The sequence below is a fragment of the Triturus cristatus genome, chromosome 5_2, assembly GCF_964204655.1.
Source record: "Triturus cristatus chromosome 5_2, aTriCri1.1, whole genome shotgun sequence".
In the NCBI taxonomy this organism is placed as follows: Eukaryota; Metazoa; Chordata; class Amphibia; order Caudata; family Salamandridae; genus Triturus; species Triturus cristatus.
This window is the reverse complement of record NC_140588.1, coordinates 132,963,622-133,251,979: the sequence shown is the minus strand read 5'-3', so window position 1 is coordinate 133,251,979 and position 288,358 is coordinate 132,963,622. Positions and strand designations below refer to the sequence as shown.

At 44.4% G+C, this 288,358-nt stretch overlaps 1 protein-coding gene and 1 pseudogene across 3 annotated transcripts; one reads left to right on the top strand and one right to left on the bottom strand.

Moving 5' to 3' along the window:
• Positions 1 to 13,707: 13,707 nt before the first annotated feature.
• Positions 13,708 to 68,742, bottom strand: LOC146822715 (small ribosomal subunit protein RACK1 pseudogene; annotated as a pseudogene).
• A 25,769-nt stretch (positions 68,743 to 94,511) lies between these two features.
• On the top strand, positions 94,512 to 264,565 carry BASP1 (brain abundant membrane attached signal protein 1). Of its 3 annotated transcripts, none has more exons than XM_085606900.1 (3): positions 94,512 to 94,595; positions 176,643 to 176,703; positions 262,912 to 264,565. In XM_085606900.1, exon 3 carries the CDS (start codon positions 262,922 to 262,924, stop codon positions 263,633 to 263,635), a length of 714 nt encoding a protein of 237 aa, XP_085463026.1. In that variant the 5' UTR covers positions 94,512 to 94,595; positions 176,643 to 176,703; positions 262,912 to 262,921; the 3' UTR covers positions 263,636 to 264,565. The 3 variants fall into 3 exon arrangements, with proteins under 3 accessions (XP_085463026.1, XP_085463025.1, XP_085463024.1); XM_085606899.1 differs by lacking the exon at positions 94,512 to 94,595 and adding an exon at positions 95,195 to 95,455; XM_085606898.1 differs by lacking the exons at positions 94,512 to 94,595; positions 176,643 to 176,703 and adding an exon at positions 248,576 to 248,704.
• Positions 264,566 to 288,358: the final 23,793 nt, after the last annotated feature.

The window sequence follows — 288,358 nt, the reverse complement described above, 5'->3', positions numbered from 1 at the left end:
TCTCTATCAATCTTGCATTGAGCATTTTGGGATCTTGGGTGTTGTTCCCATTGTTGTTGGCACCGCTGTGACTTTGGTTCTTACATGTCTGATACTGTGTAATATTGTTGGTAGCGCCACATAGCCTCTTACACCCTAGAGATTTTTTGCAGTAACTGGGCAAGGCGGCACAACAAGCACAAAGGTGATTTACACCATGAGTGACAATCTTGACAGAGATAGATTGGCGGCAGAACTTTTTGATAACTTAAGCAAAGGGAGTTCGGTCACACAGGCAATTAGTGTCACTAATAAACCAAAAAATTAGGGATTACGTGACAAATTTTTCAAACTTGAGAAACTTAAACGTTTCGAAATGTCAAAATGGTGGGACGGGGCCACACTTAAGCAATATATGAAGCTTAACAGAATACCCAGTGGTCTACGTTCCCAGATCATGCCAACATACGATGATCTGGACGATGACCTTCTGGGTATATGGGAGAAGGAGCTTACATCTAGCTCTATGAAACTCATGGAAATTCTAATCGAAAATGCCGAGAGAAAGGTACAGAAACTACAGGCCGAAATCACCCAATTAGAAAGCGAGATCGCTTCTTTAAACTTGCCTGAAGTTGCATCCAAAAATTATGATATTCTCAAAGGGGTACTCTCAGAACATCAGAATGACATTAAACAGCGTAAAGCTAGAAAGTTGAAAAGGGATGAGGTAGATTATAACTCCGGCAGAGTTTTTACTTTTTCAAAAAAATATGATTATCTCATTCCAGCCAGTACAAATAAAACCATTCCTCTGCTGCAGTCTACAAGCTCTAGTAATACCTCTTTGAATACAGTACCTACTAGTGATAGTGAGTTGGAGGGGGCTGCTGGTGGTAATGGAAGACAGGCCTTCCCTTTGGGGAATTCATCCTTCTTACAAGAAGTATACAGAATCAAAAGGGGCAATCGGGAACAAAACAGGAGAACAGAAAACGTCAGAAGACAAGGAGGGGCAACAGGGGCGGTGGGAGAAGGAGACAGAACAGGGATGAAAACACGATCCTGGGACAAAAAAGACCAGAAACAGTAGCAGTTGGAGAGGTTGAAGTAATCAATTTATCTGATCGTATACTCAGTAATGACACGATTATGTTACTGAAGAAAGGTATGAGATTTTGTCCGTCTTTTAAGGGCGATTTGTGTGATATTAAAATTGATATATTCAAATTTGTAAGACTTTTGAAATTGAAAAAATATTTTGCTATGAATCCCTTACTAAATAAAGATACTACACTACAACTAGGTAACCCATTGTCTGATCTAACTACAATTAAGGATATACAGGACACCATGATGCTACTTTCTATCACTGAAAAGGAGGATGACCCGATCACAATAGGTAAGGTCCTAGCAGATTTAGATATCAGATCTGATTTTTCAATATCCAGTGGTTTAAAGGAAAAATCTAGGTGGTCTCCGAATCTTACCAGTGGTAACAATATTGAGATTTTCCATACTTTGGTTCTCAATGACCTGGATAAAATGGCCAAGAATACCACATTTTCAAATAGGTATCACCATGACAATCTAACGGTGCAAGAAAGACAAGCACTTAGATCTTTAGCAGATGATCCTGATTTAATTGTAAGAAAAGCAGATAAAGGGGGCAATCTGGTGGTCATGAACAAAATAGATTATGAACAAGAGATTTATTCACAATTAAATAACGAACAATGCCACCAGAAGATTTCACACAACCCCATTTTCTCTCTTACTGCACAGATTAATGGGTTACTTAAACACTGGCATGATAATCATCTTTTAGATGAAGATGAATTTTTATATTTGAAGATCGATCGTCCTCATTACCCCTGTCTGTACACACTGCCTAAAATTCACAAGGACCTCCCTTTTCCACCAGGGAGGCCCATTGTGTCAGGTATAGGGGGACCAACTGAGCATTTGTCTCAGTTTGTTGATCTATTTTTGCAGCCTTTAGTCATCAATTTGCCCTCCTATATCAAGGACACCAGGCAAATTTTGAGCATATTGGGTGATATAAGTTGGGAAACTGATATGAGGTTAGTGACACTGGACGTGGTGTCGCTTTACACTAGCATACCCAATGACTTGGGTTTACAAGCTGTTCAACATTTTCTGTCTAATAGACCAGCGAATCTTTGGGAGCACACCCAGATGTTACTTACCATGACCAAAACGATTCTTGATAACAACTTTTTTCTTTTTAAACAGGAGTGGTATAAGCAAACTCAAGGAGTGGCCATGGGTTCGAAATTTTCGCCAGCATATGCCAATTTATATATGGGCTGGTTCGAAGAAAAAATAATTTGGCGTGCATCAGGCAGTAAATGACAAGACCATATTTTATTTTGGGGGCGATACATTGACGATTGCCTCATGATTTGGACTGGTACCGAACTGATGTTACATGAATTTATTGAATATCTAAACTGTAATGATTTGAATATTAAGTTTACTTGATGTTCAAGTATGTCACACATTGTATTTCTTGATGTGGAATTGTATATCAGAGGCACTCAAATACATAGCAAAATGTATCGCAAACCAACGTCATGTAACTCCATTTTGCATGCTGACAGTGCACACCCCCGGCATCAAATCAGGGCAATACCATTTGGGGAAATGATAAGAGCTCGCCGCAATTGCAGTGAAGATGCAGAGTTTTTTAAATGTATTGATGATATGGGTAAAAGATTTTCCCAAAGAGGCTATTCATACAAAGACATTGGATCAGCCAAACGTAGGGTATTTAACATCAAACGCCAATCTACACTGAAGCCAAGCGTGGTGACTGGCTCACAAACTACGCCAATACGAATGGTGACAGATTATACTCTTTTGAGTTTGAGTTTACGTAAAATCTGAATAAACACTGGTATGTCTTGAAAGCTGACAGGACCCTTCAAGGGTTCTTATCTGATAGACCATTCATTACATTTCGTAGGGGTAGGACTCTTGGTTCTATTCTAAGTCCTAGTTACCCCTTAGATTAAAAACAAGAGACGTGGTTGGATAAACTTAATAAAGGTTTTTTCAAATGTGGACATTGCAGCATGTGCAAACATGCTCAAGATAAAACTTTACAGTTTCAGGACAAGGATGGTCATGTTTACAAAATTTTGTCTAATATCACATGTAGCACCAAATACGTGATATATGCTATTGCATGTAAGTGTGATAAGATTTATATAGGTAGCACCATTAGAGCTCTAAAGGATCGTGTGAGTGAACACATGAGAGCTATAAAAAAACTGTGACATGAGATATCCTATAGCTCAACATGTTTATGAGTGCAAGGCACAGGGTCTGACCAAATCTTTTCGATTTTATGGCATTGAGCATGTGAAGCTTGACCCACGTGGTGGCAACAGGGAGTTGAAATTGCGCAGATGTGAGGCACGATGGATCATGTGTATGAAGGCTGTAGAATTTGGTCTTAATTATGATCAGGAATTACAGTATTTTGTAGGGGATTGATAATTGTATCATCCCCTGCCTAATCTGATACTTTGGCCATCTGTATATACCACACATGGGTATAATTTTCCTATAATACGAATTTGGTTTAGTATTGGATATGCATGCATCATCAAACTACTGTTTAAGTTTAATCGCAATGTATTCATAATGATTGGTAAGTTCGGCTTTGACATTTCTGTATCTATTATTACACCTACTAAGTCACACACGGGCAAGTTATCCATCTTTCTATATTTAACAATTTTAAATAGATAACAATAAATGTGACACGGTTATTCTAGTCGGAATTATTTGGATATAGATCAACAAGCCTGGCGCTTAGCGAGCCGACTAATATGAGACTACTGTTGTGCGAGCTAATCTACTCAGACATACGCTGTTAAACTACCAGTTCTCCTTACTCGATTGGACTAGGAATATTTCACGGAGGGATAATGATATTTTATTGACCAAAGCAACTAAATGTAGCTATACTTATATTTTTACTGATACTGCGTGGGCTTCAGTGCCGATCTGATGGTCATGAGACCATTTAACTATGGCGCCCAAGGTTTTGCTTGGATTTCACTATATGTTTCAACATGGCGCCTATTTTTCGAATCGGTTGCTAGTCACCTTTTCTATTACTACCATTCCTTTATTATTATGGAAGTTGTCGGCAGCAGCGCCTGGTTCCTGTACTCGGGATCACAGAAGCCGCTTTTTCAGGTGAGCGGACTGGACGTATGGCGCGAGGATCTAATTTAGGATATGTACAGCAATAGATTAGAACAGTGTTAATTTAAGATTTCTTATCTTTAGGTCACTTATTGAGTTGACGACTTTCATAAAGAACTTGTTGGCAATCGGATACTTTGTAACAAATATTGTGGATGTAAATTAGGGTAAGTCCGAGGTACTTTTTTGTAGCATTTGATCTGGTGCGTTCGCTTTATTTTAGTGTTACAAAATTCTATATATTGTTGTTTCAGGTGCTCTTTACTTAGGCCTTTGACGCTTGGATGGCCTTTCTATGATTTTGCTGCATTTCGTTTTTGATATTGGGACTTGTGATTATTATCAAGTCTTAACAGGTATTTACTCGACCTCATGAGTACCTTGATTTATTGTGCCTCATGTGTGACGCAATGATTAATATTGGGTTATTTGTACCATTATAGGATTGCAGTTCTTCGAAAAATTAAGGTACAGATATTTCTTTTTAAATTATATGCAGCATGAGACTCACATGGGTTGGTGAGTAGATTCTTTAGAGGTATATTTCTGCTGACACCACCGCTGAATTGTGTTCCTCATAATTATTATTATGTCTTAGGATTTATGTCTTATACTGACGTTTCAACATCATTTAGTCATTGTTATTCTCACATTTGCCTGTTACTGAACCGTTTATCCTTTTGTTCTGAGTTTTAAGAAACTGTGGGATGTATTTTTTGTTTGTTATTTTTTGCCGCCATTACTCTATACATTTGTTATTTGTGTTACTTCCAGCCCTGAGGAAGTCGTATGGGTTAATCCCCTCCAAACGACGAAACACGTTGGGGAGTGGAAGAATCTTGCCAATAAACAAAGAAGAACTGAAGCTTTTGCTGGATTTGATTTATTGAAATATTTACTTATTTTATGGCGTGTGCATCAACTTTATTTCTTATCTCTATCAATCTTGCATTGAGCATTTTGGGATCTTGGGTGTTGTTCCCATTGTTGTTGGCACCGCTGTGACTTTGGTTCTTACATGTCTGATACTGTGTAATATTGTTGGTAGCGCCACATAGCCTCTTACACCCTAGAGATTTTTTGTAATTCCGTTCAGCAGTTCGGGTTGTCGCTGCGTCAACAGGCCCTATGGGAAAATGCATGGGGAAAACATGTTTTGGGACCCTCCTTTTTTCTCGGCCCCCGCTTGACGAAGCACCGTGAAATTTTCAGGATACAAGAGGACCGGAGCTGGCCAAAAGTTTGGAAAATTTTGCGAAGATTCGTCAATCGACGCCAACGTTATTCCAAATAGAATGTTGCAGATTTCCTATGGAAAATAGGTCCTAACTATAACTACCTACTGGCGACTGCCAGTAGGTAATATATATACATATATATTATCTACTGGCGGTCACCAGTAGATAGTTATAGTTAGGACCATGTTTCCATAGGAAATCTCAAAATACTATTTTGAATAACTTTGGCGCCGGTTGACGAATCCTCGCGAAATTTTCAAAACTAATGGGGCGCTCCGCTCAGCTCCTACCCTGAAAGTCTCGGGGTAATTCGTCAAGAGGAGGGCGAGAAAAAAGGGGGGTCCCAAAATGCGTTTTCCCCATGCATTTTTCCATAGGACCTTTAGTCGAAGGTACAGCCCGAACGGCTGAACAGAATTACTTGAAATTTGGCAGAGAAGTAGTCCTCAGGTCAGGGAAGTGCCTTTTGCAGGTCTGGTGTCAATCTGTTCTGTAGTTCCTTAGAAAATAGCATTTAAAAGCATATACATATCTATAGCCGTGCACCGTGCGCGCACCGTGCGCGCACCGTGCGAGCACCCTAACGTGCGTGAGCGTAATTCTGATTGGTGGTTACATGTTAGTCAACGTTCGAATCGGTCAAAATCAGGAAGTGTCTGCCGCCATTTTGTTTGTTTTCAGTGCGAGAGTGAAAAAGGAAGGTGGCGAATGTGAAAAGGGGGCAGGGTAGAGAGTTCCTGACCCCCTAGCCTTTGTCAGGGGGTCCCTGAAGGACCCCGAAGGCGGAAAATTAAAAATAAATAAATAAATTTAAAAATCGCAGGGGTGCGCGCACAGTACGCACACGGTGAAACCCCCCCCAAAAACATTTTTTTAATACTTAGTTTATTGCAAAATAAATATATAAAAAAAATAATTATACATACATAACTTAGCATTTAAAAAAACGTACAAATTCACTAAAAAAACCATAGGTTTCACACACGTTATAGTTAGGAATTAGCATTTAAAAAACCTTGCAAATTCACTTAAAAAACCATAGGTTTCACACATGTTATAGTTAGGTGGATATTTCACTCGTAAAAAACCAATGAAATTCCCCCGTTATAGTTAGTTGAGATAACTATAACTCGCGCGACCGCCACTCTATCACAAGGATGATGTCATCAGTGATGTCATGAGGGATGCCACCGTTATTCCAAATAGAATGTTGCAGATTTCCTATGGAAAATAGGTCCTAACTATAACTACCTACTGGCGACTGCCAGTAGGTAATATATATACATATATATTATCTACTGGCGGTCACCAGTAGATAGTTATAGTTAGGACCATGTTTCCATAGGAAATCTCAAAATACTATTTTGAATAACTTTGGCGCCGGTTGACGAATCCTCGCGAAATTTTCAAAACTAATGGGGCGCTCCGCTCAGCTCCTACCCTGAAAGTCTCGGGGTAATTCGTCAAGAGGGGGGCGAGAAAAAAGGGGGGTCCCAAAATGCGTTTTCCCCATGCATTTTTCCATAGGACCTTTAGTCGAAGGTACAGCCCGAACGGCTGAACAGAATTACTTGAAATTTGGCAGAGAAGTAGTCCTCAGGTCAGGGAAGTGCCTTTTGCAGGTCTGGTGTCAATCTGACATGTAGTTCCTTAGAAAATAGCATTTAAAAGCATATACATATCTATAGCCGTGCACCGTGCGCGCACCGTGCGCGCACCGTGCGAGCACCCTAACGTGCGTGAGCGTAATTCTGATTGGTGGTTACATGTTAGTCAACGTTCGAATCGGTCAAAATCAGGAAGTGTCTGCCGCCATTTTGTTTGTTTTCAGTGCGAGAGTGAAAAAGGAAGGTGGCGAATGTGAAAAGGGGGCAGGGTAGAGAGTTCCTGACCCCCTAGCCTTTGTCAGGGGGTCCCTGAAGGACCCCGAAGGCGGAAAATTAAAAATAAATAAATAAATTTAAAAATCGCGGGGGTGCGCGCACAGTACGCACATGGTGAAACCCCCCCTCCAAAAACATTTTTTTAATACTTAGTTTATTGCAAAATAAATATATATAAAAAATAATTATACATACATAACTTAGCATTTAAAAAACCGTACAAATTCACTGAAAAAACCATAGGTTTCACACACTTTATAGTTAGGAATTCGCATTTAAAAAACCTTGCAAATTCACTTAAAAAACCATAGGTTTCACACATGTTATAGTTAGGTGGATATTTCACTCGTAAAAAACCAATGAAATTCCCCCGTTATAGTTAGTTGAGATAACTATAACTCGCGCGACCGCCACTCTATCACAAGGATGATGTCATCAGTGATGTCATGAGGGATGCCACTGACCATGTCATGAGTGATGTAATATGTGACGTCATGAGCAGAGGATTGCGGGCGCGCGAGTTATAGTTATCTCAACTAACTATAACGGGGGAATTTCATTGGTTTTTTATGAGTGAAATATCCACCTAACTATAACATGTGTGAAACCTATGGTTTTTTAGGTGAATATATATATATATATATATATATATATATATATATATCCTACTGGTTATAAACTTTTTCCATAGATGAAGGGCTTTTTGTTTTGCAAGTAATTTTGTTGTCGTTTGACGAATCTTCAAAACAAGTGCCCTACTTTGTGTAGTTCTGCATGTAAAGTTTCGGGGCGATCCATCAAATAGGGGCAGAGAAAACGGGGAGATCCCAAAACGCTTTTTCCCCATGCAATGTCTGCGGTGATTTTGCAGTTTTTAGACACGGCTACAGTCTGACCTGCTGAATGGAATGACACTAAATTCGGAAGAAAGCTAGATCTTGTTCCAGAAAGATCTCTTTCTGTAATTTTGTATAAATCTGTTCAGTAGTTTGGGAGTCATCAAAGAAAGACATTCATAGATATCTCGGGATTCAGATCCTCTGTGGATCTGCAAGTACTTGTGGGTGATCCATCTGAAGCCAAATTGGAAAAAAACAAAACCTCACCTACTCATATACTAAACCATATACCAAACCCCCGCTGTGATGGACCAAACCCGGATCTGTTGACTGGGTGTGAGTGTTTGATTGGTTCTGATGCTCCAACCATTACCACCCCCTTTTGTACCGCTTTGTTCGCCATAAGTTGGCAGGGTATGCTCAGATGTGAGTCCCTTGCTCACTTTGCCACTGGATTCAAGCAAGCCTGGCTGAAGACGGCTGAAATGCCAGAAACCGGTCCTAGGAAGCTTGTTTCCGGTCCAGGGAAGGCATGGCTTGGCAGTTTGGGCTGGACTGTTCCCATGAGGCACAGGGTCAGACTGATTTGCATATGGCCATGTCTGAACTGGGGTGGCAGAGTGGGCTAAAGAACGGTGATGGACCAAACCCGGATCTGTTGACTGGGTGTGAGTGTTTGATTGGTTCTGATGCTCCGTTCATCACCACCCCCTTTTGTACCGCTTTGTTCGCCATAAGTTGGCAGGGTATGCTCAGACGTGAGTCCCTTGCTCACTTTGCCACTGGATTCAAGCAAGCCTGGCTGAAGACGGCTGAAATGCCAGAAACCGGTCCTAGGAAGCTTGTTTCCGGTCCAGGGAAGGCATGGCTTGGCAGTTCGGGCTGGACTGTTCCCATGAGGCACAGGGTCAGACTGATTTGCATATGGCCATGTCTGAACTGGGGTGGCAGAGTGGGCTAAAGAACGGTGATGGACCAAACCCGGATCTGTTGACTGGGTGTGAGTGTTTGATTGGTTCTGATGCTCCGTCCATCACCACCCCCTTTTGTACCGCTTTGTTCGCCATAAGTTGGCAGGGTACGCTCAGACGTGAGTCCCTTGCTCACTTTGCCACTGGATTCAAGCAAGCCTGGCTGAAGACGGCTGAAATGCCAGAAACCGGTCCTAGGAAGCTTGTTTCCGGTCCAGGGAAGGCATGGCTTGGCAGTTCGGGCTGGACTGTTCCCATGAGGCACAGGGTCAGACTGATTTGCATATGGCCATGTCTGAACTGGGGTGGCAGAGTGGGCTAAAGAACGGTGATGGACCAAACCCGGATCTGTTGACTGGGTGTGAGTGTTTGATTGGTTCTGATGCTCCGTCCATCACCACCCCCTTTTGTACCGCTTTGTTCGCCATAAGTTGGCAGGGTATGCTCAGACGTGAGTCCCTTGCTCACTTTGCCACTGGATTCAAGCAAGCCTGGCTGAAGACGGCTGAAAAGCCAGAAACCGGTCCTACGAAGCTTGTTTCCGGTCCAGGGAAGGCATGGCTTGGCAGTTCGGGCTGGACTGTTCCCATGAGGCACAGGGTCAGACTGATTTGCATATGGCCATGTCTGAACTGGGGTGGCAGAGTGGGCTAAAGAACGGTGATGGACCAAACCTGGATCTGTTGACTGGGTGTGAGTGTTTGATTGGTTCTGATGCTCCGTCCATCACCACCCCCTTTTGTACCGCTTTGTTCGCCATAAGTTGGCAGGGTATGCTCAGATGTGAGTCCTTTGCTCACTTTGCCACTGGATTCAAGCAAGCCTGGCTGAAGACGGCTGAAATGCCAGAAACCGGTCCTATGAAGCTTGTTTCCGGTCCAGGGAAGGCATGGCTTGGCAGTTCGGGCTGGACTGTTCCCATGAGGCACAGGGTCAGACTGATTTGCATATGGCCATGTCTGAACTGGGGTGGCAGAGTGGGCTAAAGAACGGTGATGGACCAAACCCGGATCTGTTGACTGGGTGTGAGTGTTTGATTGGTTCTGATGCTCCGTCCATCACCACCCCCTTTTGTACCGCTTTGTTCGCCAAAGGCCATGTGCAGTGTGGGGTTGAGTGCATGTGGATGGGTTGTCCTCTGCTGAAGGCCGTGAGCGGTGGTGGTTGTATTAATGTATGGTAATTATATATTACTTTATGTTTTAAAAAAACATAGAAATTTACTGAAAAAACCAAAGGTTACAGGGACATTATAGTTAGGTTGACTTTTTACCCACACAAAACCATACAAATTCGGCAGTTATTCTTATACTTATAGTTATACTTATGTGAAGAAATGATAACTCATGCCATTAAGTGACTTTAGCCCACGAGTTGTAGTTTCTTCAGATAAGTATAACAATAACTGCCAAATTACTATGGTTTTGTGTGGGTAAAACGTCAACCTGACTATAAAGTCCCTGTAACCTTTGTTCTTTTCAGTGAATTTCTATGTTTTTTTTAACGCAAAGTAATATATATTTACCAATGACTGTACTAGTTTGTTTTATAGTTTACATAGTGGTGGGTAACTACCATATTACTTTCCTACTTAATTTTGTACATATTGGGGCCGATTCACAGAATTAATGTGAGATAGAATCCTAAACTTACTACTTTTGGTATTCACAGAAGGCATTTAGTAATAGTAAAGTCAGGAGAATACCAAAAGTAGTAAGTTTAGGATTTTATCCCAGTTTAGTGGTAGTAAAGTTAGGAGTCCTAACTTTACTTCTACTAAATGCCTTCTGTGAATACCAAAAGTAGTACATTTAGGATTTTATCTCAGATTAGTTCTGTGAATCGGCCCCAATGTGTCCAGCTAATCAGTATAAGTGTTTACAAAACGCATATGCTCCTAAAGCACCATTGATGTACTGCGCATGTTAGAAATCTTTGTATTGAAGAGTAACTCTGTGTACAGGTGATAGTTGACTTGTGTTCATTATGTTCCACACAAGTGTTTTGGTATTGTAGAAAAGGTTTCCAGCAGGGAAAATATTCTATGTACTATGTATGAGGTATTGTAGGCAGCCTTGAGTTATTAGACAGAATCGTCTATGCATGACAATTTCGGCTCAGTATAAAAGGCTGTGTTCACCAGGTGCTCACCTATATACACGTGCTTGTTTTGCTTTAGAATATGGGTTATCTGTAAAGTTTTCACCACAGTTTGAAGGCTGTAGGTAGTATGATCTTTAGTACCTTCAGACCTTGGCTATTTTAAGTGAATAGTCGCTCTCTGGACAAGTTTTGCATAAAGTGTACACTGTGCCTAGTAGATACTTTTTAATACTCTGCGGTGTATTTCTCTTGAGAGTTGCACTGTCTACAAACAGTGTGGTACAGAGTAAACTCTCTCCATAGAGTAAGCACTATTTCCAGCACGCACGTTTCTACTCATATCCTCTTCATGTAGGTCAGTGACTTTCAGGGGTTTGATACAGGTAAAGACTGTCTGTTGTAGGACATGGGTTATGAAACAGGGCTTGAGTATCTGGAGGAACTTGGTTTTCCATGAACAGCTGTATACAGATTTAACACCAAGTGCAGGATAGGTTACCCTTTCATCTGTGGTTCATAGTCAACATGAACTCTGTTACCCATGAAGTGTATGGTATAGGGTAAATGTTGCAAATAACACAAGCTTGCTTTACCTAAGTGGGTATGATAGCAGTGAATACGCTTCATATTATTCTGAGCTATTTTGTACTTATGTTCACAGCTCTAATGGTATATCCGTTTAAAGAGCAATGTGTACAGAAGAAGCTTGAATAATGTCTTCAATTATGTCATAGAACATTTTATGAGGGATGTAATATGTGGGGTCATAAACAGTGCATGGCAATGGCATGAGTTACAGTTTCTTCAGGTAACTATAACTGTTGTTTTTTTAGTTTAAAATGATATATTTTGACTGACATTTTCCCCTAACTATAATGTCATTTTAACCATTGTTTTTTCAGTGAATGTCTGAGGTTTTCTTTAATGTAATCTAAGATATTATCACCATAATGGTAATGTTTATGTCTACATTTTCTGCTAACATAAATTTGGATTTTATTACCATACATAGCTAGGCCAACCCTCTGCCACCCACTGCATTAGACCATGCGCAGCATGGGGTTGGCCACCGGGCCTGGCTTGCACTCAACCCCCGACGAGTTGACCTGATGAGCTTGGCCAGCCCCCTCCTCCCACTATGACAGACAGATATCTCATAATAAGAATTGACACAGATTTATCCTTCGAATCTCAAATCGCATCTCTATCTGCAACTTGCTTCACATTTTTAAAGTCTCTCAGGAAGAACTTGGACATCCTTCTCCGTGTACCCATAAGTCAGTAGAACGTGCTCTGATCACCAAATGTTTAGCCAATGGCAACGCCCTCTATCTTGGGCTTCCACAATACCTTATATATAATTTATAAATTATGCAAAACACCATTACAAGACTCCTCCTTAACGTTCCCATGCATCAACCTATTTAACATCAACTTAGAGAACTTCACTGGCTTTTAATCTCGAAAACAATTAGGTTTAAAGCTCTGATTTTAATATTCAGAACCCTTACTAACAAGGGACTATTTACATTCAAGCATTCTTTCTTTGCAACACTCCGGTCCGTTCATTCAGATCTTCAGAAGCCAACCTTCTGGTAATTCTTTGAATTGAGTGGTATATATTGGGTGGATGCTCCTTTACCTATCTAACTGCAAGGCTCTGAAATACACTTTCTAGTGACGTACAGCACACTGTCTCTGAGTCGTGTTCAGTTCAGAGTCATGTTCAGTAAGACATTAAAAACTTGGCTGTTCAGCTGTGACTAGTACCCTCCTTTTATCTCGTTATGGTCTACAATGCCAGGATGCCTAATCAGGGCATCTGTTGCACTCTAAAAATCTCCATTGACTCATTCATTGTTTCAGATGGGGCTGCGGATAGCTGCCCATACCCCCATCTGCCCATCCTCTTTGTGCAGAAGAGAGGGAGCAGTAAATACTCCCCCAGCTTTACCCACAGCTCCTGGCCCAAAACAAAACCTTTGCATCTATTTACCAGTTTCTCATGGCACGCGGACAGAAGTACAGTGGGTTGAGAAACCTTACAATGAGAGTGGAACAGTTTCATGAATTCAAGGGAACTTTTCCTGAAAATATGTGAAAGGAGACTGGGGTGCTTCAGAATCTTTTCACAAATATTTGTAAATCAATATCTACCTAAGGATTGCCCATGGTATTTCTATGAGGACTGGATACACGGAAGATGTTCATTATTACGTCAATATTTGGCATGGATCCAGCCCTTCTATACGTACATTGTTGGAACTTGATATTATTAAAGTTGTATGTCAAACCAAGCCTCTCAAAGGCCAAATGGCTTAGAGGGTCTGCCTTTATTCTCACTATTTAACTTTTGATTTTTTTTTTAATAGAAACAATAACTTCTGGTTAATTTGCACATTTATGGTGTCCTGGTGATGATCTGCATACATTGATATGGTTATCCATCCATTCATCCAGCTAACAATGTCTTCCCATCAGCGGACCATGCACATGGGGTGCACATTTGTGATTCAGCTTTGCTGCTGTCACTTACAACTTCTTGCTTCAGCTTGTAGACAATATTTTTTCCCTCTAGATTCCAAATCTTGATGTTAAGTCCAGCAGCCACACACACACTAGTGGCTAGTGACAAAGCATTGATTGTATTGCTTATATCCAGGGAGTACAGGTGTTTGCCCTTGTTCACATCCCACAACAGAGACTATTTTTCCTCCTCTCCAGAGAGAGCTGTTACTGAAAAGGAACAGTAAGGTGTTCAGAAAGCCAGCGTGCCGAATGTGGTTTATCTTCAGTTTGCAATTAGCCATGATCCACACCTTCACCATTGTGTTCCATCTGCAAGGGACAATGATTGGATTCCTACTGTTAAGATAGAAGTAGAAGTGGCAGCCCATTGGGAGTGACTCACCTCTTGCACAGTGTACTTGTAGATTCCACATGTTTTTTCACAGCTTTGTTAATATTGAGAAAGTCGATGTCAATCTGAATAACGATACGATACATTCATGTATAAAAAAGAAATTGTATTCTTATTAGCAAATTCAACCGTTATGAATTCCATGTCAACCCGGCTCAGAAATACGTAGCCACCTAGACCTTGGGTCACTGATTGACAGGTCACAGGTGGAGCAGCACGTAGCCGGCAGACAAACGCACAAATAGGTAATCCCAGATCAATCCCACAGATAGGCACAGTGACACCTCAATGATCCAGGGAGATTAGCCACAATAAAGTATATATGGCCGGAAGGGTATGTGTGCTCCCAAAACCCCAAAAGTCAGACGGCACATAAGTGAAGAACATATAGTCAATCAGGACACACCACACACAGTACACGCAGTGATTAAGCACTCCCCATGATGGACATCTACCCACTGTCCGCATTGGGTCCATGCAAGGTCGAGGCTCACCTGGATTCCCCATCAAATACATTAATTTATGCCGGAACTGTTTATGGCATTCAATTAATTGTATATAAACCCATTTCAGAGATCGACTGTAAGTTGAGACAGTCCTCAGATCCGATGCCTGCAACTGTTCTCCCGGCCACAATTTTTCTCTGAGAATAAGTAGTTCATGAAGTGGTTCTCCTGGCTCCCCCGGTGGATCTCCGGTCTGTGCCAAGGGTTATTGCTGGTTTTCATTGGGTTCTTGTTTTTATGTGGATCCGTACATAAGGGATTTCCTGTTGTAAAAATGCTGTCCTCAAACTGGATCGAATGCAAGTAACTAGGAAAGTAGTAATTGTCAAAAGCGAGCTTAAAGAACAACAGGCCAGCAATAAAGTAACTGTCACAGATAGGTGCAGTGATGTCACAACGATCCAGGGAGATTGACCCCAATAAAGTACACATGGCCGGTGGGGTACGTGCCCTCCCAAAACACCATAAAGTCAGATGCCACATAAGTTAGGAACATATAGACAATCAGGACACAGCACACATGGTACATGCAGTAATCACGCGCTCCCCATGCTGGACATCTGGACACATTACCCACTGGCCGCATTGTGTGCACGCATGGTCGAGGTCCACCAGGATTCCTCATCGAATAAATTAATTTATGACTCCAAAGACAGCGGTTCACATTTCTTACCAAAAAAGGTTCACATGAACTGTTTATGGCATTCAATGAATTATGTATAAACCCATTTCAGATTGATTGTATGTTGAGACAGTCCTCAAACCCTATGCCTGTAATTGTTTTCCTGGCTGCATTGTTTAATTAAACAAACTGTTTTTGTTTTGCCAAACACCTCTACTCTCTTGTTTTTTTTAAAGTATTTCATGTTCAACCAAAAACTAGATGGTCTTCGTCATGAAAGCCAGACACAATATGACAGTTATTGGCTGACAAGGCAAAGACGTGGGTGATAGTGCCTATAGTGAGATCCCACAGCATGAGGGTGCCATCCCAGGACCCACAGAGTGCAAACTGCCTATTTCAGGAAATAGCTAGATCACCAACTAAGATAAAGTGACTACGAAGCATGCATTGAGGGATGTTATAGTTTGTGTTGTCCTGGGTCACCTTCCATATGATAACTCTTTCATAGGGACTAGAATTCATGATCATGTCAGGGATCTGCAGCTTTAGAGTGGGCATAAGATTACACTCAAAGTGCCCTTTTCTCAAAGGTAAATTTGGTTGTTAGCTTACGGGGTCATTTTTTTGCGCTCTTTAAGCCTTTAAATAAATATGAATGCCCTCTTTTGGCCTGCCAAAAATTCACAAAGGGATTCCTGGCAGACGTGGAGGCAGATATATCTGCCATGAGGTCCATGCCCATGTTTTGGCCTAAAGTGTCAATGGTGAAGTGAGGAATTCTTGCACAAAAACATAACAAATGGAAAAAAGGCAATACACAAAAGTTAAAGCACAATGTCAATTGTTTATTCAAAACTTAGAGATTCAATCAATCAATATCTTTATTAGGGCCATTAGCCATAAACGCACAAGTCATTATACACATGTTAAACATTTAAAGCATGTTAAAACTTTAAAAAAACCCTATAAAGAATCAAGGTAATAACGACAAATGGGCAACAATCAATCATACTAATGCAGGAGAATAAATGTAATTAAATAATAAACACAAATGTTACTAAAAACAATGCAATCTCACCAGGAAAGCATATTATTCCTACAGTAGCAGCAAGTGAGCCTCAATTAATCATGATTTGGCTAAACAATAACATATACTAAATAGCTTAAACTATCCATACAAGCAGTGATCTAGGTCTCTATTAGAATCAAATTATCATTCGTATAATGTCAGCCAGTTGGATATTACCTAGATAAGTAAAGTATGAAAAGTACAAGTCCCCCAACCTAATCTGTAGGTGGGGAGGTAACCCATTTCAGACTGCGCCTCCACATACGTAGTAGAAACCGGGAGACAGTGAAAATGATTGGACGGACTTTATTCGATCTTATAATTCTTAGTACAGATCTATGATCCCTGACTCCCATGTTGAGACATAACAGCAAAATCTAAGCCTTCCTATGTGCATGATCTGTGAGCAAAAAACAAAACATGCTCTATGATTTTCTTTATCCCAGGGAAAAAGGGGCAATCATTTTCAAGGGAAGGAACTCTGCCATCTTGTCGTAAATGATCAAAGCGGCAGCGTACCAAAAAAAGGAAATTTAATGTACAGCATTCTAGCAGCCGGGGGCTCAATATCGTCCATATACTCCTCCTGAAAACTGTGATCAAGCCTATTTAGCCCTTCATCTATGTGTCTACAATATATCACTTTTAGCATAGACTTCAAAACCCTACCAGCAGTTTCTGGATGTACCCAAAGGTCCTCAGAGCTGACCTCAATTAGGCTACGTTTGATGTAATCCAACCAGGAGATCTTGCAAAACCACGGCGCTTTAAAATGTAATCTTAGCCCATCCTGTAGAGTGCCAATTTGGCGGTAGACCAAATCCTCCTCCAGTACATCAAGAGTCTGAGTCTTACCTTGTGTACAAGAGATCTAATACCCAGGTCTAACCGCAGGGGGAAAGGGGGGTACCTACTGGTAGGTTGGTGAGAACTCATAAGAAATGATTCTCCACCTTTTCCATATCATTTACATTATCATGCCCCCAGAGTTCCCCACCAACTAACGACCCCCCCAGTGCCTGCAGGTTATAGATCTGCAATGTTGGAGTAACAGGACGAAAGCTGGAGCCCTGAAAGGTCCTCGGAATGCCACCTGTATAATGCTCCATTCTAAGTTTACTCTTCTGGATCTGGAAAGACCAGCCAATAGACTCAATAAGTGGAAAGCCCAGATAATTAAAGGTATTAACTTTCTCTAGTGGAACACAATTAAAGACTGGATGCGACCGAGAGGTATGACAGGGATTTAAGACCATATACTTGGTTTTGCTGATATTGATCTCTAGTCCTCTCTGTGTGCAGAATACACAAAACTGATCGAGCCGATTTTGAATGCCCATGGGGGACTTCGAGATCAGCAAGGTATCATCCACAAACAGGAGTGCTGGGACCTTCCTGTTAGCCAGGCTTGGGGCATCATGCATTCACTGCTCTAAGTAGTTTACCAGGTCATTAATGAAAATGAAAAAAGGATTGGAGCTAAAACACACACTTATATCAGACACCGAGACACCTGAATAAGGTCTGTCAGCTCCCTAGAGGTTCCACACCTGACCTGGGCATAGTTATTCATACGAAGCCTACTTATGATATCCACTAGATATTTCGGGTCACTCATGCTGGTCAAAACTTGCCATAGTGGCTCCCTAGGGACCAGGTCAAATGCTGACTGAAGGTCAAAAAAAATAACATATAAATAGCCTCCACCCATCGTGACATATTTCCAATAAACTAGCTCCAGTTGGAGAACCTGATCGATGGTACGGGTCTCAGCCCTAAACCCTGCTTGTGTGAGCCCATCTGCATCTTCCATCCAAGCCTGCAGTCAACTCAGTAGAATTCAACTAAAGAGCTTGTGTGAGCTATCAATGAGGATTTTAGATCGATAGATGGGAGATACCTAAGACTCTTTTAGTAGATCGGGATGCTCTCAGCCCTAGTCCACGAATGTGGCATGGGTAGCCCATTCATAATACTATTAAATAACAGGGTAAAATAGGGTCCCCTCATTTATTTGTCTGCTTTATAAAGGTCCCCCAATACCTGCTCCAGGCTGGGCGCTTTCACTGGGGTAATCCACTTAATAGCGTTTACCACTTCACTCACGGTGATTGGGCCGGCAGCACAGTCAGGCAGACTGGTAGAAACTCCCCCTGGTGGGACACAAGATGGCAAACCAACCTCTGCCTGTTCTGCTAGCTCAGCCATGCCTCTATCAAGGCCCATCAATGTCCTAAGCACAGGGCTCACTGCAGACTCATTATTCCCTGAATCATGCGCATACAGGCCTAAAATGTGGTCGGCCCAGGCAGTGGCTGATATATTATAAGACAGAGGGGAAGAAGTTCCGGGGCCCCTGTTGGCCAAAGTTTGCCAGAAAGAGTGATGATCTTTCCCCTTTGCTCCGAGCAGAAGCGTTTCCCAAAATGCAATTTCATGCTCACGCATAGCCTTTGCTATTATTGCATTATATGTGGCCCTGGCTTCCTTAATTCAGACTCTAATCCTGATTTTGATAGCAGCTATTAGGGGACGTCTCGATGCCCTACAATCCCTAGTATAGCAATGTGCCTCATTAGCCGACTTGGGAAGGGATCTAGCCTCTACCATAAAAAGTTCCTTTATGGCATAAATTAATTTTTATGGCTGAAAATGGCTTCATTTATGCTTATTAGGTAGACACAGAAAGATAACTAATAGATGTAAATGGTTTTCTGACTTCATAATTGTCTACCACAAGTGTGTGGAATTACACAATAGTAAACCCTAAGCAAGGGGTGAAGAATGGGCGGAACAAGACATGGGTTTCCTTGTAACTTTGTATGCCCACAAACTTGTGCTTTTGTAGCCATACACAAACTTCAACCCAATCCTTTCCCACCATAGAAATGGTCAGGAATGTACTCCATCAAAGGACTGGTGCAGGTCCACTTTGACAGTGGGAAGGGGAACAGATCACCTCCAAACTTGCAGGGTTGTAGGAGAAGGGCTGCATTTCAACAGTGTTTCATTGCACAATGTGAACAATTACACACTCGGGGAAATGAAAGTCTGGAGAATAAGACACATGACCTTTCACCAATAGTATGCCTTTCTTGGGGCAGTGTTCTATTTATAATAATGGGCATTTTTATGAAATGCAAAAAAATGTAAAAGCCCATTCTGATGCTGAGAGTACAGGGCCAACAAGTCCCCGGTAGTGTGTTCTGGTCACGCTAAGAAGAGCTAGGGAGCGGGAAAGTAAGCAGCAAACTCCTAGACAGAGTAATTGCTACCTTTACATTCCCTTATGGTCCACAAACTCCACCCTGCAGTAATGAGTGCCTTAGCAGTAGTGTTCCTTCCATCTCCTGCACCAAATGTGCCTTGACTTGATCCATCAGGGTGGATGTACCTGAGACCACAGCAATTTAGTTATATAGGAGGGATGATAATCAACGTGACACCACAGATAGGTCAGGGAAATTGCAGGAATGGAAAAAGTGGTAGAAATAGCTGTACTGTGTGGTGATAAAGTCTGCCCTGATGTTCCATGTCTTTATATGGTTCCCTCAACACCCAAAAGTATCCCACAGTGCCAGTGAACCCATTTCTTTCTCCCTCTCCCACCATTCCCTAGGAGTTCAAATGAAAGCGTTTTGGCATTGTTTATAAGACACAACTGGAATGTTACTTTTAGACCGGTAGGAGATTTCGCTGCCTCGCATGTGACTAAGGTAACCACCCGGTCCACCATGTAACCACCCTACTGTGGAACCTCTGGTCCCACCATGGAGAGGATTTACTGCCTGCGTGAAAATTTTTGAATACTATGGGATTGGGACCTTCTTTTGGGTTCCTACTCCTCATCAGTGCTGGTGCAGGGCCCAAAGGGGTGGTGCCACAAGAACCCATATCTTTTCTCGAGCCCCAACTACCAAACTTAGAGAAATCTGGAACCACAATGTGCTTTGCCATGATTTGCTGGAAAGGTCCACGCATTCCGCCTGGGTGTATTTTGCCACATTATGCTGTGAAATATCAGAAAGTTGATCAATTGAGGATTAAAAGTTAGCACCAATCAAAGGGGCAGATTTACAAGCCCCTTGCGCTACTATTGTGTCACATTTCCCATGTTAAAAGTGTCGCAAAAGTGGCGCAAGGGGCTTGTAAATCTGCCCCAAAGTGTCTACTACCTCTCCTTCTCCTCAACTTATGGAGAGGACTGTCTGAGTGAAGAATTACATCTACACTGATGAATAGCACTTTCACATAGTGGAATTTCAGAAAGCATCATGATCAGAGCTCTGTTAAGGGGTAACACATTACTGTACGTGTTCTCGTATAGTCATTGTGTAGGAGCCTCCACTGGTTGTATGGACCTTTGGTTGTCGACTGAAAGTATATGAAAGGACCTATCATTACCTACACATTGTGGCTTCAAAATAACCACAGAGAAGAAGATGATGTGCCACTATAAAGGTTTATTAGCAGATTGATTTAGTAAAAGCACAAATCCATCAATTAGTAAGTCAAATCATTCAAAAAGCATATATATCAGTCTTCATAGGTATATTATGAAGAAAAAGATGCAATAGATCACAACGAAGAGAGAACAGAATATGAAGTAAATTGTTTCCATAAAGGAAGTTTCCAACTCTAAATAAAGCATCAAAAGTGACAAGAGGAAGTTCAAAGAGAAAGGTATCAGCATCAGAAGATTCAAGTTAAGTTAAAGTTTTTGGGGAAAGAAACGGGTGTTCATGCATGAAACTCAGCCCTCAGGGCAGGGGAAATTGGCAGAGTTGAGATATATCTTCTTTCAGCAAAGTTTGGACAGGATCTGCTAAACTAATCTAAGGAACACACAATAAGTAATGGAAAGTTCTGGAAGCTTCTTCCCAACAACTCCCTCTAGACGGTCCGATCAGGAGACCTCTTTCTCTGGAAGCAGGTAGACTCCCTAGTGTCCCACTGCTAGACAAAGAAGGTACATATCTGCACGTCTGGTACAGGATGATCTCTCCCCTCCCCACGTACTACATGTCCACAGCCAAATCCTAATTATTCCTAGCTATCTCACCCTTTCAGTTTAATAACAACGAGTCTATTGCAACTAACGAGCACTCTGATAAAAACAAGAAACATAGCATGGATTTTTAAATTAACAATTTGTTTGATTCAGGCCTGGTAGCAAGTTAGGCCAACTTTAGAACAACATGGCTTCCAAACAAGTGCAGGCAGCATGAGTAAATACATTGATTATATTTCGGTTCCGTTATATATGTGTGGCTCTCTCCATGCTAAATATAGCCATCTACAGGGATTTAATTCATACGATGCAAACAGATCAATAAAGTTACCGTATAATATACATTTGGTGTAGGCATGCGTGAAGCACTAAATTGCGCAGCACCACTACCCGAGGGATAGGAAATCACACGACTGCAAGACAATTAAAACAATTGTCAGGATGCAGTGCAACAACCCAACTCTCCTTCTGAGAGTCTGGAAAGAACAGCCCGCTTGTTTGTTGGGAACCCTTTTTGGTACCATAAGTACGCCTATGTAGTGCACAAAGTTCACTCAGTATATTGCAGCATATTTCTGATCCACTTTGTTAGTGAATTGGAGCCTGAACCATACAGTTTGCAGCTAGATTCCCCAACGCACACTAGAGGCAGATTTACTAAGAATTCACACAACACAGGGCAGCAAGACAAGTTGTTGCACTGTTTTGCATGAACAGGAGAGAGGTGAAGAGTGCCATATCTAGTATGATATGTGGCTCTTTAGCTCTCTCCCGGAACTGTCGCACTTGTGACTACCTAGCACCAATGCAGGCACCCATGCACCATGCTGCAATCATCTTTAACAAGCAAGATTTCTTTGTGCAGGAAGGGACACTATCCTACAAGAAAAGCAATCCAGAGATGCATTTTCCTTTTTCTATATGTGATGAAGACTACACCATGCATAGAAAGAGGAAATACCAAAGAGAAATAAACATATTTCTCCTCTTTACGCCTCTGTGTGGTAGGTGCACCCATTTCACACAATTCCACCTTTGTAACACTGAAATGCATGGTTGTATGCATGGGAACACCCATGTTCCACCCATTGAATGCCTACACTAAGAAATGTAATGCAATGCAGCGCAAGCTGCTGCATTGAGTTCCATTTCTTTACAAGGACGTATAAATCAGGCCTTGCTTTGCTTTGTGAATCCCAAATAAGCCATTGCCCTGCGACGCCTCCCGTGATGCAAGGGTGATATTGAGGCTAAGTAAATCGGCCCCTATGTGTCAACTGTGGATAGTATTCCAACAGAATGGTGACTGCTACATATTTTTCTGTCAAAATATCGAGTCCTATGTAGATGTGGAGTTAACAATAGTAAGAACTTACCTTCATGATGTTTGGTCTTCGAAGTTTAGGCCTTAATATTTTAGCCCCACAACATTTTTACCCTCAATATCCTGACATACAACCTTATGGACCATAAACCTTGAACTTTGTTTGGGATACAGAGCTTTATTTGCTATCCAAGCGCTATTTAGCTAAGGATATCATCAACAATAGCATGGTCCTATTCCCTGATGGTCACAAGGAAGAGTGTGATCACGTTTGCAGCAATGTTGGATTAATGAGACAGGTCTCTCAATTGGAAAACTTGTGCCAACCCTGAGACTTAGGGCCAGATTTTTCATTCTTTCATGCAGTGCAAAGCAGCATGCCACCTTGCAGCACTGCGAGAAAGGGAAAGAGCAGGATTGCACCGTATTTACCATTATACGGGGCAGTCTGGCCCTTTCCTAGCACTGGTGCTCTTTTGGCTGCCTAACTGCAATGCAGGCACCCTTGCGTCATGGTGAAAGGGTGCCTGTAGTGTATGCAGGACTGTTTTTGTGCAGGAAAGGACACCTTCCTGCACAGAAACAATCCTGAGAGGCATTTCCTCTTTCTATGTGTGCTGCAGAATGCAGCATATTTAGAGAGAGAAACAAATAAGGAGAAATAAAAGGCATTTCTCCTCATTACGCCTCCCCTGGGAAGGCATAGCATTGTGATGCATTCCTAGGTCTACCACCTATGGTAAATCTGGACAGGCATGAAAATCCATGGGTGGATACGTGGGAAAACCCACGCTCCACCCATGGAACATCTCCCTGCTGCAGAGTAATGCAAGGCAGCGATTTGCACTGCCTTGTGTTACTCCAGATTTATCAAGCCACGCTGGACCACACAAGGTGGTCTTGCATGGCTTGATAGATTTCACTTAGGTTTGTGTCGCTCTTTCGCCTTCTTTCATGGTGCAAGGGCGACGCAAAATCTTGATAAATATGGGCCTTAGTGCTTGGCACCTGCATTGTTCTGCCAGCCGTCTACATCAGAGCTGTGTGGAAATTTACCAGCTAGATCACAATCCTTAATAGAAGGCCTGCTGTAATTTGCAAAGAAGCCCTGAATGATTTACTTTAACAGCCAACATCAGAAACACAGAATGACACCAGGGTCACATCAAAGGTTTTTGGTGCAAATAACACTCCAGGTCTTGACATTGGCATGTGACCTTTACTTCCAATGGCCAGTTGTGCCCTTAAGACCTACATCAACTGCATATACATTGAGGCAAGTAAAACCCATGCTTAAATACAGATTTCATGGGACTCCAAACGGATAAGACTTTAGAAAAGAACTTAGAGGCAATGTGTAAAGTATTTATGCAGCAGCACAAACAGTAATACAGTAAAAATACAACATGAGAAAAATCCCACACCAATTTTGAAAAGTATAGTAATATTTACTAAATTATTTGAGACCAAAATAACAAAAATGGCAAAAATCCAATCAGTAGAACTGGAGATAGGCAATTTTAAAGATTTAGATAAAAGTAGCACCAAAAGGCACTAAGCGCAAAATGAGGTTATCTGGTCAGACTGAACCAGGACAAAGTCACAAGTTCAGGCCGACTGCAAGAGAACGCATGCTGGGCACTGGATCAAGATTGGCCCACTGAGCATTGTACCTTATGTCCTTGGTGCACGTTCTGTGCAGAGTTACTTAGCAAGGATTCGCATCATCTAGCGCCAGTGCTGGTGAAGTTACGAGGCTTTGCGTTGGCCAGCACTGCTTCTGATGAGCTATGCAGGGATTTGTGTCACTATGCGTTTAATCAGATGAGGATCGCAGCGGGGTAAGTCTTTGCGTCGATTTGCGTCAGATTTGGTGGAACCTTCAATTTGGCCAGGAGAAGCTCTCTCTGATGTCAGTCAAGGGCCCATGACTAGGGAGGCACCACTTGGGGATCAGGCAATCACTCCAGCAGAGGCCGGCAGGGCTCAGGCAGGTCCAGTTGCAGGTCCAGTGCAGCTGGTCAACTGGGCAATTGCAGGGAGGCATCTGGAGCTTGTTAATTCGCTGTAGCTCTAACAGGGGGTCAGTCAGCTGACCTTTGGAGTCACTTCTGCCTAAGATGAAGGGTACAGGTCCATTCTTCCTTCTCAGCAAGCAGCGCAGGTCTCAAGCAGGAGGGCGTCCTTCTTCTGTAGTATCCACAGGTCTGGGAGTGCACTAAGGAGTGGGTCTGAGTGTCCAGTATTTATACATATACATATACATATATATATATAGAGTAGTGTGGCTCACTGGTTAGAGGCGGCAGACCCGTAAGCAGAGAATCGGCAAGGGACCAGGGTTCAATTCCCGACGCGGCAGGGTCGTGGACCAGGGTCAAAACGGACTTGATAATTCTCGCCTCGGTACCTACTCTAACCAGGAACACACTCGGCAACTCTGGGCATTAAGCTTGCCTCATCTCTACAACGGCCCCCCACAGACGCCAGGAATGCCTGGTTTCACCTTGGAGATACCCAGAAAGGGACCATCTCACAGGGAAAACCAGGACAGGTTCCCCAGCGGTCTTCAGCGCCAGGATACTCCATGGAGTCACAGTGCGCTTTACAAGTACACCCACATTTACATTTACCTGGTGCCCACTTTGATGTGGGAGAAACTTCTAGAGCCACCCCTGACAGAGGTGTCTGGAATTTCGTGCCTTCCTGCCCTGGCCCCAGCTTGTCTGTGGAGACAAAAGACTAGTGTGAGATCCTTTGTGAGTGTGCTGAGACGGAGTCTGTGTGATGTGCTTACCCTAGCAAATCAGAGTTGGCCTATCCTGCCAACACTTATTCTCCATTTGTTTCACTGTCTGGGAGTAATACACAAAGACCAACTGCCAGTTACACCTACTCATGAGACCCAGGGCACAGGCTGCAGGCACCAAATGGTTAGGACAAGAAAATCCCAACTTTCTAAAAGTGGTATTTTCAGAATTGTGAATTAAAATACAATTTTACCACTAAAAAGGGTCTTAAATCACAATTCCTTAGAGACACAACTAGACTTTCCTACTTGTCTGGTCCCAATTGAAAGTTATCACTTATTAAATGTAATAAGGGAACCCAATGTTATCCTACGAGAGAGGTAGGCCTTGCAGTAGTAAAACATTTATTTAGGATTTTTTTGCTAGCAGAACATGTGAAACTTAACTGAACCTGTCCAACTTTTTAAATACGCAGCACCCTGCCCTCTGGACTGTATAGGGCCTACCCTAGGGGTTACTTGCATGCATTAAAAAGGGAGTTTTAGGCCTGGTGTTGGAAAACGAGGCAGCATCTGTGAGGCCTGCACAAATAACATGACTACATTTGTCCTTCACTGGGAACCAAACACCCAATTGTAGCGCCTGACTCTCAGAGGGTAGCGTTGCAGAGCAGTCTAATGCTTACTCAAGGGAGGTGGTGTGGGCTAGTAATTGCCATGTGCAGGTGCACAGAAATAACACTCAATAATTGATTGTCCAGTCTGTACTTTGCTTTATAAAAGTAAGAGTACATTTATTAAACACACACACTACTCAATACTATGCACCAATTTACAAATATACATAAACTGTTGAAATTATTTTGTGACATTGCATAACATCTCCATCTCTCCCGTGGGGGGTGGGGTCTAGTACCACCACTCCCATATATGCATATCATCTTGCCCCCAATGCAATTAGTTGAACATAACCTGGGGCGGGGCTCTGCGCACTGGCATCATCCCAGTGGCGACCCACCCCATTACCTCAACAAGCATTAAAAATGGATACCCCTGCCTTGGTGACACATAACCCTGACTGAGCATCTCCTACTGACCATAAAGTATGCACCTCTAAATCTTAAGGGCTAGCAGTCTGGGGTCTTCACCTAAGTGCAGCAGCAAGGATACATGTTTAAGCACTCTTTAGAATGACAGTACTGAACACAGCTGTGGATCATTAGAATGCATTGCAATGACAACCCCTAAAGGCATCACAGATGAAATCACAGGATTATGCATATCCAGCCAGACACCCTAGCAGGAAAGTCTGGAAACATAACCCCACTTGGCTCATGACATCATCTTACACCAGCATATCACATTAAACACATGAACTTCAGTCCCTCTAAAAGAAATAACCATAAGTAAATGTATTTCGGTGCAATTACACCACTTCACCTCCAGCGGATGCCCTTCTCCAGACATCCCCAACTCAGCCCTTCACTCCATGATGCACTTCGTGGTACACCCTCAGCTGTAGAACATAAGTTCCAGCCCAGAAGGTGTTAAATGCTGGCTGAGCCCTTGAGGGGTTATTCTTTCAGATGCCCCGTGAAACTTATGGGTGGACTGTTCTTCTTTATGCTGGGGGAGGCTGCGTTGCTCCTGCAGCCCCCCCTGCACCTCTTTTCACACATGAGGGTGACCCCCTCCTCTGGGGGCCACCAGGTACCAAAAAAAACGATGTTCTCCCCATGCCTTGCAAGGCATTATGGGGCGCTTCAGGCTCCTTCTTATGCATAATAATGAGCGGCTCTCCCACTGTGCCGGAGAGAGCCGCACTGGTGGTACCGGCGGCTTCGCCGCATCTTCCCGCTTCGGTGGGGGGCCCGGTCCCACCCGGACACCCAGGTGATGGTAGGCGGCTCGGGAAGCCCACCCCGGCCGCTCCTTGGGGTTTCTGGGGACCAGTCCCACCTGGGGATGGGGTCCCAGGCCCCCGAACATTTTTGGGGGGGCACGTCTGCGCTCCCCCTCTTTCCGCATCGGCAGGTTGGGCTCCTGGCGCCCCGCCTATGGCCACCTTCACGGGGAGCACGACGGCACTCCCCGTCTTCATTTTTCGGCGGGGGCCAGGGTGGGCTCCTGGCACCCCGCGGGGGTACCTTCACGGGGTGCGCGACAGCGCCCCCGAGTTTCCTTCCTTGGGGGGCAGCCCCTGGGACCTGACCCACCCCGGGGGCAGTTTCAAGACCGGCAGCGGAGCCCCACGTGCTTCGTCATCGGTCCCATCAATGGTCAATGGTCGTGTATCTTCTGGGGGCATGTCTCAGCCCCCAGGGGTCCGATCTTCCCCATTGTCACGTCCTCTTGCTCCTGGTGGTGCCCCCCAGCCACTGGGAACACATGCCTTTGCCCTCCGGGTCTCCAAGCGGGCACATTCTGCAGGGAAAAGTCTTCACTGGCTCCCTGCGCCAGCCTTTCGCCTGGCTCTCCTCCTGGGCCTCTCTTCTCCCTGCGCAGAGGCCCCTGCTTCTGCACACCGGTCCTGGGCTCTTCTTCTGGTGCTGGTAGGGCCCTGGGGGCAGTCAGGGGGGTCCTCCTTCCAACTGCCCATTGCCAGGCTCCAGCCCCTTTGGCCTCAGCAGACCACACCCCAGAGAGAGCTTCTCTTCCTGTGCAAGCACTTTTTAAAAGTTGAGTAGGGGGCTGGTAGGAAGTCTCGGTTGGTCCTATCAAACAGTGACACATCACTTCCCTGCCCCTGCTCCCTCCTTCTTGTCCAGCCTCTGGGTTTGTTCAGAATGGCGCCGTCCAGTGTCTCTGGCCACATGGTGTCTGAAACCCAACTCCTTCCCCCCTCACTGCCTTCCCTCCTTGGTGCAACCTGGTGCCTGGCACCCACAGACAGATGCTAATGGATGAGCCTGTAGCACCACCCATCTTCTCTTCGTGAGGAGGAGGACTTAGCTTGTGGAAGAAAGGTTATCAATCCATCTTGCTGAGGTCAGCCCTCAGCCTGGGTCTGGTCATGGCTGGCTCAGAGAAATATGATAGTTCTGTATGACCCAAAAGCAGTACAAATATGACTTTGGACTCTGCAGAACACTTCTTTTCACATCAGCTACAGTGGACTTTAGTGCGTGTCTGGAATCTGTAGGCTTTAGGAAAGTGAAACTAGCCTATGTGCTCTATATCCCCATAAGAGAATAATGGAATAAACACTGTAAAGCACACTGACTTTCCCTGACAAGTTTCTTCCCACTGTATAAAGCCTATTCCATGTCACCACCCAATTCTGCATAAGTCCTGCCACACCATTCACTTTGTAGCTGCTCCTGAACTGCGCACGCTAGGAATCTCCCCTGCGCAGCCCGTACACGTGTGCACATGCATGTACACATGTGCCTGCATGTAACCAGCCCGGTGTCCCTTACTCCAGCTGCTGCGCAGTGGCCTGGTCAAGCCAGGGGGACACCAGTAAAATCCCCATGCAGTCTCTTACATCCTGAGTTCACTGTGGGTGAGTCCCAACTTATGAGGCTGCCCCACAGTAAAAGCTCAACAATTAGGTGCTCAAAAAGCAAAAAATCCGGGCAGCCCATTGTGTCAGAACCACCTTCTAACACACGCCCCGCCATGCCCAGCTGATCCCTACAGGGGAGAAGTAGCCACTCTACATGGGTACACTTCCCGTAGTCAGCAATAACTAGTTATAAGGGGTTCTGACCAGCCCCCCTTACTCACCAGTTATCTGCTCCGACCACCTACTCCTCCCATCCATGAAATCTCCATCCATGACAGGGATCCCAGACTAGCCTAAGAACCCTCCAGGCTCTAGGTTAGATACCTCTAGGTCACTCATGGTCTACATGGACTCAGTCTAATTAGGCCCACCTTTGCCCTTGGGCAGGCAACACTATGCCTACCACTTCTCTGGACAAGGGTACAGTGCCTCAGCACTGATGCAGTCTACATCCCACCCCTTGGGTCACTAGCTGATCTCCCTGACGGAGTTTGGTCCAACCAGTACCCTCTCTCCGTTTGGTCCTTGCACCCCAAGATGCAACCTCTCTGGACCCTCACCCTCAGCCTGCCGCTGAGGTCATTTTGCTGCCACCACCCGTTCGGGATGACTGGCTTCCCTAAAGAAAGCACAGCCACTCATGCTTTTCCCACACAGAAAAGCTCCTCTGGCCACTGGCCTGACTCCCAAAATAGGACCTCAGACCGGCCTCACTACCACACTGGCAGTGCCAAGGAGGAATACTGAGGGTGCCTCGTCAGACATCCTGCAGCTCATTCTCCCCATCAGTAGTTCCACACGGAAACTACCCCGGGAACCTAGACCCCTTCCTTGTTCTCCGCTGTGAGAACAGGGCCTATGCACCCTTCCCTCCGAGAGGCGCGCTCTCCTCCCGGAGTACCCTTAGAGAGCCTGTGGGCCTCGAGCTAGCTAGACCCAGGCCCACCTGTTATGGCTCTCCCCGGTCTCCCGGCAGCGCCTTGGGAGAACTTCCAAGGACCCACAGGGTCCCTGGATGGCCTGCACCACCCCTTCCGAAGAGCAGGGTCCCTTCACGTAAGATAGGCCCCGCCTGCCTTCAGGGTAGTACTACCACCCTCAGTCAGGGACCCTAAAGATCCCGACTAGGCCTGCACCGCCCTCTTCCGATGCACAGGGTCCCTTCACTTAAGATAGACCCCACCTGTCTTCAGGGCGGTACTACCTCCATCGACCAGGGACCCTAAAGATCCCGGCTAGGTCTTCACCACCCCTTTGGGAAACACAGGGTCCCTTCACTTAAGATGGGCCCCACCTGTGTCCAGGGTGGTACTACCTTGCAGAAGTCCACCTCCTGCATCGAGCTGGGGAACACCCTCATGCTTCCGGTCCTGGGATTCAAGTCCCGTAGGACCTACCTGACTGGTCACCTGGCCAGGCATCACCCCAGCCACCACCTCAGGCTAACTACACTAGCTCCAGGGTGACATCCTAGCTCGAAAACTACCCCTCCTTTGTGGCCACCCACCACCATGGGCCACCCCGTGGTAACCACCTACCGGACCCTGACACCTCGGGGTCTGCCACTAACCCTTCACCTGGAAACCAGGGAGTACATCACCCCCACTCAGATCTCCACTGGGTCAGTTGCCTAGCCCACCTAGTGTACCTAGGGGCTACCACTACACACCATCACTCAAGAAATACCCTCCTTTGGGGCCACCCACTACCAGGGGCCACCCCTGGGTTGCTCACCTCCCCACCAGTTAACCTGAGGGACCTGTCGGACACTCAACTCTGCCACACCCTCCTCCCACCGTGGGGAAAGTTTCTTGGGGTCCCCCACCATGGGAACCCCTGGGGTGTTCCTACCCGGGGTAGAGAAACCTCCTACCCCACCCTTCCAGTGGTTTTGGCCTGCGCCAATGGCAAGAAAACTTTCAGCGGGGGAAGGATATCTGGTTCCCCTTCTGTGGAAACCCTCCCTGCCCTTAAAAAGCGCGGGAATCTCCCGGGACCCCCTACCTCTCCTTTCCCCCATAAAGGTCAATCAACCCCTACACCCCTACCTGTGATGTAGGTATCAGTTGCTGTCCCTATCCCTTGAGGAGACACCCTCCTCATGCAGGTGTAGTGTATGTAGTGTTAGGGTTCAAAGGTGTACAATATGGCTTAGAACATTTGTATGCAATCATTTCCTGGAAAGCACCATCTCGCTAGCACATGATAATCAACCTATTGCGGTCATATCAATACTGTTTACATTTAAACCATAATATCTTCACATGACCCATATGTGCACGAGGCTTTCCTTTCCCATACCTTTGGTTCACATAACCAAAACTTTGAACCCTTCTCAGACCCTTGCGCTCTTCCATTTGCTCATTGCTGCATAGGTAATGTGTGGCAAAACTGGACTTATCAAATTCTATAAATGCGCACCAGAATGGGATACTATGTTTCCCGCCGCTATACACCAATGTTGGATAAACGAGGCAGCATCTGTGAGGCCTGCACAAATAACATGACTACATTTGTCCTTCACTGGGAACCAAACACCACCCCCTTGAGTAAGTCTCAGGCTGCTCTGCAACGCTACCCTCTGAGAGTCAGGCGCTACAATTGGGTGTTTGGTTCCCAGTGAAGAACAAATGTAGTCATGTTATTTGTGCAGGCCTCACAGATGCTGCTTCGTTTTTCAACACCTGGCAAAAAGTTAATTTTGCCAGGTGAAAATGGCAGTTTAAAACTCTCAACAGGCTGCAATGGCAGGCCTGCAACATTTTTAAAAGTGATACTTAAGTGAGGGGTACAATCAGTGTTGCAGGCCCACTTGTAGCATCTAATTGACAAGCCCTGAGCACAGGTACTAAGCACTTACAAGTACATTAAATGTGCCAATTGGGGCTAAACCAAGAGAGAACAAGACGGTTAGCAGCAGTAAAGTTCCCAGAGTCCTAAAAGCCATTAAAAACTGGTTCAGAACACAGGAGGATGAAGGCAATAAGAGTGGGGATGACCCTGCTGAGAGGGCCAAGTCCAAGTCCATTGCTTCAAACTGGAAACCATACACCATACTCCAAGATTAATGTTAGCTATTTTCATTATCTGTGATCGCTTGTTTAGCTAATGAGAAGATATCAAGACCTCATTAGACTTTGGAGGTCATTTACACTTTGAAGAATAGGAAGCCAAAAGGCTGAGGCATCTCTGGTAGGCCAGAGTTTCCTGCTGCTTTCGTGGGGGATTTTTTCCCAAAATACTTTCTGCTAAAATGGGAGGAGTACTTTCTTTTTTTTAAATTTTTTTTTTTTTTTTTTTTGTCCTCATCTCACCTATAAACTGCTAGCAGGACATATCCGGTCCACGTTGATGATGGGGCGCCCTCCGACTGCCTGCGCTTGTTTAGGTTATCCAACCAATCCCTTTTTATCGTCCAGGATTTAGGTGTTAATCATAGGACCATGATATTTATCGACCCTTAACATCTGCGTAATGGAGTCAACAAAGTCTCAGTTCCTGACCCAAACGTATAAAAGGTGCCCAGAATGTAGGGAGGCTAGGGCTGGATCTCATGGTTTCTAGCCGAGCCATAGCCAGTGCAGACTTTAACCAATCTTCGACTTTCGGGGGGAGGTGATCTTTCCATTTAAGACAGATTTCCCTTCGGGCCAGCAAAATCAGACATAATAACAGCCCTCTATGTGGTTGATTCATATAGGCAGTAGACACCTGATCGTTAGCGAAAAAAATCAGAGAACCATTCAACACAATATCAATTCCAAAGGTCATACATATGTATCTGCACACCCCTTCCCAATATGTTCCTAATTTGAAACATTCATAAAAGATATGTATATCGTTGGCTTTAGGGAGCAAACACCTGGGACATCTCGGCTTGGGGTTTGGGGCAAATTTCGAGATCTTCTCCGGAGTATAGTAGATTCGATTAGTGACAAAAAAATGATTTTTCTTCAAACTGGCAGAATTTGTGTATTTATAAAGCAGAATCATGGAAGATTCCAAGAGATTCCCGATATCCGCTTCGAAGGGAGAGTCATTCCAGGCTAACACCTGATGTGGAATACCTACATCATCTGCGTTAATCAGGAGCCTGTACCAAGTGGAGATTTCCTTCTTCAAATGTTTAGTGTTTTTAAGAACCACTTCCACCTCTCCATTACCCCTTAGATTCTCCTTCTCTGTATCGAACCAAGATTTTAATTGGATGAACTTAAATCTCGAAAACCCCGGGCCTATTCTTGCTTTTAATACCTCCCAAGGATGTATGCCATTTTCATCCCCCAACTCAGACCAAGTCACGACCCCAGCTCTTTTAATTGGAAGTGCCATACTGTCCTGGAGGCAGGGGGGGGGTCCCAGGGGAGTCCCAGATCGGTGCCTGATCGGAGTAGTAGCCTATCCCACATCTGGAGCGGATGAAATACCAGACCTCCAAGGCATTTTTGATCACCTTCAACCTTACTCGTTTAAAGAATTTTGGTGACCCAAACTTGTAGAGAAACACTGCCTTACCCCCCCGCCTTCAGTGGTGACCGACTCCCCCAGCAACTTACCCCAGGCACATGCAGTTGGTTCATCTAAAAGCATCCTAATAGCCTTAAATTGAAAGGCGACCAGATAGCAACGAATATCTGGGAGGGCCAATCCCCCTTTAGCTAAGCGGCGCCTCAGTTTTTTCCAAGATAACCTAACACCCTTCTCACCCCAGATGAAACTCCCAATTTTACTTTGCGCCTTTGAGATAGAGTGTTTAGGAAAACCTAGAGGAATCGCGTTGAACAGGTACGTTAATTTCGGGAGGATGGTCATTTTTACTAGATTCACCCTCCCAAAGATGGTCAGGGGGAGATTCCTCCACCTTGCGAACAACTGATCAATTTCTTTTATTATTTTTTCAACATTAATTGATGGGATTTTTTTTAGATCTTTCACAATGATAATACCAAGATATTTAAATTTATTGCTGGAGGCCCCACTCCACTGATCTATATTCCAGCACATAACCTCCGTCTTCGTGGAGTTAGCCAAATACCCGGAAATTGACCCAAAATCATCCAACAGAGCCCCGACCTTTGGCAGTGTTATCTCGGGGTTATCTGTAGAGATGATTATGTCGTCCGCATATAATGCAATTTTAGAGCGATATTGCTGAGTCTTAAACGGGGGTATGGTCTCATCTAGCCTTATAGCCTGGGCAAGAGGCTCAATGTACAGATCGAACAGTAAAGGAGAGATGGGGCAACCTTGCCTGGTCCCTCTTTGAATATTAAAACTGGGAGTGAGTATGCCATTGATGAGGATCTTAGCTGAAGCATCCTGATAGCACTCTCTCAGAGTATGGATAAAAATGGGGACAAATCCCATCTCTTCCAACACCTCCCAAAGGTAGGCCCAGCACACCCTATCAAAGGCCTTGGCGGCGTCTAACGCGACCACTGCCAGGGGTTCGAGTCTAGAGATCGCCAGATCGATATTCCCAATAAGTAGCTGGGTTTGTTCCTGAATGTGTCTTCCAGTGATGAACCCTTTCTGGTCTGTATTAACCAGTCCGGGGGCTAATTTGCCCAATCTCCCTGCCAAGATACCCATAAAGATCTTATAATCTGCGTTTAGCAGGGAGATTGGGCGGTAAGAGTCCGCTTTAACTGGGTCCTTCCCTGGCTTAAGGATCAGGACAATGATTGCCTCCCTCCACGAGTCAGGGACATGACCTGTTGGACTGTAGATTGAATGGAACAGGGATCCCAAGACTGGAATTACTTCCTCCTAGAGGGATTTATACACTTCGTTTGGGAGGGCGTCAATACCGGAGGCTTTACCATTTTTGGAGATCTTTATTTGAGTTCTTATCTCCTGCAGCGTGATTGGAGAATCGAGGAAATCTTTATTGGCCTGAGTTAACGTGGAGAGGGATTTTGAGCTCAACCACCCATGGATTTGTTGTTTAGAGGGGAATAGATTCTCCCTATAAAGATCCGCAAATAAGGTAAGCATAGTATTTTGTATGTCACCTATATCTGTAGATCTATCCCCTTGGTTATTTTTCACCAGCTCGACGATATCATTTTTCGAGCGGTCAGATCTCGCCTTCCACGCCAAAAGAGCCCCAGCCCTCTCCCCGTACTCATAGTTCTCCATCTTACTCCTTTCCCATTGCTTCTTGCACTTCTCTTCTAAGATGCCTCTATAGCTTTGTCTTGCCTGTTCAAGTTCGAGTTCTGCCAGCGACTTTCTTTGTCCGTCAAGGGAATTTGATAGCCTCAGAAGCTCTGCTTCTAGCAATCCGATCCTTTCCTCGCCCAATTTTAATTCACGTCCTTCAGTACGATTTTTAAAGCATATGAGACTGTGTAATCGGCCTCTTAGGGTAGCCTTAAAGGTGTCCCACACGACCTCAATGACAGCTGAACCTATGTTGGTATCAAAAAACTCCAGGGATGATGTTTTAACTGCCTGAATTAAATCTGGATCGTCTAACCTTCCCCTACTAAGTGTCCATCTCGATAGAGTTTTTTTGGATAATTTTTTGATGGAACAGAAAACAGGAGAATGATCCGAGAGATGGCTAGGGAGAATAGATATATCAGAACCCTTTTCGAGTAAAGACTTACTAGCTAATAGGTAATCAATCCTGGAGGAGTGATGAAAAAGTATACCCAGCCCTATCCCCTTTCGTAAACCTCCACACATCGACCAGGCCAAGGTCATGGATCAGATTCTTCAATGCCCATCTAACAAGAGGAGTCGCAATGGAGGGCGCCTGATTCGACCTATCCAAGTTAGGGTCTAATAAGGCATTAAAATCTCCTCCAACAATTATTGGGGGAGCCGCCAGCATGAGCTTGGATTGCAGCTTAACAATATAAGAAGGGTCGTCGATGTTCGGACCATAGAATGAAGCGCACGTTAAGACAGTACCCCCAAAGTCCAACTGCACTATCACCCACTTCCCTGATTGATCAGTCTGGATGGATTTAATCAAACAGGTTAACCCCTGTTTGACCAGGACAGCCACCCCACGACTATTCATATTTTGGTCCGAGACACCATAGGCTTTTATCCAGGGTACTCCTGAAAATAGTTTATCCGACTCAAATGAGTTTCCTGTAGGAGGCAAACCCGAGCTTTTGCGAATTCCAGGTATTTCATTATCAACCTTTGCCTCCTAGTACATCTTAAACCATTTACGTTCCAGGAGAGAAGGTCCAAACCGGCCTGATCTATAATTACATCTGCCATCCGTTTACATCGCCCTTCCACCTTGATATCGTTTCAATGATTAAATCCCAAAAGTAAGATGAGGTTGTTTTGATTTTATTATTTTTATTTTTATATTTGATCCTTGCCCACCCCTGGTGACCCCCCCCCCAAGCTCCCCCGCCCTCCCACATCCCCATAAGTGCCCCTAACCCCTTTGCAGGAGTACTTTCATCAAAACTGCAATTCGAGCATTTTGTTTTGTAGGAACAATACCGAAAGCATGAGCTTGTTTCTGTGAAACAAAATGAAAATGGCCCTGATGTACTGTGAATTTTTCTCCTGGGTTTGAGTCATTGCCAATTTTTCATGCTGTACACCGCAAACTTGGACTGAGAAAATCAGAAGGACTGCCCCAAATAAGACTGGCCTTTGGGTATGTACAGGCAGGATTCACTGTAGCGAAGGGGCATGGACCGTTTCCGACGTCAAACCCATCTGAGTCTGTGCTGTTGGAAAAATGTCTAAATGAGGCGGGGGAACCATAATGTGTGGTAGATGTAGGGTATCTGCTGATATACGGGAAAGGTCCTGCATCCCCTACACTATAAATGACCACTATATTATTTCCACAATGTCACGATTCTGATGACAAGCTGCGGACCTTGTTACCCTTGGATACTGACCGGACATTGACTGACGTCATTTCACCCTCTGTGCAGGCAGGTCTGGAGCCCTTTAATGGGAAATACCAGGAAGAGGCCTTGGGGGCGTGGCCCATGACGTTGCCAGAAGCCGGCCTATCGGGGAAGCAGGTGGGTGACACAATAAGGCCGGGCCTCTTGTCAAGGATGGATGCTGGAGTCCCGGGAGGAGGAGAGTTTGTGGCGTGGACGGTGAACACAGACGGAAGCGGGATACCTCACGAGACCGGAGGAGCTGCCGTAGATGAAGACACTACGTCGGGAGGCAGTGCAGCAGACGAGGACGTCAAGCCGGGAGGCCAACCGTACCGCGTCTCACCCAGCCACCCTCCAAGAGGGGCCTGGCTTGCCACGGTAAGGGCGAAAATCCAGGGGTTCACGGGGCACGGGAGAGGGAGGGCTGCAGTATAGAGGGAGGTCACAACGGGGTCCACTTGGTGTTGGATTAGCGGTGACTACTTCCCTCACTCCTGTTTCCATGAGTCAGGAAGTATCTACTTCCTATCCACTGACCCTCACATTGTTTTTTTCTGCATATCCAGAGTATTCCGAGTATTCACCAACCAACACCAACTCCACGGAAGAGGGTGGAACCAGGACCGAACCCCCACGCCCAAGAAGAGTCCTGGTGAAGACGGGATCAACCCAACCAGGACACTGGATGTATGGACATTGTGACGTGTGTAGAGTCAAAAAACACCTGGAAGCCTATCACTCTTCTCCTCGTGCATTTCGTTTGCCTTCCATACTGGTAGCGATCCCGATATCCGACACACACATTTGAAGACCTTTGCTCAGAATTACCCTTTTTTTTATAAAAGTGAAAGAAATAACTGTGCTCATACTCTGCTTTAGCTTTTACAAAAAGCTGATGGAAGAATGACTGAATTGATCTCAGCCACTGGGGATTGCTTGGGCAAACTTTCCAAGCCATTTTTCCCCACTGTGCCACTCTAGACAAAGACCTGTCTTATACAAATCAATCTTCTTCCTGCTTCAACAGAAACAGTCCAACCAAACTGCCATGTGAGGTACCCTCCAGGCCCAGACATGGAATTCATGCTCACTGTGCCACTGGAACCAAGCTGCACTCAACTGAAGATGCCCGACTAGGTTGAAACTGGTATCGAGTTGCTAGTGTTCTGGTTCAGAGAGGACCTTACTTGGTGGTTCAGGCTGGCATGTTCCCAGTGGAGCAGGACCAAGGCTGATTTCATATAACTGTGTTAGACCTGGTACCATTGGCGTGAGTCTCCCTTCCATTTTTTCTGAATGCCTCCTATGTTTTTGATATGTTTTGCTGGTTTAGATGCTTTGGGCACTGTGCCACTGCCATTCAGTGCCACAGTGCAAGTGCTCCCTATGTTAAATTGATGTATTGATTAGTGACTCCATGATGGGTTATTTGATTTACTTGTTAGACCCTAGTACAGTGCACCATGTGTGCCCAGGGCTTGTAAATCAAATGCTGCTAGTGGGCTTGCAGCACTGGTTGTGCCACCCACAGAAGCAGCTTGTAAAGTGTGTCTCAGGCCTGCCATTGCAGAGCCTATGTGCAGTCTGGTACTGCCATGCTGACTGACCAAGTGCACCCACTTGCCAGACCCTAAACCTTCCCTTTTCTTCATGTCAGACACCCCTACGGTAGGCCCAAGGGCAGGGTGCATTGTAAGTATAAGGTAGGACATGCCCTGGTGTGTGTGGCATGTCCTAATAGTGAATTACAGCCATTTTGGTTTTTCACTATTGCAAGGCTACCTGTTCCCCATAGGCTAGAATGGGCAGTTTGATTATTACATCTTCTAATCCTAACTGAATCAGGGAACATGGTAGAAATTCGAATTTAGTATGCCTGAACTCAGAATGATAAAATAATATTTTAGTAAAGTTAGCTTTAACATTCTGTGTTTGAAAATACCACTTTTAGAAAGTAGGTATTTTCTTGCTCAACTGTCCAAACCTGCCTCTGCTAGGTTGTGTATTGTGTTTCTGGTTATGTGAGCGACAGGGGCTGGGGATTCCAGGGGAGAGGGTGAGTCAGCACAGGGTTGAATAGGAAGATCTGCATGTAGGTGGGTGGGAGGAGTTGCACCTAGGACCTGAATAGGGCTGTGCCTTCCCTCCACAATGCTGGCTCCACCTCCTGTGGTGTGTCTGATGTCTGCCCTGCACTCTGAAAGGAAAGAAGGAGTCAGGTAAACAAAGTGCTCCAGGACTGACCAGGACTGGTTTGGACTAGGCAAAGGCCTCTCTGCCTTCAGAGAACAAAGCGAAAAGTAGTATAAATATGGGGACCCAGTCCCCAAGACTTTAGATTACTTTGGGAACAACAAGAAGAAACCTCTCCCAAGGAGAAGAACCAAAGGAAGCTGCCAGTGTGCTGAGTTGCTGGGTTGGCCTACAGTGGTGTCTTCAGTGCCAAGGAGAGGAGAAGGAACTTTGGGGCATATCATCAAGGTGGCACTATGAAATTATCGCCGCTTTTGCGTCCGTTTTCGTGCGAAAAGCGACGATAATTTCATTGCCTTATCAGCAAAGACACGCTTTCGCATGTTTTGCTGACTTAGCGCCCGTTACAACAATGCCCAGCTTTGCATCGCTAATGAGATGCCAAGTGGGCGTAACACAGAGATATTTCTAGGAAAATGTCGCTAAGCGACATTACTCCTATTATCAACCTGCATGCTAACCTGTGCAGCGATGATAAAAGGAGTGCTAACCGCGCATATCGCAGGTTTCTTTACGCCTGCTTTTCCTTTGAGTAAACAATGTTAGCCAATGGGTCGTGGATTATAGGGCTGAGACCTCCCAGCCCTATCAACAAGGTAACCCCTGTCCCTGTGCATTTATCGCTGGATTTCCAGTCATAATCGCACCTTTTTACAACTATTGCTGGTTTATTTATCGCAATCGAGATAAGCGTTGCTGATAGCACGCTATCTCGGCAATATCAACCAGCGATAGCCGGCGATAATTATCCATGCGCTAAGTGCGCTTAGCAATAATTATCGCCGGTTGTTGCTGATATGCCCCTTTGTGTGTACTTCATCATCTTGCTGAATATTTCTCCAAGGGCTTGAACTTGTGCTTGCCTCCTGCTGAAGTCTCAGGGACAACCGACTTCACCACCAGCTCCCCTCTGAATTTCCTTGCTGGGAATTCTATCTGCAGATGCCTGCGTGTCGCTGGGAGTTGGCAGCGCGACGCACCGAGAAGAAGCGTGTCGCCGCCGCAGCTGTAGTCATCGCATCGCCGGAGAAGCGTGCCGCCGCCGCATCTCCCAGAAGCGTATCTTCGTCGCAGCTGTCTGCTGTCGCATCACCGGAGAAGCGCATCGCAACCGTGAGGGTCGCCGTCGCATCATCGGAGAAACGTGTCGCAGGGCCTGTCGTGGCTCCAAAGTACGAGAGTCACCGCAAGGCTGCCAGGGCGTGTCGCATCGTCTCAATGTCGTCGCATCAAGGGTGCCATCTTATCGCATCGCACCGGACTGTCGCATCGCATCAAGGCGCCATCTTGCCGCATCGCAACTGGGCTGCAGCACGAGAATCTACGCATCACCTCCTCTCCGGTAAGTGTCAAGACGCATCCCCTACTCTGCGAAAGCATTGAGGCGCGACGCATCGTCTCCCCCAAAGCAAGGTACCGACGCATCTCCAACGCTGCGAGCCTTTGTTTATTTTGCGATACGCATCCAGGTACTTTTGTGAGAACTGAGCCGCATTTACCATCAACTTGAACTAAGCTAATTTTACCATCTTGAAACCAATTTAAAGTACAGTATTGTGGATTTTTGTCGTTTGTGGTCTTGTGCTAAGTCTATATAAAGAATACTTATTTTTATAAAAACCTGTGTGGCGTCCATCTGTAGTGTTTTCTCTGTATTACTGTATATGTTCACAAATGCTTAACATACTGCCTCTGAGATAAGCCTGTCTGCTCGTGCCAAGCTACCAAGGGGGTGAGCAGGGGTTATCCAGTAGTGTATTCCCTTTCCCTGACTTAGAAGCAAGGGTCCCTATTTGGTCAAAGGTACCTACCTCTGCCAACTAGAGACCCCCAGTTCTAACATTGGTGGTCAGCGGTGAGGATTTGAACCTGCATTTGTGACTCATATACAGTGATTGGTGTACACTACTAGTGAGTGCAGACCAAACGCAACCACATACTTTTTTGGTAGACTTTTTTTTTCCTTGGACTGTTATTTTTTCCTGAGAACTGCCAATTCTTACTGTCATGAGTAGACCAGCATCTGTTGCATCTATGGATCTAGATTTTGAGGAAGATAGATTGGAAACCTACACTTTGAAACAGCTCAAGCATCTCTGCAAGAAATTGAAAGTTGGTACACCAGGCATTTCTAAAAAGGATGACTACCAAAAGGCGCTGAGGGCCTGGGTAGAAGCAAGAAATGCCCCTGAGTAAGTGGTGGAGCCAGCTGGGGATGCAGATGGGCAACTGGATAGGCCAGAGTTTCCAGCCAGGGGAGGGGTGCCGTCCCCACCTGGCAGTAGTGTCTCCTCCAAAGACCTGTCCCCCAGAGAGTTGGAAGACAGGGAAAGAAATAGGGCACACAAGCTGGAGATGGCTAAGCTTAAGATGGAGGGTCGGAGGGAAATGGAGAATAATAAGTTGTCCTTGGAAAGAGAGAGAATGAGAATGGAGCATGAGAGGATGTTGAGGGAGTTAGAGATCAAGGCAAAGGGATTAGAGATCAATCCCTCTGGTGGCAGCACACCATCTGTGCCTTTAGAAAGCAGAGTGTATATTCCCAAGGATGTCTTCAAAGATTTCCACAAGCATGAGGATATTGGGCAGTGGTTTGCAGCCTATGAGATAGCAATGTTGGCCCACCGGGTCCCTGAGAAGGATTGGGGAGCTGGGTTGTGGGGCTGCTTTGTGAGTGAGGGGAGGGATACTTTGTTAGACCTGCCCAGTGAGAATAGGATGTCTTATGACCACATGAAGGAAGCCCTGATGACAAGGTATGGTTTGACTCCAGAACTCTATAGACAGAGATTCAGGAATTGTAAGAAGCGGGAGGGAAACACTTGGGTAGAATATGTGTCTTTCTTTTGCAGAGCTATGTATGGTTGGGTGAAGGGTAGCAAAGTGGATACTTTTGAAGCGCTCTATGATTTGTTTGCCTGATAGCATTTGTCAGCTAATTGTTTTCCAGAGCTACGCCAGCACCTTATTGATAGCAAGTTAACTAACCCTAGGAAGCTTGCTCAGGAGGCGGACCGCTGGGTCAGTACCAGGGTCCACAAGGATCATGTGGGAGATTCCGCCAAAGGTGGGCAGGCTCCCCAGCAGAAGAATGGGGGGACAAGGGTAAACAGAGGGCGTTCCAGAAAGGGCCCCAAAGTATTCCCAAGGGAACCAAGGGATGGGTTCCCAGCCTCCCCCTGAGAAGAAGCAAGAGGCCCCGACAGGTAAACCTGTTCAGAGGGGCCCCTACAAGTGCTTTACATGTGGTCAAATGGGCCACCGTTGGTTTGATCCACAGTGTCCCATGAAGGATTCCAGAGTGCCACCACATGCACCACCCAGTCAGATGGCAAGTGTAGCCCTGGTAGGGGAGGAGAAGGGTGCCCAAGGTGGGTGGGGTCCCACAGAAATGTCCCTTGTCTCATTAGGAGACTTTGAGATGGTCCCTCAAGCTCAGCTGCCTGATAACACTAAGAAATACAGGCAGTGGGTGACCATCAATGGCCATAGAGTGGAGGCTCTTAAATACACAGGAGCCAGTGTGACAGCTGTCAAGTGTGACCTGGTGTCTCAAGAGCAGGTTGTCCCCAATACATTTTACCCAGTTGTTACTGCTGACAACAGAGAGAGTCACTGCAAGGTGGCTCAGGTTTCCTTGGAGTGGGGTGGGGTCTTTGGTACTCTTCAGGTAGCTGTGAGGCCAACCATGCCTGTGGATTGTCTGTTGGGCAATGATTTGGAGAGCTCCCCTTGGGCTAAGGTGGAGAAGAAGGCTCATTTGGAGATGTTGGGTCTGCCTGAGTGGGCGTGTGTTACCACTCGGTCTATGGCAGCCAGTAAGGGTGTTGAAGAGGTCCTGGAGCCTGAAAGTATGGCCTAGGGACCTGCCTTAAAGAGAAGAGGCAGGGGGAGTGGGAGTGGGAAACCATCCCCCATTGTTCTCATGGTCCAGGAGGGTGCAGACCTTGAGGGGGGATGCCCTGGAACCTACAGGGGAGCAAGTTTCTGAACTGGGGGGCCTGCCTGAGCTGACCCATTGGCAGCAAGAAGGAGGACCCTCCGGGGAGGAATTTTGTGCAGAACAGAAGAAGTGCCCTTCTCTTGTGGGTTTGCGGCATCAGGCCACAGACCAGGCAGCAGGTGATCAGTCTGGATCACATTGGATCTACTGGGAGAACAACCTCCTGTATACAGAGCATAAGGTTGCTGAGCCTGGGTCAGCCTGTGTGCTGGTGGTTCCCCAGCGCTTCAGAGCCTTCCTACTGGGGTTGGCTCATGATGTACCTTTAGCTGGACATCTGGGGCAGGACAAGACCTTTGAGAGGCTTGTCACCCACTTTTATTGGCCCCAGATGCGGAAGATTTCAGATAGTCATTGTAGGGCCTGTCAAACTTGCCAGTCAAGTGGGAAAAGTGGAAGGAAGCAAAAGGCTTCTGTCCAACCTTTCCCTGTAGTCAGTACCCCCTTTGAACGGGTGGGAATTGACATTGTGGGGCCACTGGACCCCAAGACAGCCATGGGCAACAGGTTTATCCTGATCTTGGTGGACCATGCTACCCGGTTCCCGGATACCATCCTGCTGAGGACAGTGACGGCCCCCGTGGTGGGACGTGCACTGATGGGGATTTTCTCCCATGTGGGGTTCCCCAGAGAGGTGGTGTCAGACGTGGTACCAATTTCATATCCAGTTATCTGAAGTCCCTGTGGAAGGAGTGTGGTGTTACCTACAAGTTCACCACTCCTTACCACCCCCAAGGTAATGGGCTGGTTGAAAGATTCAACCGGACCCTTAAAGGCATGATCATGGGTCTTGAAGACCCAATGAGGCATAAGTGGGACGTCCTCTTGCCATGCCTTCTGTTTGCTTATCGTGAGGTGCCACAAAAGTCCCTAGGGTTCAGTCCCTTTGAACTTTTGTATGGACACCCGGTAAGAGGACCTTTGAGTCTGGTCAAGGAAGGCTGGGAGAAATCTCCCAGGAAACCTCCCCAGGATGTATACAGTTACATGCTGGTCTCCAGGAACCTGACTCGGCGATTCAGAGAGCTCGCTAAGGCGAATCTGGAAGCCAACCAGGAAGAGATTAAGCGGTGGTACCATTAGAATGCTACTCTGATTGAGCTTCAACCTGGACAGAAAGTTTGGGTCATGGCCCTTGTAGAGCCTTGTGCGCTCCAGGACAGGTGGACCGGTCCATTTGAGGTGGTGGAGTGCAAGAGTGATGTCACCTATCTGGTGAACTTGCGGTCTCCAAGGAACCTTTGCGGGTCCTACATGTTAACCGCCTGAAGCCCCACTTAGAAAGGTCCGAAGTAGGCATGCTCCTAGCGACGGATGATGGAATGGAGGAGGAGACAGAGCCTCTTCCTGACCTCCTGTCTGCAACAGAGCAAGATGGGTCAGTGGATGGTGTCAGCCTCTCTGCCACACTGACCCCTGATCAGCAGCAAGATTGTCACCAACTGTTGGGACAATTCTCTGACTTGTTTTCCTTGGTTCCTGGTGTCACTGAGGGGTGTGTCCATGATGTGGACACTGGGGACAGTCTTCCTGTGAAGCACAAGACTTACAGAGTGACTGACAAGGTCAGGACTTACATCAAGGAGGAAGTCTCCAAGATGTTTGCCTTGGGGGTGATTGAGTCCTCCAACAGTCCTTGGGCCAGCCCAGTGGTCTTGGTCCCAAAGGCTGCCTCGCCTGGTGCCACACCTGAACTCAGGTTCTGTGTGGACTACCGAGGACTCAATTCAGTCACCAGGACTGACGCGCACCCCATCCCCAGAGCTGATGAGCTCATTGATCGGTTAGGGGCTGCACGGTACCTCAGCACGATTGATTTGACATCTGGGTACTGGCAGATTGCCTTAACTGATGGGGCCAAAGAGAGGTCAGCATTCTCCACACCTGATGGGCATTACCAATTCCGGGTGATGCCCTTTGGGATGAAGAATGCCCCTGCCACCTTTCAGAGGTTGGTCAACCAGATGTTGGCTGGACTGAAAGATGTCAGTGCAGCCTACCTGGATGACATTGCAGTGTTCAGCGCCAGTTGGGAAGAACATCTGCGCCACCTCTGGGAAGTGTTGATGGCACTGCGCAAGGCAGGCCTCACGATCAAGGCGAGTAAGTGCCAGATCGGGCAGGGTTCCGTGGTGTACTTGGGGCACCAGGTAGGGAGCGGCCAGGTGGTGCCCCTGCAACCCAAGATTGATAGCATCCTGGCATGGGAACCCCTAAAGACTCAGACACAGGTGAGAGCCTTTTTAGGACTCACGGGGTACAACAGGAGGTTTTTCAAGGGGTATGGCAACATTGTTGCACCCTTGACTGAGCTAACTTCCAGGAAGCAGCCCAAGAAAGTGAACTGGACTGACACCTGTCAGAAAGCTTTTGACACCCTGAAGACTGCCATGTGCACAGCACCCATGCATCAGGCGCCCAACTTCTCAAAAGAATTCATTGTTCAAACGCACGCTTCAGAGCATGGTGTGGGGGCTGTTTTATCACAGATTAATGAAGCGGGCCTAGACCAACCTGTAGCCTTCATCAGTAGGAGGTTACTTCCACGGGAACAGGGGCGGAGTGCAATTGAGCGTGAGGCATTTGCTGTGGTCTGGGCACTGAAGAAGTTGAGACCACACCTGTTTGGGACTCACTTCCGGGTTCAGACAGACCACAGGCCCCTCAGATGGTTGATGCAGATGAGGGGTGAGAACCCAACGTTGTTGAGGTGGTCCATTTTCCTACAGGGGATAGACTTTACGGTGGAACACCACCCTGGTACAGAACACGCCAACGCCGATGGTCTGTCCAGATTTTTCTGCCTTAGTGACGAGAACTTCCAAGGGGAAGGGTAGTTCTCCCCACATTTCAGCTGGAGGCGACACGTGTTAGACCTGGTACCATTGGCGTGAGTCTCCCTTCTATTTTTACTGATTGCCTCCTCTGTTTTTGATATGTTTTGCTGGTTTAGATGCTTTGGGCACTGTGCCACTGCCATTCAGTGCCACAGTGCAAGAGCTCCCTATGTTAAATTGATGTATTGATTAGTGACTCCATGATTGGGTTATTTGATTTACTTGTCAAACCCTAGTACAGTGCACCATGTGTGCCCAGGGCTTGTAAATCAAAACCTGCTGGTGGGCTTGCAGCACTGCTTGTGCCACCCAAAGAAGCAGCTTGTAAAGTGTGTCTCAGGCCTGCCATTGCAGAGCCTATGTCCAGTCTGATACTGCCATGCTGACTGACCAAGTGCACCCACTTGCCAGTCGCTAAACCTTCCCTTATCTTCATACCAGACACCCCTATGGTAGGCCCAAGGGCAGGGTGCATTGTAAGTATAAGGTAGGACATGCCCTGGTGTGTGTGGCATGTCCTAATAGTGAATTACAGCCATTTTCGTTTTTCAGTATTGCAAGGCTAACTGTTCCCTATAGGCTAGAATGGGCAGTTTGATTATTACATTTTATAATCCTAACTGACTCAGGGAACATGGTAGAAATTCGAATTTAATATGCCTAAACTCAGAATGATAAAATACATATTTTAGTAAGGTTGGTTTTAACATTCTGTGTTTGAAAATACCACTTTTAGAAAGTAGGTATTTTCTTGCTTAACTATCCAAACCTGCCTCTGCTAGGTTGTGTATTGTGTGTCTGGTTCTGTGAGTGACAGGGGCTGGGGATTCCAGGGGAGAGGGTGAGTCAGCACAGGGCTGAATAGGAAGATATGCATGTAGATGGGTGGCAGGAGTTGCACCTAGGACCTGAATAGGGCAGTGCCGTCCCTCCACAATGCTGGCTCCACCTTCTGTGGTGTGCCTGATGTCTCTGCCCTGCACTCTGAAAGGAAAGAAGGAGTCAGGTAAACAAAGTGTTCCAGGACTAACCAGAACTGGTTTGGACTAGGCAAAGGCCTCTCTGCCTTCAGAGAACAAAGAGAAAAGTAGTATAAATATGGGGAGCCAGCCCCCAAGACTTTAGATCACTTCTGGAACAAGAAGAAGAAACCTCTGCCAAGGAGAAGAACCAAAGGAAGCTGGAGGAGTGGACTGTCTGTGCCAGTGTGCTGTGTTGCTCGGTTGGCCTACATTGGTGTCTTCAGTGCCAAGGAGAGGAGAAGGAACTTTGGGGCATATCATCAAGGCGGCGCTATGAATTTATTGCCGCTTTTGCGTCTGTTTTCGGGCGAAAAGCGGCGATAATTTTATCGTCTTATCAGCAAAGACACGCTATTGTGCGTTTTGCTGACTTAGCGCCCGTTACAACAACGCCCAGCTTTGCATCGCTAATGAGATAGAGTGGGCGTAACACAGAGATATTTCTAGGAAAATGTTGCTAAGTGACATTACTCCTATTATCAACCTGCACGCTAACCTGTGCAGCGATGATAAAAGGCGTGCTAACCGCGCTCATCACAGGTTTCTTTACGCCTGCTTTTCCTTTGACTAAACAATGTTAGCCAATGGGTGGTGGCTTATAAGGCTGAGACCACCCAGCCCTATCAACAAGGTAACCCCTGTCCCTGTGCGTTTATCGCTGGATTTCCAGTGATAATCGCACCTTTTTGCAACTATCGCTGGTTTAGTTATCGCAATCGAGATAAGCGCTGCTGATAGCACGCTATCTCGGCGATATCAACCAGCGATAGCCGGCGATAATTATCCTAGCGCTAAGTGCGCTTAGCGATAATTATCGCCGGTTGTTGCTGATATGCCCCTTTGTGTGTACTTCATCATCTTGCAGAGTATTTCTCCAAGGGCTTGAACTTGTGCTTGCCTCCTGCTGAAGTCTCAGGGACAACAGACTTCACCACCAGCTCCCCTCTGAATTTCCTTGCTGGGAATTTTATCTGCAGAAGCCTGTGTGTCGCTGGGAGCTGTAAGCGCGACGCACTGAGAAGAAGCATGTCGCCGCCGCAGCTGTAGTCATCGCATCGCTGGAGAAGCATGCCGCCGCCGCATCTCCCAGAAGCGTATCTTCGTCTCAGCTGTCTGCTGTCGCATCACCGGAGAAGCGCATCGCAACCATGATGGTCGCCGTCGCATCATCGGAGAAGCGTGTCGCAGGCCTGTTGCGGCTCCAAAGTACGAGAGTCACCGCAAGGCTGCCAGGGCGTGTCGCATCGTCTCAATGTCGTCGCATCAAGGGCGCCATCTTACCGCATCGCACCGGACTGTCGCATCGCATCGAGGCACCATCTTGCCGCATCACAACCGGGCTGCAGCACGAGAATCTATGCATCACCCCCTCTCTGGTAAGTGTCAAGACGCATCCCCTACTCTGCACAAGCATTGAGGCGCGACGCATCGTCTCCCCAAAGGAAGGAACCGACACATCTCCAACGCTGCGAGCCTTTGTTTATTTTGCGTTACGCATCCAGGTACTTTTGTGAGAACTGTGTCGCATTTACCATCAACTTGAACTAAGCTAATTCTACCATCTTGAAACCCATTTAAAGTACATTATTGTGGATTGTTGTCGTTTGTAGTCTTGTGTTAAGTCTATATAAAGAATACTTATTTTTATAAAACCTGTGTGGTGTCCATCTGTAGTGTTTTCACTGTATTACTGTATGTGTTCACAAATGCTTAACACACCGCCTCACGGATAAGCCTGTCTGCTCATGCCAAGCTACCAAGGGGGTGAGCAGGGGTTATCCAGTAGTGTAATCCCCTTTCCCTGACTTAGAAGCAAGGGTCCCTATTTGGTCAAAGGTACCTACCTCTGCCAACTAGAGACCCCCACTTCTAACAATCTGCATCTAATCTGAGGTGGCATGGTTGGAAAAAATGGATTGGGATGCAGCAGAGGGGAATAACCAGTGGTTTAGATTAACTCAAGCATTCCACCCATCACTTTTTTGTATTTTTCATTGTGACACCCTAAGTACGAAGGTTGCCCAGATGTGGAATCCATGCTCACTGTGCCACTGGATGCAACCTGCACTCAACTGATGATGCCAAACTAGACTGCAACTGGTCGTGGGTTGCTTGTGTTCACAGAGGACCTGGCTTGGCAGTTCAGGCTGGGCTGTTCCCACTGGAGCAAGAGCAAGACTGATTTGCATGTGGCTGGGCATAATCTGAGGTGGCATGGCGGGCAATAAAATGATGGAATGTGATGTGGCCCGAGTAACTACCAGTGGCTGAGATTAATTCAAGCATTCGATCTATCACTTTTTGAATTTTTCATTGCTTTAGTCTTTGGCAGTGCCTGTTCACACGCAGAGCTTTTTCTTCAAATCAAGCCTTTTTCACGGTACCCACAAGTGAAGTGTTTGCTATTAATAGGATCACACGGTGGTATCCCATTCATGTTCCATTTACTTACAGGCTGCAACAGGGTGCTACCATGGTGACTGCAATATCATTTGCATGCTGTGCCAGGCATACTGGTAGCTGATTCTGCAGGCCTCCAAATCTGATGCAGGAATGACAGGATGACCTCAATGAGGATTTTTTACTTTGAGTCTCTTTAGTAGGCGCTGCAAAGAGCTGCACAGTTGACAATGGGTTAAAGTGCACATGTGCATCAGTCAAACTTGGGACTTTGTATGAATGTGAAGGAGATAATACAAGCCCACTGGAAAACGTGGACAACTGTTTTTGCTGAATTGCAGTGCATTGCTTTGGGTCAGGATTCATGCTTTATTTTTTGTATACCAATTCCTTTTGTTCAATTGTGTCTTATTGACCTGAGAAGTAATTTAACAGTTTTTTTATTCCTGTATGGACAATAGCATTTTGTCTTGAATTTTGCATAATCTTTGTGGCACTCATGGATTGTCCCTGAAAATGTTTATTTGGTATTTTCACTGGTGTTTTTTTAATAACTTTATTTATTTAAGGACCACAGCCTAGTAAACGCAAGGCCTCAAGACAACGTACATCACAAACCCCCCAGTACATTGCACAAAGCAAAACCTTACATGCACCTCAGCATTATACTTATTTTGGTACATCTTAAAATGAAAGGGAAAATGCTTAATATATATGAACACAGAATCCTGAGACCTTGTTGTGGGCATTAAAGGGGAACGATGATCATTTTGAAAACAAAGATAATATTGAGTCCCACAATTCCTACCTCTAGCTGCACAGTACTTGAAGAAGCTCCAGCTTGGTTTTTATATTGCGCTATCAAATTAACGGTGGTTTACTCAAAGTATTTATGCCTCTTGAAATCAGCCTGAGCGTCTCGCATCGCTGTTTCAAAAGTAATGATCTATTGGTCTAGAGGTCCTACACTGGCCACCGTTTTAGTTGTGGGCATCTTGATCTCAGCCGCCAACCCTTTCTGAGTGGGCTTTTTATGTACCAACTAGTTTACATTCTTTAAGTGCTTTCTTTTGTCTTCTGAGGAATTTTGGGGTTGGTAGGGTGACAACTCCCACATACTAAAGCTGCATGTGTGCTAATTGTGTCTGGTCCAATATGTCAATTTCTCACTAGAATTCATATCCACCTATTAGTGTGCAGTGCATACTGTTGGCAGAAAATCTAGTTACAAAATAGTGTCCCCATCAATTTCTCCCAGAAAGAGCACACCTTGTATTCTACTTGGTACCAGCACCTCATAGAGCACTGATTATTCCCCTTCGGTTCTAGCATTCTAAAGGGCTGACCGGTGCTTCTTCCTCTACTGAGGGACAAATTCAGTTTTCTCATGGTAGAGGGTGACACGCAACATTGGGCACCTAGGCACTGTCACTTCAGCCCCACCTCCTTCTTGGAATTGCAATGATCAGTTGTAGGGGCGATGGTTTGTGATTCCTGCAAATTCAGGGCCTTGTGCACGTACCCAGAGGAGTGTCTGCCATCTCCCCGACATGGGACATGCTACATTTAATCCTTGTGAATTGCTCACGACCACTCTGCTAACATACAAAGGAAGCCATGCTGTAGCCCAGTAAATGATGACTTTCCCAGAGCTCAGCAGGTTATGACTCCCATGTTGGTTGAATTTTGATTACCCATTCCTTCTGGTGCGAGAGCGGAAAACTCATTAAAAATTTATAAATAGCTCCACCTTAAATTTACTAAGTGAGCCTCCAGTTTTCCACACCTCTTCAGGTCAAAGAATTGTTGCCACAGTATTAGAATGCAGCTCAACCCAAATACATCTCAGTGATAATCATCATCATACAGCATTAAATGTTCGGCCAATAATGAGAGGTTTGATGAAGATTTAAACCTTTATTTTCTCTTTAAGAGATTAGTCTGTATTTTTCCTTTTATTCAGATTAGTCAAATAAATCCATTTGCAGAAATAGCAAGAACATTTGGTTAGAACAGACCTACAAAATAAAGGAATTAGTCCCTATCTTAATCTAAAGGACCTAACTTATCCTAGCAAGAACCCATAAAGAGTTCTCTTTGGAAAAGAGCAAATACAATTTGGAACAAAAGACAAATAACTATGCAAAGGGCGGACTCTTCAAAAGGAGTAGTTCTGGAAACTCAGCCAAGTTCCCTAACAGCTGCAGTAGCAACCGTTAAAACATGCAAAGGAATTAATCACAGCAGTAGCTATGATCAGCATAAAGATAAAAGGTATCCTTACAAGGCATAAGGAAAACAAAGAAATCGCCGTTAGCAGTAGCTTATGACAATTCAGGCTAGCACGGCAAAGTGTAGGGGTGCATAGAATGCCTTAACTCTATAGCTAGGAACACATACTATATATAAAGCAAAAAACATGTTGCAAACTATGAATTTTGAATCATTTCTAACCAATATAAAAGAATCTTCCGATGGTCTGTTGTCTTCTTCCTCGATTCACACTGTAAATGTCCAGGTCGACATGTAGTTATTTGAACGTGGCTACAGCGTATTACCAAAAAATACTTCTAGGAAAGTTCTCATGAGAACCTTTGCAAGTCTACTCTGCTAGCTATTAAGTTTCCCATTATGTAACAACGGAGCACTCTATGAAATGAAACATTAATATCTAGCATGTCCTGGTGAGATAATAGAATTTCAACCGACAGCGAGAATTTTCTTTCATTAATGTACTTGTTCATTATAAGCATGTGGCAGAAGAAACAATCTAAAATATAATGAAGTCATATAGTGCGAGGAAGGAAATAAATAAATTTTGCAGCAAACAGCACATTTCACGAAGAAGTCAGGTTCTACAGTTCAGTTATAATGTTAAATCAGCATTTACAAAAAGCCTTAATTTTATTAACTCCTTCAGTGCCCGCCCCTTTCCCCGCCCTGTGCCAGCCGTTTCATTAGCGGGCGGGGTTTATGACGAGCTGGTCTCGTCATGGGCACAGCGCAATCGCGGCCCATGACGAGACCAGCTCGTCATGGGCATTGAAGAGGTTAAAGCGGTAGGAAAGAATCAACAAAATATTGAGATGTAGCAGTGAAAGAACGATAGAAATGGGATAGTTCTGCAGTAAGCCACGTTTCACTTTTTGCACGTTTAATAAAAGCACATTTTCTCTATCTGCTATTTTTGATATTCATTTTCTATGTTAAAGTTAAAGAACATTTCTACTTTGTGCGCTGTGATAATCGAACAGCGCACACTGCTCGGCACAGTTCTGCGGTCTGGGAACCACGATTGTGCGCCGGAGCGCTTCATCTCTACCACGACTTTTGTTTCCTACTTTCAAGACATTACGCTGGAATTTCAAACAGCGTACACCTCTCAGCACAGTTTGGAGGCCAAGGAACCATGACTGGGTGCTGGAGAATCATCCTTTCTCGCTCCTTGCCAGCTGCTCAGGATTTCCGCGGAGTCGGATTACGGGCGCAGACTCATTTGGTTAACTCTTGCTGTACACTTAACAGCACACGTGCGGTATGTACTTTAGAGCGTTCTTGCTGTGACTACTTCTAACAGTGGGAAAGACTCTCCTCATACCTGACATTGGGGATTGTTTCCTATTGACAATTTATTTAATTACCTGGAATCTTACAAACCGGGTTTCATTCCCTGTTTCTACTTGTGTTTGGTAAACCCTCAGGAGGAGCATCACTTCCACATATGTTTAACTGGGAGGTAGCTGCAGGGCTCCTGGTGAGTGTATGCATATATTACTATTCAAGTGCGCCTGTGTGTATTAATTTGTGGTGCTTCTCATATCTGTTTGTTTTCTCTTCACACTGTAGTTCCAAGACCTAGAAGGGTGCCATTCTGACTCTTAGACCAGACCAGGGAGGAAACAAGGGCATCTGCAGCACAGTTTGTTATTTTATCCCTTTCCCTTTTCCCCAGGGTGCTGCCTCCCGCAGAAGTGTTCTCTTACTCTGTTGGGGGTTGCGTTCAGGAAAAAATCATCCTGCACTGAAGGGTGACTTAAGACCGAGTTGTATCAGAATATTGTATAATTGCGAACAGAAACATCGTCTAATATAGTGTGCTCTAAATATCTGTTACAGAAATATCGACCAGCAGGCCCGGTTCTAGCGGGTGGGCCAGGCCCACCCAAAGATGAGCCTGGCCCACCCAAACATGAGATTTGGCCCTCGCAGTGAAGGCTTGAAGGCAGGCGTGCAACGCCATCGCGCTCAAACGGCTTCAACCCCCACCTCCCCCCCCCCACGGTCGTGTGTGCGCCCGGGCTGAGACAGAATCCTGGGCGCACACAGACAGACAGATTTCGAGATTATCGCAGCCGCACCTGAGTACTTCACAGGTCTTAAAAAGACCATTTACATGTTAATGAGGCTTTGTTTATTTTTTCACCCCTTCATCTCCACATGGCGGAAGGCGACAGATCCTTTCTTTGGCACTGGTAACCTTTGCCTACTGTCCTGCTGCGCGAATATTTCTTTCTATGCAGCGCAGGAGGAAAGAAGTTTGTGTATTCCTATTCACCTTTCCTGACCCCTGCAGCTGCTTATCACATCAGGCTGTGACACAAAGTTTGACTAATGGAGTAGGTAAGAGAATGTGTTACTATTTTTTTTTTATTAAATCTGCACAGGCCCAGCAGGACACATACTTCGTGTGTGCTTCATTTAAACCAGTTTTTTATCATTATCATGGCCGATGCAGGATAACAATAAGACAATAACAAATGCCCAGATTACGCTGGTGATTGCTGGAGAGCAATCATTTGTCTGTTAGTAGTTTTTAAATGCAGATGAACTGTGTTTTATGTGGAAGCTCAGTGGGTTACTGCCTTTGTCACAGAGATTCTTGTGTTACTTGCAGTTCAGAAGTTACAATCCTAACATAGGACAGTGACCAATGAACTGTCATCAAAGAGCTGCATACAAACATGAATGGTATAGTTAGAACTTCGCTTTCTTTTTTTGTGATATAGTTAGAACTTTCTCAGTCTTTCATTAGTCTAATGTTGCTAAAATTAGTATGTTTTGACAGATATACATTTTTTATCAGTAAAGCCAACCCCCAACCACTGGAGTACTCTTTAAATCCTGAGTTTGTGCTTCTCCAGACCAAACCCTCTTAAAATACACCTTGTAATCCTCATTGGCTTATGTGACATTTCCTGTAGACTGATTTACATACTTGTATGATTCGTTGTCTCTGTATAATGCATGCGTGGTGTAAAGTACTGACACACACTTGACTGATACGAGTAGCACTATACAAGAAATGAAATGCATATGAGAGAGGGGTTATGTAAAGATAAGGGGCATTGTTGGAGGGTGGCAGTGAGGTAATCTGAGAGGTCAATAGGGGGAGGGGCTATGGAGCGATGAGGGGCACTGTTGGAGGGTGGCAGTGAGGGAATCCGAGGAAGAGGTCATGGGGTTTAGGGGGGGCTAGGGAGAGATGAGGGGCACAGGTGGAGGGTGGTAGTGAGCGAGTCTGAGGAGGAGGTCATGAGGGGGAGGGACTAAAGAGAGATGAGGGGCACTGGTGGAGGGTGGCAGCGAGGGAACCCGAGGAGGAGGTCATGCGGGGGAGGGGCTGTGGGAAATATGGGGCACTTGTGGCGTGTGGCAGTGAGGGAATCTGAGGAGGAGGTCAATGGGGGGGCATGAAGGGATGAGGGGCACTGGTGGAAGGTGGTAGTAAAGGTATTTACGGAGAAAGAGGATATTGGTGCGGCGCCAAAAAAGACTTTAGCATCAGCGCTAAAGCCGACCCTGTCATGGCCTTTCTGTTTTTGTTTATTTAATTAGCAGTCGGGTCACAAGGGCTACTGTGGAACATACTTTAAAGTGTGTGCTAATTATATTTATTGCTATATTCAATGTTTTAGGTTTGAAGGTGATTTTATCGGGAAAAATGTAAGTGGAGCCCCATGGTGCCTGATATAGGGCTGGGGCCCAAGGTCAGCTGTGAGATAAGGTGCACTGGAGAGGAGTAGTGGATAATCAAGCCTGTAAGGGAGTGCGTTGCAGAGTCCGGGGTCAGGTGGAGGTAGTAATGAAGAGGGATTTTCCCTGAAGGCTCGCACAGAGGGAGCCCGAGAAGTGTCACTTGCCTGATACTCCCACCTCAGAAACCTCCTCTTCCCATCAAAGGAACATTACATGGAAAACACACTTTTTGAGAGTGATAATATTTAGAAAGAGATTTGGAAAAGAGTGTGTTTTACTGGGCCTTGTAAGACTAAGAAGAGATAAAGGAGGGCCCGGAAGCAGACCTGCCTAGACATATATGCGACAAATCGAGCCCGCAGTGGCCCACCCAAATGCACCCTTGGCTCACCCAAATAAAAATTCCTGGAGCCGCGGGCCTGTCGACCAGATCGGTGCAGATTTTCAATAATTAACTCCAATTGGTTGATAGTTGTGTGAATAATCTTTTGGGCTGGTTGTCAGATGAAATACTGACAACAATGTCCTGGTACCACACGAATGGTGCACATTTCCTCATATTAGTTTCATATTGCATGGCGTCTTGTCACGCGCTGCTTGGAAATAGTACATTTCTTAATCTCTTTTGACCGACACATTCTTCCTCAAACGTATGGGGTGTGGTACATACGGCCCTATATAGAGAAACCAATTGTTCAATGAGAAGAGTAAAGCCATTTAAGACTGTAAGAAGTCTCACGAGTTGCACACGAGCGGGGAGCTTTCTTAAGCGAGCTTCTTAAAACCAAGAAAAAAACGCTCAAAGGTCGCAGTCATTTGAAAGAAAATCGCCTCTCGAGGCGAGCGGTGGCCTCACAGATAGAGTCAGCTGACTTTTGGGAGGGCTTACGATCGAATTTACCGTCATATAATACGTTGCCCTAAATTACTATTAGTACAGCTCCAGCGTTCACGAGCTCCCCGGCAGCTGAACGTGGCACAGGCCACATCCAGCGGGCACGCGCTGCTCTCGTCGGTGATGCAAGCTTTCGTTGCGGTTCCCATGGCAACGGCAAAATCTGTATTTCAGTCACATCCTAGCTGTGCCTTCAAGTCTCCCTTGAAATAGCATTCTCATGCATCAGGCAACAAGCGGCAGGCACAAAACACGGACACGTCAGAGCCGCTAGTCACTCCTTTGTCAGTGGGGGAGGGGAGAGAAGTTTAGTAGCGAGGAAGGGGTATGGTAGGGTTATGCGTTGGACGAACGTGGGGAATGGAATAACGGTCGATAAGAGGAATCCTGATTCTGACAGCTTCACCGAGGCAAAAAAACAAACCTGTCGCGTTTAAAACAGGGGAGCACCGCCAAGCACGTGGCAATATCACTAAATTAATGTATATATATTTTGTGCTACCAAAGCCAAAAATATTAATAGGATAATAGAACTATTAGCTGAATGAAAACGTTTGCATGGAAAGCAGCAAACCCTGGTCTTCTAGTGACACATATTGTCCTAAAAAGATTTGCTATGTTTTATATTTAATATAATGGGCCTATTTATGAAGGGGGTTGCATCATGTTGCACCACACAACGTGATACATTAGAGACACAAACCCAAAATGTGATTTATCAAGCGATGCAAGGCCACTTTGCATGGCTCTGAGTGGCTTGATCAATCAGGAATAACGTCGCCCAAATCACTGGGTTGCGTTACTCTGCCCTGGGAAGGTGTTCCATAGACGTTGCAATGGTGTTCCCACGCAACTCATGTGGATTTTGATGCATTCTCAGATTTACCATTGCTGGCAGACCTGGGAAAATGCCACAAAGATATGCCTTCTGAGGTGAGGGGTAACAAGGAGAAATATCTTTATTTCGCCTCATTACTTTCTTTTTCTATGTGTGCTGTATTTTGCAGCACACACAGAGAGAAATATGCCTCAGGGGATTGTTTTTGTGCTAGAAGGTGCCACCTTCCTGCACAGAAGCAATCCTCTTTGCAACACATGCACGGTGCCTGAGTTGGTGCTAGGCAGCTAAAACGGCCCTAGAGCAGGGACGAAGGCAGGAATGCCCACTATTCTTTTAAATACAGCATATTCCTGCCATTTCACGGTCATGCAGTGCAGCACAGCAAGGTGACTGTCCAACCATGATAGTAGTCAATTGTCCCCATTATTATTTTGGGTAGAAAGCTAACATGCTGCAAGGCTATACTATTTTACATCTCTAATATATTGTTGCAGCGCGGAAACTTAGGTAACGGTGAACAGGACAAAACCCGTACCAAATATCCTCCCTTCGTCGCAGACCAGATATCACATTAACACTTTCACTCATGCAGTCATTGGTGGGGCCCATAACACCAACATTCACACATCACTTAACACTGGTCTGCACTTACAGGAGAGATGAGTGTTTCATGCGCTGACATGAAAGGAATACCTTAAAACCTATAGGAAGAAAAGTTATATTACACATCTATTCACTAATATCCTTACACCTACAGATCTCAATCCTAAACATCAAGATACTCCTCCCACGTGATTAATGGATCATTTAGTTGGATTAGTTATTGGTGATTTAGAACCAGCTAAAACACATTTAAGATTTTGATCTTCCCTCCTTCAATAAATCACAAATGCATTTGTTTGTTAATCAATGTTTGTTTATCTATTTATCGCAAAGAGTTAAGTTTACATCTAGAAAGTTTATTAAGTTTTATGTAAAACACAGAACACCATATTTACCTGATCTGGCTATCGGTGCGTCCTCTAAGTCATCAAATTAGCTGTCAATCAGTCGGAATTCAAAAGTTCTTCATGCAGCACGCAACAGTCCCAAGAATGGGCAAGGACAAGAGACGTGCAAGCATCTATCAGTGCCCATACATTTTATAAAGTTCGCGGTTCATAAGGGAAATGGGCAGAATTCAGTGTGTCAAAGATTCAGGAACGCAGCAGTCATCCTAGATAGTAGCGTTGCGTAGCGTCACCGTCGTCTCCGTCAGTAAAAGGAAAAGGGAAAGTGTATGCTCTCTATTCTACCATCATTTTTATAATAAAAGTAATGTCAAGATGTAACATTTTACAAGTTTTGGGCTTTTCTAATTGGTCGGTTGGGATCGTCCGGTGAGGTTTCACACAGTTCAAGAGGTTACGTAATGGTTTTTGGATTTTTCCGGTTTCTTGTAAATGTCCTTTGTTTTAGTACTTGGATGACTTCCCACCGTGGCCTTGTTCGGGCACAGTGTGGCAAGGGTCATGACGAGGCCACAGGAACAAACTGATGCGCAGACGCACTTCGCCCAAAACCTCGTGGAATGGTTACCATCACGTCGTGTTACGTTGGCGGCCATTTTGTATTTAGGCCGAAAGGACAACTTAAGCGAAAAAAACACAAAAAAGTAATTAATACAAAGAAATAATGAATAAAATGTTAACCCCTTACTAATCCCTCTATGTGCTTGTAATTATCTAGCGTATACTGACATTTAAAGCGTTCATATTCACCAATTTGATGTCATCTGGGGCAGCATAACGAAAACGTCACAAAAGCAACATATATCATGCAGTATTCTATTTACTACATATACTACTGTTAATACGCGTACATGTTTTAGTTATAGAAGTTAATTAGCCATGCGAAATGCAAATCCCACGTATATTTCATATATTAGTAATGTTGATTAAAAACAAGAAAACTTATTTAGTAATATTACAATTAATGGATTATTCAATTCGTATATTCATGCAGAATGGGGGGGGGGGGGGGAATACAAAATTTTGTTCTACCCGCTCCATCAATATCTTAAAGTGAATACAAGGCTTGTGCTTTCTATGAAGTCATAACACTGAACATTCAAATTATTGCACACTATTTATGTGTTATTTATATCTTAGTCTCTAAACCTGCATCACCTTTTAAGAGTAAAGGTGCAATTTAGAGTTTAGTGAACAGAGTACTCCGTCGCAAATGACTGTCTGCCAAAATGACAGTCCACCAATCCTATTTAGGGTTGGGTGGAACCTCAGCTCTCCATCGATGGAGCTCCTGTTGTCTCTATTGATGAAAAGCTTCCTCCGATGGCTCGATGGAGCAGTGGTCCTTCAGAGGAAGGGCATTACACTGTCCACCCTATTTCGGGTTAACTATATGATGTCCTTTTTTCCCTATCTGCCATGCAGAAGAAACTAAATAATGACTTTTACACCAAGTGAAAAAACTCCCTAGGTGTGGGAGTCATTAGATTTTTGTGTTTCAATACCAAAACATAAAAGAAAGTTAGTAAATTATATTGAGTCAATTAAAATTGTAAGGGCTGATTATAAGAAGTTCCTTCTTAAAGCAAAAAAACGCTTTGACGTAGATAGATGGGAGGACCTGACGAAGGCCTCGTACGAGAAGAACTGGACACATTTTTGGCATTTAATTAAATGGGGCAGCGGAGTGGAAGTTGCCACCCCATATAATAATGTCCCTCCTGATAAGTGGGTTTCCCACTACCAAGCTCAGTTTACCTGCCCACTAAGCTTTGTATCTGGTTATAGCGAATTAGTAACTTCGGAGGTCCTAACTTTTGGTCTATCGGAAATCGAGGCCTCTATAGACTCAGCACCATTAGGCAGGGCTCCCGGTCCAGATTGTATCCCTTCGGACCTTTTTAAATGTGATAAAAGTAATTGGGCTAGGTATATTTGTATTTTGATTGATGCTATAGCTCGGGCGCCCCTTTACCTGCCTCCTGGCTAGGAGCAGAAATTGTTCCAATTTTAAAAAAAGGAGATCGCTCTTGTCCCGGCAATTATAGACCCATTAGTCTAATTGACTCTCTTCAAAAAATAGTGGCCAGGACTATACTAGCGAGGGTTCAAGAATGGCTAGATGAGTCAAGGGTGCTATCTGACTACCAAGCAGGCTTTAGGTCACATGTAAGCACCATTGATCAGGTATTTAGATTCATTATGATTTATTGGCGTTCGGTCATTTTATCGGGGGGGACTTTGTATGCAGCATTTGTTGATTTAAAATCTGCTTTCGACCTAGTCCCCCGCAATAAACTTTGGGATGCCCTTAAGGAAGCCGGTATGCCGACCCCTCTTTTACTTTTCATAATTAGACTCCATACTTCGAACTTTGCCCATGTTCGATGGGGTCAACAGGGTGAAACAACTGATAAATTCCCTGTAAATAGAGGCGTCAGGCAGTGATGCGTTTTAGCTCCAACCCTGTTTTCCCTTTACATTAATAGGGTTATATCCTACTATACTAATTATCAAATCGACGCCCCTACCTTAGATGGTTCCAGGGTTCCGCTCCTTATGTTTGCAGACGACACCCTCATTTTATCAAAAACTCAATCTGGTCTGCAGAGGGCCCTGGATCAATTCATGGTGTTTTGCAATGATCACGACTTGGTAATCAATGTCGAAAAGACTAAGTACATGGTGATGCATAAATATAAAATAATTAAGAGTCAAGTGTCACTTGATGGTACTCTTTTAGAACAGTATCAACAAAAAACGTGGGAGAAGGTCCAAGGGAAAGGTTTTAAAGACCAGCAGGTTGTGAATCCCCTTAACCAAATATTGTAACACTGAACAACCTGGGTCTAGTACTGGGTCAGCAGGGATAAACAAAAGGCAAAACCACTCATTCTAACATCTCTTGGTTAGAGAAGAACCCTTTAGGGAACAGAACCCATCAATCACCAAAGAATCAGTGTATTGTCATCATCTGGGTCTGTCTCTCCTGTCACACCACACCAGAGCTAGAGAGAACAGCCTGGTCGCGGGTCAGGGGAGAAGGCGTACAAGGGTGGTAAACAGTACCAGAAATGACAAGAAAACAGTGGGTTCTCCTTCGTGTGAAAAGGGGTTCAAAAAAAGTGCAGCGCTAAATCAAAAAATGTGAATAAAAATGGCTAGAGAAACTCAAAAGTGCTTTAATCGGTAGAGCACCTCTGCCAAAATTAAAAAGCAAAATGGCAATTTAGCATAAATACATCGTCATTATGCTCATTGTCCATAGTATGTGGTCGACATGTTTCTGCCCACTGGGATCTACAAAGTATCGAGGGCATTCATCAGGACCTTAATATTGCTGCTACTATGAATAAGTAAAATTGTAAAAGTATATTAAATTACAGACATTCCTACCACCGGTTGAACTCCATGGATGTAAAAACCGGATACCTAGGGAAGTGGAAAAACATAAATAAGGAGATGCGAAGAGCTATCCATGTTGATAAGACCAGCAAACAACAGTATAAATATACCGCCATACAAAACACAAATTTTTGTGTTAGTAACATCTAAAAGTGTATTAGATTGCACTTACCCTACAAATGTGGGTGATACCCTCACCTCAACCTGGCTCTACTCAGGGAAGGGGGCCCCGCTCTGATAAAGGGGAAAGGAAAAAAGAAACACGGCTGTTGTAAAACATGCCTAGATCTTTATGTTCCCCATACCAAATGACTAAGAAGTATAAAGTTTGTCCATGTCTCTAAAATAGGTGGAGGCACAAAGTATGGCAATAAAGTACTAGTCAGGGTAGAAGGCCTCTAACCAGATAGAAAGAAAGAGCCCAAATACTCCATCGAACAATGTAGTTAAAGGGCCATTGAAAAAATCCAGAGGGTTATTGTAAAAACACTAATGTTAAGGACTCTTTAGGTTGTTCTAGAAAGATTATAAGGCATTACAAGAGCAAAAGCCAAGCTTACCTCTCCGTCGGTACCCCAGGGCGGTCTATGAGTAAAGACCAGAGGTACCGACCCGAGCAGAGGGGGAGTGTTTTTATAATGTACTAGATTGTAAACAGGTGAAGCTGTTTAAGCAAGGTGGCTTGAGAAAAGCCTGCAATGTTTGCAGCAGCGCGAGGACCCCAAAGCCGATAATAGGCACCGCGCATGCGCTAGAAAGTGATGAAAACAGATGAATCAGTTGCAGCCAATCTGCTTCGGCAAAGCGCGTTGAACAGACTGATCAGCTGGGCGGCTTCGGCAAAGCCTGCAGTGTTTCCAACAGCATTAGGACCCCAAATGACAATGGCAGAGTACTGACACATTTCCATATTTGGGCATCACAATGAAGAGTAAGCTATCTTGGAAGCCACAGATAGATTTATTTGTCCTGAAACATAACCAGCTTGCTGGAGCTATTCTGAAAGAATTCAGAGCTTCACACACAAAATCGGTGGGTCCTGCAATTGCACTACACAAGGGGAAAGTTAGAGCCTCAATCATATACGGAGCGGAGATTTGGGGCTTTGACAATCTTTTGCCTCTTGTTAAAGCACAAAATAAGTTTTTGCGTTCACTCACGTCCCTCCCGCAATCTACCCCCATACTGCCTTTATTGTTAGATTTGGGGTGCAGGGCGTTTAATGAGGAAGCCGAGTATAGACCCTTGTCCTAATGGAGAAGATTGTGGATCTCCTCCGAGTTGCTGTCGTATGCCAATGCACTTTGGCACATTAAGAATCTCGACACGCAAAAGAGAATCGCTTGGCTCCAAAATGTTAAAAAGGGCTTGATGGAAATGGGGTTGAGCCACTTGTGGGTGGACCCTAGGGGCAATCAGTTCCCCAGCAAGCTTGAGTTTAAAACTCTATACTGGGAATCCAGGCTAAGAAAACTGTGGTCTGTTACGAATAGTAGCTCTCTATCTGGCCTATTCCTGGATCATAAACTCTCAGGTAGCTTCGAACCCTATTGGAATTTTATTTCCAAAATAGGGGATCGTAAATTATACCACCAGTTCAGAGTGGGGTCTCTACCGCTCAATTCCTTCAACTATAAGTGGAAGGGTGGAACTGATAGTTTCTGTTCTATTTGTAAATCACAGGTTGAGTCCATTGCCCATGTTCTGTTTGTGTGCCCAGTCTTTGCTTTCCCCAGGAAGATATGGCTACAGCCGATCTGCTCTAATTTAGGTACTAGATCACATAAAACGGCTATGCGTCTTCTAAGAACTAACACTCGAGAGGACATAGTTGTTGCCGTAGCCAAGTTCCTCAGTTGGTCTTGGGCTATACGTAGGGTCCAGGTTAACAGGAACAATCCCTTATTGCTTTCAGTTTCAGAGTCCTAGATTTGCCTAGTCCTGTCATACCTAGTCTTCTTACCTTTATTATTTTTTTAGACAATGAAAGATATTTACTTTTATATGGTTTTAGTATGACCTCTTGGGCTGGTCCCTTTTGGAGGACTTTGTTGTATTTGCGTCTTATGTATACTTTTTCTTTCTTTTTCCTTTAATTTTAAATTCTCTTTTATTCTTATTGTACTGTATCTTTCATGATGTAACAATCGAATAAAGATTTGTTGATTGTTAGTAAAAGTTTGGTGGATAATGGTAAAAACCGATAGCAGACGCCCATCAACCTTTAGTTCCTTGAGAGGAACCGAATGTTTGTCCTTAGTCTGGGATTCGTTCTTGACATGATGGGAGGGCTGCAAGGTTTCCTGCTCTTATGTTTCCTGGCACTGTTCTTTCTCTGGGCTGGTGCACACAGCGTCTACTAAAAGTCAACGGTAAAGTCAAATATCTGGCTCATAAGGCCGGCTTATATTCTCAAACAGTGACCACTGGAGCCAGGCGCTAAGCACTAAGAAAAGGAGCAACACTGGAAATCTTGGGGGAAATCAATAAAGTTCAAAAACATGTTTCTTCAGGGGCCATTTAGTCCCATCATGATAAACATCACATATTGTTCTCTTTGTCTCTTTTTCCTTAGTGATTACAGGATTACCATAATTCTTCAAAGGAATGTTTATTCCCCCAGGATGGCATTTTAGCCAATCAGTGGCTTTAGCCAAGACTTTTCCAATTTGGCTAGAGCTAATTACAAGATATGGAGATGTGGCCAAATGGCCAGAGCAGCTGACTTTGGAACTGGGAAACCAGGTTCAGTCTCCTCTTGGTTCAACATCTTGTGATTCTGGGCAAATCACCTTAATTTCCCTGTGCCTAAAAACATGAATAATGTAATCTGGTTCTCATTTAAAGTGCTCTAATGCCCTTGTGGACAACGCTGTGCTATATACAACTGCAAAACAAATGGTGGGTGATGCACAGGCAGCACATCTCCTTAGTACAGGCGAGAGCAGTGTAGGCTACATATTTAGGCTACCCTTATTAACTGCTCAGACCAGAGAAGCATCTTTCATTCTAGCTAATTTACTCGCCCAGATTCATTTCGGGACCAAGACCTCCCATACTTGAAATAACTGTTGGTAGAAAGATGTGCATTTTAACAAGCCATGGGCATTTCAGGTTGCCATGGGCTTCAGTAGATTCATGTGCAGCTCTATCATGGCTTCAACGTTTTGTAAAACATTATTAAGGTTGTATATAACAAAGAACAGTAACTTTCAGGTAATTAAGAAATCTACCATATGGCTCTAAGATCCCTCTACATTGTATCAGATAACCTAATTTTATAATGATTTAAATGCTTTGAACAACAGCTTGAAAGCATCTGTAATCATGGCTACTGGAATTATGCCATTCTGCGACTGTGGTGTTTTCTGCATAATTATGGATTTGCCACACAATCCATCTTCTGCCTCGTTATGTACACATTTTAACAAAAAGAATTTGTAGCTAAAACAGATCAGAAGTTACTTAATCAATGCAACGTGTGTTTCTGCACATGGCAGGCCCTTCGCGAAGGCGGACAGGTCATCTTTCAGTTGCATATTGCTGCATTTGGATGTTAAACTTGTACTACTGAGGTTAAATATTTTCCCAGACAATTTTACCATATGAAAAAATGCCAAAATACTAACACTAAATATGTCACATTACGTCGCATTAACTGCCTTTTCTTACTGCATAAGTAACTCACTCCTGTCACATAATTTGGCCCTCACATGCAGCATAATTCCAGTGGCCCTGCCTATAACAAACAGATACAGTGCTTTTTCACGATGTGCTATCTTTTCTAGATAATGTGGGGCAGATTTATCATTGAGTTGTGTTGCCCTTGAGCCATGAAAGGGGACAAAAGGGTGATTAAACTACTAATTCATATTTATCAGGCCACGCAAGGCCACCTTGGCCCTGCGTGGCTTGAAAAATCTAGAGTAACGCACTGCAGCCCAATTTGCTGCATTGCACTACTTTGCCCCAGAGAGGCGTTCCATGGGTGGAGCTTGGGAGGAGCTTGGGTGTTCCTTCGCATCCACCCAAGGATTGTGGCGCATTCCCAGATTTACTATCACTGGTAGACCTGGGAATGCGTCAAAATGCTACGCCTCCCCAGGGGAGGCATAACGAGGAGAAATATCTTTATTTCTCCTTATTTTTTCCTCTTTCTATGTTTGCAGCATTCTGCAGCATGCACAAAAAGAGGAAAATGCCTCAGAGGATTGCTTTTGTGCAGGAAGGTGTCCCTTCCTGCACAGAAACAAAACTGTCTGCAGTGCAGGCACCCTTGCACCACGGTGAGACTGAGATCGGAAAAGAGGTCATCCCCACAGAGAAGTATTACTAGTGTGCTAATTTCCTAGGTTGTACGCTAGAAAGAGGGACTGTAAACATTGAGTTGCACCTTTATTTAATGCCAGGCACAACTCCAGCAATGTCTACAACAGAGACTGCAGAACCGCTGGACAGGTCCTGGTTCTCTAACATCTGAATGAAGGCAATGCTTTGCACCATGGCCTCTGTGAAACTACAGAGCACTCAAAAGGACATTCTATAGGCCGCAGGATGCCTCATCCTGGACATGAAGAAGTTCGGCTCTAAAACCCTACTTTTATATTTTTCCACTGTCTCACCTTGCCTGCCAGAATCATCTTTAAGGAAAGCTGTATCAGATACAGGGGCCACAATGACATCAACCATACCGATCTTTCTGATAAGCTAACCATCTGCTTCGGATGTCAACTTACTCCCGGCCCAGGCATCACTAGACTGAAAAAACAGAAATGCAGGAAAAAATAGCCAGGACCAGGGCCTTCTCCATCTATGTACATAGGGCCATATGCATCAAAGGGTTTTGCCCATTCTGTGTCAATGGGAAAATGTGTTCATGCATATGGCCCTTAGCCTGGAACAAAATCCACGTTACAATCAAAACACCAACAAAACCCCATTACAGTCAAAATACCCTTAACCCTCCTCTCCTTCAAGAAGGATTGGAAGCCTTGCCTCATCAAAGAAAACAACATCTCCTCAACTTAGAAAGTCTGTCTACCTTCACTGGCTAAAGTACACCTCTCCACACTGTAAATGACTATGGAATATAATTGTGCCTGCTGATCCTTTATACTGCTCCTTTGTTCTTGGCTAGTTTTGCAGTATACAAATGCCTATATGCATACAGAGTAGCTTGACTGTGAGCCAATGGCAGCCATGGACCTATTTTGGCTAGAGTGTTTAATGTAGCTGAATATACATTTCAGAGAGAAAGGGCAGAACTATGGCCAGTGGAATATGCAGCAAACTAGATAAATTGATAATCATGTTCTCCAGACATTGTGCCCCGCACCAGAATGTTTGTAATGATGAAAATTACAATAACTTTTTGTTTAAAAAATAAAATTTAAAAAAAGTACTTCTGCCAACTGAAAAACTCCCGGGTTATTTCAGTTTCAATTTGTTATATTTTTCGCTCAAAAGCAAAACTTTTTCATTTTTGAAGTAATTACTTACCACTCACCTCTGACAACAGAAGGGTCCCTGGGACACATAGACTTCATAAATACACGCTTGCTCCATACTTTTTTTAAAGATACTTTTTTGGTGCGTATTTAGGGGCCTATTAGGATGGCGGACGGACGCTCCTTAGCGTTGCTGGGACCGGCCACCAGTGGTGCGGCGGTCCCGCACCGGCGATTAGGATGCCACCGCCACCGTGGCGGTGGCATCCTCTATTCCCAGCATTGTGGCAGGCGGTGCTCACAGCACCGCCTGCCACAATGCTGGAAATGCACTGTGTGCATTGGCATGCACAAGGTGACAGGTACCGCGTGGTGCCTGCCACTTTGTCCATGCCAATGCAGGGGGGTACCATAGGTACCCCCATGTGCCCCCCCAACATCCAAGGGGCCCACAACGGGCCCCCAACTCAGGAATCCGCAAGCCTTTCCCACCACAAAAAGGCTGCTTCCCGCTGCCATCCTGATATGGATGGCGTGCGCTCGGCCCCTTTCATTATCAGGGTCACCTGACTGGTGACGCCTGTGGTGGGTGGGTGTTTAGTGTGGGTTCAAAGGCAGTAGGTACACTAGACTGTATCCAGCAGGATACTACATCCCTCCCAACTTTGGATAAAAAGATATATTCTAAGTCCAACCTGTAAAGCAAAACAGACACCCAAAACAAACCACAAGTAGACTTAACTTCAGGCCGCAGTCCGGCGGTGTTGGTTTTCTTGGAATACCATTGTTCGTGACATTCGGGTTTGTCTTGGCCAACTACTTGAGACCGACCTGGTCTATCAGTAACAATGTCTATGTACACGAGTCCTTCATCAGGATACTGGGAGCTGTGATGAGATCCACTCTGATGATTCTTGGCATGAGGTTTCCGCCTGGAGGCGATGTGCTAGCTGTTCCCGTATCTTGACGGCCAAGATGCTTCCGACTTGCCTCTCTCACTTGGGCACCTCTCTCACCGGCGCCTCCGTGTGGGCTTTCCTGCTGGGAGGTCATGGGACCGTGTGGACCGTGCGGGCTCTGAGTGGGCCGCGCTAAGGCGTCGCTGCTGAACTGCCAACGGGACTCACAGCCTAGTCACTCATGTGTCCGCCAAGGGTGATGTCTCCATCTCGGTGTCTTCGCCATCAGGAATCCGGTTCTGTGTCTTCCTCTCAGGGTCGCAGGGCAACCAGTCTCCGGCTGCAGCCTCCGTGCATCCTGCACATGTCGAGGAGCTGCTGTCGAACATCTCTCCCATTTGGACTCCAACTTCACTGGAATTCCGCCGAGGCCCCATGCCCCTGGATTTCCACTTGACCGCGTGGGCTGTGCGGGCCTTCGTGTAGGCTGCGCATAGGGGTCGGTTTAGAACTCCCAACAGGGCCACGGCATAGTCTTGCTTTATCCCAAGGGGTGGATCTTCAAATGTTCAGTTGTGCTCTACTTCCGTATGCTGCAGGCTGACAGGGGTGCACAGACGGTTCCTGGGCGGCCTGCCTTCTTGGACTCCGGTTGCCTGGAGAGTGTGGATTCCCTTAGGTGATGTGCTGCTCCTTGATGGTGTTGATGACCGTTATTCTTTGATGGGGCAGTAGGCGGCGGTCCGATGTCTCAGGGTGTTCTCTTCTGTGATGATGCGAGTACTCTGCCCGGTCACTTCGCCTCATTGTCCCTCGCACGCCTGTGCTAGTTGTCTGCCCGTGGCGCGGTGCCACTGTACCTTCCTCCTTTGTAGGCTGACATCATGTCACCCTCTTCTTTCTTCATGGCATCTTGCCACTCACTCTCCTTCTCTTCTTTCCTTCCTTTGCGACGCGGTCTGGTCCTCTCGCATTCTTACTCCTTCTAACCAGATTTTTCCGTGTAGCGTGCACTCTACACGTTTCCCTCTGGTCTAGTCCCAGCACTGGGACAACGTCTTCTTTCCAGTATGTGACTGGACCGGTCGTCGCAACCTTCTTCTTTTGATTCCTTCTTACTTCTAGTTTCTGATGTTGAACTTCTCGTCCGTCTCTTTCTGGTCCTCTTCACGGACCATTCCTGGGGTCCTCTTTGCGGACATCCTCTTCGTTCTTCACATCACGGACTTCTTCTCCATTCTTTTGATCAGGCCTCTTGTCAGGCCTCTCCTCTCTGACGACCATCTGGCTGGTCCACTTCTTTTCTTTGGCGACCATCTGTCTGGTCGGCTTCTTCTCCTCGCTGGCGACCATTTGGCTGGTCAGCTTCTTCTCTTCGCTGGCGACCATCTGGCTGGTCGGCTTCTTCTCTTCGCTGGCGACCATCTGGCTGGTCGGCTTCTTCTCTTCGCTGGCGACCATCTGGCTGGTCGGCTTCTCCTCTTCGCTGGCGACCATCTGGCTGGTCGGCTTCTTCTCCCTTTCTCCGGGTCTTCGTGCTTTGGGTGGCTCTCGCAACCACCTCTTCTTCTCCGCAATCGCGTTGCTGTGGCGCGCTTCTGATGGCGCTCTTCCATTACCTTCCTTGGGTGCACTTGCTGCGCGTTCCTCTATCTCCTTTGTTCCTGGAGCAGTGTCTGCTGTCCTTGCACGTCTTCGCACTTGCCGGGTGCTGAGTTCCTGAACCACTGTTTGTTCGGGTAGTGGTGCTCCGGTCCGTTCCTTCTGCTGCGACAACCTTTGGCCACTAGGTACCGCTGCGCTCTTCAGGCCTCTCCTCAGTTCAGTGCTTCTGGTGGTCTGCGCCACCTCTCCGTCGACCTGCTCCTGGTCACTCCTCTTTGCGCGATCGTGTCTTCGCTCTGCTTCTCTTCTTAGGGTTCCTGTCGCTGTATCCCGTTAACTGCGGGGTACTTGCTTGCTGCAACTCTTGCGATAGCCCTGCTACGTTGTGGGGCTGTCTGTCTCTTGCCATCCTTTTGCGCTGCTTCTCCCTCGTATCATTAGTGCGTTCTTCTCGGTCGCCGCTTGTGGCTCTCCCCAGGCACTTGTGTACTCTCTTCACATGCACCTCCTGTTCCTCATGTTAGCCTTTCATGTTCTGACCTTTCCCCGAGAGTTATAGCCGACTGGAACTGCCTCTGAGCACTCTCAGTACAATCCTGTCACTGTTCTTGTTTAGCTGCACTTCCCTTGATCAGCAGGTGCAGTTCCACCAGTTTGTCACTAGGTGGCAGTGCTGCCATCACTTGACTGTCTCTGCTAAACTCTCCTGCAGCATGGCCTCGTGCTTGGGGAACAGTGCTTGTGCAGGGGCTACCTTGCTGCCTCTTTCATGGTGCCCATTCACTGTGTGCCTCTGCTGCTGACGCTCTCCTGCTGCCAGGCACCGGGACTACAGTATGTGCTTTTGTTTATTATATTTGCAGAAACGTGTGCATTTGCAGCACACGATCAGGGCACCTTTCATGGAGACTTTTACGTGTGAGCCTGGCAGCACTCTCTCTCGTCTTTTACTAATTCGCGCTTCAATGCGCCTCAGATGCGCCTTCGTTTTGCCGCCTGCCACCTGCTTATTTAACTTTGCTCTCCCTGCCCGCAGCAGCTCCTTTGTTCCCAACGCTGCCCGGGGCGGGGGAGGGTTGGCGCTGATACCGGCACTGGTCCCACGGCAGTCAGCCATGCGAGTGTACTGATTCCCGCTCCTCGCCCGCAGCAGCCCCGCTTTGCTAACATGCTGCGCGGGGGAGCGGGCGGAGGAGACGGGGGTCGCTGATCCGGTGCAGCGGCTGCGGGTGGGCTCCGCTCTACTACCGGTGAGCCGCTTTTGCTTATCTGTCTGTCCCGCCCCTGCAGCAGGCCTTCTCTCTTCACGGGCCGTGTGGAGGCGCGGGTGCCGCTCTCCTTTGGCCGCGGGCCGGATGCTTCTGTCCCGCTTTCACCCCGCTGCCGCAGCCTCACCTTACATACGCTGCACGGCGGGGGAGGGGTGTTTTGCGATGTTCTCCTTTGCCCTCGGTGTTGGGGCATGAGCTGGCGTTCAGTTGCGGATACCGCCGCAGGGCGGGGAGTCGCTTCCTTGCGGCCAAGGCCCGCACTCTGTCTTTCTCGTTCTCCCTGCCCGCAGCAGCCTCTCAGTTTCTTCGCTGCGCGGGTGGGGTGAGAGCTGCTGGTAGCGAGCTGCGAGGCCACACGACGGGTCAGAGGTCGCTTTTGGCACTAGGTGCGGGGTGGGCTCCCGCTGGCTGCCTAGCGCTTGGGGTTGCTTCTGTTGCTAGGTTTGGTCCCGCGTCCCCCTCCGATTCGCGGCCTCACCTCCGGCTTGCGGGCCTCCTCTTCCACGCGGGTGGGCTCCGCGTATTTCACCTCACTTGGGGGGGGTCACCTCGTCGCGGCCGATGCGGGTGGGCTCCGATTGGCTTGCACTATTCCGGGGCACTTTCCCACCGGGGTCACGGCGGGAGGCTCATGAGGTGCGTGGTGGGCTCCCAGTCACCTCGTCGGCTTCATGTAAGCCCGGGGCTCATCGCACGCCCCTCGGGCCGTTTGAGGTCCGGCGCCTTATGTGCTGGAGGTGGGTGCCAACTTCACACGGCAGCTCTCTTCCCCTCGCCAGTCCTCCTCGGCCTCACACTTCCCCCACCAGGACCAGGGGAGGTGAGGCCACCGCACACGTGGTATAAGACCCACTCGTCTCCATTGTAGAGTGGTGGGGGCGCTAGGCCCCCATACTTAATGAAGGACCACACAGACACTGGATGTATAGTGGATAACTGGCCTGGAGCACGTGCGCTCTGCCCCTTTTATTATCAGGGTCACCTGACTGGTGACGCCTGTGGTGGGTGGGTGTTTAGTGTGGGTTCACAGGCAATAGGAACACTAGACTATATCCAGCAGGATACTACATCCGGGTCTATGAGAAGGAGAGACCCGGATCACTTAAAGCCCCGGATTGCGCACACAACTGGTATGCAAGTATCTAAAGGGCAAATTGCAAACTTTCTCTCGTAGTGCTCTTGGGAAAATTGTGAATTTGAAAAAAATGCAACCCGGGTAAGGGAATGGGATTCAGACTGATGAATTTGCGGATAATCCTGGTAAGGGAATGGGGTTCAGATTGATGAATGTGCGGATAACCCGGGTAAGGGAATGGGGTTCAGAGTGATGAATTTGCGGATAACCGGGTCCCTATTCGAGTTTACCATTTGTCAGTTCCATCTGCGGAACCATCCCCATAGATAGGTGCAGACATCGCGAGACTTCTTTTATGTCTGCATGTCAGGCTACTCACCATTTTTTTTACACATTTACATATCACGCTCTTTGCAATTTGATAGACTGGGGCCAAACGCATGTTTACACCACTGACTTCAGCTTAATGACAGTCTAACTCGAGAAGTTGTTTTTTTTAGTATTTCTTCTGCTTTGTGTGAAATAAAACCATGCAAGCATTGAAATTATAAACGGCAGAAGACGATGTAATGGATACAGGTTGACAAAAGGAGCAAATCTTTGAGTTTCACTTGGTCCACACCGAACTGAGTCCCTTAGGAGCCCCTCCTCCCCCCAGATTTACCATCCCGGCATTACTTTCTGTTTTGGAATGCTGGCCATTTCCTGTATTAGCTGCGGCTTCTGCATGGAAACACTCAAGGGGGATTTCTCATATTTTTATAGGAAATGTGCTTTGTCATTCTGAAAGAAATCTGACATGCTCGCGACGTGGCATTCAACTTCTTAACAGGGAGGCCAGCTGGCACTACTTAATGTGTGTGGTTGCAAGTGGCAGGCACCAGCACTACTTTTGGGGGAGCAGAATGTATTTGTTAACATCCAGCTCTGAAAAGAAAGGCTGAAAAAGAAGAGGGGGGGAAAGAAAGAGACAGGAAAACAGTGACAGAGGGAGAACACAGGGAAAAAAAGAATCTGAAGGAATAATGCTAACGAACACAGAGTATAGGCAAGGCCAGTGGAATTATGCTTCAGGGGAGCACCAAATCATGCAGCAGGGTTGACTAAATTATGTGTCAAGAAAGGTCAAATTATGCAGTATAATGCGGCACAGTGGCGTAGGTAGACCTACTGCTGGCGGAGTGGACCCTATGTTTGCGGCTCGGTGCAGGGAAGAGCGGGCAGGGGTGCGGACGACTTGTTGGGGGGGGTGGTCTTACGCCGACAGACAGGTTGCTCGCGGGGGATGGTGGGGTAGTCGACAGACACAACTTCTGGTTGCCGCACTTTAAGCACAAACAAAAGAGAGAGATAAAACTACGGCCATAAAAGTGGCCCAGCAGCTCCACCACAGTAACAGGACCACCATTGGCCTGGACTAATTAACCTCACCAAAGCTGCTGGATTCCTCCTCCCGGCCCTAACCCACCTATCACAAAGAGAAACCTTAGGTACTAAGGGGCAGATATACAAGGACTGGCGCATCCCTGCATATCAGCAGGGATGCGCCAGGTAAGATGCGTCACGCAAGTTTACCCTTGTGCCACCACAGATGCGCCGCATTTACAATGCGGCGCATCGTGGCGCAAGGATAAACAGATGTGTGATGCATCTGATTGCGTAAGGGCGGCACATTGCTGGAATCGTGTCGCAAGAGCGACACAACTCCAGCAATGCTCAGGGGCTGCCCATATTTAACATGCTGCGTCACGCCTTACGCCTGCTTCAAGCAGGCGCAGGGTTTTGACGCAGCGGCGTCTGAAAAGTGACTCAGTGAAATCTTGTAGATTTCACTGCGTCACTTTTCCGAGGCTTTTTCCGACGGAACGCCCACCCTGCATACATTAAACCTGACGCAGGTTTAATGTGATGCAGGGCTTTACAACGTGACGCATCTCCCTAGATGCCTCACGTTGTAAATAAGGCGCAACATGACGCATGGTTTACGCCGCCACTGTGTCACAGAAGTGATGCAACGGTGGCGTAAATGTGTCGCAAGGGGCTTGTAAATCTGCCCCTAAGTTTCTTGTCATCATCTTGTTTCTACCCTAGGGTGGGAGAGTATCACCCCTTACGCCCATTAATACCAGCCATCCCTGTATGCATCATTCTGCATCTTCTGCCTTGTGCTTCTTTTCACGTGGGCTCAGACTTGACCCCATGTGCTTGGAGGAAATGCTGTATCATCATTATTCTGCGGGCACATGCAACAGGTTCTTCCTGTGTTTTTATCTATGCCCTACCCTCAAAAGGGCCCCGGCGATGCCAGCCGTATTATAACACTCTTGCAAGTCACGCAACATAAAATGTTAATGAAACTTAATTCGAGGGCCATTTCAGAGTCCTGAAAGTATGGAACCACATATCACCACCACCCTTTGCAAAACGAAGTTCAGTTAAATGACAATGGCTTCAGCTTGTGGGCAGTGCCTACCCACCACATGCTGCTCTTGAAAACTATTACTACACTACTAATTACATGGTCTATCTTGGCCTCTTGGATTAAACACCTGACATCTACAAGGGGGTTCAGATCTTCAAGCTGGCCTTTCCTCTCACTCTCTTTACAGTAACAGCAGCGAGCGTTAAGGCGGCAGTGATTGCTAACTTCATTTACACCACTTACCACACCTTATACACGTATAACTAAGACCACGTTATGATGTAGGTCAACTACATCAACGTGTTTGCATTTTAAAAGAAATTTGACACATTAATAGATACTGTTTGTTCCTGTACAAAATATCACTCATCTCCACCAAGAGGTGGGGTACCCCACCCATGTCCTCAAAAACTATCCTATTCCTAGGCTGTTCTTGATTCTTGTCTTCTCTTCCTCAGTGCCCCTCACAATTCATTGTTAAATGTTTCGCCAAAGTATTTCATTGTGTTTGCCAAGACTCCATAAAATTGGGGGGCCTCAAGTATCCCCATCCGGCCCTCAAGGTTACAGTGTAGGTGCACACCGCCAGACCCACTTAATCATGTGCCTCTTCTTGAGGTAGATATACAGGTTCCTATTGCCTTAAGACCTGCTGTCTCAGGAATCTCCTCCTCGGTGGCCTAACACAAAATGATGGGGCCTCCATTGCTGAATGTGACGAGGAAGCACAGAGCCTCCCATATCTCACAAATATTAATTTGCCTTTGACTGAATGGGCCTGAAGGTTTAGGGTCATCCCCGAAGGGTGGCCCCTCCTTCCACACCACAGGGGCTGCAAGGGCCTGCGTTACATCCCTGCTCTTCACAGGGATGTCCTAGTTGGCATCATCCTCAGAGCTATGTCTCCAATCAAATATACCTTCAAATTTCATGACCTGCTTGATGGTTTCCACAGACATTTCCTCAATGGCATGCCCCCTGAATATTGAAGCTAGAATATCCAATGATAAATATAGATTTTCTTTATCTAACCTCACACACATGTACCGTGAATATATATATGTATATATATATATATCCCAACAGACCCTCCTTTCTCCTTCAAGAAGGCTCACCGACAGTGGCTAGGTCACTACTGAAACTGCTTTAATGGTGAACAGCACAATGGCAAGAGGCTACCTGAGCCCAACGTTTCTGCTCTTTCAATCCATCATCACGGGCGGTAACTGTCTGTAACTTTGAACAGCCCACGTGATGTCTTCTTCTCTTATCAGCGTGGGCCATATTCTCCCACAGAGTGCGCGCAGGGAAAAGTAAACAATTCCAAATAAGGACGCCAGCGTTTCAATGTCCGAATGCTGTATTGCACACACATTTCATAAGTATCAATAGTTCTTTGGCGCATTTAATTAAGGTAACATTCTTGCACAGTTCGTAATTTCCACTCACTGCTTTCAATAGCACTCCAAGCCTGCAAATCCGGACATTCATCCTTCTGCTCCCAACTCGCCTCACTCCGCAACCACGTCGCAGGGGGCAAGCAGGTCAGGCTCCAACGAAACAAATACCACCAAAGTTGCCGAGCAAACCAAGCCCGAACCTTGAAGGGCGGCCAGTGAATCTGGTGCACGACTTCCAGTAATAATCCCAACAAACCCTTCTTTCTCCTTCAAGAAGGCTCACCGACACTGGCTGGGTCGCTATTGAAACTGCTTTAATGGTGAACAGCACGATGGCAAGAGGCTACCTGAGCCCAACGTTTCTGCTCTTTCAAAGCTTGATCACGGGCGGTAACTCTCTGTAACTTTGAACAGCCCACGTGATGTCTTCTTATCTTATCAGCGCGGGCCGTATTCTCCCACAGAGTGCGCGCAGAGAAAAGTAAACAATTCCAAATGAGGATGCCAGAGTTTTAATGTCCGAATGCTGTATTGCGCACACATTTCATAAGTACTTATTTGGAATTGTTACAAGAATGTTACCTTAATTAAATGCGCCAAGGGACTATTGGTTCTTATGAAATGTGTGCTTGGCAACTTTGGTGGTATTTGTTTCGTTGGAGCCCGACCTGCTTGCCCCCTGTGGCGTGGTTGTGGAGTGAGGCGAGTTGGGAGCAGAAGGTTGAATATCCGGATTTGCAGGCTTGGAGTGCTATTGAAAGCAGTGAGTGTAACAAAGAAATTGTGAACTGTGCAAGAATGTTACCTTAATTAAATGCGCCAAGGGACTATTGATACTTATGAAATATGTGCGCAATACAGCATTCGGACATTGAAACGCTGGCGTCCTTATTTGGAATTGTTTACTTTTCCCTGTGCGCACTCTGTGGGAGAATACGGCCCGCGCTGATAAGATAAGAAGACATCACGTGGGCTGTTCAAAGTTACAGAGAGTTACCGCCCATGATCAAGGCTTGAAAGAGCAGAAATGTTGGGCTCAGGTAGCCTCTTGCCATCATGCTGTTCACCATTAAAGCAGTTTCAATAGCGACCCAGCCAGTGTCAGTGAGCCCTCTTGAAGGAGAAAGGAGGGATTGTTGGGATTATTACTGGAAGCCGTGCACCAGATTCACTGGCCGCCCTTCAAGGTTCGGACTTGGTTTGCTCGGCAACTTTGGTGGTATATATATATATATATATATTCACAGAAAAAACCATAGGTTTCAGGGGTGTTATAGTTAGCTGCCCATTTCACTCGTACAAAACCATAGTAATTCCTCCGTTATAGTTAGTTCTGCTAACTATAACTCACGCGCCCGCAATGCACTGCTGATGATGTCACATATTGCATCATTCATAACATGGTCAGTGACATCACTGATGACATCACTGATGACATCTCAAATGACATCACTGATGACATCATCCACTGAATGTGGTTTAGTTTGAAATTTAAATATGTATTATATATATACCAATCTGTATTGAAGATTGAGTGGATATATAACTGTCTGGATGGAGGATTTAGTAGCTGTCTGACTGTCTTTTTAAGTGAGTAATTAAAAGTGTCTCACTTAATACATGGATTAGTAACTAAGCTATGTGAATGTGTGCAGCACTGTCTCTGTTGTTGTATAACATGCTGCCTCAGTTGGTCACTAACTACATGAGTGTGTATATTAGTTATTGATTAGTTGGGTGAGTATTTGTATGGGACACTGAGTTTGTGTGTAGTTGGATGGGGTGTGTTTACCTCTATGCATAGATGTGTGAATGGTTGATTGACTAGGTGTATGGGTTTAAGAGTGCATGTGGAAACAGTTGTTTGGGTGACAGAGTGTATTTATTTGTGTGTTGGTGAGTGAATATATGTTTTAGTTGTACATCTTCAACAAAGTAAAAAAATAAAATGCATTGTATGTGAGAGTTGGTGTATATAAATAAGTTTGTGTAAGAGTCAGTGATTGTGAGAGTAAATATATGAATGAGTGTATAATTGTAATAGTGCTTTTTTAACATATTAACGATGAGTTACAATGTGTTTGAATAAATGAGGTGTTGTTGAATAATTGTGCAAGTGAGTAAATTTAAGTGCGATACATTTTTTTCATGAGTGAGTAGGATGACTGCATAACCAACTAAGATGACTGCTGATGTGTCAATGTCTATATATGTGTATAAGTGCATTTGATAGTGTTCTATTAATTAATGACTGCATGTATAGGTGATTCTGTTGTTGAATGGGTAGTTGTGTATGTAGACTTAGGAATCAGTGAGTGGGTATGTAGTAACTGGTATTGGTGTGTCAATGGTTTCAAATATGGTACTCTGTATTTTACAGTGAGTGATGAAAGGTTATACTAGTGTATGATGTGGTGTATCGGATTGTCAAGTGGATGATGTCATCAGTGATGTCATTTGAGATGTCATCAGTGATGTCATCAGTGATGTCACTGACCATGTCATGAATGATGCCAATATGTGACATCATCAGCAGTGCATTGCGGGCGCGTGAGTTATAGTTAGCTGAACTAACTATAACGGAGGAATTTCTATGGTTTTGTACGAGTGAAATGGGCAGCTAACTATAACACCCCTGAAACCTATGGTTTTTTCTGTGAATTTCTAAGGTTTTTTAAATGCTAATTTCTAACCATAACGTCTCTGAAACCTATGTTTTTTTTCAGTGAATTTCAAAGGTTTTTTAAATGCTAACTTTTAAGTGTGATAGTAGTTATATCTATTTTTTTGTACTGATTTTCTACAGTTTTTTAACTGTTTATTTATAAATATTTTATTCATTAAATAACATATTTTTCTGAAAATTGCAAAAAAACATTTTTTAATTAAAACTGAAATATTGATTAATTTTCTTGTTTTCATTTTTTATTTTAATATATTTATATCATTTTCTTTTAAAAAACAATTCCAATTTTTTTCGCAGTCGCGCACTCAAAGTGTACACATCACGGTGGGTGCGCGCATTCTAGCCGCCATTTTAGAAAAGTCATGAAGGATCCGCGTATGGTGTGCGACGGCTGCGTGTTTTTCAGTTACATCATATACATTTAATATCACGTGATATGCGCGATTGGTATGCGACCAGTCTGCGACTCCTGCTCCCGCGCATTCGTGACACTTGCGCATTACGGTACGAGATGTTTGCGCGCTTGTGGGTCCCGCGTGACATCATACACGTGCTGGGGCGCGCTGGGTGCGCGACTCCCGCAAAAAAAAATTATGTTCCAAAATGATATGTATGTGTCTTTAATATACATATTAAGGCAAGAGTTTATGTAAGATATTCATCATATTTGTACTTATAAGAAACTTATATTATTTTTAAATATATTTTCGCAAAGTCTGGTGCATGCGTCGTGAGTGCAGAAAACCAGGTCAGCAGAGCTGCTGTAGAGCCAGAGAACCAGGTCAGCAGAGCTGCTCTAGAGCCTAAGAACTAGGTCAGCAGAGCTGCTCTAGAGTCAGAGAACCAGGTCAGCAGAGCTGCTGTAGAGCCAGAGAAACCAGGTCAGCAGAGCTGCTTTAGAGGGAGAGAACCAGGTCAGCAGAGCTGCTTTAGAGCCAGAGAACCAGGCCAGCAGAGCTGCTTTAGAGCCAGAGAACCAGGTTAGCAGAGCTGCTTTAGAGCCAGAGAACCAGGTCAGCAGAGCTACTCTAGAGCCAGAGAACCAAATCAGCAGAGCTGCTTTAGAGCCATAGAACTAGGTCAGCAGAGCTGCTTTAGAGCCAGAGAACCAGGTCAGTAGAGCTGCTCTAGAGTCTAAGAACCAGGTCAACAGAGCTGCTCTAGAGCCAGAGAACCAGGTCAGCAGAGCTGCTGCAGAGCCAGAGAAACCAGGTCAGTAGAGCTGCTTTAGAGGGAGAGAACCAGGTCAGCAGAGCTTCTATAGAGCCAGAGAACATGTCAGCAGAACTGCTTCAGAGCCATAGAACTGGGTCAACGGAGCTGCTTTAGAGCCAGAGAACCAGGTCTGCAGAGCTGTTGTAGAGCCAGAGAACTAGATCAGCAGAGCTGCTCTGTAGCATAAGAACTAGGTCAGCAGAGCTGCTCTAGAGCCAGAGAACCAGGTCAGTAGACCTGCTGTAGAGCCAAAGAAACCAGGTCAGCAGAGCTGCTTTAGAGAGAAAGAACCAGGTCAGCAGAGCTGCTTTAGAGCCAGAGAACCCAGGTCAGCAGAGCTGCTTTAGAGAGAGAGAACCAGGTCAGCATAGCTGCTTTAGAGCCAGAGAACCAGGTCAGCAGAGCTGCTCTAGCTGACACTGACTGACTGACACTGACTGACTGACACTGACTGACACTGACTGACTGACACTGACTGACACTGATTGACTGACACTGACTGGCACTGATTGACTGACACTGACAGACTGACTGACACTGACTGATTGACTACTCTACTACTGACTCTCTACTACTCTCTACTACTCTCTCTCTACTACTCACTCTCTACTACTGATTTTCTACTACTCGCTCTCTACTACTCACTCTCTACTACTCACTCTCCACTACTCTACTACTCTCTCTACTTCTCACTCTCTACTACTCTCTCTACTACTCACTCTCTACTACTTGCTCTCTGCTACTCGCTCTCTACTACTCTCTCTCTACTACTCCACTACTCTCTACTACTCACTCTCTACTACTCACGCTCTACTACTCTCTCTCTACTACTCACTCTCTACTACTCCACTACTCACTCTCTACTACTCACGCTCTACTACTCTACTACTCTCTACTACTCTCTCTCTACTACTCACTCTCTACTACTCTCTACTACACTCACTCTGCTACTCACTCTGCTACTCACTCTCTACTACTCACTCTCTACTACTCTCTACTACTGACTCTCTGATACTTTCTCTACTACTCACTCTCTACTCTCTATTACTCGCTCTCTACTCTCTACCTCTACACCTCTACCTATACACTTCTACCTCTCTGTACATTCACACATATGCACATATATATATGCATACATATGCATATGCATTTATATATATGTATGTGTATATATATATATACATTATCTACTGGCGGTCGCCAGTAGATAGTTATAGTTAGGACCGTGTTTCCATAGGAAATCCGCAACATTCTATTTGGAATAACTTTGGCGCCGGTTGTCGAATCCTCGCGAAAATAGGTGGGGCGCTCCGCTCCGCTCCTACCCTGAAAGTCTCGGGGGGATTCGTCAAGCGGGGGCTGAGAAAAAAGGGGGTCCCAAAACGCGTTTTCCCCATGCAATTTTCCATAGGGACCTTTAGTCCAAGGTACAGCCCGAACGGCTGAACAGAATTACTTGAAAGTTGGCAAAGAGGTAGTCCTCAGGTCAGGCATGTGCCTTTTGCATATATGGTGTCAATCTGTTCAGTAGTTCCTGAGAAAATCAAAAGTAAAATCACATATATATCTGGGCGGAGCCTAACCACACATCTCATCGTGAGATCTGATTGGCTGTCAGCACTTCATCCAAGAAGTGTTGGCAGCCATCTTGGGACCAATATACATGATAGCACCTCATTAAAAAGCATTGCAGTTAATAGAAGGTTTTAAGACTTTAGTTACATTATAAATCATTTGTTGATGGTACCATACTCATTTTAGGAATTGTGGTGTGTTCTAATGTGATTTTACCATGTGAAAAAGCCTTCTGCTGTGATATCACCAACCATGTTTGAGAGAAACAGGAGTGGGGGAATCATATCGCCCGACGCCCGAACCATGTTGATTATATTGACGGATGTACATGTTTTACTGAGAATGTCAGACTTCATTCTCACAGGACTGAGAAAGATAATGTGAATTTACAGAAAATATGCTCTCAGTTTAGCTTATAGATCACCTTCCAAACCTCTGTGGGAAAAGCATGAGAAAATAGTTCTCTCAAACATGATTCATGATATCACAGAGTTGCGTTGCAGAGAGGTGTAAAAAGGGTCGTGGCCTCAGACCACCTCTCTGCAACGCAGCTCTGTGGCACTTACTGGAGGTACCTGGTGGGCTAGTTGGCCCCCAGCGACCCTCAGTATTCAAGGGGAATTAATCCCCCAACTTAAAACCCACCAGGGGGCACATTTGCACAATGGTGAAGGGAGGGGAAGGGCCTGATGTGACATATGTGTACTTATGCAATCCCTCTGCTAAAACCCAAGCACTTATAAATTCACAATGCACTCTCCTTGCAGTACTCTAATCATCCAGTCAGTACCGATGTACTCATTGAATTACCCAGGCACCAACACATGCACCGCTACAATCCCCTGTGCACTACCCATTCAGATCTCTAACCACGTACACAGTACTGATTCACTCCTCCAATTACCCAGGTTGTACCCATGCACTCCAGAAATCCCTCTGTCCCTACCCATGCACTCCTCAAATCACCCATCCAGCATCATGTACTTATCCAATCACTCCGCCAAAACCCAAGCACTTAGAAATTCACCATGCACTGTCCTTGCAGCACTCTAATCATCCAGTCACTACCCATGTACTCATGCAAGAACCCAGGCACTAACACATGCACTGCTACAATTCCCTAAGCACTACTGATGCAGTCCAGCCATCTACTGGTTACTACCCATACACTCCTACAATCACCCAGCCAGCATCATGTACTTATCCAATCACTCCGCCAAAACCCAAGCACTTATAAATTCACCATGCACTCTCCTTGCAGTACTCTAATCATCCAGTCAGCACCCCTGTACTCATGCAATGACCCAGGCACTAACATGGCAAATACAGAGGTGGTCATGCTAATCACAGGGGTACCACAACGCAGTGTTCCCAAGTGTATGTAGGTGTTTTCAATGTATTTTAAGTGTCTTTTATCATAGCACTGGCTACAGTGCTGGTTAGTCAGAGTCAGTTACCACCAGTACCCGTCATTAAAAAGTTGGGGGCACAGGAGGACTTTCTGCTCTTCTGTTGGTTCTTTCTGCACATCACTTGCTTCTTCCTGCACTTGTCTTCCTCTTTCTGGACTTCTGTTGCCTCTATCTGTATTTGTCTTGCTTCTTTCTGCACTTTTCTTCAGATGTCCTAACTTTGTAAGCATAGTTAGAAATTAGCATTTTTTTAAAACCATTGAAATTCACTTAAAAAAATCATAGGTTTCAGACAAGTTATAGTTAGAAATTAGCATTTTAAAAAAACCTTAGAAATTCACTGAAAAAACCATAGGTTTCAGAGAACGTTATAGTTAGTTGGACATTTCACTCGTACAAAACCATAGAAATTCCCCCGTCATAGTTAATTCAGCTAACTATAACTCGCGCCCCCGCAATGCACTGCTGATGATGTCACATATTACATCATTCATGACATGGTCAGTGACATCACTGATGACATCACTGACTACATCATCCACGTGAAAATCTGATGCACCTCCTCACACCTGAATATAACCTTTGATACACCCACTCTAAAATACAGACTACCATTTTCGAAAAAATAGATATCAATACCAGTTACTAAATACGCACGGACTGATTCCTAGGTCTACACACACATCCACTCATTCACCCATACAGTCACTCATACATACTACACTATCATATGCACTCATACACCTATACAGACACTCACACACTGCCACATATCCAGAGTTACTCACACACCTAGTCAGTCATGCAAAGAACCAAAAATACTTCCATTTACTCACCTATACAGTTATACAGACACCACCTCACTTGTTCATACAGATACTAACACATAATTACTCTCTTATAGAATCACAGATACAAATACACACTCATTCATGCAGCCACTCACAATTAATGACTCTCACATATAGTTATTTATATACACCATCACTCACATATACTGCCTTTTACATATGTACTTACTTGCACATGTACCACTGAGACATACATTCACTCACCAACACACCCATACATACACACACTCACCCACCCATATAGCTGTTTCCACATGCACTCTTGAACCCATACACCCAGTGAATCAACCACTCACACATCTATGCACAGAGTCACAAACCTCCCACCCACCCACACCCACTCAGGCAGCCATACAAATACTCAGGCAAACAATCAATAACCCATATAGACTCTCATGCAGCTACTCACAAACCCATGCAGCAGCTTACACAACAACAGACAGACTGATACAGACTTTCACACAGTTAAGTCACTAACCCATACATTCAGAAAAACACATTGAATCACTCACTTATACAGTCAGTCATGTACCTACTAAATCCTCCATACAGACACTTATACACCCACTCATTCTTCAATACAGCTTGGCATATATATAAAACAAATTTAAACTTTACAGAAACACACAGTCACTGGATGATGTCATGAATGATGTCATTTGAGATGTCAGTGATGTCATCAGTGACTTCACTGACCATGTCATGAATGATGTAATATGTGACGTCATCAGCAGTGCATTGCGGAGGCGCGAGTTATAGGTAGCTGAACTAACTATAACGGGGGAATTTCTATGGTTTTGTACGAGTGAAATGTCCAACTAACTATAACGTCCCTGAAACCTATGGTTTTTTCAGTGAATATATATATACATACATACACACACTTACAGAGTGAGAGAGAGAGATACAATGTACACAGATGTAGACTCAAGAGTAGATAAGGTATCCACAAACGTTGAGGGCTGGCAAACCAGTGCCAAACCGGATGGCAGACACTGATAAACCATAATGCCTTTTGGCTCTCATCCCAAAGCTCTCAATCATGGCTTGTTAACAGATTTTATAATGGCCTGTTACTGAGAACTCTGGACTTAAGGCTGAAAACAATGAGAATTTCTCACAGTGCCGATCAGTGGGTGTAAAAGGTCAAAATAAAATGAAAAACCAACTTACCTTTTTCATCTTGATGCAGTCAGAGCAAATCCTCCTCGAGCCTCAGCCAGCTCCGCCCTCCAAATCCCAATGCTGCAGAGGAGCTGCATTAGAGCAGCACCAGGGCTGGGTGGAGCAGGCTGCCTCGACGCGCCATCCAACTGCCTAAGACAGGTAGGTGGAGAGGTTTACACAGCATATGTCAGGCTGGCCGTCACAAGACAGCTGGCCAAAGAGACACGCACAGTGCAAACTGGTGGATTGAGCACCACTCCCCTGAAGCCAGTCAGCAGCAGCCGTGTCCCCAAACACTGCTCAGGCTAGGAGCAGTGAAATATAAAATTGTAATTGTTTTTATTTTTTTTACTTTTGCTGCACTGGCAGCAATGGGGAGATGCTCCTCTGCCCCAATTGGGGGGAGGGGGGCCACGGTTGATAATATTTATTTACCATGCATCGTTAATTAAAACCATTACAGGGCATAAATCATACTTGAAAAAATAATTCCGACATATAAAAGTCTAGTTGCATAAACTGACCAAGGGTGTATAAATTGGCTAAAACGTACACAAAAATGGCTTAAAGCTTGTTGCAACAGTTAATCAAGTCCTCCTGCACGCATCAAACAGTCATTTGTCTCTTCAGCTGAAAAGTGCATATGGTGCGGTGCTAAAGTGACAGCATTCTAATAGCTCCTAGGCAGGGGATGACTTTCAGAAGGTCTTTGTCTGCTCCTCAAATGCTAGATCATGGGATGAGAACAGAGTAGTAAATATATACTGTCTCTATACGCACTTACCTTTCGATATTGTGTCCACTATATTTCTGTATCTCGATATTCAGTAGTACAATCTGCCTTGTATCACTAAGCATTTGTTTTGCAAATCTTCAAGACCTTGTACAGCAAACCTCCTTCAATCCACGCTTAGCATCCTCGGCCTAATGAGGGTGACAACCAGTGGCAGAGTCGTGGAATGTATCTACCGCGAGCCACTTACCTGCAAGAAACTTCCAAGCCTGTCATATTACTCCTTTGAATACATGTTATAAAAATATATTCCCGGACAATCCACCTCTCTCACGTGCGGCCTCATGTGCCACTCCTTCCTGGGAGGCGACTTCACTGATCACAATGTGTTCTCTCAAGAATTTTCCTCCATGGAGAGCCATCCAACAGATCAGAGTCACACAGGCTTTCAACATCCTTGACAAGCATGACCTCCAGACAGAGAAAGAAAAACTGGGTTTTAAGAAGACCTCTGAGAATCGAAAAAAAAGTCAAGGAGCTGGAATGGAGCTGATCCTAGAATAGTCCATGTGTGTGTGTGTGTGGGGGGGGGGGGGTGAAACAGCCTATCGAATTCAGACTCGACACCACAAGTTTACCTGTACCACGGCCTATGGGGTCCCTCCCTTTTCATTTTAGTGCCGCGGTGGCGACAAACTCATCTGGTGAACTGTTTTCATTTACAAAGAACACATCCTAACTTCATTTTCGAATACATGGTTTCATCCACCGACCTCTGCTGCTTTAGTGCACACAGTAGGTAGGAACTGAAAAAACGACACATCGGGCAATAAGTACGTCCACAGGCCAAAGTGGGGTAAAAGGCCGCTTTATTGGACAGGTAGGCAAATCAATACATAATCATATACAATTCAGGCCTCACTAATACATATTCCAAACTATCACCCCCCGCCCCTAAGAATTTTCCCCAACAACAAACTTCCCCAACATTGTTCGGCCTAATCCTCCTCCCCAAACCCCTATCTACATCACCTGCCTACCTCTTGCCTCCAACCTCGCTCCCTTGCTTCCCTCTGTCCGAAGCTATTCCTAATGCCCCCAACCCTTCCTGCCTGTCTTGATCTCCTCCAACTCTGCCACCTGTCCAAGCGACAACCACCAAACATCAAGAAAACATTTATTTTTTTATTTATTTTTTTTATTATACAACCGGCGGAAATTAATGTAACTCATTTAAAGAAAACAGAAAAGGGGGTGGGCGGGCGGGCCAAAAATGACCGACCCTACCTTGCCGCCGTCACCAGCAAGTGCGCAACGGGAATTTCGCGCTCTTGGTGCTCGCGCTACTGGTGCCAGCCAATGGAAATTTGCCTCCTGTCCTGGGCCATACTAAGTGCCCGAAGCTGCCCGGGGGTGGACAATCTTCGAATGCCACCCCCAGGAGCCCACATCGGGCAATAAGTACGTCCACAGGCCAAAGTGGGGTAAAAGGCCGCTTTATTGGACAGGTAGGCAAATCAATACATAATCATATACAATTCAGGCCTCACTAATACATATTCCAAACTATCACCCCCCGCCCCTAAGAATTTTCCCCAACAACAAACTTCCCCAACATTGTTCGGCCTAATCCTCCTCCCCAAACCCCTATCTACATCACCTGCCTACCTCTTGCCTCCAACCTCGCTCCCTTGCTTCCCTCTGTCCGAAGCTATTCCTAATGCCCCCAACCCTTCCTGCCTGTCTTGATCTCCTCCAACTCTGCCACCAGGAAAAACCCTAACCCAGGTGTTTTTCCTGCCCCCCCCCCCATCGGAAAGGAATTCCATTGTTATCTGGACCCTTGTCATCAATTGAATAAAATTACCCCTACTGTCGCCAAACAGGGGAAACCAGTTATTATTTCATAAAACAGTGCTATATCCATATGCACACAAAACACACACACTGTCGCCAAACAGGTGAAACCAGTTAATATTTCATGAAGCAGTGCCATGTCTATATGCACACAAAACACACACTGTCGCCAAACAGGTGATAACGTATTTTCCATATATACAAAGACCCTACCACAAACCTCTAAGGATTTTTATTTTATTTTTTGCGGGGGGGGGGGGGGGGTAGGATGTAAAAAAGGGGGGGGTGAGTGTAATCAATAAAAACATGAAAAACCTGTGTATCTATTGAATCAAACAGCGATGCTGTCGCTCCAACAGCGAATTATCGATACCATGTTTGTATTTGCAGAATTTTAGAGATCATCTCTTTACGTTTAATATATAAAGTTCATTACCAATAAATTATCAATGGACGCCATCATGGCTAAAGAATTGGTAGTCCTCTTTTGTGATTTCATCATGAAAGAACCAATAAATTCCATTACCACAACAAAAATTTGATGTAGATATCGTTGTACTTTCTTTCTTGTTCTTTCAACTGCCGTAAATCTCCGCGCCCCTCTCCAAATTCTGCGTGGCATTAATGCTGTTAACACTGGCTGTGCTTTGAAACCAGGTCTTTGATAAGTTCTAAATTTGTCTTCATCTCTAATAGTAATCCAAGACCTGATAACTGCACTAAGTCATTTTCCCCCAGGCGAAACAAAACAACATTGTGTTTAAACTTACAAGAAAGCTCACTCATCAAAGGCATTAGCTGACCCCACTTCATGCCACTCTCCCCGAACCATGACACTTCTTCAGAACTAAAAACCCAAATTCTTCCCGAAGTGCCTTTTCACTGATTGTTCTGCTGCCCATTTAATGAATGAATGTCCAATTATCCGAACTTGTCGTTGTGACAGTAATAAACCTGCCACCAACCTGAAAAGAAAAAACAATTAATATCCTTGCTTATGAACTTCAGAATCTAATTCTCTAATATAACGTAAGCAACAATCTGAGGAACAGAGCCCTAGGTTATTGACATCACTGAGAAAAAAGCCCCAGCTAATAACTTCTGAAGCCGCACCAATGGCGAACGAGTGTGTACCAAAATTGAGAGGGTTTTTTTTTTTTTTTTTTATGACTTCTTCAAGATTGACAGCGATTGGGAAGCTTTTTGCCGCGATCCAACTAGATGCCTAGAACCAAATTTTTGAAATTGCACCTCCCACTACTAGAAAATCTAACCAAGCTTGTTTGGGGCGCAGTGGTCTACCTATGCTTGTAATATTACTCTTGAAACTTTAACCGCTTGATCTGTTTTAGCACGTTCCAGAAAATACATAGAGATGATCGGACCAGATAAACGTTCTGTAACTGAGATCATCATTGTGATCATTGTCTAACTCTCTATCCTGAACGCCCCAAAAAAGAGTCAAGTCATGCATAGCTGGAACAAACGATATTCAAATGTAGAAACAAATCTCTTATAAACCAAATGTGATATTATACCATAATTTTAAGAAATTGGCTCTCTTTGCATGTTGTCTTTCTTTTTTGTCTTTGCCCAAACCTGCAGAATTCTCCTACCCACCTGCCCTGGTGAGGGCTCGTAAAACCAACAATTTGTTACTTTTTGCTGATGAGTTTTCGATGAGCTGATGAGCAGTCAGTTCAACCAATCCCATATCCCGCTGGGTACCCGAGTGTTACGTAAATCTGATCTAGGCGCCAAAACACGAAATCTCTCCCACTGAAAATGAAATATGGCATCTGCGATGTTAGTTGCTTGTCCCGCAATGTGTTTATCCTTGCAAATCATGTTAACTTTAAAACATCCTAGCATAAATGTTTGTAACAACTTTAACAACTGCCTATCCTTGGCTTTCTGCCCATTTACTAAATCCACTACAGTTTCATTATCCACATTGAACATCACCGTTCTATTTACCAACTTCAAACCTTAGACAGCCTAAGTAACTATCAATCGGAAAACAACTCCAGTAATGCTATGCTGTTCCTTTCTGCTACCCATCTGGCTAGCCACTGCTCTGGGCACCATTTTCCACCCAAAATAGGCCGACACCATTAGCACCAGAAGCATCGGAGAATAACTGCATCTGCCAAACCAAAATCCTCCATCAACGACCAGATTGTGACACTGTTAAATCGTTTAAGAACCATAACCACACCTCAAAATCGGCCCGCATGCTGGCAATTATAATGATTCTATGATGTGGAAGTTAAATGCCTGACATGGAAAAAACCCAGGTACCTACAAAAATTCTGCCTGCCCGTATGACTCTGCAGGCAAAGCTCAAATGGCCTAGTAAACATTGAACTTCAGACTGTCAATTTGTCCACTTGTCTTGCATATTCTAAGAAAATGGTCAGTTCAATTATTTTATTCTCAGGGAACCTGGCTCCCATTCCACACGTATCTATTTCGATGCCGGGATGTTAAACAGCAACTAGGGCCTTCTGTTTTATCTTCCGCTAGAGAAATCCCCTATGTCTAGCGCAAACACTGTAAAATCTCTCTGCCTTTCCATACTGTTGGGAAACCGCAGCTTCCCAAGAATAAAATTCTTATCAAAATAGTGCATCAAGTCACTGTGTCCTGTTCGAAAAAGAAAACTGCACTGATCAATAACTGAAAGCTGACTTGATGTCACCTCTCGCTAATACAGCAACCTCTCCTATGATTCTTATTATTTCTAATGCTGCATCTACAAAATCGAATTTGACCATGGAGCCTTCCCTTGCCATAAAGTCGTTCACAGAGGCACCTTGAGACCATGATAGATATTGGATCATCCTGAATTCCCCTTTTGTTTTCTTAGGCACCACGCCTAATAGAGAAACTATGAGATTGCCCAACTGCCAGGAATCGAAAGGATCTGTCATCCTCCTTTCTTTCCCTCTGTCAACAACTTCCTACTTCCGATGTATGGAAAGTCATCAACGGACCTTAAATTTCTTGGAAAACTGCGACATCTAGGCCACTGATATCCCAGTTTAAGCCCTTACCTGAAAAACCCCATTCCAGTAATGTGGCTTATGTGTGTCATGATAAACTTTTAAGTATCTAAATGAATTGTCAACCTTAACTAGAGTAGAAGCCCGTCTGTCCAGATTGAAAGTCCAAAACCCCCCCTCCTCAATTGGATTGCTCTCCGAAACAATTGCATAATGGCGTGCTTCCCACCCCATCTTGAGCACTCGTGCTTATATCTTCAAGGGTTTTTGCGCCAAATCCCTTATTGAAAATCCAGCAGGCGCCAGATGCGAAAGTTTGTGGTCTATTCCAACTACCCCCCCCCCCCCCAAGGGTGAGTCTGCTTCTGAAAAGGCCCATTAGTAACCACTAAGCCACTTGCTGTAGACATGGATGGAGGAGGCCGTTGAGGGTACATCCATTGAAACCAGAGTTCATTATGTACTTCCCCCCCCATGGCTTATCTGGGATTAAAAAATAGTCTGGCACCAAACTCCTCGTCGTAATGTACCCAGGCGTAACCCCCAAATGTCGTGGAAGCTTTCTTTATTGTGTCTAAGTATGTAAAATTGGCAACTGACTATCGGTGAACTTTTCGCAGTATATGCTCACGAAAATAAAGAAAGCTGATGTTCATGTATCTATATTGGTTGGCCCCCTTGGTCTTTACGCCAACTCCCACGCTTCCTACCTTGAAACTTCTTTTGCTTGTACTTCCCTATACAGAAATTTAAAAACACAGCAATAAAATCCCCTTCCCGATCTTTTCCTTTGTAGCCTTAGTTAAATGAGCACCAAATGGCATCGACAAACCCATATAAGGTAAGCGCCTCAAATTCGATGTATTTAATACCTCACCTTCAGCTTTATAACTCTTATCCGAGCTTACCGTAACTTTCACCTTATCATTTGACATCTCACCATCTTGAACAACTTGACTAGCTGTATTTTGTAATGTGACTTTATTATGTTCCTCGTCCGTTCCTACCCTCTTATCTGCACGTAAACTTTTGTGAAAAAATTGTGTGTGCGCTCACCTGAGTTTGTATATATATGTTCTTCCATCAAAAGCCTTTTCTTCATCCCCTTATTTGATGTCCTGTACTGATTCTGCTCCGAGCACCTTCACTTTCTTTGTCCTGTGAAAAATAAGTTCTGGAGACATGTTTAGCAAACCCCACCCACCCTTCTGGAAAGATTCCTGAAAGCCTTGTAATAGCATGCCTCCATCAATAATTTCTTCCTCTTCCAAAGATTCATTATCGTGCTCCGCTATAAAACTACCTACCACCCCAAATACTCCCTACTCTACCACCCCTCCTACTACCCCCCCCCCATTTGAATGCTCCCCGCCTCCTATACCCCCATCATACACTTTCCAGTTAATAGCCTGTGCGTAGTGAGCCGCTTTCCGTGTCTCCAACGGCGTGGGAAATTTCGTTTGAAAAATTCCCCTCATCTCTGCTTCCTACGTTGCAGGACGCTAGAGGCCTGACCGAGCTGTCCCCTACTGCCCCTTCTTGCGCTTGGCAGTATCTCGCCCTCGTTGGCTGCAAAAACGCTTGACTTTGCAGCAGCCGGATATCTGTTCTCCTTTAATTTTAATCATCTAACTTCATATGAATCTCTTCCGGAATACCCACCCATTGTCCCTCCTGTGCTGATTTTGTTGCGCAAATCTCCTAACTGACCTCTGTCCTGCTGTGTATGTCAAGGGCAAAATCCTTTTCGCTATCTGCAACTGCGTGCTTGAAAAAGTATCTACGTCGTTCTTAAACTGCTTAGCCAATGTACTTTTGACATCTAAAACCCATTGATTTAGTTTTTACGTTGCAATAGAAACACCCCCCTCACTGGATATTATGCACGACAAACAACTATCGGTGGACAGCCCGACTCTCAATTCCTTATTTTTAAATTGATGTTTGCCAAATATAAATATATACTATTTCTCTCCACACCTTTGCTGTTTTTGAAAGGTAGGGCTATGCAGTTGCCATGAATATCCACTAGATGGAGTATTCTCCCTTTTTTTTTTTTTTTTGCATATCTATATAGCCCGAACCCGACGGCACCTGAGTGCTTCACATGGCACCATATTTACACTACACATTCAGGGACAGGGAGATTAAATGATTTGCCCAGAATGTGGACCCGACCTCGGGGCTCGAACCCTGGTTTCTTGCAACCATGAGGCGGCAGAGACGACTAGCTTTGCTTTTACTTTAATACAGGGGCTGGAACAGGCATTGCGCGTGTGCGTGGCCTCCCCCCCCTCTTTAGACAAATGCCGGTGACTCTTTGGGCTGACACCCAGTGAAGGCATTGTTGAGTCCTCACTCGAATTCACAAGCGTAACCTGAGGTCTTCCCTCCCAGCCATAATAACGCACGTAGAGCTTCCCAAATGAAAACGGCCGCCTCGTAATGAACGAGGTTCATAGAAATACAATATTAAAAACAAAGCCGCCAACAATGACCGACCCTACCTTGCCGCCGTCACCAGCAAGTGCGCAACGGGAATTTCGCGCTCTTGGTGCTCGCGCTACTGGTGCCAGCCAATGGAAATTTGCCTCCTGTCCTGGGCCATACTAAGTGCCCGAAGCTGCCCGGGGGTGGACAATCTTCGAATGCCACCCCCAGGAGCCCACAATACCGGCTATTAGTCTAGGACACAGACGTGTGTTTCTTTGGCTTATAACCTGTTAGCTATTCCAGAGCGTTATTAATGTTACCCTTGAATAGTGAACGTTTTTCGTTTCACTTCCTAAAAATGTTTTGCGTTGGTTTGTGTAATTGAAAAGGGCATGTCCATCGCACGAAGCAATTAGTTGAAAAGTAGTTTCGATTTATGGGTGCGATTCGTTATTTTACCGGCAGGCGGCGCGAAAAGGTTGCATGTCAATGGTTCCTTCGAGTTTTAATTTTTTAAGGCGGGGGGTGTAACTGTAGCAGCGTCCTCGGAATTATTTGAAAGATTACTTTAATGAGAGTCTCTTAATATTTTATAATCGCTTTTATCGTTTTCGTTGCTAGCACACTTCTTTCTCCGGAGTTAGTGGCGTACCAAAAGTGCCATAAAACATGGAACCCACTGCAAGTAGCGAACTCCCTGTCCGTTAGTTGGGTTACGAGACAGCTGTAGCTGGGGTGGAGTGACCCCTCAACCCCTGGGCCCTTGAGACACTGCAGCTGCTGCTCCAGTCAGGAGCGCTCATTCGGACAAGGCAGTCTCTGAATATTACAGTCAGTGTCTCTGTGCTGCACTTGGCCAGGGGTTAATAACTCACCCTGTTAAGTTTGTTTACTTTTATATGGGAAAGAACACAACGCTAAGTACCAGAGTGCAAACAATAAAACCAGGACTGGATACCTGCTCACACCTGCCAAGGAAGAACGCGCGCGCTGCGCAAGCAAACACGAAGAATTCCGTCAGAGGCCCGTCCTAGTGACCCGACTCTACCTTGTATGTTATTTAGTGTCATATGAACCATCTGGTTACAACGTAACTGTCAGTAAACTCGATATATCCACTGGATCTAAAACCATAATTAATCTAATAGTTCGGACCTAATCCCAACACTTTATTTCATGTTGCGAAACCCCCAAAATGCCCCTGGTCCGAGTGTGAGTCTCTCCAAGTACACTTTTTTTTGGCTGTGTGTTCTGGGACGTCTTGTCAGTTTTATCACATTATACAATCAGGATTACGCGTTCAGATATACAAAGGAAAAACCTCGATAGGTTGATGCACGAACTTCCTCGTGTGAATTGAGCAACATTATAAAATAAAAGTTAAATACAATATATAAAATCCTCTAAACGTGGAAGGAGTTTGGAGTCTCCATTAATTAGAACCGCTCCTTGATCACTTGGAAACCTCCGTTTTTGCTCAACTTGGAACAGGACTGCCCCAGCCATTCCCGACTGAATTAATCGGTGTCGTGCTTGTCACCCGCGACCAGTCCTGTTTTCTTGCATTCTGGTACTTATAGTATGTAAGGGCTTCGAAGTGGAAAGTACTATTGTCTCCAAACTAAAAGGCCATAGCCGGCTGAATGTCACGTGACACGTGCACATTTGATCTGGATACCACACAGTATTGCTCAGTGCCACATAAAATCAATACCAAACAGATGTGATGTTTATTCCTTTTATAACGGCTGCGCCTTTTTTCGTAGTTCTCACGGCGTGGTATCTAGCGTCCTTTTACGTTCCAGATTTGATAACCAAACAGGCAAAATGGAAACCCTTAAAACTGAATGTGATGCGATGTGATTGGGCTAGTGGAATGCTCCCGTGTTTTAGCCCAGGGCAGGGTGCGCGCTCCAGCGGCCGCAGCTTCAGGGGTATTTCAGAGAGACCAATGCCATCCAGGTGGGCTGAGTTAAGTACTTTACTGGGGAGGGCGCAGGCATAGCCAGCACCTCGTGCCGGAGATATTGGAGTGAAGAGAACGCCCCAAAACGTAAGCACATTAGTGAAACAAGGCGTTGGTTTCTTTTGACGAGGGGGGTACGTGAAAACGCCAAAGCCTCGCTGATCACTTCTGGTGGGGCTGGAGGTGAGATGTTCTGTATATGAGTACCAAGCACAAAGTGCCCCTCTGGAGGAAGAAAGAGGCGCACGGGTGTTGCCTCAGCATCCTGATGCCCACAGGTGCCTACGCTTCTGCAGCGCCAGCAAAATGGCTTCTAGGCTCCACAGGTCTATAAGGGGCACGCCTTTTCGGTCCAGAATCCATACCCCGTGTTCACGAGGTCAAACGCAGGAATCTCGGCGGTCCCTGTATACACTGTGTCCACTGCAGGGACATCCGGTTGGCGGCAGGTGTTCGGAGCGCGCGGCGACCCAGCCCCGGGCTCGTGCAGAGGAAGCTTCTCGCTTCCTCCCTCCCAGACACCAGAGACATTTTGGAGTTATATACCGTTGCTCTCCCGCCCTCCCTTCTTCCTCCATTGTAGCTGTCAAGCTAGTCAGCGCGCACCTTGGGGGGCGGCATGAGGGAATAGGGTCGTGCACGCCCCCTTTTACTGTAAAGCCTGGGAAGGGAGCGCCCACCGAAAAATCGAAGAAACGTGCGACACTCGCATGGGTGCATGTGATGCGAGGGAGGGGAGAGCGCGTGCTGGTGCAGCCTCCTGAACTGCCCACAGCCTGTCAGGGGGAGGGAAGTGGGGGCGAGAGCGGGAGGGGGAGCAGAAATGCAGAGGCAGCGCCGCTCCGGCAAGCTCTAGTCACTCGCTCCAGCCCTAGCCACCAAGCAAGAGAGGCAGGCAGCCCCGATCTACACCAGCGGGCGTGCGGGGAGCCGGGACGTGCCTCGAGGTAAGGGGGCGAGGAGGCTGCAGGCAGAGAGCGGGGCACCGGGAGAGAGGCCGACAGAGGGGTACACGGCGCGCCGGGGGAGAAGGGCCGACGGGGATGCACAGGGAAGGGGAGAGAGGCCGACGTGGAACGCAGCAGAGCAGGGAACGCTGCCTTCAGCATGGAGTATACCATTAGTACTATGCGTTTTGAACGGTTGATTAAAAAAAATATCTGGCGGAAAGCGACTCTGAACATTAGAGGAAGGTGGGTCTCTGAGGCACAGAGCAAGAAGCAAGGGGGGAGGGCCGGGTGCAGGATGGTGTAAAATGGGCGAAATGTAAAGAGTAGAAAAAGGGGGCGTGTGGATTATGAGAAAATAACGGAGAGAGGGAAAGAAAGGGCTGAGCTTCGCGTAAATGGGTCTTTGCTTCAGATGGTGGGTCTTAGCTTGAGTTGGGGTACCATACCTCGGGGTTTGTGGCATGGTGGGGGACAGGGTCTTGGCTGCCGGGTGGGCTTTGTTGTAAGGGGTTATGCGTAAAGCTGCCTGCTGGCCACCATGCACTGTTTCTTGGGTTTTTCCCCTGTGGATGGCGGGTAATTATTGGTGCGGGCGCGGAGAGTTAGGCAGTCCACACTGACCCACCATTCAGCCCACGACCAATGAATATCTGTAGGCACACGATTTTGCTTTACATCACTTGTTGTTACGCAGATGTCTTCATCTCGAGCTTCTGCAACGGGGGTGGCTTTGCCTGGGTCACCTACTACCAGTTGCTTTTAGGACTTCCGTGCACACCTACCTATCCTTGCAAAAATACCACCGCTGTCATTTCACGGATCAGAGGTTGGAGCTATTTTCACGTTCATTTCACATATAATCAGTGCCTTCCGCAAACAAGACGGGAAAAGGTTCAATAATTGTAATCTCTTTTTAAATTGCTCCTGATTTCCGTGCCTCATTTTCAGTCACAAAAAGCCTCAATCGCTTCGGGGTTGTGCCCTGGACACCAAAGTGGAGACAGAAGAGACCACCAGTGACTGTTAAAAAAGGGGTGTGGCATTCGTCAGGAGAAAGCAGAATGCAAAACCCCATAAATTGTTCCTCCTCCGAGATCATGGGTGTGACGGTACAGATGTAGTAAAAAAAAAAAAAGTGTCACATCTGCTAGGTGTGAGGTGGTGCGGATGCTCCGCCAGATTCTCAATGCGGTGGAAATGAATGGGCTCCGCTGGAATTACCTATTCCTTTGTCTGGGGCTCGCGCATGCGCGAGGGGGGGGGGGTTGTGGAGAGGAGAGACAGGCTGGCAGCGGGGTCTCGCTCTCCTCATCCATCACACTGGAGCAGGACCACGGAGACAAAGCCAGGCACGGATGCTGGCGCAGCGGCCGTTGCCAGGGCTGAGCCTCTCCTGCCAGTCTCCTCCTTCCTTGAAGGAAGAAAGGCACCAATCCCGTCAGATGCTCGGGAGCTGTATGGACGTGCGTTACACCAGACGGAGGGCTGATTGCATGCATGAAATGCCCAAAACACGAAATTGAATAGGCGCCTTGCAACAGCCATGTTTTTTTTCTTCTTTAAACCATTCTGTCACAATCTGAGGGGGCGGGGGAAGATGGCTCGACTCAAGCAATCATTTGGCATCACTTGCCTGGAACAACCTCACTGCAAGAATATAACAGAGGAGAGAAGGAATCCATAATAAAAAAGGACATTTTAGCAGAAGCTGTCCTGACAAAGCAGTAGCAGAGCTGGGAGCGCTTGGTGTGCTTAACCAGGCTTAGAATGGCTGACTACATTGCTATTTGGTCGTTATGAATTGCAACATTGTACAGAGTTACAACTTGTCATGTCTGAACACACTTTTGCCTTGTGGGAGGCCGTTTGACCCGATTATGTTTATTACACAGGTGCTTTCTTCCAAGATTCATCAGTCAATCTGTTTGTGGGCCACACTGTTCCCTTGTCTATATTCCTACATTTGAAACTGTTCTTCCAACCCCTCTGTCGAGACAGATGCCACCAGACATTGGGAGTGCCACCCGAGCTGTACCTGCTTCTCACTCGCCACACCCAGTGGCGTAGTGCCATGGCCCTAGTGCAAATGACATGGATCCCCTGGCCTGAAATGCCACCATAATCTGGGTTCACCCGGCGCCTCTGTGTCCCGGTGCCACTGCACCTGCTGCACAAATGGAAGCGACGCCCCTAATCACACCCCTTGAGGTACGCGCCACATTCCCATCGCTCTTAGCCGCACTATGGTGGTTGGCCCGTACAAGAAACTGACGCTTACCCCAGTTATTCCCTTGGTGGGGGAAAGAGGAGGGGCTGGTCCTTGCGATTATCCGTGCTTTCCAGAATGTATTAATCCTGCTGCTTCATCCATAGTGCCTTATATGCGCTCTCAAAAGATGGCCCAACGCTACGGAGGGCATCCGTTTTGGCCGCCAGTGGTATTGCCATTTTTTCTCTTTTTTATGGGGGTGGGGGGGTTCCTTGATATAACATTTTTCGCACGATATTGTTTAGATTCGGTTAGCTCAATTAATTTGCCCACAATAAAACGAAGAAAACACTTGAGAGTGTGTGAGGTAACGTTGGAATCTAACGGATACTCGTCGTCACTGTTCTGCTTTTCAAAATGGCCTACGAAGGACCGAAGGCGTGCCTTCCTCCTCTCTAGAAAATGGAACCCGTCTCCTTGTTTGCCACAAGACCAAGCACAGCGAAGCCAATCTCCCAATACCCCTTGCGCAGTCAGACTTAAGGTGTCTGTAAACGTCAAAATTATTAAAATCGAACGAGTTTCGAGATTTGGAAGTCTGTTCTGCAGCATTATCTTTGCTGAATTTCTCTTGTTGGTGGAAGAGCTGGACTTGAGGCCCAAACCTACATTTTAACAATCAGGTGTGTAGCTATCACTAGTGCATTGGCATCGGGGTTTAGGATAATGGGTCACACTGGACCCCAAATATATTTTCCTTGCTTGTATTCGGGGCTAAGGCGCCTTCTCTACACCACTGTTCGCAAGTGTTCTGCACAGGAGACGTATTATATACTATTACTAATTTTGAAAAGTCACGCGTTAAATGGGCTTATTCAAAGTTTAATAAAGCAGTGAGCAAATGTGCACCTTTTCTTATATCTTAATTTTGCAGGTCCTCTGTACAAATAGTTTACAAACACGTGGTTATTTAACATCCATGTTGGCATATACTTTGAAAAATGTGCTAAATCTCTTGTGCTTAATCTATTGCCAGTTAAACTTCCAGCAAGACTCCCTTTTAGTGAGAACAGTAAGACACAGTGAGGTTTCTGTGATGGCTGGCCTACCCCTGGTCAAAATATGCGCCATATTTGTACCCAAGCTTTCAGGCGCTCTGGTTCTGTGCTGCAGGGACGGGTGGCAGTGTTAAGTAGAATTGTACTTTCACACGTGGGTAAAAGGTGCCGAAAAAGGCGTGGCAGATTTTTTAATTGTCTTTGGAGTTCAGGTTTTTATATTTTTTTCAGCGTTAGGCTAATGGCTGCAATCTGTCGCCTTGTCATACATGTCTAAGTGGCATGCCTCTGAATGGCAATATCTTGGATCAAGGCAGGACCCAGGCGTGACGCATCCAAGCCAATATCGGGGTGTCTATGCAAACAGTGAACCCAGCTTGCCCACATTTAGGCACGCCTTAGAAAAGAATTCCAATTCATATTGATTGAGAAGTTTTGCAGATCACACTGATACATTGCATAGGGCCCCATAAATACTAGCGTCTCTGTAGGACCATTGATCAGTTGCAGAAGCATGGCGCTTATCCATCTTGAGGGGAGCTTGTGGCAACCTTACCAACACTGTTGGCTTGCTTTATTATTCCAGCGTCACAGCTGGGATCCATACAGACAACTGAAGCTATGTAAATCAATGAGGTGGAACACCATCCAGTGTCTTTTGATATACCTAGCTCTGGTAACAGGCCTGTGCGCAGACGTTAATCAACAAAATATCAAACTAGGATAGAGTACTTGAAAGGGGGCTCTCCCATTTCACCAGTCCTGGTCCATGGTCATTTGTTCTTTTACATTCATTGGTCTTTCAATTGACTTGCCATAAATTTGGCAGTCATTGACCTGAGTTGTCCCTCACAGACCAATACTGTCATGCTGTAGTTCTAATCAATGCCACTCGTCCCCTATATCTGAGGAGTTGGTGCCCTATTTTTCTCTTCACCCCTGTTCCCTTTGCTTCCCAGGATCTTGTTCAACATTCAGGCAGCTTAAAGGTAATTCTTGCAGCTCCCATGTGGTCTGGAAAGCTTTGCTTCTCACTCCTCCAGCAGATATTTATGGCCGGGCCATTCCTTCTGTCCATTTCCCCAAACCCCACCTACTTTTCCCATTTCCATTGGTGAGCAGCCATAGACTGCACATGGTGACTAGAAGCAAACACTTTCTGCTACAGAGAAGGGTGCTTTAGGGAGGAAGCAGCATATATGTGAATGTCTATGTGCCTGGAAATACCGTCTTTCCATCCCCACCATTGGGAACAATTATCGTCCTTGAGTGACTCTCAGGTGCTCCAGTCTTAACCATGCAGTCACTTGCAGGCAATTCGTTTTTATGGGATTTCTTATTGCTGGGCTTTTCCAGGTCTGAGAGTTAAATGGGCCACTAGATGAACTGTTGAATAATTCTGCCTGGATGTTTACTTGATGGGAAAAATAATCTGCCAAGTTACTGAATCGCTTTGCCATCTGCCTTCCACTGGCCTACTCAACACTAAAGTCTTGAAATCGCTGACAGGTTCTCAAGAACGACAGTCCATCCTTTTGAGGAGGGGTTTCTAGCATGACACCCAGTCAAGACGGTGTTTCTGGTAGTTATTACTCCTGCTAGACACATTGAGGAGCAGTGCTTTATTTCTATACGGAGCCGTGTTTCTTGATAAGGTGATTCACTACAGGCTGGTATTCCTTTTAAACGTAAGCTCCAGGTTTTTTTTAATGCATAATCCTAGTTCTGGAGAAGCTTGTACACTGCACCACGGGATGTATATTTTAGACTTGTGAGCTATCTCAAGTGGGTGGCTGAATTTTAATCCTTTACCTCTGACTGGGACTCTTGGAAAGCTTTCTACCCTGTGCAAGCCTTCAGTTGCAACCCTTAGTCTGAGAATTCATTTGGTAAAGTCAACATATGAATCCATGGGAAGGGCTTCTTTTCCCTCCGGTTCATGGATATTCAAACAGAAGAATGGCTGTACTTTGCTCAGACTCATCAGATCCTTCTATCTCTGGCATTAGCAATGCAGCCACTTGTGCTTCTTTGTACACTTTAACACAACACGCACGTCTACACCAGGCGGGCTCTCATTGCATTGTTTCTGGTTCTTTTATATTGGGAGCAGGGCTCTTTAGAATGTTTCTTCTGCTACGAAATCTTAGATGTTGAATTTCAGGGTTGATGCATTGTTTTCCAAATCCTCTTCTCAGACATAGAACGTACAGTCTCTGAGGTTGTTATGGTTGGATTCTTTCTCTCGAATCTTCCTCACACCAAGCCCTTCTTTTCCCCTTACATCCCTCAGCCCAATCTACTTCAGTTGGCTTGGAGGGTTGCTGCTTGTTAGACCAGACCAAGTAGTGATGGAGGAGTCTCTTTTATGGGCTCAAATGGAGAGAAAAATTGTGTAAGCATAGTTGCAGGTCTGTGCAAGGCCGATATATCTTGTATTGGCAGGGCTATGAATGAACGTTGACGTAACGATATTTTGGGACTGGTATTCTTTTTCTGTCGCCTTATAGTTATTTGATGTCGCAAGGACATCTAGCCTGTGGCCTCTTCTATGTTTTTGGTCGTGGGATTCCTGTTTGACCAGGAAAATGGTTGCTTGGTTGGTGGTACTTAATCACAGATATGAGCAAATGAGGCACGTCTCGCTGCCGAATCGAGCGCATCAAATCCTTGTATTTAAGAAACTAATTAATGTACCATTCACCAAGATCTTCAGAGAGCCCTGTTGCCATGGGAGTAGCTTGACAGAACGGTGTTCAGATATTAAAGGCGTACAGTGAGTGTGACGGGTAATGTTTGACGAGCAGTCCTGTTCTGCTTGACAACGAACAGTGTTTTTGTTAGCAATACCGTAATGGTGCACAGAGTCTCTTTTTAACAGGAATGCCGCTATATTTGTTTGATTGTATCCATTCGCAGCTTCTGCAAAAAATATTAAAAAAACCTTAGCATTTTCCTTTCTGTATCAGATATAACCCTCATTTAACTTCCAAGGTAGTTTTGCATCCTATCTCAAGACCCGGTCACGGTGTTGACCACGTAAATGTATGCATATGAATGTTCACGTGCCAGAAGCAACATTCCTTAAACCGTTTGGGTGTCTAGTTTTCACACTGTTGCGCTATTCTGCATTCTTTTCTGTCTCCTTGGATTTTATGGTCATTATTGGACTTTCAGTGGGATGGGATGAATTAACTGTGGGTTGGGGGGGGTGGGGTCACTCAAAGAGGCGTGGCCAATGTAATGGTCGTGGTTTAAAACATGAGTGTTTTGAAATATCAATAAAAGATTTAAACCATAAAACATGTACACTAAAAATCTGTGCTTAGCATAGTGTGCCCAGGGCTGGCATTTTGCTGCTTTTGCCGTTGCATCCAGACATCTAATACAAGTAACATTACACCTACAAGCCAGGACTATTGGCTCTGTCAGTGGTTGTCAGTTGCATAAGGTAAATAAGAAACACCTACAGCTTTGTTGTATATAAAATTGAAAAGTCTTTAGTTCTGACATGATGAGACTGTGAAAGAACTATAAGGAGTCTCTTTGAAGCTGCATCCAAGGCAGTGACAGGCGGTATTGTTGAGAGTTAAGATTTTTTCTTCACCCTCAGGGTGAGGGCAATAATGGAGAGCCCGATAGGGACCAGTCTCAGCACCTGCTTTTTAGAACTGCCGGAGCTGAGCACTGGCAGGACCCAGACGACTTAAGTCCTGGGTAGTAACATTTAGGAACTATGCCCGTTCTTTTTCTAATTTAGTTGTCTTACAGGTTCCATGTATGGTTGCAGAGGTCTGCCATTTTAAGCCATTGGGTGATTTCGTATTGAGGGGAAACAACGTCTTTATTCGGATTTCCTTGGGCTGGACTGGTGAACCAAATGCTCAAACTAGCCCAGCTCCCTTCATCTCCTCACGCAATCTCTGTCCATCTTTCCTCTCTCTCCCTTATAGCTTTCTCTCTACCTTCTCTCCCCCACCCGCTCTTGCTCTCTCTTGAAGCATCCCCACACCTGCTGCCATTAACCTAATGGAGCTGAGAAAGTGACAGAGGCACCAGGAGTGGTCCTGGATTTTCAGAACCGCCCCATAGGGCTCCAGCCCACCAGGGAAATTCCGGTGGAATAAAAAGCCTGTCCGGCTCTAGTCCTAGCAAGGACTAACAGTTTCCTTAAAGAGAAACCAAGAGTATAGTTGAATTAATTGTGTCCAGTCTATGCCTCATGAGCTCAGGTTTTGTTCCGATAATACTAGCCTTTATAAGTATAACGTCATAATCCAGGAAATGCATAGATGAGCCCTAATAACAGTTATATTATAAGACACTATATGGTTAGAGCAGATGTTCAATGGGATCTTCTAGTGGCAACCGAGCTATGATCACTTACCACATAGTCCTAGTTCATCAGGCCAATCTCTGGCTTTGTTTTTATTGCACAAATTCTAAGTAGGTCAGAAAAGTGTGTGGCATTTGCTGGATCTACTAAATATCATACCCCTGTGGTGCAATATTTTCCAGGCGCATCAAATAAATTACATTGAAAGTTTTTAACTTGTATTTCGGGCTTTTATGCTTCATTGGTATTTCATGCCCAAAATACCACACATTTTATCTTTTTTCCTGTACTTTTATCCCCAGGTGCATTTCTGCACATATGATCTACTACTATGTTTCAGGGGCTGTGGGGTGTGGGAACTAATGTTCAGCTCGAAATTATTATCCTGTGCAAACTCTTGTATGCACAGGAATCTGAATTGACCGCCTGCCTAGCTCGTAGTCTGACTTAAGTGCGTTTTCAAAGTCTTTGTTTTGTTTGGATGGGAGATGTGCATTAGACAGCTCGCCTGGTAGGAGTGTCCTGAAGTTAAACATTGGCCATGACCGCAAAGCACCTATTATTGCAGTCAACCCATTAACTGTAGTTTTTAGCTGATTGGCTCCCACTACCAGGATTATGTATTTCTGTGAGAGGATCTCCTATGATGTTGTGACAGAAGCTTGCATATTGACTGTTTTGGTATCTAAAAGGGACATATTGCTGAAGCCATAGTCATTTCCCTTGTTGCTAGGCACCAGAAAGATCATCCCATATGACACAGGTTGACATCAAGAATGCTTGTGAAATTGTTCAAAAAGTTTTTTCCGTGCTAAACGTGATAGTGTTTTGTGGTAACCTTGGATTCGTAAGCTCTTGGATCTACTATCTGTGAATGGTGGTATGTATGGAAAAGTCTCTCCAGCCATTCGTTATTACATTGGAGTAAGTGGGTACCTTTCATTCTTCTCTGCACCTAATGTCACAGTGACAATTTCAACCTGTAGAATTCAATTTCCCCTGCATGAAATTTAATGTGTGGAAGACTCCTAGGGAACTGTCCAGGTTTTTAACCACTTAATAATTATAATTTTGTTGTTGTTAAATATTCCTTTATGCCCCTCCCTTTGAAAGACCTAAATTTTCCAGTGAAAGGAACACATGGGTGCCAAGATGGCATTAGTGAATCTGATTTCGTTGTGCTTTCAAACGGATATATTTTCTAAATGAACAGTTTTATGTGGTACAGATGTTTCATTTATTTTTTCCTATTGAATCTCCTTTCAAAGAGGTCCACTTTACCGGATTGGGGGGTGGGGGTGTAATCTCGAAATAGGCAAAGATAGCAATTTGCTGTTCTTTTTTCTGTTTAAGCTAAACAATCCATTGTATTGTATCATTTTTGTAGTGCTTTCCTACACCTGGCAGAGTACATAACTGCTCAATTTGTTGTGCACAGAAGAGTGCTGGTTGAGGAGTGGCCTATGGGTATTAATTATGCAGCCTTTGGGGTGTGCTCCAAGCTTATCGTGGTGGTATGCAGCATGGTCTTGCGGCTAGACTGAGATATGAGTAGATTGTGAGCAATAGGTTCACACACCACATATACGCACCAGAAAAACTTTTAGCCTGAAGTCGGCTGAATCATGATTTGGATAACAGCCAGGTAGTTATTGCCTTCCTGAACTTTGACACGCCTCCATTTAGATAGCCCTAGTATAATTTACAGAAAATGTGATTAATGACTGATGTGGCACCAGGCTGTGTGCTTTCACCATGCTCCAGCTGAATATCACAGTTCGATGTTTCTCCAGTCCCACTTTCATTCTCCATCAGCCATCTTTATCCTGGATGGCCCCTTGCTAGTGATATGTCACACTGAATACCCCATTGTGTAAATGTATACCGTATTTAATTTACTTTATGTAAAGTGCTCTGAACCCACATGAGTCTAGTTTGCACTATATGAAGCCACAAATAAAAACAAGCATAGGCAATTGGTCTCTCCTTTGGTACCTTGTAAGTATTTGTCAATGCAGCACATTATCCTGGGTGCTACAACTTCTACTGATACTTCATGTGCCACTGGTGAACGGGGGAGCCAGAGTTGCCAATCAAGCCAGGAGGGGCTTGTCTGGCCCACAAAAGAGAGAGAACAGGCTGCAAGGGTCAGGTATTACAATATAGAAGGGCGGGTAGAACATGCAGTGCCCTTGTAATAGTAAGGGGCATAATGGTGAAGCGAGTGTGCCTGCCCACATGTTACCAGAAATGAAGAGACCAATACAAACCCAGCATAGAGTGCTAAAATGAGTGCATGTGTCTATTTTAGACTAGAGGATGCATTTTGCACCGCAAAAATAGCATGAAAAACACAAGTACTGTGAACAACAGACTCTTGTTCGGGGTATTCGTGGTGTTCTTGCGTTCCCACTTAATTTTGCAGCAAATATAGCTATAACGCCACAACAAAACCCTTTATATAAAAGCGTACTAATGATCTAATACATGCTCAGTTCACTTATAATGCGGGTATGAGCTACTAACTCCATCATGTGCCTGGGGTTATGGTAAAGTGTGGATTATTTCCTGACATGCATCACCTATGAGTGGGAGGCTAGTTCATGTAGAGTCAGGCAAAGGAGTGCAGGGATATCTGCGCGGTCTCAGTGGCAGTTCATCTCCTCATGAGTCAGGGCGGAGAAAGCTAAGAAAGAGCATGCATCTGCCTACCTTGTCCCGCTGTGCTGTATATTTAAACTGATCCCAATGTATTTAACTTGAGTTGCGCACTACTTCAGCCTCTGGCAGTGGCCAAAGATTTCAAGCACCTCTATGGGCAAAGAGAAGATGCGATTTATCGCTGATTGTGTGCTGCACCTTCCATTCCTCATAAGGCAACAGCAGCACAAGGGATTCTGGCATGAGGTGCTTTGAAATTAAATGAGATTAACTGCATGCGGGGTGTGTTCAGCTCAAAAATTGTGATACTTACCAGAGTGCCTGAAAAAATATATACACCCTAAAAGTGCCATAAACATACACTGCCTGTGCAGGTGGGTGCCAAGCATGGAGAGACGATTCCCAGTGGTGAGAGAACTGACTGTGGGGATAAAGTTACTGTGCAGCAAAAGGTCAAAATAATCTGCACATGGTTCAAACAAAAGCCCATACAAGAATGAATCCATGGGGGCATAAAAACACAAACCACTGAAAAACTACCATCCCACATTTGTGAGCAAAAGATGTAAGGAAAATAATACCTGGTAGGCCAAAGTAACAGAACTCTTACCAAACACAGCGAATGTGAACAGGTAACTCAATCTGCAAAGGGGACATTACCAAATTAATTAAGAGACCTGTTGGCGTCTAATACCAAATACCCACATATCAAAGTCTGTCAGTCTTACTTTTACACCGCCGTTAAAATGAACATGCCGCCCCCGTCAGTGCGTCTGATCCTCAGTATCCTAACAAACGAGTGTGAGGTTCATAGAAATGGACGTATAGGACAGCCTCCAATTCAAAAGATTACAATAATGCAGCCATAATAAGAAGGTTCTCACCGTAGTTATGTTATTGAACTCCATGTTTCTCCTAGTGTGGAGACCAACGCCTATCTGAACAAGCCCACAGAGTGGCCCCGGCTCTACTTCACCCCCTCCAGTGAGCAGCCACAGAACCCTAGGGAAGAAACAAAGACCAGAAGTGCTTGCGAACTATCGCATGTGAAATGTACAAATGCAACCACATATGGGTGGTGTTGTCCTAAACAATAGCAAGCAATAAACGGTGCAGACGGCAGGGCGGGAGGGAGAGCATTATTTCTGGATTTGACGAGTTGCCAGTTAGGGCAGAGAGCGGAGACCAGTGTTTCGGACTGTGCCAGTCATGACAGGAAGCGGCACCCCGAGTAGAGAGTGGCGAACCAAGACTTCGAGTGAGAGCAGTTTTCACACTTCCTCTCGGAGGTGCGAGCAACACGACCTGCAAGGAAGCCAAGAAAAAAGTCGGGCATCTGTGCTCTTGGTGCGGTCTCGCATGAGGGGGTGAGAGATTTCCCGCAGTGTGGTCGCGCTGGGAAGCAAGTCAAAAATGAAAGTGCCGACAGTTAAGTGTTGGCTTAAGCGCAGTTGTTTCATCCTAAGGAAATACAAAGTAAAGAAAAATAGTCCTTCGAAAACAACAAATGCTCACAGGAGAAAGAACACACGTAAAAGGGGCAGTTGCCATGGGCATGACACATAATCCAAAAGGTGGGACGAATCATCCAATTCCCCATATAAAAGAAACACATTTCGAAAGGCATGGGAAGGAACCAATGAAAAGTGATGGGAGTGCCTTTGGCCCATACAGTAGATACAGCATTTCTCGCAGAGCATGCACACTGCCTAGGCTCAACCTAAAATAAGTGGCTGATGCTGATTCTTATTCTCTTCAAGCCATATTGCTATAAATTGTTTTGTGTCATGATGCCCTTGTCCTTTCTTTCTTTATTAAGTACTTGAAATCCTAACTACAACCCGACCTGTACAGCTTGTGTTGGCCAAATGTCTGTCACTGACATAAAGCTAGGCCTGGGAACCAGTGCAAAACATGCAAGCTTTGGTCTCTGCTAGAGAAATCCGCTGTAAGAAAATAGAGCTTGGTAGACTCTGCACCACTGATGTTTATATATGGTGCGGAGTTATGACCGTCAGACCAAGCATGCACTAGCAGGGGTGTAAAGCAGACTCCTGCAACTCCCTTGGTGTGATGGGCAAATCTTTCAGGAGTGCCCATTCAGCTCAGTTCAATGAATATGTGACACACTCTGGGGCCCCCTCTGCATTCTGCAGGGGACCCCCATCATTTAGCATTACACCACTGTGCACTATCACAGATTACTTGGTCGATTGATCAAGTACTTCTGTGCAGATTCATTCCCTTAAGTATTTCTAATTTCTGTGTGCTTTTCCAGTTAAAATTGTGTTATCACACAGCTCCTGACTAGACTCCATGGGCACCTTCCCCCTAGATTAACCTACCCCGGTGGATATTGGTAATGCCATTGCAGCCAATTAGGCAAAGCTAAATAACTATGCATCATTTTGGTTTAAACCTGACCTGGAAACTTGAAAAAAGACATGTCAACCTCAGACTCTGAAAGATAAAGACTGAGGGATCATTGAAAGCTGTCACCTTGTCATAAAAGAAAGCATTCTGAGTTCCCGAAGTCTTAACTGGGACAGAAAAGTTACAATGAATAAACCATGGACACACTTTCAATTATCTATTTGCTTTGTACATCATCTTGTGGTACCTTGGAACCTCCTTAGTCACTTTGCCGATGTGACGTATTAATTTGGTTAAACACATATAATTGAAGTGTAACCCATTTGGCTACATAATAAGGACCAGGATTCCTTAAATAAAGTCATGAGGTTTTATTACAAGTAAGCAGTCAGGTTAATGTATATCAATCTCAATATCATGCTATAAAGGTTCAGAATAACAACTTATAGCCAAACTTGCTGAAGAAGTTCAGGCGCATCAGTAGGAGACAAACGAGAAGTTCAGTGACAGCAATACAGAGAATTAGCAGCATCTGATGCTCAGTTAAGTCTTTGATCTTCTCTCTTAAACCAGAGCAATCTCTAAAATCCTCTAACCAAGAATCTACAATTATTAAAGGTGATTAATCTAAAGGAGTCTCAAAAGGTCTGGGAAATGTGAAAAGGAGAAAAATGTGAAAAGTATGCAGGAAGGTGTCCTCATTTCCGAGGCTCAGTCAAGAGCCTTCTAGAGATAGAAAATAAGTGTTGGCCTAAGCCACACTCCGCAAAGGGGTAAGTATAGAGGTCTGGACCCCTAAAAGTCCAAAGAAAAAGTGGCCAACATCAACCTTTGAGAACACTAGTTGATACCACAAGAATCGTCTGGGTAACACCTATTGATCATGCCACTAGGGGCTCCATTGTCCTTTCTATTCTCACATTGTGAGCTGCAACATTAGCAGACTCCCAGTCCAGTTCCGAGAACGACATTGTCCTTGGTCACCTGCGATACTTCAATACATTACTGCAATTGACGCTCTGGTTCTCAAGGTTTTTTGTTAAGACCTTCTTCTCACGCTCTCTATCGCTAGTACAGGGTTACATCCATTCTCAAACTAACAAGCCATGTGAACGGACCTGCAGAGTAAAGACATGCAAGCCGAAATGGGAAAACAGTTTTTTATGCAGAAAGGAATACAGGCCTACTTGAAGCAAATTATGCATATTATTCAATGGTGCACATTTATACGTGTTTGGACACCTACAACTACAAATGAAAAACCATGTCAGTGCATACATTCAGCATTAGATTCACATTGCATTTTAGGTAAATGTAACTTTGAATGCACAAATATAGGTTTGATTAAGTATTACATGATGAATACCAATGCAAAAACAGTGCGGACATTTACATAAATCTCTCATGTCTACATTTTTAGTAGTGCGAGGATGGTTCATCAGATCTTTACAGCCTGTATTTAATTTTAATAAAAACTAAGGCACATAGTGTATATGATTTTCTTGTTCCACTGGGAATGCACTTCAGTACTAGATTTAAGAGCAAATCTTTGCATTACTAACTTTAGGGCACACGGCGTAACTAGTGCCAAGTGCACATACATGTATATTACATATTTGTGATGTGAGGGTGGAGCCAAAATTAGGCTGCTCAACTGCCTGCACACTCAAAATTACTGCTCCTAGATAGCTAAGGAATTGAGCTCAGAAGAGTACCACAATAGGTTTTCTTTTAAGCCATGCATTCGTCTCTTTTGATCATGTTGTCTGTGTGGTGGAGAGTCTTGTGGAGTGGCTAGCACAAGTTACTCGTATTTTTTAATTCGCAACTCTGCGATTATGATTTTTTTGGGGCAATTACAAATGGCTACGGATTGATGCCTTAACGTCACTTTATCTCTTATCGCACATTGTCTGTCATGGGTCGGTACTGTTTTGCCAGATATTTTTTTAAGATACTCCATTGTGTCACATAGCTGCAATTGGCTTGAATGCTTTAAAAACAGTGGGGAAGCTTCTTGGGCTGCTTCAGGTGCTTAACTACTTTGTTTTGTCTGTCACCTCCTGTCCTTTATAGCTCTCCCCATGTGTTTTTTTTTTTTTTTTTTTGGTGCAGAAAGCCAATTATTCTTTGATTTGTCCCGGATGTCAGTTAGCATTTTAATCGCATAGTTTTGTTGGGTGTCACCTTTTACTTAATTCGAAGACTATCACATTGTGCCAACAGGTCCATTTGTGTTTTACAAAAACAAGGGAACCCAATGTTAAGGTCGGGGACCTTTGGGTGCACAGTACTTTCCAGAAACAACGGTCCAGACTTCTTGCACCTTGACACTACCATATAGTCCTTATTATGATGTGCTGTGGTGTTGTAATGTATTTTTGTTGGCCTAACTAAGGATTTGCATTTCTGGCCCCTCTACTCAAAATGCCTGAGTTCTTCTTTTACGTTGTATGTGGCCCCACTTGTATTTTTTTTTTATTGCTCACATTAAATGATCTTGTCCTGTAGGACAGTTAAATATCGATATCATTGTATCTCTATATATTATTTTTCAAAAAATAATTTATTATTGTGAAGGACCGTTGTTTCTGTAAAAAATTGGCCCCTCTGTGGCACCTTTCCAGTTTCTCACGGCAACCCTCTTGTCCTTCATGTAACAATGACCTCTAGTTTCAGGGATCACAGGGTCAGACTGGTAGAGTTCCAACTGAGCCATAGGCTGCTATTGGAAGGAGGAGTATTCCCAAAATACCACCTCCCTCCTGTAAATAGATCTTAGTGGTACAATCCCATCAGTTCTCTTGCCAGGAGTCTTGATAGTAGATTGATAACATTAGGAGGTACAGTTTAGCAATCCTCCAGAGGTACGATTTACTTGTACCCTAACATGAAGTTCAGTGAATGCTGGTATAGGCAGTGACCTCCAGCACGTGTCATACTTTTTCTGCCCCTATGAAAATGTCCGCAGTAAATTGGTAAATTCAAGCTTGTTGGTGCAATGAATTCACCTTGCTCCCTTTCTTTGTTGCTGATTCAATATCTGTAGGAAATGCTTAAAACTGCCCACACGACACAAATTGCCTGGTCTAAGTCTTGGAACATATAAGGGGGCTCAAACAAACTTGAGGCTTCACACACGGAAGAAAGTCTATAAAGATGAACCTCCACCTGAGTGGCTGGTGCCCAAAAACTCACATTGTGCCCGCACCTTGTTTGGCAACGGCCTCTTGGCAAGCTATCCTGAGCTGTGGATATGCTCTGGGCCACGCCTACAACAATTTAAACAATATGGGTGACCTGACCTGTAGTGCTACCTGGATGTGTAGCTGTGTTGCTCAGTAAGGATGGAACCATGTGTGAAAGTTTACCCGTGGTTATTGTGCTTGCCTGTCTGAATATTGCCTGAAAGCGTCCCACAGGCGGTGGCTGATATGACCAGAGGAGGGCTGCCCAGATGCCTTCTAGAGTCCCCAGCTAGAGACTGGAGTGCCATTCTATAGTCGATGGCAAATTGTCAGTGAGCTGACCTACAGGAAACGAGGACTCGTGGATTGCCATTGCACACCCAGATATTGAATTAATTTAACTGCACCACAAACTCTTATTAAAACATTCTCATTCAGGCTTGGCTTACAAATGTCGTTGCTTTGTGATCCAGTCAGTCTTAACATTGCCCATCACCTTGGGGACTCCTCTGAACCCAGAACTAATGCACCTCGCAGGCTAGATCCGAGTTGTGATCAAGTCCAAGGAGCTTCTAACCAAGAATGGATGAGGTGGGGGTCGTAGATTATAAAATATCCTTTTGAACAAAAGGGTTGTCTCCTTGAGATACTATGCTTGATTCACAAAACTTTTGCTATGAATAAGTGTAACTTATGAATTCTAGGAGTCAGCCAGAAATACTAATGACCGGGGACACTGGAGTTATGCCACAGAGAAGGACCAAATTATGCGGCAGGGTTGACTAAATTATGCAGCAATGAAAGGCAAATTATGTGGCATAATGAGGCATATTTTGTGATAGTATTTTGACATTTTTACACCTGGTAAGTGTCTGAGCACAGAGTCCATCATAATTAGTACCAATATAACACCCATATACAGCACTATGCAAATGGAAGATGACCTTTGCAAAAAGCCTTCCGATATGCAGCAACACAAGTCTCCATATGTTTTGCTACTTTTGATCTGTTTAAGCTAGAGACACATTTTTTTTTTAAATCAGCAGATGTGCAAGATGGTGGATTATGCGGCAAATCGCCGCCGCCACACAATCGAATAATTCCAATGGCCTTGCAAATGCCTTACTGCTCCCTTACTCATGGAATCATGAAGTAAGCTTGGTGAACACGAGTATGTTGCAGTAAAATCTTTGTGAATCTGTCCCAGTATCGACAAAACTGCGTTTAGGGGAAGATCCAAATCTGGTGGGTTCTCATAGCATCTTGAATTTCAGAGTACTCCAAGCCTTAAATATGGAACACCACATGTCTGTACTCTCCATTGCACTGGTCCCCTTATGTACAATTCAAGACCATGTGCACATATGACACAGGTACGTCCATAAAATTGTATGCCATTTCACCAGTAAACTGCTTCACAATGACTGTCATCCAAAACTTCACTCTGAAACAAAGTGGTTAAGAGTGGGATGGAAGGGGGTCGGAAAAACTCTTAACTGGAAACAGACCAGATAGAAACCACTGCTTAACTTTCGCAGGCGGTGTCAGATTCCTTTTGAGGACCGAGACTAATTTTTATAATCGGAGCAAGAGCGAAAGGAGGAAGAGAAAGATGGGAAAAATTAAACCAAGTTTGAAGTAATGAGATTGAAAGTGTATGGTGATGGAAGAAAGAGGGATGAGGTGGAATCGAGGTTAGGCAGCCTTGGTATTCAGCACACCTGCCACTCTGCTGCATGGGTGGCGGGACCCCAAGAAACAAATTACCGTTCTGCACGTTTTTTTCACAAATTAAGTGCTGGTAGAAAGGTTAGGCAAGATCTCTTAAGGCAAGGATTCCTTAAAGATTTCTCAGTGATGCATCCAGACCCCTAGATCGACTTCTACAATTCCACGATCCAAGAACCAAAGTAAATTAACATTTGTATAAGAAGCAGAAACACATTCTGTCAAAAACATTAACCAAATCCCCTCAAAGTAGACATTCCTAGCATTGCAGACAGATTGAACATATTCCGTTTGCACAAAGCAATTTGAGAATCGGAAGGCTGAGCTAAATCCCCTATCCAGAATGCTTTGAGTTTAGTTTGCTTTTGTGATTGACCTGAAATGTTTGGGCGTCTAGGCTCTCCGTGTACAGGGGAAGGGAGGTGTTGACTACGTTTTTATTAAGATCGCAAAAGTGGGCTTTTTTTTATTTTTTATTCACGGTGGTTAACATGACAACATACTATTACAATTTATTGTGCTAGCGAGCTGGTGTGTAGAAAGTTTAGGTGTATAGTGCACTTCTATTTACATGTATAGACACGCAGATGCACACAGTGTAATATGCTCTGTATTACCATTGCTGAATGGGAGAGGTATCCTAACTCATTCCAGTTGAAGACGAGTCCTTCATAATGTCTCCCTCTTCTCTACACAATGTCGATAAATAGCATGTTACTCCAGGGGCATCTGGTTTTACGATTTATGCTGTTCCTATTGGGCGCAGGGTCAAGACTGATTTGCATATGGCTGGGTTCAAACTGGAATGGCACGGGGTGCAAAAAACGATGGATTTAGGCCCAGATCTCTGTACTGGGGTGAATGTATGACATTGTTCTGCATTCTATCCATCAACTGTTGTTTTTTGCATTAGGTCATGAGCAGATGCTATAGACTGGGGGTTTTACCTTTGCACCTAATAACCAAGTGTGGGTTTGTTAGTGGATTTGCTCAAAATAACATTTTCTGTTGGCCACATTTATTTTTATTGGTATGTAATTGATAAATACACAACATACGCGGATTAAAGAAGAGTGGCAGTAATTCATCCCTACATCTGTGTATCTGGTTGTTTTGTCGATTGTTTCCCTTTCTGTTAAGCGAGACTTCAACTAAAGCACTCTGGGTATATTTTGTTAAACAACTTTGTTTAAAACATTTTTTTTTTAAACTTGTGCTAGGGCAAAAGTGTAAACCTGGTAACCCGGTGCGTCCGTCGTCCGTTACGTTCTGCTTTAAGCTAAGCGAGAGGGGGCGCATGGTATGGTGTTCAGGCATCCCGGTTTTGCGGGGACAGTCACGTTTTTTCTCTGTCTGTTCTGGCATCTTTCAATAAATTAAGCAAATATCCCAATTTCCAGAGAAAGTGTAGTGACCACAGTGAACGCACGTTTTCTTGGGTTCTAGTACAAAATTAGCAGGTCCGAGAGCAGTTTGGTTACCACAGATGATGCATTGTGTGAAGGTTGCATGCAGTTTCTCTTGCCTTGCCATAGGTGTTTTCTGTTTTGGAGTGTCGTAGCTTAAGTCGTTCTGTGCTGCCACGTCAGTTCAGAATGTACTCCTACTTCCACCTTTACGCAGTGTCTCCATGTGTAGGTTCACAATTCTGGCCTTCTAAGGGGCAGGTTATCAAGCACGGCGGTAAAATGATCGCCGCTTTAGCGGCAGCAAACTGCGATAATGGGCTTGATCATATGCCGCAGGGAATTCCCATAGAAGCCCATGTTGACACCAGAACATGGACTTCTATGGGAATTCTCAAGGGCAGATTATCAAGCCCATTATCGCCGCTTTAGCGATCATTTTAACCCGTTTCTTGATAATATGTCCCTTAGTGCCTGGGAGCTAGCACGCGCTGAAAAGAATAAGCGAGCTCACGTCTGTGATCGAGAGAATAGATCTGAGAAGCCTCGTGGCCAATCAACTGCCTTGGGAAGGAAATGAATCGCAATGCGAATTCAGGGCGTAAAATGTCCCGGGTTCTCTGGGGACCAGAAAAAGGAAGCCACGGGTACAGTAAGGGCCGCGGAGCGCAAGGGGAAGTTGTCAAGATAACGGATCACTTCTTACAGCTTCCTGTGCAGAAAGACGAGGGGTGCCACAGTTTCCTTCTCTTCTGGTTGCCATTAACTAGCTGCAATTACTCGCAGTATTTCGGTGCGAACCTACAGCAAGCAGGGCGAGTGCAGACTTCCAGCTGGGCCTTTGCAGCATTTTGTTGATGGGGATTGCTGGGGTCCCAGCCAAGTTTTTTTATTTTTTTTTTGGGGGGGGGGGGGGGAGTTTTATATAGCGCGAACTTGACCCGAAGGCATCGGGTATCAGAGCGCTTTTACATGAGCACCAGTTGCTCAAGGGTACATTAATTTTTTTTTGTTGGGGCACGTGCAGATTAACGGATTTGCCCAGAATCACAGAATGTTGAGCATCATCGCCGAGACTCGAACCCGGTTCCCCAGAATTGTGCTGTTAGGCCACAGCCTCTCCCCAAATATGGCTAGACTTCACTTTATGTGGGGTTAGTTATGCATTTTAGAAAGTGGGCCATTGGCCAGCAATTATCGTGCATGTTTTTTTTGTTTGTTTCCCACTCCTTAATTAAAATTTGTTGTTCTCAAAAGTACAAAACATCGAATAACTATCATATATCAGCCCCCAAAAAACATGTTATTGATCGTGCATTTTTTAAAATTAAACTGTGACCGCGTGTCAGTGTTTTGTTTTGTTTTTAAAATGCCTTGCAGGTGGTAGTCCCATTTTGACCGAGCAGCAGACGGGAGACAAATCATAGCTCTGCATATATTTTTTTATGCAAATACCATTCTGCAGTCAGCAAGCATTGATAATTTAGTGATACTGCTGCTTTCTAAACAAATCGGGCTCACCACTTTCACCCCAAAAATCTGGACCCTGTCTGATAGCAACGTTGACTAGATTTGCATAGCTCTCCGCTGGTGGCAACATGAGCTACTGTTGCACCCGCTATGTAGGGCGATAGATTGTTATACTTTGAGTGCAACGTACCGAGCATACTCGTTAGGCGAAGCGTGGGAGTGATGTTCATGCCTGCAGCTGATATCAGTGATGGTCCAGCCTTGTTTGGAAAAATACCGCAGTGGGGAATAATTGACAGTCTTAGTCTGAAAATAGTATGATGTGGGGGTATTTCGGACAAAGGTTCCCTCAGGGTTCAAGACATGTGGGTCAGCCCACAGCTCCCTGGTTAAGTGACCTGAAACTAAGTTGCTGAGTAACGGAGCGCTATACAGTAGCAAGCGGTGCAAGTGCCATCCGATGGCCTCACTTTTTCTAAGTCGATAATGCCAGCGACCTGCTGAACCCCTTGTGATGCTTAGGGATTCTCAAGGTGCAAGGCGGTCTTCAACATGGTGGTTCCAGGAAAGTGGCTGCATGTGTGGTGCAGTGCATCCTGAAGAACTATCTTTAAGCAGCTTGATCTTTCGGTTGAAATTCCCTTTTGACTGGTGAGTGAAGGAGGGCCTCTGGTATGGATTTGTTTCTGGCCGAGTAACCTAAGAATTTGTACATTGAGTGAAATTGAAGCAGTCTGCTTCACACTATAGCTTGGATTCTTAGAATTAATTTGGGTTTGTTGTGTGCCTTGTACCCGCCTTTATGGATGACATTGGTTAGCATCAGTTTGGATTTTGTTAGATGGCATGGTCATTCACTGTAAGAGAAAATTGTCTTTTCTTGTCTGACTCAATAGTTTATTTAACCAGGTGTATTTCACAGGCAGAATTGCTACTAATAAATACTCAAAACCTTGGAGGGCTCGAATAGGTGCTCAAAATAATAGCACTGAATCACCAAAGTCAGTCACATGGAGTTTATAAAAATCAGCAGAAATAACTGAACAGCGAACCTAGACCGTAAGCTCAATAACACCTACAGCCTTAAAAAAAACAATCATGCTCTGCCTACTCCCAGCAGTCCTCCTTATGCTGCAAGGAACATACAAAAACGGTGGTACTTGAGAGTACAGTAAGTCTGCAAAGGAAACCCATAGTATAGACTTTGAGCCATAAAGTTCTCCCTGAAAATTGCAAACTTAACAGTTACTCCAGGTGATAGCAACTCACCCTGTCCAGACTCATTTGGCAGCACCCAGACACTATGCATAACAGAAGGCCAGAACCCCTGCTAGGCAGGAAAAACTGGCCAGAGGACTACTTCCAAGAGGTTCATCGTTGTCACAATTTGACTGTTTTCAAACAGCCCACCACCAATTTATATGGGATCACAAGAAAGAGCTGTTTCTTTTCTTCCGGTTTTTAGGCATCTGGTTGGTAGCCGTAATGGCAAGTTACTCAAGTGTTGTAGTTTTAGTTTGAAAGGCTCCCCCCCCCCCCCCCCCCCCTTTTTTTTTTTTCTTTCTTTTTGCAGTCTCGCAACAGACCGCTTCTGCTGCAGGCAACACTGTAGTCCATACTTTACCATCCACGTTCTCCTTTCCTATTGGGTAGCTGTGACAATCCTGTGCTTGTGTTTTGTTTCTTCTTTGTCTCTACTGTGTTTTTCCATCCTTGAGCATTGCTGTTTAATTTTTATCACTCTATATGAGTGTTTTGTCTCTTTTCAGGCATGCTTGCACTTTGCAATTTATTCTCCTTCCCATGCTCGGCCCTTCCCTCCTGACATAGTTTTGCTCATTAATGCACCAGAGGCTAGTCTTCCTGATTCATTGGATGTCCCCTCTCACTCCCCTGCTCCGCGACTGCATGCAGCTATTTTAAGAGCCTAGAAAACCATGAAAACATAGTTTTCTATACTTTCATAATATCTGCCACACTGCATGATACAATGAGCATTGTCGTCCAACTGCGCCAACTTAACGTGATGATGTAATGCATGTTGGGTCATGCCATATAGCATCTGTCGTGAAAATACAGAAAGCAATGTTTTCATTGCTTTCTAAACTTTTAACATAGCCACTCGGGCATTGGCAAAAGCTAATTACATCCATCGCTGAACATTGGTAAGCAAGACTAATTGCCAATGCTGGTTTATTTTGTTATGTTTTAGTGCTAGAAGGGGCAATACATAATGAGTGGCATGGGTGTTTGAACGCCCCTGATAGCAGCGTCTACGTTTCTGGCATATGTAAGCATTGATGTACCCAAAAGAGAAAAATCCATTGTAATTTACCGGGTTGTGTAGAATGGTGTGTGGGCTAGGAGATGTGTAACCATATGGCTTTGGGAATTGTAACCTGAATAGTGAGTTTTCGACTCTTGCAGGCCAGGTAACCCCATATCTGCCAGACCACCTCCAAGGTTCTCCTCACTTGTTCGGATTGTTGCCGTCTCTGATTGAAACATCTGTTGTTGTCCTTTTGATTGTAGAGTTTGCATCCATGTGAATCCATAATTGTGCGAGAGGGAGAAATACTCACAAATATGTGACTGGCATTTGTAAAGGCCTGTGGTGCATAACAATAATTTTGACATTGATCACTGTATCAACTCAATCAGTATAGTTGACTGAAGTTTTTTATGTGGTGTAATTCAAAATGTTCATAGCCCTTTTCGAACTGATATTGGGGGATAGATTATTTCAAAGTTATGTGAGCTAAATCTGTGATGAAAATACCTAGCAAAGCAGTCATGCGCCATTTTGCTAATGGGTGCTCTACAGCCATTGGTTGAACATGAGGGAGGAAAGTGAATGGTGACATGCATTTCTGGATGACACCAACATTATTAAGTCTATCTGAAGTGCTACTTGATTTGATGTGTTAAATTGAGATTAGGAGCTTCGTTACAGAAGAAATAACGTGTATTTATAAAGCACACATTCATGCCTTGTGGCTTCTTGGCGCTGAATAACAGATTTCTTTTTTAACAATCCCAGTGTTTCTCATTTTACTGACTTTGAAAGGAAGACATGCTGAGTGTCCTACCATTATTCAGACCTGTAACACTGAGGTCAAATAGAGATTCTTAGAGTGGGTAGGCTAGTCTACTGAGCCATGGGCCGTGGCAGAAGTGAACCTCAGTGGTAATATACTGAAATATTACATTAAAAAGCTCCTTTGTGTTAAAAGAGAATTGTTGCTTCTGACCTAATTTACAAGAGATAAGCAAATACTATCAGCGATGGAAAAACTTACTAGTGTCAATAGTCAGTTCTAGTTACAAGTGTGTGAATTGCAGGGCTAGTGAACGTCACCCTTTTGAAAATGCCAATCCACGTCATTGCCAAATTAATTGGTGACCACTGAGTACCAATACTTTAAGTGGAAACATCATTGGGATCTTTGTATGACCTGAATAGAGCTGATCTAATTTTGGTGGTAACTAGACCTGAACCAAATTTTAATTCACCTGTGTAATTGGAGTAATTTAGGAAATTTCACGTTAAACTGATGCAAAATTGCATGACTATGGCCATTCTGGTAATTTTGGGCAAGAATGTCAACCCAAGAGCACAGGATCTGACCACGAGTGGCTGCTGCAGTGCCTGTTGTATTGCATTTAGCGCTATTTTGGTAGCGTAGAATGTATCCTCTGACCCTTTTTGGATGCTAAGTTGTATTTTGCGCTAAGAAAAGAATGCCAAATGCAGGGTTATGCTCCTGGCTTAATTCTGTGTAATCTTGCGTAACGTTGCAGTAATTTTGCGTAAATATGCTGCAGTAAATAATGCGAGTTACCCATCCCTCGTGGTAACTTATGTTTTCGGGTGCCATTTATTTCCGTGATGGCAATTGGCAGTTTAACAAAACTGCTGTTCGTGGTGCATTATTTCCAGTGGCAATTTAAACACTAAGAACTTGATGGGAAAGTTTTTACTATAAGGATTTGCACTGCCGTTATAAACCAAATACCACTGATCTTCCTACTGCCCATTCTATAATGAGGCAACTGGTGTTTTAACAAATCAGTTTCAATTTGCAAGGCACCCACTCATTGCAAACCATTGCTGTGTTACCTGACAAGTTTATCCTGGTTGTTCCACAAATGTAGATTGCTTCTACGATTGTAATCCATTCTTAAAATAAACAGTTCTCCTGATGCCTTCCTTCACCCGCTCTTCTAAGCAAGGCACTAGACGGTCTCTGATTAACTGGAGCTTAATAGGGGGTTTAACATCCTAGTTTCTCCTATATTGACAACCAAAGTGCCTAGAGGTCGGTAGCACTGTTAAGTGTACAATCGCAGTGTACAAACATTGTTGCATATATGCCTGCGATGTAATACGGGTGTACATGTGTGTTTTTGCATCTGCCTTCTAAGCTGCTCCAAGTAAGTGAGGCATGTGTGTCTATTGATTCTAGATTGGTTGTTTGAATCAAGCTCTTCTATCCCCTAGGATATCTGCTTCCCCTGGACCTTTTCTTTTCTACGCCACACGTTTTGGTCCAGCCCATCTACCCCTGCAAGCATCCAGCTGCTGCTTCTTTCAGGGCTACTAAGATGGAGGGCAGGTTCTAGGATGTCTGGTGCCCTGGGCCGTGAGGGAATGTTCGAGGCCCCTCTAATTTGCATAAGTGACATTTTCAGGGCAACAGAAGCTGCTTTGTTTAGACTTTTCCTGGGCCACAGTTCCTCCTCTCAGCCACCTACAAGCACCACTTTTGTAGTCCATTTCTGGCTGAAGGTGTGAGAATTGCTTGGGGGCTGAGAGTTGAACGTTTGGGGCGCTCAAGTGCTGACAATGGCATCCCGTAGTGTCTCTGAATGGGCAACCAGACAGGAGGCCTAATTGCAGAACATACCTGGAAAATGCATCTCCTTGCAACTGGGACACCATCCCTAAGAGGCCATGGGAGGGCCCCCTCCCCTCCCTCTCATGGGCCCAATTGCAAAGAGATGCCTTTCTTTCAGTTGAACCGGCAGGAGTACAAGAGGGCTGGTGGTGTGTTGAACTGGTGCAGGGCCCCATGCTGGTGGGCTGCGTTTGAGGCCCTAGGCAGCTGCCCACACTGCCCATGCCTAGCACCGGCCCTGGTGGAGGAGACCCACCTGGATGGAACTCAAGGCTGTAGGGAGGCCATATATGCTTGCTGGTGCCTCAGTGTAAGACCGTAGGCCCTTGGGCAGGCTGTTAGGTGGGGAGGGATTCATTTTTATGAAAGTCTGGTGCCTGTAATCAGCAGCGACTCCTCTGCCACAAGCACTACTCTTGAAAGTGCAGTCTCTGAATGCAGAGTAATCTAATTATCGTAACGCCTCACGGCTTATAAATACCATGAATATATAATCCGAGGTGTAACGCAAGCCCGTCCAGGCCCTGCCGCAACCCTTCAGTGGGCCCCCATTCAGCCAAAAGCCAATACATATCTTTGAGATGAGGGAAACCCATGAGCACCTCACGTTCCGCGGGGGGGGGGGGGGGGGTTGCGTGCGCACGCACGCATCAGTTCGCGTTACGGCAGTGTGTAATTGCTCCAGAAAAGAGATGCTAGTCAGCCCTGCTGGGAAGCACTCAAAATATTTATTAACATTTGTGTGTTAGAAAATGGCGGATCCTTGTATGTGCTGTTGCGCAGACAGTGTCACTGTGTAAGTTGACTCTGCCTCGGGGACTTACGTCTTGGGTCAAACCGTGAAGAACACGGTGTTTCATTTGCACAGTTTTGTCGATATACGATGTGGCATTCGATTAGGCTTTAGACTGCCTTGACATGCTTTGTGGAACCCGCCCAGCGTCCCCTTTTTAAAAGCGAACATGCATTACAGATCTGCTGCAAGAAGCCAGGGATTCTTGTTTCTTTGCCAAGGCATGAACCCAGTCGAGAAGGGAAAGGTTAGACTCTGTGTACTTTGTGCCAGTATGTATTTTGTAAAGTATGCCAAGGTAACCTCCTGGTGTGTGAGTTGATTTGCATAGCAGTTATGTGAACGGCATGGGCTGGGAAACGGAGTGCATCCGGGTAAAGGCAGGATTCCAAACCTTTGCCGGTAAAGGGACCAGTTACAGGTTATGAATTTACTTCGAGTATTTAACACACGTTATTAATATGGGTAGGGGCTACTAAAGTTTTAGATTTTGCTTTTGATGACGCTATTAATGTGTTTTTTTTTTGCACCCATTATGTTTGCAATTGTTTTGTTGGCTATGAATGTTCCTAACGTCGGAATAATTTTTTGTTTTTAAGGTCTAGAATAGTAGTTCACATGGGATTTGTTGTTGGAGGAATAACAACAACATAGGGATTTTCTGCTGTGCAGAAAGAATGGTAAATGTATGTGATCATTTTCCAACTGTAGTTAGTTGAACATCACTTTGCACAATGTCTGTTTCAAGGCGCTTCACATTTCGCAGTGATCTTAAGATAAATAGAATCTTTTGTTATAAGAGGTGATGAAGTGACATCTGCATGGATTCGGGATCTTTATTTGCCACCCATAACTATGCTTGTTTTATTTATTGCACTAACAGCCATGGTTAGATCAATCCCTTCATTAAGGCTACCCATGCTTAAGCTAGCAGCCGAATGTACGACAAGGGAAGGAACTTTTTCACTTAATGATGGCAGGTACCTCAATATGTTGATGCAGTCATACAAATCGAATATGTGAAATCCCCCTTTGATGTGCACAAGCTTGTATCCATTTTGGTCCCTCCCTCTCATCCTACTTTGGTATGTAAAATGACTCCCAATACATCCCTACATAGAAGATCCAAGTCTAAATGGAGAGCCAAGGTTGGTAAGGAGATGAGACCATCTCCAATTGGCTTAGAAGTTGGGTTGATCATTAGTTAGGGGAACCTTGCTTAAACGTGTTTTTGGGCTTTTCCTGTTTGTTGCCTACAGACCACCAATATCCTACTTTTTATTTTAAAGAGCTTCCAAGGGATGGAATTTTGGAACACTGCAGTCCTCGCTTCCCCGTATAGTGTGCAACACTCGTATGTGTAGTATGGATGTAAAACTGAACACAGCTTTTCCAGTTGTATTATCTCCTGATATTGCCTTAGAGTGAGCATTTTCTCATGGACCACTGTAGGGTGTCCCATAAAAACACCTAATTTGTGCAGTAGACTAAATATTTATATTGCACGGATTTTTAAGAAAAAAGATTCAATTTAATATTTCATTATCCTATCATCGCACAGAATGCAATCCACAAAAAGTAATGGGCATTTTAATTAGAATGTTTCACTTACTACTGGTTCAGTTTTGCTCGTCCATTGGCATGCAACTCCCTAACCTACCTTACCCGATGCTCCAACCCAGGTACAAATTTGCTAATAAATGGCTGTTCGTCAATGCATCACAGAAGTGCATGCGTGTCTTCAGGAGGAAAAACTGCAAAAGAGCTTCACAGAATAGCTGTTTTCAAGGTTATGCTCAGACCACCGTCGTTGCTTAGGTGTTGATGCTTCACAAACAATTTCACTGTATAGTTTTGATAACAGGGCACCCTCCAGCGAGTGTTTAAATCAGTAACTACCTGTTATTACAGCACTTTTAATGGCCATGTGATGCCAATTAAGGACATTTTCTTGCGAACCGCATTAGTCGGTGTAATGCTTTGGCAGTAACTCAGTGAGAGCTGATGGAGAAGTTTTTCACTTTAATTCAGTTTCACATTGTTACGATACAGGATCACGTGGGATAGAGAGAGACTGAGTACATTGGAGGGGTGTCTTCTGCGTTGTAGATCACACTGGTCGTCAAGAGTGCCGACTTCACCAATAAACATTGAGCAATGTCGTTGAACTTTGGCAGTCATATATGTTCCAGTATTTTTAGGTTCTTTTTTTATTTGATACATTTATGCCATTGTCTAAATTCCAAAGGAAACTGGATTCTTTTTGGGCTCCTCGTCTTTGAAGTCAAGCTGAAAGGTCTTTTACCTATGTGTAGGAGCTAGAACGGATAAAATATAGAATCCAAAATAAATTTGTTTTTCGCATACTCCTGGTCACGGAGGAGATATTTTAGCCTTAATGTAAGTACCTGTGGTGGCCCTGCTGGGGGGAAATCCTAAAAGATGTTTTTTTTTTGTTTGTTGCATATTATCAATTCATTTCAAATGGACTCTTGTTTCAAGAGTATCATGTTTATTAGGTATATTTATATTATGTAATTATTTTACCTTAAGTGAACCCGAATTTGATTGGTGGCACATATGGACTGAACTATTTTGAGAAGCCTGGTGATCCAACCAGTCAATTGGTATTGCATGTCCTTGATAAATGCCCATGATGCATCTCAGTGCTCATTTGAACATTGGAGGCTAATATACACTTTTTGCAATAGAAATCACCTAATCTTTTGTTTATCAATTCAAACCTGCAAATTTGTGGTAACGCCCTTCATCACTACATAATTTGAATCTTATTTGTAATACAGCTGAAAAGATATAGATTTTTTTTCACTGTAAATGTTGCAATGCTTGTGAGAGATATTGGAAGCGAGCTTTGTTTGGAATGTGAGATCCTACCCTGTTCTCTGCACACGTGTTAGTGATTTGGCGCAGTTGATTTTTTGCGAAGACTTGTGCTGTTTTATATCTTTGCAAAAGTGTCATCCGTTGTCCTGTCGGAAAGTATAATCATGGTCAGTTATACTTTCCCGTTATAATTGCTCCCAAACTGTAAAGATCACTTCTTTACAAAGGGTGATCCTCTAGTGTAATAAAAACAATCAAAATGGGGGTCTGCCTTCATTTTTATAGGTGATTGAAGTGAGCAGACTAGTTTATTCTTGTGACTGAAATTTATCATAAATGCAGATTCCAAAGATGTAAGTTCTGCGAGATGTCTCAGTATGGAATGATAACTTGGTGGCCTGTATTAATTAGCAGCTATGGCACATTCGGAGAAAAACATTCAACATTGTGGGTTCTGGATATGGTAAGTAAACACTAGGGCAGCCATTCATTACTGACCGTTTCATAGTTAGCTGCTGATACCTCCTGACTAGGGGAGGGGCTCTGGATTGCTAAGTGCTTCACTAAAATCACTGGTGGTATCCAAATGGGCGCGCAGTACTATTCGGCACTAAAGAATGGTCGATGACATGGCTGGACTGGGGAACCATAGTAGGCCGATGAAAAATGCTCAAACTAGCCGTGCTCCCTTCATCTCCTCATGCAGTCTTTCCATCCATCCTCTCCTTCACTCTTATTCCTCTCTAATTGCGTTTGCTCCACCTTCTTTTTCTTTATCCCTTGAAGCCCCCCCATGCTGCTTCAATTCACCTCGGTGAGCTGGGGAGAACTGTAAGAGACATCTCCAAGGGCCGTAGCGCACCGGGAAAATGCCTGGTGGGTTACACGGCCTGGCTGGCCCTAGTTGACCATGACGCAGACTGAGGTTGCGTGCATATTTAACTAATTAAATTGTGCTGTCCGCAGAGTATGTGCTAACTTGACTGTGATTTTGGGCAGTGGCTGCTTAGAGGTACATGGAAATAAAAAACAGTGGATCTGCGCATATTTCCATGCTGCTCTGTCTACAACCCCTGTGTCAACTTGAGTTTTTGTGAGCTCTATCATTATTGCAATCTAATTGTTAAATGAGCATACAACCCTGGCTTGCACCATGCACCCCTGTCTACTGGTTCAAACCAGGGTTGTGCACCCATCATTAAGCCCCAGCAGTTTCTGTAGCAAACACACATTTTACATCCCTGGTGTATGAACTGTGAATTATTATAATTGCGCATGCACAATTCCCATTTTAAATGGGACAATTGTGGGAATTGTGATTCAAAGAGATCTATACCGGTCAATAAGTTGGCCTGCTGGTGGTGATTTCACACAGTTCGTAGTTTCCGAAATTAAGGAAGCATGTGGCATAAAAAGATCGTTTTAACTTGGATTTATGAAATTTTATGTTTTTTAGCTCTGGCCTAGATTCCGCTTTGCCCATTTGCTAGATTTTATTTATCATTTAAATTTTTTTTTAACAGTCCTACACAAATACAAACCAAGGCATTCAGTCAGATTTCTTCATCCATTGGTGGCTTCAGGTGTCATTCCTATTTTGTCTGCCCACCGCAACATACTCTAAAGGATAACGAGTATGCCCAATTCATCTATTGCCTTTTTAGCACTGAGACTGCATTTTATCTGATCTAGTGCACTTCAGTGCCAGGACTGGTGTCTTAGGCTACTTGTTTATTTATGTATTTATTTTGCATTTTTATTTATTTTTTGCCTTCACCTTTGAAAAACAAAAAAGTAAAAAAATAAAAATAGGCATGCGTGCCAAGATCTAGTAACTTTTCCATTGCTCTTACTTTTGTGCTCAGGCATTGCTACCTCCACCTGTGGCAAGGTGAGTTAATCAGGAATATCCAGTTGAAGGAGCACACGAGAGCTGTGGTATGGAAGTGCATTCATCATGGGGACAGCAACTTTGCATTGATATAATTTCTTGCAGATATCTTTCGAATCGTGCCAGTATGCAAGATTCATGGGAAACGCGTCTGCTTGTTTTTGTATTGCTGCACTTGGAAACTTAAGCAATACATTTTGACAGTATTTGCATTCATGCAATATTTTTTTCACTTTCTATAAACTATTTTCAACACATTTCTGGAACAGTATTGCATGCGCCATTTCTTTTTCTAAGGTCAAATGCTGTGCGTCACTTCCTGCAATATACAGAATTTTGAGGGTTGCATGATGTTTTTTCCTGGCACGAGTCTTCCCAGAATCCTTGAAGGCATGCAAGTGGAACCTTAAACCACGTGCCCTAGTGAGCAGCAAAATTAATGATCCAGGTTGTAGAACAAAAGGACAGTTGGGTCAACCCAATTAGAGTGATGCTCAAGCCAGTTCTTGGAGCCTGGAGTGCTTTGAGTTTTGTCTTCGAACTCTGAAATGATTGCATCTAGGGATGTATCCCAACTTTAGAAGGTTCAAATATGTTTGTTTGAACATACGTTGTGGTATTTATAAATATAATAGTTTCACTCCGATTCTCAACAAATCTTTAGGTTAGTAAATGGTGGGTTTCATACATTTCAGCTCATTACTTTATACTGTGGCTGTCTTCAGTGTTGTCTAACTGATTTTACATCGACGTCAATCCTTGATTATTGGGAACCATAGTAAATAGATGATTTTTAATAACTGTGCTGGGTCTTCCTACAGAGTTTTCTTAGGTTTTCACCAGTTTACATCTGTTTGACTGAAGAAGTTTATAGCCATGCTACCCCGAGAGCAAATTTTTCGTGGCGTTCTTACACAAGGTAGTGACCCCTTTAGAAATGGAAAATGCACGTATTCATCACAAACTTTCACACCACTAGCTCAACTAATTTTTAAATGAAATGTACAATTGGAATATATGGCTTGTCCTATTTTCTTAGACGTTACTGACATACAGAGATTGAAAAATTCTCTGTGAAGTTCTTTGAGTCAGTGTAATGACCTACCAATCTCTTAGAGTTTCAATATTTTGGACATGAAAGTAATAGTTCAAATCCACCCTTTGCTATATCTCCTAGCACTGCTTGTCCGTCAATGCAACTCCAGCCTGTTCTTAATATATGAAACCTGGGACATCAGTTGATTGTTAATTGAACTACACCCTTTGACCCTCCATCTATGCAAGGGTATCTCTTAGAATGACGGTGGAAGTGCAGACTTTTCTATCCCATCAAATCCTAAAGAGGACATCTATTGACTGTCCTTAAAACTCCAGCCTAGTATCTTCAGTTAATTACACATGGGCAATTGCATCAATGATGTCATGTCTGAGGTCCTGAGTATTGGAAGGGAGATGGTTATTGGTTCATACCTAAACCGAAATGATGTTCTTTTAGTGGCTAAAATGTTGTTTTTTAGTCCGTATACTTGTTTGTTGATCGATACAGAATCATGACTGTTCTGTGACAACATGCAGAGGCTTGCAAAGATAGCCACTCTCGTGCATCCCTCCACCCTCACAAACTCCTTTATAGTTTTGGATAATGGTGGGCATCCTACCTTTTCTGTAAACTGCAATCAAGCAAAAGGAAGTAGGGTTGCTGACTGATGAAAAAGAATGGGGGACCATCTGTTGGCCCTGAAGAGGAGAGAGAAGACACAGGTACTCTGAATTGAATGCAGTGGATAGCCTGAAGCATCCATTGCCCATCTTAGATGATTGGTCCATGATGCCTGTTTTTACAACCCCATAGGGGCCATGGGGTAGTAAGAGAATCTGTGGATTTTGATGATATTGTATGTAGAAGACGTGCCTCTCCCGTTCCACTCTTACCACCCCCTCCACGTACATTAGAATGCATCATTCGATTGATTAGATCACCAAACCATGCCCACCTTCAATCTCAGATTTCAGCAAAAGAATAAATAGTTGCACATGTAGATGCGATTTTTAGTTTTGTCACAAATGAATTGCATAGTACAAATGAGAAAATGATATGTAAATGAAATATCAGTGGTAATCCCAGTGAAGATAGGGAGTAAAAAAAAATATAGCAAAGCTTCGATTATAAAGACATTTGGTCTCCTTCTTGGCGAAAAATAAATTTGGTTATTTCTGCTTTCACCTCTTCAAACTTTATTTCCTTATCAGGACAATGATGTACCTTTTTATTTTTAACCAGCCCCTTAACATTGTTGACATCAGATGCCTACTGATCCCAATCCTCTCAATCAAGGTTTAGTTTCTACAAATATACATTTTTTTTGGAATCCTATGGATCACTTGCTTCCACACAAATATTTTGAATTTAAATCGGGACGATATGCCTGAGCTGAAGATTTAAAGAGTTCTACAAATTATTTTGCATTCTTCGATTTAGAAATGTGATTTTTGGGATATTTTGGTAATGTCATCTAATTCATAAATTATACATTACACAATGCATGTTGCAAATTCGGTAGAACGACTCAAACCCATCTCAAGTGTATGTTAAATATAAATGTGCCCATGTCAACGCTATTCTTTTTGGGGCTTTGCAAGGTCGATCTTGAGTTGAGAAACTTCCTATAAATTGAGGGTGAAGGCATCCTGCATTCCTTGAGTGGTAATAGTCTCTTTTCTGATGTGTGTTGTGAAAACATGAGCAATTTCCATGATGTAATCGTAGTCCATAAACCGAAGCCCCATCTGTGCGAAGCCTGTATCCAGCTCGGTTCTTAGTTTCTCATGCCTGCTCTTTCTTGTGGTGCCTGCAGGCCATTCTTTTCTACTTGCATTTTTATGGCTTGCGACAAAGATCACTCTACTGCAAAAAATTAAACTGTTTGGGTGATTTGAGCTGCTGAAATTCTTGTGACATGCCAAAATCTGAACTTGAGAGACTTGAACCATTGTCCGTTTGATTCGTCTCAACTACTTATTGGATTTTCCAGGTAGGCCTGTTGCCAATTGTGCCAACATGCCAAGTTGCAGGTTGCGTATGAATATCTCCATTGTTGGTGCGGTCGAGATTATCGTTATTGCATAGATTTTACAAGGAACTTGCTGTCAATAGAGATACAGATCTTTTTACATAGTCGTAGGTTGAGTAACCACACAAATGTAAAGCTGTTCGAAAGGTTGTGTGTCATCTTGCATTTTACAGTGATTTGGAAATCGTATTTTATATAAACTTCACCAAAGAGTTTGGTACATCAGTGAGAACATAGCTCTTCTGCCTGATTGGTATAGCAAGCAGCATGATCATAGAATATCAAGACAGGTTACCCGACCCTGGTCTTTCATGCCAGTGGATTCTGGTGCATGCGGTACATCTGGTATTCAGAAAATTAGAGTTGGACAAAGCCTTTGATTATTTATATCATCTGACCGCTCAGAACCAGAGTTCCAGCCTTATTAAATTATGTTGCTAAAAGCCTGAGTTTTGTTGACACTGCAAATCAAGAGAGGCATACCCAAGTTTTCATTGTCATTGATTCTCGAATTAATACCCGATTTCTCACAATTTTTAGCCTATATTGTCTTTTCCATTTTATTGTCCTCAATCCGTTTCGCCTGAGATGAGTACCACCATTTCTCCCACACCACTTCTTGTTGTTTTGCCGCTTCCATTTAATTAATGAATTCCATGCTTCTATGTTGAATGCCCTCTTGATTGGTAGTAAGAGTTTTCTTACAGTGCCACACCTTAAACTTTTTTTCTACGTTATTTACCCTGCTTCTCCTTCATATAGTTCACAAATATTGGAGTAGGCGATTCTAATATAGTTGAAGAAATTGCAGAGCACAAGTTGTAAGTGGCATCTGATGGATTCAAGCAGTGGGAATTTTTCCTTTTATGGAATGACTGTTCACTCAATCAGTAAATTTGTGAAGCACTTGTCACTGGTGAGGGTACCCAGGCGCTAGCAGGGTCCAGTTGATTGGTTGAATAGCCAAGTCTTCAGTGACGTTCGGAACTGTGGAAGAGAGGGGGAGGTCCGAAGTTGAAGGGGTGGCTTGTTCCATGTCTTCACTGCTAGGTAGGAGAAAGAGCGGCCTCTGCATCTGCTACATTGGATGGGGGGGATGTGAGGGTTAGAGAAAGCAGAGCGGAGGGGCTGATGGAAGTTCAGGCAGTGGTTCGAGTAGGCTGGCCCGGATTTGGGTAGGGACTTGGGTGAGCGGGTCAAAAGCTTGTACTGGCATCTTTTCTGTGCAGGGAGCTAGTGGAATTCCCTGAGGTAGGGGGTGATGTGGGCTCATCTAGGGAGATCTAGGACGAGTTTGGCTGTGGCGTTCTGGATGATCTGTAGTTGTCGGAGGAGGTGAGTTGCGATCCCTACGTAGAGCATTGCCATAGTCCAGTCTGCTGGAGGTGAGGGCCTGGATGATTTTTATTTTTTTAGCTTTTGGGTAGACGTTTGATTTTCTTATGAGACAAGTGGAGGATGAGGAAGCAGCAGGAGGAGGAGATTAAGTTGACCGGAGTTGTTATGGTTAGCTTGTAGTCCAGTATGATGCCTAGGTTCCTTGCGTGGTCCGTGGGGGTAGGAGTAGGTCAGAGTTCTGAGGGCCACCAGGATGCATCCCATGGGGAGCTTTTATTTCCGAAGATCAGTACCCCTGTCTTTTCTGTGTTGAGCTTTTGTCAGTTGTCCTCCATCCTGTTGGCGATGTCTGTCATGCAGTTGTGGAAGGTGATCTTGTTGGTGGTGGGGTCTTCGGAGGGGGAGAGGATGAGTTGTGTCATTGGCGTAGGATAAGATGTTGAGGCTGAACGAGGATTCTTTGGGTACTCCACAGATTTCCTTAGGTTCGAAGGTGAAGGAGGAAGGCACACTTTTTTTGCGTTTGTCCACTGAGGAAAGAGGCAGTCCATCGGAGAATGGCTTCTTGGATGCAGCCTTGTGAGGAGTGTGTGGTAGCAGCCCATATTAAAGGCTGCCGAGAGGTCTAGGAAGATCAGAACCGCAGTCTCTCCACGGTCGAGTAGGGTACCAATGTCATTGGTAGCTGCTATGAGGGCTCTCTCAGTGCTGTGGCTGCTGCAGAATCCGGATTGGGAGGAGGCGGTAGGAGATTCAGTTCCAGATGTGAGGAGAGCTGTTGGTTGATGGCTTTTTCTAATACTTTGGCCGGGAACAGTAGCAGGGAGATCGGTTGGTAGTTGTTCGATGAGACCTGTTAATTATTTCTTTAGTAGGGCATTGACTTCTGCATGTTTACAGTCCTAAGAGAAGGTGGCCTTGGCAATTGAGGTGTTAAACAAGGTGGTGAGTGCATGGCTTATTCTGGCTTCGCTTACGCTGAAGATGTGAGGGCATGGGTCGGTTGGGCCCCCTGAGTGGACAGAGTTCATGAAAAAGGCAGTATCCTGTGGGTTGAGCTCTTTCCATTCAGTTAGTCTGTCTATGGTGGTAGCGTGGTCATTGTGTTGTTTGAAGAAATTGGTGTCCTCTGGCTGAGGTTTGAATCTTCTGTAGATGTTGGTTATCTTGTCGTCAAAGAAGTTTGCAAGGTTGTTGCAGACTTCCTCTGAGGGGGTAAAGTTGTTTTTTGCAGCTGAGGGGTTGGAGAATTCTTTGAAAATGTTGAAGAGTTCTTTGCTGTCATTGCAGCTTGATTTGATGTGTGAGGGTAAGGTTTTTTTCTTTGATTCTCTCAAATGTCTGTGGTAGAGTTTGAGGGCTGTCTTGAAGGCGGTTTTGTTGGTTGTGTCCTTGGCGGTGCACCGTCTTCTTTCCCGTTGTTTACAGTTTAGTTTAAAAGTTCTGAGGTCTTCCGTGTACCACCTAGCATGCTTGGTGGACCTTTTGTGGGTGGTGTTGCTGATTTGAGAGTGATGCTGTCAGCGCAATTGGTGATCTAGTTGAAGTTTCTGACGTTCTGGTCTAGGTTTTTGAAGGAGATTGGGTGGGTGGTATTGAGGGCTTTGATACATGTGTCCTTTGAGACTTTGCTCCACCTGCGGTGGGGTTGTTGGACAAACAGGGGTGGGGTTCGTGAGCTGGTGACATAGAAGTGAATGATGGAGTGGTCCATCCAGGTGAGTTCCGTGGTGTCTGTATGTGGTTACTGGAGGTGAAGATGGGTTCTACATGTCTCCTTCACTATGCCTGGAGTCGTGGATGAGTTGGGCGAGTCCGATGTTGTTCATGCTCTCATGGAGTTTGGTCGTGTTGATATCATTGTGGTTATCGAGATGGCGCTGTGGCCTGCATCACGTAGGTCCTGCGGTGGGCGGCACTTCTGTGTCAATGGTCAAATGGCAGCACCTGGATCAGGTTGGAGCAAGCAGGAACTGTAAGCCACAGGCAAGTGGCAGAATAGGTGTCCAGGTGCCTACTAGCACAGTCGCGCTGCAGCCTGCATTAAGTAGGCCCTGCAGTGGGCGGGGCTTATGTTGGTGGAAAGAACTGTGAACCGCGGCAGCGTCAATGGTCAAATGGCAGCAACTAGATCAGGTTGGAACAAGCACGAACTGGAGGCTACAGGCAAATGACAGGCTGGGTGCCCAGGCACCTACTCTATTGAAAACAACAAACCACGTACTCCAAAGGCATGGACTCAATGTGACATGACACTTGCATTGTTTCACTTGCATAGCTATGTCATTGCTGTACCCCCTTATTCATCGAATTTGTACACTGCACACCCTAGCCCCGTATGGTTTGATTCAAGACTAGGAACTTTACTCTCCTCTGTAAATCTCTGACTTTGCTTCCCAATTTAATTCTGTTTTGAACAATATTTGGACAATGCACATATGCGCTTTGATTTTCACTTGTGCACATTAGGCTGGATTTGAGAACCCAAGCAGGCCGCAAGAAATTAACCATAGTGTCATAATCATCTACAACTATGTGACCAATAGGCTATGTGGACCCACAGACTGCGGACAAACAAGATCAAATGGTGTATACCCACTAGAGGGTCAATAATGTCTTACCTATCATTGAGATAGTTGAACCAATTTTGATATTTTTTTACGCCGTCGACTGGGGTCTTTTTGTATGTTTAATAATATAACCTGCATTTGTACGCGAAATATTGCAAATGAACTGTTAATCACATAACGAACATGGTGATACATTTTAGCATACATAGGAAAGTAGTCTTGGTAACATCGAGCGAAAAATAAATAAATAAAAAAAATTCTTCCAAACATTTCTTTACTATATTTTAATTGTGGCCATTTTGATTAGATAGGGTTCTAGCAATAATCCTGAACTTGCACATTGAGTTTTCACACTGCTCGTTATTTTATAACACGTTTGTCCAAATGGTTTTAATGTTTTCACTTATGCACCACAACTCCCATAATTCTTAGCTGCGCTGAAAAAGGAAGTGATGTGGTTATACACCAGATATATTTAATTAAACTCCGTAACACTTGTAAGATACCCATGACCGAGGTCTCTGCGAGACCGAAACGCGTCTGGGGTTCGTGTTGGCCCTGGTTTATTTAGGATTGGGATTAATAAATTGAAGATCGTAACAGACCCATGAGTGCGACCGAGTGCCTTCTTTTGCAAAGTTTGGGGAAATATATATATCGATATCAGCTCAAAGTCCTGTAGTAACTGCAACCAGCGAGGAACATACGGGCACAGACCACAGCAGCAGGTGAAATCAAAAGTTTATTTCAATCCAAGAATGGTCCACATAATGCGTTTCGGCTGCCGACCTGCTTTGCCTTGATCACATAACAACGCTACGTACAAGTAGCAGCTTAAATAGGCAGGTAAGTGAAAATGTTGCAATGTGTTGTAAAACATACAAGTTGCATGTGCTTTACGGTAATGCATTAGAATTTGTGACCGTGCAGAAATATACTTTACTGTAATTTATGACAGTTTTGAGGCAATGACTGTGTTGAAAACTGGTTTACTGTAATGCCAGGTGCAGTAAAACAGAGCTAGCTGCTTCGATGCCCTTAGAAATGATAGTTGGTCGGATTAACCTCAGAGCTGAGGAAAACCGGGGAGAAATGGAAACACTCACGGAGGCGATGTGATGCAGAAACGAAAAGAAAATAGTGAGAAGTTAAACTTATTTAAAAGATTAAGACATGCATTCCTTGCTGATTAATGCCGCATGTATTGAGATGACTTAGTGAGATGCGAGTGCCGTCCCATAGTAGTCCAGGGCAAGTGCCCCAATGTCTGCATAATACGAGTCCATAACGAGCTAGGTGTTTAACATAATCATGTTAACACCCAAAGAGGGACAAACGATAATGTATGTATCATGAGGAATGCAAAATTAAGGAAAATGGCAAACATTGAACTAATTGCAACACGTTCTACTAGGTATATAATTCTTTACCGAAACAATATTAAACAAATTGGTTAAAAAAGAAAGGGCATCGGCCATGGAGAGTCGTGAGACTAAAGACCGTGGTGAGAACACTTCAAATACAAAAATTAATAACTCATTAGCTACAAAAAAAGCAATATATATAGATCACTACAGGACTACTGTGTGGTATCTGGAGTATCACGTCACAAGGAGAAAAATGATGCTCCATGTACGTGGAAGTATTCTGTCTGTACAACCAGGAAGTGCCTCATTGGTTTACCGTAAAAAGTGGGGAGTGAGATGGTGATGAGTGGTGCAACATAGTATACTGTGACAATTAAATGTGATGCGACATCTAAAAGTAAATATATATATTCACGCTCCAGATTCGCCCAAGCAAATGAGTTGCACTCCACAATGACATTAGGCAGCAAGACCTTTATTTCGAGTATGAGCGTCCTTCAGGTTGCAGATATCTTAAGCAGCCATTCCTTCGTCGCCTGACGCGTTTCGAAAGTTCTCCTTTCTTTATCAAAGGCTGTTGCTGGAAATGGTTCCGTGCAGGGCGGGCCTCTGTTCCCACTCAATGCAGCTTGATTCCACGCCCTGGATGGGCTGGTCATGTGACAGACTACAGGGCCTTGTGGGAATAGAAGTCCCAATAATTTCCTCCATTGATGATTGCACAAATTCCTGCTGAACAAATTATAAGCCCGTCAATGGGCCTCCGCTACCTGTGTCCGTTCTAAATCCCATGCCATTGTTCCACCAGAGAGCTGGGTGAATCCCGAACTTCGTGGCCCCCTTACTTCGTGGGGTGGTGCTAACTCGGCGGCAGGGCCGCCGCCTAATATTCACGCTCTAGATTCGCCCAAGCAAATGTGTTGCACTCCACAATGGCATAAGGCAGCAAGACCTTTATTTCGGGTATGAGCGTCCTTCAGGTTGCAGAAAGAGTCAAGAGACAAGGTTCAAAATTGAACTATGCTCAGAAACCCAGCCGGATTTCTAGACTGACCGTATCTCTGTGTAGGAGACGATATATCTAAGTGCAATCACTGACCGCGTAATGCGCATCAATACTAACTCCATAGTTGAGGAAACAGTCAAAGCGCAGACGCGTGCAAGTGTGAGAGGCAAGACAGACAAAAAGTGGGCAATTAGCAGAGCTGAAAACGAGATACAGATATATCATGAGAGGTAGCAACATGGTACAGCAAATGATACAGTGTAGATAAGATGGTCATGATGTGAGAGCGAATACAAGGGAGAGAGAAATCAGTAAGTCAGAGGAGCAATAAGCAGCATAGGGAGATGTCATTCATAACAGTGCAAACCCAAGTAACAACGTGATGCAAAGACAATTAAGAGGTAATTGTATAAATCCTCACTGATGTTGAGCCCAAAAGGGGCCTTAGTGTCAAGCTCTAGAATGTAGCGGGTTTCAAGTTGCCTCAGTTTCTTTTCGCGGTTGCCTCCGCGTCTCAGCATTTGCACTCTGTCGATCACAAAATATTGAAGGTGATCAAGGTTGTTTGTCTCTCTGAAGTGCCTAGCCACAGGGTAACTTGGGTCATTGTTACCCCAAGATGTTGTAAGATCCTTACATGTACTTGGAGCTTGGTGCTGCCTACATACATAAGATTGCAGCTACATTGGAGGATGTAGACTGCGAAATCAGTCCTACAGGTGTACTTGTGTTGTAAAGTGATGGGCTTATTGCAGAAATTGGCAATTACTTGGGTGGTGTTTAGGCCAAATCTACAGGCTCTACATGAGTTACACTTGTGGAAGCCCTTGACATCAGAGATCCAGTTAGATTTATTCCTGACCTCAGGGCTACTTTTGACAAGAGCCTCTCTCATGGAGAACGCTCTGCGGTAGGTGACGGTAGGTCTATTGGCAATCATAGGGCAGAGAACTAGGTTAGTTTGGACAATGCACCAAAGTCGGTTAATGATGGCCTTAATGGCTCGCTCCTCTCTGCTGTAAGTGATAATCAGACGGATGTCTACAGTGCCCTGGCCTTCATCACCAGTGTTGTTGTCACTGCAGTCCAACTCACTAAGAGGCTTGGAAGCTAGGAGTGCATTTCTAGGTACTGAGTTGGCCCTGGTTCTGGCTTTATGTAGTGATGCTGGGCTGTAACCTCTGGCTACAAAGCGAATGTGTGCCTCATCCTGACAGTTGATAAGGTCAGATTCTGAGCTGCATATTCTCCTCAACCGGAGCATCTCCCATAGGGTATACTAGCTATAAGATGTTTGGGATGATAGCTAGTTGCATGGAGTGGTGAGTTCCCTGCAGTGATCTTGCGGTGAAGTTTGGAATGTAATTCACCTTTTTCAATGTACATATGGACATCAAGGAAATCCATCTCCCTTTTGCTGATGTGGGCATTAAACTCCAGGTTAGAGGTGTTGCAGTTAATAGATTTGACAAATTCCTGGGCACTTTCAATGGAACCATTAGAAACAAAGATGTTGTCAATATACCGGAGCCAACTGACCATGTTAGTACTCCAAGCTTCCCTGTGGTCGACCCAGAGTACCTGTTACTCCCACCAGCCAACGTGCAAGCAAGCATAGCTGGGAGAGAAACAGGCACCCATGGCAATGCCACGCAGTTGTTGGAATACAGTTCTGTCAAACAGAAAATAGTTATTGTTAAGGCACCATTTGATCATAAAAAGCAATAGAGCATTGTGACGATGATATGTGATAGGGCGTCCCTGTAAAAAAATATTCACATGCCCGTAGGCCATCACAGTGATTAATACTCGCATACATGGACGTTATGTCCAGCTATATTAGGATGTAGTTTTCAGACCACTGTAGGCCCATAATCTTGTTCAGAAAGTTACTGGTGTCACGCAGGTATGAAGGGAAAGAGACAACAAAATCTTGTAAATAAAAGTCCACGTATCTGGACATATTCTCACAAAGGCTATTGCATGCCGAGATGATAGGGCGCCCGGGTATAGGTGAGGTGCCGTTGTGTACTTTAGGGAGAAAGTACAGTACAGGCATAGTTGGTGTTTTGTGGTGGAGAAAAGAAAGTTCTTCCTTGCTGATAAGGCCCTCCATCTTATAGCCGTGGAGATTCTTTTTTAACGAGGCTCTGCTTTTGTAGTACTCCACTAAAGTAGTTTCCTTATAACATGTAATGTCACATAAGTGTCTTTGTGCTTCTTCCAGGTACAGATGCTTCGGCCATAGAACAATATTGCCCCCTTTGTCAGATTTGTTAACGACAATTTGGTTATTACTGCGTAGTTTTTTGATGAGGGCAAATAGATGTCTATTGTTATTGCGAGAACTTGTGTTTTGCTTTTGTGGTGTAGTTCTTTAACCCCTTCAGTGCCCCGCCCTTTCCCCGCCCTGTGCCGGCCGTTGCATTAGCGGGCGGGGTTCATGACGAGATAGTCTCGTCATGGAGCGCGGTTGCGCTGTGCCCATGACGAGACTATCTCGTCATGGGCACTGAAGGGGTTAAGATATATATATATCGATGTGATCTATACTCGAGTAGAAACATAGTGTTCATGAAGGAATCTGAGCATCCTTAAAAAGACTAGACTTGATGTGGAGGCACCCGTATCTTAAGGAGTAACATTCGTGATAATACAATGCTATCATTAGTAAGTAATTAGTAGCTAGAAAAAATAGTCCGTTTGTGCACCAAAAGAGAATGTATAAATCACGTAGACTGCTCCGTTCCAGAAGCCAGATGGTATGTATTCTTGTGTGCTCTCCTATCTTTAAACATTTTTGGATGGGCCATGGGATCCGGCTTGGGGGTACTGACCGGCATTTCCAGGTCATTTAACTTTTGTTGGCTTCCTACTCGGCGATAGCCTGCTCATACTTCATCCAAATCACCCATTGGTGTCCGCACTCCAGACAATCACTGACACCAAGGCTAATGCACTCTGTGCTGAGAAATCCAAGCTTGCCGAGCACCTAGCTTAAAAGCGAGCCATTGCTCATTGAAGGGATCTTAGTAGCAAATTGTGCCTGCAGGAGATCGGGCTGTTCTCATAATTGCACTTAATGTACACCAGGATGCAGTGCAGATTAGGTGAGGCATAACTTGGCACCCATCATGAATGCACTCTTTTGTGATTGTGGATGGTGTGTGGAAAACAAATGCCTTCCTTCAGCTGATATTTGCATTGAGTAACAGTGTAATACTTTATTCAGAACCTACCCCTGCTAGTTAATGATTACCAAGTGCTCGTAGCTACTTTGCTCATGAAACCTTCTGCAGAGGTCCTTCAGTAACCAATTTTCTCAAGTTCACCTTCCAGCTGTATAAAACATCAGGCTGTTTTAAGAGCTGCTGTTTCAAGGAAGGTTTCAGGATCAACATCCGGCTTTATGGTAATTTGCTGCCACAATGTGCAGGTTTGTGTGATTCATGCTTCTCCTCTGTATTTTACGTATGCTTTATAGAGAGGGTATGTGTACAATAATCAACTGCACATCCATTAGCCGTGGTTTGTGTGTTTCTGTTAAGTCACAGATGAGGTTCCGGATTATACTAGTGGGGCAGAATCAGAAGGTGTTAGAGGAATGTAAAAGTGGGTGGGAAGTGTGAGGAGATACACTTTGCAAATTTTAGGGATACTGGAGAGGTCCTGGTTGAACCACTGAAAAAGAAACGTACCCCTTTACCCTCTGGCTAACGCAGTCACAAGCTGAATCAGACTTATGGAGACCTCAGAATCATTTGGAAAGTCGCCCCCAGAATACTGAAAGTGCTGCAGTGCTGAACCAGTGACAGATTGTGCACTGTACAAATGCTCCTAAAGCAAGGGCTGTCTGGAGGAAACACCCATGGTATTAATTTAGGCTAGAAATCACTTAGAGCCGCTACCAAAAAAAGCAAAAATTATTTTGGTAAATGGGTTTGGCAGAGTGGTTTTGTTAGTGTAGCAAAACTGTTTTTTGTTGTTGTTTTTTGTGGTATTGGATCGTGGTGAGATGGGAATGTGCAGAGGCTGGAGAGATTTGTTATTGTATGTGGCATGGCCCTTCCTGCTAAAGTGGCAGCAGCGTGCCAGAAGTTGGGGAAAGTTCGAGTTGTTGTCTAGCGTGACCTTTGTTTTTTCATGGTCAAAGGAGCAAAGATATACCTGTGATGACTGTTGTCACAAGACTGAGGCATATCTAGTAGAGCTAACCCCTGCCTCATGATATTGAGGTACCTCTCAGCTGCCTTCGACACAGTTGACCTTCCAAATCTCATACGCACCCTGAAATCTCCAATCAGATTCACCATATGATGTCCTTCACTGGTTTTTCTCCCGCCTTTCCAACCAGCACCAGTTTGTTCACATGGGCACCTCCAGGTCATAAAGGACCCTGTCCTCCTTGGAGCTCCCCAGGATTCCATAAGATCTCCTGTCATCTTCAACCTATGCATAGAGTCACTTGATGCTCTACTCTCAGACAAACGCAACAAGATTCACTCGTATGCCAATGATTCACAACTCTTCTTGAAAGTCTCCTCTTTTCAGACCTAGAACGCCTCAAACACTGCTTTCACATCAACTAGGGTTGGAGGCCCAGCGTCCGTCTTCCGCCCACCTTAACCAAAACAGAATTCATGTTCTTTGCCAAGACAACAAACAAGATACAGCACAAACCTGGCTCCGTGGCATGAACCTTGAAGTCTTCGAATCCCAACTCACTGAATGCCTTGTCATTGGATACACACTGAACACCAACCTCATCCAGAGGAACACATTGCTAAAGAAATAAAGACAACCTGTTACCAGTTACCTCTTCTAGAAGATGTTAAGCTATTTCTTCTCCAGAGGGATTTCAGAACTCCTGTTCAAGCCCTAATACTCCTACATCTGAATGAAGGCAGTGTTCTATTATGTGGTCTTCCAGACTCCACACCGGCAACCCATAGGGGCATTCTACTTGTCACAGTACCTCTCATCGAGGGCCTGAAGAAATATGAGCACATTATAATGGTTGTTGATTCCATCCGATTTGGTCTGGAAGTGGGTGACAGGGCACTGTTGGTCCTTTTAGACTTATCAGCTTCTTTTGATACAATCTCACACCATATCCTCTTGGCCCGTCTCCACTTAGTAGGTATTGGGGGCTGGCTTGGAAGTGGCTTGCATCTTTCCTGGAGGAGAGTGGACGAGGTATGGTGCCACCCCTGCTTGGCCAAATCCTGCAATATAAGTGTAGGAGTACCTCAAGGCTCAGCCCTGAGCACGACTCTATTTAATATTTACCTTACTCTTTTGGCTACCTTGGCTGAATCTATAGGGGCAAAAATCGTGTCCTATGCAGATGGCACCCAGCTACTATTTTCTTGGAAGAATAATGAGCCTTGCCCAGGCAGTAAAATTTGCAATTGCCTGTGGGGGGTGTGTGGGTGGCTGTCCACGAACCAACTTAAATGTAATGCTGGAAAGACAGCTGCTTTTGTTTGGTTCAGATGGGGAGACACCTTGGCAGTCCTTTTGGCCATCTGATGCCTCTTCCCCCCCCCCCCCCCCCCCCACTTATCAAAAAATCTGGTGGTGAAAAATCTGGAATTTATATTTGATGGTCAATTGCTATTCCATTCCCAAGTAAATTCAGGGGTGGGCACTTGTTTTGCCCTTCTTAAACTTCTTTTGTAGTTTCTGTTCCTATTGGCCTTTGCAGCCAGACAACCAGTGATTCAAGCCCTGATCCTCTCACGTCTTGACTATGGGAACGGTCTCTGTTCAGGCATGCCCAAATACCCGATTGATAGGCTGCAGGTGATCTAGAATGCAGCAGCCCAAACTATTTTTGGGCTTCCCGTGATTCTCCTGTGTCAAGTCTTCTTAAGAGTCTCTACTGCAACAAAGTAGTCTTCTATGGCTGTTTGTACCCATTTATCTGCATCCTTTACCACTTTGAACACTGATGTTGTCAGTGTATCAGGCGGCTGGAAGCAGGGCGGATATGTAGTACCAACTATTTTACACTTGTAAATTGGAACTTGGCTGGGCTTAAAAACAAGGTTTCAAATCCTAACTGGCGGTCTTTCATAGATAACTTTTGATTTCGTAGTTTTACAGGAGACATGGGCTATATCACCTATTATGTGCAGAGGTTTCCATGTGATTCGTGTCCTGCTTCAGCCTCCCCCATGGGAGAGCTAAGGGGGTGGGGTCTCTTAATCTGGGTTAAATTAAATCTCAGAAAATGAAAGTTTATTTTCATAACACAGTTTCTACAGCATACCAGTCTTTGCTTTTCAAGGGTTGTTTTAGCCCTAAGTTTTTATTTGGTTAATTTCTACAATAACGATTTTGCTAATTCCCACTGCCGTTTGTATGAGGAGTTATTACATTTTATTATTGGCTTGAAATCTTTGGTGAAGGGTAACCACTCCCAGTTACGAGTTTTAATATCTGGGTATTTCAATGCCATGTTTGGTAATAAGCCAACAGATCTTGGCTCTTTGTGCTCAGCTGCTGATACTGTACTATGGGATGCTAGCGACCTGGAGCTGAGGGATTCTGCTCCTTGGCTGGATCTTGTTGGTGTAGTTAATTACTTTCAGGGTTCTGGTCCAAGTAGGCTAATTTACAGAGGAGGGGGACGAGCGTCCACTATTGATTATAATATTTGCCTCCAAACACTTCCTGCAGTGGTACGTCAATAGCGCTGTGATGGAGACCCAATGAGGGTATCACAACGCTTGATCAATTGAGGGGCTTTATTGTCAGGTAGGTTCAAAAACAAAAATAACCTGCAATGGCATTATTAATCTTTCTAAAGACTGTCTTCGGGTAGTGTGGCATCTCAAAGATCCTGTTGCGACGCTGGACCTTCTTAAAAATAATCTGCTGGTTTATTTGTGGTGAATAGGTGACTCTTTGGGGAGGTTTTGTTTTTTCATGTTATCATTTGTGTATCTTTTATTAAGAATTTTTTAATGACTCTTAATCCCTTTTTGAACACCTGCGCTGGTTTGATGTGAAATGTTCAGCAGCCAGTTGCCATCTGGGGAAGGCGCTGGCAGGGATTCCTAGGGATGTTAGGGTGAATCTGGAATCCAGACGAGACCTATAGCTGACCATTAGGGAGAGGAAGAGTTTTCTGAATCAAAAAGACTCAAACTCAAGAATTAGCAGCTGCTCCGAATTGCAGTAAGGTATTCTGGGAGACAGTTTACAGGCTTCAGCAGCGAGACGTTTCCCCTAATCAACTCTTAATTATAATATCCCAGGCCAGGAGTGGGTTATGCATTTAATCTCCATTTATCAACTGAATGGAGATATGGAGTGTAAAGTTAAATTACAGCAGTATTCATCCCACTCCACTCCTTTTCATGTTTCACTACAGGAAGTAGAGGACGCAACTTGATCTAGTGCAAGTGGTAAAGCTCCACGTCCTGATAGGATCCCCCTGGATTTATTTAAATGTTATTTAGTTCAATGGGGCACTGCTTACAAACTTATTTAACAATTCTCTCTGTAGCAGGATTCCAGAGTCTTGGACCCTCTCTTCAATCGTGCCAATCTTCAAGAAGGGAGACGTGGGGCCGCCTAAATGTCACAGTCAGATCTCCCTTATTGACAGTTCTGTGAAGATCTGGGAAGGGTTATTTTTTAATCTGCTGCAACCATGGGCCTGTAATAATATTTTATCCCCTGGTCAGTGTGGTTTCCTTCCTGGGCTAAGTACAGTGGAGCAGTGCTTGAACTTGCACTCGATTGTGTGCAAGTCTAACTTTGCTGAGCTCTGCCCACTGTTCCTGGCCTTCGTGGACTTGTCATCTGCTTTTGATTGCATGAATAGGAGTAAATTGTAGCTGATGTTAATCAACTTGGGGTTAGAAGTCCCTTTAGTTCATTTTTTTTCTCACCCTTTGAGCATCTATGGGGGAAGGGTACTGTATGGTCAGTCTGGGGAACTCTCAGATGTCTTCTTGCTTCTGAGTGGGGTGTGTTTTGGCACCCCTACTTTTTATTTTATACATTAATGATCTGAACCCTCACTTGTCTAGTTCTGCCAGAGATGTGCCTAAAATTCCCAATGCGGCTGTCCCAGCATTATATGCCGATGTGGTTTCACTGGCGAGGACGCTCTGCCTTGCATATTTTAGTTGAATCGTTCGTGTCATTTATGGGTATCCTTGACCTGAAGACTAATTTAGGGAAATCCCATATAATGGCCTGTGGACCTAATAGGAAATTCCCGACATCATTAAAGCTGAATGAACATCTTAGCGTGGTATGAATTTTTATTATTGGGGCATGGTGTTTGATTCAGACAAGCCTGGCAGCCACAATTGGATGTAGCATGTCGGAGACGAGGAAGTGTGTCAGGTTCTCTTTTTAATTAATCCTAGAAGGATGGATGGGCCACCATCTCCCCCCTTACTTAAGGTTTATATAATGCAATGTGACTCTACAGCAAAATATGGAGCAGGGGTGTGGGGACACCATATAGGTAGACGAAAATAGGATCTGTAGGCAGTTGAAGAACCTCCCACTCTGCAGTGCTCATTTTCTTTTGCACACTGAACTGAATTTATATCGTTTCTGATGCCATAAAACTTGCTCGCCTCTTGCTCTGGGTGAATGTGTGGAGCAACGATGCAGCACGTTTTAATAGAGCAGCGATAGTGGACTGTCTTAGCCAGGATAGGAGTATTTCCATTCCATGGTGGAACTATGTCAGCTAATCGTTTGCTGGCATTGGTCTCGTTGGAATGTTTACTGCCCCTAGTTCCATTATTAAATCTGACAAGAGGGTGGTGAAGTCCAGGTTTGTTGAATTTCATTTTGCACAAGGCAGTCGGGAAGCTCTCAGTAAACATACAGTTCGTAATTATGGGCTCGCCCTTGCAACTGGTGATATAGCACTGTACCTTACTCGGGAGCTCACGTGCTAGGAGAGGTCCCGCCTTTTTAGATTTAGGTCTGGCGCTTAATGTGCTTCCCTGACGACGCATTTTTCTCTCTTTTGTTGTTATCGTAAATCTTTTCAACTTTGCCTTAAACTCATCCTTAAAATGTTAGCCTTAAAAAAGGCAGAGGGGCTTTATTTAATATATCTCCCGATGCTAAACAGCCCAGGCAGCTGCTATAAAGTTTGTTGTTTCCTGAAAATGGCCATACGTTGTAGAAAGTCTATGGAGGGGAGTTAGGTGTGGAGGTCTGCTGTGTTTTACTGATAAAAGCATTTTATTAACAGTCCATTAGGCACACCATATATATATATATATATATATATATATATATATATATATATATATATATATATATATATATATATATATATATATATTTTTTTTTTTTTTTTTAATGTGAATTGTGTTTACATTACGTGGTGTATTTTGATGGACTCTTTGCTATTTTACTGTGTTGTGTTTTATGCATTTATGCTCTTTCTTTTAACGATCGAATAAATAGTTTGAAACAAACTTTAAATATTTTTTCTTTTTCAGAAGAGTTTTTGCTTTTTCAAGTTGACTTGGATTTCATACTTTATGGACACGTTTTAATAACGTGAACAACACACCATATACACATTAACACCTGTCCTTGAGCTTAAGAAAAGGAACATGGTCTCATAATTTCACAGCTTTTGATTTGTGTATTTTCCATTTAAATAAAGAAATTATTGTTGCTTCGTTGTACTAAAAGAATAATGCCAATGCTTTTTACGGCTGTAAGTTCTGTATTTTTTATGGTTTTTGAAGTCCTCTGATTGCATTTATGTCAATATGTTCAAGACTGCTAGGTGCATATATTTTCTCACCTTGGGTATCGGAGCAGACTTTCTTGCATGGGGTAATACAGCTGTTTAGAGGAGTGTTTGCGTATTTTATTCATTCGTATACCACTGGTTCATCAGGACCTTGATATACCTCTCTGAGGAAGTGAGTGGTCTGTGCCTTTCCAACAAATGCCAAAAGCTGGCTAGCTCGGTCTCCCTCGTTCAGTTGTCTGGCCGAGAAGTTGAAGAGTCTGTCATTCTAAAGTCTTGGTAGAAATGGTAGAAGTTTTACAAGTCTATGGTTACCCCCCCCCCCCCCCCAACATCTTTGCAGAGTCCCCTTCTTATCCTTTCATGGTGTCCTCCAGGGCCATGAGTTGCCTGCTGAAGACTTGTTTAGCACCATTAGCGAATGCCGGGAACAGCATTTTCTGAGTATTTCTCTTACACTTGTCATGAATCCACTATTTTGAAAGGTTGCATATGCTATTAAGGGATAGAGTGGCTACGGTCTGAGGATCTTTCCCAAGGAATTGGCCTTAACTGCACGTCCTTGTCAGTGTGGATGTCAAAGAAATAAATCTAAACTTAATGGATTTTGTGCACCACGGAGTAAATAGTACTCTCTTTCTAATATGCAAAATTTCTCCACACAGATTCCAGTTGTGCAGGTGCTGGTGAAACAAGTCATGTGGTCCTGGCTCTTTCCCTGGGAAGTGATGGAAATGATGTTTCTCCATTTGCATCTAGGACAGAATTTAAGTCTCTGCCCCAGATCGTGGCAATATTTAGCGATCCTAAGAGATGGTTAGAAAATTTGCCTGTGCAGTGTTTGGGGTTTATACGCATATTATCAAGGGTTCTACATTTAGCTTTACATCTACTATTGAATACCTTCTTTATGTGTTGATCCATTCTATACTGATTGTGAAGGGGACTCTAGGTTTAATCCATATGAGAGCTCCTCAAGCAGACCAGGGTGAAGATGTTTATTAATTAACTTCTTACGCAGCCTAGTGCCTTCTTACGTTGACATGTGTTTCTTGTAGTAAAGCAAAATGTGTTGTCCTAGATACATGCATATTTTAGAACACTTTCATAGATTACCCATCGCTTTTACATGCTTCATGTGAGAAGCGAGTACTGTGAAATATCTATGCATTGTGTAGATCAGTGCTTAATTTGGGTTGGTGGTTGCAGATGGGGTCGGTGAGTACACATTTTTGCGACCGGCACTTATTTTTCCTCATCAGACTTTGACCCACAACAAGAGAGGAGAAGGAACATTCAAGGGGAAAAGGAATAAAACCAGCATTTGCAATGCAATCGGTCTCGCCTTTGGGACCTTGTATGTATTTAGCTGTGCAGCACATTAGCCTGGGAGCTGAAACATCTACTGTTCTTTAACATGGAGAGAAAGTAAGCACCACACTGCTTGACAGGCCAGGTGTGAGAACACCTTGATAAAATTTTTGTCTTTCAGCGGGAAAGCTCTGTTTTTAATATAAAATCAGGGCCTTCAGTGGTCATATCACTGGAAATACAAGATTTAAAAAAAAAAAAAAAATTGGCTACGGGTGCTCGTGGAAGACCATTTCTATGGACTGGAATCTAGCGAATGCTAAAGTGAGGTATTTTTCTGACCTCTGCTGGTCGTTTTCTATCAAAGTTAAATAGAGGCAGTTGCCAGAAAAAAAAAAAATACAAGTCCCTCCACAGAAAGCAATTCTGGTATTTTACTGACCTCTACTGGTCGTTTTCTATCAAGACCGTTAAATTTAGGCATTTGAACATAAAAACAAGTCCCTAAGCAGAAGTAGACAAATCCTAGTGCTGATCTCCAGAGCCCACAAAGTACATACACGTATATAAGAATATACAAGAAGTCTCGAATGCTTGACCTAAAAATACAGTAAATTATTTTATTTTTTAAGGGAAAAGAATGACTTGCAATAGTAAGATAAGGGGGTGTCTGGTGGAGGATTGAAGAGACACGAGGCAGAATCGAGTCTACACAGACTTGATATTCAGTACATTGACATTCATTAATGCGGCTGAAGGCTTCTAAGTAAAACTTTTGACCCCGGCTCTTATTCTTATTCTTTACAAATTTAGCACTGGTGTAGATGCAGTGAGAGTGATGCAAATACTTGAAGATTTTTCTTACCTGTGAATCTGCAGACTCAAAGACCAATCGGACTGTATCGCTTATTACGCTACACAACCTGTAAAGAGAATTTAATCCTGTTTTTGAACAGGATTCAATAATTTCTTGTTGCTTAAACAGGTGTTACACAAAATATACTCTATATGTGAACATTCAAGGAGCTTCCCTAAAGGCCTGAAGTAGGTGTGAATGCATTTTTCATTTTCTCATTGTTGCTCCTGTCCACATTTTGGGCACTTAAGGCTTTTTTGGTTGGAGCCTAAAGTTATCCTCATTTGACTCGCACTTAAGGAATTTTTCAGTTTTGCTTTTGAATTGTCTGGAGTAACATTTATTTGGTGACTGCCTTTTTTTTTTTTTTTTGGTACTGGTTACATACCATGTATTTGTCTTTAAAATACTGACGTTGCCTTAAACGTAATCCGTGAAACACATAAGTGGATAGCTCGGTGTTAGTTTGAACTCTGACATATATATTAATATTTGGGACATTATCTTAAGTTGAATTTAAGTTTTATTACTGGTGCATCCCACATCTTATTAAATTATACATACATGTTGCTGTGTTTGAGCTATAGACAAAGTAACTAGACCAAGTCAATGTTCGCTTGGAACTGCCATATGACATTGATCTGTATTGGTGCGGAGGATATGATTCAGCTCAACAGTTGATATGCTTGGATGTGTCCTAATATCAAGAACAAAGACATGCTCCTAGAATATGGTACCCAGAATATTGGCTAACAGAATATTGTGAAGATAAGTATAGATTTACTAATCTGAATTCTTTATCTTTATGCCTTGAACATGTCGATTATCTCTCCACCTACCTTTTAAGGATGTATATATCATCAAGGTACATAGTTGCGAAGATAAGGATAGCAAATTTTACAGCCATGATATTTTGGTAGTCTGTATTCTCGATATGATACTTTGTTTATGTATCGGACAATGGGGCAAGCCCAATAAACCTAAGAACTAGGGTAGTATTACAATAACAAACAAAATGGTTCGGTGGGGGGGGGGGGGAATGAGAGTGGAAAAATACCCCTTTAGGAATCAAAGGGATAACTCACTCACTGCGTAGTATCAAAGGAAAAAAGCAAAATATTAACATAGGGAAGCCATCAACAAAAAAAATAAAAGGATCAGGGAAATAGAATCTTTATTGCTCAGTTAATTAAAACCATTGCAATTATTGACATTATAAAAACCATGAGTTAAATACAATTGTGGATTAAAAGAAAAAAAAAAAAAAAAAAAAAAAAAAAAATAACGAATATATATTTACAACAAGATTAGCTTCAAATAAAACAAAAAGGGTAATTATGATGATTTCTGTGAAAAGGAAAGTCAGTTTGTTTTGCACCTGAGTATTGTCCAAGCTATGGTATTTATTGCTGGGCCTGTTGGATCATGGGGCTCCCCTACAGTGTTATTGTGTCCTGTTTTTACTATTCGGATATCGGCCATTATCCATATCAAGCAGATCTTTCTTTATCAATTTTGGGTTTCACTTCGTTAGTATGCGTCGGCCTGTTATCGCCCTCTGTCATTTTTGTTTCTTAACTGCTTTGTCCAAGAATTTGACGACGTGGCTTGCTAATTGAATGTTCGCTCCGTCCAAGCAGGCCTTTACTGCCTGCCGGCGTGTTCTTATGCCCAGCCTGTTGAAATGCTTTTTTAGGAGGGATCTACGCTCTGCGTCCAGACCTTTACAAGTGCATAGTAGGTGGAGGATGTCTTCCTTTGAGTTCCCACAAACTCGACAGTTGATAGTTTCTTTAGGTCTTAACCATGGGGGAAGATGGTTTTGCACTGGAAGTTGGCCCAGCCGTAGGCGTAGGAACTTCTCCTTTGTGCGCCTAGTAAACCCGACTCCTAGGTAGCTTTGGCAGTGGCTGGTTGTGTAGCTTTGAATAACTGTCCAGCCATGGGCCCGGGTTGCTAGGCTTGCTTTGTCCTCGATTAATGACAAGGATCTAACTGATTTGTTGACCAATTGTTTAAAGATGTTATGAGATACGCTGCTCATCCAGGCTTCTTGAAGACACAAAGAATTTAAGGAGTGGTTAAGATGTAGCGCGGCCGCGCTCTTGCTCTTGCTTTCCATCTCTTTCCATAGGTGGTGATTTAGGGTTGTAGGTTCCCCTCTCTTTATTTTGTGCCAACTTTTGGCATAGGCACCCATTCGCTCTAGAGTTTGGTTTCTCAGGCCAAATTCCAGCCTAATTTGTGCCTGGGAGGTGTAGTTGGGCAGACTGAAGATTATTCTCATTGCCTTCGCTATTGTGCTATTCAGTTGCTGGGCGTCCCTTCCTCGGAGGCATTCGCTACCATAGGTCAGGGCCGATGTTAGTTTTGCCTGTAGCACTTGAAGCAGAGGTGTAAAGCTTCGGCCAACTGCTTTTGTTTTGAGGTTCCTTAGTGCAATCCCTACACTAGTGCCCCTCCGTTTTATTGTTTCCTTTTGCTGGTTGAATGAGCCCTTTCTATCAAAGATTACCCCCAGGTACCTATACTCCTCTACAGTCTCCAGTATGGATCCTCCCATATGCCAGTGAAATCCTGCTGATGACTTTGTTGCATTAATCCTCATTGTTTTGGTTTTTGAAAGATTGATGGTGAGGTTATTGTCTATCGAGTACTTAAACGTGGTGCTGATCAGATGTTGTAGCCCTATCGGTGTTCTGCTTATTAGGGCAATGTCGTCAGCATACATTAAGTTGGAGATAGTGAGGCCTCCTAGGCTAGGGGCATGAGAATTAGTTTCGTCCAGCAGTTGTGCCAGGTCGGACATGAAAATGTTGAAGAGTGTTGGAGCTAGGACACAGCCTTGTTTTAAACCTTTTGTGGTCGTTATTTTTCTTGAAAGGAAATCTCCTGGCCCTAGCTTGACTTGGACCCATGTGTCCGTGTGAAGTAGGATCAGCTGTGTAAGAAGGCCTGATGGGATGTTCTTTTTTTTCAGTTTTTCCCATAATAGGTTTCTGTTGACTGTGTCGAATGCTGAGGTGAAGTCAATGAAGCATACATACAGGGGGAGGTTAGCTGCCTTTGTAGCGTCAATGAGGAGCGAGAGAGCTAACATGTTTGATGTTGTACCCATTTGTTTACGGAATCCTGTCTGGGTTATAGGAATAACTGCATTTTCTTCTGTCCAATCCTGAAGCTCCTCTAATATGAGTCCGGCGTAATATTTGGCTTCGTTGTCGATTAGGGCTATTAATCTATAGTTTTTTGGGTCCTTTACATTGCCCTTCTTATGTATTGGTGCTATTATCGAGCCTTTCCATGAAGCTGGGATAGTTGCAGTGTCTGTTATCTGCTTGAAGAGGGGCACTAGGGCTGCTGCCCAATAGTCCGGATTTTGTTTGTACAATATTGGGGGAATCCCATTAGGGCCTGGCGCCCCCTCCGCTTTCCCCATCGCAATCCTGCTTATTATTTGTTTTTCCGTAGGGTCAAATGCATTCCTACCCAGTTGTAACGTCCATGTTGGGTTATTTTTGATCTTATCCATTCGCCTGGTGGTTGGGGCCTGTGACGCTGTGTTGAAGTGTGCCAGGAGATGATTGGCCCATGCTTCCTCGGATACATATGAGTCAATGGTCGGAGTCCTGGGGTTCTGGAATGAGTTAACGGTTTTCCAGAATCTTCCGCTTGTGTTGGTTCCTTTAGCATCGTGTAGAAGTCTTGCCCACATTTCTTCCTCTTCTTCCCTTTTACCCTGCCAAATAATTCTCTTTTTTTCCTGTTTTAAGTTTTGCATCTCCAATTGGATTAGTGGGTCCGGTCCGTCGCGATGTAGTTTACGCAGCAATTTATTGAGGTTGCTTTTCAGGAGCTTTATCTTGGTGTTTTGATTTGAGGCCTTGTCGCGGTTGCCAGTTAAGTCAGTTCTCTCTCCTTGACTTTTATAGCTTTGATGCCGTGTCTTAGATTTCCTTGTGTGGGCCTGTCCCAGGCTACTCGTGAAGTGTTCCCAAGCGTTTATGTACTCAGTGTTATTTGTGATGCACTTTTCCCACCGGCTTTTTGCGTCAGTTGTAAGGCCTGCCAGGTTTGACGTGTTGCATTTAATTCTTTTTTGTACCAACTGCAGTGAACAATCCATGTTTATCGCTGGTCTGGCTTGCACCACACCCAAGAAGTTGAGACCAAATTCTTGGGGCTGATGGTCGCTAGCAGACATTGTGCCAATTCGGAAATCCGTGATTTTTGCGAAGAGGTGCAAGGATACAAATGTGAAGTCTATAGAGGAGCTGACTGTTGGATTATGAAAGGTAGCTGACGGGGGGTTATCGTTTGCAAAGCGGCCGTTTAGTGCTGCCAGATTAAGGTGTTCTAAGTCCTTGGTGCTTGAGCTTGACAACCGGTTTTGGTTAGCCCATTTACTTGTTGCTTGTTGTGGGATTTCCCATGCAATGAACAGTTCTTCTAACGATGTGTCCCTTGTTTGAGGCCCTCCTAGAAACATATTGAAGTCCCCTGTAACAATGAGGCTTGTGTTCGCTGTCTCTATCAATGTTTTTGAGATCTCTTCTACCAGGATGGACATTCCTGTTTTTTTTTCCCGGGGATGTAGATATACATTCGTCAACCTTAGATTTTGTTTTGAACCTTTTCCCCTCACTTCTAGTTCTGTTGTGAGGATGCAGTTGTTGCCTGTCTGTTTCGCATTTATGTATTTTGATTCGTTAAAGGTCTTTATTGCGGTGTATATTGTAAGACCACCCTTTGGATGGCCGTATTTCGTGATTCTAATCGCTGGGAGGTGATATGTGTTAAAGCCTTGGATATGAAATGGTTGTTCTAGCCAGGTCTCCTGTAAGGCTATTACATCAAATGTTTGAAGATAGGAAAGTAACTGGAGGTCGTCTCTTTTATTGCCTAAGCCGTTAATATTCCAAGAACATATTCTTAGTTGTTGCTGTATGACTGGATTTTGTTGAGTGTTTTGTCAAGACTTTCCGGACCTTGTGTTTATTGTCCTTGCTATCCAGTTCCAGTCAGTTTGGTCAGTTGGGCGTTGCTCTTGCCTGTTTGTCCTGGACGGTGAGTGGCTTCTAGCCCCCTTTAGGACGCTTTCGGTTTTACCTTGTGGTAGCTTGCTTGTTGGCTCGTGGATTTGTCTCTCTTTATGTACCTGCTGTAGTGGTTCGGGGTAACCTGTTATTCCCATTATTTTTAAGCGAATCCCCCAAGTTAGAAAGGTTGACTCAAATTCCATAATTCTCTTCACTGTTTCGTTCCTTAGCCATGTTGTTTTTGTAATCTCCAAATTTGACAAGTGGTAATTATGGATAAATTCCACTGCCGCTAGGTCTTTTGTGCTGATGTCAGTCAGGTTGCTAATAGTAGATAATAAGAGTAAGATATTGCCTCGGTTGAGGATGTCCCCGCTCCCTCTTGAGTTGTAGTCTGGAATGAACAGTATTGTGCTACTATCGGTTTCCGCCTGGATGGACTCCCGTTGGTTGTCGTCTTTTGGGCCCTTATCCCTATATGGGTTTTCATTTATTAAGACAGATTTTAGGTCCTCCCTCTGCCCTTCCCAGATTGTCATGTTGGCCTTGACTCTAGTGTCTTCTTTTGGGGGCGGACTTTTACTACTGTCTGCCATTAATCCCTCCCTTAAGGTCGTGAGCGTGTGGTTTTTAATTTGTGGAGGCTCTTCCGCCTTCTTAGCCGGTGGGATTGTTGTGATTGTGGACAAGTTTGCTGTGTCTTCTACTGCTTCTTCTTCTGGGACTTCTGCTGCTGCAGCTTCCGGGAAGGTGGTTGCCCTGTGGAAAAAAGTTTGTATGTTAAACATCTTCTTTCTTCCTTTCCTTTTTTGTTTTCGTAATCTTTTGTTTACTGCCTTGGGTTCTTCCTTACTTGCCTTTCCCATAGCGTTGTTAAGGGCAGTTGTCGCTGTGTCAGGTTGAGGCCCTTGTGTGTGTTTGAGTTGTGTATCTGTTTGTGGCAGGACTTCGCTCCTTTGGGTGGCAGGTGGCTGCCTTAAGGTTTTCCCTAGGGTCTCTGCATAGGTATCGTTGGTCGGTTTGTTAACTTCTAGGCCGGTTCGACTATTTGGCTCAGTTTGTCCTTTTTGGCTGTTTTGTGTAGTAGATAAATTCTGTGTTTTTGTAGTAACTGGGTGTTCGCTGGGTTGTTTTAATTGTTGAATTTGACCTTCTTTCCCAGATCCTGGGTTGTTGTAGGTTGAGTTTTTCGTTTTTTGTTTTAGGTCTGCTAGGATGTCTCCCAGGAGTTGAGGGAGGGTAGTGAGTTTGTCTACTATTGTGTAGCATGCGCAGCTCGGCTGCTCTATTCTTGTTTCCGCTTGGACCCTCTTTATCATGCAGTTCATGTCTGCCAGCTTGTTATCAATTTTAGCTACGTGAATAGCCAGAAAGTTCAGGAGGGATAGTTGGATGTCCATTTTTTCCGAGTGATACTGCATTGCCTTTATGGATAGTTGGAGTGTGTTTAGCAAGGATGACCATAGTACATCTGCGCTTTTTGGGAGGTCTTCTGTTGGCGGCGTCCTCTCGGAGTCATCAGTTGGTCGGATCTTCTCAGGGTCTTGCTTTCTTTCTGGAATGCTTACGTCGAGCTGTATGGCAGAGGGTGAAAATGATGCTACCAGCCTCTCCCATTCTTCTGTTGTTAGCTGAGCATACTCTTCCATGTTAGAGGGTGCAGATTGGGTAGGGACCTGGCTTATGTCAGAGCTTCTGTTTTTTTCCAACGGATCGATTGCTTCTAATGGCTCCCTTGCCTGTGTTTTCTCTGGTTTGCTTGCCCATCCCGCCCCATTGGTTAAAATGTTTACCGTGTCCTCGTTTGCTGCGGTTTCTACACCTTTCAGCTTTAGTTCTGTCTCGCTGTCCCGCCCTGTGTCGGAATTATCTCTATCTGGCTGAGTCACCAGAATATAGTGCTGATCCCGAGGTGGGACCTTTTCAGTCCTCGTAGTACAGCTGATGCCCCCTGTGATGGGTTCTGCATCGGTTTTTTTCGCAGACTTATTAAGGGGCTCTGGAGGTAGCTCTGGGGATGGCTCAGTTAGAGTTTTCTGCTCGATGGGTCCTAATGAATCTATTTTTCTTGCGGGGTTTTGCTCATCACAGCTGTTCGATATCCCTGTAGCTGGGTCTTGGGGCTGTGCTATCGCCTGGATTACAATGTTTGGCTCCAGGGGAAGGCCCCTTTTGGTGGTGGGGTCTGTGTTTGTGGTATTGTACCCACTGTTGTAGTGGTTATTTGTGTTTTCAATTTGTGTGCTCCTGTCCTCTGGTATGTAAGAAACCCACATTTTTGTGCCGTGCTTCTCTATGGTGCCTTCGCGGTGATTGGTTTGCGAGCCCCCTTGTGGTACCATTGGCGAGGGCAGCCCCTTCAGGTTGCTGTTTGTGGAGCTTAGATAAGAGCCGGGCTCTTTCAGAAATGAGAAAAAGGAGTAAATTTTAGGTTGAGCGCTCTTTCTCTCTGTTTTGCTGTTGTTGAGGGCTGTTCTTTCTGTAATTTCTCTGATTTCTGTGATTTCTGTAATTTCTGGCGTTAGATCTAACAACACGGCATTTTCTTGTTCTGTCAACGCGGTGACTGTGTCTGTATTGGTGTTACATTTCCGCTTGTTGGCCCTGCGTCGTTTGGCAGGAACGTTGTCACTTTCAGTTGCTTTCCTAATTTTGCCTGACCTCATTGTGTGCTTGGTCTGGCACAAGCTCCTGAAGGACCTTTTTTTATTTTTGTTATTTTTTATTTTGGGCTTCTATGTGCCGCCCACTAAATCGGGATTCTTGTGTTCCTTTGGCATAGAGGATTGTTGATGGATTGGCGGGAACCTTGTATCTTATCAAGGATTCCTTTGTCTAGCTTTTATTGTTTTTTTTTTTGTTGTTGTTTTTTTATGGTTGTTGGTTGTATTATATTGCTATTGCTATTGTTTACTATGACTCGCTAACCAGGAGGGTTTTTGAATTTGGTCGTTGAGTACTTGAGTTGTTGAAGTTTTTTTCCTTTTTTTTTTTGAACGAAACTGTGAGAGAATACTGAGACTGGGGCAGCCGCCTCTCTCTCTGGTCTCTGGTGTGCCGTCTCACTGCACTCAGCTCCCAACGCACTACGGGAGGCACTACGGGAGGCACAGTGGGAGCCAGACGCCCAGGACCCCCACAAGACAGGCTCCAAGTGCCAGACCCGTCAACAACTTGATGGGGGTGACGACGGGGGTAACGAGGGGCAAGAGTGAGGCAGGAGCAGGGGCGAGAACAGAGGTGAAGCGAGGCTGGAGCGAGGCCACGGCTATAGGTGAGGCAAACAGAGTGAGGTGAGGCAGACGCCGTGGATCTCGGCGGGCGCACCCGGGCTCACCTGTCTGCAGTGTGATGCAGTGACGTAGAGTGCCCACGGCTCCGGCTCCTGCTCCTGCTGAATGCAATAGCCAAGGACAAGAATTGGCTGCGGGAGAGGGACGGGTGAGATCTTTCCTCCTTCTCCCCTCCTCCCTGCCTTGTCCCGGCTTTGCTCTCGGTTCACTCTCGGCTCACGGCTCTCGGCTCCTGGGTCACCGCTCCGCTCAACTCAGCTGCCGGGAGGGGCTCTGGAGGTAGCTGCCGTTCACTCGACTCCTGGGTCACCGCTCCGCTCCGCTCTGTGCAGCCCAACTGCTTCTTACACACAGATTCCTCGGCCAGCAGGGCTTCCGTCTCTCTCTGTCCCGTGCACCTGAGAAGCGATATCAGCGTTCAACGTGCTCCGTTTACAATTTTATAAATTTGAATGTTTTCAGAGTATGAACATATTAAAGTAAATTAAGTTATAATGAAGACATCTACAAAGTTGAAATGCATTTAAAAGGGCAATAGGCTGCTAGTGTCCCAGTACCTAGGTCATGCAACGTAGAATAATCAAGATAGTTTGAACATCCGTTATTTAAACAGTCCTTATGGCAAATAAATGTTTCGGTGTTTCATCTCCAAAATGGTTTACTTGACCAGGACCATCATCAGGAGAGCATCATGAGACAATTCAAGAAAGTAACCAATGAACGGGAAAAGGCACGTCAAAAACTGGCGTAGATTCCACTGTAATGCAAATGAAGGAACCTGGCTTGTGAAGAACCAATCCAGCAACAGTGAGGTGTCCAGAGTGATCAAAGCTGCAGGAGGCACTGTCCTGGAGCAGATCAACTTTCTAGTTAGTAACCCAAGTCTCCTTCCTGAGAAGGAATCCAGCAAGGTAACAGGTAGCAGCCACAGTCGTAAAATAAGGGGCTAGCAGGAACAAGCGAGAAAATATGGTCTGAAATGAGGTGGTGAGCTGAGTGAAGGGAGCACACCATGGAGGACCACGCTGCACCGACGATAGCCCTGAACAACTAAACAGTTTGGGGCGGAAAAGTCAACATATTTATGCAGTAATGACTGTTCAAATAATTGATGTTCAAAACTATCTTGATTGTTTGTTGCAATATGTCATTTGCACTGGGATGCAAGCATCCTATCTTGCCCCCACAACCCAGAGAGAAATATTTTGTTTGTTATTATGATACTTTGGCAGCACAGTATTTAAAAACTATAGTACACATCGGCTATAGTTGGTTAAAGCCCTACCTATGTTTTAGGTCCAAGCTGCAGGCAAGGGACCATAACCAAGAAGAGGGCCTTTAACGAACAGCTCTGCCCGGCCTTACTTCACTGAGCTACTAATCCTCTGCTGCGTTTCCTAGACATTCACTTGATCGCGTTTGCTGCTGGTGTGTAGTAACGCGCGAGAGAGAGAGATGGAAAGAGAATTGCGTACCTAGGTCAAAAGGGTGTTTTGATTGCAATAATAATAATCTTAAAACGTTACTTATAGGTGGTCCAAAATACATTTCTGCTTCTAAATAATGTATTTGTATTCTGAATTTCTGGATCATGAGAGAATTAGCCAATTTTTATTTATTGTTATGTAAATGCTCAACATTTAAATTTTCGGTGTCAAGGGGAGCAAATTATAGTACTGACTGACTGGTTGGCAAAATGACTAATCCTGGCTGATAGAGGCAAAAAGAAAGTGAGGACCTGCTTGGTGAAAGGGAAGACTCCAGTTGCCTGCAGTTTAAGGTGCACCTTTTAAAAGAGATTGCTACATTTATTTTTGTTTGCTTTGAAATCAATTGCAAAAACTACAGTTGATGGACAGAATGCAGAACAATGTCGTACATTCACCCCAGTACAGAGATCTGAGCCTAAATCCATCGTTTTTTTTGCTGACCATGCCATTCCAGTTTGAACCCAGCCATATGCAAATCAGTCTTGATCCTGTGCCTCATGGGAACTGTCCAGCCTGTGCTCTCCATGCCACTGGAGTTAAGCTATCCTAAACCGTTCCTAGGATGCTTGTTTCCACTCCGGGGAGGACCTGGCCAGGCAGTTCGGGCTGGACTGTTCCCATTGGGCACAGGGTCAAGACTGATTTGCATATGGCTGGGTCCAAACTGGAATGGCATGGTGAGCAAAAAAAATGATCGATTTAGGCCCAGATCTCTGTACTGGGGTGAATGTATGACATTGTTCTGCATTCTCTTCATGAATTGTTTTTTTTTGTATTTGTAATCAATTGCAGCGTGTTCCTGGGTGGCACTTGCCAGATCCAGTATTTGCAGAAGTTGGGCATTTTACAACTGTTGACCCCATTTTCAAGCTGGGTAAATGAAGCAACTAGCAGCGCATTTAGGTCTTGCACGTGGATTCCATTCACATCACTCTTGTAAGTTCATCCTCTGAAAGTTGTCTGTAGTATTTCTCCCCATTCACCCACATGAGATCCACTTTCTAGAGGCTAAATAATCCGTGAAAGGTCCTTTCCTGCCAGCCTCCTATTCTCCGGCTTCCCATGCATAGGTGGTGTGAGCTGTCCATGCACAGCCATGTCGCGCAGGTGGACTGTGAAAAAACTCCCCCATCACTTACATTGGTGGCACTGACCATTTTAATATTCAGGTGAGGCTTCGAGATCGCTTTACATTTTTAATCCGCCTTATGTTTTCCAGAAAGTCCTTATAAAATCACACAAACGCTTACAGAAATAGGCTTTGGGTAGCGGTTTTATCTATTGGTCTTTTCAAATGCAATTCACATTTTGCTTTTACCCACACAGCATTTCCTCATTGGCCAGTGATTCAGTCCACCTCATCCGCTGTCTGTCTTGTGCTGTGAGTGACTGAATTTTGCCTGAGTGCATGTGCGTAGCTGCCTGCAAAAGGAGCATACTTTAGTGTCAGGGCAACTGGATCACTCCTTTATTTTGATATAATTTTGTAAAATATTTTTGCATGTTTCATGTGTTTGCAAGACTACGAGCATTTCCAAAGCCAATAGGTCTGCCTTGCAATTTGATATATGACTAAAACTTGAAAACACAAATAATGAATGTTTTCTGTATAACGGATCTTTGAGATCATTAATTTAATGGGCGATGGCACAGTGTACTTTTGAAATGTACTTTAGTCCCTTCATCAATGCAAGCACTCTATAGCTAGTGGAATGAGGCACCAAACAGTCAGTAACATGTGATGAGAAGGTAAACGCCTCTGGATGCAGCCAAAGCCCACTTAATGCATATTCTATAGAACTAGTAACACTACATCTTGCATACTGCTGCGCTGTCCAGCCCGATCTAAAATGTTTTTTTTTTAAATGCACACTTACAGAAGGCGGACCCATTTGCTTTGCAAGTGCTCATTTGAAATGCTCTGTAGAGCGTCCTGGATTGGTTAGTTAATCACTAATGCTATCCATCGAATTTTTGGGGCAACAAAAACAAGGTGATTGATTTAGAATGCTTGAATTAATCTCCGGTGGCGATCTCTCGTGCTGCATCGCAATCCATCGTTTTTCACCCACCAGGCCAGATCCTCCCTGTACCAGAGCACAAGCAACCCATGACCGTTTTTGCCCGTATTAGGACTCATTAGCCAGGTATAGCTTGGTTTCAGTGGCACAGTGAGCACAGGACCCATGCCTGCATACCCATGTCAGTTTGGGCAACAATAACAAAGTGATGCATGGAATGCTAGAATGATTCTCAGCCTCTGTCTTCTGTAGTGTATGTAATCTTTCTTGCAAAGGGTTCCGACGGTAAGAGTGAAAAGACAATTTTGAAGCATTATCAAACTTTAGCGTTACCAGGGTCGCTTTCCCATCCTTAAAACAGACCCTGTGGTGCCAGTGATTTCAACATTGCCTGGCCAGAAGAGGAACATATTGCAGGACACAGCTGCTGTTTCAGCAGACATCCAGTTCCCCTTTGTGATCTTCTGCAATTTCCGACTTGTGTTATAATAATTATGTGAAGAATTGTAAAATGACACAACTATTTTAGCAGACAAATATTTAAATCAACTGTACGAAAGAAAGTGATGGCTATGCCACAATATTCGCACGTCCAAAGCCGATCACAATTTGAGAAAAGTTACGAAAGACTGAGAATTGTTTTTTAATTTGGTGCTCCCATGGTACCTACACCCTGCCACCTAGGGTGATGTAGCCAACGCCGAGAAGAGTCGCAGATTGACAAACATATGAAGAAGTACCGAAGTACACCAAGAAGTCCAGTGGTCAGAATGTATGAACAGTAAGAAAGTACTCAAAAATACACGTATGTGATGTTATTTATTCTTCCCAATGGTTTTTGCAGTTCTTGCAGATAAAGCGTGACATCCAAGGAAAAAAAGCAGTCGACACGTGTTTCGTCAAAGGCTGCAAATGATACATGCATAGTCTTACATTCTTCTGAGTCTTGACATGGGCAAATGTTTTTCTATTAGGTTAGCCTCACGATAGAGTGAAAAGGTCTGTAGTTTGTACTGGGAATTCACCAAAGTTATGCTACAATAGGATAGGATACACACCAGGTTGCTTCAAGAGTGTTCGCAAGATATCCAGACATGCGCAACCTCATAAAGGTAAATCTTGCAGACTGTATACCAGCAATTGGTAAATAACTAAATTCTGTGGTGAAGAAAATGACGTCAAAGAATAGATGATAGTGCCCTATTATGGGAGAATTTTCCCGAGTGAGATGGAGGTAACCACCTTGAAGCTAGAGAAGATGCCAAAATCCTAGTAAGAATAATAATTTAACAGGGTATGTAAGTAGTAGAGGATGCTGTACCTAGTTGGACAGTTAAGCCCATATGCAAAAAAAGGCATGACTGAAAAGTCTGTCTCGCCGCAATCTAGAATAAAAACAAATGTCTGTCGGAGGAAAAGGGGACATTCTCCCATCAGGTTATTAACATGTAAGCATAGTGAGGGACATAAAGGGGCAGTGATGTGAAGTGTCAACTAGATCACGTCACTATGACTATTCTCATACTCGAGGAGGGCATGGTGGCAAACACACATATGGGATAGTCCCCGTTGCCCCATATCTGTTAGTAGGTCCTATTTAGTTTAAGCCAGAGAATCTAAAGGAACCCCAACTGTGTCCTTCTCTTAGGGTGGTCAAACGCCAGTATTTGCTCTGAGTAGGCAGATATAGCTTCAAAATGTAGTCGGTAACAAAATACTGTTTATTTAGTTAATACGGACTCTAGCTGATACTTCCCACTGCCCCTTTATGTCCCTAAGCCGCAAGGACTGCGAAAAAACATTGGGAAGAATAAATATGAGCAACACATTTGGACTTTTGAGTACTTTCTTACTTTTCATACATTCTGACCACTGGACTTCTATGTGTGCTTCGGTACCTCTTCATATGCGTTTAAATAAAACAAATGTACAAAACTATCGCACCTTCCCTGCATAGCCAGTTAACGCAACGTCCTACAGTTGCTCCACAGACTGTCCGAACCTGTTGCTTTTACTCAGTGTCTGCCCAATACCACCTACTTCCTATTAGTTTGTCTTTCAGCCTAATTAATTAATAGTAAAGTAGGTAAGACTGACAATTCAGTGTCATTGTCTATGTATTGTAGACATTTTGCAAACCATTATAAAAAATACAAACGTTTTATACATTTCAGTACAACATTGGTGCAAGCTGGATGGCCTACCTCATTATTGGTCTGATTAGTTGAGTTGCCATACGCTCCACCCCACCTTCCCGCTTTTTACCCATGATCCTACTGCCGACCGTGAAGTAGCTGAGGAGGGTGGGGTTACTCTAGGCCTATAACATTGGGTTGTTGCTTTGACTTTGCCATCAGGATTGGAGGAATAGAGACACTCAAAAAGTTGGCAGTTACACTCCTGAGCAGATGACGGTGAGAGTGCAGTAATACAGGCTTCCCAAAATGGCAAAGAAAAACAATGAGAATGCAGCACGCTAGGCTCCTTGGAAGCAAGCGACCGGGAAGAGAAACTCACATGTGGTCACAAGGTGCAAGTTCAAACCGTGATGAGTTGGCCCTCGGAATGAAGTCAGTCCATGCAAATGGTTCAATAGCTGAGCCACCATTTTGGATACACAAAGTTCACACATCTGCATGTTTTAATGCAGGCAAATAAATAGTTTGCAGCATTGTGTTGCACATTTGATCAGTGTGTTTTAGAAAGGTGCAAAGTGGAAAAATATTTTCGTCTACTGCACTGTCTGCTAGTAGTGGTGGCGGACACAGGTAAGTGGGCGGAGTGGGGGTGGGGTAGGGTTGGATCGGGGAAGTCAACATACGATGGGAGAAGTAAAATTAAACAAAAATAAAACCACGTACCTTGCGCTCGCTACATCACCGACTTGGCGAGCGCAACGCAAGTTGTTTCATTTTTTTTTTCTCCATTTTACTTCTCCCGTTGTATGTCAACTTACCGGACCACCACCCCGGCCTACCGCTCTTACCTGTGCCGGCCGCTACTGTCCACTAGGGTCACGTTTCCTCATTTGGAATCATGTTGACAGGCCACAAGAACCTATGTTAAAAAAGCTATGCTACCTGTTGAGTAGTTCCTACCAAATAATGTGTTGAGGGGGCATATCTTTTCTGGAAGTTTTTCAGTAAATTCTTTTTCTCTGGGTGTGCGCCATCTTGAAGCTAGAAATAGTTTCTATGAGGGAAGTATTTTGAACAAAAGGCCATGGTCAGTGGCTTTACTACTAACCATATTTCAACATGGTACATGTGCTCTGTACTCGCTCAACCTCCACAACCAAAATGGGTCACTGAATGCCATCTTGCAGACAAAAATTTTAATTGTCAGCTTCCAAAGACAACCCATGCACCATTGCTTGCCCACCATGGTATGCCGGGCGTATTGCTCAGGGAGCTGAATGTTTGCCTCTGATAAATGCATTCTTCTGAAAGACCTGTTCAAATTTGCAAGACAATCTTCCTTGAGATGTGTCAATTCAGTACCATAAATTGGGTAATAGTAAAATATGCTATTTACAGTGCTTTTTGGCAGACCGGTATTTATCACTATAAAAATCATAATCGCAGTATCAGAAGGGTTATAATGTGATGGCCAGAACCCAGAGAGCAATAAAACGCGGGAGAATGAAATGAGGTGAGCGGAGCAGGCGTCTTCGTTACATCAGAGTGAAATGAGAATCGGTAGACTGGGTTTAGGAGGAGAAATCTGAGAGAGAGTGATATTAAGACAAAAGTGGATTGTAGGAGATTTACAATTAATTTTTACACATATATGAAAGTTCGATTTAAATGTCAATGACTTTGTACCTGCGGAATATTGTACACAATGTATGCAGACTCAGTTTACCTAGCAATATTTCTACTTCTGTTTTATTGCTGTACTATTTTGGCTTTCGTCTTCAGTGAGTGTTTGACTTTAAAAAAAAAATATTTCGCAGTATTTGTTATTTCTCTGAACCCTCTGGCCGTATGTTTTATGCATATGAGTTCAGCATGATGAGTTATTGTGGTCGTATGACGGAACCACGCATGTAATTACTTTGCTTGCCTTAACATCAGTCTTTAGCACAACCGCATCTTTACCACGCATGCCTTTAGAGCGATTTTTGTCGTTAAGGCATGATTGGTAAAGGTAAGTGAGTGGTAAAGGTTACGCCCGCCCGCCAAGCTACCCCGACCCAAGCCCTCTGCCCTAAAACCAACCCCCAGCCCTAAAAAAACTACCCCCCGCATCCTGCCCTGAGCCCAAAAAGCTGTCCCCAGCCCTAAAAAACTACCGTGACCTTCCCCACCCTGAGCCCTAAAACCCAGCTCTGAAAATACCCCTACAAAAAAACCACTCGCCAAGCCGCAGTTAATGCTTGCAGTCTTACGAGACACGTGGTTTCGACCGCGTTGTTGATGTCATTTCCCATTGTTGTTTTTAATTTGTTGTTTTCCAGTTACTTTTGCAAGCCTAGTGTCACTGTTATGGCTCAAACGGTTTAAAGTCATTTTAAAGCAACCGTCATGTCAACCTGTTTTTGGCACATTAAGTTTGTTACATTTGCCTGCTGAACTAATTTTGAGTTGTTTGGATGGCTAATAGATTAAATAACTGTGTAACACTGGATAGATAATGTCAGTGCCTATTTGCTCCGCAACTAAGTCATATAGCTGGTTGGTACAGTGCAGTCTGGAGTCCATAATGATCTAAGTTTAGAGTAGGCCGGTAAATATTCAGACTAGGTGACTAGTGTGCTCCTCGCCTGCAAGCCCCACTGACCCTTAATGCCATTGTGATGCAGCCAGGTGTATCTGTGGAGTCCCGCTGTTTCAGCCCTGTACTACCAATCACTCAATGGCCACCAGTGAATGTGGAGTACAGGCTCCTGATGTACAGTACCACAGTGGTTTGTTCTAACTCGAATTTTCTACCAGTAGCACACATTTACATGAGGTTGTGCTCATGAAAAACTGCTTCATTACAGTCTGTGCTTGTTAACTGGCCTATTCCCAGATTAAAATAACTGGTGCCAGCCCTGCACTGCAAGAAGTGGACTACTATCTGGACTATGATTGGTCTCACTTTTCTCCTTAGAGGTAGGGCCCTACTGGACCACATGTTCTTGGGGCAGGTGTGGGTGGCAGAGAGTGACTTGGGCTACCGCCCTCCAAAAGATGAGACTGACCTTAAAACAGTCATGATTGATGTGTAGCCAGCGTGTAAATCACCATTCCAATACTAGTTCCCCCTTCTCCTCATTCAAAGAAAGCGCTCTCCTTTCGCTCCTTACCAGTTCTGAATGTGTTTTCAAAATCAATTGGATAAACCTTCTGTTACTGCTGAATTTGAATTTCATTTCTTGAACCCTTCTGGATCTTGACTTCTGTTGGATGAGCTTGATCATGGGCTGACACTTGTCGGTGGTTCTAGAGCATATATGAGCTGTCTACTATCGTTGTGACCGGACGGGTGTTATGTCTACAGGAGGCTACTAGTATTGGACAAACCATGGGGTTTTACTCTACAGACACATGGGTATCCTCTAACTACAGTTTCTCCCTATAGTATAATATAGTTATAATAAATATCTTCTTTGTGTATATGTGATCTGTATTCATAAGTTTGCTCTTTCATTCATGTGAAATGCTTGTTAATATTTTTGCACCCGGATGTTCTAGGGCCTTGTGTGCTTAACAAAAGAAGAGTTGAGTTCCACTGTGGTCGGGTGTTCTCAGTGGGCCTGTTCCAATTCTCACTCCAACGAAGATGGTCTTTCTTTCAAGTCTAGGATTCTATTATGTTGTTGTTTTATTGATCCTTCATTTTAATGTATTAATACATTTTCTTTATTTGACTCAAGACCTAACTTAAGTTGAGTAAGGGGAACGGTGCCTACATTTGGTTTTAATGCAACAGCACTTTGTACATTCAGGAAGCTGCTCTGCACAATATTTTCACCCAACAACAATCGACCTCTATCTAGGTTTATTGTAATTTGCTATATCCCATGTTGGTGGTACATTAGCAAGTGTTTTTTTTGTTATCCCTTCAATAGGGAAACCTAGGGTCTCGTGCAATTCAACTAAGCCAGGATGGGCTTGTAACATTTGTGGTTTGTGCTAGCACAGGACAACAACTGTGTGTTGTTGGAACTTTGAAAGTAACTCTAGATCCTGCAACTCCTTGAAAATTAAGTCAGTTTGGATCTGGGAGACAAGTTAGGATTTCATATGATTGAAAGCACATTCAAGACCATTGGTAACTATCCAAATTAAATGGAATGTGGCTTGTCATTGTCTCGCTAACAGCTGTGCTGAATTATCTGCGATTAAGCTTCTATTAGGCAATAGGAAATTAAGTTTCCTTTTTACTACTCTTCCCCCTAGGTTTCTTTTCAATTCCATGAATGTTTTCCACATATTTCACAAAAGTACAGATGCGGGGTGCCAGAAATGCGTGCACAATATTTCAAATGATTTTTATTAGTACTTTGTCCAATATCCTTGACGTAATCTTTTTAGAGCATGAGTTTTAGGGTACTGTAAACTTAGTTTCATAGTCCAGTGGCAATATATTATTGTCCTTTTCTTCCCGTACCTCCACCTCGTGTGAGACAGATCGTTAGAGTGAAGTATGAATACCCATTGCTCATACCAGGATGTATGCATGTGAAAAATTGACTGATTTCCACTTAGACTCTTTTTCTATTTTTAGTCTGTAATTTTGACTGTGGTGAGAGAGGTTCTAATTAGCATCCACAGGCCAGTTACGCCCCTGCCTGAATCTAGTTTTACCACAATGCAATTGAGCGGTTGAATTGTTATTTGCAGCTTATTTGGGGAAACCTAATTTTCCTTTGCAAATACTGTCCTTAAAACACCAGCTGTCACAAAATGTGGATTTTTAATCTCCATCTAGAGCTTGAAGATAATCAATAGTGACAGCTCCCCTTTTAGATCACAGTGTGGAAGTCAAAGTTGTCAGTCATTAGAAAGCAATTCTTCTCTTCACTCATTTGTAGTTTTTGATTGTTCGGGTGTCCGAAAGTGCCATAAACATCCTGACCTTAGGAGGAACTATATAAAACGTGAACCAATTTGTTGAGAAATGGGTTATTAGTATTGGCAAATGTACATCTGTCACTGGCAATAAGGCCACTAACCATCTAGGGCTCAGAATAGAAAATTATTCCCATGCTCAACCCTTGGTAGCTTGGCTGCGAGCAGGCAGCCTTAACTTCAAAGACCGGTATGTAAAGCATTTAAAAACACCAATTCAGTAAATAATTAAGGTACAAAACACAATAAAATTCCAACACCAATTTATAAAAATCCAAAATAATTTTCATCTTAAAAGTGAAACCAACCGAAAAAAAAAATCCAATGTACGGAACCGCAGAGATATATTTTCAAACATTTAGCAGTATATAGCACATAGAAACCTATAGTGCCTATTGTGACATCTGGTCACGCTAGACTGGGACAAAGTTTCAGGCCAACTGTGTTGGAGCCCTGTGCAGCTACCCCTCGCGGTAGGTCTTGGTCAAAGATTTTACCTTCAGACTTAAAAACTTTTCTGGAGCTTTTCTTCCCGGGGTCCCTCGAAGCTCTCGGCCAGTCCCGATTCAGTGAAGGTTCGCCAGCTTGCATTGCGATGATCTGCCGTTCAAGCTTGTGGAAGTCAGACCTCCGGAGCTTTCCAGCGGGACCAACCAGGCCGTCTTGTGGTTGAAGGTGGGCCCTTTGACTGTCACGGTTGGTCCCGGTCAACTCTCCTACGTTCAGACTTGAAAACTTTTACGGAGCTTTTTCTTCAGGGGGTCCCTCGCTGCTCTTCACTTGGCCGGCTTCGGTGAGGGTTTGCCTGCTTGGGTTTCAGCTTACTCGCGGTCAAATTCTGGAAGTCGGAGCTTATCAGCAGGACAAACCTGGATGGTAGGCAGGCTCGCAGTTGGGGGTCGCCGGCTTGGCCACTTATGGAGCCTTTTTCCAAAGTTGCTCCAAACTTCTTAAAACCTCAGGAACTTCTTCCTGAAGTTCTTTGAGGGTGCCAAAGTGTCCAAAATGTACCCCAAGGGTCTGGAAGCTCCAAGGTGATGCTTGAAAGTTTTGGACTTCAATTCACACAATCCACTTTACAAAACCATTACAAATCCACTGGCAGTGCTCCATGCTGGGGATTCTTGGTGGTGAGGGACCAGGTGAGCTCTGTTAACCTGTTGCTTGCAGGGAGTCCGCCTTTTAGTCCTTTTGAAGCAGGTTTGATCCACAGACCTGTAGTTCAGATTGTGCAGTAGTCGCAGTCTTCAGAGTGCATGGCCTGGTTGGTGCAAATCAAACCTCTCAGCATGGACCCTTCTTCCTCTTGTATGAAGCAGCAGATCTGAGAGGCTCTGCCCCTCAAATACTTATTTCAAGTTCTCTGGGTCAATCAGGAAGGCACTCCTGTCCAATAAGGTGCAGGTAAACACCCCATGGTATGACCACATCCTCTCAAGTGTGGCACTATACTCTTCCAAAGAGCACCATTTCTCAAATTCTAAATGGCTGATTTTCCAGCAGAGAGAGAAGAGCGAATTAAACCTGCCCACAGGATGGCTCATCTACATAATTTCCCTCCCTTTTGCACCTGCAAATTCCTTCTCTAAGCCTGCCATATGGCTGGGGGCGGAGGGTAAAGGTGGACATGAAACTGGTTTCTCCAGCCTGTTCCTACCTTCCTTTGAAGAACATTTACTACGTACCCCTCCCCCTGGCTCTGGCATTCCTATGTCAGAGCACCTTCTCCTCCCAGAAGGGCTCCCTAACCCCAGAGGTAATTTATTACCTCTTCAAAGCAGCCTGCCTAATCCACTTAACTCTGGACAATCGGATCAGAGCACTAGCTGAATTTTGACTTCCAGGCAAGGAAGTCTTAACTTCTTGTCTGCACATATTAGGAGAAATTCAACAATAGCATATTTTTGGATTTATCAGTATCCTACTAGGCAGTCCTTGAATTAATAACTCCCTGCCATGGTAACCTATGTGGCTGGGGATTTGCATTAGTAAAAATGACTTGGGCAATTTTTTCAACACCAGTGCTTATAAAACATCTTTCTTTTAACAAGCATTGCCATAGCCAATAGGTCTCGCCTTTGGGACCTTATAAGTGTTTAGTTATCCAGCACAATATCCTTGGTGCAACAACATCAACTGTTGCCTATCTAAACACTTATAAGGTCCCAACGGCGAGACCTATTGGCTATGCCAATGCTTGTTGTTATAAAGCATTGCTATTAGGTATGTCAGCCCATCAGATGCAATGGTTATATTATGTTATTTATGCTTATAGAGTGCACGGTTACCCTAGGGTGTCCTGGCGCTAAGCACTGATTACCTGAGGAGCATAAGGCCTAGAGGTGAGAAAAGAACCATGTCTTCAAACCCTTCCAAAAAGAAATAAGATCTGGGGCATTTCTCAGTTGGAACAGGAGTTCATTCCATGCCTTGGAGGTGCAGTTGACAAAGCTTCTGCCTCCACAGTTAGCTTTCTTAAAAGGGTGGGGGGGTTATTACTCGTTTGACCCAGTTGACCTTAGTGTTATGTTTGGAATGGACCATGGAAATGTGGATTTATGAAACTCAGGACCTGTTCCATTCACAGCTTTAAAGACCATACAAAGTGCTTTAAAGCGTCATCCTAATGGTACTGGAAGCCAGTGCAATTTCTTAAGATCTCCCTTAACTGAGGCAAACCTGGGTGTTCCGGTCAGCAATCTAGCTGCTACGTTCTGGACCACTTGCAGCCTGTTCAGATGTTGTTTTTGAACATTAAGATATAAGCTGTTGCAATAGTCAAGACGCGACACTGAGTGCCGTCCCCACCGTCCTAAGGCTCCTCTCAGACAGGAAGAACCTAATTTTCTTGATTATTCTGAGGACCATGAAGCATGCAGAAGTCCCCATGCTCACTTGGTCCCCCATGGTGAGTTTATTATCCACCACTATACCAAGATTCTTGGCTTTTCTTGAGGGTACTGGACACAAACCCAGATCCTCCGGCCACCACTCTGGTGTCCACACCCGAGGATTATTGCCAAATTTTAAAACCTCGGTCTTAGCTGAGTTTAGCTTTAGACAATTGGTGGACATCCAGGCTGAGATGGATCCCATACAGTCATGGAAGCGATCGCCTGCCTCCTTTTCCGCTCCCTCCGTCAGCGACAACACGATTTGTGTGTCGTCAGCATAAGAGGTGAGCTGGAAACCAAAGGACCTAATGATACCGGCCAGGGGTGCCACAAAGATATTAAAAAGCATGGGGCTAAGAGCTGAACCCTGTGGCACCCCACACGGCAGTGAAAAAGGTTCTGAGATGTTACCGTCTAGGTCTACAGTTTGTGACCTGTCCGACAGGAACAATTGTAACAGTTTCCAGGCCGAACCACTTACACCTATTTCAGATAGCCGGTTAAACAGTACCATGTGGCGAACCGTATCAAGAGCCGCGGATAGGTCTAATAGGATCAACATAGCATTACCTCCCCTATCCACGGCCTCTCTGATTTCCTCCGTAGATTTTAACAGAGCGAACTCAGTGCTATGAAAAGTTTTGAACCCATATTGCGATGGATCCAAAGAGTTGTTAGAGAAAAGAAAATCACTGAGTTGGCTATTCATTTCTTTTTCCAGTAATTTGGCTGACAGAGGAAGCCTAGAGATCGGTCGATAGTTATTGGGGTCCTTGCGATCCAATGACTGTTTCTTCAGTAATGAAAGAACGGAAGCTTTTTTTCATATTTTTGGAAAAATTCCGGATGAAAAAACAGCATTAAGCAAGGGAGTAAGTGCCGTACCAATTATATCGGGGATTTGCTTAATAATCCAAACTGGACAAGGGTCACTGGGGGCACCAGTTTTGATGCAGTTCAGCAGTTTCAGTGTATCTAACCTCTCCAGGGGGGTAAAATGGTCAAGTGTCACCACCGGGGGACATGAACTTTCCACTTCTCTTATATTGGAGTCGGTCTGATTTTTATTGATCAAACCAATCAAAGATGAAAATATAGTTTCAATTTTTAACTTGAAGAATTCCACAATTTTATTGCAGAAATCAGGAGCACCCTGATTCTTGGGCGTATTGGGACTGGACAATTTGATGACGGTTTTGAAAAGTTCTTTAGAATTAGATTCGGCCTTAGTTATTTGTAGTGAGAAGTACTCTTTCTTTGCTTCCAAAAGAGATTGCTTGTAATTGGAAATAACGGTTTTATACTCTTCCTCATCAGATTCTGCATAATGTTTGCACCATTTCCTTTCAGCGTATTTACATATCAGTTTCTTAGCCTTAAGCTTTTCGGGGTACCAGGGAGCAGTGGGAGAAACTCGCTTGGGTGTCCATTTTTTATGAGGAACTAACTGATCACATACATTAGCGAGCCATTTATTATGAAGAGTCGTTGCCTCCTCTACGTCCAACGGAAGCTGATACATTGAATTTTTAAGAGTGGATTCAAGACTTTGCCCCATGATCTAGTAGTAATCTCCTGGGTCTGTCTCAGACCAGAAGAATGAGCCAGAAAGCTGTTTACTTCAAACTTAATCGCGCAGTGATCAGACCACACGATCCGGAGGACTGAAACATCAGCTAAATCAGTATTGTTGGAATATATACCGTCAAGGTTATGACTTTTTCATGTGTGGGAGGGATCACCAATTGTTTAAGGCCTCCTATGCCCATGATTTGTTAGTCTAGATGTGTCAGGATCACTGAAAGTTTCCAAATGGAAATTGAAGTCTCCCAGCATCATGAAAGACTGTAAACACAGCCCTTCTTCTAACAGCAAACCTAGGGAGTCCAAGAACCCGCTTTTAGAACCAGGTGGCCGGTAGATTAATGTACCTTTTGAAGGGTTTATAGGATGCAGAGTATAAGTTATAAGTTAAAAGTGAGAGCCTCACACACCTGATTAGAAACTGGGACAAAATTAGGGGTGAGTGACTCGTGATAGATAATAGCAAGCCCTCTCCCTTTTTTCCGTGGCCTGTCGAGTGTGTAACAGTGAAAACCAGGCGGTGTTGCCTTAACCAGGTCTGGGCCAGAGGAGCGATCTGACCACGTCTCAGTGATAAAAGCCAGTTTTACATTGTTCTCCTCCAGTAGGAGGGCACATTCCATACTGTGCTTCACTAACGATCTAGCATTAAATAAAATGTATTTCAAAGGAACTCCGCTTTCATGAGCCATCTTGTTATCCAGTGTAGTTCTCTGGCTATTGGTTGGCAGATTCAATATGACCGGATGCGGTAACTGACAACTAATGCACAGAGAACCCTTTGTACTATCATAAAAGTTATCCATAGACAGCCTGGGACATTGAAGTAACCTATCTCCAGGATTAAGAATATGGAGTTCCTTACTTGTGTAGTGCCTTCCGTTAGGGACAAAACAGCAAGGGGAACTGGCCCTGAGCCCAGCCAGAGCGCAGACGGGTTTGGGTTAGGCGCGCCTTTGGCGCGCCAGCGGCACGGGCGCGTCAGCGTGCCTGCTAAATAGGTCAGCCTGAAGAGAGCACTAGACCGCTAACCGTTCAGGAAGTTGCCACCCCCAGCTGAGCCCAGGATCGGAGCTCTAAAGTGCTAAGTGCAAACAGAGAATCTAAAAATGCTTAAGATGTGCCCCCCAATTCATGGGATTCCCACAGTTAAAATAGATTAATTAAAATAGTAAAATGACATTCAACAGGAAAAGATAATCGTAATGCATGCGGTCTAACCAGCGAGCATTGAACACCGCTTCGCCCGGGAACCAGCGCAGCACGGGTGCGTCAGCGTGTTGGCTAAATAGGTCAGCCTGAGGAGAGCACTAGACGCTAACCGGTCCGGAAGTTGCCACCCCCAGCTGAGCCCAGGATTGGAGCTCTAAAGTGCTACGTGCAAACAGAGAATCTAAAAATGCTTAAATGTGGCCCCCAATTCACGCGATAACAAACTATGACTACAATTCCCAGATAGTATCATTCCAAATGAACAAGCACATTTGTAATCCGTGCCTAGCCCCTTTAATATGTAAAATGCACGTAGGAATACACCAAATTCTTGAATAGAACAAGCTTTAGTTTTGAAATGTTAGCAGATGTTACATGAATACATGTGTTGTGCACAAAACAAAAACCTTTTGTATTACAGTATACTGAGCCTCCATTCCCCACTTCCCCCCTCACCCGCCCAGGGGTCGGGCGGAAGGGGGGGGGGGGTCGGAACTATAGGGAATGACATACCCTACTTTTTGTTTAAAAAAACAAAAAACACGTCCATCCCTGGACCACCAATGCTGACTACCAGGGACTATGAGGTGCCTCGCTCTGAGAGTGAAAGGGGGGGGGTCTGTTTGAGGGGGTTCTGCAGTGCTGTAAAGCTGAGATCAGGACAGTGAGCTACAGAAGAAACAAAAGCCCTCTCACCAGGTTCCGGACACCTAAAAGAAGTGTACACGTGTGCAATTGGTTAATCAGAAAATGGAAAGGTCGTTTGACAGCTGGATTTCACACCTATTGGTTTAACTTGCATGTATTTATCATATAAGGTTTGTGTGTTTGATTACATGCAGTTATTTCAAAGTGAAAGGCCAACAGTACAGAATATTTTTTCCATTTTTGCCACGGTTTTGATCCAATTCCCACACTCACTGACCCCGCCCCCATTGCAATCTGGATGACAGTTTTCGTATTTCAGTCAACCGCTGTCCTCGCTTTTCAAGGTGGGTGTAACGATCGGGCAGGATGAATCCATTTTGTACTCCCTTGAAGGTGACTCCTCTCTGACCCAGAGTTCATCCTTTCCGATGTGTCCTCTCCAGTGAAGACTGATGTATTCCCTTTCCAGACAAGAGGGGTGCCGGGAATCGGATCTGCAAACTTTGCCCTGGGCTGAAGACTCATGGAGATTAGTCAAGCTACAGTAATTTCCCTTAATGGCAGGTGTTTAAACGCACGTGATTTATAGCCGAAGATCAGTGCGTTCTGAGCGCTCATTAAATGCTTTCATCATCGAAACCACAATAGCAGTTGAGTCTTTTCTATAAGTTAATTAATTTAGCAATAGAAAAAAAATAAACTGAGTGCGGTGAGCCTCAATCGGGCGCCCGCTCCGAATTAAAGTAAACCAGCACTGTAAAAAAAACAAAAAAAACACCCCAAGCCCACAAATGGTGCGCGCGAGAGCGAGCACCAGGGCTCGATAATTTCAAACACATCGCCCCTGAGATGCGGGAGCTGCTGGTGTGCACGCGTGGTTGCGAGCAGCAGCATACGTTTCCAATTATCGCGCCCGCGTTTGGGCATGATAATTGGAAACCTATGCTGCTGCTGCGCGTAACCGCAAGCATTAGGCCTTGGGCGTGCATATGGGTGGGACAAAAAGAGGCTTTGGCCAATTGTGTGCTGTCTTTGTTAAAAAGACGCTTCCAAAGGCCAATAGCCTGGGGCAAAACTACAAGCACAAGCGCGAACGTGTGGTGGATTTCTGAAAGCCCTTACTTAAAGCCAAGGCAGCGCATGCGCGCTGCGCTAGGCTCGACCTAAAAACTACCCTCCCTAGATCTGCAGGATCCCACACCCCTGGAACACATAGGGGAGATTTTAGGGGTTCTGTACATGTAAAAATATTGCAGATCCTCACTCCACAGTACTCCTAGCACAAAAATCGATTTTCGGAAGCACTTCAATGTCGGGAGTGAAATGTGCAATTTCACTAACCCTATGGCCATAGAAAAACCATTTTATAAGGACCATCCTTATAAATACCTGACCCCGCCCCCCCACCACTGTGACACCTAGGGGAGACCGTGGGGGTACCTAATATGCTCAAACATAGTTTATTCATTTTTAAGTGCCCTAAACACCAAAATAGAGTTTGGACACAGTTTGCATTTTAAAAGCAGTCCTGCAACACAGCAGGGCTGAGTGCAAGATTCAGACAGCAGTCCGAAGGTTCCTTGAACGAAGACTGTGGTATTCTCCATATTGTCTCATTTTGATACTGCAGTGGTAACAGATTGTATGGACTCCAATCCGGTTTGTAAAAGGAATCCAAGGTCCTCTTCAGTCAGTGGAATTGAAACCACTCTGAGATGGAAGTGCCAAAGTTCCTGCATCCTTTATTTGGCTGCAGATTGGAGTTTATGTTGGATTTGCAATGGAGTTTATGCTACAAGACGGACCTCATCTTATGGCAGTGCGGACCCCCGTGAAATCGCAAACCGATTCAGCACAGGTAGTAGTGAGCAAGAACTATTTTAGTTGCCAGTTAACTGAAATTCTGTTTTGTTAGCCATGGAGATTGAGTGTGAATGTTTAGCTCCCCATGCTGAGCAAATAAAGTCCCTGCTCTAGAACAATTGGCAACCGGCCCAAGAGCATCTTTTCCACCCAGACCACAAGCGCATAAGGTAACAAAAGCCCATCCCACTCCTCATTCAAGAAAAAGCTTTAGTAACATTCCCGCCGATTTGTACTTGTTGTGATGCATTTCAAATTGATTTGGTGCTTTGAGAGAACATTTGTCTTACAAGTGTTTGGTGTTGTGCGTTACTGGGGCATTTGACCGAAGACCTTGGTTTCCATCTGAAAGACATTGTGAACTTAGCTCTTTGCAGAACTGCTGCAAATAATCCGTTCTTCATTGCAGGTCTTACAGTTTTCTACCTGCACTTTCTCTGCTTTACCTGTCTCATGGCATGGCATGCCCTCTGAATGCCTTCCCTTCATCGATACGTGTTCATCTTGAATATTTTACTCAATTGGGATTTCATCTTGTATATTTGCGCTGTAAATTCAAAAGTGCTGATTTTATTATGGTCTGCCTGCTTTCTTCCTAAAAGAAGGCTTCGGCCCGAACTCACACCACAAACCTAAGGCAAGTGGTTTTGGTAAACTAAGACAAGGACTATATGCACCTTATCTTCTTGACCTGTTTATGGAATACCAAACCGTTAAGTTCCTTCCTTGACTGTGTTTTACCTCGGTATTGACCGAGCATATGTCAATATACCTACTGGGCACGGCGATAAACCTGTTTATACAAGGCATATGTATGTAAATGATGACTCTTGCTGTGTATTTGCCAAATGTCCACACTGGGCATTTGCCAGACCTTCAGTTCGTTCTATAGCTTCCCAGACACTGATCAAACTCATTTGTGGCAACTCCTAGTTTTAGTGGGTTTGGGAAGGGAGGCCCAGATTGGTCAGATAATTTGCCAAAGCACTCAAAGTAGGGTCAACACAGAGATTCTTATAATTGGGAATCAGCCCTACCCGTGGGGTCCCTCCTGGTTGCCTGAGACACTTGGGCCCCTGCTTGCGGCCAGAAAGGTGGCAAAGAATTTGGGAGTATGGCTGGTTATTGAATTGAGGTTTGAGTACCAGAGCAATACAGCGTCGGCCTGTTGCTTTGGATTTTTGAGGGGCCTCAGTTAGATTCTTTGGCTTCTGCCCGTAAGACCATTGCACAGGGTTTGATCACGTCTCACCTGGATTGAGGCAGTGTATTGTGGCTTAGATTATCTAAGGCTTCACTTAAAAGACTCAAATGATTCAAAATGCAGCTGCACGCCTTCTAGGCGTTATGCCTAACTTTTTCCTGTCTCTGCTCAGCTAAGAGACCTGCTTTGCGACCGATCTTAAAGCACATTCAATGTAAGGCTCTATACTTTGTCTATCGAGGAAGAGGGTATTCTAGCACAGTTGTCCTAGAACCACAGTCCTCAACTCTGAGCATCTCCCACACTGTTTCAGAACCTTCATCCTGGTCATGTTTGCGTAAATGCTAATTTTGGGTGTGTCCTTGTAAATGAAATGCGCTTTGCAGTTTGCATATTCAAATGATTTTATGTACACAGACTTTGAATTGGCCGCCCTTATGATGCAAATTCATTCTATGGCTGAGGGAAATGTAAAGGTCTTGGTATGGTATGGTGTGGCGTAGTGTATAGTTTTGCTTCTTGACCATAGTAGGCTGTGTCGACCGCAAGAGTCACCCTTGGTTTGTAGTAATTAAAAGGGATGCTTCTCGAAGCTCTTGCAGTCCTTGCTAGGCTTGCGTGTCAACCTTTTAGTTTCCTCCTCTCCTGCGTCCTTTAATAAACTGTTGTAGGTGCTGTGCCAGTTTGAGATTGTTGTATGTGCAGTAAATATTGTTCATTTATCTATTTTCCTTTCTATCCTCACAGGCCTCCTGCTGGAGGGGCAAGGTATTTGACATCTGTGGATCTGATCGTTCCATAGAGAAAGGTATGAGCTAATTTTTTATTTTGTTTTATTTTTCAATAGCAATTTGTTTTTCATCTTTGTTTCTTGAACCAGTTATATTCTACACAGTTGTTTTCATTGCTCGAGCAAGGTTAACGATTGCCATTTCCGCACATATTATTTCCTTACATTAGATGATATAAATGTTAAGTGTTTGGGGGTTTAATATAGTTTGTAATGTCAGCCTGCCACAATAACTACTCCCACAATGTCGTGAAGGAAAGTATTGATTTCCATTCTTAATTCCACATCTTTGTTCCCTGAAGATCTATATTGCACCCATAATGGAAAAGGTACACAGATGTGGCATTAAGAGTAAATGTATACTTGCCTGCATAGGTTTACTTTTGCAGTATTGCGTTAGTGTATATATTTTGGCCATGATATTTTGGCAGGGCAATATAAAAAAAAACGATATTCCTATAGAACACCTTGATTGGGAAGAACTCTCTGTGCATTCTATTACCATAATCTTCTATTGGGTCCCACACTAAAATTGGGATCATTCATCATGAGGTGCTTTCCCAAGGTTAATAACATATCCATAATGGATTTGTGGAGATCAAGGAAGCATGTGAATGTAGTGTTGTACCTCTGTTCACTGCCAGACAATGATCTATCCCCTTGCTCTATCTCCCTGCTCCCCTCTTTTTGTCACTCCCTTGAGCTCACGTGTCTTAATACATGAAGGGTGTTTTTGCAGTGTACAGACTGCCATTCGCATGGCTATGTTGCACTGTCTGCCTTCTGCAGGTTTCTCAAGTTCCAATAGATCCCTCCATTTTCGACCCCAAGAAATCTACTAGCAGTAGCGTACACAGTTGTAAAATAGGTAATTACATGTTTTTTCCAGTGCCTTCAAATACCAGACGGGCATAGATGGGTTGGGAGTTTCTTAAGGTGCAGGAGGTAGTTGACACAAGTCACCGCCATTTGCCAAGGCACATTTTTATGGACCGTGGCTAGATCAGACTCTTATGTATGTCATTTTGGACACTTGGTCTTAAGCTCCCAGCACAAGCTTCTCTTTTTAGAGAAACCTGCTGCCATTTGTGAGTGGTCTTCCCGAGTATGTAACCGTTGAACCTGAAGGCCAGTGTACAGTGCTGCAATACAAGCCAGTATAAAATGAGTTCATGGTATATCCCTAAGATATCACAGAAAAGGGAATGACTTTCTCCCGCTCTGAGAAATTAGCACTATTGTCAACAACTGCCTCCTCTCCTGGTTATGTCTCCCAAGCATATTAGTATGTGATTAAAGAATATCGTAAGACTATTAGAAGTGACCGGCTGGCGTATTATGCAGGGAAAAAGCAATTCACAGAACTTCACCACATAACTTTTTTTATTGTGAAGTCCATGCCAAATCCGGCTTGGAAGGATCCCAGCCCTTCCATATGTGAGGAAAAGTGTTTCGCAATTGGGACCACATTGTCTGAAGCACCCTGTCACCCCCCTACTGCTCTTTCAGATCCCATCGCTCTGATAATCTCAGGCTTGCTCAGGTACCTCTAATATGTTGCTCTAGACAGGGAGGGCACTCCTTTAGTCACCTGGCACTGAAACTATGGAACTCTCTCCCCCTTCATAGTAATTCAGCCCTCCTGTGGTGGTGATCTGTAAGCTATTCTAGATCTGGCAGCAGTAATTGGTGGTGCTGTCTTTCTTTTTCTTCATATCACTTTGAAACCCTCTTTGGGAAGCCATGCACTATACCAGGGGTACCCAGAGTACGGCCCGCGGGCCGCCAGCGGCCCTGCAGGCCTTCCTTGGCGGCCCGCGGACCATGCAGACATCGTACCTTGTTTTTTTATTTTTTTCCAAAGTGTGTCAGCAAACTCCGCCGGACTTCGAGAGAGACTGCTCTATGGGGGCCAGGAGATTCCAGGATAAGAATGGAGACAGGCCCCCGTCGTGTTTGGCTGCCCGGGATGAGAGAGCTTCCCTGCACCCGAGCACTTCACAGGTCTTTAAAAGACCTTTTGCTTGTTAACGAGGCTTTGATGTTGCAGGGGCGCTAAGAAGAGGTGAAATACAACAAAGCCTCATTAGCAAGTAAATGGTCTTTTAAAGACCCGTGAAGTTCTCCGGTGAGCCCGGGAAGCTGTCCCAGCCCGGGCTGCCACACATGCAGGGTGAGGTGACAGAGGACAGCAGGGTGAGAGTGCCCAGTGAGGTGAGGGGGGGGGGGCAGCAGGGAGTGAGCCAGTGAGGAGTGAGAGCCGGGTGAAATGGCAGAGGCTGACGGGGGCAGCAGGGAGTGAGAGCCAGGTGTGGTGACGGAGGGCAGCAGGGTCTGAGAGCTGACTTTTACATTACACAGGGAGAGGGGGGAGTGGGGGGGCTGTTTGTGGGCTGGTGTCGGGGACGTGTAGACACAGCCCGAGGCCCAGAGACAGAGAGAGATATAGATAGACAGGGACAGACTGACAGATAAAGGCAGGAGGCAGGCAGAGGCAGAGGCAGGTAGAGGCAGAGACAGGATAAGGCACGGAGAGAGGCAGATGGAGAGAGGGAGACAAACGGAGAGAGGGAGAGGGGGAGGGAGAGGGAGGGAGGGAGACAGAGGGAGGGAGACGGAGGGAGAGGGGAGACAGAGGGAGGGAGATGGAGGGGGAGATGGAGGGAGGAAGACGGAGGGAGGAGGGAGGGAGGGAGACGGAGGAAGTAAGATGGAGGGAGGGGGAGACGGATTGAGGGAGACAGGGAGATGGATGGATGGAGGGAGAGGGAGGGAGGCGGGGAGACAGGGAGGGTGGGAGAAAGGGAGGGAGACAGAGGGAGACATAGGGAGGGAGAGATGGAGCGGGATGGAGGGAGAGAGGGGGAGGGAGGGAGGGAGAGGGAGACAGAGGGAGGGAGAGAGACAGACAGAGGGAGGGAGATGGGGAGGGAGACGGAGGGAGAGGGAGACGGAAGGAGGGAGACGGAGAGAAAGAGAGAGAGAGAGAGAGAGAGAGAGAGAGAGAGAGAGAGAGGTGCGCGCATATGCCAGGTTTGGTGGCTCAGTGGACGCAGGGCCTGTGTTCAACCTCATGGACACATTTTTTTTTGCGCTAGCCCCGCCCCTCCGCCACTGACCCCGCCCCCACCAGTGCGGCCCTCGGCCACAAACCACACTGTAAATTTGGCCCCTGAAAGAAAGTTTGCAAGTACCCCTGCACTATACGATTCACTGAAATAAAAAATAGAAATGGTGCTACCTCTTTGTACCACACAAAAGAGGGAGTTCCCTTGCTTATGCAATGCTATATGATGAACAAAAATGTTCCTAAACTTGTCCTGATATCTCAAAATGAATTTTATTATAACAATTATCGTTCAGTGATCATAAAAACGTTCTCGTATCTTTTTCATCGGGACACAATTTTTAAAAAAAACTACCTCTTTGTAGACTACAACTGCCTGCAGCCTTAGGCTCAGCGGCGGCTCCTCCATTATGGCACAGGAGCTTCGCCCCACTCCTGACAACCAGCAGATGAAAACAAGAAAAGAAAAATAATAAAATAATTGTATTATTTTATTTTTCACTGAGCCGAGTCTTAGCGCGGGGTGGAGAACAGAGACAGGCTCCATGTCCCTGAGCGAGCGTCAAACCAGCCCGCTCAGACGGATCCTAGCGCTTCTCTGATGCTGGGTAACAGTATTACATGCATGATAGCAGTGTCTGGATTGGTGTAGAGGAATTTGGGAGTCTGTGCAGTGTGCCGGGAGAGGAGCAGAAGAGCAGCACTGAGGTCTCAGGTGGCAGGTAAGTACTTTTAAATTTTATTTTGTCATACTCTTCCCAAGCCACCCCCCGCACCCCCCACCACTTTTTAGTGACATAAGCTGCCACTGCTGACTCAAGATGGGTGTTTGCTTGATAGCAGAACAGTCTGAGAGGCTACGTTTGACGGCATGAAGCGGTGAACTCTGTAAGGCTGGAACTAGAGCAATGCTTGAGGAGGGGAGGCTGACTGAATACAGATTATTTTACTTTTTGAGGGAGTGGTGACTAGGGCATTGAAGCAGGTAGACAAGGGCGGGCAGACATTTTTAGTTTATGTGGGACATAAAATTAGAGAGGTGGGCAGTAGGAATCGACCAATATAGTTGCTTGCTACTTTTGAGGGAAGTCGCAAGGGAGAAGTGGAGTTTTCAGAGGAGACACTAACACATAACCTGTTGTCAGACACTGTTTGGGAACGGTCAAAGGGCTGATGGACTACTAGGCCCCAATAATTTTTGTTGATGTAGTTTGGCACTGCTGTCTATGGGTCTGTCCTACTGTGGCTCGGTAAATTGGGCCGAGGAGCGGCCTTCAATATGGAATAGCTATTTGCCCAGGCTGTTGAGGACCATTGTCCATTGGAGGTCAGATCAGCCAAGGCACTACCCCACTACCGGTATCCTCATCTCACAGCAGCAGCCCCAAGTTATTATTAGAAGCTTATAAAGCGCACTTATACCCAAGGGTGTCCTGGCGCTGAAGTCTTCAGGCACTGCAGAGATTCCGGACAGGTGACTTCTTGGCTTTATTTTTATTATTATTTTGTTTAATGCAGCCCACTGCAGGCTGCAGTGAAAACGTCAGAGACACTGCCATGTCACAGGTCGACTTTAGCTTGTCTCTTCAGGGCTATCAGCAAATTCCTGGTTTGTTACTGGTAACACAGCTGCCTTCTTCTCCCGACCACAAACAGTCTTCCATCCTGCATGACCAGTCACACTCCTTTCCTCTCTGCGCAGGTGATAGGCAGACCATCCGCTTCTACAGCAAGGTGTGCAGGCTTCAGGTGATGTCCCCTTACCTGGGATAGACTGGCTGTCATACAGAGACCAGCCCGAGCTACACATCTGTCTTTCAAGTACGGCGTGAAGCACTCCCTTCTTTGGTCATAAAGAACTTGTAGGTGGAATAAAGTGAGGTGGGTTGAATCCCACTTTTACTTACATTTTTCTGACAGGGTGTGGATCCACTGTCTAAGGTTTCAGAACTACCTTGGAGTGTTTATCTTTTAAATGTCTTCTTCTAGTTGTTCCTCAGACATAGCCTTTGTTCACGGTGATGGTTCTTGCAGCTGATAGCAATGGGGTTGGCTCCAAGCAGGAATATGTAAAACATGGGCTCAATTTAGTGTGAGATCTCTGCACCCACGTGTCATCAGACTTCCTGAAGCAGTATCTGGGGACAGAAAAAACAAACTGTAGCCCTCTGCCTACCATCTACCAAATGGAAGTTCTGTGGAAGTACTAATCTGTTAATTGCTAACAAAGACCTCATTAACTTGTGCAGGGAAACCAGATCTACACCGTCCTGTATTTTAATGGCTGGGTCGCTACCCTCCAGATTAAGGAATGAAAGTAATGCACTTCCAATGTCTGAGGTAGCAGTCCTCATCCTCCATCTTGTGCCATGCTAAACAAGGTCCTCCAAAATGAATCTTACAGGACCTAGTGCTCAGACTCTCCGAACAAACAGAGTTCTACTGCTATACATATGCTGCACACTTACTGCATATACCTCCACTTTGCATGCTCACAGAATTTCAGCATAAGGTTGCGGGTGTCAGGGCATTTAAAAAAAGTCCCTACCGGTTTCACATGCACCCATATACTGCTATGGCTGTTCAGGTCTGAGCTAGTGATGCAAGAGGAGCCAACACCGAATACACATTTGGGGATTTCCAGCATCCAACTTTGAGAGTTGCAGATCCCACTTGAACTTCCCTCTTGTGTAAGGTATGGTCTGGTTTAATTGGAGAGGGCGAGGGGGAACTTCCCTATGTGGAAAACAACCAATAACACTTTCCCCTGCTAGCTCAGACTGCCATTCATTACTAATATACGTCTGGTTTCTAGCTTCTGTAGTGTGTTAACATTGGAAGGCTCTTTCAACTCATTGCCCTTGTCTTCCGAGAATGTTGTTATTGGCGTGTTCCCTAACTGCACATTACGCAAAGTATTGATGCAAAAGTGGTTTGAGTATGAACAGGGCCTCTGCAATTATGCTGTGGCTTTTCTCGCTTAGTAATGGATGTGTCCCAAATCATCTGTTACATAATCTGCACATTGTAACAAAAATTGTTTTGGCTGAAAAAGGATCAAAAGTAAAACATAAAAAAAATGCTGCAACATATGTTTGTGCACAGGGAAAGGCCCTTAGCAGAGGTTAATTGGTCATCTTTCAGTGTGTCCTATTTCCGTATTTGGATGTTAAATTGGTACTAATGAGGTGAAATCTTTGCCCAAACAGTTTTAGCTATGTGAAAATGACAAAATAATGACGTAATACTATACAAAAGTGTCCCTTTATGCTGCAAAATTTGCCTTGTCTTGCCGCATTATTTAGTCAACCCTGGTGCATAATTTGGCTCTCCCCTACTGCATAATTCCAGTGGCCCGGAGTATGAACTAGTCTGTCCCAATAACTACTGGTGGCTGACCTCTTTTAGGGGCCATGTGTCCGAATCCTGGTATGGCCAACCCGGCCTGTCAGTCTTAAAACAATAAACTAAGAATCAGATTATAGTATTGTCTGTTTACATCAGTCAGAAACATACAAAATTGGCCTTTTCGTACTTCGGTTAGCACTTTATGAAAACAGAGCATCAGTATGCTGATCAGTGGGCAGATCCCAACAGTATGCCTCTTTAAATAATTATTTTTGAGGTTAGGGGTGTTATCGTAAACATTTTCAGTGTCGGCAACATGGCTGCCAATCGCGTTGGCACCATTTTGAGAGGCACAACTCACTTGCGATAGAGCCTGATCCGAACCAAGGTTGTAGCTGTTCAGCAGCATGCCATCGGTTTCACGGATAAGATTATAAACTTCCTCCGATGCACAATGCAGAATATGGCGGCGACAATGCCGTCTCTCTCTTCCTGCTAATCCCTTCACAGGCCTAAGCAGAATCACGTGCCACTGAGGATTAGGCCTTTTGTTTCATTTGTTTTGCTACAATTCCGTGTCCGCATTTGACAGTCTGTTCTTTCACATGTAGATTAGATGTTGGTTTAACCTCTGCCAGTCAATGGCGTTGTGATCACTGCTCCCCCTGGCGCTGCCCGTCTCTGGGGGCATCGTGTGATGTAGCATGAGGCTTCTGTTTGGATTCCAACGCTGATGCAGGCAGGCTCGCCTGTGCTGATGTGGGGACAGACTGTTCTTTCCTGCCCTTCAGTGGCCATGGAACGATTGACATTTGGGCTTGGTAGGCACACCGGTGTCCATGCTTGTGAGAGACCTGGTACGTATGTGATGGAGCAGCCATTTAATAACTCTAGATAATCGTTTTTGGAATTGCTTGGGCACCTTTATTCCATTTCCCTGACCTTTGCACCTAGCCGTACTAAGTGGTATGATGTTAGGAAGATTTGTATTTTATTTTATTTGTGTTCTTGTAAATCGTTCCGGATTGTCTTTCAAAATGGGGGGGAGGGGGGGATACAGATGGGAGGGTTAGTAGAAATAGATTATAATTGCAGTAACCCCGTATTTGGGAAACAAACCGTAGCGATAGAATACAATTACATTATTCCCAAATAAACATCCAACAGGGAATAAAATGCAGACGATGGCGGCCATTACATATGACCCCCCAGCACAATGATCAACCTTCCGAAAGTCTGGACGGCCTCGATGTAGGTGACATGGACGGCCTTGAGCTTTTGATTGGGGCAAACTATGCTCAATGACGCGCCCCATACTTCATTATCAATAGGATTAACCTGAATTCTTGCTGTTGGCAAGGTATCTTGAAGCAGATGCAGGGGAAACTATGTTTGGACTAATAGGTAAAGGATGAAGAATAACAGTTGCTACAACCACTCCGTGACCCTTTTAGGTTCCCAAAATGCTGGACCAAGAATGTGAGCATCCACTTGCTTTGCGGCTAGCACCACATCTACAAAATCAATGCCCAGCCAACATGATTTTAAGTTCTGGAAATTATAGAACAGCCCCCTCTGCCAAGCTGTGCTATTTTCCTCTACCAATAGTATAGCTGAGATCTGTTTGAGATGTAATGTATTCTAACGTGTTAAAGCAAGAACCGGTCCCCCTCAAGGACCCCAAAATAAATAACCGGTCCTCCACAAGGTCACTCCCTAAAGCTGCTTCTGGGTAAAAAAAATCTGCACCAGCAAGATAGAACATCTTTCTCAAAGGTCACTTTGTTAACCCCATACACTCCATTGTTATGCCATCTTTGCTGTTGATGGATTAATTAATCTGAGCGTAGGTAGGTCTTCCATATGTCCCGCAACAGTTGCTCTATTGTGAACCCTACTGGGAAAGAAAATTGTAGCTACCTATTGTTTGTCATTCCAGTGGAATGCGTATTGTTTTGTTGGCATTGCCCTAGTACTGCACAAACCTAAAGCGTCTCTTTCTTCCACCTAAGAGACGCACCTATACGTCCCAACCCAAAAAACTCCCTAGCTGCAACATATTCTCTTTAGTACATTTCTGTCTTTTACTGACAGTGAAAAGGAGGCTCTCTCAACTGTGGCGACGTCCCCGAGACTTTTCTGTGCGATCACCTAAAGAAGTGGTATAGTATAGGCAATCGTTAATGCAATAGGTAATATGAACAATATAGAAGTCCACAAATGGATTCAGATTTTAGCAACCTGAAGAGAGACCATTTCTGCCACAGGAACGAGGTTACTGAGTCATTGTGAAGATGGAACAAAACCATCATTCTGATCCCCAGTTGACGTTGATCTTGTATTGCCTACTCTTTCATAGACCTTTATCAGCATGGTAGCATTGCAGTCTTTATCATGGGCCTGTATAGCACAGGCTACCATTAGTATGGCATTGCAGCACTTTCTGCATCTGGGCAGCATTATTTTACGGTTGTAGAATTTCCAAAGATCGGTTGTGCAGTGTCGGGCTCATGGGAAGCCTAGTTTAGGAATTGTTTCTGTTGCGTAATTTAAAAGTAAAATGAGTGCGACACTGATGAGTATCTTCGCATGGTGTAGTGTGCATTGAAGGATGCCCAAAAAGACTTTGCCATTTCCTTTCAGCTAAGTGGTCTGTTGCTCATTGCCATGCCTGTGCAGTTTGTTTTCTAGACCAGTACTGACAGCCAGATTTATATTGTAGTTATGATGAGATTTACTTGTTGGGGTGATACTTACGTAAACTTTATCTGAATGGATCTACATGTATGATGATATGGTGAGGGAAAAGTACTATTAAGTTGGCAGTTGTTTGCCAGCTAAATGGAGTTGATCCTGTGTTGTGTATATTCGTGTGCCAGGGTTATATCTAGGTTATTTGTTTTGAGAAAGGTAAAATATTGGGGCGTTTGTTATCCTGTTGGATAGCAGGTAATTCTGGGTGAAAAGTGCTGTTGAGGCCCTGATGGCTAATTATGAAATATCAAAGATGTTTAGGCGCATCTTGTAAGGTCTGACTATTTTGTACTAATTTGGTGGTTGAGTGGTGTAACTTGGGATTTATTAATGTTTGTAACACTGCGATTACCAAGATGTTTCCAAAACTGTCATATGGCATGTTTGTGTACAGTTATATTAAGAAGGCCCTTTCATACCTGGCCTGACCTATGTGAGAAAAGCAAAGCAACCCGTACACACCAATACCACACAGCTGTAATACTGCAAAGCAAATGGCATTAAATACTGTAGGTTTTAAAAACAAATTCCGTGTGCACACAGAAAACTGCTAGCACTCACTCACACAAATCGACAAACATTCAGATTTCTATGCACACCGAATATGTCCATGTTCACAGCCGAGGCTGAGCAAAATGCCTTCAGGGGCCATATTACATAAGTGCCTAAAAGGGTGCAACGGGCATTTTGCGCCAGCTTTATGTGCACCGGGGCACTTTAGTATTGCAGAAAGGACTGCAGTCGCTTGTGCGGCCCCTTCTGTAATACGGATTGCGCTGGTGCACATAAAGCACAATTGCTATCTTCAGGGGGGTGTTCCCTCATTTGCATGGGGGCGTGCCCTATGCAGATGAGGGAATGCCTTTGCCTCTGCGCCGTGCCATATTACAGATGCGGGCGCAAAGGTAAAGAAGCTCTTAGGGGAGACACTGACAGTGCGCCATCTAAAAGGTGGTGCGCTGTCAGTGCGCCCCCTTATGGCAGCCCTAAGAAAGGGGGAAAAGGATCCCATGGACCCCCCCCCCCCCCCAGATATCCCCTTTAAAAGTGCAGGGGGCTTGCCGCCTGCACTGTGAAAACACATTGCGGCTTCGAAGCAGCCACTCAGTTTTTCACAGGAATGTGCTGCCCTGGGGGCAGCTCGAGTTTGTGGTTGCCCTGGGGGCAGTGCGTTCCATGTAATAGGGTACACTTTCCCTGTTTTGCGCCCGACGCACCCGTTTTAAGGTGCGCCAGGCACGAACTGGTAAAAAGTGCGCCCTTCACATAATGGGGCCCAGGTGTTTTATGAGTTACCAGTACTTGCACAGTAGCATATATCCACAGTACAGTATCATAGCACCCTGGTAATCTGGGTGTCCTTCTTAAGCAGCTCTGGGGTTTGCATAGATGTTAAGGCCTCAGCATCTAAATAGTGCCATCGACCGTTAGCATGACACTGTAGCACTCTCCTGATTTGGCTGACCTTCATGCGGGCCTACCTCTGATTAGGTACTAATTGGGTAATTGTAAGGTGAATAGCCAGAGACAAACACTGGACATGCTTTATGCATGTGGCGTGTTATACCAAGTAATAGCTGTTAATAGTTGGGTTGTGGTTTGGGAAAGGAACAAGACATGTCAATGTGTACCGATCTGTGCAGGTTTTAGCATTGCCCTCGCATAGCACATCATGTGGTAGACCAAATGGTATAAAAAAAAAAAAAACGGATTCAGAACAACTCCTCATCTATCCTCATGTGGTAATTTAGCTTGAACTCAACTAAAATATATGTTCGAGGCATATGAGCTGCAGATTGTACACTTAGCATAGATCGCCATCTGGTGTTGGGCCCGGATGTTTGCAGTTTGTTTTTGTTCTTTGGACAGTCTTTGGAAGTCACGAGTTCGGTGACTCCTCCTTCGGTCCGTACTGCGCATGGGCTTCGGCTCCATCCTCAGATTGTTTTTTTCCGCCATCGGGCTCGGATGTGATACTTCGTGCTCCGGCTTCGAACTTCTACGGTTCCAGCCTCGACGGAAAATCCTCGTTCTTCGAGTTTCTTCATCCTATCTTCATCTCTCGAAGCGGCACTTTTCTCCATTCCGTACATCGGCACCGGCCTTCGGGCCCTCCTCGACTCCGGTCCCGGCCGATGGAAAGGACTCTGTTCAAAAAGTGCCCAAAATGTGGGTCTAAATTTCCCCACACCGACCTCCATCAGGTGTGTAACCTTTGCCTCTCTCCAGAACACGAGGCTAGAGACTGCCCCGCCAGGAAGTCTTTTCGATCAAAAAAGACCATCCGGGATCGAAGAGCTCGACGCACCATGGCGCACTCATCGACCGCAGCTCCACCGGACATCTTCGGAGACGACGCCGGAGCTTTGGGGCAACTACACACCGAGCAGGAGGACGACCTCGTCAGCGCTTCCGAGGCCGACGACTCCGACGTGGAGGACATCACACCGGTGCAGCGGGTCGTGAGTACTGTACCCCCTCCCACCCCCGCGCCCAAAACCAAAGAGACTCAGGTTACACCCTCGCCTGCAGGCCTGGGTAAAACCAAGCACACAGCTTCTATCACCCCACCTTCGGGCCCGGTGTCGAAGCCTCAGAAGTCTCACGGCAGCTCGGGCTCGAGCCAGCCGACGCCTGGTGCCGAAAAACACCATCCGGCACCGAAGAAAGTGATACCCAGCTCGACTCCGAAGCCACCGGTGCCGAAGCCTGGACTCTCGGTGCCGACAAAACACAAACACAAATCTGTCGGCACCGACGCTCCGGCGCCGAAAACTCCTTCGACGCCGAAAAAACCGGAGGTTCCAAAAAAGCATGGCGCACAGAAACCATCCAAACCCTCGGCTCCGAAAACATCGGCGCCAGCGGACGATTCGGCGCCACTGGATCTCTTTACACCAGACCCTTTGCAAAAGACTCTATTTAAAGATCCAAAGACTGGGCTATTGACTTTAGTTGTCAAAAAAAGACGTCTTGACACACCGGCTCCTCCTCCACCACCCAAGCGGATGGACTCTGCTACTTCTCCTCTCAGAGTGCCCTCCCCTCTACCTCCTCCTCCTCCTCCTCCACCTCCTCCACCCCGTCCCCCTCCCAGGTCTCCGCCACCCTTACCTCATCACTCCCCGACCCCGTCCCCAGATCTGGATTACGGGGATCCAGATTATGACCCAGCGGACGCCCCAATGGACCCCACTCCACCGGGACACCCCAGACCCATGGGAAGACTACCAAAACCCTGACATACCGGATATGCCTCAGGATGACCTATACCCATCCAGGCCGTCTCCTCCAGAGGACTCCTTAGGGTTTCACCACTTAGTGCAGAGAGCAGCACACTACCATGGGGTGGAAATGCATAGTGAACCAGTGGAAGACGACTTCCTACTGGACACATTTGACATTCAGGACAAGTCCACATCTATCTTGCCCATGCTTAAAGGTGTCACCAAGCATGCTGCAGAGGTATTCAAAGACCCTGTCAGGGCCAGGGTATTGAACCCTAGAATAGAAAAAAAGTACAAGGCGGCACCCACAGACCCCGCATACATTAAGGGCCCTGCTCCCTTAGATTCCCTAGTTGTGTCCACAGCTAGAAAGCGGGCTAACTCCCAGTCCTCAGGAGAAGCCCCACCGCCAGATAAGGAATCCAAACTTCTAGACGCGTCTGGCAAACGCACCGCCTCCCATGCTGCAAACATGTGGCGCATTGCAAATACACAGGCACTACTTGCGCGCTATGACAGAGCACACTACGATGAGCTTGAGGCTCTTATGCAGCACCTCCCCGAAAAACACAAACGCAAGGCTCATGAACTAATACAGGAGGGTAAACTAATTACTAACACCTCCATTAAGTGTGCTCTCGATGCAGCTGACACTGCTTCTAGAGCCATAAATACTAGTGTCCTGCTTCGTCGTCATGCCTGGCTCAGGATCTCAGGGGATCTCAGGGTTCAAGCCTGAAGTCCAGGCGTCCATACTAAATCACCCCTTTGACCAACAAACTCTCTTTGGGCCAAAGGTGGATGAAGCGTTAGAAAAGATGAAAAAGGACACAGACACAGCAAAGTCTATGGGGGCACTACAATCACAGGCCCCTAAACGCTCCTTTCGACGCTCATCCTTTCGTAGCACAGGCAGAGGCTACTCCACCGATAGCGCCTCTACCTCCTACAAGTCCCCTCCTCAAAATACCTTTTCAAAGGGCTACCAAAGGGGTGGTTACAGAGGCAACAACAATAAGGGCAGGGGCAAAACTAACACCACCCGTTTTGCCACCCCGCCCGCACAATGACTCCCCTTCGCTCCCCCCAGACCATCCCACTCCGGTCGGGGGCGGACTGCAAAACTTTATCCACGCATGGGAGTCCATAACATCGGACAAATGGGTGACCCAAATTATTCGGTCAGGGTACTGTCTCGAGCTAACATCTACCCCACCCAATATCCCACCAAGGCACCGTCCAATGTCTCAAGAACATTCCACACTACTCAAACAGGAGGTGCTCTCCCTCCTCCAAAAACACGCTATAGAGCAGGTCCCCGTCAATCAGCAAAATCTAGGGGTCTACTCTCTGTATTTCTTAATACCAAAGAAAGACGGGACCCTGAGGCCCATTCTGGACCTCCGGCCTCTAAATGCGTACATACATTCAGACCATTTCCACATGGTCACCCTACAACAAGTCCTCCCGCTCCTCTGTCAGGGAGACTTTCTCACTACCTTGGATCTGAAAGACGCATACTTTCACATTCCAATACACCCTTCTCACAGGAGGTACCTCAGATTCGCGGTGGATGGTCAGCATTACCAATTCACGGTTCTCCCCTTCGGGGTCACCACCGCACCACGGGTGTTTACCAAATGCCTAGCTGTAGTAGCAGCACACCTCAGACGTCAACATATTCACGTCTTCCCTTACTTAGACGACTGGCTGATAAAAGCCGCGTCCTACGACCAATGTGTGCAACATACAAACAGCACCATCCAACTGCTCCACCAGCTAGGCTTCACGGTGAACTACCAAAAGTCCCACCTCATACCATCTCACACAAAGCAATATCTCGGGGCCACTATAGACACCTCCAAAGGTATTGCCTATCCAAACTCAGCCAGAATCGCAAGCATACAAGCCTTGCGCAAAACATTCCTTCCTCAACACTCTCTTCCAGCAAGAGTGTTTATGAAGCTCATAGGAATGATGGCGTCTTGCATTTTCATAGTGCCCCATGCAAGACTCCACATGCGTCCACTTCAAGAGTGCCTAGCACGACAGTGGAACCAGGCCCAGGGTCAGCTGACGGATCTGGTGTTGGTGGACGGCCGCACCCATCACTCTCTGCAGTGGTGGAACACCACAAACCTTTCCAAAGGGCGGCCGTTCCTGGACCCGGTTCCTCAGGTGATTCGAACAGCGGACGCATCGCTCTCCGGCTGGGGAGCGCACCTCTTACACCTCACAATGCAAGGTCTATGGACGCCACAGCAAAAATCGCTCCACATCAACCATCTGGAGCTCTTGGCGATCTTTCTAGCCCTAAAATCTTTTCAAAAACAGATTTCGGGCAAAGCAGTCCTCATTCGCACAGACATGACTGCAATGTATTATATCCAAAAACAGGGGGGGACACACTCTCCCCAGCTCTCCCGCTTAGCCCAGAGCATATGGAGATGGGCAATTCCCCAAAACCTCTTTCTCCTGGCACAGCACGTTCCAGGCGTACAAAACACCATGGCAGATCTGCTCAGCAGACAAACGCAACAACTACACGAATGGGAACTGCATCCACAAGTTCTTCACCCATTCTTCCAAAAGTGGGGGCATCCTCAGATAGACCTCTTCGCCACCCACGAAAACAAAAAATGCCCAAGCTTCGCCGCCAAATACCCACACCCATTGTCCAAAGGCAATGCGATATGGATGAACTGGTCAGGCAGATTTGCATACGCCTTTCCACCTCTTCCCACTAATTCCGTTAGTGGTAAGGAAGCTACAACAGCACTCCATCACACTCCTTCTGGTAGCCCCAACATGGGCCAGGCAGCCGTGGTACACCACACTACTACAGCTATCGGTGGTGCCACATCAAAAACTGCACCTGTCCCCATGCCTCCTAACCCAGAACCATGGAGAAATCAGGCACCCGGACCCAGCTCAGCTTAACCTTGCGATCTGGCTCCTGAAATCTTAGAATTTGGATACCTTAACCTTCCCCCTGATTGCATGAACATTATCATGGAAGCCAGACGTCCTACCACTAGAGCATGCTATGCCGCAAAGTGGAAAAGGTTTGTAATTTGCTGCCGTAACAATACAATCAACCCTTTAGATGCATCCATACAGCACATCATATGCTATCTGCTCCATCTTCACAGGTGTAACCTGGCATATTCATCCATACGCCTACACCTAGCAGCGATTGCTGCTTATCTACAAAACAGACAGCATTTATCACTGTTCAGAGTGCCCGCTATTAAAGCCTTTATGGAAGGCCTTAAACGAGTAATTCCTCCCAGGGCACCACCTTCCCCTGTGTGGAATCTAAATGTAGTTCTTACACGGCTAATGGGTCCACCCTTCGAACCAATGCATAAATGTGAGCTACAGTTCCTCACCTGGAAAACAGCTTTCCTCGTAGCTATCACTTCCCTTAGAAGGGTTGGTGAAATACAAGCGTTCACTATACAGGAACCCTTCCTACAAATACATCACAGCAAGGTCATACTTCGTACAAATCCGAAGTTTCTGCCCAAGGTCATTTCCCCCTTCCATCTCAATCAATCGGTGGAATTACCAGTCTTTTTCTCGCAACCTCAATCTGTTGCAGAAAGGGCCTTACACACACTTGATGTTAAGAGGGCTTTGCTGTACTACATACAAAGAACGCAACCTTTCAGGAAGACTAAACAATTGTTCGTTTCCTTCTCTCCACCACATAAAGGCAACCCCATCTCTAAATCAGGGATAGCTAGGTGGATTGTAAAGTGCATACAAATTTGCTAACAAAAGGCAAAAAGAACATTATCTGTTCCACCTAAAGCCCACTCTACTAGAAAGTTAGGGACTTCTATGGCATTTCTAGGGAACATACCCTTAGATGACATCTGCAAAGCAGCCACATGGTCAACACCGCACACCTTCACAAAACATTACTGTGTAGATGTGCATTCCAAGCAGCAAGCTAGTGTGGGCCAGGCTGTACTAAAGACACTTTTTCAAACCGCTGCAACGGATACCGGTGGTCGCCGCTAAGGTTGGGTACTGCTATATAATCTATGCTAAGTGTACAATCTGCAGCTCATATGCCTCGAACGGAATATGCTACTTACCAGTATGCATCTGTTCTTGGCATGTAGAGCTGCAGAGTTGTACACGCCCACCCGCCTCCCCGGCTACCTGTATCCGTTCCAGTCCATCTTATTTAGATACAACACACATGGGTTTCTCACTGTTATTACTACGCTCCATCATTTCCCTGTTGGCGAAAAACAATCTGAGGATGGAGCCGAAGCCCATGCGCAGTACAGACCGAAGGAGGAGTCACCGAACTCGTGACTTCCAAAGACTGTCCAAAGAACAAAAACAAACTGCAAACATCCGGGCCCAACACCACATGGTGATCTATGCTAAGTGTACAACTCTGCAGCTCTACATGCCAAGAACAGATGCATACTGGTAAGTAGCATATTCCTTTTTAGTACTACTGGGGTAGCGTGTTTGGTCAAATGTGTTGTGTTGAGTGTCTTTGTTGTACTTTGTTTTAGCAAGTGGTGGATGGCTAGAAGTTATTACATACATTTTTGTTGCGTTTCTTAGTGGACAGATGAATAACAAATGGCGCTGAAATGAACTTGGACTCTCTATCGTATGATTTGGATTTATTTTATTTTGTTTAATGCTGTTGTAATCAAAAACCTGAACCACCCTAGCTACCATTACCCTCTATTTTACTCTACCTACATGGTTGTAGAAAGTTGAATCGGTGATGTGAAAAACGCAAGCTGAAATCCCCCCCCCCACACACACACACACACACACACACACACACACACACACACACACACGTACTTCATAAAAGGAATATATTAGGAACAGAGTTGAAGACCGTCGACCAGTCTGACAAGAAGCCTTCGACATTTACTATTAGGAACGAAGGCAGAAGAATTAAGACGAGGGTGGGTTGCAAAGGAGAAAAAAACAAGGTATTTCTAGCCTGAAATGTGTTTATACTGCAAGATGGAGGATATTGCAGAGGCAATTTTGGGCACAATCATTTCTTGTGCAAATAGTAACTGTCCCAGTGTGTGCATTCTCCAGCGTCTAGCACAGGAGCAAGGCTTTTTCTCTAACTCGCGTAGCAGTCTTTGGTTACTGGGAAGTATCCATGGCTGGTTCTGTTACTGCTAGGGTTCTTGGGACTCAGTTACTATTGCACTCCATCTGGATAACCAAGTGACTTCTTTTCTATGCTTGATTCACCAAGTATCACTAGGTCAGGCTTCCTTCCAGAGTAACTCTACAATTTGGATACCATAGGACACAGTAATTGCCCAACAAACATGATGTTCGTCGTTGCTTTTTAAGTAAGTCATAATTTATCAGAAATGCATACAAGAGATTTACATGATGAATCGTTAAACCATCCAGAAAGCTCTAGCACTTTCTGGTGCTGAGGCATGGACCAAATGGTTTTATAGTACTTACTCAGTACAATGTTGGAATACAAATAATGTGGGCATCCATAGACTCTGCACTCCAATTGTGGAAGCTTGGTGAGTTTGTGGCTGCCCTCAAGAGTCTTAACGTTTAGCCACTTACTAGTGCTTTGGTAAAAAGTCTACTGTCACTGGAACTAAAGATACTAGACAGAATGTCCGCATATTTTAGGAGAGGTGGGTGGGGGGCGTGTTGGAACTCGGTGGATCTGACTCAGGCAGCTCAGAATATGCTTAGACTGTCACAATACAGCAGAAAAAATAGTTTGAACTCCTCCTAAGAATCCAAAACACAAAAGTGACTTGGGATCCCATGTCAAAGAAAGCTTCCAACTACTGATCAAAAATGGTGATGTCAAGCTAAGTAGACAGCACACGTTGGTGGTTGGTAATGGGGGCGGAGGAGTACCAGACAGAGTTCAAGAGAAAAGTAGTTGCTTCAGCTAATATGCAGGGTCACAAATGAAAACCACTCAATTGGCCAGGGACAACCAAATATTAGCGGTCCAGATCGTATAATCCATTGGCTGCAGTTGAAATGTTCGGTGGTGTTGATGTCCAAAGCAGCAGGGACCAACTGGGTAAAATGATTTCGAGTCACGCCTTTAAACCAAGCTAATGCCAATAAGGCGAGGGAAAACGTTAAATTTTCAACTGAAGATAGCTAGCTTCAGCCAATGAGGCACTTGCCTGTAGGCCTAGGGATACTCCGCGTGACTGTGCTGAATAAGGGGGCATAAAGGCTGTCACAAATTCATGGATGTCACAGAGCAGGATCAACAAAATCTTCCATGAAAATAGTTTCTGATGGTAGGCCTACCTCTTGGAATGCAGAAACACTGGCAAGTGTTAGCGGTAGGGCTTCTTCTAGAATTGATGGCTTTTTCCTCCTGTTGGGGAGGGGGCAAGGGTAAGTCGGCAAATTCCTGAGTCAAGTTCCTTGTAAGACGGATGTTAAGGGATCTCAGAGGAGATCAGGCACTCGTTAGACGTGTTTTCTGCCACAGAACCAGATTTCAGTGCAAGTAGATCATGTGTTTGAAATTAAGAAAACACAACAGTACACTGTGGGAGGCTCAGCTGAAGATCAGGGTAGAAGTAGCCGTTTATCAATGACAATGGGTTCCTGGATTGTAATTGTGCAGGTTGGTGGTAAACGGAGGGAGGAAATAGTATTTGGCTGCCAGCTTTTGTGCAATTTAAGTTGGGGAAAGTTTAATGTAATGTGCAATTATAAATATTACCTGGTTCTTGGCAAAAGTGTGGTCAAGAACTTAGCCTTTTAGCACATGAAAATCCTATATAGTGAAAGTAATTACTGAAGGAAAGCAGCCATCCAGCACCCATGCTGAATTTGTTTACATTTTATTTTTAGGCCTGCTGTCGGGTTTTCCATAAACCTAGGCCGCCTAGTCTTGAGTCTATATCAGTTCTCTTTCTTCCACCACCCCACACTTTCTGTCACTTTATCTCACACATACAGGTTCTTTTTCGACACTGCTTAGTCTCTATTTCCCCTCTTCCTCCATGTGTATCCCTTTTCTGTCTTTTTCCTGCTCTGGATCGAAATCTGCTGAGATAAACTTAGCCCTGGTCCTCAAAAATGACTGCATGTGCCCACCATCTGCTACTACTGAATGTTGGATACATCATGCATCGAATTTGTTCAGTGGTTTGTTTAAAATTCAAGTGAATCATTTAAAGCGGTCGTCTCAGATTGCACATGCAAAGAACCTGAGGTTAATTTCTTAAAACCAGGAAATTGAAAGTAACAGGAGAGAGTCTTTTGGAGTTACTTTGTCTATTTCTTAATGAGAGTATCAAACCTATTTTTACTTGTGGATCAAAGAATGACCAATCATAGACCGCTCGCATGTTCACAGAAACATATGCCATCACTTTGATCACAGAGTTGTTGGTCGCCTTTCCTCAGAACAATGTTTCTTAAGGCTACTTCCAACAGTTAGATGTCTGCAGCAATCCCTACTTGGTTGCGTAAGTGTAAAACCGGATGCCTTCCTGGAACAGAGCTTCTCCAGTATTAGGGTGTCTTTCATAGATTCACATGCTTGAATATTCCCCGTCGTCGGAGTGGGAGTCCCACGGTAAATAAAATAGCAATATATATATATATATATATATATATATATAATAAAATATATACATAAGTAATCATATAATTAGCGCATGTAGGTGTAAAACACACATAGTGAACCTATAAGAGAAAAACTCCATAGGAATACAATGGAGAGAGACAAAAGACCTTTGTAGTCTATCTCTGTCATTATGTAAGTCCGAACTCCAGCCACTCAGGCGTCAGCCCCTCTCTAGAACCTTCTCCTCAGAGCTTCTCACCTCAGATTTTCTACCGCACGTCGTGTGACAGGGAGTCTCCCTGAGCTCTGCTCAGTTTTTGTCAGTGAGGATGTCTTCTAGTAAGAAATCTTTGTTTAGACCATGTTCTTCATGTGGAAAACTGCGTTTGTTCTCTGAGGACCCACACAGTAAGTGTATTTACTGTTTATATCCTGACCATGAGGTGGCAAAATGTAAGTTTTGTAGAACTTTCTCTACAAAAACTCTAAAGGACAGAGAAGGCCGCCTGCTATTATGGCTACAGAGACTAAAAGACAAGGATAACCCTCTCTCTGATGTGGAAAGTCTCTTTTCTGGTCGTTCTCAACCAGCCTCTAAGCGCAGTAGTGTGCAGGAGTTACCATCTCCTTTCCTGAAGAAAAAGAAGCTGGCTTTGCCTCTGACAACTGCCACCTTTGTGGTTTCACCTACTGCTTTGTCGCCTATGGGACACTGTTCTCAGGCTGCTGAGGCGTCTACTTCCCATTCCTCGGGGAAAAATTTGTCAGCCTCGTCGACGATGCTCCCGACGACGAGATCTGCTGTTTCTACCTCGTCGACGGTGACCCCGACGACGACGTCAGCTGCTTCGTCGTCGACGAGCGTTATGTCGACGTTATCCTCGTCGACGATTACCATCACTTCTTCAAGGGCGGTGACTTCTGTTGTGCCCATTACTTCGACGTCGACGAAGAAGGTAAAGGTTCCGTCGACGAAGACTGTGTCGTCGACGAAGACGTCGTCGAGCTCGTCGACGCCCATTCCGTCGGCGAAGAAAAAGAAGATCCCGACGACGATGGTTCCGTCGACGAAAGCCTTGTCTACGAAGACCTCGACGACGGCTCCGTCGGCAGCGGCTCCGTCGGCGGCGGCTCCGTCGGCGGCGGCTCCGTCGGCGGCGGCTCCGTCGGCGGCGGCTCCGTCGGCGGTGGCTCCGTCGACGGTGGCTCCGTCGACGGCGGCTCCGTCGACGGCGAATCCGACGACGGCAATTTTGTTGCCACAGACGTCGTCGACGATAATTCCGTCGACCATCATTCCTTCGACGACGGCTCCGTCGACGAGTACATCCCCACAGACATTCGTAAGGGTACGAATACGCGGTGTGGCGACTACCCAGAAAACAAGAAGGGAAGAAGTTTCTTGGACACCATTACCTCCTACTGTGGGCTCGGAGAGCCAGGAACATAATATTCCTTTGGGAGTTGCACAGCCTCCCTCACCATTATTCGCTACAGATTCGGATCAGGAATCCGAGGGGTTACCAGAGTCTTTCGGAACAGCACAAAGTCCATCCGACTTGGTTATTAAGTGCCAGGATGTCAGTAGTGAGGATGAGGATCCGGTATATATACACCAGGCCCCTCCGAAGCATAAAACGGCGACTCTTCCTCTGTCGCTCATTACTAATCTCCAACGCATGTTGGACGACTACAACCAACGGTTCCCTCTATCCCCTCAACGTTCAGAGATTCCGTCAACCCCGGTGATTCCAGCAATTATTCCACCGGTACCTATTGTAAATCCTGCTCCACAGATGCCGCCTGTACCTCCACGACAGGTTCCGGAAAGGGTGTTGCCTCATTATGAGCCTGTAGAGGAAGGCCCTCAGGACCCAGAAGAGGGTGAAATCCCAGATGATGATGGGGATGTAGATGACAATGATGATGATATGGCGGAGTGGGACAATTACCAGGCACAAACACCATCCCCCTCACAGATAGTAACAGGGGATTCACCTCCAGTGGACATAGCCAATTTTCACCAACTGATGGAAAGGCCATCACACCGTTTTAAGTTAACAACGGAGCGCAGGGAGGAAGATTGCTTCCTTTATGATTTCAAGAATCAACCCTACAAACAGACTCATGCTATTCCCATAGTTGAGTTTATTTGGGAAGAAGGCAAGAAATTAATGCAGACACCGAATACCTTGCCAGCTCAGGTGCCTCGATTGGAAAAGAAATATAAGGCACCAACAGGAACCCCAGCATGCCTCACGGGTCAGGCTAAACCTGAGTCGGTCGTTACGCAGGCAGCGCAACGTAAGGCGAAAAATCCGGCATCTTCTATCACCTCGCCTCCGGATCGTGACGGACGTCGGATGGATGCCATAGGGCGTAAATTCTCTTCTATGGCCTCTACGGTGGTTAGAGCAGCTAATGCCTTGGCCATCCTGGGAAGATATGACAGACAAGTTTGGGCTGATATCTCGGATGTGGTTCAGGAGTTACCAGAGCCATCTAAGGTGGAGGCAATGAAGTTGCTCCAAGAGGGAGAAGCGGCATCGGCGGAAATAATCGATTGTGCAGTGGACATCGCCTGCATGGGTTTCCGTCAGCTTGCCGGAGCGGCTGTTCTGCGTAGGCAAGGATGGTTAAAATCTACATCCTTTCGTCAGGAGGTTCAGTCTATGATCCTAAACATGGCATATGACGGCGAGTCTTTATTTGGGAGCCACGTCGATGAAGCTCTACAGTCCATAAAGAAAGACACTGAAACAGCTAGATCACTAGGAAACCTTCAATTTCAGCGGAGTAATTTTCGTGGTGCACGCGGACGCGGCACCTCCTCAAGTTTTCGAAGAGACAATAAACAATACAAACCTTACAATCAAGGGTCCAACCGTTACTCTTATGGACAGCAACAGCAAACATCACGGCAGCAAACCTCCAAGTCATATAGAGGAAAATCTTCATACAGAGGATCCGCATCAAAGAGACAGTGACTCTTACCGGACAGACAAGGTTGGAGGTCGAATCTCTCTGTTCTTTTCCCAATGGTCCTCCATCTCAAAGGACCGTTGGGTTTTGGACATTGTGAAGAAGGGACACGCCTTAGAATTCACCAAATTCCCTCCTCCCACTCCACCCTCCGGACCGCCACCAGCTCACATGAAAGAACTGTTGCATCAAGTCCGACTTTTAAGGCAAAAAGGAGCTATAGAACTGGTACCAGTGTCTCAGAAGGGAAAAGGTTTTTATTCCCGGTTCTTTTTGATCACAAAGAAAAACGGAGAGTGGAGGCCCATCCTCGATCTAAGAGCACTAAACAAATATATAAAGAGCCAATCCTTCCGTATGATGACGCTGGTAGACATCTTGCGCTTACTCTTGCAGGAAGATTTTCTGGCGACTATAGATCTCCAGGATGCCTACTTTCATATCCCTATTTTACAGCGGCATCGAAAGTTCCTGCGTTTTCGAGTGGGTCAACACGATTACCAATTCAAAGTGTTACCATTTGGCCTGCGCTCAGCCCCTCGAGTGTTCACGAAGGTACTGGCTCCAGTAATAGCGTATTTGCGCCTCCAGGGAGTGCAAATATTTCCATACCTGGACGATTTTCTCCTGAAATCTCAGTCAAGCACTCACCTGCGACAACACACTCTTCTGTGCCAGAACGTGTTTCGCTCTTTAGGCCTGTCCGTAAATGTGGAAAAATCCCAACTTCATCCGCACCAACAAAGAGATTTCCTGGGCGCAACTCTGGAGACTGTGTCAGCGAAGGCATTCCTCTCCCAGGAGCGTCTCAAAAAGATGTTGCGACTGGTGGCTCTGATCAGATCAAGAGAGTCAGTTTCTGTGAGACTATTAAAATCATTTCTGGGGATGGCGTCATCATCCATTGCCTTGATCCCTCATTGCCGGCTGAGGACACGTCCTATCCAGGAAGCTCTGGATGCTCAGTGGCGTCAGGTAACGGGATCTTTCCACGACATAATATGTGTCACAGATCAGATAAGGTCAGCACTCGCATGGTGGGCAATTCCAGCCAACTTGACGGAAGGCATGTCCTTTCTGTCGCTGCCACCGGACAGAACACTCACAACAGACGCCTCATTGGAAGGATGGGGCGCTCATTTGGAGGATCTCTCTGTGAAGGGAAGATGGTCCACACATCAAAGATCTTGGCACATCAACAAATTGGAGCTCATGGCGATTTTTCTGGCTCTAAAATCGTTTCTGCCTTTGCTCCAAGGAGAGTCAGTGCTAATACAGACAGACAACACAACCTGTATGCACTATGTCAACAAACAGGGCGGAACAAAATCCCCAAGTCTCTCCAGGCTAGCTCAAAGAATTTGGGACTGGTCTCTCAGTCATCAGATCTTGCTTACGGCAGTCCACCTGCCAGGAGTATCCAATGTCCTAGCGGATTCCCTGAGCAGGTCCTCCTCGTCGACCCACGAGTGGGAGTTACACCAACCCACTCTAGAGAGGATATTCCAACTATGGGGCCGTCCGCAACTCGATCTCTTTGCCACGCCGGAGAACCGGAAATGCCGAAATTACGCAAGCTGGCATCCCCACAAGCAATCACAAGGGAATGCCCTTTTGATAAACTGGTGCAATCTATTTGCGTACGCCTTTCCTCCAATACCCCTCATACCTCGGGTTCTTTGGAAGATGAGGAGACAACCTTGCCACCTGATCCTAATAGCCCCGCGCTGGCCACGGCAAGCGTGGTTCTCAGAACTGCTCCTCCTGTCCCAATGCCAGCCAATCCTCCTGCAACATCGGACGGATCTGCTGACAATGAGCGAAGGGAGAATTTGTCATCCAAATCCCTCCTCACTGAGCTTATCAGCATGGAACCTGAACACCATGAGTTCGCCCACCTAGACATCCCCCAGGATTGTAGGGATATTTTGGCCCAGGCAAGAGCACCTTCTACAATCAGGACGTACAAGTTTAAATGGAAACGATTCTGCCATTGGTGTGCTGCTAACGGAGTTCATCCGATACATTCCACGGCAGAGCAATTGCTACCATTCTTCTTGCACCTAGCCAGTTCTGGACTGTCGCATGCAACCCTAAGGGTTTTTCTAGCAGCCATTTCCCGTTTCCGGCAAGATGGATCAAGTTCCCTTTGTTCCTCAAGAATAATCCGCCAATTCTTTAAGGGCCTATTCCGGAAATTTCCGCCAGTTCGGCGTCCTCCTCCGTTGTGGCACCTCAACGTTGTGTTGGCACAATTGATGAGACCTCCGTTTGAGCCCATTCACAAGGCCGACCTAAAATATCTCACTTGGAAAGTAGCTCTACTTCTGGCACTAACGTCTTCTCGTCGTGTCAGTGACATCCATGCTTTTACCATCAAACCTCCGTTCCTGCAGTTCAAACCGGATGCTGCAGTGTTACGCACCAATCCATCATTTCTACCCAAGGTGCCTACTGACTTTCACATTAATGAGCCAGTAATATTAAAGACCTTTTTTGCCAATCCTCAGACACCTGCAGAACAAAGACTACATTCTTTGGACGTCAAGCGGTGTCTTAAGTTCTACATCAGTAAGACAGCTTCTTTCAGGAAATCCGATCAACTTTTTATAGCATATGGACGCTGTCATAAAGGACGTCAGGTTACTAAACCAACGATTGCACGCTGGATCTCGGCAGCTATTGTCTTTTGTCACCAAAGGGCAAATAAGCCTCTGCAGTCTCCAGTGAGGGCACACTCCACTAGGGCAGTATCATCATCTACTGCCTTATTTGCTGGAGTATCTTTGCAACACATCTGCAGAGCAGCTACGTGGTCGACCAGACACACGTTTACTAAGCACTACTGCTTGGCAACTTTAAGCGAGGAGGATGCTGCAGTGGGACAGGCAGTGCTGCGCAATCTTTTTAAGTAAGGTGAGCCTCTTCCTCCCGCCTCCATATTGTTTCCATATATGTATTTTATGCATTTACAATGTTACAGTTGTTCAATACTGTTTTTATGCATAAGAAGATTGATAATCTATATATGTTGAATCTATTTTGGCATGGAAACAATGGTGATTGTTACTGCTAGCTATTCTATATTCAAGCATGTGAATCTATGAAAGACACCCTAATACTGGAGAAGAACAATTGTTACTTACCTGTAAACAGGTGGTTCTCCAGTATTGGTGTCTTTCATAGATTCACATGCGACCCTCCCTCCTCCCTTCAGAGGCTCTCTTCTCCTCATGCACTTTACAGTCACTCTTGTGCTACGAAAATCTGAGGTGAGAAGCTCTGAGGAGAAGGTTCTAGAGAGGGGCTGACGCCTGATTGGCTGGAGTTCGGACTTACATAATGACAGAGATAGACTACAAAGGTCTTTTGTCTCTCTCCATTGTATTCCTATGGAGTTTTTCTCTTATAGGTTCACTATGTGTGTTTTACACCTACATGCGCTAATTATATGATTACTTATGTATATATTTTATTATATATATATATATATATTGCTATTTTATTTACCGTGGGACTCCCACTCCGACGACGGGGAATATTCAAGCATGTGAATCTATGAAAGACACCAATACTGGAGAACCACCTGTTTACAGGTAAGTAACAATTGTTCTCCTCTTCCGCAAAATATAAATAATTTGTGATATTTAACAAGCACAGTGATCATTTGATTTCTTCACATACTCCAACTTCTTCGGAATCGCTTCATCTAGTCATTTTCCAGGGAATTAAATCATTTTTGAAAAATTGTTGCCCACACTGAAGTAATTGAGGAGACAAGTTATTATCTGTTGCAGATTTTCAAATCAGCAGCTCAAAATGTGAAACTTCATGATTCTTTTGAAAAGTGATTCTGTTGAATTCCCGGATAATGCCCCTGGAGGGTATCCCAAATTGTTAAATAAGCTAGTGGCTGAGGAAGAGTGACCCAAAGCCCACTCTCTATATTTTAAACAGGGGTAACTGACATCTAACCCTGTCCAGAGAGACCTAAAATACGAGCATAAGATTGCAATTCGTTTTCTGTTGGATTTGGAGAGGTTGTGGCAGAGCCAGAGATAATTGCCTCTGTGGCTGAAACCCTCCAACCCAAACCCCTGAGCTTCTTGGTCCCAGTCTGAGACCATGAGCATCCTGTTTGTGGTCAGAATAGACTGAAACATATCTAACCATGCATTGGCCATGTGTAGGGAAGACTTTCTCTCCTGCTGTATAGAACAACACCTTGTTCTTAGATGCTGAAGAACAGACAATATCCGAAAAAGATCAACGAGGGGGCTTGAAAGTGTTTTCTTAACGATAATCATTAAACCCTTTGTATGATGTATTCAAACACTGAAAATGACAGATTGGCTTGTTTCACAACTTCTGCACCAATATCCAATCAGGCTAAGAAGATTATTAAGAAAAAACTTGTAACTACTTAACACAGGAAATATGAGCTTACACAGGAAATACAAGATTAGAGAAAAAAAAGTGTTCCCTTTCAGAAGAGGTAGAAACTTCCACTACATCCTGGTCTACAAACATCCAATAGTGAAAAAGACCTGACCCACTTACTGCTACTCTAGGGTTTACCACTAGGTATTGGGAATTTCCATGTGGTTAATGCAGTGTCTGCCTGGTGACAAACTGTCACCACTATTGTTTTGGGAGTCCATAATCCTTTGCGCTTTACCAAACATACCAGTTGCAAATTTCAGAATGTCATCTAGTTGATTCGCTGCCAATTCAGATATTTTGGGTTGACAACTAGAAATTTTGTACAAGAATCCGTTCACTATCGTAGCACAATTAGATGCAAACGTTGTTCAACAGGGGTGACTAGTCATTACGGTGTGAAAGGCGACAAAGAATGTGATATGGAATTAATGATCTTAGGAAAGTTCCTAGTGATTTATAAAGGGACCAACATCCCTAAATTGCAACTAGAGAAGGCACAATGATGGCTGTATAGACTTCGTACCTATTTAAATGGACTCCGCAATGGAATTCTCCGGTCTCATCCATATTAGTTGATTGCACATGGCTCATTCCAACATTGTATGTCATTTCCTCGTAAAGACAACATTGCACCATGTAGACAAATATGTATTGTCACTGGTTCTTAAACAAGGTTGCGTGCTTTAGACATGACTTTATCCTCATGTGCCATATGTGGTATAATTTAGTATCCCGGAGATGAGGTACTATTTGGATACATATAAGATCCAGAATTACCGATATGTTGCACACTTAAAAGATAACACTGGATCACACCTCAGTATTTTATTAGAGTTGAACTTTGATATGTATCCGCAGTTGAAAGTCTTTATTCTTCTTACTTATCATATATTTCAACTCCAGAATATGATTGACTACACTGCACAAACCATCCCTTTAGATAGATTGGTTTCATGGAAGTAGATTGCCTTCACAGAGAATTTCTTTAGATCTTTTTACTTCAACAAGGGCATGCAGCTATATCAGGAGGCCATTCTAGGGTAAAAATATCGCTCACCCTTTGTACATCTGTGACTTAGCGTCTGTGGCACGACTGCTTTAGAACATGAAAGTGGCTCTAGATTCTTACAGTCAGTACTTATTCAACATAATTCCCCGAACCCTATCTGTCAGAGGGGCGTTGGACGCTAAGTGCACTAGATATCGCCATTGCAGAAGTAAGTGAAAGATCTTGTTCCCTTTTTATATGTTTGACCTCCTATTGTTCATGACGCAGCCCTTCCTTCGTATGTGAATCACTTACCACTTTAAGTAACTCCTTATGATAATAGTATGGGACTATAGGGAGGCACTACAAACTCCTCTGTATGGGCTTTTAGCCCTCCCTTTTAGAGCAAGCTGGAACTATTGATTTCTCCTCTCTTGCTTGGGCACTACACAGCGATGAATACTGATTTTCCTACCATAGTCATTTTATATTGCTCTACAATTATTAACACATATCAACCTCTGTAATTTATACTTTACACAGGCATCAGTACACCAACATCACTGGTACTGCGAATATACCTAAAATTGTTGGTCACTTCCTGTGCCTCTATACCTTACTTCATAGAAACTATAGTAGGAAAAGGAGAGCGTTCAGAATCCCAAGTCTTAAGAAAAAGGCCATTGATCTATGTTGGCCTTTATTTATGACCAAAACATGTCGACTACTTGATGTAGAAATGAGTGTAATTCCAAACATCCCTGCTTGATATTAGCTTTACCAGTGGTGCCTATAGTAAAGTTAATGGGTGCACTATTAGATAATTTTAAAACTTTCATTTTAAAATGGATCCTATGATTTGCTTTAAAATCCATCAACATTCATGCATCTGCTCCTTACATACTTGAGCCCACCCAGGTACAATACATTGCCCTCGGTGTAGAAGGGAGCCTCCTGGTGAATTGTGCCACCATTGATGTAGGAAGGTCCTCCTAAATTAAATCTAGTTCCAACACGTTGGTCCTTTTCATCACGATAGCATCTCTGATTCAGTATACTCTTGGGTTTTTAACAGAGGTACACCAGGGGGCACAGCAGGCTCTTGGCTACTGTTACACGTGCCCAGCGTTTGGCTGCACTTGGTGGAAGTACTCCAGAGCATGTGGTGCTGTGTGCGCATTTTTAAACTGCTATTTTGGAAATCTGAGGAAGTGAAAAGTTTTATTCCCCTTTACTCCAGCCCCCTCCCTAACAGAAACTAGCATGTTTCCAAACCCTGTCTCTGCTGACTAGGCTAAAGTTATTTCTATAAAAATGTATTTGCGCGCTATGTCCTTTTTTAATCTGTAGGCTGAACATGTTGGGAAAACGAGCAAAGCTTGGCATGTTGTTTTGCATGTTTCCTTGTTATGGACATAATTTCATATGTGTTAATGTATACAGTTTAATTTTCCCATTACCAGCATTTTAAGAGATACACAGTTCAGATGGCATGTGATAAACTAGTTTAGTAATTGTAGCGAATGAATTTACTACTGGTTGAAAATAATATATTTTGCGACTATATTACATAATCTTGGTTTGCTTTGCGGCCATATACAATGGAGAACGTTAACAGTTTCACACATGCACAATTAACTCTCGGTTTATAGTCCACTCAAGCCTCTTAAAAATAGATGACAGTAAATCTAAAAAGAATGCATTAAGATGTGGCTCTGAAAAAAGCGAGAGAATGCCACTTATAGGCAATATATACCTACCTGATCCAAATGAATATATTATTGTATCTAAAGCACGTCGGAGGCTGCTAATGAATAATGCATGGAGTAGGGAAATGTAAAGGCAAGCCGAAAATAAATTAAATTAATAAATCACAGGCAAAGTGGATAGATGCAGCCATAAAATCACTGAATGTTTATCCAGGAGTTCAAGTAATCAATCTGTGCAACTGTGATGGATGATTTGGCTTTCGTCGTAATAATTGTTTGAATGCATTGCTGTATATGCATATTGTTGCAGAGCCATTGGGCCCTATCACAAACAGAAATTTACACTTGCATATTTACTCATAGGTACATTTACATTGACTTACTCTTCCACCTTGGAATAAATCTAAATTTTTCCCCATTTGCTATTAACCATTTCCAAGAGTAGATTTACACTCAAGTGTAAATGTGCATGTCTCCTCCCCGATACCAGGGGTTCAGACATCTTGAGACTTAACTTGCAGTCCTAGTAAAGTTTGTAATGTTTATTAGATATTTAAATAATAAATATATTTAATTCATAAATATATTTGTAATACATTTTAAACCAAATCCCACCCTCGCTATTCTTTTTATATTCAGTAAACCTATTTAAAATGTGCTTAAATCAGTGTTATTATTTATCAAAAGGTAAATGTAATTATTTTTTACATTAGTTTTAAAATTATAAATAGTTTTGCAATGAACAAAACTTTTAACATTAAATAATATATTTAAATTAAAACTCAAAGTAATTTATTTAACAATATTTCCTATTGCCTGTTATATGTCCCTGCATCCATTTTGTTTTTATTTCAATAGAATTTTATTGATATTTTGTCATATACAAATAACATAAAACATCCATTTCTTTATATAGGAATGTGTTGCAGTATCTGAGTGGCTACGTGTAGTGCCAGACTTACTCCAAGACTGAGCTCGACAGCATTTACAGCTTTTTGGTGACCTTTAGGGCTGTAGTAATTTTAGAAGTGCAGTTTATAAATAACCATGGGCTTACTCTTTTGTGGGTGGGTGTTTGTGTTAGCATGTCCCTCCCTAAACCCCTTCCAACCCTCCTTAAACCTCTCCTTACTCCTCCTTAAAACACCTCCCATTTATTAGTAAATCTTCTCTATTTTCCAGCCACTCCTCCCTCCCAAATGTACTTACCAAGTCGTAAACCTATATATGTAGAGGTCTCCCTAAAGACAAAATGGGGGGGAGGGGAGGTTGGAGATCTCCACCCAATAGGTTAGTGAATTGCATTTTGTAGTAAGTAGTACTACTACTTTACATATTAAAATTCTATTATTTCTAGGTCATTTGATCTTGTACAAGTAATTTTTGGGGCGTTCATCTAGATCTGGCAGAGCCATTGCACCAGCGTGCAAATTATGCCAGAGTTATGTATTGTGGACATGTATTGCAAACTTACTTACAAAGCAATGAAGCACTGCACAACCTGCGAGGCAGTAGAGGGCTTTTAATTCCAAAACATTGTAGGAGGGTGTAGGATAGGCAACAGGCAGAGAGGCACAGGTAGAATGAGAGGGAGGTAGACCATGGGATGGGCAGTTGGACCAGGAGAGCCTGGATAAGGTAGGCAGGTGGTACGCTACCATAACTCTGAGTGTTAAATCTGCTACCGCAATATTGTGAATGTAAATACAAATAGGTAAGAATAGCTTTACCATTCTTACATCCACAATTATGTACCCCGAGCTGGATGGATGTATATGGTTTTATATCACCACGTTTTACACTTTGTAAAGGCGGGGACGGCCCTCCAGGCATCAACGAAAGAAAACATCTTGATGGGGATTTCACTTCGCTCTTCCTTGCCTAGGATGTGTGTGGACTGTGATGCGGTATATAGCCGGATACCGTCTCCGGTCAGAGTCCACTCATCGAACTAGGACGAGGTGGCAGTGGTAAAGTTCCCACTTTGTAATTAGCTCCAATGTTGCAGGAGAAGGCTAAAACATCATGGTGAAGTCTCATTTTTTAATTTGATTTCCTTATCTCATTTTTGTTCTCTCTGGTTTTTAAAGCCTATGCCACTGCCTTGAGCAGAACAATGCACTGAAGATTAGTGGCTGTGCATCGGGATGTTCTGCACAGGGGTGGGGGGACTTCACTGCCCATCTTGCAGTCACCTCTGATAGCGGGTGTAGGAGCCCTTCATGGGTAACCCAACTTTCAAAAATGGCATTATAAACTGCTTAGCCCTTAATTGATTAGTTGGCCCTTTACTCACACTGAAATCAAATATCTCTAATTTCGTCAGTATGAATTCAAGGAGATATCTGATTTGTAATTTTGTGGTACTGGCTTGGTGCAATTGTTCTGAAGATCTTGATAAACGCCCCAAAAATTACTTATATAAGATCAAATGACCTAGAAATAATATAACCGCCAAGTCCAGCAAGCATCATTGCTAAAGTTGTTTTGGTGGAGATATAGACAATAAAGATGGCAACAATGGTCGAGTGTTTTACACAGCGTGCATGGTATCACAGCATATATAATAATCACTTCACAGATGTAGTTATGGGAATTACACGTGGAAAAAGAAATTGTGTTCAGTGTTGCACTCAAGAAACAAACGACCAGCAATACAGGATAGCATGTGTCTAGACCAAAGACCTCCTGTGCCATGCAAGAGAACTGTACTAAACTGCGTTCACATTCATCCATCCATTCATTCATTCATCAGGCTCTGCTTTCTGGATAATGCAAAGTGAAGAAACGCACGAACCGTGGTCAATAAAAGTGTGACAGAAGTGTGCTGCTTCAAACTAGACCTATGCTGAATTTCTGTCAAGAGTGCGATTTTGCATACATGTGACATTTTGTTTGACGTGAAATAACATTTGCTTACTGTAAACCGTTTTACTTGATGTGAAAGTTCGTGTGATTTTTTTTTTTTTTTTTTTTTTTTGTCCCTTTCGCTGCTGGAGAGTGGTTCGAGGGGGAACATGCTTTGCTGAGGGGCATTTTGTGTCTCAACCAAGCTTTTCTTTTCAAACCATTGCCCTGCCCGAATCTCGTATTAAAAAGCACGTGAGGTATACACCCCCTTACCAATTTTCATGCAAAATAGTATTTCGTGTAGTTTCACATACTTTTGTAAAAGTCACATGAAGTGATATATTTTTTAATGTATTTTGTATATCCCTGCTTCCAACTAATGCTGTAAGAAGGTGGTAGGGACATTATAAATTCATTTCAAATTAAAGGTGAGGGCACGCATTTTTGTCTGGGGAAATTAGTATAATTGTAAGGTAAACGTTGGCGTAAACGTATAGTGAATTAGTAGGTTGCGTTCCCAGTGGCTAGGTTTAGTGCCTAACTAAAAGGGCGGCAGAAGGCTTTGTTTTTCCTGTGGTCACAGCTTTAGCCACAACCCATGCCTGACTGGGAAGATTGTTTTTATGTTGTGTTATTATTATCCACCTGAAACTGAATGTCGTAGAACCAAGGCGCAACTAAACCACCATGCCCTAAAAATGAGTGTCCTTGCATGGTAGAGCGACAGCTCGACTAAGACTTATTTCCTTTTAACGGCCTGGACTTATTGTGCTGGTATTAATTTTGGCAAAGTACTATATAGGATAGTATTACATGTTTTATGGGTGTGCTACTTGATTAATTTTGCGGAATGGTGGTCAAACGGTTTTACAACCGCAGAATCAATTTTTGTGATTTGATCGCTTTGACAAAACGTAGAGAAAATAGAAGCATTACTTTTCACTGTCGCATATCTGCACTGGCCGCTGCAGAAAGTGTGGAAGCAAACATCTAACGCACCCTTTCCAGACATTACATATAGAATCATAGATGAAGAACAGTGAATTATGGGTATGTTTTTCACCGAGGGGTCTGAGAGACATCGGATAGACAACAAGAGCAAAGCTTGAGTTGTGTATGATGTCATTAAGAACCACAAAGAGAAAACCAACACTCTAATTCACTTTTTACCCATCTATAATTTTATATTATGTATAGCCTCCAACCTCATCTGTCTGAGCTTTAAACTGACATGCAGGGAAGTAATGGGGAAAAGCCATACATTACATGATCCCTCCTCCCTGTCCCAAAGAGCCACATGACCTTCTCTCCCCCACCACCCCCACCCGACCGCTACTCTCTGTGCCTTCCATTCCTTCTATTACGGAAGCTGTGCTCTGTGCTATCCAGCCCTTCGGGGCTCAGTGAGAGTCTTGCCAGAGCAGCCTTTATAAAGTAGCAGCCGTGGGTAACTGTTGCTACCATCGTAGCAGTGAATTGTCAGATTAGAATCTGGTATTCACACTAGTGGCTCTTGGTGAGAGCCATATACCGCATGTAGAACTCTATGGGGATGCTTTTCACTAAGTTGTTCTGAGTGACATCAAATAGACAACGAGTAGCTGGAGTTGTGGGTTATGATGCCAGTGAGAACCTGAGGTGAAAAATATCCCTCAATTCACTTATTACCCATCTATAATTTTATTACGCATGACCCCCAAAATAATCTGCCCAAGCTTTCAGTCAGTACACCGGGAAAGGGGACTAATGGGGGAGCATTACATTAAAAGGACTCTCTTGCTGTTCCCAAATTAAAAAATATATATATATATAAATGGCCTTCTAGCACCCACCTCCACCACTCCCTGTGCCATCGCACCCCCACCCCTCCGGAGTCTAAGCATTGACACAGTACTACTCGGACTGGCTTTCAAAGAACCTAGCCAGAGCAGCCTGGAATTCCTTTATAACGTAGCATCAGTGGTTAGCAAGTTCTGTTACCCACCTTTGGGGCGTCATAGGAATGAATTACTGGATTTAGAATCCAGTTGTTCCTGCTAATTGCTCTATGAGAGCCATGCATGACATAATGTTAAATAACAGCTCTATATCAAATCTTTGACTTTCTGTGTGAATTTGTGGGTCTGAATTTGAATATGTGTACATGATTTTATCTGCTGACTTTCATCGATTACAAGGCTGTACTTCAGAGTAAGTCCAAGTTATATATTATCACAAATCTTTTTTCTCCTGTTGGCAAGCCCTCTAGAAGCCGGTTTACCACAGTAATCAATCCTTCATCTAAAACACAATCTGCTTTTAAAGATTTCCTGAGCACTCTCAACTCTGTCTCCCACTCAGTACCCTTTTTGAATCTCCTTAAATCCACTTTCCTTCATTTGCGGTGTTTTCTTGCAATCTTTCCATACAGCTCTTAGAGAATTTTCATTCCATGTAGGATGTTCACTCATTTATTCACTACAGCAAAAGCAATCCTCTTCATCGCCAACCTCACAACCTGCTGGTCTTCAAAGGACCTTTTTTTCCATTCCCCATTCTGTAGAGATTTAAGTACATTTATAGGGGGGGGGGGCTGCGTAGGAAATACAGCTACCTGGCAATGTCCAAAGTTGATGGACTGCTTTTCAATTTTGGTGACATCATCTTGGAACTTCCACACCTCTGGATGACTACAGATGTGTGCATCACTGGATGGGTAAAATTGCACATGGTGCTACTAAATTGCCTGCCCCATCTGCCCCTGCAGAGATTAAGTAGTAGATCAAGGGAATTATTGTTTCTCGCTAATGAAATATTGCTTCATGATAGTACCCATTATGTTATTGTTAAGATCAAGTAAAAGATGACTGTGACGCTAGTAATAAGCACATTGCTCTATGGAGAAGAGGTCTAGGCAACAGTTTACTGATGAAGGGAGACCTTCAGAACAACTATGAGCAAGAAAATTATTCTTTTTGCGGTAACTTGCAAATTTAGGTGGTTCCCGCTCTAGGTAGCCACCATTGAAAAGAAAATGTGCAGTAACCGTGATGAAGTTCTTTGTCTACTCAAACGTGCCAAGCCAAGATCCGTTATTGCACTAAATGTTCTTAGGTGTGGAAAAATGTAAGCATTAAAAGCACATAATCATATTGAGGAGTTTCAGTTTTACATAATTGATTTAATTCCACAAATTTGTAACATTCTGTAAATAAACTGTCATTGATTTAACCTGGTAGTAAATGGGTGGGATCTTCTTCGGGACAAAGTGCATTATCAGCAACTGCCAATAAATGTTAAAATTCAAATACACGACCTTATTATATGTAGGTTCGATTATAGTAGCTGCAAAGGTAATTATCAAATAGTACAGAAAAGCTGCAGAGTGGTCTGCAAGCCGCACAAATAAGAGTTCACACACAAGGACTTGAAGCACCAACAGCACACAGAGTATGTCTCCATTTATTCACATCTGTCACAGTTGTACTTCCTCAATGCACCACTGCAATCCGTTGAATCAAAAATCGAGAAATGCAACTATTACAATTTCTTTCACATGCGGGGCTCTTTCAAATTATTTGGAGCAAAGATTACAATGGTTTGGAATTTCCTTCTCTTTGAAAAGCACAAGAACCTTGTTTCCCCACCATGCTTCCTCTTTGATGACCCTCTTTCTGCATTTCTCTCTAGAAAAACTTCTACATAATTGCACTTCAACAGAGGTGACCGTTTGAACCCTAAAGATAAGAACCTAACGCTTTATTAACAAATCCACCCATCTCAATGACGATAATCCTACTTAACGCATATTGTAGAGCACAGCTGCCATTAGCAAGGCCGTGTTGCCCTGTTGGCTGCCTTGGGGCTCCTCTCCTCACAATTAAAATGTTTCCTCATAGATCTGAGTCTACATCCTTGAATGTCGAAAAACAAACACTGCAGATTGTTGTCGCTCGTAAATAGCGGAGGTTTGTAATCACCACAGTGCCCTGCTGCCCGATCAGTAACCTGTTTGACTGTAACAATTCTACTGGTTTGGTGCACTTGGACTACATGGGGATGTGTGTGCAACCAACCCAGAGGCATAACCAAGAAAGGCCAGGGATATTTTTGGCGAAGGCAATGAAGTGCTTGCCCCCTCGATGCAGGCGCATGCAACCCATGGCCCACACTAAGGTGCCAAGCTCGGCCGAATGTGGTTCATTTGACACCAGGAGCCCAATCCGGTTTCCTGACCAAGCTCGTTTATCTTGCCTTCTTGTTGGTTACATGAGGTGTTCAAGAAAAGCTATGCATGTTATGTTATGTTAAAGGACTTTTATATAGCGCAGATTCACCAACTGGTCTCTTCGCGCTTTGGAGAGGAAGATAGCGTCCTAGTACCGTGCAATAACATAATAAAAAGTGAGGTGTTATTCTAATGACTCTCTAAACAGGATAGTTTTAAGAAGTTTCCTGAATTTCAAAAGAACGGGCTCCTTGCGCAGGTGTTCCGGCAGGTTATTCCAGAGATGTGGAAGAAGAGTCGAACAAGCCCTGCCTCCCGTGGAGGTGAGTTTAAACCGAGGGGGGACTAAAAGACCCGCCTCCGAGGACCGCAGAATACGTCTCGGGGTATATATTTGAAAGCTCTCCTTAATGTATGCAGGGGCCTGGCCATATAGGGCTTTATGAGTGACGCAGAGGCCTTTGAAGATGGCTCTTTGCTTCATCGGCAGCCAGTGCAGTTTGGCAAGGAGGTCAGAGGCATGCGCCCTTCTGGGCAGGCCAAAGATCAGACGGGCCGCATCATTCTGCACCACCTGCAATTTCCTGATCAAGTTTAATGGCAGGCCAATGTACAAGGTGTTGCCATAATCCAGCCTTGAAATAATGGTAGCAGACACGATCATCTGCAATGAGGTCGTAGACAGGAGGGGCACAAGTTTACGTAATTGCCTCAGGAGGCCAATGCATGTCCCCACAACTGATGTAACTTGCCTAGCCATGGTGAGATCCGAGTCTATTTTAATACCTAAACTTTTCACCACAGGGACTGGGGAGGGGGCAGACCCCAGCTCCCGTGGCCAAAAAAGTTCACACCACGGGCTGTTTTTTGGGGGGGACAGTCAGGACCTCCGTCTTGTCGGGATTGATCTTAAGCGAGTTGGCCGACATCCACTTTACGGTAAACCGTAATATATTCTGAACTCTTTCCTGAGCTATTCTCGAGTTATCAAGTTGTACCAAAAGTTGTGTATCGTCGGCTAGTTAAAAACTTGACAATCCATGTGTGCCAGGCTCTCCACCAGTGGTTGGAGGTATAGATTGAAAAGGAGAGGGGACAAAGCAGAACCCTGAGGGACTCCGCAGGTCAGAGAGCCCTTGTCTGATATCTGTGTGCCCAGTTGGACCCGCTGGGTACTACGCCCCGACAGAAAGGACTCCAGCCATTGGTATGCTAGTCCCTTAATACCTGCATCCGTAAGACGGGTCAGTAAAATTTTGTGGCTAACCGTATCGAATGCCGCTGATAGATCAAGTAAAATCAGGGCATTCGAAGATTTCCTATCGGCCGCAATTCTCAGCTCATCCAAGACAGACAGCATCACCAGCTCTGTGCTGTGATGGGCTCTAAAGCCCGCCTGTCTGACCTGGAGCAGCTTATGGTCCTCTAAAAATGTTGAAAGAGTTTTGAGGACATGTTGTTCCAAAAGCTTTGATACAAAGGGGAGCTGAGAAATCAGCCTGTAGTTTTTCAGGTCAGTCACATCCGCTCCCATCTTTTTCAACAAAGGTGTAACCCTGGCTTCTTTTAGGTCAGCTGGTACATAACCCGTTTCCAGCGAGGAATTTAGGAGACAGAGAGTCTGTTTCTCCATGCCCGTGACAGCCATACGAAAGATATCCGGGGAGCAAGGGTCTGCCGGAGAACCCGATTTTACCCTGTTTACCAAGTGTTTTAAGGCTAGGGCATCAAGACAAGGGAAATGGGTGAGTTGAACACCCAGCGGAGCTGGGAGTGACTGAACTCTAACCGGCATCAGGGAGCTTCGACCGAGATCAGTCTCTTCGATCTCTAAGAGGATGTCCTTAACTTTACGAAGAAAGAACAATTGGTAAGCGTTACAATCACTGGGGGCGTCTTGGGATATACGTGTCGTTTTTTGGCTCAGCTCTTTCAGGTAAACGTTTCCTTCTGTTTAAGAGCCTCTGAAATCCTATTCTCATAAAACTCCGCCTTCCTTGCGAGGATCGCTTGTTTATATGAGGTCAATAGCTTTTTATGTGAGACAAGTTGAAAAGGATCATAGTTTTTTCGCCATCGTTTCTCAGCCTGACGAAGATTCTGCTTACTCACTCTAAGCGCTTCATTGAACCAAGGCGCCCCCTGGCCTCTGTCGCTTACTTTGATCTTCCGCTCTGGCGCCAATTGTTCAAAGGCTTTACAAAGGGTGGCCTTAAAGAGATCATAGACTTGATCGAAGCATGAATGCAAAAGAGAAAATGGAATCGAAGCAGTTCAGGTGAAAAGTCTCTCCCAGACAAATCTGAAGTCCTTTTTGAAAAAACATCTAAAAAAATCAGCTCAGGCGTACCCTTGAAAGCAGAGCCTTCCGCGGTGCTTTAGGCAAGAAAAGTGAAAGTAATGTAACGAGGGAATCCGCCTCGCCTACAAACGCAATAGTCACATCAAATACGTACCAGTGCACCCTAGCCAGAGACCGAATACCCCATTTTCAGCACCAGGGACAGACATCACTACAGACCTCTTAAATGCTAGGTATGGCTAAATGGAACTACTGAATCAGTTTTGTCACATCCCAACCCAATTCCACCACGGAAAAGTCTGACTCCTAACTTCTAACAACTCTATAAGGAAATTGTGGGCCTGTTTAAATGGCACAACCACAATCATGGGGAGAGAATATGTACTTTGTTTCATTTCTAGGTGTCAAGAAGTGTGGCACACTTTGAGACCATGTGGATAAAGTGTGACGGGTTTGGTGTGAACATTTTACTCCTCATTATATCCACAATAAGAAAAACGTTTACAGCCATTGAGATATCTAAGTTTTCATATAAAGTTTAATACAAAACATATTAAATCATATGAACTATGTTGCTAGCTCCGCAGTCATCCAGTGCAGTGTTAATCCAATGTAATAGTTTATGGAAGTGGAGATCTCACACTAGTTTGCTGTCTAATGAACCACATTGAGTGTTGTGGTGAGAAACTTCAACAACCATGCTGTTCACTCCCTGAGATCCTAATATGATATTGGGTGCTTCATTTGCTAAAGAATGTCCCGGGGCCCAAAGTTTTTCTCAGAGGCCTGCGGCAAGCCTTCTCCACCTTCGGCCTCTTTAATCCACAATCGGAAACTCCCTGCCCCTTTATCTCACACTTTCATTTATTTTTCATCCCTATGTCTTTTTCTTCCTCCTCCTTTCCCTCGTGTGTTTTTTTTTCTCTCTAGCTCTGGGTCAAAGTCTGAAAAGAAATAAGTGTCACCCACCCCTTAAGTGCTGGTGGGCCTCACCTGCAACCACCGGTCAAATTAAGCACGGACATTGTTACTAACATTGAGAGTCTGAAGCTACAAAAACGATGTGAAGAAAGAAACGACCTTCCATATTGTGGGATGTGGGGGTGAATATGGAAATGGTGGTCTCACAACAGAAGACATTTAGGGGTTTCCAATTGTGCCCCGCAGACTCTTCCGCTCGTGAAATAACTAAATAATCAGTGAAACAACCAATCTAGAAGCTGGCAGTTACTAGCTTTTGTTTGAAGTTGTTGATTGTAAATATTGTGAGCACTTTAATATTTTATGCACTTCTTAAACAAAAATAACAACCCGTTCTATTTATATAGAGATAACCACAATCTAAATTGTCTTGAGCATCAGTATATAGATGTTGTCTGACCCAACTCAAGGGGACTCCTTTTATAAACCTCCTAAAGATAAAAGGCTGAGTCTGAACTGCTTGAATTGCAGACCATTACTGTTGGACTTTGCCTTCGTGTAGGTTCATCCACAAACTTTGCCTTCACCCTCCTGTTTTTTTTAACCAGTTTTTGTTGGCTTTTAGGACCCTGCACACTTTACCACTGCTAACCAGTGCTAAAGGGCGCATGCTCGCTTCTTTAAACATGGTGAAATTGGCTTACACCCAATTGGCACATTTAATTTACTTGTAAATCCCTAGCAAGGAGGTACTACATGTACTTGGGCCTGTACATTAAAAGTTACTAGAATTCTGCTCCTAGCAGTACTCTTCCTAATGGCTCGTCGAGGTGGTTGGACTCCAAACTGACCATTTCCTCTTGGAGTGTGGCTGGGCTCAAGTCAACACTGTTATCTAAATCAGCAGTGGACTATTTGAGTAAAAGTGACATCATCTGCTTACAATAGACTTGGTCGTTATCCCCAACAGCTCTCTATGGCTATTATGAATTTTTCCAACCAGCATCTCGGTCTAACTCTTTTGGCCGACCCTCTGGGAGATTATCCATCTTCATCAAACACTCTTGTAAAATTACAGCTACACCTCTCTACCGGAATTTCTCTGCTGGGCAAATTTTACTAATCTCCGGTCTTTTGACCCAAACGAGGGCCTTCCCTCTCCTTTTAATCAATTGTTATCATAACACATCCAAAACATCTAAGATATCCACAACAGCTCTTCCGATTAAGCATTTGGAAGAGCTCTTACTTGAGTTTGCCTCTGCTGAAGTTTTGTTATTAGGCGACTTTAACATCAGGGACTTGGGATTCAATGATCTCCTTGCCACCAAAACTAAACACCAAGAAGCCATGAATACTTTATTATCCAACTATAATTTATGCTCTTATAAGCAAATTACATTGGCACAAGATCCCAGAGCCCATCTATCTGCAACATTTAAGAATCTTTCGGCCATCGATTATATATTTTTATTAATCAACATCTCTGGTAACTCAACTAGATAAACTGGAGATCCCCACTCGTACAGAGAGTAATCATAATCCCTTGACTGCAATATGGATCTACAAGTCCCTGTTGTGGCCAAAGTCACTGAAGTGGGGCACTCAATGCAGATCAAACTCCATACTCTAGTTAGAATAATTACATGGGATTCTCTAGGTGCTGATAAGGTGGGCCTCTGGCTTACGGAAATAATTCTAAATTTTACTCAAAACTTTTCCCCTGAGTATCATCATAGGTGGGATACTGCAATCACCAAACTAAGAGACCTCCTAACGGGACCCGAAGTTTACGACAGATATCCTAGGCGTCCCTTGCGGCGTTCCCTCAACTTGGCTATAGTCAACGAAAGAAGAGCCCTAAGGAAGACTGTGCGCCTGCATAAACTCAATGGTACAGCGTTCATTGCCAAAACATGGCCTCATTACGTAAAGCCTTCAAAAAATCAACATGGAAAGCTAAGAAACAAAAAGAACCGATGGAGTAGCTAAAAATACATGGCCTGTTAAAAGAAAAAAACCTGAAACATTTCTGGTATTATATAAATAAACTTCGCTCCTCCGACACGAGCAGGGGGTACGCGGTCACTGAAGAAGCCTGGTCAAGATACATTACCCAACAATATTGCAATGAAAGTTCAGAACTCACCCAACAATACTGCTGTGAAAGTCCAGACCTCACTGAGGCCGAAAACAGTGAGGCTTATGATAACATGTCAACCGACATCCGTGGGTTGACCACTTCGGCCCAGGTCTGTAGGCTTCTGAAATCCATGAATAATGACGGTGCCCCAGGGCCTAATGGCCTCCCATCCGCCGTATTTAAATGTGCGGCAGATGAATGGGCCAAGCTGTTGTTCCCCCTGTATAACTATGCGTTCACTACATTCCAGATTCCAGACTCATGGAAAGGTTCGATTTGTATGCCCAATTTTCAAAATTGGAGATCCCTCCCTCCCAGCTAATTACAGACTCCTAGCCCTACTAGATCTTGAGGCTAAGGTCTATGCCCGGTGTCTTCTTAAGGCATTAGAAGAATGGGTTGCGGAAAACCATATACTACCATAACTTTCAACCTGTGTTCAGAGCTTCTGCCTCCACAATTGACAACATCATGGCTCTAGCTATCCTGAGTCATCAAGCAGTTCAAAGAAGTCCGCTTCCCCTCTTTTGCTGCTTTATAGACTATAGTGCCGTCTTCGACAGAGTGCCTCGTAACACACTTTGGAGGAAATTAGACAAGTGGGGGATCCCAGGGAGTCTGCTCGGATCCCTAATTTCCTTGAATAAGAATACATGGGTGCGTGTTAGAACAGGCCCCATGTCTGTCTATGCAGAAACTCTACATCAAACGGTCTAAAGCAAGGATGCGTCCTCGCTCCCCTCTTGTTCAACCTTTACACAGCTGATCTTAGGAGATACCGGGAGCATAGCAGTCTGATTCCGCCACAATTGGGTCATGCAAAATTAAATCTGCAAATTTTACAATATGCTGACATCATCGTCCTAATGGACTGGGCCAAATCTGGCCGTCAACGAGCCCTGTGTAAGCTTGATGAATACAACAAAGCTAACGCCCTTAAAATCAATCGGGACAAGATGAAGGTCCTGATTTTTGGCCGCTGCAAAAAAAAAAAACTCTAACATGGAACATCAGGTCCGCAAAGATTAAATCTACATCAAAGTACAACTATTTGGGGGTATGGTGTAGTGAGTCTTCCTGAGCATCTGTCCACTTAGCCGCCCTGAAAAAGAGAGCCGGGGCCATACCATACAGACTGAAAGACTCAATCAGTCCCTGAGCAGTCCCTCAGCAGATCCTATAAGGTGATTAAAGCCACCCTGCTTCCCGCACTGAGCTATGAGCTTCAGGCCTTTCCCGATGCATGTACGGCCAGTCTTGTCCACGCTCAGATTAATATCTTCAAAAAAATCTTTAGACTTCCGAAATACATTACATATGGCAAGACTACGACTGGAGTTGGGCCTTATAAGACCATCTCTCTCCTGCGTGGCAGACACACTGAAGTATTACATAAGGGTATTAAAAGCCGCAGATAACAGTCTTAAAGCTCGTCTAAAAGAAACCTTTGCTAGTACTGGGAACCCATGGAACCGACAAATTGTAAAGGCCATAAGATCCCTACAAATAGAGGAATCATCACTAACAGCAGACTCTGTTCTCTACAGTCTGGAAAAGGGTTATAAATAAGCAGGCAAGACAAATCTGATTTCAGATGGACCGCTGGGCCTTAAAATAGTCTACTAATCTGCTCCCTTTGAACGATTCATACTTCCCGGGGCTTCCGCAACCATATCTCTCTGACCGTTTAAACGCATCGGCCCGCAGAAACATTATGTTTATGCGTCTTCTAGGCCTGCGATCCACTGCTTTTAACCATTGGGCCCCACGTGGTGAGGAGGGGGCTTGTAGATTGTGCAATTACAGGTCCGAATCATGGCTACATCTTCTGTGCTGCTGTCCTGCCTTGGATGCCCCTAGAAGAGTCCTCCTAAAGCCATTGTATCTCAAAAGGGGCATTAACACCTGCTTTGAGGCATCAGCTCTCTGTTTTACACGCACAGATAGTCAAATGCTTGCAAGGTCAGGAAAATGTGAGAACTTTGGAAATTCTATTCTCTCCTCCCATTGCCTCTTCTCACTTGGTCTCCGTTTCTCAAAAACTTATCACAGACTATTTTGCACCATGTCTCAGTGTGTCTCCACTTCACTGAGTCAGAATGTTGTTTTATCTTCGAATTTGATGTTTTTACCTGGGATTATGGCTATTGTATGAGATCGCCTTGTCTGAATAATGTGTTTTAAATGTGATGGTCTGCTCCGCCCTGCCTTTGAAGATGTAAAGATGTATCGGGGGCATTGCCATTGCAATGGTTTTTATTAACTGCGCAAAATTAATACAATCTTGTAAATCTAATCTTGTAGTTACTGCCCCCCTTACTCTCCCCCACCAAAGTAACCCTTAAACCTGACTCAGGTCTGCAATTGCAGCCTGTATGTACAGTTTTGAACTTCCATTTCAACCTGGCAAAATAAACCTTTTCCCAGACCTAAACCTTCCTTTTTAGTACATATAAGTCACCATAGGGTAGGCCCTAAGCAGCCCATAGGGCAGGGTGCAGCGTATTAAATTAAGGAAGATGAACCTGTACTTCTAACTTTTACATGTCCTAGGTGTGAAAAACTCTTAAATTAGTTTTTCACTACCGCAAGGCCTACCTCTCCTATAGGATAATATTGGGTTAACTTATTACATTTAGTAAGTGATAACATTCAATTGAGAGCAGGTAGGAATATTGAGTTTGGTGTCTAAAAAATTGTAATCTGAAAACACTCTTTAATGATAGTCAGATTTTCAGTGACTATTCTGAAAATGGCACTTTTACAAAGTTGGCATTTTCGTGTCCCAACCATTTGGTGTATGCAGCCTGTATCCTGGGTCACATGACTAGGTGTAGGTGGAACTTGATCTTTGTGTATTGCTCCCACACAGTGAGGCAAAGGGGAATAGTTGTTGGCAGGATGGGCCATCTCTGACTTAATGAGGGGCTGGAGCTGTCACCTACCACACTTGCACATCACGAAGGCTCTGCCCAGCACACTCTCAAAGGATTTTGACACTAGTCATTTGTGTCCTCAAATAAGCTAGGGCCAGAGCAGAGATGCAAGAAATTCCAAACACCTCTCAGGGTGGAAACCTCAGAACCATCTTCTACTTCAAAGTTGGCACAAGGTATAAATAGTGGACCCTCAGACCCAAATATTCAGTACACCTCTGGACCTGTGGAAGACTCAGGACTGCTGTGCTGCTCTGCAAGAAGGACTGCTACTCTGCTGCTTTAGTGAGAAGGGCTAGACCTGCATCTTAAACCCATGACCACCAGTGTGATTCTAAGGGCTAGTTGGCTGACCTCCTGATCAGAACCTCCGGGATAGAAAAGGCTCCAACCACCTTGAACCCAGCACCTGGACTCTGTCTGCTGTGAGTCCTATCCCCCCTCCCACACCTTCCAAAGCAGTGCCACCCCAATCCTGGACACTTGGAAGTGAGCCTGAAAGTGCTCTGCCAGCCCAGCTGTGGGCAGAACCAACGCAGCGCGAAGCATCTTCTCAGAGCTCTGCTTCGGAAATGCTGCAACGCCTCCCCGATGCCAGTTCTCGCAACACAACCTACAGGCTACTCAGCACTGCCGCTGCGCAACTCATTCTCAACACAGCCTTCACATCGCAAGCCCCTCGTCAATGGCATCCTCTGACGATGCAGGACTTCACATCCCAGCTCCAAAGTTTCTACGGAACCGCCGGTGTGTGAGGCATCTTCAGTGCAGGTCTGTACATCGCAAGCCCCTCATCAACAGTATCTTGAACAACGACTCAGGACTCAGCATCACAGCCCCGCAGCTACCTCTGAACTGCTGCTGCATGATGAATCTTCGCAGGATCTCACATCCCTCCGCAAACCAGGATTTAAGGTACTTTGTTCAGCGGGCCTAACTTTGTCCCTGCATCCACTCTCACTCCGTTATGGTCGGTCTGAACTTGTGACTGTGTCCCGGTCCAGCGTGACCTGATAACCACCGTTGGCGCTTTGTGCTTTTAGGCACTATTTTCACTTAAAAATTTAAAATTGCATATCTCCGGTGCTACTGATTGATTTTTTTGTCTTTTTGGTGTTTTTCTAAATTGGTGTAGGATTTTTCTTGTGTGTTCACTTCATTACTGTTTGAAGTGCTTCATAAATGCTTTCCACACTGCCTCTAGGTTACGCCGGACTGCTTTTGTGCCAAGCTACCACCGGGGAGATAACAGGTTAATTTGGGGTTTGCTTGTGTTTCACCCTGACAGGAATTGTGGTTTCTGCTTTAGTAGGGTCTTGCCCCCTAAGTCTGCAACCCAATTTCCAACAGTCACCTAAAGCCTTCTGTTCAGTCAACTTGCAAGAATGTACTTTGACACATTATACAAATACTCAAACATTTTTTCAGAGACCATTGTATCTCAGGCCTCAAGGGATAGGGAAGCTGAGTGGGAGCAGGCATGGAGCATGAAGTACTTCGAAATGCAGGGACCAGAGAAGGCACTGGGCAGACAGCTGCACTAGGAAATGACATTACGGAAATGGATACAAGTCTCACACAGCCCAACTGACAACACGTTTGGATCTCTAGATGCGTAGCACAGCCCTAAACCATGCATGCATGTATGTATGTATGCATGACTCTATATTAAGATATTCACAAGGGACCTTTATTCTGATTTTTTTTAACCATCTTTGGCACACCCCATGAATTCCGCAAGAAGCTGAAGGACCAGGCTTTCTGAGTAGTCCCGCTAGGCCATAGGTTTGACTACGGTCACACCTGCTCAGAGCCAGGGTACCGTCCTGGGCAATCGTGCGCTCTACAGATCTGGATAACAGAACACCCGTCTTCCCACCCCTACGTGTATGGGATTGCCATATTGCTAAGATTCTGCTTGTGTATAGTAAGGAAATAGGGAAAATGTAATGCAACTTAAAAAAAAAAAAAAAAAAAACTTTTGTTAATGGTAATAGTTTCTACAAGGCACGCGCCTTCCCTAAGTGCCTCCTGTGAAAATAAGTTTAATGGTGCCCTTTTTTCATTCTTTCTTCACCAACTGCACATGGTCTGTGTAGTAGGATTTCAATTAGGAAAAGCATTAGTTGTCTCTAAATACTCAAAAAGCTACGACTCTGGATGTGAAACTCTTTTTACATTGAATTTTACCACCGCCTCTGAACACCAGGAATGCTCACCTCTGCTGATAAATGTCGAAGTTCTGCATACTTTGAGGAAGTTGTGCAGCCGACACTTCCACTTGCAGAACTGAGACAGTTCATCCTTTGTGAACAGATTCGAAGCCATGCATGAAAAGCTTGTCATTTTATATGAACATCATTCTCGCACATCAACACGGTTTTGAAAATCTAGCCCAGAAAATTCTGATGCCAGACCTAAACAAGAAACGTAGCGGGGGAAGAAACGCCATTAAACGTGTATGGCTCAAATTTGTTCAGAAAATGCTGATCTTACTACTCACACAAGCTTTAGTAAAACTAACTATATACTCTGAGTTCAAGGGTTTGCGGTTATTTTGTTGTTGCATTGCCTCCCCACAGAATGCGTCATCTTGCTCGACTGGGCAAATGCTGACCTGTTCTGCACAAAAACTGATTGTAACCCTTTAGAAACGGGTTTTCGGCAGAAAACATTACCCAGTGTCCTTCCACAGGCCATATGTTTTTTGTGTGGGTTTATTATTAAATCATCAAGCTCAGAGGTGATGCCGCGCCCGCCTCTCACAATTTCCTTGTGATAAAATTAACCAGTCGAGCATTTCAGTAGCAACAAGTGTGGCCAGTGGTTTGAGTGACGACATATCCTGGAGTGTACCAATCGACCACAAACGGTGAGGTGCAAGAGCAATATGAGGCGGTGAGTCACAGCAGCATTTAATCAAAGAATAAAGGCTAACGAAGTTCATTTAGTTTTTCTCAGTTTCATTTGTTCATGGCCTCTGCAAAAGTAGTAATATAAATAATATAAAAGCAATTTCCATAAAAGCAATGAAAAAACATTATTAAAAAATGTACATTAATATTCTCAATGAATACTAACAAAAATGTTAAAATATAATAACATTCATGGTAACTGCGACTTCATAGACAGAAAAGTAATTGCTTCCCAGTTCGTTGTAATACTATAATTTAAAAATACTGGGCGTAAAAAAAAAATAATAATAATCCTTTGAAAGCTTCACAGGCGACCAAAGTGTGCTTCCAGTTCTGGATGCCATTATTACGTATATAATGCATACTTCCATTTATTCTCTGTATCTGTATGCAAGAAGACACACCCTTATCATACCCCTTTAGCTCTATACTTCACGTATCTGTATGTTGAAAAGTCCTGATGGACGTCTGTAGAACCCCTTCTTACACCACAAGGTAGGCTGACTTGCCCAGTCAAAAGCAGTGGTAAAATCATCAAAAGCTGTGTAAACCGGCTGCTCCACCAAGATCTAGAGCACTTATCAACCTCTGAATGTACTATTGCAACATTAACGAAGACTAAGTTAGCAACACGTATATGTCTAGCACATACGTTAGGCTGCTAGTTCTTTTAAACGGAGAGGTTATAATGGTAAATATTTGTTTATTGATGGTATCCACTAATTGAGTTGAGATAATTTTCAGTATATACATTTTAGCGTACATAGTTAAACTCATCTCAAATTAATCTGTGATGTCTTAAGTCCTGTATCGCCTTGTCACTTTTATTAATACTGAAGAAAGACTCCAATTGCCTGAATTTGAACAATGATAGTTGACATACTCAGCCGTTCCATATCCTAGCTCAAAGATCGTGGCATCCAGATATTTTTCACTTGTCATCGCTGAGCCCCACCCTCTTCAACATCTCCATGGCCCCCCTCGTCACCATTGTCCGACAACACAGCCTCAACATCGTATCCTACGCTGACGACACCCAGCTCATCCTCTCCCTCACCAAAGACCCCGCCACCGCCAGACTCAACTTCCAGAAAGGAATGCAAGACGTCGCAATCTGGATGACCAGCAGCTTCTTGAAGCTCAACGCAGAGAAGCCAGAAGTCCTCGCCCTTGTAACCACCCCTACAGTATGGGACAACACCTGGTGGTGGACTGCTCTCAGAAGCCCACTTACCCCCTTAGACCACACCAAAAACCTCAGCATAATTCTAGACTCATCCCTCAACATGAATCGACAGGTCAACGCTGTCAAATCAAGCTGCTTCAACACCCTCTGCATCCTCCGCAAGACTGTCAAATGGATCCCCCCTGAGTCAAGGAAGACGCACTCATTACCAGCAGACTGGACTACAGAAATGCACTCTACGCCGGCATTAACAAGTCCCTACTCCGCAAACTCCAGACAATACAGACCACTGCTGCTAGACTCTTCCTCTGTGTCCCCCGGCACGAACACATCAGCCAACACCTACAAAGACTCCACTGGCTCCCCGTGGAGAAGAGTCGCCTTCAATATCCTCACCCACGCCTACAAATGCCTCCACAACTATGGACCCAAATACCTCAACGACCGAATCGACTTCCACGTACCCAAAAGAAACCTCTGATCTTCCAACCTCGCACTGGCCGAAACCCCGCACATCCACAGAGCCAGAGCAGGCAGAAGATCCTTCCCTCACATTGCAGCCAAGACCTGGAATGAGCTACCAGCGGACATCAGACACGCCCCCTCCCTGAGCACCTTCAGGCAGACCCTCAAGACCTGGCTCTTCGGCTAACAGATCTGCGGACCCCCCCCCCTTCGGCGCCTTGAGAACTTCACGAGTGAGTAGTGCGCTTACAATTCCCCTGATTGATTGATTGATTGATTGATTGACTTGTGTTGTTTGTATTACTGTTTGGCGATTGAAGGACTGACAACCATTGGTCACAATCCTGGAATCTGATTGCATGTCTATAGACCCCATGTTTAAACACAATTGTTTTCATAATTTGTCTGAGGTGCAGTGGTGAAGTAACCGGGTCATGGGCCCAAATGCAAACATGGAAAATGCACCATTGCCTCTCATAGGGTGGGTTTTATTGTGGCTCTTAGTAATGATTAGTTATGTACATTGCACCATATAATTTGCTTTGGTTTGCTCATTTCTTCATTGTAGAACACAGGTGTATGTACTATTTTGTGAATGGTTTTGATTTGCTATAACCCTGTGGTTGCTCTAGTGGTTTATGGCAGTATGGATTCTGTGGGAAGCTAACAATGCTGCAGCTTTCCTCAAAACTAAGCTTACGACCTCAAACAGAAACAAACTACAATCGCAGAAACTCCAGACCAGTTTTATTAGAGTCCCCAGACGCACCCGGCCCAGGGAACCACACAGAATGAGTTGGCATAAATAGGAAAAGCATGCACCAAGAATTCTGAAAGCCGTCGTACTGAGCTACAGTTCTTGCACCTTTTGTATCACTTTAGTCACTATCACTGTGCCCCTTATACTTTAAGCCATTGTCTTGCCAAAGCTTCAGGTTGTTGAATACTTGACAAAAGGGGCAAAGCCCATTTATGGTACTCCCAGATTTATGTAAAATACATCAGTCTGCCACCTACTTGACCACTCTGGAGGTTTGGTGGAAACGTGAAAGGGTCCTTGTCAGTAGTCTTTTCTGCATGGCCTCCCGCATGGTGAGAGTACTGGCTTTGTTGACCCTAGGAGAAAGATTGGTAAGAGGAACCCGTATAGTTCACAAAGGATGCCCCTCAATTCATTGAAAACCTTGTGAAGTGTGTCCTCTTAACTGGGAGTCAAAGAATCGTTTCCATAGAAATAACATATTTATTAGAGTTACCATCTGGCTGCTGTCTAACTTGGCTTTTCATCCAGACCAGAAGCTACCTATCAAGTGATAACCCTCCTACCTATCAAATCCCTCCTCTAAAACTATTCAAGCTTGCAGTTCCGTCTTTGATAGCAGCTCTGCACTCTTCTTTCATCTGCGGTGCCAAAGATCGGTTTTAAATTCTTTTCCCTGCTGGTTTACGTAAAAGTCCCAGCCCTGTGAGTCAAGTTAAGCTCTGCATAAGACTTAAATAACGCTGCATGTATCCTCTAATCAACTGGGTTTGAGGGGAGGCATCTTTTAAACCATTGTGGTTTGGCCTACAAGAGATGATACATTTGGGACAATTTGAATGAAATAATTGAATTCTGATTCTGTTTCTGCAATAGTGTGTAAACAAGATAATGTTTTTGAATAGACTCATGTCCAACTCATTCCCTAAGTAATATGGTCCATCACTTTAAGGCACCCGGGGAGTTTAGCAGACTTTTGTTTAACTTTTTGAGAAGACCTCACTCCTCTCCTGAGTTGGAACTTAATTGGAATTCTCCTAGCAGATTTATGAACGCTGGAACTGCTATTCGGCTAGTCCTCTCTCCTCCTAGACTTTCCTTTCAAGTGATGATCCATTTGTCCTGTACTCACTTGACTTCTCACCCTCCTACTTTGTGAGGAGGGAAAGAAAATCCTAGAAGAAAGCAAAGGGAACTACCCTTTTTGATTCAACTGTTGGGAGTTTGTGTTTTTGTTTCTTTCAGCATTTATACTATGTGTTTCCTCATCTCTTTAAATTCTTTCCTGGATGCAGAAAATACATTGGAAGGGGTCCGGTCTTGTTATCTAAAAAGCCTTCAATATTAAATATGTCATGGTGTGGCAGAGCAACAGAAGATGGCAATTCTACAGATCGGCAACACACTGGCTCCGTCTGTCATAAGCCACTGCCCAACTTTAAGCGTTTTGATGCCCAAAGGGGCCATGGCAGAAGCCTACTTCTGCACTTGTTTCTCGAAGTGCAGGTCTCCCTCTTGATCAAATGTACGGACATCTTTCCTTCCCATCATGGCCCCTGTGTAGAAGCTAGGGTTTTTTTTTAAACTTTATTTTTCATTTTACAATAAGAAAAACATATAGTCAACGATACTGCAGACCGGGTCATTCCTTCTTTTTTGTTGTTGATGCTTGATACTTGGTACAGGTTACAGCATTGGAGATAGACAATCACTATAGGGGTACGTAATCTTCCTTGTATATAATACAGTAAGGAACAGGGCATGGGGTAAACCAAATACATATAGGCTGTACACTTATAGCATTAATTCTCCCGGCCTCCATTATCAAGTTGGTTTTGCTCATCCGACCCGCTCTCCCCACTGTCTGGAGTGTTGAGTGGATTTGTCCCCCTCTCTTAACCCTGAATTAAACAGTTCTTGCCATTCCATCAGATCAGCTTGTAGTTTTTCATCCCTATGTTTCATATGTGCATCTTTGGCTAGTGTCTATTCACGCACATCCTTGAGCCAGACCGGCAACTCCGGACCTCTCTGTCCCATCCATGTTATGGCCACCCTACGTCTAGCTAACACTAGCCTTAATTGTAGTAATTTAAAGGGCAGTATCCATTTACTGGGCTTCCGTGCGTATGCTAATAGGCAGTGCAATGGTTCTGGCCTCAACTGAAGGCCTGTAGCTTCACTTATCCTGCGGACCACTCCAGTCCAGAACTGCCTGACCACTGAACACTCCCATGCCAGGTGAAGAAATTCCACGGTCTCTGAGGCGCACCTCGGGCATCTACTATCCCTGCCATGTGAAATGCATTTCAGTGTTACTGGCGTTAAGAAAGTGCGATGTAAGACATTATGGTGTGTTAATTTAAATCTAGCATTGCAGGAGACGGTGCGTGTAAGAGCGCCTATATACACCCACTGTTTCTCGTCCAACTGAATGCTTAGGTCTTTCTCCCAGGCTGCCCTAGATGGTGGTACTGGGGGCTTGGAGTCTTGCTTCATGGCTTTATATAGGAGGGAGACCATTCTACGACCAGTTCCGCACGTGAGTAGGATATCTAATGTTTGTGTTGGTTGGGGAATGTCTGGGTATTGTGGCCAGGTGACCATTACCACCTCCTGGATACCTCTGTAGTGTAGGAAATGCCCCTGCCCTAGACCAAAGCTCTCATCTGCCTGTTCATAGGTTATAAATGTCTCATTGGGGAAAAGGTCAGCAAGTGCCTCACAGCCGCCATCCCTCCAGGTCTGAAACGACCTGTGCATTCCCATTTCTTTAAAGGGGGCCAGTATCCAGATCTGTAACTCCCTATGGAATGGGGCTTTTCCCAAGACCCTCTTCACGAATCTCTGCCAGATGTCAGCTGTGTGTCTCACCACATAGGGGAGAGTCGCCTCCGCTCCCCTGCCCTGCATTAGTACATTCTGAAGTGTCAATGTATCTGCCCTTCCAGCCAATAGGCGTTTTTCCCAATTGTCTGGTTCTGCCAACCATTGTGCTGCAGGTTGTAATTGAGTAGTAATATAAGTCAAAGCATGGAGCCTCCAGACCACCCTCCTCATAGCTGCGTATAATAGTGTTGAGGGCTACTCTACACCTCCTTCTGGCCCAGAGCAGTGATGTGAGAATCATATTCAGTGTTTTGAGATGCGTGTCGGTAGCGGACAAAGTGAGTTCTGTAATGTGTAGAAGCTAGTTAAATCTGCTTTCTCTTTCCAAGGAATTGGCACCCTCAGGTTTTCGTTGCCTTATGTTGGTGCTCGCTCTTGCTTCCTGGGCACAGCATTCTGAACAAATTAACAACAGAAGTTATTCTTTCCACGAACCTTGCCTGCGTGAGTGAGGGCTGCGTGGTGTCTGGCATGAATTACTGCCCCCATCGTTTCTCGGGCAAGACCAGCCTATGCTTCCTGCAGGTTTCCTCCTTGCCACGGCAAAAGTCCTGTTGAAAGGGCCTTCTTACCTTCATTCACTTCGATATCTGTGCCCAGCACTGCACCGTTATGGAGTGTCTGACGTTGGATGCGGACAGAAAAGCAAGAAGGGGGTCAGCAACGCAGCCTTTTGAGGACCTTCCCTCAGGCATGGGGTTCTTGTGTGACACTGTCCTATTTTCGTTTGAGGTAGTTGTAATGAAAGCAAAGTAGTACAGTGAGGAGGATGTGTGTCATTTGCCATGGTATTGAATGTGGGGCATTTATGAATGTGTTCTGCTTAAAACTAAACATGACAATACCTGAGATTTTCCTGTCAGGAACTTTTTTACTGATGTGACGGGGAACAACCTTTACAACGAAACTTTGACAACGCGTGCAGTTAAATCGCGGATTTTACAACGAACGCGATGTAACCACGCGATGCCATTACAACGCAAGTCTTTACATCGACTTGCGCTAGATGGCGTGCTAACATTACAAGTAGTGTAGTTTACTATCCCAACACCTTCCCTACTGTTAAGTGGACTGGAGTTGGAATAGTAAATTACGCTTTTCTAATGTTAGCACGCCATCTAGCGCAAGTCGATGTAAAGACTTGCGTTGTAATGGCATCGCGTGGTTACATCGGTTCGTTGTAAAAACCGCGATGTAACTGCACGCGTTGTAAACACACGCGTTGTTACGTCATACATCCTGATCTTTTTAATACCAGCCTGTGGCCTCAGGCTCAGGCTCGCGTTCCTCCTCTTTCAGGAGTGGTTTAAAACCTTCGGGTCTTTATCGATTTATTTTCTTCTTCCCCCAAATTGCTTTAATTTCTAAGCTGGCTTTTACCACCATCATACTCTACGTTGAGTTCTTCTTTTTCTGTATTTTCTTTGATAGGATTATGGTGGTGATGCCTTTGTGCTTTCTCACGTTGATTTGTGCAACTCCGCATAAGTGGGCCTTTCTGCAAAGGCAGCTGGACTTGAAAATATATACAAAATGTTGCTGTAAGAATAATTTTTGGTTTAATGAAATTGTATTATGTCTTAGCTCGCATCTGACAACTGCACTGGTTCCAGTACACAAGATCACTTTCAGATCTGTGTGCATTTTGCACCCTATTTTCCACACTGCTTCTCCCTCTCATCTGGCCAAAGGTGTCCAAAGTATGTTCAATCATGCAACATTTGCTCTTTTTTATGGTTGCTTGCTGTCCAGGACCTAAGGTGCAAAACTATAGAATTGCTTTCTCTGAAAAGAAGGGCAAAACTTTTTTAATCAGACTAAAAATTGTTTTCTTTTATATCTGGCATCTTATGCTTTATAGCTGCAGTTGTCTATCCATGGCCCCTTAAGTACCTTTGTTTGATAGTCATAAGACCTGCTCAAGGGGTGACAGTCTGCAGTTATAACATTATTTTAGATGTATTGGCCGATGAATGGATGGATGCGTAGGTAGTTGTCCATTCACAAAAGCAAAGTGTTGGCTAACTGTCTGATAGGTACTTAATTTAAAGTGATCAGGGCCAGTTTGTGTATACTCTCATTCGATGAAGTCCCCACTGATTTTTTTTGTTACATGCGTTTTCCTTTGCTACAGGATAATGTGTAGTGCTACATAGTATTAATACGATTATTGGGTAAAACGCCAATTCGGGACAACAGATACGCAATACCATTCTTCGTATCAACTGTTTGTTCTGTCAGTCAAGTCTTCCATTGTCTCTAAGCCACCATTTGAGCAACCAAAAAAAATGTTTTGCTGGAAGTCTGTCAACTGGGATGATAGTTGTATTCGTGACTCATGCAGCTTCAATAAAGGTTTCCCGGGTTGACCATAATGATCTTTTTGACTCATGACATCTAAGGATGCATTGCACATGCATCAAATGCTTAAAGAAAGATCTCCACCCCATCCATTTGACCGTTGGAGTCCTTCTTATTTTACATTTCTGGCAACGACAGGCCCATGAATGAAAATAATTGCCAGTGGCCATCTTCTTGCTTCTTCTCCATCCATCGGATGCTGTTGGTGGTCACAGTTCAGCTGGCTTGCCCCTCATTAAATGTCAGTGAAGTGTCAGAGTTCCTGCCCCAACCACTCGTCCCACCTCAGCAGGGGCGGCTCCTCTGCTAAGGCTGAGGAGCGCCCCCCCACTGTCTTTCAGCACTATAAAAAAGGAAAAATAAAATGCTAATAACACTAGGTTATCATTTTATTTTTCCGTGCTGAGGCAGTTCAATTATAGAGACCATACATTGTTGGTTAAGTCTAGCTAGTGTATGCAAGCCCCTGCCCTATTGACTCTCCACGAGCAACTTGTATACAAAATATTAGCTGCAGGACAGGATATTACCAAAAATTGATGCCGTCCCAATCCTCAATGTGGATGAATCTGATTTACTGTGAAGTACACTAAAATGCTGCAGGGGAGAGAAAAAGCCTGTTTAATTTGAGTAATTAATATCAACAAATGCAAAATCGTGATGTCACCAGCGCAAACCAGCTTTAAAATTCAGTTTGTAAAATGCAACATCCGCTATCCATGATGTGGAAAATGTACGCTGCGCATTATACAATACTGAAGCAGAGAAATGACAAAATACCAAAGCGGTCGGGCCTGTGGTGCTGAACAGTGATGACATGGCCACAGTATTGAAGTTGTGGAGACCTTAAATGGAGCATTTGGAAGACACTCGTGATTCTACCTAAAAACTAGACATCGCCTGCTCGAACTGTGAATATGGGCTTCCATTCAACACAAAAGAGAACTAGGAATAGTCTAGGCTGCTATGCCTTTACTTTCAAATTTGCTGCACGGAAGGAATGAATCATGATGGACTATCAGGCCCAGAGCTTGTTAATGCACCACTTGAAGGACATAATCTTTGGGAACCTGTTCAGTGTTAGAAGAAGGCAACCCGGTACCGAGCAACACCAGCCTTCTCAACTGAAATTCAACTGGTCCCTGCTTTTGCAATATAGACTATAGAGATATTTAGGTCCCTTGATTCGGTACCATTGACAGGACATTTTATGTGCTGCCCATGTGTTCTAACTATACAGGAGCATTCTGAGCAGATCCAAGTGAGAAGACTGATTTACTTTGGCAAGGCGGAATGTAATCTCTTGCAGAGAATGAAAGTAAACCAGCTGGAGAGCTGAGGTGGAGGCAGGCAGGTGTTCTTGGGGTAACATGCAAAGCCTGCAGCCCCAAGTCCTGCTACAAGCAACCGAAGGAGCAATGATCCCCATCTTTGAGGAACTGGTTTTAGGGATCCTAATTTAGGTTGGATTCATCTGTTGAGTGGCGAGAATGCTCTGGCAATTTCTAAGGTTGGCATGGTCCACTGAACAAGATGTATTTTTATCCTAGTAGCACCTGTGGGTTAGGGTGATCATTTGAAGCTCTAGACTTGTTTATGCGAAAATGTATTTTTTATTTTGGGGAATTTAAATTGTCCTACTTGTTTGCGCATTTTAATTTTCTACATGAGTGACATGCTTGCAATTGCCTAAAACTTAATACCATGTCAATCCACAGTCCTAGCCCTCCCCCTGGTCAAAAGTCGCGAGTTCTCAGGTACAAATTCCGTGCTTTAAATTGTTGACATTTGAGCATTGTTTGTTTCTGAAGCTTTATTTAAATAGTCAGCAACTAAGTTTATCATGCCTGTTCTGCTTTCACATCCGTGTCTGGGCATACGCCTCAAGCCTCAAGCGGAGAGCCTTGTCACATGCATACATTGCATATTGTCCGCGTGGGTGATGTATTTTGACGTTCAAAAACAAACTTAATGTTTGAAAGATCCGTGATGCTTCACATAAGCTTTGCTGGTTTATCTATAGAGCAGAGGTCTTCAAACTTTTGTCAGCTGAGCCCCCCCCCCATCTAAACCTTTTTACACACCGAGCCCCCCCCCCCGCACCACCACCACCTGACAAAGTTTTGGAAGCTTGTACTCTGCATCATTGATGACCATTCCCTCCTGCAGAGCCCAGGTGGTAATGGCAAATACTATGAAATAAAGAGCTCCACTTCCAGTTTTGAGTACTACCTAGAAACTGGAGTGCTCACAAAATTGATATTTTTTTTGCAGTTTGATATGCTGCGGACATGTCGCAAAGGTATTGGAGCTCTTTACAGGAGCATCATTCACATTACACAAGCAGACCTTGACTGGTGCAGGCTCCTAGTGCCTTGACCTTTCCCTGTGTTTTTGTACACTGTAATGTTTTGTAAGCACAGGGCGATAAAGTGATATTCCCAGAATCACAGGATGTTGAGCAGACACCAAGAATTGAACCTGGTTCCCCAGCTCCACAGTCATCCGCTCTGGCTATTGCGCCACATCCGTGCCCTAGACAAGATATCAGAGCAAGCATTGGCAAAGCCAGTAAGTCTCGGCAATCATATAGCTACAGACGATGGCAATGTAAGTGCATTTGTGTATGGCTCAGGGGCTGTTTTTATTGATATACACAAATGTATTACCACTGATTGCTGAGACCTATTGGCTTTGCCATTGCTTGTTTTAGAAACAGCAAACCTGTCTGGAGTTGTTCTCATTAAAGGCAGGTTCCGTTTGAAGGGGGACGGAATGGCCTTTTCAACACAGATGTGAGGACTCAAAGACACAAGTGTCTGTGTCTTTGAGCCCTCGCACATGCACATTTGTGCATGTGTGTGAAGCTCACACACGCACAGATTATCAGTCCCTCAGCAGAGCAAAGCCCTCTTGCCTACATAGAGGGATGTTCAAAATCCCTCGGAGGAGCCAAGGCAAACTCCCACTCTGGCACAGTGTCAGGCTATGTTACAAATTAGTTGGGCAGGGGGGGTTATTGGCATATTAAGTTTTGTCAGGACAGGCAAATAGGAAGGAAGAGCCCAGACTGAGAGAGGTGGGAGCAGGTTAGAAACAGAAAAGTGAAGGAGAGACCCGAACAAAAAGCAAGAGGATGCAGCGTTGGCCCAGTGTGGGCCTAGCGCGGGCTGGCTGGACAGGAATTTGGAAGGAATTCAAGACTTATGGAATGAACAGCAGGCTAAACAGTAGACCTATTTTTGAAGTTGATGTTAAAAGACGGATTTTAGAACCTCTTTAAAAGACCATTTGCTTGTTAATGAGGCTTTGTTGTTTTTTCACCCCTGCATCTCCACTCTGCCTATTGTTGGAAGAATTAGCCCCCCCCCCCCCCCCTTCCGAAATTTGGCTCTAGTTGCGCCTCTGGTGAGTGGTGTATTAGGGGAGAAAAGATGGGCTAGTTTGACCATGTTAGGATGCAGTTACGTCAGTTTAGAATGTACGTCTAAACCGAAGGGTGTTGTTTGTGCGCTCAACTTGCTTCTGAAACAATGGCTTTTTTCACAAACAGCAAATGTTTCTGTAGTCCTTCTCTGCCAGTGTGAACTTCCGAGTGAGAACCCAGGTCTGCATGAGAACATCCTGCTGCTCAGTGTCGGCATACTGCGCATTTGCAGAAACTCTTTGACCCTGATGGTTGGAGGGAATTCTGTTAAAAACAAACATTCCCAGAGTTCCCCATCTTTGTGCACCTGTGTCCCTCGTGTCCCTCTTTGCTTTAGGCATTTGGGTAGTTACTGAAGCTAAAAAATAAGCATGGTCCGTTTCTGTGGTTTTATTTAACGCTGACCTCTATGGAGAAACTAATATGCTGGCTCTCAAGCTGCCTCCAGTTGTTTCCCCAGCCTAGTCCAGGTGTCGTGCAGGGGTTGATGGTGCAGACCTCTGCCCCCTTGAACTCCTGCAAGAGGGCAGCAAAGATTCATTTGTCTGTCACAGTTGGCGACCAGGTGCACCAAGCGGTTTTTGACCGCTTAGAATTCTTTAATTGTATTGTAATGTTGTAATTGAATTTATATAGCGCTTACTACCGAGGCGTTGAAGCGCTTGTCTTCACACCTTGAGTAGTCCATAAGGGGCTTCTGAAATATGCACACATGCACGGCAGCTGGAGCTGTAGCAGCAGCCCGGCTGAGACCCACGACGGCGGGGCTGAAGCACTTTCAGCCTAATAGGCGTTACGCGTCTGGAATCGACAATGAAAGGTGACGCATTGACGCAGAGTAGACTGTTATTGCAAAATAGTTTTCGCAATTTTGTTTAGACACATGCTGTCCGTGGTTCCAGGATGTGATTGAAAAATTCAGAAGTTCCTTTTCTTTCTCCCCCCCCCCCCCCTTTTTTTTGTTGGGTTTTACGGCACACATTAAGTTAAGCCCTGCTGTTTTTAGACGGATGAGAAACTAAGTTAAGCCACATTTGTAGACGGGTGAGAAATGGGAAATGTGTTGTTCTGTTGTGAAAGTAATATGCACACACTTGCCTACAAAATGTATGCGCTATGATGGTGTGTTTTGTTTAGTTAAGCTTTAGCTGGGAATAGCTAATGAATTGTAAATTTTGGTTTCGCCTAAATACTCTTCCCCCCGCCGCCTCTTTGTAGTATAGAAGGGGCCACAAACGCTTGCGCTGCCCTTTCTGTAATAAGGATTGCTCTGAGTGAATTGTGTGCTGCCATGACTCCAAGGAGGAGTCTCCTCATGTGTATGAGGGCGTGGCCCTATGCAAACCCTGGTATGCCTTTGTGCCCATGCCGTAAGGCCAAAGATGATGTTGGAAGGAACACTTATTTAAGGTGCTGTTTATGAGGTAGTGCAGTCCCGATGGCCTCCCTTTGGAGGAGGACACTCCTCTCAGGGACCATTCAGGCATCTACCCGTAGTCAGTAGTGCACCCAACTACAAGGGCACCCCATGCACACGGTTCAAAGTGTAAGGAGCTCCTTGGCAGTGAAAGATGGAGATGCATTTCCATCGCTCTGTCTTTAATTTGAAGCACTCGCTCAAGGGCCCATAATGAGGAGAGTGCATTTTTTTCCAAAACTAGGCACGCTGTCCTGTCTGCACTTAGCGCACACAGTATAGGGTGCACCGCAACACAGAGGAGGCCAATCCACCCGATATCTAAAACCGACACAGAATCATGTGTCGTGTCCATACTGCCGACCTTAAACTTTCCCATTTATGTCCAGAGAGCCACATTTGGTGTCCCGCATGCATTCCTGCCGCTATTAGCCGGCGATACAACAATGCCAAACATCAGCGACATAATATTAACAAATGAGTAGAAGTTTCATCCACTGACTGCCAGTTCCTAAATGTCCTTCAAATATACAAATTACCAGTAAACTGAGAAATCTGCAGAGAACTATATAAGCAATATGAGTTATTGGATGTTCTCGTGATAAAGACGATTTGAAGTTATTAGGGTGAATAATTGTCAAAGGTTTTGTCAGTCAAGAGGTCAGTGAATCTTCAAAATTGCTTTGGAGCTGGCGTTAAGGGTGTCTGCAAATTTAGGCTATGCCGTCAGTTGGCAAATCCAATACACCTGGCTATTTTAGAAGGGATGACCGAATGCTGACCGTAGAATCGGATTGTGGGTGGAAACGGAAGCCAGCTAACGAAAGTGATACTTATGCAGCACAATTATGACTTGAGATTTTAAAATTGTGTGTGAGAACCACTAGCCGGATCCTTTATTTAATGCGTCCGGGTGAAGTTTTGTTTTGACAGCATGTTATTGAGCTCGTAGTACTAAAATAACTTTAGATAAAAATGACATTCTGATATTCTGTCTGAAGGATTCTTTGCATAGAATAGGATCTTTACCTAGTTTGCCTTTGATTAAATGAAAGTCTGGCATTGGGAAATAAAGTTCTGCCAGTATTCTTTTGGCATCCTCCAATGCCCTCTGACGCTTAGACAAGTAGGTGCATGTTGTTTTGACAACGTTTCATTCAGATTGTCATGTACAATGGATGGAACCGATTTTTGTTGTTGTTGTATTATTCAAAAACAATCATGAAGCACAACAAATGCAAGTATAATACAGCTTTGTGCCTAGCCAGCAATTCTCTTTGTGTATTTGTGAACATCCTGTGAGAGCAACTTCAAAATATACCTTGGTTTAGATAATCCCTATGGCAATAGTCCCCTAGTTAGAACTATGCACTTTTTTGTAGTTGCTGGGAAACAAAAGCCAGATTTAGGTCACTATTCCTTATGGATGTAGTTGCCAGCGATTAGGACGATATTTTACAGATGTGGTAGATGAGCCTACCCATAGTCTGCAATGGCATGATTTTAGCCCTAAGGAAGAAAAACTCCAGCACTCAAGTTCCCCAAATGCAAACAATATATATTTTAATGATAAACAATAACCTGAATCACAAAATGGCATAATGCTGCCAATCTAATGACTGGTTTAGCATCTCCGACCACCCGCCTTCTCCAATAGGGGAAAAACGGACTATGGAACCATAATGCCCAGCCATTAAAGTTCCCTCACTTTTCACCACTTCCTCTTCCGGTCCCTAATAGGAGGGGCTAATTAATGCCCTCAAAAGCATATAGCCTTTCATTTCTCAAACTGAATTCATCCAAAAGGGAACTACTGATTACATAAAAAGCGAGTGGAAAATTGAACCTAGACCATAAGTTTACAGTGATGAGCCTTCTCCCATACCCGCAAAAACTGTTCGAAATCTGGATAGGTATATGAAACCTGACACGTGCATGTTTTCGGCAGATTTTGGGGTGCTTGACCAAAAATAAAAACATGGTATCATAAAAATTGGCAGTGGAAGGCCACAAGACAGCCAATCAAAAGGTCTGTAAAGAGGCTGTACTTCAGGGTAAGAGTCAAACACAAGAAGAGGAAGGCAAGCCATAACTTTTTTTTTTTTTTTTTTAAATGATAGTAAGCCCAACTAGTGGTAAGCAGTGGATGTGCCGAGGCCCACTGTTAGTTCAGAATAGGCCTTTTGCAACCAGACCAATTGGGCTGTATGGTAGGCAAAACCACAAAGGATCCTGCAATCACAGTGACAGTGCCAGAGCTGACAATGACTGGCCTCACCTCATTACAGCCTACACAAATGCACACTTGTGCATATATGCAGACACACACACACACGTACAAACAATTCCTACAGACGGACTTGCTCACTCCCAAATCAAGGTCCTCTTATATATTTACAAACACACACACATGCACACACACGCGTATGACATGCCCGTGCATATGACATGAGAGCAACAGTGTGGCCTTCTGTCTTGTTATGTCTTAAACACATTTTCACATTTTCATACTCTCTTGGTAAATCAAAGTTCAAGTCTGAGTGCCCCAACTCATTCAGATACATGACGCTCCCTTTGTGATATGTACTGAGGGCTTGCACGTGCAAATTTGAGTTGAGGGCATGTATAAGTTTGTTCCTACAGGACTAGCTTCATACCTGTATGGCCGCGGAATGAGCAGTGCACATGTGTGAAAGGTACTAGTACAACACCCTCCAACCAGCAGGCACAGAAAGTGGGAACATAGATGTCCGTTAGAGCAGGAGATGGAGCTTTTCAGAAGTGTCCCAGACTCCTCTTAAAAGGGATAATGGAAAGGCTGTCAAGCCATTCACGAGAGGCCCACTATAGGCATGAAAATCCCCTATGCCTATTGATAATGGACCTGGATGTAGCTATACTCTATTCCATAAGGTCTGTAAATGCTGTGCAGACTCAGTTTCCCCGGTAGGGAGTGAAGCAATGTAAGAGGCTGGCGTTGCATCATAGAATAAGTCCCAAGAAACGAGAACCAACATTTGCTTACTGGGAATAATAAAAACAAATCTCTCATATTGAACTCATTCATCCAGTTGGATTTATATAAACTCTGTTGCATCTTTAGATTCACCCACACACTGAAATCACTAAGTGAACATGAAAAAAGTCTTTTGAGGCCCTGGCCTTGCCACCCCTTCCCCACACACACACACACACACGTGCACACACACACACACACACACTGAAATACCCAAACATGCTTGCCCGCATTAAAACTGTCACACTGCGTGGGAGCTGTCGTTAGGGGTTTGTCCTGGTCTGTGCCTAATTGCCAGTGAGCAAGGGCACAGTTCATGTAACCGCATATCCACTTGGTACTGAAGGCAGATGCGATGACTCCTCTAAGGCGGATTACAACCACAGACTGTATCCAGCAGTAACTAATGGGTAATGTGCGCAAGGATACTGCCACCCTGTAGTGGCCTGTCCCCTGCCAAAGTGTGGGGGGGGGGGGGCAGGCCGGACGGGAGGCTGGGAGGAGAGAGGCTGGGAGGGTTTGAGTACAAATAAAAATAAATAAACTTAAACTTACCTTAATACTGCTGCCGCCGCCATCTCCAGTCCATCGGCGCTTCTGGCTCTGGGGCACAGGATCCCATCCTTCCCTGAAGCCAATCCTGAAGCTGCTCTCGCATGCAAATTGCGCTTCCAGGCATACTGGGAGCCTGCGCCTGCTCTCTCCGGCCCCAGTATCACAGCTGAGGCAGAGAGCGCTTCACTGCACTTGAAGGGTTTGGCCGGCCTGAGACGTATGACCAAACACCTCATGGGCTGTAAAGGAAGTGCCCACCACTCCCCCACCAGCAGTGTCATCCTCTGGATCCGCCCAAAGACTCATCAGTCTTGGGGGCGGGTCCAGGGGATTAAAATAAAACGATAATTAAAACCCGTTTATTTACTGGTGGTGGCAGGGGGCGGCGCTCCTCCGCTCTAATGGAGCACCCACCGCTGCTGAAATCAAAGAGAAACCCAGGGCCATGTCCTGCATGATGGACCTGCAAAGAATGGAATCGTGGATTACATTTGGGGTTGAAGCACAGTGGTTTAAAGATAACTATTTGGGGCTTTCTTGTGAATAAAATATCCCTCTGACTAGCCTACTCCTCTGTACTTGAGGCTTGACTCCTTACCAAAAGGGCCACAGTCGCGAGCGTTGACACACCTGATTTGTGTCTTTATTAAAAAAAACTGTCGGTTATTTTGGTTTTACAAGTTGTATACACAAAAATGGAAAATACAAATGGGCTTATGTATATATTTTTCAGATCACAGTAGACCAATTATACTTATGGACATTAAACCCATTTAGAGCTCATTTTGTGTTTGTCTCAATTCTAATAAAAAAAATATATATATATATATATATATATATATATCTATATACAAAAATGATGACTAAATAATAGAAATGTGCGGAATATCTCTATGTAGGGTTTGCACAAATACAAACCAGTTTGAAATAATGCTTAAGAATAATGACTAATCCACATACCCATTAAAAACAAGTTGAAGCAAGCCCCCAATGAGATCTTATACAATTATATTCCGCAGATCCCGAGGATTAAAGGCATACCCTCACCTTAAACAAGCATTGGCATAGCCAATAAGTCTTGCCTTTGGGACCTTATAAGTGTTTAGCCATGCAACAGTTGATGTTGTTGCACCAAGGATATTGTGCTGGATAACTAAACACTTATAAGGTCCCTAAGGCGAGACCTATTGGCTATGCCAAGGCTTGTTGTTAGGGAGCCAGAGGTAAATCTTGCTTCTGTCCTCAGAGAAATATGATGTGGGGGGCTCTCTGGCATAGCAAGCACTTGGAGGAAGTTGGATATGTTGCTGCTCACTGACGTCACCAAGAGGCCCGGCATGGAATATGCGCTTAACTGGAGTGAGGGCCAGTTAGACATTAGAGTATACTTCTATCAACAGACAATCAGGCGATCATCTAAGATAACGATGGCCCTTCAGTGGCTAAGATCACTGACCCGGCTGAGGGATCGATAATGCTCCTGCTATTAAAGGCAGGATGAGCTGCCCTCATTATTTCCCCTCCCCAATTTCTGCATTTGTTTTACAATATCCCTACTACGCTCCATCAAACATTCTCCGCCACCCTGTGAAAACGGCTGACAAAATTAATACGGGAGGTAGAAACCCAGATTGTAGTGAGTCACGACCATCTTGTCATTTGAGAGCAGGGGCTTTGTGATACCGACTTTGGAGCGCTATCTCGCAGCACAGTCCCATTATGCAGCCTAATGGTATTAACCATGACAGTAAAGACCTTCACCTTCTCACAGAAAGAGATCAGGCAGAGACTGGAGATCTAGACTCAGGGATTGCCTGTAATTCAATCAGACCCTTGCAGGAGGCGTGTCAGCCAGGAACTGAGACACCGGAAGAGGAGAGAAGTGATTCTTGCTCGCGGAGTTTGCAGATACCGAAGTCGCGAGTGACGAGGACACGGGCCAAGAGGATAGCTTGGAATGAAGAGTGGTTGTTACTCCCGGAGGGTGCTTGCAGTCCGCCGCAATTGTGGAGAGTTGTGGCGCACGGGGCTTGATAGCCGGGGTCTGTGTTTTCTTTAAAAAACAAGAAGCGCGAGCAACGAGCCCGCGAGTTGCGTGTGTGCGTGCACAAAAAAAAAACACGCAAGTGGTGCGTGCGAAAGGAGAGGCCTGTGCACGTTCACACTCACATGCACGCAGGCTTTAGGCCACTCTGGTAGCACTTTGAAAACCTGCTAAATAAAGGTCTCGCCTGAGCTAGCGCATGCGCTAGCGCTCAGGCGAGACCTAAAAATGCAAGGACGATAGCACAGGAAAGGTTTCCAGGGGTTGGCAAATACATCACTTTGACCCTAGTACCACTTTTTAGGTCTGCCTTTATCCAAGGTCTTTTGATTTTAGACAAACTTTGTATAATATACTTTTTTTCATGAGCTTCCAACCAGCCCTCTACATTCGTTGGACTGATGGTTAATTCGTATTTTTCTTCCACACGCTACACATACTCCATGGGGCAGTGATCAACCCGCTTCAGGCATTGGGTAATTTCACTGTGAGTGCTGGCATTATGTGTTTTTATTAGCATTTGCAACATACAAAGAACCCCAACCCAAACTTGTTCCGACAGGCAGCCTGGGAAAGTGATAACATTTGCACAATGTGCACTGGCTTAAATAAAGTAATACCTAATGGTGCCAGGGGACTACAGACCCAATTGTGAAAATGATTTTGCAATAACGTTTAAAAAAAAATATATATTTAAAAAGCCCATTGGCAAACCTAAACGCTTGGAAGCCCATGCATGACCTATTTGCATTGCCAATATTTGTTAGTTCCTTCATTAGCCCATACCTTTTGGTTTTAGTAAAATGAAATGTATTTATAGAGGTTTTTAGCCGGCTCTCTTCTTCCATTGGTCTTTTGTTGTCATTTACGTTTCAATTCTGCCCACTACAGCATGGGGCAAAGAGTTGGCCCACTAAAGACATTGGCTAACTTCACTGTGAAGTGAGGTCATTCTACTCTTTCATCTGTACACTAAGTGGCGCTTCTAAGTGCCAGAGACTACTATGGCAATGTGTGGTTTATTCCCAGTGTTCTGTGTTTTTCCCCCTAATATTGGTGAACCTGGAAACTACCACACATGTTTTATATACACCTTGGCAAATTAAATATTGACAAAGCCAATAGGCTGACCATCAGCACGAGGTGGAATGGCTTTGGCAATGCTTGTTGCATGGTGGGAGACAATGCTGGGTTGGTACTAAAGGCAGAAGGTTATTCTTAAACAATATACAGTGATAAAGTCGGTGGCAGCCTACAGTAAGAGTATAACTACGATGCCTTGAATTGTGTTTTTTATGCAAGCTGATTCTAATTCACTTGTTAATATCATATATAAATATATGACAAAAAGATAAATGACTACAAATTGAACTGGGGACGGATAGACTGGATGTGAAGGCACTGGCAGTTAGCGATACTTCCTCAAAGTGATATGTTTTATGCGAAGAAAGCAAAAATGGTGATAGTTTCTGGGAAATTGTAGCGAAAAGGAGGTTTCGGTAACTAACTTTTTCATGGAGGCCTTGCTTTCACAAACATCTGGCAGAAACGCTGCTAATTAATTAAAATTCAGTGTAGAGCGCAAGCATAGGTGGCAGATTTGTTGAGAGACTCGTCCATTGCAACTGATTTCATCACAAGTTAATCCTTGGGCAGGATCAGCGCGTGTAAATACTTTCTTTCTTACCAGTATTTTTAGTGGGAAAGTAAGCAATTGCAAGAATACAAACGCACCAGATTGCAAAACAATGTTCATATATTTTTGGGGAAGGAAGCTTTTGCTGTCATGTCACACTCCACTGCCAGTACTCCAAAGCCTGGTCTTTGGTTTGCAGCATTCTTAATGATGCAACGTTCCTACATAACCTCTCCTGCGAAATATTATCGAGGCTTCTAAACTCCTTGGGAATCGAGGGAGTCCCCATTGTTGAGAAGAATGAAGTGGATGGGAGGGGGAAGGGGAGTGCCATTTTGTTCAATTTCTTAGCTTGACGGTGTAGACTTTGCCGGTTGAGCTTATGGGTTACAAGAGCAGGCCTTGTAGAAAGTACGCAAAGAAGGTTTTGTCGATTTTGCCCATTTAATATCAAATATACGTTATTCAATTTATAAAAGCTTTAGAATACTACTCATGCTGCCTCTCAACCACTGGCTCCCCGGGAGAAAGGTAGTGAGTGATTTGGGGTGACCTGTACTCCTTGGTCGCACAGGTGAGCTGACAGGAACGTGAGGTTTCAGTCTTTCTTGATACCTAGGAAATATTGGAGTGGAGTATGAAATGGAGGGGTAGGGGGTTCCTGTGGAATGAGCCTTATTTAAATAGTGACACTGTGTACATGCATGAACCAAAAACCAGACTGTCATGGCGACAAAACGCGAGTGTCTGTTCTGCTGGTAGGCTGTGAATATCTCACCGAAGAAGTAGCCCTGTTTTTATGTTAATTGAAAACCTATGTCTGTCCTTAGCCAACCATGAAATGCCATTATTTAATTTTTGTTTCTGATTGTGCTTTTCATTGGTACAGGGTTGCAAGCCTGCAGCACCTTGTGAACAGCACTATGTATCTAGAACTGTGCTCTTTCTGTCACTGAATCACAGTGAATGGCTTTAAAAGTATCTGGTTGGCCATTTAAATGTAAGAACTACCAGTGCATCCCAGCCTTGTATCAGGCAGCCTTCTTTTCAAGTTTTGAAGCCAGGCATAGAGGTAGGGCAATGTGTTGTTGGTCCCCATACCTCTCCTCTGTCTTTAGGTAGATCTGAATGCCTACCAGATTAATTGGTTTGCCATTCTTTCAGGTACATAGGATGGGGTCCAGCAAGACCACCAAATACACAGTAAGCATGATCTGTGAGAGGGGTAGCATTACATCATTCTGTTTGAGGTTAATTTGGTATGAAAGATGCAAACCAGGGTATGTCCTTGTTCCCTTTCCATCCACCTTTTTAAGCTGGCTTCAAAATACTATGTGGCTGATGGTGCTCTAAGCCATGGAGGTTGAGAAGTAACAGGGTGCAAATTTTCCCTTCATTCCTCTGTCAGATGTTTCTTTCAGGAGTGTAGTTTAACTTCCTGAGGTCAGAGAGCTGCAAACATAGAAATCACGTGCATATGATGAGAGACTTAAGTTTTCTTTCATCTTTCCTATATAAAGGAAGTCCCATAGTTTTACATATGTTTGAGATCTTAGCTTTTTTAGGATTGACGTGATTTTTGTGCTTGTATCACTACAGGAAGAGGTGGGCATTGAGCAACCTGAAAGGGAGGCTGAAAGGGAGGCCAGAGTGTGAAGCCCATGTTGAGAACTCTGGCTTGGCAGATGACTGTTAGAAGTATGGACTGTTTCACGAATGACCAGATATTTTTTTTACCTCGGCCTTGAAAATCGGGGTGAACGCCTAAAGTTGGTTCATGGACAAGGTTGGTTTTACACCTAAGCAATTCTATGTCATTCCCATGAGAAGGGTCCTCCAATGTCTGTCCTGGAGGGCCGGATCCATGCCAGATTTTTAGCATATCCATGTTTGGATACATGTAGTTACCTTAACATTTTGGCATGGACCCAGCCCTCCAGGACCAACATTGGAGAACCCTCCCCTAGAGCATCATCAGAGTAAAAAGCCAGATTGCCTTTGGAAGTCGAACACGTCCTCCTGATCAGTGGGAGGCAAAAGTTTGCTTTGCCTCAAGCACCTAAAATCCTTCCACTGATCATATGAAGTTCCTGGAGGTGATCAGATTCCTCTAGTGGGTTGCCTGTTCAATTCTAGACCTAGATTTTTAGGCAGTTCTCCTCATAAGTCATATTTTTCATAAGAGCCATGTGGGTGTGCGATTTGCACAGATTAAGCAGCTCTTAAATTGATATACAGTATTAATTCTGAATGAGAAACTGCACCCCAGTAAAAGCATTTTCTATGAAACCTGCTTCTGTACTGAAAGAGGACATCTGTTGAAAGATTTGAGTGTAGCCTAACTCAACTTGCATATTGATGTTCCTTAAATAAAGAATTGTACTGATCAGTTTACCCTACTGCATGTCTAATGACCTCTACCGTTTCTGTTGTGCTAGTCTCGTAAATTTCATGAATGGTGTAACATTTTATGAAATGAAAATGTCTGGGAGGGTGTTTCTTAAAAGCGTGGATTTTAAAAAGGATATAACCACTTTTCATTAAAATGTCATTATTTTCTCACCTGAGATGGTCATCTTTAATAATCAGTCGTGCAAACAGGTGTGTGTAGACCAGGTAGAAATGCAGAACGCACAAATAATGTCCAAAAGGAGGTCACACCGTGGTCGAGCTTTACTGTGGAAAAATGATACTGTTCTAGAAATGGGAAGTTATTCATCCTGCTTAGCTGGGTCACAAGTTCTTTTGGGGAACTGTAAGGTAGAACCTATTCTAAAAATTATTGCAAGAAAACCGTAGCACACTGTAGCAGTGCCTATTCTGGCCATCACCCACTTGCTATATTGTCACATGCCTATTAATGCATCATAGATGATGGCCATGGGCATAATAGACTAAAATCTCCTAATTAATGGAAAGGTCTCAATCTCTTGAAGGCTTCAATTAAAATCTTGAGTCATATTTTTGATATAGTAACTTTTGTTTTGTTTGGAATGTTGATACAGGTCAAATATGTTTTACACATGCTAGAGTTCTTTTGAAAACGGGTGCCTGCACTTGAAGTGTGTATAAAGCAATTGAACGTGAGGTTCTCACATTGTGATATGGCTGTCTAGGTGGAACTAGTTGGGCCATCGTTGATGGATTACTTCACACCTTGTCAATGTTCAAGAGCTAAACATGCATCATTTCTGCAGGTTGTGCCTTGACCTACGGATGCTTGGATTGTTTGGCTTCTCAGAATCTCTGCCCTGTTCCTTTAACTTTGATTTCAGTCCAAATTGCAATAAAGACAGGACTGATAGCAAATAACTTGCTTCCCTTCATTATAAAATGAAGTGCAAGAAAGGGACCTGTTAATACTTAAAATATTATTTATATCAATATCTTCCAAAAAACTAGATCATCTGAATGCCTCTAGTAAAACTCCCTTTGGATTTGCTACAGCACTTGGATAATTTGCTACTTTTATTCAATCCGGGCATGATTGGGTGTAAGAGTGGGCGGTAAACTCCGCTCCACCAGCAGAGTTCGCAGAGTTTACCCACTCTGCTAGGAGCACGTAGTTTGTCAAAAAACTCCGCCAACAACTGGCGAAGCGGAGTTCTCCAGCAAGAAAAGAGTTACAGGTCTTGTAACAACTTCTAAGCAAACTGTTTTGTTTACCCACTGCCCTTGACTTAACTTGTGGGCGGGGATACCACTGTTGCCAAGCTTGTCTTGACTTATTTTTCACTTCAAGGCCACACCTCATTGGAAGACGTTTGACGAATAGCGTTATGCACATGCATATCTCTGCTCTTGCTCTGACTACCTCTAGGAGCTCTGCTCGGAGTCATGGGTCGGTCACACTCCTCGGTGTCTACAGCAGGAAAGTGAAACGGTGAGGGGGATGCCGGGAGCTCCTAGATGAAAACGAGTGAAGTCTTGAGTGTGAAAGGGGGATGCATATGTGGAATGTATGCAGTTATGCATGTGTCGTCTTAAATTAATAATACCTAAGACAGTAAAGCACTTTGTGCTTGATTTTGTGCATGTGTTATTTAACAGCATGTTGGCCGGTTGCAGACACGGAATCAACTTTGCGGGTGCGGCTTTGCTTGCAGGAAGCAGAGCTTCATTCCAAGAGATGCTTTAACCACTGATCAGCTGCTAGGCAGCAAGTGTTTTTGTTGGATTGTTCATTTGCTTCTCTTTATTAACTTCCCTGCTGAGAGGTTATATTTTCAGACAGAGTGGAGAAATGGAAATGTTGTGATTTTACAAGTGCACTGTCCACATGGGGCATGCTTTCTTCTCTCACGCCGTGTGCGTAATGCCAGATTCCTCTGTCTTTTGCAACTGCATCTGTAATTTCAATCTTGATGCACGCTTTGTTTTGCATTTGTTAAAACCAGCTGTGTTACGTTACTAAAAGCAATGGATGGACGCTATCTCTTAATGTCTATGTTTGAGTTATCCTGTGCTCTTCTTTTACAAGTGTGCTCTTGCATAGTCCTGTTTTGTTCTGCTCCTGTATGCACATATCGTATCTGTCCCTTCCTCTGCATGCTGCAAATTGTGCAGCTCCTATTAGACCCTGGTTGTAGATAAAAATGTGTGCTGCTAAGCCGATCTGGTAGCAGCGGGGAGACTGCATTAATGCTGTAGTTTATCGAGCCCCAGGGACTCCATATCCAGGAAAATATCATCTTTAAATGATAATTGGGGAGAGGAGTTGGCCTCACGGCTACTGCCATCGACCTCGAATCTGGGAAACTGGGTTCAAGTCTCAGCAATGACACTGAACATACTGTGATTCAGGGCACATCACTTAATCTCTCTGTGCCTAACAAAAATTAATGTGTCCTCATGTAACGCAACTGGTGCTATGTAAAGCGCTACGATACCCGCTTTGGGTCAAGTTGCTCTATATAAAACTCCGTTAAAAAAATGATTAAACACATAAAATAAAAAATAGAATATAATACCTTCGGGAAAAGGCTTTTCCCACAACCAATAAAATTATAATGACCGTACAAGGTGATTGTTTATTCATGTTCAGGTTTTATTAAATGTTGCGCGGGTTCAAGATGGAATTAGACTAAATTCCTATACAATCTATAGGCATTGTGATGAGATCCACGGATGCCATCAGGGAAAGGCACTCTCATAAGTGATCGATATTTGCTATTGAGCAATAGTAACACGGGGGAGGGGGGGCGGGGTTAAAAGTTGTGCCCAAGTGAACACAGGGTGTCAGAGGTTGAGTTCGAACTTGACCTTTTCCAGACATATATTACCCCTCTTTGCGGAATTGAGGAAAAGTTTGGATTTCTTTTGAAGAAATTTATAATTGCCTACATTTAAATCATGGGTTCTGTGCGTTCTCTTCCAGTGACAGCAGTACACATCGTGTTATATATGTTTGTTTAGCTTGAAGTGTTATTCAGAGAGAATCCCAGTTAAAATACTTGAACAGAAATTATTAAACAAAAATGCCCTCCTTTATTATAAGGGTTCACATTATCTAACATGCTTTGAAAAACGTAGCGCTCTGATGTGTGTTTTGAAAGCCCCTTGTTTCCACTATCCTTGTAACCCCAAATGTGGTGTCACTTCGGGTTAGTTGCCAAGATGCTGAAACCACTTTTGTGTGTGTGCAGAATGCAGATGTGACCTTTACTGCGCTGACCACTCCTGCCACCTCCACCGCCAATATATCTCCTCCTTCGATCCTTGTCACAAAAGTGTCTGGCAGCGTTCCAGCCATGAAATTACTGTCAGGGCCGGGGAACAAAAGATACAAGTGTTTCTTAAGTCTGAAAAAAAAAAATGCCTGTGTTTACAGGGGATTGGTAGCAGCAAAGAGGCAGATGGATATCACATCTCTGCTCCAATGAATGTGCGCCGGCAGCCAGTGGGAGCTATTGGTGCGTGCCGTGCAGCAAGCAGACCCCTACAAGACCGCCCCTAATTTGGGTTTTTCGTTTAAGTAATCCATCCAGCTAGAGAAACATCTCTACCATCAGGACTTGCAGCAAGCGCCTGCAGGGGAGTGACGTACAATTAAAGGCGGATTGTCACTGGAGTCGGAGTTTGTGCATTCAGCCCAGTTGCAGAACTCCGCAGAATTTTGCGGAGTTTTCCCGGTAACTCCGTGTAATTCCATGGAGTGAAACTCTGTGAGCTCCGCCCAGCCCTAATTGGGGGTAAGTGCTTGCTAGAGGATGCGGCAGAAGTCTATTTGTATATAAGGAAAGATTTATGTATTGACAGTTATCAGTCTGGTTTCACATTCTGCCCACAAAGTTGCACCAGCCTCTGCATCTTACGGCCCTTTCAAGTATTGCATCAGTTTGCTCTTCTGTAGAGCTTGGGTATCCGATCACAATGAGGGAAGGATGTGGATTTAACGAACATCAATGCTGTACAAGTGAAACGGGTTGCTATGGCATCTTGTCACCTGAAGCGAGGCCAGTCACAATTTACATGCTGCTAATTTGCAAAACAAACCCTGAAATGAGAAGTCCAATTTTGTTTACGTAAAGGCTTAGTAAAGTACAGTCAAGGGCAGTGCAACAGTCTTTGGAGGTGTTGCAGTACAACTTGTTAGTGCCTTTGATTGCAGAAAGTGACTGAAAATGCTCTGCTTTCCTTAATTTTATCTGGTTAACACTTAGCTGCTGGTCATAACAAACACAGTATTTCAGACTAATGATAACATATTTATTTTGAGGATTCTGTATCAACAACTTTATGAAGTGAGCTCTTCTAGTTTTCCTCCACATCTCGACACATTTTAAACTTGAGTGATTAATACCCAATGTGGTGTGACTCATTTCCACTTGTATTGCTTTGCCTCCAGCGTCTCCAAAGCGATCTCTCCAAAAATGGGCATTAGCAAGCCGAATAGGTCTTGCCTCTGGGACCTATTTCCTTTGCCAAAGGTTTTCAACCATGCTTTGCAGTATCCCAGCTGCTAAAGAAGAAAAAAGCTGTTTGTATTTTGTCATTTTTGCCTTCAAACTAATGTAGATGCTTTTTTGGAAGTTTTATTTAACCATCTGAGTTGAATCTGTAAATAAAGTGTTTTAAAATTGTGCAAAAGTGATTTTTTTGTGTAGAGTAGGTGGGGCAAAAGCATCACTGGGAGCGTAGGGGGAGGGACGCAACATGGAGATATAGAGGGTGGTTGAGAACATAGCCTTGTCAGAGCAATGTGGAGGGCATGGGTGAGAGAAGAAAGGAGTGAGTGAGCAACGTGGATTTATGGGGGAAAGAGAAGCACGCGGGTGAGAATGTAACGCCGTGAACAATGGGTCGAGCGCATCCTAGAGGGGCTCCTGGGATTAGCACGCGGGCATGAAGAGCAACACTGAGGGGAGAAGTAAAGGACACAAGCGAGACAGCTGAAAACATATGCACTCTCACAAAGTGCTGATACAAAAAATAAAGAGTTGTGCTCCAAAAGTGGCCAGTGCTAGGACACAAGTAACTGGGCGATGCTTCATGGGTGGGACAAACACAAGAAGATGGAGGAAAGAACGCACAAGCAAACAAAAAGTAAGCCTATGAGAGTGACAAGTCACCACTGGTAAGCAGTGGGTGGGCTGCGAGCCCTCTGTAAGCCTGCAGTATGTCTTTTCGGCAACAGACCGCTTGTGCTGTCTGAAATGCAAGACCTAAAGGAAAAACTTACATTGGGTCCAGAGAATAGAAATCGTTTGCTATAGGAAATAATTTTCTCTTTCCGTAATGCTGCTTTAACCATTTTCTGCATGAACCATCACAGGAAGTCGGATTGCATAGTACTAGATCTGTGTGTCTAAAGGAGAAACAAAACGCCAGAGATGGCATACAGAAAGAATCGAAAATATACATTTTATATAATTTTATAGTACAATTGTGGCGGCAGAATATCCATTTGAGACTGTGGTGTCCTCTATTAACTGCACTTTGGCTTCGTAGGGATTATTTCTGAGTGTCTGGGGTCAGAACCCTTTGCTGAAGGGGGCTCAGACTAGTGACAAGATGACTAACCTGACTCGGCAATTGGGGGAATTCAGCAGGTGTACGTTGGGAGGGGGCCAGTTAGCAATGCTTGGGCAACATAATGCAATTCTGCAAGGAATAACACATGTAAAACATAAGAGGCAGCCAAAAGAGCTCAGTGGCATTTGTGTATAAATTTATACAATGCACGCATACCCAGTATGCCCTCTCGTGTGTGAAATGCTAGCTCGAAACCATTATGCACTCCCCCCTCTCCCCCCCCCCCCCCCCCCCCCCCCCGAAGATACCTTTGCAAGGGGGTATAACTCGGTGATTTATTTTTGACTGAGAGTGCATCATTGTATGTGGCACACTTCCTATTACACAATGTTGCATCCACAGAGGGTGCTCCTTTGTTAGGCAGTTACTCTAACCTTGCATTAACATTGTCCACGGGCTTAAGAGGAAAGCTGTTCAGAGGGTGCAACCCTATTCATGCGATGCAACTGCATTCCCTTAATGCTTATCGTCTACTTTAAATAATGAATCCTGGAACTGCCCACTGCAGGGTCTACTTTGGTTTTGCGCTTCATAGTTACTGTTGGGATCGAGATTCGCTCTCACTCGGAAGATGCAGTTGCAGCTTTAGTTTTAGGACTATGTTGAGATTTTAGTTTAAAGAGCACACATCTGTGTAAAATGGCAGGTGTCCTGGAGATGTCGAGAGCAAGTGTAAGCTGCTGTTGTTGCTGCTGCTCACGTTTGTACATTTATTATTTGACTTCTAAATAGCTTTTTAAAATAATGTTTTGATTTGTGTGGTTGTGTGGATTGTTGAGTGGGTGAATGTCAAAATGAGTGACGCAGTAGGTGATTGGATTAGTGAGTGCATGGACAGATAAATGGGTCAGTGACTGGGTGGGTATGTGAAGATGAGTGCAATTCTGAATGGTTGGATGAATGGATGTTTGCATTAATGGCCAAAAAACTGGGCGAATAGATACACATTTGGATGGATAGACAAATCCGTAAGATGAGCGAGACAAGGGACGGCCCCAATTGTGTTGATTGGAGGAGGGTATTCATCCATTCCCACCACCGCAGCTCACTCACCCATTCCTTTATCCACAATCATGCACATTCACCCATCCACAATTGTCTAAATGCTATCCAAAGGCCTTATTGGTTCACCATTAACAATGGCACCATTGTGGTCTATCCGCATTAAGAGGCATGTCAGCCTCCAACACAACATGCAGCAGTACATAGACACAGAGGCTTAAGCAGGTGTACAGAAGGTGTCATCAACACAAGTTTACAAGCTGATGAGAAATCTGCATTTATTCATAAGAACACCTATCAACATCCCCAACCCTTGTCAGCTCGATCCTCTTAAATTCTCATAATACTTTAAAGGTCAACCCGTGGGCAGGGGAAGAAGGGAAGTAAGATAACCAATGGGACAACAGCGAGAAGGGAAGCATAACCAAATGTGGGGCAAATAATGAAATAGATTATAATTCGTGCATATTATGACATAACAGTTCTCCATTCACAAAAGAAGGGGAAGTTGGGAACAATTACACTTATTAATTAGAAACATAACAGAAGGTATGCAGCAGTGTTTTTTTTTTTTTTAAATAAAGAGACTGACACAAGGTTATAGAACTGAACTGAGAATTCTAGTTGATTTATCAATATTTGCAGTATTTGTTTAGGAGCTGTTTGTTATTTAACAAATCCAGACAGTGCACCAGTCATGTACTGTCACTGATGTTAAAATCCATTAACAGAAAGAAAACGTGCATTTTGCGTTTCAAATGTCGGATTCTGCAGCAGTATGTGAACAAGAAGAGGGCGAGGAAAAAAGGGTAACTTGTCCTCTTCGCACTTCCAACGCCCATACATGATAGTAACCCGATTCAAGGCCCCATTCTCCCGATTTCTTTTTTTGTTTGATTTTTTTTTAATCTCCCACTTTGCTCTTCTGAAATGTTGGCATGTATGATCGTACCGGTGGTTTTTTTTTTTTTAACAGTGTCAGCAAACACAGACTCTGCTCTGTGGGGGCCCAGGGGGAGGGAGGGAGACGAAGGAGAGGGAGAGAGAGACAGAGAGAGAGAGAGGGAGACGGAGAGAGAGAGGGAGACGGAGAGAGAGAGGGAGACGGAGAGAGAGAGAGGGAGACGGAGAGAGAGAGAGGGAGACGGAGAGAGAGAGAGGGAGACGGAGAGAGAGAGAGGGAGACGGAGAGAGAGAGGGAGACGGAGAGAGGGAGAGGGAGACGGAGAGAGGGAGAGGGAGACAGAGGGAGAGGGAGACAGAGAGAGAGAGAGACAGAGAGAGAGAGAGAGGGAGACGGAGAGAGAGAGAGGGAGACGGAGAGAGAGAGGGACAGAGAGAGAGAGGGAGACAGAGAGAGAGAGAGGAGACAGAGAGAGAGAGGGAGAGAGAGAGAGAGAGGGAGAGAGAGAGAGGGAGACGGAGAGAGAGAGAGGGAGACGGAGAGAGAGAGAGGGAGACGGAGAGAGAGAGAGGGAGACGGGGAGAGAGAGAGAGGGAGACGGGGAGAGAGAGAGAGAGGGAGACTGGGAGAGAGAGAGAGGGAGACGGAGAGAGAGGGAGACGGAGAGAGAGAGGGAGACGGAGAGAGAGAGAGAGGGAGACGGAGAGAGAGAGAGAGGGAGACGGAGAGAGAGAGAGGGAGACAGAGAGAGAGAGGGAGACGGAGAGAGAGAGAGAGAGGGAGACGGGGAGAGAGAGAGGGAGACGGGGAGAGAGAGAGGGAGACTGGGAGAGAGAGGGAGACGGAGGAGATGGAGGGCGGAGGGAGACTAAGAGACGGAGAGGGAAGGAGAGGGAGAGTGGGAGGGAGGGAGGGAGAGAGAGGGAGGGAGACGGAGGGAGACGGAGGAGGGAGGGAGGGAGACGGAGGAGGGAGAGAGAGGGAGGAGGGAGAGAGAGGGAGGGAGACGGAGGAGGGAGAGAGAGGGAGGGAGACGGAGGAGGGAGAGAGAGGGAGGAGGGAGAGAGACAGGGAGGGAGAGAGACAGGGAGGGAGGGAGACGGGGAGGGAGGGAGACGGGGAGGGAGGGAGACGGGGAGGGAGGGAGACGGGGAGGGAGGGAGACGGGGAGGCGGGGAGACGGAGAGGCGGGGAGACGGAGAGGCGGGGAGACGGAGAGGCGGGGAGACGGAGAGGCGGAGAGGCGGGGAGACGGAGAGGCGGGGAGACGGAGAGAGGGAGACGGATAGGGAGGGAGGGAGACGGATGGGGAGGGAGGGAGACGGATGGGGAGGGAGGGAGACGGATGGGGAGGGAGGGAGACGGAGAGGGAGGGAGACGGAGAGGGAGGGAGACGGAGGGCAGAGTGAGACGGAGGGCCGAGGGAGAGGGAGGGAGACGGAGGAAGACGGAGGACAGAGGGAGGGAGACGGAGGACAGAGGGAGGGAGACGGAGGACGGAGGGAGGGAGACGGAGGACGGAGGGAGAGGGAGGGAGACGGAGGAGAGAGGGAGGGAGACGGAGGACAGAGGGAGAGGGGGGGAGAGGGAGGACAGAGGGAGAGGGGGGGAGAGGGAGGACAGAGGGAGACGGAGGACAGAGGGAGAAAGGGGGAGGGGGACAGAGAGGGAGGGAGACAGAGAGAGAGGGAGACGGTGTTTTGAAAGTTTTTTTTTTACTCTAGCTCCGCCCCCCACTGATCCCGCCCCCACTGACTCCACCCCTACCAGTGCGGCCCTCGGCCACTAACCACACTGTAATTTTGGCCCCAGACAGAAAGTTTGTGAGTACCCCTGGTGTAAAGCATCCGCGCAGCCACTCACAAGCAACACACTAGGCACACTACAAAAGAGACTCTACACCAGGTTGTGTAAAAATAACTTGTGTATTATAAAACACATTGTAGAATGCAATCTCATGTACAGATAAACTGTGCCAACCGGCACCGGGTAGCAGTTCACAGGGGAATTATTTACAGGGCAGAGCCAATCGGGCCGCTGCCAGAACCATCACCAACGTACAAAGGATAAATGTTAAGTCCATCCGCAATAAGGGGGTGACGGCCAGTAGCTACTGGCACAATCATGCACCCAGCAACATCACATTTGCATGAATCCCTTTAGCATGAGGCATGAACACGTTTGGTCATGAATCACAGCAACATTAGGCATAACCGTATGAGATCAGGCGTGAATCTAGAACATCTTAGCACCTGACGTTAAGCTTCCTCATAAGTGTAAAGGTGACATCATCAGGCCTAAAAAGACATTATGCATAACCATAACCGGGGGCATGGTCACATGAGTATGAAGGCATGTAACCAAGCATCATATCATGACATTAGACCTGAAAACAGTTGGCATTGGCATAAACGTAAGGCATTAATACATTCCTATTAGGCCCAATTGCATGGGGCATACACATGAGGCCTAGAAGGAAAACATCAGGTCAGGCATAACCTAAAGCATCATGTTCGGCAACTCTTATGGAGCATAAATGGCATTTGTAGTAGGCGTAGAATGAAAACATCGCTGTGTGACATTAGGGTTAGGCATCAGTAGTGTGAGCATCTCATTAGAAACAGCAACATTAGCATAAGTCCATCAGGTCTAGCCTTAGCGACATTGCCATAACCATAAAAGCATTATCATTAGGCCTAAACCTGTGGGCATAAATCACCATCCCATCATTAGGCAGCAATCTGAGGCACTAGGCATACATTAGCACGCAACCACATTAGGCATGAATCTAATGACCCCCAACACTGTGCAAATTGGGGCCCATCCCCGGGACTGCTAAACTCCAATATGCCCAATGTAGCAGCTGCCCACGGTCCTGCGAGGCAGCTGGGTAAGGTACCACCAGTTCCGGTAGCGGTGGAGTCCCCTCTGGGACCCGGTAGTCACACCAATTGCACAATGTTGCAGCGGTCCGCAACTGCGGTGCCACTGGGTAGTCTCCAAAAGAACACTGGCACCACTGTGCACTTGGGAGCCCCCAACCCCTATGGGGCTCCTGAAGTCATAAGTGCCCACAGCGGTGCAGCTGCCCGCTGACAGACAGGGCCGCCGTAAGATCAATATGGGCACCACGGTGCCCTCAGAGCGTCATAGGGGATAGGCGGGCACCGACAATGTGCCCCGACACCATCCCTACCAAGTAAAGCCTGAGCCCCACTCACCGGGGCTCCTTTCGTGGCCTCCGCTGGTCACTAGGCTCCTTTCAGCAGGGAACAGGCACCGGTATGTGCCTCGACCGTCCCTTGCGCTGCCAGGACCTTTCTGGACGACTCCCTCCGGTTCAGGAGGCAACTCCGCTCTTCACCCGGGTCCCGCTCCTGGGGCCCGAGACTTCGACCCGGAGCCTACAAGGCTCCGGGCGGCTCGGGCTGCACGCGGGGCTCTCCTCACCACACGGGAGCCCTGCCTCGCCTCCAGCAGCCTTCTCCGGTATTCCGCGCAGCCACACCACCTCCCAGCTTCCTGTAGACTGCTTCAGGGCCCCGCCCACAGCCAGGCAGACTCTTCTGGGTCGCTGCGGCTGCGCGGCGGCTCTCTTCTTGTCTTTGGCTCAGGGTGCGGCGGTGATTCCGGGCAATTTCAAAGTGTGGGGTAGGCTCCCGCTGACAGTGTCATTAAACCCGCCGGGTGGGCACCCGCCGGGTTTCTAAAGCATGCCGGACTGTGGGGTATTCACCTGCTGTATGTAACTAAGCATGGAAGGCGCCGCAAATACGCAGGGTGGGCTCCTGCTGACTCAAGCCGCAGGGGGAGTCCCTCTCACACCAGGATTCCTGCAGAGCTGGCAGGCAAGGCTGGGCAAGATCAGCAGACAGTGGGCACTCTTCAGGACAGCAGCTCCTAGAAGCAGTCATCTCCCATAAAGTGGCACTCCTACTGACATAGCAGTCTTCACTCCAGCAAAGGCTCTCACTGGCCCTGTGGACAGCAGAGGGGTACAGATGGGCTCAGAGGCCAGCACACAGGCCCTTGCGGCGGTACCTCCTGGCAGAGTGTCCCCTCTCAATTAAGTCCACGTTCTGTCTATCACATGGAGGCACAGCCCCCCTATATATATATATCCCCCTCACCCACCAGAAAGGGCTAGAAGCTTCCAGAAGGTTCTTTGGGGAAACCAGTCCCAACCGGTTTTGGGGGAGGTGTAGAGCAACCTGTCTGCCAGACTTGCCCCCAAGAGCTGGGGGCTGGGCGACAGACAACTAGACCGGCAACCCACCTCAGCCAGGCAGGCACAAAGCACACCAAAATAGCGACATTTTAAAAGTGACATTTTCTACCATGGTGAAGATAAACCTCTGCACACCATTGCGCGCAATGTATTATTTCTAGTTCAACCACCAAACATACATATTTATTGTGTCTCATTTCGAACCACCAATTCTATATTAGGAAAAAAACTAGGGGGAAGGCAAAGAAGTTCTGGGATGACCCTGCAAGCAGGGCCAAGTCCAACACAGAGAATGAGTGGTAAACCTGCAAGTGAGCACTCTGAACTATAGTGAGCCAGAAAACTAGTTGCTGAGATGGCATGTGCATATGACACACTGGAAGTGGAGGCTTTTTGTTGAGAAACCAGTGAGACTTTTGAGTGGATTGCATAGAGAACGATTAGTCTTGGCTATGGCAGGCAAGTGCAAAAGGAAATAAGTGAACTGGGGAAAGGCAACACTGACAGACACTTAGGAGTTGGATGTCTCCATCTTTTTGTTTTATTGAATGAACAAGTCTACAGTTGACTCTGTGATTTGTTATTCCATAAAACTCTGTGTCCAGTTTGTGGCACAAATTGAACTTCTCCTGCAATTACAGAAAGTGATTTGACATCCAGCGCTTTAGGAATGGATCATTGAAGAATATCTTGGGACCTGTCATGCAGTGTAGGATTGAATACAGCACTTCCCTATCACTACTTCACCAGGCTTCCCAGCAAGTTGATTCTACAGAACATTGGCATGGATGCTCAATTTCTGCATCTCTCCCCTTACCCTGCCCACCTCTACCGGCAAGCGCTCCAATGAGGCTCTACAGTGCCAGGCGGCGCTGTAAAAAAACACGTAAATCTAGTCCACAAGATTGTGGCAGTTAACAAGATCTAACCTCCACCTTCTAAGTGATGTTGAAAGGCAGGAACGCCATACTATATACTAAAAAACACTTAGTTGTTTATTCTTTGTTAGGCTTGTTGCTAACCGCATTGATGGTGTTTTTTTTGTTTTTTTTAAGTTGCTGGGCACAGTTTGGTGGGGGCAAAGTAGGTGCACAGTAGGCGCAGACACAAAAATCGATGCATATTTCCATACTTAGGCCATGGGATATAGCCATGGGCCTACATCCACGATTTACTTTCTATTTTATGCAAATGTTGTCCCCTTATATCTTGCAAAAGAATGAGGCCATCAAACGTGAACAAAAGCAGCACTGTGACTAAGCCACTCGACCACGTGCAATGTGGACCTGCTCACTCAGTGGGTAACTTGTAATACGCCTTTCCAGTGTCTTTGTTGTGGTACATACTTCTTTTTGTTGCCATTTGGATGAACGGTTAACAGATAAGCATATTCCAATTTTGCAACATTTGTGTTCTCGCTGCAAGGATAGAGGTTCCAGCTGATAAAATGAACTCACTTTGACCTCAGCATCGAAACCAGTCATTGTGCTGTTTGTGGTCAAAGTATCACATAAAATAAGAAATCTGGGAAGTAAAGGAACTTGGATTAGTAGGACATTGTCTTTTAAACAATGCCCTTTTCAGAGAAACCGAAAATGCAACTGTGCAAATACAGAAAATGAGAACTAAAAATGCAACACTGCAGAACGGTATGCAAGACCTAGACTGGAGAAGAGTGGCAAATGAATGATTAAACACAGGAAGGGCACATTCACGAATCTTTGCTGTGACCTACAGGGTAAACAGGAAGGCAAGTGCAAACGACTAAGATTGCACATATCCGGTGATGTGCATTTAATACACTGTTAAAGTTTAAATGTCACGCTTACATGCATGTATTACTCTTATACCCACTAATGTTTTCATATGTAAAGTGCTCGGTGAACCATCTGTTACGGCCACTGGAATTGAGTGATTCTGGGGTTGCAGCCTGTTTTTCATAATTATATGTTTACAACACGGGTCACATAAGCCTGCATCTGCTGCAAAATTTTCAGATTTCAGAAAAAAAACGAAACGTTTCTAGCTCAAAATCATCACAAATTACTAAATATTGTGCCACAATGTGGGCTGCACAGGTAAGACCCTTTGCAACTGCTCACCTTTCAGTTGAGAATTGCAGAGTGCAAGCGATAAAGTGCTGCTAATGAGATGAAACGTTTGCCCAGACCGTGTTGAAATGTGTTAGAATGACAAAACAGTGAAACCTTATCACTGCATAATATAGTCAACCCAGCCACATCATTTGGTCTGCCCTTGCTGCATAACTCCACTGGTGCTGCCCACCAAGTCTAGTTCCCGCTATTTAAAGTTGCCAGCAAGTGGCACTGGGTATTAAACTTCAAATATAAACAAGATGTTGCACCTCAGACCTGTGTTACTAGGAACACCTTCCACCAGTTAGTTTTCTGGCAAACAAGCACTCTGGATCCCTAAGGCTTGTAATATTTTTTTCTTATTTGCTCAGGTCTGCAAGTCCCAGAGTACTGTTTGCTAAAGAAAATGATAGTCTTACGGGGTTCAGGCTTTGTGAAGCTAGTTGGCAACCGTGCATAAAGCTAGACATTCTTCGGGAAAAAATAAACTATTAATTATGCTTAGAATTTGCTGTTTTCTTTAGGTGTAGCATATTTGGAATTGAAGCTCATAAATTTACACCTGTTCCATATATGAATCAATCATAAAGACAAACCACACCCCCAGAAAGAATATGATTAGTGTGCATGAGTTAAGGTCATAAAAACCTGCCCAACAAACTCCGCTTAAAAATACTCCTCCACAGCCCGGGAGAGTCTGCTTTGAGGACACGGAGTATAAACGTATATAACCACCTGAACCACGCCACTCTATTACCCATCAATAGCAAACGCCTTAAAATGGATTAGTGCCGCGCTGGCGGGCTTCAGCCTGACGTAGATGATTGTCAAATGTATGCTTAGAAGGTGCCAAGCACAAGCAGCCTTATGTCCTGGCAAAGTTCTAGATATTTTTACTGAAGACCGATTCGCTAACCTATTGTAATAAGGTACATCAAGTTAGAGCCCTGTTTGTACGAAAGGTGTTGTGACTCTTGCGAGTTAGCATGTGACGCAGCCATATAACATGAAGTATAACTTGGTTGTTAAAGCACGCTACCATCTAGCTATAAAAATTCTTCAAACCACCATGAAGGTCCACTAAGACACCTATCTAGTCACACCCAATCTCAGTACACCAGACACCGCTCTTCCTGAGTAATAACTCAATCTCAAAATATACGCATCATACGACCACTGTAGCGATCCTTTGGAATTAATCCCTTTCTTTTTTGTTTTCCCTTTTTCCTTCTTGCTTTCTTTTCTCGTAAAAACGGGGTTTTACCACTCACTTTGGAAGTTTTATATTTCAGGTATGACAGGTTTATGTCAATATGAAATGAATATTCAGTAGACAATCGATACTAGAAGCTGTACTTATGTATTTGTTAAACCTTCGTTACATCCCTTTCACCAATGATACAACAGAGGATCATACTATTAACTATGTCTACACACGTTTTATTTGACAATAAATGTTAATGATTGTACCTATTTATACTCATACTAAGTGAGTTTAAAATGTATAATGACCACCTGTATGTCTCTTCTTTTACTTCTCCTTTTTGTTGTATACCCCAATATGCCAATAAAAAATGTTAAATCAAAAATTGAGGCATTTTTTGGGCAGATTTTAAAGAGCCCAATCTACTTTGAACAAATTACTTCAATTGGTGATTTCTTGATATACCTCTTTAGAAGGTGTGGCCCAGAAAGAATGTTAGCTCCTGCTGTTTGTTAATCTTAACGATTCAACTGTTTCCATTTTGAAAGTGTTTTAAAAAGTTTGATTTCTTTCAAATCTAGAGTATATCCTTCTTGGTAACATCTGACTTCTTCCTTTCCAGAGTGCCAGAAATGGGAGGCAAGCTAAGCAAGAAGAAGAAGGGGTACAACGTGAGTGATGACAAAACTAAGGACAAGAAGGCTGATGGGGCAGCCACTGAAGAAGGCGAGGCCCCCAAGGCGAACGAGGAGGCCCAGCCTCCAGTAGAAAATGCTGACGCCAAGGAAAACAAGGAGGAGAAAAACGATAAAGATTCCCAGGCGATCGATCATAAAGCAGAAGTCAAAGAAGGTGATAAAGAGGCCACGAGTCAAGGGGACACTCAAAAATCTGAGCCGGAGAAGAAAGAAGCTGATGCCAAAGCCGAGGCCCCGAAGCCCGACCCCCAGGCGACGAAGCCGGAGGAGCCGGCGCCTGCCTCCCCCGCAGCCCCCAGCTGCGAGGCGGCCAAAGCCCCAGAGCCCAGCGGCGATGCAAAAGCTTCCCAGCTTCCGGAAGCCACCGCTGCCAGCAAAGCAGAAGAAAAGAGCAAAGAGGAAGGAGAGGCCAAAAAGACTGAGGCCCCCTCAGCACCAGCGGCGCAAGAAGCCAAAAGTGAAGCGGCCCCAGCTTCAGACTCAAAACCTTGCAGCAACGAGGCTGCCCCTACTTCCAATGAGACCCCAGCAACAGACGCACCTAGTTCTACCCCCAAGGCCTCCGAGCCCGCGGGAAAAGCAGAAGAAATTAAAGCACCGGAGGTTGCAGTGGCTAATTCGGATCAAACCGTAGCAGTTCAAGAATAAAACGGACAGTCTGTTTGAGATAACCACTTAAAAAAAAAAAAAAAGCAACGACCTGCAATGATGTTTTTTTTTTTTATTATAATTTTGTTCCAGCTATACTAACAAACTTGATTCCGATCTAAAATAACCCTATGTTTTGCCCAGATGGGATGTCCCGTCAATACTTTAAACAAAATGCCAAATTGTATTTTTGTCATAAACTATTATGAAAAAATCAGTCTACCAATTTTGCCAATTACTAAAAGCGTTAATTAAATCGTGAAATTTAGCGATAGAGGTTTGAAAATAGACCACATTTTTACCACTCTGAACAGCAGCATTAACGCACTCCGCCTTTATATCAGAACAATGTTTTTCCTTGTTTTCCCTTCTGCCATACTGTTGCAGGAGTGATGTTTTTGACTTTGCCCATTGGGCTTGTGCCAAGGCAATCAGATCTTTGAGAGCAGTATTTTTCTTTTTTTTTGTGCAAACACATTGTTTTGTACCTTTGTTTGGTTAAATGCAGCGAATGATGGCCAAATCTTCAGATACAACCCACTTTAAGTGTCCAAACTTTATTTCTGAGTGCCAATCCCCTCTAAATCGTTTCCCTTCTCCAGCTATTTTTGGGAGTAAATGAGCATTTTCTTCCCACCACCTAGCCTATCTAGATTTCTCATGATGAGTTAATGCATGTCCGTGGTTGGGTGCACCTGTTGTTATGTTTCTTGGTCAGTGAAAATGAAAAATGAAAAAAAAAAAAAGCCTGCATTCATTGCAGTTCCAGTCTCTCTTCCATTCTGTGTCACAGACACCAACACGCCACTCATTGGAAAAAAAAAAATATAAAGGAAAAAAAAAAACTAAAGTTGTAAAATGGATGCGTTGAAATTATATGTAATTGTATAAATGGTGCAACAGTAATAAAAGTTGAAAATTATAAAATAATTTTTCAATCATTTGTCAGTTTTTTTCTTTCATGTTTGTTTTGTGCATTCGTTTTTGCTGTTTGAAGGAGGGCATAATAATGGTTTCTAATCAGAAAATACCACAAGAGCAAACTTAATGTCTGCCAGTTCTTTTAGGTTGTTCGGATCTAGCTATTTGTGGTTCAAAAAACAGAAGTAGATGAGTTGAGTTTGTTTTTTGTGTAGCTGTATCGCATGGTGGTGAAATGGCCGAACTTGGATTCAGGAGCATAACAAAGAGCGACTTCAGGACACAGAGTGAGGAAGATCTATGATCCTCTAGCTGTTAGGTCATGATTGTTTATAGACAAATTAAAACATGGGTTTACTGGTAGGGCGTATCTTAATTCCTGTCTTGACCCCCACCATATACTGCAGAACAAGTCTATATAATTAATGAGGTGTTATGGTGTTGTCCGCATATTCGCCTTCTGGACGTAACCGCAAGTGCTTTCTTTACTGGATACAGGACACGGTATCAGAACCTTAAATTATGCGATTCTCTTCTGCCTTTGTATTTCTTTTGACTATCCAAATTGCATGCAGGTTCTAGGCTATCCCACTATGGAGTGAGACCCTAGAGGAAGGGCGGCTAACACCCACGTAGGCGGCAGACAAGGGTCACAGCAGTGGCAGGGTGCAACAGCACGCCAAGAAAAAGGCCAGTGAATGACCAGGGAGTTTGTATTCAAAGGGCCAATCAAAAAAAGAGGGTAGAATGCCTACGGTGATCTGGTGGCATGACCCCCACGCTGCCATGCAGTTTCCGTGCAGAAGCATATCAGAAGGATAGTTTTAATTTACAAGAAAACCTGAAGAGGGCGATGCCAGTAAAGAAGAATGTGACCTGTTATGGAGCAGCCCTAAACCGGAGGGGGGGGGGGGGGGGGGGGGGATTGGGGGGGCAGCCCTAAGGCCTTTAATGCAGCCACCCCTCAAGGTTTCACCAGATTAGTCTGTCATCTCAAGGGCAAAGACTTGGCAGTTGTTGGGGCTGGTGATTTCTCCAATGGCAAGTGAGAACAAATTTAATTGGCCTGCGCACAGTAAGGAATGCAGGCCTTACAATGATCATACCAAAGTCATAACACGTTTTCTTGTTGCGGTTCTATAGACCTTACATATTGCTGGCCCCATCTGTGCTGCGCTCTCGGCCTCCGCAATTTCAGGCAACAATGATAAAGTCGAGATAATTCTGGTGATAAACGCTCTGCTTGGAGAGGGCCGGAGTTTTTGTCTGATGGAATGTTTGACTGACCGGGAGGTAGTGCAGAAGGTTAATGCCTGCAGCAAAGACCAGGCACTAGGCAGATCACGAAGTGTATTACAGTAAATAAGTCAGTGGCCTACTGCTTTTGTCAAGAAGATCCTGGTGTTACTTAAAGTTCTAGATTAAAAGCTTAGTTAGAACACAGATCTTACCTTTCAGCACAGAGCTGCATGAAACTGCAAAGTATAGATTAGAGAGTTATTATTTCCCCTTATCTTAATGTTGCAAAAAGGGGTTATTTGGGCAGAAATCCGTTAATATGATGGAAAACCCCTACCCATGGAGTGATCATTAAATTCTGAATTGGTGCTTCTCCAGACCAAGCATTCCGAAGCTAAAATGCCCATCAGAAAGGATGGCTTGTGACTACTACACCTTGTAGTCGTCTGTCTTATGTAGCATTGCCTGGACACTGCTTTAAACACATATGATTGATTGTAGCGGTATAAGAGTTTTGTGTGGGGCTAAGTGTTCTAACACCATACACTGGTATGAAGGGGAAAAAGTGCCAGGGCCCTAGTCAGGAGGCCACCACAGCTTGCTTTACCAATTGCCACTGCCTGCGCGGTCAATTACAGTACCCACACGGGTAGGAACCATCCCACTGCTACTAGTGTGACAATTTAGACTGTTCAACATTTCCTAAGCTACAGGAATGGCTTGGGCGACAGGTAATGAGCTGACATGTAGTTACATGAGCTCTGTTACCTTTCTCCCACCTGTGAAACAGTCTAAGAAACTGATTGACGCATAGCTCAATGAATTAAACCAGCATAACTTTTAGGCACGACAAATCGGGTTCCAGTGACGACAAAGTTGGAATGCAGGAAAGCTGTGAAGAACTCAAGAAGGGAAAATGCAGTCCAATTCACTTACTTAGAGGGCAATACTTGTGAAGCTACGCTGCTTGTTGTGAAACTACAGAAGGATATTGCCTATCGGCTGGTCGCTTGGGGCAGGGATTAAAGCTGAATTCGTAGTTGGCATTCACATGTTCGAAACCCACCACTTCACGCTAGTGTGAGCAAACTTAATCTCCCACAACTGTCAGCAAGCACACTAGTTGCATTATGTGATACCAGAACCTGGCATTATTCATTAATATATGGGTTCCATAGTTTACATTCCTGCACATGCGCTAGGTGGGAAATGCACTGGTTCAATCTGGGGCTAGTTTACGCTGGAGTTGTCACAGCTTTCAGTTACACATTTACTGCTCAGGCAGAGCATTTCAGATGTTCCATATAGCACAGGGGTAGAATGGGTGGGAAGTAGTGCAGCATGTCACCGGTGCAACCACACCATTTTTAACCAATTCCTTGTTTTTGGCGTTACTAATGCACAGAAATGTTTTCACTTGGCCACAGGGGTCGCAGAACACACTAAGTGACCACTTATCAATGATTACACAAGGGCACTTTTCGATAGACGGAGTGCACACTGGTGGAAATTAGAGGCTAGTTCAGGATTTCCTATGGCGCCCTGTTATTTCACGTGATAGTTGTAACTCTCATGCTTTAACTTTATCAGACTGCAGTGCGCTGGTCGGGGGGGATTTTATTCAGCCTCTCTGCTACTGTTTGATACAGGATATTAAAATATTGCTTGATATTACTGACAGCGGAGCAGTTAGTGAAAAAAGGTAAATGGGCAAAGTGGTCAGTGGAATCCCTGACTTACTCAAAGAGCACTGAACGATTGCATTGTTGAAGGGAGTTCAGGGTGGCTGAGAACCTAAACCTTATCCCAGCTGACAGACCTTTGCTTTCACACACACTGAGGTCAGGGAGACAGTCATCCAAGGGCTGGGCCACTGGTTTGAACCTCAACAGGTGAGGGTGAGAAGAGTCAGTGGTGAATTAATAGGATGCAACGTTGGCACCAAGGCTGTACAAAATACGAGTCAGATGATCAGGAGCTCCATTGAAGCGCATTTGGAGGAGCTCTTTTCTTGACGAAGTGATAGACGGAACAGATGTGAGCGGTGAGCTAGGTTATTCACAATACCTGATAGAATAGAGACAGCTTGGGCGTCATCAGAAAGCAAACTCTGGTCGGATCACATGGACATATAATGTTAGGAGGGCAGGAGTCACAATGGGGTACATCAGGGAAAGAGCCAGAGCCACAGCATAAACTAACCTTGGCCACAAGTCCATCCATAGGTAAAATAGGGACTCCTGATTGGATCACGGCATTGGGGTGAAGACGCAACACAAAATTAGCAACGAGAGACAATGGCAGCGGAGACTGGAAAAAGATGCCAGGTGCAGATTGGTCAGCTTGGTTTGCAGCGATCAATTGGAGGGAGGGGGGCCCTGGTTGCACCGCAAGGTTAAAAGGGCGTGTCCCCACCCCCCCCAAGAGTCATGTGCCTTCTCCTCTGGTGGTTTCCCCAGAGATTACACAGTTGACAAGGTTAATCTGTCCAGATAGCAGTGGTCCTTTAGATAGCATGCAGACTGGGAAGGTGCAGCCGGACTGGTGAGGGGTCTGCCCCGTGACAAACCCCTTCAGTGGGGTGGTAACAAGAACCGGCGACAGGTAAGCCCAGGAAAATCCAAAGTCAGCGTTGTTTGAAGCAACCAACGGGTGAGGGGGAGGGGGGTGCACCACAAGATCAAAAGTACCTTTGCCTCAGGTGGTTTAACTGGAGATGTAAAGGTTCATCTGTTTAGTGGCGTGAGCATCTTGCTCCTCCTGAATGTTGTAGGGACACTCGAGTGGCTGGCTCTAATAGTCACGGGAGGAGCAGTCAGTGGTCGGTAAACTACCCACATCGTGACGGAGAGTCACAAGGTTTAACAAGAATATCTTCACATAAGGATGTTAAAGGGCAATTGCTCAAACAAGGTCTTTGGGATGCCTTATAGCTGGGACTCGAGACAAGTGCAATTGCCCAGACAAGGTCCTTGGGATGCCTTATGGCAGGGATACTTTAGGGCAGACAATGGGTAAGAAATGGTCAGCACTGGGCGGACACGACACTTGCAGCCCAGGCATGGTCATGGGGACACGAACGCCAGACATTCGGTAGCAGTTTGAAGCATCGAAGCCACAACCAGCTGTACCAAGTAAGTAACCGAAGTAGAGCTGTCACAACAGTTGGAAAGTGATTTATGACAACCTTGAAAAGACATCATGACTGGAAGGATAATGCATTGCAGGGTTAGGCATGTTATGGTTATTAATATGCAATAAAGTATAGGATGTACCCTGTATAAGCGGTTATGAAAAGGTCTTGTGTTGTAGTCCACGATAAGCCAGAAATTAGCTTGTTGATGGCCAATGCCATCATTACAAGTGTGTGCCAAGTTATGATGTGAATTTATTGCGGGCGTTCTAACCCCACAAAATGGTCTTATTGTACATGATTGATGGGAAAGAAGGAATGGCAGGAGGGCCTGTGAGTGTTTTTTTTTTTTTACCGTCGACTGGGAGGCACAACCAACCCTAGTGGGAGGGCAGCTAACCCCCTCCTCTGTGGGCAGCAGACAAAGGGCACGGCAGCAGCAGGGCATGAGAGCACAGCAAGGAAAAGGCCAGCGAGTGATCAGGGAGTTTGGGTTCAAAGGGTCCAATCATGAAAGAGGGGCGTGGGCACAAGCATGGCCTAAAAGGTGACCAGGACAAGCAGTCCCCAGCTTTGTCGCAGGAGGAAATTGAACCCATCCACCCACACTAGAGAATGCGAGCATTGCAGCTGCAGTGTGACGATGGGGCGAGAAGCCACTAAGTTTTAAACAAGAAATATCTTCACATAAGGACGTAAAAGGGCAGTTGCTTGAACAAGGTCCGTGGTATGCTTATGGCTGGGACTCTTGAGACCAGAGCAATTGCCCGGACAAGGTCATTGTGATGACTTCTGACAGAACACTTGAGACAAGTGCCCGAGCAAGGTCCTTGGGATGCCTCAAGGCACGGATTCTTGAGGGCAGACAAAAGGGCAAGAAATGGTCAGTGCTGGGTGGACACAGCACGTACAGGGCAGGCATGGCCATGGGACCAAGAATGCCAGACATTTGGTAGCAAGTGGAAGCTGCAACCCACTTAACCAAGTAAGTGACAGAAGTAGAGCTGTCACGACAGTTGGAAAGTGATTTATGACAACATTGAAGAGCCATCATGACTGGAAGGATGATACATTGCAGGATTAGGCAAGTTATGGTTATTAATATGAAATAAAGTATAGTATGGACACTGTATAACCTGTTATGAAAATGCCTTATGTTGTAGTGCAAGATAAGCAAAAACAAGCCTGTTGATTACCAATGCCTGACAAGTGTGTACCAACATATGATGTGAATAAACTGCAGCCATTTTAACACCGCCAAAAGGTCTTGGGGTGGGGGGTAGGAACGACAGGAGGGCCCGTAAATTACTCGCTCAGCTGGGGGCGGGGGTAATTGTGTCCCTTTACAATATGTTGGATCGGAGTGAAATACGTATTGGTTTCCACCACATATACCCATGGCCAAACATCTTGCCCGTTCTAGATGAGTGGGTGTTTGAAATTGAAATGGTCATGAATTCTGTTTTTCTTATCTGATATTCGGCATAATGGTGGGGGAGAGGGAGCCTATGTTTGAGAAACTGATCAAATCATTTCACAAACATCAGAACATTGTTGATCATCAACACCACATGAATGTAATTTGTGACTCCAGAGACGAATTATGGCAGGTTTGCAATTTTTCGGAATCCTGGTGGGTTCTAGACTTTTTCACAGAATTCAAGCTTTTCCAGAAGCCCCAAACATGGTAACTTTCTTTTCAGTAGATTTTGTGTTACCCAAGCCACTGTCCAAAGAATCCTTGGGATAATATACGTAGCCAGTGGTATTCCTAGTCATCTAGAAAGTGTATTTCAGTGCATCCCCAGATTCATAAAGGTCTCTCAATTTGGGACCATTTTCTGCAGTAGTGAAGGGACACGTTACCCCTGAAACGTGCAATAAGAACACAAAATGCACTGTCTGCTAATGTACAGATATGATCATAATTCAAAATCAGTGGTACACATAGTCGCAAGTGGTCATAAGTGAAAACTAGGACAAGCTTCCAGTACGAGCCCATCTGCAGCTGCCAGCGATTGGCAAAGTAATCGATGAACAATAGGCTTTTGGCATTGCCAAAGCACCGGGGAATAGTGCGGATTGCAGGTTTTATACACACATGTATGTATGTGTGTGTATGTGTATATATATATATATCTGAGCAAAAACTATTCACACAGTTTGAACCTTTGTACTGTAAGCAGCACCTCATCCCTTCATATGTAAATAAATGTTCCGGGTTATGCTGAGTTGATTGTGTGCATTTTCTCATGCCAATAAATTACTCCCCAGCATATTAGCAAAAATAGAGCAAGGATTAAGAAAGTGCAGCAACCTGATATGTAAAAACCAGAAGCTTACGATTGCAATATTATCAAAGCTACTACTTCCACATTGGTGAACAAGTACAGAAATTACCAAATGCCTGGAGGCATATGCTCCTAAACCTGTGAAAGAGTAAAATTCTATGCATACTATTTTCTTACCTGCAGTGGGCTTCCAGTCGAAACTCTGCTGTTTCAACCGTGCAAAGTCACCATAAAATCATTTTTTTTGTCGGCTTGCCGTTTTACCAGGTGCATAAACCCCTACTCTTGGACCCAGAGGAAATATAGATGTTTTCATTACAAATGTGTGAACCTGGGCCTGGACATTTTGGTAGTACATCGATTTGTGCAAATTGGGTCTGAAAACCATTGAGAACTTTGATAATTTCCCACTAAGGTACAGCTTTGAGAGTTTTCCCCCGCATTCCCATATGCCATGCCATTGCTCCTTCCCTTGGATCGCCCCTGTTCCCTCCCCTAACCCTAAACGTTCAACTGACAATGATCTCACATACTTTTAAGGTGTTAGATACAGAAGTTCTACTCGTTAGTGCAAATGTCTTGATTCTTTAAATTGGGATCTGACATTTAAACCTCAAAGTGACCATTGTTTGAGGAAAGGTTTTGTGAGTGGAAGAACTGCTGCAACATAATCACCCTCAAAGATTCATTCTGGTTTCTGGGATCTGTGGCCAGGTGTCCTTGAACATAGAAACAGACAACCCATAAAGGAAGCCAAGAATAAAAGGCTGTTGTTGATTTAATTGACTGCTAGTGTTTTAAAAAAACTCTATATTGTGGCATGAAATTTAAAAAAGCCTAGACGGACCTATTTAGAGATAAAATAAACACTCATCGGCAAAGTCAATAGGTGCAGTCTTGACAAGGCTGCATTTTATAATTCCTTTTATGCAAATATAGGCATAAACAATGAAAGTGCTAGAAAGTAAATGCCATAATTTAAAGGAATGTGGCACGCATATTTTGCACACAAAAAAAAGAAACCAAGCAAAAAAATGATCCATGGCAAAAATAAAATAAAAAGGAAAGCAGAGATTACCTAACCAGCAATGGCACTGAACTGGGCTACTTTTTAGGTGGATGTGCACACGTGCAAGAGCAAAGGCTGTCACTCAGTGATGAAAGCCAATAGCTGAAGTGGGCTGATCCATTGTCCATGATGTACACTGTGGTTGGCAGAGGCAAAACATGAATGACATTTGACCAGATCACTAATTGATGTCTCCTCTATGCTGGATTTTTTACTATGGATTTTTTGTTTGTTGGGAAAACAGGCTAAAGCTGCCTCTAGGCCAGTCCTAAGTATTCTCACATTTCAAAAATGGTGAAATTCAAGAAGCGTATTCCTATCGCACGTACCTTGTATATATTTTCTGCCCTCTCAATTGAAAACAAAATGTATCTGACATTTGAGGATGTTAAAGCCTATGCTTAACAGTGCAGGACTTCCACCCATACTAAGGAAATGTGACATTGGCTTTGTAAGCAGCAGTGGAAAAGTACGATCAATGCATAGAATTTCTCCTACCCCACTGTCGCGGGATAGGGTCTACAGACCAGATTGGCAGATGCAAATAGGATAAAAGCGGAGACTTCACGATGGGCTAGTAGACTTTTTGGATGTCTCTTTCACACAACTTCACAGGGGGCCCGGCCAACTTGGGACTCTTGTCATACGTTTTATAGGAAACTACCTCACAAATAGGGAATAAGTTACAAATTAGTGCACTTAATAAAGTCACTATAAGCGGGTTCCAATCGCACACCTCTGGTGTCCCCACTCCAATAGGTTAGTCATTCCATTACCTGGTCCTGATGAATCGCTATTGACCCTTCCGAGGGAAGACGCAGCAAGACATATGTTGACCACTAGAATAACTCTGGGACCATTACCACTTAATGAGTTTTCCCTGTTTTTAAACTTCAGCGAGGACACCAGAATAAAGGTGATTCGGTTTTCCTTAGGTAATTTTAAATCACCACTTCTCAATCAAATGAATTTTTTCGTATTGCCCCACTGAATATAAGCGCAACTGTATGTAGTCAGGAAATCTCTAGATCACAAGGCAGAGAAAGGATCTCTGGCAAAGATCCCCCTTGTGGGGCCCGTTGGACATTGTAGCATCAGCCCGAAGAGGAGCATTGCTTCATGTTGAAACATGGCACCTTGGTGGCTAAGAATCTATGTAGGATGCTCCTGTTGACCTGAACAAGTCCTGTAATCAGAATTTGGGAAAGTGGACCTACTGTACAAGACTGCACACCTTTTGTAGATGATATTTCCATGGAAGGTATGCTGGACCAAAATCCCTCTCATCTCACCTCGTTCTCTCACCCAACACACCACCCAGGACCTGAATTTTTTCTTTAGGATGTTGTAAATGGAATATTCGGACACTATTAGAACGGGAGGGACAGCATTATCCTCTTCAAGAGAGCAGTTATACTAATTGTAAAAAGTGTCCATATCTTCCAAAATGTTATTTGGGATATTATGGTAGTCACAACTTTAGTTTAGTTGCCGTCTAGTAGTTCCTCATGGAAATGGAAGTCTCATAACTCGCGAGTTATATGGGTTGTGTCAGTTCGGATATCTTTGATATACAGCATCACTTAATCTGCATACAGTGGCACAGTGTGGGTACCATCTGCTTTATTATACCCCAATCACTCCCTATGAGGGTAATGTAGCTGCTATCAGCTCCATAGCCATGGTGAACAAAAGGGGGGATAATGGACACTCCTACAGAGTGCCCTTCTTTACTGTGACACCCCTGCATAGTGCCCTTTTTCACATTGAATGAATCCAGAATCCGGTTCTTTACCTAACTTTGGTTGTCGGTTCAGTATATAACAATCTAATTCAGTTGATCACATTGTTGCCAAAGCCAAACCTCACAAATACCGTGAACATAAATTGCTATCCGATGGTATCAAAAGCCTTCTCAAGATCCAAAACTAAGCATGCTCAGTGGGGCCAGTTGGATTAAGTGGCTTATGATCCACAGTATAATCTCCTGCTACTAAGAGGGTATTTTACCTGATATGAACCTGTTTTGATCTGCATGGATCAGCTCGTTTTGTCCCAGAAGAGTCCTGGCCAAAGTCTTGCTTTGAATTTTGCATTTGGATTTAGGATGGTTAAGAGTGTATATGATAACATGGTCATGAGGTCTCGCCCCAGTTTGAACATGGAGACCATAAGAGGTTGTCTTCTACAGTGAGACAACTTTCCAACCTTGGTTGCTGCTCCAAATAGTGTGGCCAACTTGGGTACCAGATGAGCCACATAGGTACTGTAGAACTCTGTGGTAGTCCATGTGAGGCTTGAGTTTTAGCAATAGTGAGTTCATGGAATGCGTCCTGGATCCCTTCGTTTCATGATTGGCACTTGCCTTTCTTCTCTTTAGACAGACTGCAGGCAACCTTAACACGTTCGGGAAACTTATTAAAGCTTCCTCAGAATTCTCTAGTATAGCACTGTACATCTTGCACCCATGGTAGGCTGAAAGTATCTCCTTCTGAGTATGTACGGTGGTATGAGTTGTCAACCGATTGCCTCCTTTTGGGGCCCCTTTATGTTCCTTTCTAATGAACCATTCTGGTAACCCGCCAGACCTATCACTTCGCCATATGTCTTTGGTACATAGGCAGTGCAATCCATACACCTCAATCTTCGCATCAGTGATGCGTTTTATTTTCCTAGCCTCTGTGAAGGCTTCTCTACAAGCATTGCTATTAATGGCGGCGTTCTCTAATTGCACTAAGGATTATACTATCCCCTTCAACTGTAGCCTGGATGGTGGTAGTCCCCAAACCCTCCTCACTCCCAGTTCTCCATAATGGTAGTTGTTGCTTCCATGCTGCACAGGAGCCAGAATCCTTGTCATGGGATCTTGATTAGACATTGTCTTATCCACATATTCAGAGTCGACTATAAGCAATTGTAGTTAATTTGACCAGAGTATATGGTGCAATTTCACCTGTTGGTTCCTGTTGGGGTGAGTAAAAAGAGTATTCCCGAAGTCCTGGGTTTCTGGAGCATCAGACAATGCCCAGTTTGCAACACATTTAGCCGGTGCTTTAGCATTCAGTATTTTAAGCTTCTGAGGTGGTGGATGTGATCTGTCAAGGTTGACATCTAGTACACTGCTAAAGTTTCCACCCATTAACCATGGAAGGTGTGCCCACTTTGAAAGTATTGTTGACAACCTGGCAAGGACGGCTGGTTGATCTGCATTGGGGGTATAAATACTACCAAGCAGTAGTACTATTCCTTCTAATTTGCCCTCTGTCAATATACATCTCTTCTCTTTGTCGATCTCAACTGTGTTTGATACGAAGGACACCTCGAATTTCATCTAGCTTATTGCACTTTGGCATATGCTGAAAAATGTGTATAAAAGCGCTATTGCCACCACTTCTTTGGCAATTTGGTACAGTTGGCAGTGGTTAAATGGGATTCTTGAAGGAGGGCTATATGCGTCTCTCAACATTGAGAAATTGAGGGATGTTGTGTTCATGTTCATACCCCTGACATGCCAGGTTATGAAGCTAATGTTACGTAACTGTTCCATGGAGTTTCTTATACAAGTAACCTTTAGCTAATGCCTCCCCAGGCCTATTACGATTGTGCAATGTTATGACTCGTAGAAATGACACAGGCGTTTGCATCTTGCTCATCTGTTGTGATGTTTCAAAAAAGTTCCTAACTCCCCACCCCAGGAGAGAGTGTTAACTACATAACTGTCAACTAAAACTTTCGTAACCTCTTTCCTTTTGGCCTTTTGCGCAGATCAGGAAAAAGGGGGAGGGGGGGGAGGGGGGTGGGAGTACAATGCACGTCAGCTGCATTTCAAAGATCCTTGTCCACGCCCTCAATCCACAGAAGTTGGTAGCCCATGGGACCAGTGACCCGGCATGGTTTTGCCATAACAGGGAAAAGAGTGTAACTTATCTCTATTATCATGATATAGCATTGACTTTTACCTATGCATATTATTGGTGGAACCAGGCAGTCAAAGTTAGTCATCCACTCTTTGTGGTGTGATTCTGGAGAGGTGTTTTTACTTTGAGGCTTTGATGTACGGATGGTTGCAGAATTATCAGTACCATTACTGTCTGTCGTGGACAAGGTATCTTGCAGCAGCAGTCTGTCTCTTTTCCTGCACCTGTGATGAAGATGGTGCATTCTGCATCTGGGTGTCCTCACCTGAGCGGTACAGGATTCTCACCTCTGTGGTTGAAAAGAGGACTGATAATTTTAGTACAGTGTTCTACCTGCTTCTTGCTGTTCAGCCAAGTCCTAGGCTTGCTCCAGTTGTGTTAAACATATAATCAGTGGTTGAGCACAATATTTAATATTTCAGATAAAGCAGGGGACATTTCAACCCCATAGCTTAACTTCTATTTTATGCCAGTAAAGAAAGCAGTGCGGGAATAAACTGCTAGTGTTTAATCGGGAAGGTCATTGTCTTGCCGCTGTCTACTTCAATGTGTCTGTCAGTGTGTCCATTGAGGAATGTAGTGTTACATCTCTATCACAGAAATTGAGAATCTTTGCCACAACAGGTCTTAGAAGGGCTCCTGGGGGTGGCCACTTGGCTGGGACCCTGTGGGCTCTTTCTTCAGGGAAAGATTCAGAGGAGTCACCACTACCTCAAACTAGTCTTTGATATACTGCGTTGTGTCCCGGCCCCACGGCATGCCTCCAATTTGTATATTATTGTCAGGTGCCAAACCCTCAGCATCCTCGTCTCTGCCTTTTCAGAACGCTCTTGTACCTGTTTCAGCAGGTCACACATCTTGGATTGCAGGGCAAGTTTTAAGGATTTTATGTAGCCAACCCTTTCAGACCACTTACGTTGGTCTTCTCTGAGGACTGGAGGTCTGGATTGTCTGGCACAGACTATTTTTTACCTCAAGAGCATTTCTGGTTTCTGTAATCTGCTCCATTATTTTGTCATGTGTTTGGGTTAGAAACAGTTGGAAAAATAGATGCAGCTGTCATTGGAGGGCTGTGTGTGGTAACTTGTCTATGGGCCTACCCACTGTCTCCCAGCACCCCATGTACACTCTCCGCCCCTCTCCTCGACTTTATCATTGTTTCCAGCTGCGACAATGGCTACCTTGAGGACTCTTCTGCTGAACCAGAGGTCATTAGGATGCCTATATGTCCTCATAGTATCCCCCCTGCTCCTTGGTGTTGCCAATCCTGTCCGGGGACCACCTCCGCTGCTCTCTGGGGTGAGCCTTGTATTTTGGGATGACAGCTCAAAATTTGCAAATGCAGTTTCCTCAGGCACCCTGGCTGAGCCAGGAAGACACCCTCACTGATCCCCAAAGCTCTCCTCACCTCTGTCTTGGGCCTCTCGGATGAGGACACAAGCCCCTACTCACCGCCCTCTGACGAGGCAACACTGCGGCACACAAAGTACAGCCCCGTTTCATCAGTCCTGCTGCCACAAGGTTCTGAGGGTAGGGGTGCAGGGGGCTATCAGGTTTCAGAGTGCATGGATCAGACGGTAAAGAGGGTAAGCACTGTCCAGCCCCTCCTTGGAGGGTCGTCAGTTTCCAGCCTGTACACCACGAGGAGAAGAGTCCTCTTAGGAGAATTCCGGCCTACAGTGTGCCTTGGGGCTCTGCTGCTGTTTCTCCTTTTCTTCTGTCTATGCGGCAGTCACAGGGTCCCACAGTTCAAATGATTGTGGCCAGTTACAGGGCGGGTGTGAAGAGCTCGATCTCCCTGTGTCTGCCATCTTGTGTGCCATAGCCACGCCCATGACCAATTGGAAGAGGCTTAAGTTGTCTATCAATGTTTTTATATCCTTAAAAGTCATCATCTGCACAGATCAAAAACAATATATGTCGGAAAGGAAAGTGAGACTTGGGTGACGTGTGACAGAAATAGCACATCACTTTCCAACAAATCTGCCAGTGCTTTGGGTGCAGTCATATTTTTGGACCTATAGCGTGACGAGGAAATTTAACAAAGCCCCCTGGCATTGGACTTTGTGTCTGATGTATGCGTATTGCCGCAAACATTTTAATTTGACATGTGCAAGCTATTTGCATGACCTGCTTAAGCTCACTGCATGAATCTGCGAGGGCTTGCCATCCTTACGGAATTTTAAGGAAAATTCAAGAGGTGCACATCTGGGAATAAATGCCTTGGTTGTATTCCCGTTAAAGATGGGAAGAGAACAATCATTTCACCGATTCGCTCTCTTAATCAACCTGGAATTATGGATTCCCACTCTGGTCCTTACTGTGGATTTTATTACTCCTTCTGATGTTTTAGAATTTCTACCCTAGAGAGGCCTTTTCTGGATCTCTGTAGTAAAAGTTAACTCTGTACTGTACTAGTATCCCCCTGAATAGTACAGCACCCTAGTTTCAATTTCAAGTATTTGTCAAACGCACTGGAAAGCTTCTACACAAAAATCTTTCTAATCCTTAATGTCCCCTCTTTATACTTCCCAAATGCATCCACAGGGAACTAACAGTAGGAATATTCTGATTACTGATCAAATGTGCCCCCCACTTCATAGCAACTGATTAAACTGGTCGAGTTTTCTTGGCATCATATTCCATCTCCTTCTTTCTCTCTTCGTGGGCCATTAGGTTCTAATCGCAAATGAAAAATGAACTTTATTGCATGATTTGTTAAAACCTTTGCAAACGCAGCAAATAAAAATATCACAGTAATTTAATTTGTTAAAAGAACCCCATTAGGTTCTAATAGGATAGCTGGTTCCTAAAGGTTGTCTTTATGAGAGGCCCAAGTCATATTTTCTCCCATGAGCTCCCTGGAAAATAGATGAAGCTACTCTGGTAACGTTTTTACTTTTCCCTATACTTTACCATAGGGAGATTTTTATTTATTAAACTTGAAAAAATAGTAAAGCTATTTTTATGTTAACTAGTAATGTGAGTTAGTTATATATTAATTTTAAATGCAGAGCAAAAATTTAAACACTCTACAGTGCTAGAAAATATTTGAGAATATAATTAAGAAATACATGTTTTATTTTTAGTCAACTATTTAAAATTAAATTAAATGTAAATATATGTTGACCTAGTTTAAATCATTAAATTTAACATTATTTCCTATAAGGTAGTTTAAGTTCCTGCCTCCATTATTTTCTTAGGGAAGGTATTACAGTACAAGTGGTTGACCAGGTGTGGTGCTGGACTTACTCCAGCTCTGAGCTGCAGGACTTTTACTACGGTTTTCGGTCCTTTTTGGCTGTAGTAACTTTAGAAGTGCACTTTGAATATAGCAATGGGCTTACTGTTTTTGTAGGTGAGAGAATGTCCCTCCAAGTAACTCCTCCCTAAACCACTCCTTACTTCTTCCTAAACTCCTCACATTTCTTAGTAAGAATGAGACTTTTTCCAGGCACTCCCGATGGTCCTTCCCACATTTACTGCTAAGTAGTAAACTTGCATGCATGAGCATCTCTTCATAGAAAAGATTGGAGAGGTGGGGGTTCAGATTTACACGTGCAGGTTTGTGAATTGCATTTTGTAGTAAGTAGTACTAGTTTACTTACTTCAAAATGAAGTTTGTGGATCAGCCCCCAAATTTTTAATTCTAACTACATTAATCGTTGCGCACAATTAAAAAATAAAATCCTGACCAATGTTTGTATTTTCTGATTACTTTTTCTGGATGATCCAATGTTAACAAACAATTAAGTTCTTGAGACCTCTATATTACATGATTCCAAAATACATAACCTCACTTTTTGGGCCAATTAAACTTCCACTCCATTGCCACATTTTCAGTGCACTCATCTGAAACTAAAAATTACTTTTAAATATAATTTTTAGCTTGGAATAAACTCCTTTCCTCCAAAGCTACCTCCTCTCTCGCAACAACTCAATACACCCTAAGTTTCCAGTGCAAATTTAAATTCAATGGGGAATATAATGAAATTCTTCTTGTCCTTCTAGATAAGTAAAAAGGGACATACTTTCTCCCATTTGTTACATCTAATCTTCCCTTCCCGCTTTGCTACCTGACCCACTGAACTTCCATGTTGATGCCGTCTAACTCTAAATCCAAAGATCCATTGAGTCAATTAGTAAACCAATGAAACCATTGACAACTAAGGGCTTGTAGCCACTAAGGGCCTGATTATGAGTCCGCTGAACTCGCAGGGCACGGCGAGTCTGGCCAACCAGTGCAGTACCAGCGGTCTAACGGCCCCATTACTATTTGGGCGGTCAGACTGCCCTTGCACCACAGCAACCGCCAGGGATCATAGTTTCCTGGTAGTGGTGATGCGGTCTTGAGGCCGCAATATGCTTGGCGGGACCACTGCAGTCCTGCCAAGCATAATACGAGTTTCCTCTCCATCACGGTTTTCATGATGGTTCCTCCTTCATTAAAACCGTGGTGGAGAGGAAACAAAGGGGGCTCTACAGGTCCCACTTTTGCCTCTGGGCCATGGGGTGCAGACAGGGGGCACATTTTGTGCCCCCCGTGTGCATGCATCCCAGTACCTGCACAATATGGACTGCATGCCATGCAGGCACTGCCTTTGATTTTCCCATTGCGTTGCCTATTTCATAGACACTGCCATGGAAATGCCAAAGAAGTGCCCCCCCAGTAACAAAAAAAGTTGTAATCTGGTGAGCAGTGCACACAAGGGTTTTCCAGTCCTGGAGCTGGGAAGTGACTTGGTGGCCTGCTCCAGGACCGCGAAGGCAAGTTTATTCCATTATGGGTTGAAACAGTCATGTCTAAATTAATGAAGTTCTTGCAGAATGCAGGATACTTAGATGGCATATCCCTCCAATTTTTGTCAACTTGTTCATCAAATACTACTTAATAGCAGGGTAGGCGGATAACATGAAGCCAGTGATCGCAATCTTCTTCACATTGTATTCACACTTGGAAGAGTCTATCTGCCTAATAGTAATTTTAGGACAAGCACAATAGACTCTAGATAATGTTTAATAGTGTTTTTTCTCAATTCTGCGAGACTCCAAGCCTGTTCAATATGGGTCATCCTTTTACCAATTCAAGTGTCCTCAAGCACAATTTCAGGATCAGCTAGAAATTTTGAAAGTATGTGGTATTGAACTTTCATGTGTTTTAAAAACATTTGTTTGAGGAAGACTATAATTCAGTGTGAATGGAGGGTTGCTTTTCTGTTTCCAAGGGTGAATCTAAAGAACGTTATCAGAGCAAGCAGCAGACCGAAAAAAACAATAAGACATGAATATACATTTAATCAACCTTAAAACTAACAACTTCTGTAACTAACGGTCTGTCTTGGACTATGGAATACATAATGGACTGGATGTACAGGAATTTCCAGGAATCAAACGACAAAAGCAGACATTTTTCTCACCTCCCTCCCTGGCCTATCAATCGGCAGTTACCCAGCCCTAGTGTTTGTAATAGCAAATGTTGGCATTTTGATGGAGGCGAACATTGATTGCAATCAATATGTTGCTTCGGTGGTTAAGTCTTGCTTCTTTCATCTTCACATCTTGAAACGGATCTTTCATTTTATCTCTGTTTCAAAGATTTGCTGTGGAGTACAGTGGATTTTTGTTATTATTATTAAATCTTTCTTGGCCTTTGCAGGAAAAGCATCTCTAAGTTTGAGTCCATGCAAAATGCTGCTATGACTCATCTTCAGCCTGTTCAAATTTGATAGTATCTTCTCAAACAATTACATTGATTACTAGTTCATAAATAGATTTTGTGTTTCCGCTAGTAGGGTTTACATGATTCACAATACTATTGAACCCTCTTTTTTGAGTGAGAATTTCACAAAATACTCCAATGTTTACAGTTTTGAATCGCAATCTCAGGCCCTCATCACTATTTTGAATTTCTGGTAATGAAAGCTTTTGGCAAAGCCTTTAGAATAAAAGCTGCAAAATTTGGGAATATTATTCAAGTGAGCATTCTCTCTGTGCCCACAATAATCTGGTTGAGATATGTTTTTCATGTTAATGTGACCCCCCCCTACACTTTCTCTGTTTATTATTTACATTAGGTTTAGCTGTATGTAACCTTCTTAGGAGACTTCATATATGTGCGCTCTATAAATTAAACACTGATAAATACTGAATAAAAGTCTATCTCTATGTGTCCTGCTCCTCTCACTTCAGGCTCTTGATTCAACAGTGGAAAGCAGTATATATTCTCTCATTACGTTAACAGCTTACATCTTAGATTACTTTATTGCAATCCATCATTGTGGATCTTGCTTATCCCTCAAAGACCATACAGAGCTTCTGTTATAACTGCTATAACCATCACAGGATGTGGGTTGCTGGTTGTGGCGGTCATCAAAGAATTCTATAAGGGACCGCTGCCATCTTCCTACCAGGGCTCTATTATGTATTGCATCCCAAGGCAGGGTAAGAGAACCACACTGGTCATCCAGGGACATCTTACTGGACACTTCTCACATAGCCAATGCAAGTATTAGAACCCTCCAACTAAGTTCTCCATAACAGTGTAACATGTTACCTATCCGATAATGCACACCTGGACGTATTCAGGGCCTTAAGCATTAACCAAATGCAATTAAAACTAAAATTACAATTCAAGTTTAAAAGTTGCCCTACATATTTTATGCTGTACACTTTTTAATATTTCCTGTTCAAATTTGTTACGTTTATCATAAAGTAGGATCTTCCCAAAGGAATTCCTGACAGGGTACCGCTGAAATATGTACTGATTCGGATTCTCCTTATCTTCCTTTTTCAAGTTGTAGTTACATTTATATATGTATTTTCTATTACAAATGTGAGTACACTGAAAGACAACTTGAATTGACATAAGTGTCCTACATTTTTAGTCAATTTTTTGCTTTGGTATCTACTACTCAGAACTTTCCAATAGTATTGCTTACCATTATGTTCCTTCATGTTTCCATCTGAAGGCCAAATTCTGAGCCATATGTAAGCCCAATGGGCATATCTGCCTATCCCTCAGATACATTTGTTGAAAATAGTGTGAATTTAAATTTAAAAAAAGTTGGAATACATGAACGTTGACTAGACTGAGTTTAAAAACTGAAGGAGGACCATTATAAAGTAATCTTATTTAATTTAAGAAATACTAAGCTAATGTCGACTGGCAAACCTTGTTCTGATTGAATAAGACGACAACTGAATGTGCATTTATGATTGAGATTACATGACATTTCATCAATAAGATACCCTGCCTCATCCATAAAAATATACATAGATCGGAAATCCAGGAGATTGATTGAGACAACATGGGTTTTTATGACATATAGTGAATACACAAAATGTTGTCAAGATTCTACCCATACATGCTCAGGGATAGTGGATTTGTGATATTCTTAATAATATTGTTCTTAATGTCTAATATCTGGATTTTCAAACTAGCAATTACAAATGAAACAAAGCTCAGCTGCAGATTAGATTGAAACTGTTCATGCAAACCGCACAAGGCATTGCGGGGGTGTGCCCTTTTTTTGCTTAAAAACGTGATAGCATCTGGTTGATGCATGGAGCAGCAGTATAGTAGGTATCATTAATAGGATAATCGTAACATTTGTTATTTACAATGTTCAGGAGCAGCATAGGTGTGGCATAAAGTGCTACATAAAAAAGGGCTTGGAGCCTAATCACAAAGGAATTGTGTAGTAAGTAAATTTCCTTTCCTGTGGTTCTCTCACTTGCATGTCTCGTTGCCCTAAAACATCTAAAATTAGAATAATCGAGGAATACCCGGACAAGTAGTTTATATAGAAAAGACCGTGCCCTTTTTGTATTTTTACTAATCGGTCAGTAAATACTTTATTGATGATTAATTAAAATAGTTACAATATATAAAAATCAACAATAAGACATGAGTAATCATGCAATATTAATTGTTTTCTGACGCTAAGAACCAACAATTGTATGATTATCTAAAGAACAAAAAAAACTGCAAATGCCTTGTGCATGTTGATTTGTATATCCCAATTTTGGAATTGACTAGTACTTCTATTTTGAGCCATTTGGATTTTAAAACCTGCATGATAAGATTCCTAATGATGTTATAAATATATTAGTATCCACAAAGTGCTTATGCTAGTGCAAATAATGCTGGCTATGCCCGTCATGCCGCGTCTGTCTCAGTGGCCATCACTATTAGATTTTGAATCTCAGTCAGTCTGGGGGTGATTGGCCAGTGAGATGGCGTTTTCTTATGGCCTTAGGTGCTGTGGGTCGTCTAGTCATTTTTGTGCCAGGCATAGGTATTTAGTTCCATGACACCCCAAGGCGAAGGAATCTCCACTGAACCAACAGATGATAACTTGCCTACAGGAGCATACTTGCTGTTGTAGGATTGCTGGTTTAAGTAGCTGTATTCTTTGTTCTGGGAACGCTGGGCATACACATAATGTGTGAATTACTGACTCTTGTTTGTACCTGCATAGGCGAAGCGTAAAATTGCGGGCTGACTCTTCGAGGAGAGATTTTTTCAAACTGTCCAAAATTAAACAACATAAACTGGTGCTTTAACGTGAGTGAAAACATGTTGTTAAGTAAGCTTGGAACTTTAAGTGCTGATAATGAAGAGATGACAGTCAATGAGTGGCATTTGGCTGATAACATGTTCTTATCTTGCAGCTGTGACAGGGCTTTGGCCAAGATGTTACTTAGCCAATTGAAGGAAGCTCTTCCAATAGGGAGGGTCCAGGCATCCCTTAATCTCAGGGTGGGGATTGACGTCAACAAATACGCTCCCCATGATTTGTTTAGGTTTTTGCTAATCTGAGACTGTATTTCCTGCTAGCACAAGTTGTTCACAGAGCCTTTTTTAGAGGCACAAAGGGTCCAGCATAACAATGCCTTCATTCTCTGCAGTTCCTGGTTCATTAGGCTAAATTCCAGTCGGACTTGGACTTGGGAGACCGACCTTGGAAGGCGGAAGATGTATTTGTTAACATTTGTTTAAAGAAGGTTTAATACAGCCTCCTCTTTTCCATGTGTGATTTCCAGGCCATACGAACGAAACCATAAGTAGAAACTGTGCTGCCATTACTGTAAACTGATGTTGATATGATTGGCAGCTTAGCTTCTTATGCAGCTGACTGAATGCAAAATTTAGGTAGGGTGCTTTGGCACACATCAAGGCAAAGTGCTGCTTAAAGGTCACATGGTACTCTAGATATTTATAAGAAGTTACAACGTCAATGCGACTACCATGCATGAACCTGCTTGGATATTTTCTCTTTGGGTCAACCTGAGGAGTCACCAATGTTTTCTAGGTTCAACTCAAGACCTTGCTGCTCAATGTACTCAACCAATGCATTTATTGATGTCTGTAGGCCGACAGGAGTTTGACTTAATACGATTATGTCATCAGCATATTGCAGGTGACTTACTGTATCTCTTGCCAGCCTTGGTGGGAAACTCTCTACTTGTGCCAGGTATCAATCAAAGTCGGCCAAATAAAGGTTAAATAAGCAGGGGGCCAAAACACACCTGTGCTTAAGCCCGTTCTTGGTTTGGATCTTAGATGTAACCCTTCTGCCGTTACCTACTTTAACCTGTACCCATGTGTTACTCTACAGGGCAATGATTGAGTTTAACAGTGTATCAGGAAGGCTCCCTTCTGCCAGTTTTGCCTTGAGACAGGCACAGGGAACTCTGTCAAAGGCTGATTTGAGGTTGCCCAAGCATGTAAAAAGTCAACCTCTATGTTGTATAACCTTTTCAGCCAGAATGGTAAATACTGACAGGTTTGTTATTGTCCCCATGCCCAACCAAAATCCTTTTTGGTTTTTGGTATAACTGATTCTCATTTGCCCACACCTGAAGTTCCTGGCGTATGCAAGAGGCGTATACTTCAGCTTCAATGTCTATTAAGACTATTAGTCTGTTATTCAATGGGGATGTTTGACTACCACACTTATGTATAGGATTAAGAATACTCCCTCTCCATAAGGGCAGGATGACATTAAGCTATGAATCGTATTGAATAGAGGTGAAAACGATCTAGCCCAGAAATTAACATCTTGGTTAAACAAGGCATTTTGAAGACCATTACATAATAGAGAGTTGGAGGGTTGAGGGCAGATTCACAAAGGCGTGTAAAGATTACCCAAAAGAGTACTAGTAAATGCTTTTGTGAATCAACTCCGCTTGCTTTTGACCCTGGTATACATTTTTAATTGTGCATATTAACGGTTGTGTAATTAAAACTGCATATCACGGCACAAAGAAAAGCCCCTCTATTCCTACTGTAAGAATTATTAGCATAGAAAATGGCAGTCACAGCTGACTGACCCTATTGTATGTGGCCAATCAAATGATGGAAGGAACTTGATAATATGATCCTTTACATTTCGCCCAGGATGGAATCCATGTAAACCGTGATATATCAAATCAGAAAGAACTTAAACTCAGTCAACCTTTTGGTGACAACCTAAGTGTCCACATTCAATTTTTAAAGTGAACAGTGTAAGACACATGGTATATGGTTCTTTTCTGTTTTTGTTGGCTACTGCAGTTGTATCCCTGAATTCTCTTTTCTGGCATACAATTCTGGTTCACTAGCAAGAGAACAGGAATTTGCTTGTCTTTGACTTATGTATAGAATTGCAATCACATCTCACTTTACTCTGCTGCCTAATTGCTAGGAAACCCCAGTCATTTCCTCAGGTGTGATCCGGTAAAATAGCTGCTTCTGTTTTGTGGTTGAAACCTGAGACATTTAATGATCTTAGGCTAACTGAGCTATTTACTCTGAGCAACCTGCTGTGGCACAATCGGCTATTATAATGATGACAAGCTGTAATGAAGTCTCTGTTCCATGGCACATTGTCCCATTGTATTATACTGCAAGTTACAAGGAGTACAGGGCACAACCCTTGGGTGCCCCAATTCACTGCGACTCACAATAGTTTATTATTTAGTTATTGTAAATTAGGACTTTGCTTTCACAAAGCCAGTAAATTTCCTCTGCTTTAACTTTGAAAATATAAAGTCTGGCAGTGCAGAGATTTCAATTGGAGTAGATAACACATTTAGGGTGCTTCTTTCAGTACTTAGTCAATGCCAAGTGTTGGAATCACCTGAACCAGTCATGTGGCCAGGAGTATTGCTAATATTTTGACTTCTGCACTCAATAAGGATATAGGCCTGTACAAGGCAGTGTCGTAGGGTGATTTACTTTCTTTGTGAATCACAACCACTTTAGCTGTTCTTTGATCTCTGGGCAGCACGCCAGAATCACAGCTTCTGGGGAACATGTGTAAGAGATATGGGGCAATTTTGGGTGCTGTGAGTTTGTAAAGCTCTATAGGCAGGCCATTGGGGCCCATGGTTTTACCTGAATTTAAATCACGGATGGCCTCCGTCACTTCTTCTTCTGTCAATTCCTTTTCCATAGGTCCGTATCTGTTTGTGTGAGACCAGGTGTCTGGTTTTCCACTAGTAATTTGCGAGATTCCTTTACCGTGGCAAGGTTCGCTTGGGAGTAGTTGTGAGCATAATGGGCTGCGAAGACCGTGGCGATGTCCTGTCTGTCTCTAATGCAGTCTCCGCATTGTTTAATATTTCAAAAGCCCACTGGGACTTTGTATCTCCCCTGTCAAGTCAGGCTAAAAGCTTTCCAGTTCTGTCATTCACCTCATAGAGGCAGTGTTGAATCGCATGATGGCAGATCTTAGCTGCCTCCATCGTCACATCTCTAAATTCCTTCTGTTTCATGGACAGAGTATGTCGGAGGTCACCCTGGTCATCTGTGGCAAGCTGGGTTTCCAACTCTTGAAACTCCCATCTTCTGCAGGCTCACTTTCTTCTCTTTTTTTTATGTCCTGCTACCAAAGCTATAACACCTTATGACTGTTAAATGCTTCCCACAGTGTCTGCGCTGAGGGGATTGAACCTTCATTTTCATCAAAATATTCCTCCATGGCCTTGTGAAGACTCTCACTGACACAGGGTATTTTGAGGTACCAGGGGTTAATTAACACTCTGAGTCTACATCCACGGCTTGTTAATCTGTAGGAGAAGCGAATTGGGGAGTTATCAGAGATACAGCTGGTAAGGTGCTGAATTTCTCAAAAGTGGGGAAGTTGGTGAGATAGGGCAACTATATTA

Coding starts and splice junctions, on each gene's coding strand:
- BASP1 (XM_085606898.1), top strand. CDS start 248,601: ATGCACATGCATATCTCTGCTCTTGCTCTGACTACCTCTAGGAGCTCT. Junction 248,705..262,911: donor TACAGCAGGAAAGTGAAACG/GTGAGGGGGATG, acceptor CTTCCTTTCCAG/AGTGCCAGAAATGGGAGGCA.